This window comes from Lampetra fluviatilis, chromosome 34, assembly GCF_964198595.1.
Source record: "Lampetra fluviatilis chromosome 34, kcLamFluv1.1, whole genome shotgun sequence".
NCBI classification, from domain to species: domain Eukaryota; kingdom Metazoa; phylum Chordata; class Hyperoartia; order Petromyzontiformes; family Petromyzontidae; genus Lampetra; species Lampetra fluviatilis.
In genome coordinates this window covers 7,785,313-8,073,670 of record NC_136308.1, presented here as the reverse complement: position 1 = coordinate 8,073,670, position 288,358 = coordinate 7,785,313, and the positions used below count along the sequence as shown (strand labels likewise).

The window sequence follows — 288,358 nt, the reverse complement described above, 5'->3', positions numbered from 1 at the left end:
AGTTGGTTTATGCTTTTACCATTAATCATTATGCCTTTATACATTTCAAGTTACGTCAAATATCTACCTGGTATTGCTGTGAATACACCTTGGTGAGAGCGTATCGTGTATCTCCTTGCCTTGGCTCCTCTTGTGATTAGTAATTTATTGAAATTTTAATGCAATCTCAGTGCAGCTTTTTCATCTTTGTAAAATAGTTTTAGCAATATTATTTGTATCCGGGCATTATGCATGTGTGCATGTATGTTGAACTTCTTTCGCAGCATACGCAGTCAACCTTGCAAATCGGAGGTGCGGGGAAGGCTTGGAAGACTGCATCAGTTCCCATTGAATCAAACGGCCTTTCATAGTCTACATAAGCGATGCATCATGGGTATTTGGCATTGATTTGTCTATTCTAGAATCTGAGAGTTACAGTACGTGCTGATCAATGGTAGAAAACCATCGTTTGAAGCCAGCTTTCCCACCCGCTTGGTTAGCCTCTAATTGACCATCAATCGATTCTCTACTACAATGTTCAAAAAGAGTATATTCAACGCAGCCCTGGACAAAATACAGCCAATCAGCATGGTTGGCTGCGTACGGTGCGAAAGAAGTTTCAGCATGCGTACGTCCACATGGTTCAGACTAACGCACGCAAGGACCCTTTTTTTCAAGACCGACGGTGGTCATGGAGGGAGCTTGTTTCAATGCTGTGCTTGTAAACCACTTGCCAGTGTTATTGCTTTGCGTCTCGGTGTGTCCGTTCGCAGCGCTGCGCCTGGCAAGAGCGAGCGGGTTCGCACCCCCGGGGTTTTTGACTCAGCCCATCGTCTCCCTGAGGTAGGTGACGTGGGTAGCCATCTTGTGGCGATGTCAACAGTGGTTGTCAGATAGAGAGAAGAGACTCGCCATAGGAATGTGGCATTTTCATGACTGACTCAGGGGCTGTAAGCGGGGAAATGAGCCCCGAATAAATGCTCATGTGAGCATGAAATTACCTTGACTTTGTTTTGCTTGAAATTTGTTACCAACATGTGGCAGCGTGAGTTGATGAGTATAATTACAGTGCTGGCTGCCGGCCCTCACTGCATTTTGAGATGTAATAATGGCACCACGGCTTGCGGTGGCACCGCGGTAGAACATGAGAAAGCGCATAACTCTCGTGCGTGTGTGACGCTGAGCATGCTTTGACAGCATGGTTATAGAGTGGGTGGATGCTTGGCACTTTGGGGATAGCTGTGGTGGTGGTGGTACAATCAAGTGGGAAAGTGCATGAAAAGTATAAATCACAAGTTAGCCTCCACTTGGTGGAGGTTTTTTTTTAATGAGATCATCTGTATTCAGTCAGACCCTCTGGGTCATGCTCCCGGATTCTGGGACAAGTGACTTGCCTTGTAAGCGATGAGACTTTCCATCCAATTATCAAGTCAATATATCAGAGCAAGTCCCTAATCTCTTTAATAGACTCCCAGGCCGAAGCAGATGCATCTCGTTTAATCCCAGCACCATGCCTAATAGGTCACTGCACTTAACCCTGTTAGCTTCAGCGTGGCTTTACGAGTTATCCCTACAAACAACCCTCAACCTTTCACCGCCTGGAAAGCCTCCATCTTTATATACTCTGTCCAAGCCTGCTTCAATCACGCATCTTTTTCAACTCGCTAAAATTGTGAATTGTCTTGTTTGTTTGTCGCTCCAGCACGGCAAATGTTTAGCTTCCAATAAATGTTAACATGTCAACTTTGTGACTTTTTTTTGTTTCTACCATATTACAAAAACCACATAGCAAATTTGGGGCCTATGCTATCCACTGTAAAGTTATCCATATCGATTATCTCCTCTGTAACCACGAGCCCCATTACATATTATATGAAATTCAAGCTTGGGCTGTCCTCTCGAATCGCATAATCATATCAACGATTTTTGAGCCAGTTCTGCCCATTCCATTTTTTCACCAACTCGCACTGGCCAGATGAGGAAGTATGACCAAAACAACCCCCAAGACTGACATGGCTTGAGAAAGCGTTCGTGCATCGGTATATTAACAAATATCTGAATATTTAAAAAAAAATTGTTAAGCTGTAAAGTGCAGTGCTACTTCAAAGCGTGGGAGGAACCTTAAATCAATGAATCACGTGTATATTTTTACAAAATGGCCAAAAAACGTCAGTCACCTTGCCAATTTTGCTCGCATCACGGGCGGTGGAGACATCTTGGCACCTGTTATTTTAATTTGTATTGCCAAGAAAATGAAGAAAAATGGGGCATTCGCCCCCACGGCAAGAATTGGGTCCAAACACCACAGCGTCTTGGGAAGATGCTGCAGCGGCAGTTTGTTTAGAGCGGAGATGGAGGAGTGGAATGCGCTGTGATTGAATAACGACGGGCCCGGCTCATCTGTGCAGCCCTGCAGCATGGGATGTGGAGCCCACGTGTGCACATCTGCTCGAGCATGGCATCATTATTCGCTCAGGTAGGCAAAGCAGTGGCCTGGATTTTGTCAGCGTGCGTTCCGGTCATTGTACTGAACTCGACACAAAGCGAATTGAAGGATAAATAAATCTGGAGGAAAGTCGCAGGGAATGGAAGAATTCATTAAAATTACAGCATAAGTATGACGTTTATTTTAGAGATCTCTTTTTTCAGTTAATGCTGAGTAAAAAAAAAGGCCTCTCTTTTTCTAGCAGACTAAATGGACCGTTCATAATTAATAATGTTGCTTTCACAAGCATACATTCAATACATTCATCAACGACACAGCACTAAAAAGAACGTATATAATTGGCGACGTTTCACAACTAATGTCCTTTCTCTGTAGGATGTAGTTATCGTTTTGTTATTTGCGCTTGTGCACCAATACCACTGCAGTATCACGCAGCAAATTATGTTTAAATTTAGCAACAGGACCATGATTGAAGGAATTGCATGAGGTTCATGACCATCAATTTTCATTCAATCAAGTGCCTATGGTGATTGCGTTGCTCTCTGATGGATAGATAAAGCATCACGACTAAATTACTGTGTGTCCCCGATCCAAATAAAGACACAGTATTCGGGTAAATTTCTGACCTCTGGCCCGGCAAGGGGAAATGCATCAGGATGAGGCTGGGAACAATATTTCGTGGCAGGTGGCCTGCCAATATTATCTGACGAGAAGATGGACACAAGGTAATAGTGCAAGGAATATGTGACGTGCCTTTCCATATGTATGTGTTACAAGTCCAAGCAAGGGCTTATATTCATAAGCCACGGGGTAATATGAGCTTTGGCAAGACACATGATCATCATTATAATATGACAGCAATATGCTATATACTGTAACTGCATTGCATATGGAATATGCAAAAAGTAATACAGGATAAACATTGTAATGTGAAGGTATGGTTTATTTATGTACCACTGAGCTATATAGCACCTTTTCAGAACTTCAAGTTCATTTATTAGGTATAGCCCTGTGAGCCATTCGGCTCTTGAATCGGGTGCAACCGCAACAAAAAAAAAACATGCACAAGAAAAAAATCTTAAAGCGACGTGGCCACAAATGATAGCCCAATGAAGTGGCTTATCATGTGGGAATGTATAGCAGCTAAATACACATGACCTGTTTAGCAGGTGAGGTAGATAGCATCTCGCCAACCGCGACGCCTCTAATTAGAGGGACGCAAATGGTAACCAGATGAGTGTATGTATGTCCATGGCAATTATTGTAGAGGTGAGTGAGAACAGGTCGGAGTGCTTTTGGAAAAATAAATTGGTAATGAAAAGCAACATACCAATGCGGCTACAAAAGAAAATTTTAAATAAGTGCATATTATCTATGTAGATGCTCACCCCGAGCTCTCATTACTCTGATAGTGCATTGTCTTTGGGATGTACGCCTTTTGGCGTCCTCTGGTCTAACACCGTTTGAGACGAGGCTCAAAAGAAAGCTGTCTCTGGTGTGGACCAATCAGTTTCAAGGACAATGCATATATTTTCAGACTATGTTTTTTGTTTGCATTTTGACCACAAGTATTGTGGTTAATGCAGACACGATTCCTTGTAAAAGGTTTCAGTTTGGTGTTTTGACAACTTAACACCTATTCTTAGGTTTTTTCGGTAAAGTCACATAGGTATTTATTTATTTTAATTTTACTATTATAAATTAAAAAAAAGTACCTACGTGACTTTACCGAAAAAACCTAAGAATATGAATCCTTGCAGTCACGAATGTTTCAAATCTAGAACTTAACACCTGTTTTGTTGCCAGATAAGAGGGAAAAAAACCTATTCTCATTCTGCATATCATCTGTTATTCCGGCGGCAGGCCACCCCAGTTAATGATTCGGGTCTATCACCCACCATACACACAACTTCTGCTCCAAAAGTGGACGTAAATCGAACAAAGACTATATCTGCACTACGTGCTTTCAGATGCGCTTCGGCGACCATCTGGAAAGCTCTTCCGATATTAGGAAGCCATTGGAGCTATGCACTTTTTAAATCTAGGTTGAAAACTAATTTCTTCGGAACTACATGTTGTGTTCAGTTTGTTGTCCTTTCCCCGCACCTCCGATTAGCCTGGTTGACTACGTATGGTGCAAAATAAGTTTAGGATGCATACAGCACATACGTTATGACCTTTTGATCAGAAACATGGACACTGGTGTATTGCATGGAACAAAGTGAGAAAGCGTGCAGGAGAAGAGCCTGCTTGGAATCAGATTGAAAGTTGCGGAGAGGAACATATGGAGCAGAAACAAACCAACAACTACAGGCATCATATTGACCAGTGCCGGATTATCCTAGTAGCAAAAGTAGCAGGGGCCCCGTGCTAAATGCTTCCAAGCTATCAATTCCCATTCAGGGATGCTGCACTTGCTCTATTACTATAGTACTATACCGCCTTGAACTTTTACGAATGACTGGTTAGCGATTTGTTGTATTATCTGGCTGTATAGCAAATTAAAAAATACAATTACTTTACTATGCAGGGAAAAAAATGTGTTTTTATATATTTTTTTATTTATTGAGGGCCCCTTTATAACATATGCTACAGGCCCCGCACTAGCTTAATCCGGCACTGATATTGACCGCTCAGGAAAGTGATCGCGCCTGGGCAGCACTCGTCACCGGCGTCAGAGTCGCGTAACAAAATGGTCGCCATTAGAGGGAACAGGCCCGAGAGGGCGATTACTCGAGATATGGACTGATGAGGTCAACAAGTGTGCAGGAGTTAGATTGATTGCTGCAGTGTAAGACTATGATCGATGGCGATGATTTGGGGAGGCTTTCATCGAACAGCGGATAGATTATCCCTGGCAATGGTGATTACGAATGTAAAAAAAAAACACAGCACTGCTCTTTGTCATCTAGAACTTTGCACTGAAGTTATGTCACGTCTCTCATTGTAATGGAATTGTTTAAATTGAAGTAGAGGATACCACATTCAATCTATTTTAAAACGAGTGCCAATTTAGGCCTGTATGTTGAGCTTCCTTCGCACCGTAAGTAGCCAATCTCGATTGTTACTAAATTACAGGATTATTTGCATTAATGTTTTTCAAAACATTTTTTGTCATAATACAATGTGTTATACAGTGATTATGTTGATATATTTTCAGAACTCCGATTAGCACGTTTGGCTACATACCGTGCGAAAGAAGTTCAACATACATACGTTATTATTATTTAAATAATAATTTTAAAAAACTGCATTCTGGCCTGGAGCCAGATCTCTCCCTGGAGTAGTTTGCGTATATTTCTAAATGCATTGTGCTGAGCAAGCGCGCTTGAGGCCTGTGCAAAATATTGAGTAGCACCGTGGGCCAAATTGCAGTCCTAGAAAGAGGCCCACTGGGGAATTGAAGGGGTGTTGACGGTGTCCTGCCATTATTGACGCTGTGTTGTGGTGCTTCACTTGTTTAAGTTATTTAAAAATCTCAGCCGATGTCAATTACCGTGATGCACAAGCGCATGATATGTGGTGCACTTGCTGTGCTTGGAGTCTTTTTTTTTCTTCACAGTTGCTGCAGCACAGGTCCAAAATTCCAAGTGAAAGTGTGAAAGATAAGAAACACAGTAATGTGTTTCTTGAATTGAGCAAGGTTGTAAGAACTTGGGTTAAGAGATTATGGAAGGCAATTCCAAAGATAAGCAGTTCGCGGGCAGAAGCATCAACAAAAGTGGCATTGGCCTGCAGCGTGGTGCGTTGGTGAGTGAGTGGGTGAGTGAGTGAGTGGGTGAGTGGGTGAGTGAGTGGGTGAGTGATTGAGAGGAGGGGTGAGTGAGTGAGTGAGTGGGTGAGTGAGTGGGTGAGTGATTGAGAGGAGGGGTGAGTGGGACAGTGGGTGAATGAGTGAGTGAGCAAGTGGATGAGAGGCTGAGCGAGTATGTTGTTGTGACCTGCAGGGTGGTAGTGGTTGAACACAGTGTGGTTGAGACAAGAAGGTCAGACCGAGTCCTCAACATGGCGGATGACTCTACAAGTGAACAATTGTTTGTTTAACCGTTTGGAAGTGAACAAATAGCTTGGAGAGATGCATAACTTTATATATTTTTTCCCCACTATTTCCTATTTGAGAGTTGTTGGTTGTTACATTACCAAAGTCATAGAAAATACGTCCTTTGTAATTTCCCCCCATTATTTCATCCACAGTACGATTGCCAGTATACACTTGATTTTCATAAAGAGCACACACAGTACATCAGGTGAAACAACAATTTCCTGTCTTTTAAAAATGTACTCATGTGCATGATGGAGCCATTTATAACATTGTTTTCACATTTACACAGTACATGTTGTCATCAACTGTCTCACAATTGCCCTTTTGGTCGTCGTCTTTGATTCCGCTCTATATAAGAATGTGTTTATTTTCAGACAGCTGTAGTTTATATAGACCTCGTGGAAGCCTACCACAAATTAACATTGTGATGTTCTTTGAAGACACGTGTTTGTCTTGTAGCCTCCTGCCCTTGTATACGTGTTTACTATACGCTGTTAACATCTGAATGTCATTGCCTCAGTGAAGGCCACCCTACAGCGGGCACAGGGTTACGATAATGAGGAGAAAGGCAAAATAAAGTCGTGTTTTCGCTGTGGTGTGTCGGCACCGATTGCCAAAGTTTGTGTTGTGTCTTGGTGGTCTGTATTGGCTTGCTTCAACTAAACATGGTCCCTGTACAATCCTTATCTCCTATGCTTATCTCCGTTGGCCATCACTTTGGCCACTGGGTCTTGTGACTGCATGTTAAGTGGTGTGTGTGTGTGGCTACTGCCAGGCGTCTCTCAGCTATTTTATTAAACATGAAGTGACTTTTTTCTTCTAGATTTGAAGCTTTCGTGACTGCAAGGATTCATACTCTTAGTTCTTTCGGTAAAGTCACGTAGGTAAAAAATGAAATAAAAATTAATAAAAAATAATAATTTCATTTTTTACCTACGTGACTTTACCGAAAGAACTAAGAGTATGAAGTGACTTTCTTTCCGCCTGATTCTGGGTGGAGTGGTGGCACGGTGGCTTGCGCAATGTGCTATGCACCCCGGTGACAATTCCTGCCATGGCTTCCAAGAGCCCACACTGACCAGCGTGGTGAAGTATGATACGATAAAGACATGACTGATACAAGGCATCGGGGATGCCTTCATCCAGCAGTTGATTGACAAAGTGATGTAAATTACAAGTGACTATGTATCTGCCAGATTCATGTTTTTCTTTACAAGTATTGAAAAATGTTGGAGCGGATAAACTGTGATTTCCAGCAAAATCAAGTTTAGTGTTCAATGTTGTGGATGCCCCATAATTATTTAATTGCTGCATTATCTAAAATGTATATGGAAGTTACTATTAAAGTACACATCACAAAGTATCGCAGGGCCTGTTGGAACAACTTCACCGGTGTTACAACCAAATATTACACCAGGAAGAAAACATTATCGCAGCGACGATCACCCATTGTTGTAGTGCTCTGGTGATCGCTGACTTTATACTGTGTCAGACTCGCACGCAACCAGAATTGTGGATTTAAATAGCTGGCGCCAGGCTGATAGCCATAATCTGTGCGAGATTAGCTCCTCCCTTCGCAAAAAAAACCCTTTTTTTTGCTCCGAACCTTTCACAACTGTCAAGTTACGGGCGCAAAATTTTTTTTCAGCATTTATTTCTCCCCTCTACCCACCCACGACTTGTTTTTTTTTATTCTCCTCTTAAAAGTTGACTTGTCAAGCACGCACAGATTGATGTCGTTCACCGCCCTGTTTGGGAGCCCAACACCACCACCAAGCCCGCCGCTGCCCTGGGGCAGGTGAGAAACTGGAGGGCTCCAAGTCTGAACGCAAACGGAGACACGGGGGGGGGGGGGGGGCTCTAGCGGTGGCGAAAAGGTCGATCGAAACTCGACACGATTTATTCTGTTGTGTTATATTTTTTCTTCTTCCTTCTGCTAAAAGTGATTCCCTGCTCAAATGAGCATTGAGGCGGTGCTCACGTCAACTTTTTGTCTACTGGACATCTGCGAAAAAGAGCTTTATAGCTCATCGGATTCCTCCAGCATGAATAAATATTCTGACTTAAAGCCAGCGAGCCACAGAGGCGGCGGTTGTTATTTTTTTGTTATTGTTGGGGGGGGGGGGTATCTGATTAGTACTCATTGTATTGACCTCAGCTGGCAGGATGATGGGTGAGTCAATCTACAACCTGAAGTTCAACTTTGCAACCTTCCTATCGCGCGAGCCACTCGTTTTATCGCCGAGCCATCAGGGTGAGTTCGGTTTTTTTGCTTTGGGGGGGGGAGGTGATTTGCATAAAGCATTGGCAACAGCGTGGGCACATTGTGACGTCAACGTTATTTTAGACAGCACGTGCAAACCGAGTCCTGAAGCGCATCAACAACCCCGCACGAAGATATCGTGGAACAGATGTGTGAAGCGGCATTAAGCTTGAAGTTATCGCAATTTTGATGAAATGCACATACACTCGAAATTGTACAGCCACAGAGCAGGCTGATACCTAAATTAATCAAGTCATTTTTTATTAATTTTAACACGTGCTCGGCTTTCGGGACCAATATTATGATTCAATTTGGTGTTTGTTTTGGCTACTGCTGACGCGGTAATACATTTACGCGTTTGTTCACGTGACAACTGTATTTATTGGCTTTGTCGGGAGGAGGAGGGTTTATCACACACACATTTTTTATATACTCAACCTGAACCCAAAAATCAATTACTCCTATGTTAGGAATTGGTATGGCGTTTGCGAGGAACAGATTGGCGGTTTGATCATGGCGGATAACGGCAATAATGATCGTACTTTATCTTTGTTAATCCATCGATGAGAGTGAGCCAAAAATTGTCTCCCGGAAGAATTATATGAATCCAATTAATTATCTGATTCTTATTGCAGGGCAAAAGGAGTCACCGAAAAGTGAGAGGAAATGCATCCTCTTAACCGCGTATTCATCAGCAGATAAACAGGGATAATCGTAAGTGCCAATACTGATCTTCCCCACATTACCACAGATAACAGGAGCTTCACTGTATTATGGGCAAGCTTGTGTTTGGAATCGTGGATTCAGTTAAGTGAGATTGACGGGACATGCGTCTGCGTTGTCAGTTGTGCACGCACATCGCAGCGTGCATGGGTCGGTGCATTTCTGTGTGCGTTTGTTAATGGCCATGATCGGGGAGTAGTGGTTAGCGAACTGCACTATGAACTCGGCGATCCGAGTTCGATTCCCGCTCACGACCAAAATCAGTGGCGAATATTTTAACTGGTCCTGGACCCTCCGCTCTATCGACTAAGCCTTCAATGAGTACCTTGTGCAGTGTGTATAGTATATTAGCACTGGGGAGATACAGGTAGCCCTCCGTGCGCCAGTGTGACCTTCATAACAGGCTCCCTCCAACAGTCTGTTGCAGGCCAGACGAAGAATTTCGTCTTTTTACTTTTCTGTATGCGAGATGATTTGTAGGAATCTGTCCTTGGCTTGATGGCTTGCAATGAGCCACCCCATTTCAGCTTTCCTTTGTGCTGCCATCACCATAGACCTTGAGGGAACCCCTCTTTAGGGGAGAGAGGCCTATTCAATTGGTAAACATTTCACCAAGAGACTGCCAAAATTGTGAATGCGGCACAATCATGAAAATAATGCATATTTTAATACGCTGGTGGAAAGTTTTTTTTTATTATTTGCCCCAACCCACTGACACATAGATGCTTGTTATTGCAGAACAGCAAGTTTTTTTTACGTCTGTGATTCATGAAAGGTCATTATTTATTTTCAAATACATTGGTAGGAGCAGAAGCACAATTCAGCAATTGTGTTGCTGCTGAAATTAGTTTTTTTTTGTGAAAGCACAAAACATTTCGGTTTTTGCTGTTTATACGAAAAATGTCATCTCTAATTATTTATTGCGAATGTAAAACGCAACTTACAGAGCCAAACCTGTATATGTAAGTTGTGTGTGGTTGAACTGTACTTGTGTGTGGATGCATGACTGCATTTACCACTTTATACTGATGTCATACCAATAGCATGGAGAATCCTTAATCCAGTAATGAATCGACCATTGCTGCTGATGATGATGTATGTATGCTTTGAATGGCTATGAACATGGATAATATCTTATTTGGCTCTTTGTGAGAGATAATTTTTTTGTCATTTGCTTAGACAGAAATAAGAGGATATTGTATTATTCACATTATTAAGGAAAAACTACGGCATTATTTAAGTATAAGAAGTACACTGCTGTTTTTTTTCTTTATTAATTGATGTACGACAGTTGAAAGCATTCGTACACTTCATGTGCAATAGCGATGTGCGGTATTTTGCTGGCAATGATCTTCAATGATTGTAAAACAATTAAAATTATTTGCCTTGGCTCGCTCTGTACAATGCTGAGCCTCCTAATACTGTGACAATTATGCATACATCTCTCGTAATGCAAAATATGAACTCACACTGCCGGAGACTTGCTTAGCTATTCCAAAACAGAGAAGCCATGTAAAGCCTACAGTATACATAACACAGTATTTCTCTTCTTTTTATCTCATTGTTCTCTGGGCCCCTTGCTGTTTTGGGCTGTTGTCTTGTGACCGAATCCTTCACCTCGTTCTCTTTGCACTGGGGGGTTTCCACTTCCCTCTGTGCATCGCTGCATCTTTCAACTGAAACAGCCGATCCAATATTTGATGTTTGGTGCCCGGTCAGATGTTGGTCTTCCTCTTGTCCTAGTACCCTCCAGTGTTTCCTCCATCACCGTCCACTGCAGAGGGTCACCTTTCATTTTGGGTCACGTTTCCAAAATATTCTAGCTCGCTGCATTTTACCGGACTCTGCAGCCTTGGTTATTTGTCTGTGTCTATTCTTCGCAGGACTTCCTTGTTTGTCGCAAGCTCTTTGTAATACATTGTAAGAATTCTATAGAAACCTGTCGATCGAAGACAGCGAATCTCCTTCATTATTCTTGTTTAGGATCCAAGTTTCACATCCGTACATCAATATTGAATACAGAGCGAAACTAAAAAGTTTTGCGTTCAATGTGAGTGACATTTCGACTTTTATGGATGTGTCTCTCTTTTCCCCAGTGTTTCTTCCAAATGCAAAACCTTGTGCCAATTTAGAATTGCCTTTGGGAGAGGCTTTCCAAGAGACAGTGCCCACTTTTTTTCAAACTGTATGTCCATGAAAATCTTGAGGATTGCTGCATAAGTAAGCATTATATATTTTTTAAATATAAAAGTCTGGAAGAGCTGCAGCAAGGATTTTTTTTGCAAACAATACTTGAACTGTGCTCACTGTCCAAAATCCTTTGTATTCGTAACTTGAGCCAGAGTTAGTTGTTGTGTTTCTTGATAACACACAGAATGGCCATCACAATGTATACATTCCTTAGTTTGACTCGGGGTATGCAATACCTGATCAGTAAATAAATCATATTTACTCACACTGGGATAATGTATTTAAAAGTTTAGTTCCCCAACTTTCCAAACTATAACTTTATAAAATCTGTTGTGTATTATTCAAAATAGAATTTGTCATTCACAAAGTACAGGGTGTTTGAGATAGATGGACCCAATTTCAAAGCAGTCTATTTCACGATGGCGACATGTTACAATTACACACAAAGTTACAAACGGTTGAATGAGTTATCAAGTTTTACTAACCATTTTATAAATGCTCTATGTGCCCTCCACCTGTTGTATGGACAACATCGAGACGATAGTTGAATTCATCCCAAACGCCTCTCAAAGTGTCTTCTTCCACTGAAATCACCGCTGCCGTGATTCTGTTTTTGAGGTCATCCAGATTAGTCGCTAATGGTGGCACATAAACACGGTCTTTGACGTATCCCCACAGGGTGTGATGTCTGGGGATCTTGGGGGCCAAGAGTGTCGCGCCAAGTCTTGGGGTCCCGTGCGACCTATCCAACGTTGAGGCAGCGCGTCTTGCGAATGACTGAGGCAAGGGGCTGTTTGTGCGCTGGGAGAGGCATCTAACGGTAATCATTTGAAACTCGATGCCCCGCCCTCTCTATGCCCCGCCCTCTCTATGCCCCGCCCTCTCTATGCCCCGCCCTCTCTATGCCCCGCCCTCTCTATGCCCCGCCCTCTCTATGCCCCGCCCTTTCTAGGGGTAAAAGTTTCATTCATGGGCGGTTCGTGGTTGCAGAGATACAGCGATTTCAAATCGGGTCAATCCTTTTAAAATACCCTGTATTATGATATTGGATTCCCCAATAAAGTTAATGTTATATAAGCATTTGACCAATCACGATAAATGCATCCAATCTCATCATATCTTAGAAGCTAAGCATTGTTGATCGAGGTTAGTACTTGAATCGGTCACCACTTCGGCTTGCCAGGTGTTGTAGGTGTGGGGCTATAGGGTGGAAAGGAAATTGTAGTGTTTTACATTACCCCCTCAGATGGTGAGATGTTAACTCTATTTCCTGGTGTGCAGCAGGTCGTGGGTTCAATCCCGACGCTGATGCCTGTATATTTGGAGTTTGCATGTTCTCTGTGTGGATTTTTCTCAAGGTCCTCTGGTTTTTCCCTCCACATTTAGGATAAACATGCGTTTAGAGTATGTGGCTGCTATACATTTCCACGTGATAAGCCACTTAGTTAAGCTATAATTTGTGGCAAGGTCGCGTCTGAAAAGAGCTATGTAGCTCAGTGGGCCTTACCTGATAAAGGGAAACATAGTTTAGCTTGCTCAGGTTTCCTCCAACAAGCCAAACAACCATTAATAGAACTGGCCAAACACCCCCAAATACAGTACTATCTTGAAGGGTAATCTCTAGGCTCGGAGAAGCTTTTCTCGGTAAATAAAATGCGTACTGAATGTTGACATAACTATTTTAGAAATAGTAATACATTGCATTATGGGGGATGGACGAGGGGACCCGAGTCAGATTACTGACCCAGGGTTGACATGGGTGGCGAGTGAATATCTCACTGGGACCTGGGCCCCTGCCTTCACAAGGCTGCATTGACCAGCATGGTGAAGTATGGTCAAACAACCCCCATGACTGACATTATCCAGCAGTGAATTGACAAAAGGGCTGATGATTATCTAATTGTGATATTTCCGCACCTCCGATTTAGCAGGGCTGGCTACGTACGGTGCAAAATGAGTTCAACATACACGAAAATAATTACGTTTATTTTGATATATCTCAAAATACAAATTCTCTGCACAACCCAAAAAACCTATTATGGATGTTTTGTTATTTTTCATAGAGCATAAATTGTCAAAACTATTGAACAACGCATTAAATAAGCAAATACATAGCAAGCGAAAAAAGCTCAGGAATTTTTTTTTTCTGTTGGTTTTGACGGAATGCCTAAACAGAGCAGTGTACGTATACAGTATCGCGATAAGGTACTGGGAAAGAGTGGCGGGTGCATACTTGATGGGAGAAATCAAGGCATGTAAAATGCACTGCATATATTGTTCACACTTGGAGTAGCACAATGATAGATGGGCAATGTCTGTGCGCATTGCTTGCCAGGAGAGTTGATGTGAAAATGCGCCTTTATTTTGGAAACGACAAGGTCTGTGTCATCTGTACATATTTATTTTTCATTCTGCGATTCCTCTGCCTTCCAATAAAAAAGCAATTTCCCCGGGCCAGAGATTGAAGATTCCCAGGAGACGTAATCCATCTTGGCTGAATATTTAGTCTAGAGCCACCACTTGGTAAAGATTTCTGTCCGCTCCTTATCAAACAGCTGATGGCATTTGTCAAAAGTTTGGGAGATTAAAAATATGAATTGGAAAAGCTCTTTAATTCGCCATATTTTACAGTTCGAATTCTGAAAGCCAACCAAGTTTCATTTTCGCAAATTTATATTAAAATATACCATTGTACTGATGGCTGGGAAGATGTATAATTCTATTAAAATTGTGGTGGACAAAATCGTTTACATTTCGATTTAAAGCTTTCGTGACTGCAGGGATTCATCTTCTTGGTTCTTTCGGTAACGTCACGTAGAATGGAAATAATAAAATAATACAAATAAAATCTTTACAGCTGAGGAAACCGCAAATCAATCCACCCGGCAGTATACATGGGCACAGTTAGTGAGGTCACATATGGTGGGGTAAAGTGTGGGTACTCTCACCTCTTTCAAGGCATCTAGCCAGCGTGAAAGAGCAGGCCCCAGAGTGGCTTAGAACTCACGGAGGCCCTTCCTGCCAGTAGTGGTTTGAGCAAGCACTTGCAGGGCTGCACCTTTATATTTTACTGTTGAAAATACAATTGTACTGATACCTGGGGAGATGGATAATGCATTTCAATTCGTGAAGAAGCTAGAAGCAAACTTCACCTATGTTACTATTAGATATACGTAGAAGGATGTGGGTGTGTGTGTCCATCTATATTGACTAACCCTACATTTTAGGCCGCTATGCTACCTAAACCACTACTTGCCATTTCTTCGAGATTGCATTCAGTCTGGAGGCTATTTTCCGGAGCCAAATTAACACCGGAAAAGAGATTCACAGAAGTGCATTAGACATTCAGAAAAGATATCGTACCATTTAGGAAATCTTATTTGAGTCTGTGGTTATTTTCTCAGGAGGGTCCTGCATTGGGATGTTTGGTGAATCCTTTGTAAGTGACATTCGGCACATGGTGGGAAACTGAAGTGCCCAGAGAAAATCCACGCGTACGAAGAGATGACACATGCCTGGCCTACAAATAACATTGTTTGGGTATAGCCTACTGGGACGGTACGTGAGAGAGAACATCAGCTGAGTGTGCGAATCTGAATGTGAATACCCAGGGCATGGAGCAGAATCAGACATGCTGGTTAAGCTGACAAAACATCCTCGTGGAAAATACATATATCAACCAAAGACAAAACGGATGTAAATCCATACTGCATTACATTAAAGCGGGATGATTCCCCCCCCCCAAAACGCTTTGAAGTTAAAGTTTGAAGACAACTGCATATAAAAAAACGTTTTATTGCAAGCAAATAGATCCAATGACCTTATCACTTTAATATGATTCTCATCACGTATTTCATAAACTATATTTAACATTGATAGCAATAATTTGTTAAATCAATACAGCTGAGAGTCAACCATCCAATGCCTCTACGCATATAGGCACCATATTCCCAGGATCATAAGACCCTCTGGGTTCATAGGACGCATCCCAAACCTGTGCCTGGGGTCAATAAAGTTGCATAAATCTTGTACCCACACTCACACACGCACGGCTGCCTACAACACTATACGATGCACCCCCAATACAGGGTAGGGAGGAGGACACTTGGACGTGCCTAACCTCGGTTAGGTGCCGTCCATAAATGACGTCACGCGATTTTGGACGAGTTTTTACCCCCCCCCCTCGTCACACGGCGTCACAAAAAGTCAGGCCCCACCCCCCTCCAATATGACGTCACACAGCTCTGCCCCCCCAAAAAATAAATAAAACATGCTTCAAATCGCTTTAAACTATTGTCATTGTAGTGCGTATTTAACGTGGCGCTGCACTTTGATGTTGTAGGAGAAAACATTTATTAAAAAGTATATTTAATTAAGTAGAACGTGTTGTCTATATTTATTTAAAGTTGCGCATTTCGATGTGACGTCACATTTCTCAAATGTCTGACCCCCCCCCCCCCTAGGTGCGTGACGTCATTTATGGACTGCCCCTTAGTCCTCGCTGCGGCGAAACGCGCACGCCACCACCGCCGCCGCACAGGAATGCCAGACGCATCGGCCACTTCGGGGGCACCAGTTATTGCCGACGTTCATCATCACAGGAGAGCCCCCCCCCCCCCCGACGGCGAACCGAGGTCCCCGTGCCCCGCCGCTGCACTCGTGCTGCGGCGGGAGCAGCGTTTATTGCTGCGCTCCATCGCAAGCGTGAACTGTCGTCGTGGTGGCGCGCGTTTAAGTGAGATAATTCTCAAACGAGGACGACAAGCATGAGGGGGGTAGGGGAAAGCAGGCGAAGATGCCTGTCAGGAAGAGAGAATGGGCGGCGCGCGATGGGATTTTGGGGGGGGGGGGGTGGCAGGGAATTGTTTGGAGGGAAGAGATGCAGTGTTAGGCTTGAGATGTGTGGGTGCGACGGGTATTTAAAGGCTTCGTGCTAATGCTATAGCACAATGCCGGGGAGGTGAAAGGGTCCCGAGATAAATGTCGCAGTGGAGAATGTGATGTTCATGCCAAGTGGCGGTGGATGGCTTCAGTCGTGCGGCTGAGGGCAGGGAGACCGGAGCTGGTATGTGTCCAAAAGGTAGTTACGGAGAACCGCTAAATCTGTGCACAGTACATCTCGGTTAACATCCTAGACAGCAGGCCGAGAAATGTATCATCTCGATGACCTAGGTATGTCAGGAATGAGAATTATATCCGGTTAAATGAAAAATCTGCAATCTCTCATTTACTTGATACAGCTGTCGTGGCTGTGACGGTTCCACCTGAAGACGGAAGCTTGTGTTGCCTCCGAAACGTCGTGATTTTTATTTTTATTTTTTATTTTATTTTACTTTTTTAATGTTTTACCTACGTGACTTTACCGAAAAAACCTAAGAATATGAAAATGAAAAAGAGTTGACGACCACATTCACTCTAAATACATATGAGTGGTTTCTGGCTGAGATTGTAATTTTCCGAGATAAGAGCCAAAGGGTTGAACCTTTTCGTTTAATGGAATCCTGAGAAGGAACAGGCCGATAATGCAAACAAACTGGAAATGGAGTACAGTATGAATGTCCAAGCATGTTTAAGAGTGCAATGTGTCTCACTTTCACATGCTTATGTATAGTGAGGCTTCTCTAAGCCACATAGGAAGCGCTGGTCAAAGGTTTTTTTTACGAATAAATGGCCTTAAAATAATTCCATATAATTGAGACCTCCTTTACCAGTGGCAAAATATAGTAATAGGTTTTTACCCTTTTATCTGTACCAGATAAAAGGGTAAAAACCTATTACTAAATTCCCTATAAGTTAATATATCACTTGTAACAACAAAATCTCAGCTAATTATCCGTGGAAACAGATTCCATCACCATCCCTCACAGTCCAAGGATGCAACAATCGACCCAACACTTCAACACCAGCAGATCTCATCACTCCGTCTCCCTGACGAACATCCTCTTAGTCACGCTCCCTTCTTTGGCTGCCACAGTTGTTATTCAACATGTCCTACCTAAGCCCACTTACTCTTCTGAACAGTAACACATATATATTTAAACTGCGTACGATTTCTAATCCGCATATTCATCTTTATGCCTCTCAGTGTGATCCCAACACGTGCATTTGTCCGTGCTTCTTTGCGCACTTTTCAGCTTTTGTTCAATTGTCTTTGGCAACGCTCATGATTCTGAAACGTGTATCATAGCAGGTGATATACAACGCCTGTCTTGTGTTGTAATGTCCACTGATGCCTACTTTATTGAGGGCGATATTGCGACGTAAAATAAAGATTGGTCATGATGATCATTATTCAGTTCAGGTTTCGACAATATAAAAAAAAAACACGTGTGCTCATTAGCTTATATAATAAAGCAGAAAATAAATGTGCGGCAATTTGCCCCACTTGTGCATCGGCCATGTTGACTGCCCTCAAATCTCTCGTGTCACACACTCAGCCGCCTCCGCGTGACCCACACGCTCTGCTGGTCGCGTCACCGACTGTGAGGAGTAGTAGCAACTGGGTCGTGGGTGGGTAAGGATGGTGGGGTGGAGGAAGGGGGTGGCAAGTGTCACGACCACAGAGGGCATGTGGAGGAGGCTCCGAACCAGAGCCAGCTGCGACTGCAAAAACCTCAGCCCGGCCTCTCAATTCGCCCGCCCCAATCCGGCACGGCCATCGACCGCCCCAGCCTCAGATTTCGTTGGCAGCTCACGAAACACACTTCGGTGAATATTTGAGAAGGGGGCGAGGACGCAACGCGTTGCTCCTTCGATTTGCCGAGCGCCGTTGCCGTCACACTGACGGACTGTTCCAAAGCCCCGCGGGGCTTCGGGCACCTGGGTGACCGTCGATCAAGGGGGTGGGTGGGGGAGGCCGCGCACCCCGTGACATCGCCGTGAAGTCGGCCGCTCGTGGTGTACGTGGTCGACGTAATTGCGGCAAATTACACGCGTTTCGTCGTTGATTAACCGTGGCAAAATACACATCTATATCCTCTGTAGCCATGGCAATTGTATTATTAACATAGCATTACGTGGTTGGTATTTTTTTCCCTCCTCCTTCATATTTCGGGATGTGCCGTAGGGCCCCGCGTTTGAGGCTAATGCCGTTCAACGTGCATTGTGCCCAAACAAATTCGTTATCGCATAAATGTGTACGACTGCACAAAGCCACGCCGTCTAGACGTCTGGAATTTGTCTCTCTTTCTCTAATGTGTGTAATGATCTAGACGCCTAGAGCATATTTTCTTTTTTGCAAAACGGTGCCGAATGCGGACAATGCTGCCGTACGTCTGGAACCCATTATCCTAACACAGCCCAGGGGCTGTGTTTTTTTTTTGAAGAACTGAGTTGAAGCCCCAAAACAATTTCTCTGCTCCCTCCCCTTCACTTCCTCTCTTGCGGAGAATAACAATACTTTTTTCCCCCATTCTGCATGCATAAGCACGTGTATTGCATACTAGATGCACGCAGTTTTCGACTCTTGTAAATGCTCCTTCAGAAGGAATCTGGTCACGAGCATATTTACTTTGCATCAGAATAACTCTGATTTACACAGAGGCATTTATTAGCCATGCAGCGCCGTGCTTTTTCGCCACTTGGGCATAGCAACATTTCAGTTTGTACAATTTTAACAGTGGGTCCTAAAATAAGAAATATATCCAATGTGCAAAATTTCATAGGTCGCTTAAGAATACTTGCGTTGCAACTGTTTGTTTTTGTATTCCTGCGGTTTAATGTTATTTGGACGCAGCTCTGCCCGAAAAAAAGAGATGACTTTGCAAAACAAAGTTACATCGGGTGCGTTGATTCTCTGTATTAATCCACCAAACGCTGGAGACATCTGCATATCACGCCAGAAAACAATGTCCTTCATTATACTTCACATTTCTGGTCGGTACGGTCTGGCGAAAGTTAGAGGAGAGTAGGACGAGTTATAATTTTACTTGCCATTGATGTTAGCCGTCGCCAGGAATCAAGCTTGGGTGGAAAACATTCCTGCGGAGGGAGCTGGTAGAAACGTTGGGTTACTCGGTCAATGGCCAGAGTCAACGGCGCGTGGTGTATTCCGCAAATATGCCCGACTGTGAGGACGGGCACAAGCCGGCGTGAGTAGGTTAAACGTTGAGTTTTATAAGGGCACCACGGGATGACCAGCCCCTCCCCACCCAGCCCCATCCCTCCCACCCCCACCCAGCCCCACCCTCCCCACCCAGCCCCTCCCCACCCTTCCCACCCAGCCCCTCTCCACCCTCCCCACCCAGCCTCTCCCCACCCAGCCCCACCCTCCCCACCCAGTCCTCCCCACCCTCCCCTCCCCACCCAGCCCCTCCCTCCCCACCCAGCCCCTCCCTCCACGACGGACGGACGGACACAATAATCCCCTGTGTGCTGGTGTAACCAGGAGGTTCCTACCAGTATAATTCGTAGCATAGCTCACTAATCACTCACTGTACCACCGCTCTACATACACGAAGAATACTAGAATAGTAATTTAAAACACTTTTTGGATGAAGGCCTTGCCACAACGTTTTGGCCATGGGTGCTGCTTCACCATACTTCATCACACTGATCGTTGCAGATTGGTAAAGGTAGGGCCAGAAACAGGTCAGCCACAAACGACTTCACTCCACAGTGAAGTCGTTTGTGGCTGGAAATCCAAATCTAGTCACGGAGTTCTACTGCCCATTGCTCCTCCCCAGTTGGAATGGAACATTGCCAAACAGGCATAATGTGCGTTGTGTTTTACATTTTGTGTAAAACGCAAATCCTGAGTTTTACATAACAGGTATGCGATATAACCCAAAAAACCCTACTATTATGGATATTGTTGGTCGCGAAAGCCTACGTTTTAAACTGACTGATTTTACAATTTGATCATTTCAAATTAGCGTTAGGGTACATAAATATCCCTTTGTTTTATAAATGGAATTACAGTTTACAGAATCCTTTCGAATTGAAGTATATGCTGAAAAATATATCTTCATGTTTCAATGGCTTGGATGATTATGCTTCACCAAGATTTATTTTCTTAGTCTGGCCAGTGTCTAAAAAAATAACGCTGTGGTAGTTCACTGTTATTTAAATTCCTTTGTAATTTTGCTAATTGTTAGAATGCTTACATTTTCACAACACAAACATTCCAATTCGGCACATTTTCTGATAAGCTAAGACGTGTTCGTAATTTTGACGGAGACAATTTCAAGGTTGGCTGGGCAGCGGAAGCGATTATAGTAAAAAAAAATGTAGATGCTTTAGATGACAAAATTATAAAATTACCAGGGAAGCTATTTTCTTGAGAATCGCAAAGCTTCATATTCTTAGGTTTTTTCGGTAAAGTCACGTAGGTAAAACATTAAAATTAATAAAAAATTAAAATCACGACGTTTCGGAGGCAACACAAGCTTCCGTCTTCCGAAACGTCGTGATTTTTATTTTTTATTTTTATTAATTTTAATGTTTTACCTACGTGACTTTACCGAAAAAAACCTAAGAATATGAATCCTTGCAGTCACGAAAGCTTCAAATCTAGAATCGCAAAGCTGCCCATGTATGAATTACTGAAAATCCCTCGCCTGGAGTGAGCGATTTTTTTTATAAAACAATGCGTTCCAAGAGAACGTAAACCGCGGAGATGGAGTGACGAAATCAGTTTGTGTGCAGGTGGTGCCGGGTGGAGTGTTGCATCCAGGATGGTGAGAGGTCGCAGTGGCTCGGAGAAGCCTTCATCCAGCAGTGGATTGACCATGGATGATGATGATGATGAAAATAGTGTTCACATTTTTGTGCAAAACGGTGGCATGGGGTACTAACCAGAAAAACAACTCTAATGGCTCTGACGACGATGATGATGATGATGCAGGATTTAATTGGCTTGCCACAGAGGAGCTATCTCGTCAAGTGGCATCCTCGTTATCATAACGTCCCTGCCAGGCCGGGATGATCAATATAACCCTCCAAGCTGCTGAGTCATCAGCGAATGAGACGGATTGATTTTGGGTGTATGGGGACCGTGCGGGACATGGCTAAATTACCTTTCTTGGTAATTGTCACGCTGAAGGAAAAGCCCAGTTAATCAGCCTCGAAGATGGTATTACGAGCGATCCCATGCTGCAGGTATATATTAAGCTGTCAACGTTTTAGAAAATAAGTGGCACATATCTTTGACTACATTCATAAGTTGAAAACTGTCACCAGTCTTCATTCCATTCTTATCTCTCAACAGGCCAGATAGTGCATCAGGTCTGTTTATTTTGATAAGGTTCGTAAAAAAAACATGACAAAAATGCATGAACACGGTTTTGTTAGCAAAATACATATATATCTTGTAAGAAATATGCAGAAGAAAATATGAAGCATAGAGTCAGCCCCGAGTTTGGTGCAGGAATACTTTGGCTCCGCTAGTTTTGTATCGAGGGAGTGGGTAGTCGGTGCCCGAGGACATTTCTGTTTAGCGTAATTACATACGTAATTCTGACTACCTGAGAAACCTCTGACCTAGCGTGTGTCATTAGCGAACCTCAATGTGCTCCGCCCACCGTAGCAAGCGGCTTGTTTCTAAAAAAAAAGGTTTGTGCTGTAGGCCATTTAATTTCAGGTTAAACTGTGGGGATCAAACGAGGAGAGGGAGCCTATTGCTTGCGGAAACGTTGGCTGTGCAACGCCTTTCATTGCCATCGTCGCAACGATAATAGCACCCAGTTTTACATCGCTGGGAGACTATGGTTATTTATTTATATACGTGTCATTACAAACTCGCTGTCATCTAAATATTGCTGTATGAAGAGCAACATGCTCCCCTGCTTTTAGTGTAAAGCCGTACTTAAACATCCCCTATATTGGTTTCAAATAATCCTTAAAATCCCATGTAGAGTGTAACTTTTGCTAAACGTTAAACCGTGTCTTGGTTTGCATTGCGGTCTTTATGAGGCGTTGCAAAAAAAAGTCTTGGTGTTTTATTTGAAAACTGTCGGGTACATGTGTTTATCGATGGTTCTAACGTTTATTTTAAAGTCATGGCATTCGCATTGTGCCTCATAAGCAGGAAATGCGTTCTGCTTTTAATTTAAGCCGCATTATACATGCATACTATCAATCGACAATGCATGATGGGTTCATTGATTAATTTTCATCTGAAGGTCATGATACGTGTGACAAATTACGTGTGAAAAATATGGTATATTTTTATTGATATACAATATGTTGTATGTAATGGACTTATGTCATATTCTTGGTTCTTTTGGTTCTTTCGGTAAAGTCACGTGGAAGGGAAACAATAAAATAATAAAAATATAAAACAATATTGTTTTATATTTTTTATTCTTTTATTGTTTCCCTTTTACGTGAACCAAGAATATGAATCCCTGCAGTCACGAAAGCTTTAAATCAGGACTTATGTTATTTAAGTGTTTGATTATTTGAGAGTTCATAAAATACTAGAAGTGCGTCCATGCAATGCAATGTCCAAAACAAATGCATTCTTAAATCGAATTGCCACCCTGAATCTCAACAATTTATCAAATCGCCTGCAGCCACGAATTGCCATACCAGACACTTATATTCAATATTCGAAACTTTTTTCCCCATCGTCAGCAAAAGAGATACATTACGTAGAAAACTTTTATGCTGAAGAAGATGCCTGTGGTGCGTTACAAAAAAAGTAGGTAACTTGCAAAAAGATGTGTGCCGTTCCATCCAATGCATGTCACGGTTTGGACATTGATTAAAGATGAGCATGTACAGCACCCCCTCCCATTCTTTCCTCTTCCTCCCTCCTCCTTATAAATACGTGACACACGATGATCGTGACCCCCACGGTGGCGGTGTGACGGATCCAACCTTCCCCTTATAGGTCTCATACCCGTAAACGTGATGCCTTGGTATCGCTGCTCGTTTGGTTCCCGTGTATACCTCTCCAATGACTTTACGCTTGGGTTCTTTACGTGACAAAAAAAAGATAAGCATACACAGCTAGTTGTGCATATTTGGCTGTCAATGTTGTATGGAGCTAAATGAAAACAGAACACTTACACGAAATCTCTTCACCGGGCTCGGATAACCCTGTGGGCCATAAAATGCAACTGTCTGAATCAATTTGCACTCATCACTGCGCCGCGTGGCATATTTCACTTTTAACAGCATGCCTTGCCTGCATTCTCAAAAGTGAGTTCGCAACATTCATCATCATAAAAAATTATATACACTGAAACCCAGCGTGGCACTTTTAATATCCCATCATCTTGGCGTAAATGTCATATTTGTTGCCAAAGACATTTGTGTGGTTGGTATTTGGTTTGCATAACAGATGCCTCGTCTGTCTCTCGATAATGTCCCTTTTAAGCTCTTGTGCTGGACACACAAAGTGGCTCGTGTTCAATGCACGTGTGCAGGTGAAATGTAAAATAGTAATCGCAGTGGTAACTTTGTATTCACAACCAGGCGAGCGAGCCCCTGTAAAGAGGAGACCTGATGTATTCAAGGACATATAGCAATACAAGACAGTCTGGCACAGAGCACATGCAATACTATATGAAGGGGGACTATCCTGTTTTGTAAGTATTCGAATCCTCTATCAATTGTTGGTTTAATTACTCGACGATGTGGACAACACGAAAATTAAAATAAAAGTCTCACCTAATTTTCTGTGTGTGCCACTGGACGGGAGGTGTTGGGTGGGGCTTGGTGACGTCAATGGCATCCTCTCGTCACAATGGGCGTGGCTTGTAGGGGGTTTTCCACCTTCGGGATACAGGGTTTGGATGCAGCTTTCATTATGAAAGGGATCTGAAGTGTTCAATCCTTGAAAATGTTTTTATTCTAAATTACATCCGAGTAGTACTAAAAATATTTGAAAAATGGTCCAATGTTTCCTTTTGTAACAGTATTACCAATGTGTTTCTTTTCAAAATACAAAATTCACCGATTATCATAAGAATATTGTATTGTGAATAAGCACATTTCTACAAACGTAATTTTGTATAATTATATTTTTTTATCGATATGGATTTCACATATGTTATCATGTGGATGCTGGCACCATTCTGCTTAATAAAGGTAAACCCAATTAACGCGTTTCTGGCCCCTTTATCAGAGTAGCAATGTATTATGCAGAGGAATTCAATAGAAGCAGTAGTGCTAACCTTTCACAAGTCCCTCGTCAGCTACACATTCATTAATTGTCTCCTCCTGCAGCCAATCTGTTTATGATTCGTGGCTGTTTAAATTGAGTCCCTCAGTTTACATAAAAATGCTTTCGATACGTGTATGGAGTATTGTTTGCAGACAGAAGCAGCTCTGTTGTGTGACGGAGAAATAACATACTTAACTTAACACTTAGGATTTCACAGCCAACATGCTGATTAATAATTGATTTTTGGGTCAGCTGACGTAATGATCTGACTAAATATGTCGTTAGGAAATCCACCACTACGCGGCACAGTAAAGCAAATTAATGTTCACGTGTGCAATCGTTTAACGTGCCAAATATTCTTGTTTCAACTCACCGGTGACTTGAAGAACACGCCCTTTGACTGAATTTATCGCTGGTTTGTGTCAATATAAATTCATTGCGTCATCACATTTTGCAATTTTAATAATATAAGTGTTGACCAGAAGTCGGTCTGTGATTAACTGGAAATGACCCCAATAAAATCAAAATAAAACAATCCCCATGAAAAATAACCACGCTACAGCGCACTGCATGCTTGACAACCCAGGGTCTCTCCAGTGGACTCTGTAATAAACACAATGTACACCGCATGCATATTCGTGAATCTGATGCATGGTTCACTCCAGGACTCAGAGGCACATCGCCAGATCTCAAAGTCCCTCGAATGCCAGCCTGACCAAGTGGGCCTTGAGCTTGCTGCTTGAAAGTCCATCATGTAAACAGTATAATCGCAAGGGGGAAATTATGCAGATTTTTTTAAACTGTTGAACCATTTGGCAGGCACACATCGTGGTCACTGCCACATTATGCGGAGGCTGCTGCTGCGATGCAATCGTTATTATCACCCTGGACTTGCAAACCAGGTCTCCGGTTTGAACTCCTGGTGCACCAATTGAAACAATGGTGCGAGTTTCTTGAATCCCGCAAACCGCCTCTGTCCACCCAGCAGTATAAATGAGTAGCGCACAGTAAGTCGCGTGTGGTAGGGTAAAGTGTGGGTACTCACATATCCCAAGGCATCTGACCAACGTGGAAGAGAAGGCCAAATACCCTGTGAGAGGCGTCCTTTATCAGTGGTATGAGCAAGACATTTCAGGACTGCACCTTTACCATTACCTTTTATCAATAACACAATTCTCAGCACCGTTATCAAGCCACTTCTGAAAGCATACTCCCCATACTGTGTGTTTGTTTTGGAGGTTGTTTGACCATACTTTACCACGCTGGTCAGTGTGATTTGGTGAAGGGATACCCCCACCACACATAAATCGCAGTGTACCCATTTACACTCCTGGAGAATGGTGGGCGGGGGGAGGGATTTAATAAACCTGTCCAATTTTTTTTGAACTCCCACTTAGGGAGATTGAACTGCAGTGCTGACCGCTGGATTGTAACTCCAGTGTGCTGACCATCACGCCGTGGCAACGTTCCATTAGACGTAGGACCCACACATAAATCTGGGCTTCTAAATTCGTGCGGGACATGGCTTCAAATCTTAATGACCAATCAGCGGAGCCAAGCTGGCTCGCCCATTAGAGAACACAGCAATTATCTGATTGGTGGCACAGTCGTCATCCCTTTACCTGACACCGCCTCGCCGACCCTGCCACATTCGAAGCTTCAGAAGCAGCAACCACCTCTGGGCACCCGCGATCATCAATGGGAATAATTTGAAGAAGAAGAAACGCGCGTTGCGCTTTGAACGCAACGAGTTGGATTCCCGTGCACGGGTAGCGTCAGCGGCGAGTGGATAAACTGCACTGGTTCTGGACCCCGTCGCCTCGACAGCATGGCAAGGCCTTCGTCCAGATCTGGACTGACTAAGGACTGTGCATTCCATGATCAAGAGTATACAGTATTCATTTGAAAACAACTCCTAATGCGAAATGCGACCAGAAAGTAAAATGCATTTCCTTCCAAAGGTAAAGTAACATGCAACGCAGCAGTGACATCTGGCAAAACTATACACCGCAATAACGCACATTTTTTTTTGGCAATTATTACAGCGCGCGTTTTCTTTTCTGGCTCATTTTAAGCCACAGAGAGCTGACAAAATCTCTTTTTTCGCTGGCGCCGTAACGAGCGAGAAGCTTTCCTGGCCCTTGGTAGAACCCTAATGGACACCTCCAGTTGTAACTCAGCACCAGCTGTCACAGTTATGGCTGTGCCGGGCAAGCAAATGCTGGCAGACTTTGAAATGTTCCCCAAAGAAAAGAAAGTGAAAAATATCGAGGGGGGGGTGGGCAGGGAGTGGGGGGGGGGTCTAAATTTTTTGTATCTTTGTTTCCATCTGGACTTCTTCATCGACTTAGGCATGCATTTGGGCCGTACAGCAGTTGGTTTTAAATGTTGATAATGAAGGGAAAGCAGGGTAACATAATTCATTTCCTCTTCGGTTCAACTTTTCAGGCGAGCTCGGTAATTGCTTTATTCAAGGTCATGTGCCGTCTTCTGCGAGGGGAGGGAATATATATTCAATGACAGCCCTTGCTTTACAAAGGCGCTAAATAGGGCACTTCGCATATGTAGAAAAGAACAAATCACAGCTAGAATAACCCCATATGCTTACTAAACTTATTTCTTTTCCAACAGAAATATTTATTTGACTTATAAAAAAATGGTTAAATGTTGAAGCAATTTTTTTTTGCTGGGCCGAGGTCTCTGAAAGTGTTGTGCTATGGTGAGGGAATCACGTGCTCAAGGTTTTTTTAAAATTATTACTTTTCATGACAAAATTATTATCTCCTACATATTTTCTCTTGCTTCAGCTATAGAATAACTATCCCAATGCATCTTTTGAGCTGTGATGAATTTGCGGTATTCAGAATGATACTGGTAGGAACCCACTGGTTCCACCGGCCCACAGGGGATTATTGTGTCCGTCCATCGTGCAGGGAGGGGCTGGGTGGGGAGGGGAGGGTGGGGAGGGGCTGGGTAGGGAGGGTGGGGCTGGGTGGGGAGGGGAGGGGCTGGGTGGGGAAGGTGGGGAGGGGCTGGGTGGGGCATGAGAGTGGGGAGGGGCTGGGTGGGGAGGGTGGGGCTGGGTGGGGGTTGGGAGGGGTGGGGCTGGGTGGGGAGGGGCTGGTCACCCCGTGGTGCCCTTATAAAACTCAACGTTTAACCTACTCACGCCGGCTTGTGTCCGTCCTCACAGTCGGGCATATTTGCGGAATACCACACGCCGCCGTTGACCCTGGCCATTGACCGAGCAACCCAATGTTCCTACCAGCTCCCTCCGCAGGAATGTGTTATGTACATATGTTTCATCACAGGACCATCACAGATAACGATGCCTTGAGGTGACCTTTATCCAGCAGTAGATCGTGCATGCCAAATTATGATATAAGTACGGTTGGCTACGTATGGTGCGAAACAAGTTCAACATACATACATACATGATGAGATATGATGATGACGATACGACGTTGCCTGACCATCTGTCAAGTATATTCTTAAACGTAAAATACAAAGCCATCACTATTCCAGTGACGTGCGGTGAGGTCAATGGCTGGGGAGGCACTGGATTGTGTCAGAGCCAGATTCACATACTAAGGGGGGCGTGGCCTCACTGAAGGGGGCGTGTTCTCACTGAGGGGGGCGTGTTAGACACGTCCCACTCGGTGAGGCAGATGTGATAGCTGCCTCCCCTGGTGCTTTTTCATTGCAGTTTCATGACGAGACCAGCGAGCCTAAATATCTTGATACACATACGTGAAATAAGTTACCTGGAGTATGGAAGGCGAGGATATGAAATGAAGGGGTCTACAAACATTACATTGGTGACATACTGAGATAGTAACAGGCATGCGCTTATTGCCCGCGCTCCATCCAGTTACTGAGGGGTTACGCAATCAGAGGGGAGGCTGAACTCGTCGCTGCCTCACCTCTCGTCTCTTCCTGTATTTGCAGCGGAGCTCCGCAAATTTGGCGATTTTGACTATAAAAAATATTGTAATCGTACAGAAATAACATTGATAACACAGATTAGTGGAAAAATGTTAATATTTATTTTATTTGATTATTCTTTTTTTTTAGTTTTCGTAACAGCTATTTCCATTGGAGCATGACAGGTGAGGCTCTGCCTCCCCTGCATCCCCTGACCGCACGTCCCTGAACTATTGAGCATAAAAGAACCGTTGAAAATGTCCAGTTGTATTACATACATATACTAAGTGGATTTTTGTGTGAATGTAGAGAGTGTTGGTTTACCGTAGAATGATGATGAGGTTGGAGGTAAGGCATGAAAGGGTTTTTTGGAGGCTGAGCTGAGAGGTTTCAATGGACATTGTGTCGTTACTACACAGGGTCGAAGGGCTGCCACAGCAGTTAGGACAATGCTCAGTGAACCCATTTTTACGGCCATGGCTAACATTAGTGGCAATCGATATCTGAACTGGCTCGGGGCTTTCCATTTAACAACCTGCACTGACCAGCATGGGGAAGTATGGTCAAACAACTACCCCCCCCCCCCCGACTACAGTTATTATTGCTCGTTAAGTTAAGCTATGCTCCGTGATTGGCATGTATACATTGAGGATGTAAACTTGTGGATATATGCACTTTTTATGTCACGGTATTTCCATGATGTTCCACAGGCATTGAATAAGTTTCAACAATTAAGCACTTTAGCCCTGCTATTGAAGCGATTTTAACAAAACTACAAAAAGCTTATCTCACCTCTGGCTGGAAGAACATAGACCAGGTTGTCACGAAAACTGATTTCAGTAATTATTCAATAAATAAATGCATATGTTCGCAGGCATCTCGAGAGGGTTGAAGCCATTCACCTCTGTTGTATCACACCCACAATCATAAACACTTTATCCGTGCCTGGAATTTAAAAACACTCCACTGTTTTCTTCCAACAATAAGCATGCCTTCACACAACCTCATACACCAGTTCACGCCGTGGTCAATGTCTAAAACTGCCTTCGTGGGGAGGAAGAAAAAAATCATTATCTTTGCACGTGATAACATTGGAAAATATAATAAGTTCATCCAACCTTGACGATAATCGTGGAACTCATCGAAGCTTTATCTCGGTCAAGAAATATTTAAAACATGTTTTCATGGATGTCGCCATGGTGTTATGGGTAACACACTGGACTTGCAATCCAGAGGTCGACAGTTCGATTCCATCTCCTGGCACGGCCGAAGAACCCCCCGCCTGCGTCCACCCAGTAGTGCGTATGGGTACACCACAGTTCGTGAATTGGCAGGTTGTGTGGTGTGTGGTGGGTTACAGTGTGTGTACTCCTACCTAACCCCGTAGTGTGTGTACCACGAGGAGCGGCGATGTAGCGGTTAGCGCACTGTGCTTCGAAACTGGCGACCCTCGTTCGATTACCGCTCACGGCCAACACCAGGGACGATTATCTGAACCGGTCTTGGGCCTCCCCGAGGTCGAATCAGTCTGGTGTGCTGTGTAAACATCGTCACTGAGGAGACAAAGGCGGCCAGGCATGGAGCTGGCCACCCACCCCCTCGTGTGCTGTGCCGGCATTCATAGGTGCTACACACTAGCAGCACTTGCCACAAAAGTCGATTGAGGCTATGCGGGAGATCTTTGCCATTGTTTGTGTGTACTCACACCTCTTCCAAGAATTCTGACCAGTGTATGATAGGAGGTCTAACACCCTCCAGAGGGGTTCTCTATTATCGAGGGAGCTCAATCATTGCAGGCCCTTCTGCCAGCAGTGTCACAAGCGAACAATTGTGGGGCTGCTCCTTCACTGTTTACCTGCACGCATTTGCGTGATGCATTCACGGTATTTGTTGTTGCTGATTTCAGACCGTGGCGCTGCTGTTGATCGCTTGCCTGCGACAATCCCCGCTGCGCCAACAAATCTCATCACAACCGACAACGACCGCGGGCGCAGCAGTTTCTCTCATTACAAGGCTCAGCGCGTCTGGGAATCCAGCGGAGGGGTTTGGCTGTGTGTGGGGGCGACGGTGATGGTAATGGCATAAATTGTTCAAGTTTATTTTGTTTAAGCAGGTGAAACTCAAGAGACCAAGATGAGTCTAATTTGCAAGAGTTGCATCAGTCTGCTAGCAGGGGAGGGAGGGGGTGCGACGGTTGCTGCTGCTGCTGCTGTGTGCAATCCCAATTGAGTAATTTAAAAGCGGGTCGTATTCGAATGTGGCAAATGTTGGACCCTAATTCAAATTATGTCTGGGGTTCTTTAACGCCCGCTGAGAGGCAGACAGCCGCGTAGTACAGCATCATAATGGTTGGTTACAGCCGCAGTAGTAATCAGGGCGGTCGCTGGATTCGAACCGCGAACCTCCTTTGCTGCAAGCCACTGGTCACTGCCGCACGTTGGTGATGGCGGAAGGGGGGGGGATAACTCAGGGGACGGGGGGAAGTAGAACACGGGGGGGGGGGGGAGAAGAACCGAGGGGGAGGGGGGAAGAACAGGGGGGGGGTAGAACAAGGGGGGGGTAGAACACGGGGGAGGGGTATAACACGGGGGGTGGGTATAACACGGGGGGGGGGGGTAGAACACGGGGAAGGGGTATAACACGGGGGGGGGGTAGAACACGGGGGGGGGTATAACACGGGGGGGGGTAGAACACGGGGGGGGGGGGGGTAGAACACGGGGGAGGGGTATAACACGGGGGGGGGTAGAACACGGGGGAGGGGTAGAACACGGGGGGGGGTAGAACACGGGGGAGGGGTATAACACGGGGGGGGGTAGAACACGGGGGGGGGGGGGGTAGAACACGGGGGAGGGGTATAACACGGGGGGGGGGGTAGAACACGGGGGGGGGGGTAGAACACAGGGGGGGGGGGAGAAGAACCGAGGGGGAGGGGTGGAAGAACAGGGGGGGGGGGTAGAACAGGGGGGAGGGGTAGAACAGGGGGGAGGGGTATAACACGGGGGGGGGTATAACACGGGGGGGGGGAGTAGAACACGGGGGGGGTAGAACACGGGGGGGGGGTAGAACACAGGGGGGGGGAGAAGAACCGAGGGGGAGGGGTGGAAGAACAGGGGGGGGGTAGAACAGGGGGGAGGGGTATAACACGGGGGGGGGTAGAACACGGGGGGGGGGTAGAACACAGGGGGGGGGAGTAGAACCGAGGGGGAGGGGTGGAAGAACAGGGGGGGGGTAGAACAGGGGGGAGGGGTATAACACGGGGGGGGGTAGAACACGGGGGGGGGGGTAGAACACAGGGGGGGGGAGTAGAACCGAGGGGGAGGGGTGGAAGAACAGGGGGGGGGGGTAGAACAGGGGGGAGGGGTATAACACGGGGGGGGGTAGAACACGGGGGGGGGGTAGAACACAGGGGGGGGGGTAGAACACAGGGGGGGGTAGAACACGGGGGGGGGGTAGAACACAGGGGGGGGGGTAGAACACAGGGGGGGGGGTAGAACACAGGGGGGGGTAGAACACAGGGGGGGGGGTAGAACACAGGGGGGGGGGTAGAACACGGGGGGGGGGGTAGAACCGAGGGGGAGGGGTGGAAGAACAGGGGGGGGGGTAGAACAGGGGGGAGGGGTATAACACGGGGGGGGGTAGAACACGGGGGGGGGGTAGAACACGGGGGGGGGTAGAACACGGGGGGGGGTAGAACACAGGGGGGGGGGTAGAACACGGGGGAGGGGTATAACACGGGGGGGGGTAGAACACGGGGGGGGGGGGTAGAACACGGGGGGGGGGTAGAACAGGGGGGAGGGGTATAACACGGGGGGGGGGTTAGAACACGGGGGGGGGTAGAACACGGGGGGGGGTAGAACACAGGGGGGGGGTAGAACACGGGGGGGGGTAGAACACAGGGGGGGGGTAGAACACGGGGGGGGTAGAACACGGGGGGGGGTAGAACACGGGGGGGGGTAGAACACGGGGGAGGGGTATAACACGGGGGGGGGTAGAGAACACGGGGGGGGGTAGAACACAGGGGGGGGGTAGAACACGGGGGGGGTAGAACACGGGGGGGGGTAGAACACGGGGGGGGTAGAACACAGGGGGGGGGTAGAACACGGGGGGGGGTAGAACACGGGGGGGGGGGTAGAACACGGGGGGGGGGGGTAGAACACAGGGGGGGGGGTAGAACACGGGGGGGGTAGAACACGGGGGGGGGTAGAACAGGGGGGAGGGTAGAACACGGGGGGGGGGGTAGAACACGGGGGGGGGGGTAGAACACAGGGGGGGGGGGGTAGAACACGGGGGGGGGGGTAGAACACAGGGGGGGGGGTAGAACACGGGGGGGGGGGGTAGAACACAGGGGGGGGGGGTAGAACACAGGGGGGGGGGTAGAACACAGGGGGGGGGTAGAACACGGGGGGGGAGGGTAGAACACAGGGGGGGGGGTAGAACACAGGGGGGGGGGTAGAACACGGGGGGGGGTAGAACACGGGGGGGGGTAGAACACAGGGGGGGGGTAGAACACGGGGGGGGGGTAGAACACGGGGGGGGTAGAACACAGGGGGGGGGGGTAGAACACGGGGGAGGGGTAGAACACAGGGGGGGGGAGTAGAACCGAGGGGGAGGGGTGGAAGAACACAGGGGGGGGTAAAACCCGCGGGGGGGGTGGCGGTAGAACCAAGTTTCAGCGCCAGAGCCTTTCCCTCACACGAGCGGACTGCGGTAGCAGCAATGGCAGCAGCATCAAGTGATGTGCTTTAATCTGCGATGTTATTTACCGCGTGTGTGCGTGTGTGCACACTTCGTTCAATTTAGTTCCGTTATTCAGAATTATTTCACGTGCTCCGAGGAGAACATTGTCAGGAGTTTCCGCCGAGATGCCTTTAATTGGAGTTGATGGCTGACTCCGTGTGCCAGGTGTCCCATAGGCCTGCTCGTGTTGTATTAACCGTCGAGCTCGAGCCAACGCCGTGACATGTGATACCCATGTGCACTGCAGTGAATATATAGGATAAATTACATATAAGCGCTAGTTCAGTTCGTTACGAAAACTTAGAGCTCAGGATGGCAAAAATAGTCGTTTCCAATTCAGTCGAGTGCGAAGCGGGCGCTTGGCCCATGTTTACAGCTCTGCGCCAAATTAAAGAAAGTCCGCACTCGTCTGACGGTCGACGAGAGTCAGTCCGTGGATTTAGAAGTGTTGACTTCCCCATAACTTGCAACCTCATGACTGTGAGCTGTACAACATAATCACTACACGACTCGAAAATATATCGTGGATAATACGACGAATGTTCAATTGAACTATGTTCTTTTTCTGTCCAAAAAAGTGCAGGTAAAATGAGTAATCGTTTTAGAGCACAGGATGGGGAAGAACGTAGATAAATGACAATAGGGAGAATACAGCTGTGGATAATAGAAGTGGCAGATCATTGGAGTCACAGGCATTGCTTGCTTTCTGCTTGAGAGGAGTTCTACTGTAAAACTAAAATGGACAGCCCATTGTCAATCCACTGCTGGACGAAGGCCTCCACACACCAGGTCATTCAATTGGGTTAATTTGGACATACCTCATCACACTGATCAGTGTGGGTTGGCAACGGCAGAGAAGGGAGTGCAGGTCTGCTTCTGATATCACTCACCGCTGTTATGTCCTGCAATTCAATTCGGGTCACCAGCCTCGTAATGCAGTGCGTCAGGCATTGCACCAACCATCTGGATTTGCTTTCGGCAGTTTAAATGAAATATGCTGCATGGACTGAGGGTAGCACCCTGACTGATGTCATCATTACTGACTGCTTACAACTCAAATACATCTTCCGGCCTATGCATATGGAGCATGCACACATTGAACTACAGTGAGTGTGATTGTTCACACAATTGTATTTGCAATGAGACTGTAGGTGAATGAGACTCTGCACAGCAAATTGGATGTAGTCCTCAAAATCCAAATCCTAATTTTACGAACATAAAATATGTGGCAGCAGCAGCAGCACAGATGGAGCCTAATGATCCAGAAATGGCTGCATGGAAATCCAGGGCTTGGCTTGCATTGCCATGTGACTAGCATAAGGATCGCACGTTGCTGGCAATTGCAATTACGTGCAACGAGCCTCAGCACACACTTTCACAATCGCAAGCTGCATGCATCAACTCGTGAGCAGCTGTAGCTTGTTAAAGCCATAGCGTCTCATTCCATATCAGCCGAATATGTTCTGGTGGTCAGAGTGTCTGAGCCCAAATATGGATTCAAAAAAAAAAGTGGCAGCTGCATTAGCCAGAGATGTTCTGAGTACAGACAGCTTGGTGTAGTTTTTGGCCAGGTGACGACTTTGTATTGGGGGATGGGGGGGTAAGCGGGGTGGGGGGATATTCTCCAAAAAAATACTCGGAGAGGAAATCGTGTCGGCTTATTAAAAATGTTATCTTCACATCTGTTGCTCATGAACTGTGTGTGTTCCATTTTGAAGCCGCGATATTAAGTACATCTCAGCCCTGCCCATGACATTGCTCTGTTTAACAATAATAATAATATTAAAACGAATGCACTCTAAGACAGACTATATCTCCCGGGGAAGAGGGGGAAGAGGAAAGTTGCGGAGAAATGTGGTTTCAATTTTTTTATGTTCCGCTCATGGCTCAGAATCAAGATATCTGCTCGTGATTATTGAATATTAGCTTACTTTGATCCAGAGCAAACAGATGTGGTACATTTGGCGTGTTTTTTTAAATAAACCGAATAGCTTATTTATACTGGTGTAGGGGGCTCACTTGAGAGACACACTAATTCAGCACGTTCATTCTACGACCACAACGGGGTAACGACATAACCAGTAACCACAACGGGATAACTACATAACCGCTAACCACCGCGGGGTAACTATATAAACGGGTCAGGTCAGTCGGCACACTGCCTGACCCACGATGCCGAGCACGAAGACCGGAGGCCGAGGAGAAGACGAAGCAGGGTGGGTTCCATTCCAGCAGACAGCCCCGATGGGACCCCGGGACCTCCCTTTTATGCCCCCTCCCCCCAGCGTAGCCTGGCTCCGCCCTCGGCCACACCCCTTTCTGGAACTCACGAGAAGATTCTGGGCCATATACCACGTGCCCCTTCTGTCACCTTTGGCCCACATTCTTACCCTGTCACGTGCCTGTGCCAGCCAACCCGGCTGCTACGTCCTCAGATGCCCCTTCTCTGCCAGCCACCAGAACCATGCCCGCTAGGGACCCTTTTCCATGACATAGCATACCCTGCTGGCAGAGAGGGCTACTACACTCCCAGTTCCACTCTATCGGTAACTGGCGCTAGGTGCCGTAGTGAGCCATTATATGTCACTACACTGGTATGAATATGTTGGAAGGATACATGAAAACACCACATTTGAAATGGAGAGACGTAAACACAATTTCAGTCTTATGAGTTAAAATGTATATATAGAAATCCTGTCGTTCTGGTGGCATGTTTCATGGACTGGACTATCCAGTGTTCACTGGTTGAAGCGATGGGCAAGTTGTTTTTAATCCCCCCCCCTCCAATCTTTGTCCACTCAGGGATACAATTGGGAAGGTCGCGTGTGTTGGGTTCAAAGGTGAGTATCCCCACCAAAGGTGGGTTTCCACACCTTCCAAGCCGTCTGACCATTATGGAAGAATAAGGCCAATTACCATCTTCCATCTCCATTGGAGGCCTCTCGAAGAGAAGTGGCATGAGCAAGTAATTGCAGGGCTGCACCTTTACCTCCGTTTATATAAGGAGGGATGAAGTGGCACTCTGATTGTTGCGTTGTGGTTAGTACACTGTGATTAGTGCACTGTGGTTAGCACACTTACCCGGTGACCTGAGTTCAGTTAATGGTCCTGCCCTTTGTCAAATGGCTGTTCTATAGTGCATGCAACTGTTATAGCCCAATGCTTTTTTTAACGTTCATATTCGAGAAAATAAACGTTTAAACACGTGTCTTTATGCGTGCCAACGATAGAGGCAGCCTTTGCAAAAGTGGTGGACTTTTGCAGTTGTAGGCATTAGGAACTTTACTGTAGAGTACTAATATACTCCACTGTACTGATATGCTACACTGTACTGAGTGCAATAATTATAACAAAATCCAGTCGGTCACATTCGGTGAAATGTATTTTGCTGGAGATGTAAGACAAGAGGACCACAATGCACTTCTTCAGGTTTTTATGATTTGCATTTCTACACGTTTACGCGTGTTGTGAGAAACGCGTCCCATATTCCCATTGGCATATTGGGCTTTGAATTTAATTATTGGACTTTCTGAATTGCAAAACAAAGTACAATTTCCCAGCAATGTCTGTTTACAGAAGAGAGCCTTGTTTTGTGCCGCTCAAAGGCTTTTGGGAACCACAAAAATTGTTGGGTGTGGCTCGGTTAAGTACCACCAACAACAATTTATTTTTCAGCGATCGCGATTTTTGATGTAGATATTGTTAACTTGCGCGAGACACTCATTTTTTTGTACTTGTAAAGTGCTTCTCGGACTCATTTTAACATTTGGATATTTCTGCGTAATTCATGTTCACGTCCTCAAACCCGAGACAGAGCGATTCTACGTTTTAACTATACGGCAGCATGCAATTTGCATTATTTACCGCGCAGGTCATGAGTTTTGGGGATGTATTTATAGAGCTTACACGGCACCGTTTATACCTCGCCATATAGGGTCTGTCGGAGGCACTTGCACAGAAGAAAGATTTGTTGCGTTGGTGGCTTGTTAAAACCGTGATAGCGTTCGAAAAAGTACGTGGTGTCTGCTTCGTGTCGAGGGACACGCTTGAGCGACGACGCCTTGGCAGTTCGTGGCGTCGCAAGAGAAGGAGGCGCCCCGAACCAGTGTTTTGCAGCACGCGCGTCTGAAGCGCTGGCACCACCAAAAAGTCCAGAGAGCCGAGCAGAAAATAGCTCTTGAGTCACTGCCGCAGAATTCCGGGCTGCTTATAAGCTATAGGGTTAAGAGGCAAAACGTGGGGATGGCGTTTTCCGTGCCATTTCATTCCAGTTCTCTCTCGCTCTTCAAACAGTGTTTACATTTTGTGATGGTCCACAGCCATTTTCTTTTCAAACACAGGCCCACCATGCAAAGTGGCCAAGTCACAAACAGCGCCGTCAAAGTTGAAATAGATACGAGTGTAGCGCGCTTCTTTAGGTTGAGTAAGGTTATAGGAACTTGGGAAAATATATGATGGGAGGGCATTCCAAAGTGGAGCAGTGCGAAGAAAGAAGCAAAAATCGAGGTGTCTTGTCCTGCAGTGTGGGGATTGAACAGAATACGGATGAGGCCAAAGGATTTTGTGAACCTATTCCTCGACCTGGGTGGAGTCAACGGGTGAGGTTCATGGGAACAGAAACCATGGTGTAATAGTAGCGATAGATGAGGGATAAGGAGTTGACTGATCACCAGTGTGCGAGTGCCTGGCATTGAATTAGTTCACAATGCACCTTTGACCACACGTCAGGTTCTTGCAGGAAAGTAACTTGGTTGTGAGCCTGTGTCATGAAATAAGGAACATACCTTTCGATTTAAAGCTTTCGTGACTGCAGGGATTCATCTTCTTGGTTCTTTCGGTAAAGTCACGTAGAAGGGAAATAATAAAATAATAAAATTAAAATAAAATTCTCACGACGTTTCGGCCACAACGCAAGCAGCCGTCCTCAGGTGAAAAACAGGTCTGTCGGAAAGACTCATTCAGACGCTGTCTTTCCGACATACCTGTTATTCACCTGAGGACGGCTGCTTGCGTTGTGGCCGAAACGTCGTGAGAATTATTTTATTATGTTTTATTTATTTTATTTTATTATTTTCCTTCTACGTGACTTTTCCGAAAGAACCAAGAAGAAGGAACATACCGTTCGCAATTACAATATTAATACTGTAATGCCTTTTGTTTATCCAGAAAAGTCTCACGGAATTTTAAGACTAGTGTGCAGGAGGGTCCTGCCACATTGGGATGTTTGGCCAATTTTATTAATTAATGTTTGTAATGTGGGAGGAAACCAGAGTACAAGGAGAAAACCCACAAATTCAAGAGGAAAATACCCAAAGCTCCACACAGATGGATTCAATACCCTTGCTGTACTGATATTTCCGAATCTTTAAGGTCAAAATGTTTTCAAGGAATTTAAAAATATATATAAACCTCTATACCAACAATTGTACCACCATTCATAACATTGATTTGAGTATTATAATATGGTAATTTTCAAAATATACATGAATCCGAAAGTAGATATGAGCGGCACAGTATTTTATTCAATCAGCAAAGCAAGTCTTTATTTCACCAAAAAGTTACCCACAGCCCAACATTCTCAGAGGAGTAATTGAACCAGTGGACGCACAGTGGTTAGCTTGCTCCGCCATGAACTCAGCAACCCGAGTTAAATTCCCAGCCCTTGTTTGCATCAGTGGCAAAAAATATCAAAACCCATCCTTCCCTTTAATTTTTCATCAACCAACTAACACTGACCGGCATGGTAAAGTATGGTGAAAGCATATATATATATAACCAACAGAGGGTGGGGAGGCCCTCCTCCATTGGTAGATTAAGAATGGCTCTTTGGTTCTTTCGGTAAAGTCACGTATAAAAAGAAAATAATAAATTAAATACTAGCATACGACGTTTCGATTGCTTTTGCACCGTGCCACTCACCGTGCCACTCATTGACATGCTAATTTCTCTAACCCCTCCCTCTCTCTCCGCCCCCTCCCCCTCTCTCTATTTAAGGCCTCGACACAGAGGCGTGGTTTCTCTGTGTGGCTATGTTTGTCTCGCTCTATGTATTTCTGTGATATCTGTCTGCTTATATGTCTGTCTATATGTCTCTGGTTCTGTGTTTTATCTCTCTCTCAAATTTAGCATTATCAGGAAGAACGTAATCAACCAGGTAGGGTATTGACTGTTATGTTATCCGACTCTCTGTTGTATTACATTACATTTCTAAGTATACTAGATTTGTGTTTCTATTTCATTTATACCTGATGATGATTGCTTGTGTTGCAATCGAAACGTCGTATGCTAGTATTTAATTAATTATTTTCTCTTTATACGTCACTTTGCCGAAAGAACCAAAGAGTAATTCCTGCGGTCACGAAAGCTCCAAATTAAGATTAAGAATGGCTTAATTTTCTTTTAAGGAATGACATTGAGATAATTTATAAAATTGAACCAACATTTTAATTATTTGGTAACTTGTTATTGACACAGATATATATACTAAAACTAAACTAAAACTATGTTTTATTTACCAGATAAGACCCACTAAGCTATACAGCTCTTTTTCAGAAGTGATCTGGCCATAAATGATAGCTCAACGAAGTGATTCATCACGTGAACATTTATAGCAGCCAAGTACTGTAAACGCATGTTTCGAAATGTGGAGGTAAAAATTGGATGACCGGGAGAAAAATCCCAGCGACCACCGGGAGAACAACATGAACTATCCCTCTCTTTTTATAATTCACGATAAATTATCAAACATTTTCCACTGATAAGCATAACATTCTCTGGGAGTTAATTAAACATTTTTTTAATTGTTTAGCAGGTCTGAATTCTAACAGCGTTATCGCACATTTTCACACATGGCCAAAGAGTAATCATTCCATTTACATGAAAGCACTGATAATTCTAAATGTGTTGGTACATGAATGGATATGTTATGAAGCTACCTAAAAACAAAACTTGCATTTCTTCGTAACATTAAGTGGTTTTACAACAATTTAGTTGTAGAAGTAGTCTTTTATTTAAAAACTAGGTGAGAGCTGATTGGAACTATAGATAAAAAAAACTCAACACATCCATCAATAATTCTGCCTTGAAAAAATATATAATCGCCAATGTCGGCAGAGTGACGAGCTATCTATCTGACCTCTCTAAGTGCTGTTAAATAGGCCCATTGCCTGAAATGTCACCTCTTTTAAAAAATTTTAATACCCACATTATTATTAACGAATTTGGGTTTTGTCATGTGTGCTTGTACACCACTGCCAATGCAGTTTCACCAAAGAATCAGTTTATCATTGGGACGAGCCTCATGTTTAAGAGAGACCTAGTAAGCCCAGGTGCCATAACACTAAACCGGTACCGCTGAGATCCTGGGTTTGAATCTGGGATTTATCCACCCATATGTACAAATAAGTTGTATGTTTCAATGCATGTTCAAAATGTGAGATAGATGGGTGAATGAGTGGTCAGAACACTGACGTTGCAACACAGGGTCCAAATTAAACCGAATTCTCAGGGAAACTCAGTTCAGAGACCCAGTCCATTTGAAGTATTGGAAAATGACGGCAGGAAACTCCTTGACGGGAACACACTTCTTTTATTAAATCTTGACTTGTAACAATACAACGCGTGGCCTCTCTTCTTCACAATGCGCTTCTCTTGACTCTGGATTCTGTGCTGCCGGCTCTCTGTGCCTCGTGTAGACTCCGCGCCTCGGCTACACTCCTCTCTCGCCTCGTGTAGACTCTGCGCCTCTGCTACACTCTCCACTCGCCTCGTGTAGACTTTGCATCTCTCTCTCTGGCTACACCGTATGCATACTCGGCTCGTGTAGACCTTCCTCTCTCGCTGGCTACACCGTATGCATACTCGGCTCGTGTAGACCGTTCTCTCTCGCTGGCTACACACTATACATTACCCAGCTCGTGTAGACCGTTCTCTCTCGCTGGCTACACACTATACATTACTCAGCTCGTGTAGACCGTTCTCTCTCGCTGGCTACACACTATACATTACTCAGCTCGTGTAGACCGTTCTCTCTCGCTGGCTACACACTATACATTACTCAGCTCGTGTAGACCGTTCTCTCTCGCTGGCTACACACTTATACCTTACTCTCCTCTACTCTCCATTACTCTCCTCTCCGGGCTCTATCTCTGCACCTTCGTCTTCATTCTTAGATGGTTCCACTTCTGCCCCTGCTCCTCTGTGCATCACCTTATATACCCCTTCTTCCCGGGAGACGGAGCGGATGCGGACCTCAACGTCGGCACCGCTCCTCAGTTACCCAATCCCCACGCGCTATCCCTACGATCCGGTTCCGCTCAGCGCGTGTTTCCACTCCCCGACCAATCACACCGCGCTGCTACCCGATCACTCCCTCTGGGCGCGTCACCGGCACACAGCCAATCAGCAGCACTACCCCCACCCGCGCACTGACGCCCGCTCCTCCCCGTCAGCGCGCGTCACCACACACACACCCGTACATACGCGCTGGCACACGACATATACACCCAGCGCGTATCACCACTACATCACCCCCTCCCACATAGCTCGCAGCCGGCCCGGCTGCTAACAACAACCAACCGCGACGATAAAACGACAACCAACAAAAAAAAACCCCGTAACCCCCCGAGTGTGCCCCGTAACATAACACAACAACAACAACAAGAATAACTATGTACAGATTGACAATGAACCCGAAAAGTCAACAATAACATGATACGAGCAAATTCGAAACGAACGCGCCCCACGTCCCTGCGACTACACGCAGTGACGAGGCGCTCCAACTGCCCCGACTCCTCACGAGGCAGGTCATGCAAAGTAGCACGACCTGGCGCGAGTCCGTCTGGCTGGTCCATCGTATGGGGCGGGACACTGACGACCGTCCGGCGGTTCCGGCTGCTCCAGACGGCGCGGAACGGGCCTGAAAGGGCCGGCCCCGCCGCGGAGATCCGGCCGCCGGTGATCGGCAGCTGTCAGTTCCGAGACACCTGGGAGCAGATCAGGCGAAAATACGTGTGGATCAGGCAGAGACATTTCCCCCTCTGGGTCGCCGGTCACGTCACACGCCCGGCCATCACGACACAAGGGGAGGCCATATGGAGGCGAGAACGGTTTCAGTCGGGAGGGGTGAACGTACCACCGGCGCTCTCCCCACTTTATCTGAACGCACTGGGGCCGTGCAACGCGCACGACCTCCACGGGTCCCCTCCACGGTCTCAACAATTTAGGCGACGTAGCCAAGGGTGCCTGAGGGCAATGCAGCCAGGCCCTGTCACCTGGTTTCCATTCGTGCATGGACACCTTCCGTGCCCGCAACCGTTCATTAGCAACTTGGCGAGCCCGCGAATTAAGCCGCGCGGCCTCCCTCGCCTCTGTCAGCTTGTGAATATTAAACTTAATATGTTCTGCCAAATTAGAATTAGTTCGTGGAGCGGACAGGCCAAGTTGCGTTTCTATTGGCGGGTCAGCTTCCCGACCGTACATCAAATAGAATGGGGAAAACCCCGTAGCTGCATGGGGGGCCATTCTATACGCGGCAAGGACTCCCGGGACCTGCAGGTCCCAATCTACATGTGCCTCGCACACCTGCTGGCACAGCATGGAAGTCAAGGTTTTGTGGAGTCTCTCCACCATCCCGTCAGTCTGCGGGTGGTACGGGGAGGTACGCACCTTCTTGGTACCCAACAGATCGCACACCTCTTGCAACAATTTACTCGAAAATGTTTTACCTTGGTCGGTCAGCAGGCGTTCGGGAGCCCCCTTGTCCAGGACATAGCCCTGGACGAAGGCATCCGTCACAGCCGCTGCCGACTGGTTAGCGAGAGGCCACGCCATAGGCCATCGGGTAAAGTATTCGACCCCCACTAACAAATATTTATTCCCTCTCGGCGTGACTGGGAAGGGCCCCAAAATATCGAGTGCAACGAGCTCGTTGGTACGCGAGACCTGAATAGATTGCAGCGGTGGATTAGCTGCCACGGCCGGTGGTTTACGCCTGGCGCACTCAACGCACCCCTTCAGAATATGCACCACATCACTTCCCATTCCCGGCCAGTAATAGTCACGCTGAAGCAGGGCAAGCGTCTTGTTAACTCCCAAGTGCAAGAGGCGTTCGTGTGCCGCCAAGACAACCCTCCCCCTCACAGCGGAAGGCACCACGAGTGCGTTCCGCCGGGACAAACTGTCCCATTTCAATAACACGCCCCGCTCAAGTACATAGGAGCCGGTACGCTCCTGGTCCCCCTCGGGACCCCCAACCTTGCGGCGCAATGCTAGCAGCGAGCTGTCCGCCATCTGGAGGCGGCCCCATTCGCTGAGCGACAGCGAGAGCAGCGAGTCCCGACCCTGAGAGGCAGTGGAATCATCCCCGATCGGTGCGCCCGCTGTCGCAGCCAGTGCCCCCATCTCCCCTGCAAGCGTCGGTTTACAGCGCGCCGATCCCGACAAACACGCGCATTCATCACAAGGCAACAACCGCGACAAGCAATCGGCATTCGTGTGTCGCAACCCCTTACGGTACGTAGTCGTAAACTGATAGTCCTGGAGGACTTCCAACCAACGCGACAACTGGCCCGAGGGCTGGGCGACCCTCAATGAATACTGTAGCGCCGCGTGGTCCGTTCGGACTGTAAAGTGACGACCATAAAGATATGGCCTAAACTGCTGCACAAAAAAAACAATGGCAAGCAGCTCGCGACGGGTGACACAGTAGCGCTGCTCCGCCGGAGACAACACCCTACTACCGTAGGCGACAACTCTTTCGACACCCCCAACGACTTGGGATAGCACCCCCCCAATGCCCGTGTTGCTAGCATCCGTGTCCAGCAAAAAGGGACTGGCAAAATCGGGATAACACAAGGGTGGGGCACCCACCAAGGCGTCCCGGAGGGAGCGAAACGCGGCCTCCTCCTCCGGTCCCCATTTGAACTTCACTCCCTTCGCCGTTAGAGCGTGCAAGGGTTTTGCAATAGTGGCGAAGTGCTCAACGAACCGCCGATAATAAGAAGCAAACCCGATGAAACTACGCACGTCGGAAACGGACGTAGGTGTCGGCCACGAACCGACACAATCCGTCTTCGCGGGATCGGTGGAGATCCCCGAAGAATCGACAATGTGACCCAAGTATCTAACGGACCTACGAAGGAGGTGACATTTGGCCGGTTTAAATTTCAACTTAGCCGATCGCATTCGCAAGAACACCCCTCTCAATCGCCGGAGGTGTTCCTCAAACGTTTTACTGAAAACAATGACATCGTCCATATAAATCAAGCATGTATCCCACTGCAAGCCCAACAAAACCAGCTCCATAAGTCGCTGAAACGTCGCTGGAGAGGAGTGAAGTCCCATGGGTAACCGGTTAAACTGGAACAGCCCCCCTGGAGTCCGAAATGCTGTCTTAGGTTTCGACTCTTCGTCGAGCGGCAACTGCCAAAACCCCGATAACAAATCAAGAGTCGAAAAATATCGCGCACCAGACAATGCATCGAGGGACTCATCCATCCTGGGGAGCGGATACGCGTCAGCCACAGAGATCTTATTCAGGCGACGGAAATCAACGCAGAATCGCAGGGACCCGTCCTGCTTCTTAACCAGCACAATAGGCGCTCCCCACGGGCTGGAGGAGGGCGAAATAATATCGGCTTCTAGCATATCGTTAACAGCCGACTGAACATGTTCCTTCTCCACGGGACTCAGTCGGAAGGGATTTAGCCTGACCGACGCCGCATCGCCCGTTTCAATGTGATGGTGCAACAAATCCGTGCACCCAATGTCATACTTATGTTTACTGAATACATCAGAGAATTCAATGAGCAACTCGCGCAGCGCACCCAACTGCGCCGCCGACAAATCGTCCGAGGCGGCACATAACGAATGGACCCACTCAAGGTCTTCCCTTGGCTCAACGTTCCGCGCGGGGCTCGAGCCCACCTGCGCAACCAACCCATCATCCCCAGGGACCTGCGCCGCGTGAGCCAGCACGGTGCCCTGCGGAATGACAGCTGGTCGCGACCCCGCGTTCAAAACCATCACAAACGGATCCCTGTCAGCCCGCACCAAAGTGTGAGCCACCGATAAATCAAGACCCCCGACAGCCTTGTTAGAAGGACCCAAAAGCATACTCTGTCCCGAAGCCTCCCTCACCCATGGTTTCCGCAACCGGAGGGGAATCAACATCTGTGAACCCGGGGGCACTTGCACTGTCTGCGTCGCCACCGCTTGTATCGTAGCGCACGCCGTCCGAATGTCAGTAGGGCCCGTCAAAAATGAAATCCGGCGACCCGATGGCAGTTCAATGCATCGTTGATCGATAAGAATTTTAATGGGCATTTTAGCCAAAAAGTCAGTGCCCAAAAGACACGGAACTGCCAAAGAAGACGAAACGAAAACGGGTCCCGACAATTTGATATCTCCAATGCAAATGGACGCCCTAACCTGACCGATAATGCCCAACGATCCCCCATTAGCGGCGTAAAATGGCACATCCACTGGAAGCAGCGGACGACATTGGACCGGAAGAATATTATAAATGAGGTCCGATATAATAGTTGCCGATGCCCCCGTGTCCACTAACACCCTAATCTCAACCCCATCAATAGATCCCGTAACAACGGACGAACCCGCCGAAGCAGCCACAATTCTATGCCCCAATTCCGCCCATTCAATGTCTCCCTGGTCCCGGCCGAACCCCCCTCGCCGAACCGAATCCCCGAACCTTAACCGGCCCTCCTCCGCCGCAACGCGGCGTCCCATGTGTGCCGAATAAACAGGCCGAGCGTGTGAGGTGCCGCGACTTGCCGGGGATTGTAGAGATGACTTGGGCTCTCGGTCGTCGTCCAGCCGAGCTCCCATGGCGCGCTGCCGCGGAGCGCGGCACCCGGACGCCACGTGGCCCCGGAGGCCGCAGTTATAGCACGTGACGAGGGTCGGAGTAGATCTTGGTTGCTCCGACTTTCGGCCCGATCGCAGAGGCGACCGGGCCCCCGGCCTCCAGTCCCCTGGTCGTCCCGTGGCGAACGCCTCCTCTCGTGGGCTGACGACTTGGGGTTCGGCGACCACCAAACCCGGGGCTGCGACGACAGCAGCGTTGCAACCAACGCCTTGCTTCCGTTGTAGGGCCTCGTGCGCTTGAATACTCGTGGCGACTCTCAACGAAGAAATATCAATCTCGTCAGCTGTGTTGATAGGGACCCCCAGGTCCTGCGCCAACTTGAGCAGCTGCTCCAAAACCATCGCGTCTTGGCCCTCCTCGTCCATCCGAGGGAACGCAGCATCAGCAAGAGCCAGCAACGCCGTGCGATAGGCCAGCGCGGTCTCCGTGGCCGCTTTCCGTCTTGCGTAGAACTGATGGCGGCACGTAGAGGGAGGCCCGTAGACCCTGGCCAACAAACCCAGCGCATCCTTCAGCGTGGAGCGGTCCGACTTCCGTGCAGCCCTGAAGGCCGCGAGCGCATCGTCGTCCAGCATGGCGGGCAATGCCCGCAGCGCCGTAGCATCGGACCACGCTGACATCTCTTGATGCGCCAAAAACCTTCGCTGAAATTGGCCCCAGTCTCCGCCTTCCGCCTTGAAGGCTGACAACGTGGGAGGGCGCTGCTGAAAAATGAAGTCATCCGCCTCGTGGTTCCTCTCCGCCTGTCCGTCGGTGTCTAAGATGGCGGCTCCAGCAGCAGACGTAAGATGGCGGACCCCCTCGCGCGCTGATGACGTCGATGCACGCGCTTGGGAACCCACCACCACGTGGCGCTCGCCGTCCCCGCCAAAAGTAGGCCCAGGCGCAATGGCGGGAATCCCCCATTCGTTTTGGCGGGAATCTGCGGGGCGACCTTGTAAAATGTCCCCCACCGTCCCCGCTCCTCCCGACGAGCTGATCTCCGCCAAGATGGACGCGGCGGCGAGCAGCAGCTCCGCCAGTCGGGAGTGCGCCTCACGAAGCCCGGCGTCTGTCCCCGGTCGCTCGGCCGGCGCCGTCGACGGACCCTGCAGCGTGGGCAAGTCCTCTTCCTCACCCCCCGCCACCAGCGGCCCCGAGTCGTCCAGGTCCTCCTCGCGGTCAATCCCGTGGGTCCTACGGGTCTTCCTCGTCTCCATACTTGGAAGCCCGTTTCACTTCTGACGCCAGATGAAGTATTGGAAAATGACGGCAGGAAACTCCTTGACGGGAACACACTTCTTTTATTAAATCTTGACTTGTAACAATACAACGCGTGGCCTCTCTTCTTCACAATGCGCTTCTCTTGACTCTGGATTCTGTGCTGCCGGCTCTCTGTGCCTCGTGTAGACTCCGCGCCTCGGCTACACTCCTCTCTCGCCTCGTGTAGACTCTGCGCCTCTGCTACACTCTCCACTCGCCTCGTGTAGACTTTGCATCTCTCTCTCTGGCTACACCGTATGCATACTCGGCTCGTGTAGACCTTCCTCTCTCGCTGGCTACACCGTATGCATACTCGGCTCGTGTAGACCGTTCTCTCTCGCTGGCTACACACTATACATTACCCAGCTCGTGTAGACCGTTCTCTCTCGCTGGCTACACACTATACATTACTCAGCTCGTGTAGACCGTTCTCTCTCGCTGGCTACACACTATACATTACTCAGCTCGTGTAGACCGTTCTCTCTCGCTGGCTACACACTATACATTACTCAGCTCGTGTAGACCGTTCTCTCTCGCTGGCTACACACTTATACCTTACTCTCCTCTACTCTCCATTACTCTCCTCTCCGGGCTCTATCTCTGCACCTTCGTCTTCATTCTTAGATGGTTCCACTTCTGCCCCTGCTCCTCTGTGCATCACCTTATATACCCCTTCTTCCCGGGAGACGGAGCGGATGCGGACCTCAACGTCGGCACCGCTCCTCAGTTACCCAATCCCCACGCGCTATCCCTACGATCCGGTTCCGCTCAGCGCGTGTTTCCACTCCCCGACCAATCACACCGCGCTGCTACCCGATCACTCCCTCTGGGCGCGTCACCGGCACACAGCCAATCAGCAGCACTACCCCCACCCGCGCACTGACGCCCGCTCCTCCCCGTCAGCGCGCGTCACCACACACACACCCGTACATACGCGCTGGCACACGACATATACACCCAGCGCGTATCACCACTACACATTTACAATGAAGCACAAACAATTCTGCGTGTATTTATTTTGTCATTTTATTTAGTTAAAGTCCAGCTTCAAGAATGAACATGTATTGTTTTAACTGCATTGGGACAAACAATGTTCTATATAGGGCGTCTGTACGTGATTATTTGAAGAGACCTCAGAATTAGCTATGTGATTTCATCTTTAGTGGGCCACTCTCTAACATGTAGTGCTACACTGCTGTGAAAGACATGACATGAGAGCAATTTCCACAATTGAAATACAAATTTGAGAGAAAACAATGCCAAAAAAAATACGAAAAAAGGGAACCCTGAAAAAAATTACATCAGAAGTGAAGTTGAAAGCCTTCTTCCATTCGGAGACCAGATGTCCTGCGTTGAGCATGAAACACTTTTTTTCCTTGAGCCTGGCGTCTTCGCTGGCCACGCCGCTCCAACGTAACCCTGCATTTCCAGTGCCTCCTTTGCCTGAAGATCGCACGGCACAATCATTCCGCACGCACGGCTTTTCGAAGCAGCTCTAATGCATGGGGCACATTATGAAAAAACGACCCAATCGGCAATGGTCAAAATTAAAGTAATTTGACTACAACTTCCGAAAACAGATTGCCCATTGGGAAACAAGCCACGCGGTCAACCGAAATGCCATCGCGAATGCACGCTGCCGTTTTGTTTTCCCAGCCTCCACTGTTCCCTGTGGTTGCTGAGGTCACGCACAGCGCTGCAGCAACTCCTGTCACCGTTCCAACTCGTTGGGAGACCTCGCTTGTGATTGTTGGACATTTGTCCACACTGCGAGGCACATGTAACTATTTATTTATCTATAGGGGTGTTTCTTTGTAGCAGACAGGTTCTCTTTATTGTTCTGATCTTCCATTATTTGCACGGGGTCAGCTGCTCCGAGTTTCTTTCCCATGTATGCACTTCAAAGGAATGTGCTCCTTCGAACAGCTGAAGCGTTGTAAATAGGAAAGTGGTCGGCACCATTGAGAACCTAGGTTGGAATCCTGCTAGCCAGCCTTGATCCAAGCGGCTTCTCATGTAGAGTGAGTTTAAAGGATAGGGAAATAGGGGACGGGTGTTAGTAGGAGGGAGGGAGGCTGGGAGGGAGGGAGGCAGGGAGGGAGGGAGGGTATTCTAGTTTGCTGCTGCATTCATTTAAGGTGCAGTGTAATCACTTCCCCGAGGGTGGTAGGGGTTAGCCCTATAGCAGCATTATTGCGCAATTGCTCACTCGTATTTAACAGGGACTAGCACACCGGCTTATTACTTCCAGTTCCAAGAAAAATATTGCGCTTTATCGAGTCTAAAGGCGTTCAATAAAATAACATTTCCAAACTTTAAATTGTGCAAGTTTTCTGCTCTTTGGTTATTTTTTTCCATTTTCATGTTTTCCCTCTCGTTCGGTTAGGCCCAACCAGCCGGTAACGATGACTGGGCCCTACTTAATGTTCACGCCTGGCTGTAATGCCCACAGGGCATTAACAAAAGAGGCAAGGGCACTGAGCGCACAGGGAACCCTGATCCCTTGCCTGAAGAGATAGCGATGCATAAATGTATACAACAGGTGACGTTATTTACTTTAATGTGAAGAAATGAGACTCCAGCTTAGGGTGCCTTCCATTACAATAACTTAACTCTTCCTGGCTCATGGGAGTTGAATCCTGGCTTCAGGGACTCGATGAATAGCAGATGTGATTTACGGTTGTGTTGTGAAGCTCACTCTGCACGCGTACACTTCAGATGTTGACATACATTTGAGACAAGAATTGCACGCCCGTTGCTTTATTTCTGGAAACATAACACCGACACCACGCTCACCAAGGAGATGGAGCGATACAATCAGCTGGTGTGCAGGTGCTAGATGCACTGTTGCATCGCAGGAGCATGAGAGATGTCAGTGGATCCTGGGAGAGGCCTTTGTCCAGTGGTGCAGAGAACATGGATGATGATGATGATGATGAAAGATTACAATTATTCTCAACCCTCTGCTGGATGAAGGCCTCCCCATGCAATCTGGCTGTGGGGGTTGTTTGACCATATTTCACCACACTGGTTCGTGTAGATTGCTAAAAGGAGGCGGCTGAGGACCACTGATGTTTGCTGGAAGTCGAACTCAGATCCTTGGCATCAAAACACAATGCGCTACCACTGCACCACCACTCTACCCCATGTGTGAGATATCATGCATATCTTATTTGTATTAATACTATTCAAATAGTCACCACTGGGGTTTTGATGCCAATGAAATTTAATTCTTGTGCATTTGTAACGATCATAAATGAAAACATGCATTTTTCAAAATGTGAGCATGCACCGACATTCATTCAAATAAATATGTTGGAAATACATGTTCAAGACTTCCTGTAAAACAGCATGCTTGCCTTTAGAGTCTACATTTCCGCTTAGATATATATTATTTGGGAACCAGAGAATGTCGAAACCCAGTGCAGGGCATCGTTTTTTAATTAAGCCGCACAATAAATTATTCAAAGGCATTACCAAGTTTATTTTAGTGCATCATTCATGTGATGGCGCATTGAAGGTTTATCCTGCGTTCGTGTGGTGTTTGGCGGTACGTGTGCAACAGGTGTACAAGCTTAAAAAGAGGCCCAATTGTTTTGACACAGAAGGTATCAACTTTGATGTCGTCAATGGACGTTGGAGCATGAAATTGTTGGCGGGACCTTGGCTAACTTTGTGATGCAGCCACCCGGCAGAGGGTACATCCACGCCTCTTATTTTATGCGCAGGGAATCTGAACTCATTAATGAGATGCATTGACACATTCCATTGTATCAATTTCAAGGGGCGTGCCTTTGGGATTATGGCCATTGAATTTCAATGTGTGGGGGAGCTTGTGAGTTCATGAGGAGTAGGCCTAATGTTATGCAGCGCCCTTTATACTCTCTCTATCTACAAAACAGATAACACAACACATATAAGAATAGGTTTGACCCTTTCTGGCAATAAAACAGCTGTGTTAATATGTTAAAACTCCAAACAAAAACCTTTCAGCAAGGAATCCTGTCTGCATTAACCACACACGTACTTGTGGTGAACATGCGAACACAAAAACACGCTTTGATAATATATGCATTGTCTTTGAAACTGATTGGTCCACACCAGAGACAGCTTTCTTTAGGGCCTAGTCTCAAAGTGCTAGAGAACGCCAAAATGCGAACAGCACAAAGACAATGCCACTATCAGGGCATTTATCGCTAGGGGTGAGCAGCTACAATATGGGACCTTTCTTGCCCGTTTCAAAATTTAAGCAAACACAACGCACACACGCGCGCATGCTCTATTTAGAGGGGAGCCAGGGAAACAAGCGATATGTTTCTTCTAACTGCCCCTCCGGCTCACTCCCTCTGGGTGCACTCTGAGCGTGAACAAATAAGGCACGCTTTTGCAACACTGCAATAACTTAGCAAGACGTTGAGGGTGCTTTTGCAGGACAGCCTGTGGAAAAATAATATGCAATATAGGATAAAGCACAGTCCGCGCTAACACGTGAGATGCGTACGCAGGCTAAACAAAGGCTGAGGTGCGTGGGTAGCATCTCGACCCTGCCTTGCGTGATGCTACGCCGAGGCAGCCCGCACAACCGCTTACTCCGACTCGCGCGACGTAGCTCCGTCCACTCAACCGCGTTATATCCGATTCGCATCCGCGCTTTAACAAACAAAATGTGATCCCTCGGGCATTCCTTCGCGTTTCATCACGAAAACACGCGTTGTCGGAGAGCGGACCGCTGTTTGGTCACCATTAAAAGCAACTCGGTGAATTATGCGCCGCTGATGTCAGACCAGACGCTGCCGTGGTGTGCTGGGACTTACAACCCTGAGGTCACCGCCTCTATTGCGATCTCCCGGCGCGGCAGTTTCATCAATGGGTGCGATGTTTCTTTACGCCGCATCACCGCCTTCCGCTCATCCAGCGGTGTAGATCGGTGCGCCGCAAATAGTTGATCGGCGGGTCGCGCGTGTGTTGGGGTAGAGTGTGCGTAAGTACTCCTACATCTTCACTTGGTGTCTGGAGCGCACGAAAGAGTAGGCCAAATGCCGTAGAGAGTGGCTCTCTGGAGCTTTCTCTAGGGCAGTGGCGTGACCAGGCAATTGCATGGCTGCACCTTTGGCGCTTTGTTTTTATCTTGGCCATACTAGGGCACGAAATAAATTTCCCTCGGGGTCGCAGATCTCTCTTCAATTAGTGTGTGTGGGGGGTGGGGGTCATAATAAACATTCATCAAAGTTTTATGGAATTATTCAATTAGGACGCAATTAGAATGTTTGGCTCAAACATGAATCTCTTTTTGAAAAATGGCCGCGGACCATGTAATCCTCTAACTGCGCTGTCTAGACTCCATGCTCTGCCAAGTTTGGTTATCCTCAGGCGAACATTCAGTGTCGATAATTGCCCCCTCTCCTCTTGTTCAGGGAACACGCGCACCGATGACCCACCCGCGTGGCACAATGAGGTTGGGTTTTGCTTGCACTTCAATGTAATTTGCAATTCTTTGTTGTAACCAAAGTGCCCATTAAGCTACTGAATGCGCGAGTTATTAGAGCGCGTATTGTACAAGTACTGTAAAGACATAAAGAGGGCCCCCCCCCCTCCATGTCGCGATGGTTTTAATGGGTGTCATTCGACCATATTTCGCCACGCTGGTCAGTGCGAGTTTGTGAAGGCAGGAAACATGCTTGCTTCCTCTCATATATTTCATTCACTTCATCCCCACCATTACATTCATACGTTGTACCATTGTTAATGCTGTGTAAAGCGCCTTGAATGCGGCGCTATATAAATTATTTTAAGATAAGATGAGACATAGATGTGGTAGCATAGAATAGTCACGAAAGCTTTAAATCGAAAAAAAGGCATAGAATACTAATAACATTTTACATTTATGAAGAGCCGTTAAACAATCGTTGTCAGGGCGTTATGCATGTAAAGGCAGGAAATAGCTAACACCAAACAAGTAAAGAAGAAGTGAGAAAGACGTTTGAAAATAACTAACGACAGAAAGATAAATTTTAAACGGACGCGTTTTTAGTCGAGATTTGAAGATTTCTCGTGTCTCAGAAGTCCGGACCTCGAAGGGCAAGGAAAGGTACAGTACTGCAATCTGCTTTCCACGTAGCCTCTCAGAAGCCTATAACACCTAAATTTCGATTTAAAGCTTTCGTGACTGCAGGGATTCATCTTCTTGGTTCTTTCGGTAAAGTCACGTGACTTTACCGAAAGAACCAAGAAGACCTATAACACCTGTTATACATGATGGTTTGGTCGCTCGTCCAAGCATTATCCAGGTTCAGGCCAACTTAGCTTCTGAGATTTGACGATATTGGGCACATTCCAGATGATTTGGTAAAAAGGCATATGATCATGATATGGTGTATTATATGGTGATTGCATGTATTTAATTTCTTGGAAAGCGTTTCATTGTGCTTACCCATTTCTTGTGTCTTTTTTTACGCGTGACTTTTGTTTGGGGAAGGGCAAAATACTTGACTAATGAATGGCCATTCAATTTGGACCACAATGACTGGCATGCTTTAACTTGCAAAACCAAGCACCACTACAGGCTACGCATTCCAGAAGCAAGCCCTTCTATCTTATCTGCATTTCATCAGGTGGCCCCGACATTGGATATTTAAGCAATTTCCATTCTTCCCGACTTAGGTGCAGAGCATTTCTCAAGGGTGTCTGCCTTCTCCTCCCCTTCCTACCGCAGCAATGGGAAAAACACCCTATAAATGTATCTTCTCGTCAAGGTACATTTATCACGATCATTACTATCAGCAGTGATCAATCAACTGCTGGATGAAAGCCTTCACCGGGCTGTTGCCATCTTGCGCGATCCTGTGATATAATAAAGCGTTTAAACGTTTTATTTTTCTATAATATAGGGTTTTTGTTCTGTTATGTTAGATTGCGTGAATATACATGTGTCGTTAAACCCGCCACCACTCGACGCAGCCAATTAGTAAGGTTTGTCACGTAAACAGAGCATGCCAGCACACCGGTGTGTTGGTTTATATTTAATTTGTGTTTTAATAGGTAAGGCTCACTGAGCTGTAAAGTTCTTTTTCAGAAGCGACCTGCCCACAAATGATAGCTCAACGAAATGGCTTATCCCGTGTACATTTACTGGAAAGCAGCCAAACACTCTAAATGCTTGTTTCTCAAATGGTCTTTCATGATCCTGCGTACGAGCTGATTTCATCGCATCATCTCCTCGATTGACGTACTGTCAGACTCTGTTCATTACTTGGCTATTTTTAACAATCGCCCATCTTCCCTTCTTCCCACATGTCCTGCCAAAGCACATTTGCCTTCTTAACAGTTTGAATGATGACGTTTGACAATTATACATAAAAGTATTCACTATTTATAAACACAAATGAACTAGCTCACAATGGGAGTAGTGGCATCGTGATGAGCACAATGTGGTGGACCCATCACCAACTACCGGGTGAACAAACGCCGATGGAGGATTCTAGAACATCTCCCCGCAGTGTTTTAACTGCCATGCCAGGAGACGGAATCGAACTGACAGCCTCTGGATTGAAAGTCGAGTGTGCTTCCCATTACACCACGTCAGCTTCCCAAACAAACAATATACGTGTAATATTTACATCCAGTCAGTCATGAATATTCGTGTAAGTTCTTCATTGTCCTTTATATATATTATACCACGTATCTTCCTGCAATTGAAAAATAATTCGCACCGTGTTAAAACGCTGTATAAGAAACGTCAAGATAGTAATTTTCCATGCTGTCGTCATTGTGGTATGTTCATCAGGAATTCAATGTCCTAACATGTGGACTTCACCTGGAATTGAGCTCCAGGGCTTCAATGGGTGAGAAGTCAGAAAATCAGTCCAAACTCACATCCTGTTGAGCAGCTGTCTTCAAAGGGGGCTGCACTGGGATGTGTCCCAGTGTGCAATACCGTCAACCCCTTGCTAAGCAGAACAAATCACTCTTTCCAGATGTTGGGTCTCACATGTATGTGTCTTTACGCATGCCAGCACACTGTCAGGTGGATGTCATCATTCATTTCAATAGAAGGGCAGAAGAAATTTGGCCCTGGAACAGCAACTGCATGACTGTGCATGTGCCACAATCTGTGGAAAGTTCGTCGCCAAAAGACTCGACATCAAAACTAAATTTCCGTACAAAGAAAACTATGATTATTTTATTACGCAGGTACCAGGTCGTTTTTGTAAAACTCACAGCAGGTTGCTCCACACTGCTGCGTGGTGTAATGGTTAGCACACTGCGGTCCTGCGATTCAGCGGCCACCCGTTCTATCTCCTTGGCATGGCAGTTGAAACAATGGACGTGTTTATTCAATTCCCCCAGCCTCACGTGTCGTGGGGTAAATTGTTGATACTCCCAGCTCTTTCAAGACATCTGGCCAGTGTAGAAGCATAGGCTAACATATCCAACATACAGGGGCTCGCTAGGGCTTCATTTATTACGGCTGCACCTTTACATTTTAGCATTGATGGCAACGTTGGCCTTATGTGTATATTTACGTTTTATGGATGTAGTAGTAGGTTTTTACCCTTTTAAACTGGTACAAAACTGACACCTTTATTCAAGGCATCATGTTTGCAATAACCACAACACAAGTAGTCAAAAAAACTAACAAAAAGAAGCAACTCTGATAATGATGTGTTAATGACAAGCGTGCAGGCTTTATTTGTTTACTTAGACTTGTAGACCAATATCAGTGCAGTCCTTACATTTGTAATAGTTAATATTACTTATTTTGCACTTCTAGATGGCATGTTCTTATGGCAAGATGGACGGTTGCATTCGTAAATGAACACATGAATATCGTATTATGGGAAGAATACAACAAAATAATCTAAAACTATCATCAAGAGTTATTTTTTCAAATAAAACCTGGACTGATAGGATAGGGGTTATAGATGCTTAGATGTACATTGTTATCTAAATGTTTTATCTTCATGCTGGGTCAGAGGTGCACGCAGTTTACAATTTGTTCAGTTCATATCACTTGTGTTGTTTTGTAAATACTATTCTTGAAAATGTGGGTTGCTAATTTGACCATGATGAATGGTGGCACAGTGGTTAGCACACTGTACTATCAATGAATGATAGTCCTCTGAACAGTAATCATGGAATTGTGTCCTTGCTTTTCTGAAAGAAACAAAAATCAATATGTGCTTTGAGTCAGGTGTTTGCCAAACGATTGATGAGCACTCATCGAATTGGCCAAATTGGCCGAACATCCCTAATTCAAGACCATTCTTGGTGCAAAAACGAAGGACGCTATTATAGACAGTCCATCTTCACAAACAACGTGCAGTTTTGTGAAACTAAGACATCTGTACACTGCCAAAATATCCTTCTTTATAGTTTCCTGCTCGGTAAAAAAAAAGCATGAATACCAGTGTCAGGTAGAACTGCATGCTAGATCAAGCTGAGGACATTCGAATCAACCCCAGCAGAGCACCCTTGTTTTTATATCGTCCCCTATGTCTCGGATGCTGGTAAAGCCAACTTGCTGCCGCAGTGTGTGTGTGTGTACTAAAGGGATCTGCAAACCTTTTAACCGTCTCCAAGCTATGTTCCACCATATGTTGTCAACATTACCCTCTGGATCTTGGATAATTTCCAAAAAGGATTAAGCCTCTGGATGCGTTTATAACAACGTTGGGGTCTTTTTTTTAGTTTCCGTGTGAAACCTTCAGCACACTTGTATCTTAGCTTAGTGCTTTGGGAAAATGTAATAGGCTGCTTGAACTTAGTGATATAAACTTTAAATAATAATAATGCCGAGAGTACTATATTGAAATATTTTCAATAATCTGCCTCGAAGGTGACCTCTAGGGACTTATATACCATATCACGCTAAAATTGTAATTCCTTACTGTGCCTGGTGGTTCAGTGGCAGAGGAAGTGGCTCACAAATTTGGAAGTGTGGAAGTTCTAAATCCTGGTATGGGGATTGGCTCAACCCATAATCCCCTTGGGATTAATAAAATGAGTACCACTTTATGGGAAAATCAACAGTGGGTGTCATATGGATAGACAGGTCCATCGCTATAGGACTGTGGAATTTACACTACTGGCTTAGGGTTCTAAATATGAGATGAGCATTGTCTAAATGCTCACATGAGCAGGAAATCACTTTTGACTTTAGCGACTTGACTGGGAATAGACTCCATCTGCAAAGGTCAACTCTTGCACTTCTGACGTTGTGGAAACCAAATGAATTCGCACCCCCCGTTGTGAAACGTAATTAATATTTACCCACGTGACGAGCAGAGCTCTTTCCTGTGCACCACCATCTGCAGACGAGTAATCCACCAGCTCCACACCACAACAATCCGGTGCATCAGCGTGTGAAGCTGCTAATGTTACCATTTCATGGCCCAGTGAAAGAGGCACGCAGGTTGGGCATTCTACAATCCTCGACGGGGCTCGATTTTCCAATTGAAATGCACAGTCAAAAAAACCAGCACAGTGGTCTCATGGATTGAAATTCTAATGTCTGCCACATATTCCTTGTGCGTGACCCTTCCGTGAGATCACAACCCATGCCTCTGCCTCAGCTGGCGAATTGTTGCAATCTGGCAGACCGTGCGTAAATTCCATTTGCGAGTTCCGAGCTGAGAATTCATTGCTTTTTGGAAAAATAGGTTGAGATCATTGTTGGTGGAAGAATTGCAAAAAAAAAGGAATCGTAATTTATCGGGGCCAATTGTAATTCTAATGCATATCTGTGAGCTGCTTAGTCACAAATGTTGTAGAAATTACATTACACGCGCAAACAAAAAACAATCCCAAAGCGGACAACAATGGCACAGCACAAAACGCGAAGCCATAATGAGCCTCTTGATTTATTTCGGCTTTGACTTTAGTCAAGGGCAAAATGGACAAGGGCCCTTGTGTTTCAACAACCCAGAAACAGGTTGCGCTTGTACGACATGCCCTGCTTTGCACCAGACTGTTTATTCCCAGATGTGCTGGTCTTGTGCCGAGTGAAGGCACCGCTGCCATCACAAACGCGGCCCGGGAGATGAAAGGCTTGGAGCTGTCACGTCTCCTCGTTTGGCTGGTGTTCTCCGGACTGACGGCCGCTCGCGGGACGGATCGCTTAGGCCTGACGTTCCGCGAGACAGTTTGAGCAAGTCCAGAAACCCCGGTTTCCCACAGGCCAATCTGCCTCCAACTCGTTCCCACTGTAACCATATCCCAGGTCAACCCCCCCCCACCCCCAAGCCAACGACCTTTGTAAATGAAAGGAAATAGACTAAAATAAAGACAAAAACATCGGAGTGCAGTTGATAAATTCGCTGTTTTATATTAGGAGACGTTCAAAAAACAGGCCCAGAATGTTCCAACTTAAATGAAAAGAAACGTGCAGTGCGCGAGTCAAATCTTTTTTCAACCTCTTGACAGTTTAAAGGTGGTTCGGGTACCTAATGACATCATGGCCCCTCAGTGGCGAGTTACAAATATTCCTATCGATTGTGATTAATGGGCTGATGACAGAGCTGACAGATTGGAGAGACCCCAGTGAAGTGTAGAGGCCACATCTCTGCCGTTACTGAAACCCCCACTTGCTCGGTTAAAGTAGCAGTCGGGCAAACGCGGCCTCGCAGATGAATAAAGTGAAGCTTTAAGTGAAGCCCCGAGTCATTTAAAATTGTAAAATAACATAAACATGTTCAGCATTCTCTCTGGCTGTTCCACGGTCAAACACAATTTGGGAATTACTTTATTAATTTCCTGATAAAATTTTTTTCAAATTATGAACACATTTTGTCGGTCATAACAGAAGCACGCTTGTTTTGGCAGCCTACCAAAGCTGACGAGAGATATAACATCAGATTGCCGAAAGCAATTAAATCTGTAGTTCAATTTTACGTTAGGATAAAACCCTGAAAGTTTTGTTGGACACATTCCACATTGGGTTTTGATACATTTTATTTGGCATCGCAATTTATATTGAGGGTATGTGTAAAGGTAAAAGTCAGATGCGGCTGATTGTGTGACATTTCCCAATTCATTTTCTAGGTAATTGGAGCGTATTATCAAAAGTAATTTTTATATATATGAAATGGTGGGCTTGCCCAACCGTACACCTATTAGTGTCGCTGAGGCATTAAATAATAAATAAACTAAACATTTCTTCTGAAGATACAACCATTATGATACTTTATTTAAACACTATAAGTAACCTTAAAGTATGTATTAATATTACTTTAAGCATTGACAGCGAGGTTTAAATCACTTCACTCCAAGATCATATCAACGAGGGCATCCACAGAGAAGGAGTGGCAAACCAGATGTTGTACAGGGGCTGGTTGAGGCCTTCATCCAGCAGTGCATTGCTAATTCCTAATGTTGATTACGATTAATAAAACATTGATGCGTAATATATTCAAATTAGTATTCATAGAGCTGGCAGAGCTGCGTGAGCATTGGGGGCCAAATAATTAATTCTCCCTTTTGTTCAGCACTGACTAGAACACCAATGTGGAAAAAAATGGTTGTTCCAACTCCGTGAGGCTTTCGTAGTAAAAAGATAAATATATAAATATAACTCCCCCCACAGCCCAGACGAGCCGCTTGAATGTGATTGTCAGTCCAAGGAGAGTTGATTTTAGAGAGGGGCTATTTTCCGGCGAGACCGGCGCCTGTTGAAGGATGCCAAGTTCACTTAGGATGATGCCCTCTGCTCATTCTCCAGCGAGCGTCAGGACAGAGAGCGCAAAATCGTTGGCTAAATTTTGCGGTGCTGACGTTTGATTCGGTGCCGAAGCTAAGAGACTCACGAAGCAAGAGGAAATGGTTTGCAGTAACGGTGCGGCCAAGGGCACCTTTTTTTCGAATGAACGAGTACATTCCATCAGTACGGTTCTCCGACCGGTTGTAAAGTTATGTTGGTTATGTAAAGGTACGTCTTGCTAATGCTTGCTTCGGCGAGGTGAGAGTGCAGCCCTGCAATACCTTCCTCACGCCACTGCCCGTGGAAGGGCCTTCACTAGAGACAGCCCTAGAGAGTCCCTCTAAAAGGGCATGTTTGCCTACTCTAGATTTGAAGCTTTCGTGACTGCAAGGATTCATATTCTTAGGTTTTTTCGGTAAAGTCACGTAGGTAAAACACTAAAATTAATAAAAGTAAAATAAAAATAAAATAAAAATCACGACGTTTCGGAAGACGGAAGATTGTGTTGCCTCCGAAACGTCGTGATTTTTATTTTATTTTACTTTTATCAATTTTAATGTTTTACCTACGTGACTTTACCGAAAAAACCTAAGAATATTTTGCCTACTCTTCCACACTCGTCAGACGTCTTAGGGGCCGTCCATAAATGACGTCACGCACCTGGTCGGGGGGGGGGGGTCAGACATTTGGGACGATGTGTGACGAAGGGGGGAGGGTTGAGAAATGTGACGTCACATCAAAATGCGCAACTTTAAATAAATATAGACAACACGTTCTACTAAATTAAATAGACTTTTTAATAAATGTTTTCTCCTACAACATCAGAGTGCAGCGCCACGTTAAATACGCACTACAATGACAATGGTTTAAAGCGATTTGAAGTATGTTTTTCTTTTTTTTTTGGGGAGGGGGTCAGAGCTTTGTGACATCATATTTGAGGGGGGGTCTGATTTTTTGTGACGCCGTGTGACGAGGGGGAGGGGGTCAAAAATCGTCCAAAATCGCGTGACGTCATTTATGGACGGCCCCTTCGGAGCGATGAGAGTACCCACACTTTATCCCACCATACGCGACCCGCCGATTGACTGGCCGTGGTGAACCTGGATAGAGGTTGGCTGAAACGATGTTACCTTCCCAATGTTTCAACTTACGCGCCGGCAAAACGGCCCGTTATCCTCTGACTGAGGCATCTCAGTGTACGAGTATTAACCATGGCCAGCATCGCAATCGTTTGCGTTGGTCGAGGTGTCAACATTGCACGCTGTCATCAAAGTCGTTTGCTTCCACCAATCCCCTCTCTCCCCAAACTCTCCACTGCCCTCGAGGGAGTTCTGATTTTCGGCAAAAGGAAGTGGGAAGGAAGGCAGGAGGAGATGGTAAAGTTGACACCTCTGACAAAGCAATTACAGCTGTTAGCGCGTGAAGAGGAGACGCGGTTTTATTCATCCAGTGTTGAACACAACATCTCACAAAGACCTGTCATTTTATATTTTTACCTCATGCTATATTATTGAGCGATTTTGCTACACTGTGTTTTGTTGTTGTTTTAAGATTTTTTTTTTATACGAATCACAAACAGCCCTATAGTGCCCCGATCTCGTCAGATCTTGTCGGGTCTCGGGAGCCAAAAGGGGCTGAGACTGCTTCGTATTTGGATGGATGGGCGACTGCATGAAACTTGAGCTGCGAGGTGGCCAGGGGATGGCGATTGAAACAATGGCTTTTTGAATCAATCTGTGCAGAGCTTTGAGTGCAGACGTATTTCTCTATTATACGTTGTGGTTTCATCCCAAATGAAATGGCCAACACATCCCACATGCAGGGCCCTCCTTAAAGCAAGTGTCTTAAGACTCAATGAGACTTGCCTCAATAAATGAAGGGCCTTTTGCAGCCATCTGCATTGTCGTTGGTAATGATCGATCCACTGCGAGATGAAGGCCTCCTCAAATCGCGGCCACCTCTCACGATCCTGCGATGTGACAACCCACCTAATACCTGCATCTGAACATAATTCATCACTTCGTCTCCCTGGCAGATGTCCTCTCGGACACGTTCCGATCCTTGGCGTTGATGTAATCGTCATTATAATGATGATGATGATAATGATATATAACGAAATATTTTCAAAAATATGAATGAATTGTTAAGCCCACTAAAGGTTCGCACTTTCCTATAATTTGCGATGTGATTATCTCCAAATGCGGTGCATTCATTGTGCTGTCTATTCAAGGGGCTTCACATCATCTCTGCGATCGAGGCAGTGTGCTGTCTTGGTGCCGTCTTGGATTGTTGTTGTCGTGGTTTTGCCGCCTTTCCAAAGCTCGCACTTGGAATGTATGTACAATTGCAATTTTTTACATCCATGCTTTAGTCATGTTTATTATTGATGAGTGGCTTGCTTAACGTTTCACTATCTTACTCCTGTATCGTTTTGCTGATGTAACTTGCCGACCCAAACCTACTGGACACCTGTGGAAACAGTGTGCAATAGCTTCATCAGATTCCTCCAGCTTAAATAAATATTCTGATTCTGAATTTAATGAACATCAATATGCTATTCTACTGCGAGCCACACACACACACATGCCTGTAATGTCCGCCAAATGCAAATGTAACAAGTAAATACACACTTTATGTATTGAAGAGCAAAAAAAAAACTTTGCAAATACATTGCATTTACATTCTCATGATTACATTATTGCTTCCAGACGTTATAGTTTATTATTATTATTGCAAGGCAAGTATAAATAGAAATGAGCTCCAGATTAAAATTGCATTCCTTTGCAGTGTACGTCACACATCTTGTATTTTTCAGGAAATGAAAAGAGCCCAAATTAAGTTGTCTCAGATGAACACGAGGAAACATTGCTTTTTAAGTAGGAAAGGAACCTTAGCCCACGACTTTGTGCCCTTTCCAAACGTGTTACGCTGCACTTTTTCTCCCATTGGTCTTTCAAAGTACGCAGTGTTTTTGTATTTTTCTTCAAATGCTCATCAATTCTAATTGTTCCGTTACGTCTAAAACCGACGTAACTTACAAGAGGGTTGATGGCCAGTGGCCGAGACTAACGTTGGAGTGGCAGCCAAATGATGACATGCAACTGAAAGTATGCCAGGAAATAGTGGCTATGCACGTGGTGGCCTGTAATTCAGCACTGTAATGCAGTGCGTATGTTGCACTTCTGTCGCACGGTGCTTAGCCAACCATGCTAAGTGGCGGTGCAGGGCAAGGACAACGAACTAAACACGAAAAGCAGTTATTAAGAAATTAGATTTAAATCTAGATCATTTAAAAGTGCACAGCTCCTGTGGCTTCCTAATATCGGAAGGAAGAGCGTTCCAGACGGCCGCAGAAGCGCATCTGAAAGCGCGCGATGCGGTGACCGTCTTTGTTCGATGGCCAGTAGCCAACGGCCGCTGCGTCCACCGTCGTATTGTGCCTCCACAGGACTGAAGGGGCAGCATAGATTGGTGACTTACACAAATGTTGAGAAAAACTCTCTTCGTGTGGGCGTGGAGGAGGTGCCATTTGCTGGCTCACCAATGAGAAGGCAATACAGAAAGTGGACCAATCGTCATCTGTTTCCATCCGTACGGTAATAGAGTGTTTCCCTCTCGCGCACGCGGGTCTTCTCAGGGTGCCCCGGTTTCCTCCCACGTGCAAAATAAAGACTCGTCATTTAATTGGCTGAAAATAGCTTAATTATAAACCCAATGCAGGACACCTCCTGAAACCAAAGAGGCCCACGACAGAGTGTGGTTCTCCTGGATAAACCAACGAGCAAGCAGAATAGGAAAAGGACCTCCGCTGCAGAGATTTAGCGATGAAATAATCTCATGTGCAGATGCTGGTTGGTTTTTTCCACTGCAAGGCCATGATGAATGGTGACAGCTTTGGGGAGACATTCACCCAGCTAATGATGATGATGATGAGAAGGAGGTCTGTCCTATGGCCAGGGCGAATCTTCCTCATCAGCCCCATCTTTCAGCTTTGGCCACACTCACATCTCACTTGACACTCGCCTGGTGCGATATGAACGTGTACAGATGCGATGCTTTAGCCGATCCACTGCTGGATGAGGTCATGCCCATGCCTTACACTTGTTTTGACCACACTATGCTTCATCACACTGGTCAGTGCAGGTTGGTGAAGACGAAGACCATCGACGTGGGAGCATAGTACAGTTTAACAATGGAATTTTTTTTAAAGGTAGCTAACTTCATTCATCAAAAATTAGAGAGTTCATTACGTTTTAGGGGAATGTTGATGTTTTCCGTATTGAGCCTCCCGAGAATGTAAACACGTAACATTTCTTTTGCGCGCAAAATTAGGTCACAGGTTTTCAAATTCCCTCTGCAAGTGACATGCTCCCAACATGCAACACGGCTAGAGCATCCCATTACCTCTCAGAGCAGCGAGTGGCATATTATACATTTTTTTACCTCTTTCATCTCCCATAATTTTAAAATATAATAAAATAATGGCAAGCATAACAGCTGCAAGGGCACTTTGAATTGCTCGAGTTAATTTGGGAATTTGTGGTCTTGGAAGTCCCTTTCCTGCTTTTTATGGGAAGATAATTCCCAGGATAGCTTGTGCGTGTTATACTTGGCATGGCTTCTCTTTCCTCATATCTCTCTCCCTCGCACCCCAGACTAGACATATCTGTCAAACGGGAACACGTGTGTTACTGGCAGCCAGACCGGGGGGGGGGGGGCGAGAAGGAAGGTTACGAACTGGTTCAACAGACTCGAAGCCTCATCAGCACCTCTTTGGAAGCTGTTGCTAATCTCTGGAATATCAGAGCCCTAATGTGACCTCCCTCGACACGGGAGATAAAGGTCTCCCATATTCGGTCCCAAAGGCACCTGAGCAACACGTAGAGCTTGGATCCCCTTGATCTGCTTGTTTTCTTAGTTTGACAGGCAAGGGATCGGGGGATGGGATGCCAAGCATCACATCCAAGCCATCCCGTGCCTTGTCCAGCAGTGTTTGATGTGCCGAGTGCCCATTCGAGGTGGAATAAACATTCGGCATGACTGCGGTGAGGTACATTTAGGCCGATGTAGAACGCAAGTTACACGGATGTGAGAAAAAAATTTCGGCCACTTCGCAACAATCGCTTTTATCAGCCACTTAGCTGCCAAATCGGCAGCCAATGTTTTCGAACGTATCAAACTGTAGCAGTATGATCACATCAGCATGTGTGACAGCAGTGCTGATATGTATCTGTATTATGTAAGAGGCCTAATGCATTAAAATTATCCTTATAGTAGTTGAACTAAAAGTAATTCTTAAAAAAAAATAATCGCCTTTATAGAGTGATTGCAAGGCAAAATTGGTTCACTTCCCTGTGAGCATTTGAATGTAAACTTTAAAAGCATGCGCAGTGCCTTATCTCCAGTTGGCACTCAGTTTCATATTTTCATGTTCACTTCTTAATAACATCAAAGTCGAATTTGCCGTAATTATAAAACCGCTATAATCTAAACATTGTGAGCGATAAAGTGGCTATGAGTTGTGTTGTGTGTGCGTGTGTCTCTGTAGGGGAGCAGTAGTGTCGCGGTTATCACGCTGCGCTATGAACCCGGCTATCCGAGTTCGATTCCCGTTCATGGCCAACACCGGTGACGAGTATTTGAACCGGTCCTGGGCCTACCCCAGGTTGACTCAGCCTCAAATGAGTACCCGTTGTGGTGTATCGCCACTGGGGAGACAAAGGCGGTCGGGCTTGGTGCTGGCCACCCACCCCCTCGTGTACCGATATGGCCTTCATAGGTGCTCGCTAACAGCACTTGCCCCTACAGTCTGTTGAGGCTCTTCGGAGGATCTTTGTCTTTTTTTGTCTGTCTCTGTAGGCTGCGTTGGCTGAGTGATGTAGCCCGCATTCCCAACCACAGCGTGCCCAAGCAGCTTCTGTTTGGCTAGATAGAGAGGGCTAAACGGGCACAACACGGACTGGAGAAGAGATGGACTGATGCGGTATGAGAGAATGCAGAGCTGAGTGGACTTGCCGAAGACTGGTACCAGCGGTGTCAAGATCGGTCTCTATGGAGGAGGCGCGTGAAGGACGCTACTGGGCAGTTGGAGGCAGTCGCCCTCCAACAACAACGAAGGGCAGAGGAGCGACGCTCACAACAACGAGCGGAGCTATGGGCGGCTTAAATTCAGAAAGTTAGCATAGTGGGGGGATAACAGCTGGTGCATCTACCAGTCATCTCAGTCAGCCAACCCATGGCACATGAGTCTTTCTCGTGACCTCCTCTCAGCGAGCCTTCGACACTTCACGTGGCCTCAAAGTGCACCTGGCCTGGCACAGGCGCCGTGGTGACGTCACCGTTACTTTGTGGCGAATGGCGCCGGGTATTGGTGTTGGTCTCCGTAGGGAGCGGCGGTGTAGCAGATAGTGCGCTGCGCTACGGACCCGCCGACTTGACTTCGATTTTCACTCAGAGCCAACATTGGTGACAAATGTCTGAATCGGTCCTGGGCCTTTCTTAGGTCGACTCAGGCTAAAATGAGTACCTGGTGCGCTGTGTTAAAAAATCAGCACCGGGGAGACAAAGGTGGTTGGGCGAGGATACTAGCCACCAGAGGTGTGGACTCGAGTCATGTGACTTGGACTCGAGTCAGACTCGAGTCATGAATTTGATGACTTGCGACTCGACTTGGACTTGCATAACAATGACTTTGTCCCACCTATGAGATGTGGACTCGAGTCATGTGACTTGGACTCGAGTCAGACTCGAGTCATGAATTTGATGACTTGCGACTCGACTTGGACTTGCATAACAATGACTTTGTCCCACCTCTGCTAGCCACCCACCCCCTCGTGTGCCGTGCCAGGCTTCATTGGTGCTCGCTAACAGCACTTGCCCCAACAGTCTGTTAAAGGCTATATGGGGGATCTGTGTCTTTGTGTTTTTTTCAGGGCCAAAACACATTTGGGACACTGGTACATGGTGGAAGTCAACTGCTTCATGGAAATGATCATTCCGGACGAGACAACACATTAAATTATTGTCTTCATAAGCAGCTTGTTTAATGCATGAGCTCCACTTAATGTTCCCTGTGTCAAGGAGACTTGCAAAGTGTGCAGCAGTTACTTAAATCAACTTGGCAATGTAGTGGTAGTGGTTGATTCATGCTCACAATGGCCCTACGAATCACAGAGTCGCGGGTACACTCGCAGGAAGTCTCAGAGGAACGTTTATTTACGCAGAAGGAGCAGACAGTGGTTCTCCGTGTAATAAACCCGTCAGAATTTATAGATTCCTAAGCATAAATTGTTAAAATGCACCATTTTATGTTTATTGTATTTATTGTGTGTATAATTTGGCAGCTCTGGGGATGAGTAGCCTTTGCAAAAGGGAATTCAACAATGGTGCGTGTGTGTATCGCTCTGAAGTGGTATAATGAGAAAAACATTAAAATCTAATTTATATATATATCGTGAACATAACTATATTATATGCCTCCGCATGTAAATGAAACGTGTTTTGGCCTATTCGCCTTTTGGATTTTTCCAGATAAGTATTATCCAACAGCATATGTTTAAGCAAGCAAACTCTGAACCGAGTTCCACTGTTTTGTTCAACAGATGTTGCTGAGTTGCCAGATGTTATTGGCAAGAGCATTGCATCTAAACTAGGTTTCCCTGCTTTATATATATGGGAAACAAACATTTTATACAAACTCATTATGCATTCTAGATTTAAAGTTTTCGTGACTGCAAGGATCCATACTCTTTGGTTCTTTCGGTAAAGTCACGTAGGTGAAAATAAAAATGACTAAATTAAATCACGACGTTTCGGGCGCAACACAAGCGTCCGTCATGAGGTGGGGACAACCAGGTTGGCCATTATGCATTGTTGTGTAACATGGGTAAAAGCATCTAAAAACCAAACTCCATTCAGTGCCTCTACATATCATCCTTATGGCGGTACTCCGGGGTACCAAATAATACAAACTGTCCGAGGCAATAAAATATTTTATTTCTGGGAAACTATTTTTTACAGGGGTGTACTTAACTCCGCGACTGGGGTACCAATCAATCCGACATTACGCGAGAGGCGGGGTACTATGGTATCCCGGGGTATCGCCATAAGGTTCATATAAATAAAAAATGTGTGTGTTTTAGTCTAGACCAATATTATCACGTGAAATTAAGATAGAAATTGTAAGAAAATACAAGAATTTTACATTTGGGTCGCATGCAACATTAAATCTGCAGCCATGTTTAAATGCATGGGTCAGGCTACCGCCAATTGCCAGAGCGTGTTTTTTTTTATGTTGGAAAGAAAAACAGACAAATGAAAACCAGCAGATTTACCACAATTGTTTATTTTTATAAACAGAATTCTGAGAAAATGTATTAAACGTCAACACTTTTGTGAAGTATTATGACATAAATAGAATATAATGGTCTTGTAATTGGGTTTTCAAGAAGAGTTTGTCCCTCCAATAATGTGACGTGAATTTGGGTCTGGTCCATGTGTTAACTTAATTTCCCTGTAATGCGTGAGAGAAGCAATTTTACCATCAGTGAGGAGTATATTTATCAGTGCAATGTGGGGCCTGGAAGCGACTATATGGTAATCAGCATTTTTAGGCTCCACAGATGTCCTTTGTAATGCCACCTTTCCATCCTGTGCGTCAATCTCATCGTAATTATCATCAGACATCGTCAGTCTACAGCCGGACGAAGGCCTCCCCAATCTGTTGCAATCTCTCCCGATCCTATGATGGAATGAACTACCTAGCACCTGCACATGAACTGATTTCATCGCTCCATCTCCGATGCGTTCCTTTCCTTCACTGCCACTCCGCTATTGTTATTGTGCTTGACCATTGTCCCTTCTAGCCGCATGTACTATCCAAGCCCACTCACTTTTATTTTACAGTTTGAATGACATAATTAACTTGCGTATGTTCACTCATCCGTGTGTTCCTCTTTATGTCTGTCAGCATAAGTCCAAGAAGTGTGCATCCATTCACGTTTTTTTTACAAACTCTTTAGTGTTTATAAAAATAAACAACAACATTCGTTATTGACCATGTTTCTACAGAGTGTGTCACAGCAGGTAGTACGCACTGTAGTAAGTAATGAAGTTATAATGAAAGTTAAGCTTTGCAGGCCTGACCTTGGAATTAGCAGTCAAGCTTTATTGCGTTTCATTCTCCTCACAGCCTTGCTTTGCATTGGGCTTACACAGAGAGATGGTGCATTTGGGTAAAAGAAAATACATGACAAAACTAAGCAGCAGATGGGCAAGAGATAGCATTGGACAATTAGGGTTGATGAGCATCTGCTCATTGGGACTCTGAAATGAAAATTCATTGTTTGTTAACGTACCATCACAACAAGGTTTTGCTAAAATGTAATCTGTCATTGTTTCTTCTGATGCTATTTTTTATTGGAAAACATCAAAGTCATATGTTGGAGCATTTTATGTGCACATTTTTGTTTAAGTATAACAGCAATAATATTTAATGACTTCTGGAAGTGCTGTAGTTTTCTTCGTATGGCTGATGTTTATATACAGCTGCAACTATAATATTACATTGAGGTGGTTGAGCCAGATGATTGCGTCAGGAGTAGCGGAATGTATCACTGTGTGATACCTTCGTATTTGCGCACCGGGCATTGAGCCGTTGTATGTTTCTGTTTCACCACAGTTTTAAATGTTCCATTTGTGCATCGAGTATCCACCTCTACTGTTGGCATTGTTGTTGTGCAGTGTATACGGATTAGGGTTGCGCACCCATACGCATTGTGGAAAATTTAATCCAGGGATCTTGTGCGTCATCAGATCTCTCATGATGTGTTTTCTTGTGTCAACTGGTGAACCCCATTCGGTTTTCCAAGCGTCAGCATGGTAGAAAGGTTGCTATGGTGTCCTATTGAGATGCAGACGCTACAAGTAGGGGGTGATTGTTTTCCGGGATACTATTGCAGCCGTAGTAATGTAGCATAATAATTATTTTAATTCAGTCATCAATCTTTTTTATTTGTTATTTTAGATTATTTTTTTGTTTACAAAGGATGTCATGGCCTACTCGTGTGAAAGTTGTCGCAGGCTCTTCTACCTCAACGCAAAAGCGTCAAGCTTGTTTTGTTTGTACCTTTAACAAAAATAACCAGGCAGCTGCAGGAACTACCTTGTCAACCGTGTTCACGTAGAGTCATGGGGAGAGAACACTGACACCAAGAACAAGGCGGGAGATCAAAAAGACTGTGACCCACATTCCGTCGGACTACCACTTGTATCAGCCACCATGACACAGTATTACATATAGTCTGTTATAACATCTTCTTGGTTCTTTCGGTAAAGTCACGTAGAATGGAAATAATAAAATAATATAAATAAAACATAATAAGATATTTCTCACGACGTTTCGGCCACAACGCAAGCAGCCGTCCTCAGGTGAAGAACAGGTCTGTCGGGAAGACAGAGTCTGTCATTCAGAGTCTGTCATTCAAACTCTGTCTTCCCGACAGACCTGTTCTTCACCTGAGGACGGCTGCTTGCGTTGTGGCCGAAACGTCGTGAGAATTATTTTATTATGTTTTATTTTTATTATTTTATTATTTCCATTCTACGTGACTTTACCGAAAGAACCAAGAAGATGAATCCCTGCAGTCACGAAAGCTTTAAATCGAAATCTGTTATAACAATTTTGTTTTTTAATAACGTTCAACTCTTTGCCAATCCACTGTTGAATGAAGGGCTCCCCCACACTATTGCCATCATGGAGGGTTCCTTGACCATAATTCACCACACCGATCAGTGCCAATTGAGGAAAGGTTTGCCCAAGGCTGGTTTTGGTATCGCTCACCATTTGTGTTAACCACACCAAGGAATCAAACCCAGATTGCTGGATATATATAGTTCCATGCGCAAAACACCGCACCACCAATTCACCCTGTGTAGTATGCAATCTGGGTTATATACAGAAATAGATATTGTATATACTATGAGATCTCTTTTACCAGTGGAAAAATATAATGGTAGGTTTTTACCCTTTTAACTGGTACAAAACTGACACCTTTATTCAAGGCATCATGTTTGCAATGACCACAACACAAGTAGTTGCTTCTTTTTGTTTGCTTTATTGACTACTTGTGTTGTGGTCATTGCAAACATGATGCCTTGAATAAAGGTGTCAGTTTTGTACCAGTTAAAAGGGTAAAAACCTACCAAGATATTGTATATGTTGTACATATCCAAATGTACTACAGGTTGAGACTCCCCAAAGTAATCGTACTATATACATTCACAGATTGCTTTAGTGGAATCTCAGCCGGATATATAATATAATATATGGATATATACAATATAATCATGTTAAAATTCATGATGGAGGTTGAAATTATTAAACCGCAGCTTATTTGGTCAGTTTGCAATGAAGGGGACATGGCTAATAGCAGGTGGCTGTTATTGATATATAATTTGGTTTTATGTGCATTTGTATTCATTTTCACACAATAAATCAATATTTGAATGTTAATTAATTTGTTCATTTACATTTTTTTATGCGATACTGTACTGTGAAAGTGCTGTACAGTATGTCCTATATTTACAATGAATGTTGTTCTTTGATTATGATTATTATAATATTCAGACATTTCAATCCACTACTGGATGAAGGATTGCCCATGCTGTGTTGGTCATGGCGGTTGTTTGATCATACTTCGCCAGGTGTATGAGTTGCCGATTGGTGAATTTGCAGTCCCAAGATCGGTTCACAGATATAAATATATCATTCACGGCTGAAGTTATCCATGGCCCGCACCTCCGATTAGCAATGGTCGGCTAAGTATGGTGCTTAAGAAGTTCAACATACATGCAAGTACATACATGGCTGGGAATCATATTCAGGTCAGCAGGTGCATAGCACTGTAGTGTAGGTAGGTTTTGATTGCCATCATTTATCAAGGTTGTCTTGGGTTCTATTTGTATTGATAAAAATAACCTCTCCTCGCCTGAATAGTTTGAATTTGCTGCAGCACTCAGAATTGAGTTTGATAGCAAGACACGGAAATCCTAAGGGACTTCCCCAATCTAGATTGCTTATTAGATGAAAGAAATTAGAAAATTGATCAGTGCTTAACACGTAGCTTTTCACTGCCAATATTAGGATTCATTATATATATATTTTCCCCCTGCTTTTAGCCCTGAAGATGCTTGGTGCTATTTCAAGTGTAACATCATATATAATCGCCAAGTTTGGTTGTTAGAATTGCCATTAAACTTAACGGTAAGCTGGAATAATGATAAAGGGCACGTTAAATGCTTGGACATTGGACATTTTGATTTTGTTTGGCTGTGTCGAGTGGTGGAGCGTACCAGATTTTTGTGGCCTTACCCAAAAATCAATTATGTATCTTAATCGATTTGCGAGATCAATACTTTTCGATTTAAAGCTTTCGTGACTGCAGGGATTCATCTTCTTGGTTCTTTCGGTAAAGTCACGTAGAATGGAAATAATAAAACAATAAAAATAAAACATAATAGAATAATTCTCACGACGTTTCGGCCACAACGCAAGCAGCCGTCCTCAGGTGTAGAACAGGTCTGTCGAGAAGATAGACTCTGTCTTGATTATTATGTTTTATTTTTATTATTTTATTATTTCCATTCTACGTGACTTTACCGAAAGAACCAAGAAGAAAGATCAATACTTGTTACCATAAGAAAGATAATAAGTATCGCAGCTGACCTGCGAAAATAAAAACAACGTTGGGTACTGTGAACAGCAGCCGACCTCACCTGCAATTAGCCCGGTTGGCTATGTACAGTGCGAAAGAAGTTCAACATACATCTTCCCATGTGAGAACAAATACTTTCCTGACAACAAATATATTCTTTCCCAGACAACCCACGATCCACTTTCAAAATGTTATACACACATATAACGCACACAAATATATGCACACAAAAATATCTATTAAAATGCCATAATTCGATTACAATGCTACATTTCTGAGAATACACCTCCACCGTAATCTATTACAAAACGTGAATCCTTGATATTATGTAGAAAACCCCTTTAATTGCAAATGCTGCAGTCCTTATCTGCGTATTCAATTAATATGCAAGTAGAGAAAATCACGTGACGTGATTTTCCACGAAAGTATGTATTTGCATATGAACATATGTAAGCGTTCTTAAATAGCTATTGGAAATTATTAAATTACTTACAAGTTTAACTGTTTTGGGCTGGCTCGCAAGCTTACAGAAACAAATCTTGATTACCCGATTAGTTGTTGCACCATTCTACTGGCATTAAAAAGCTATTACTGGCCCTAATTGCTGTACATAAGCGAATTAGTCTGCTATGATCTGGTAAAATGAAAGTGCTGTGAACTGTAATGCATATTTAACATATGTAAACAAAAAAATCTTCTTTAGTTGTGAGCCACGTCTTTGTATGAAGATCAGACGGCTTTGAAGAATGATACACTAACAATGGCCACAAACGTACGATTCATTTAGTCTCACAACGTGACATATGACGTCACTACTGTGTCGGCCCGTACGAGGGCTGGGGGCCCCAAGGGGGTGCCTGGGGGGTCACGTGGTGGAGGGACCCAGACCTTCCCGTGAGGTGGGGGAAGGGAGGCGTGGCCTGGGAAGGGAGGCGTGGCCTGGGAAGGGGATATAAGCGGGGTGTGAACGCAGAGCGGGGCTGTTGAACTCCGAAGTGAAGACGACAGCATCGCTCCTCAAGTCCCGGGTCGTCGTCCAGGACCAGGCAGCCCGTTGCCTGCCTGGTCCACTCTGTGTCGTGTTCCCAGAGTGGTTAGTGAGTTGAGGAAGGTGGTCACCACCTCATGTGCAGTGTTATATTACTTACCGTTTAATAAATAGTGTTGCCTCCAAGCTGTGTGTGTGTGTGCACCTAATTCGAACCCACTACACTTGTAACGAAAAACAACCTGAATCCATGTCGGCGAGCTTGCATTATTATATTTACGTGTCAAGATGCGAACCGTGCTTGGTTTTCTTCCGTAGGTCATCATCATAATCCGCCATTATCTATCCACTGCTGGATGAATGCCTACTCACACCCGGCCTGCGTCTGTCACTGCCCCAAATCCATCTCACCCCCTCCACATGAGCTGATGCCATGGCTCTACATCTATGGCATGCTCTTGAACGCATTCTCTCCTCTGGCTTGCGACGTATCGTCAGCACCCCCTCCCCCCACATGCACACAAGAGCTGGATATGCTGGTGTGAACCCTGCAGAGATTATAAAGCTGATGGTTCATTAACCAAAAGCTGTCTGCGCACACGCATGCAAATCCGAGCCACATTGTCGAGCTTGCCGGTACAGTAAGATTCAGCTTTGCTTTGCAATGGAATGAACGCGTCTGTCAGTGCTGTACTTTAAGCCGTATTCAAACTGCCTGCACACACATAGTATTTATGTTATATCACGTTACGTCGAGCGCTAGCCAAAGCAAAGCCGGAGACACGGTTGTTTCGCGGGGACTTGGTCTCCGTGTTTAATTTACGGTGATTTTATTGGATAACATCGTATGATTATTATATATTTTAAAAAATATTGAGCTAAGCGCACGAGCTGGATACAAAGCGCCGATGGTTTATTTGGGGGGGGGGGGGGTGGGCAGTACTGCGCGTTGTGCAGCTTTAATATATCTTCTTGGTTCTTTCGGTAAAGTCACGTAGAATGGAAATAATAAAATAATAAAAATTAAACGTTATAAAATAATTCTCACGACGTTTCGGCCACAACGCAAGCAGCCGTCCTCAGGTGAAGACAGAGTCTTCTCGACAGCCGAACGTCGTGAGAATTATTTTATAATGTTTTATTTTTATTATTTTGTTATTTCCATTCTACGTGACTTTACCGAAAGAACCAAGAAGATGAATCCCTGCAGTCACGAAAGCTTTAAATCGAAATTTAGCTTTAATATAGTTTTGTTCTTCCAATCTTTAGCCAATAAGACCCGCGAGAATGAGAATGGGCAAACGGCAGTGGGGTAGTGTCGGTCGGCCTCTTTAAGAATCGTCCACCGAGACGGCCTCGTTCTCGAGCGTCGATGCGACTCCTACCTCCACCTGTTCCTCGCCTACCATTTGTTTTTGTGTCGTCGAGAGGGTGTCCACGCGCTGCGGTTAAAGGGCGTCAAATCGCTTCGTCGGCCCGAGTCGCTCCGACGTTGGCACGGCGATCGTGAACCCGTTGGCTGCGCGAAGGTCACAAGAGCACAGCACCGCGCGCGGTGCACCGGTGTAAGGGTCACGAGAGATGTCGCAATCGCAAGTTGTTTGCATTGACATCGGAGGGTTTCGCCGACCTGGGAAGCTGCATGCCAATTTTGAGCTGGAACAGTGAAGCCGTATCCTCCATTTCATGTAATCGATTAATCAACGTGGAAAATCACTACTTTTTGTGATGTGGACTTATACTCCACATTTATTTGTTACATATTTTCCAGAAAATGTGGCATTGCATTGCTGCTGCAGTAATTCATAGCGGGTTTCTGCCTTTGGCTTTGTGTGACGCAAATACGCCGGCTCGGTTTATTTTTTTCTTTCCATAGGGCCCGCATCAGATGTGGCCAACAAATGCAATGATATATGAATAATGCGTTCAGAATATTGGCTGCTGCCCTGGGCTTTAGAGCACTCAAGCTCGTGTTGACAGAAAGGACCTCCTTGAAATTGACTTCCCAAGATGTGCGTCGTTATGAATACTCATGCAGTGAAGGAATTTACCAAAAAAAAATGGTCATGCTCTTTCCAAATAACTTACTGCCAAGTAAAAATAAAAAAGGTACCTTTCTGATTTGTTTTCAGGTTCCGCTGTGCGTTGTCAGGATAATGTAAACACTGAACTTTCAGTTGCTGATGAAGCTCCCAGCACAAGGGGTGAAACGTCAGACGTCAAGCTGAACTATGGGCAGTATGACCCAAAGCTACACCATAGAGCTGTACGGCAGAACCGCAGAAAAAAAACTGCATACCCGTCGATAGTGCAGGAATAGTAAACAAACGCTCGCATCCTTTGGGATTGAAGTCCATCAGCATTAACGCCAATGGGGGAACCTTGTTCATTATCCTGATATTTAAATATATATCAAGATAACAAAAACAATCTAATTACAGGCCGCACAAGAATTGACATGCAAGCTCATTTACATGCAACGTTATCTATTCACACGTTGTAGTTTTAATTGCACAAAAGCAAAACCGCGCGTGCATCAAAGCCCTATTTGAATGGTGGTGATTTGTATTTTGTAAGTACTGTACTGTATTGGTAGCGCACGTTTGAACAGCACGAATGGTGAATATGCACCCCCATTAAAAGTGGAAAGATTTTAATTATGATGATAGACAGGGATTATGCTGGATGAAGGCCTCCCCACGCCGTGTCAGTCACGGAGGGTATTTTACCATACTTCACCGTCCTGGTTGATGCAGATCGGTGAAGGTGGGGGGAGGGGGGGTCCTTTGAATGTTTCAGTTATCACTCAACACTGATGTTAGCTGTGACTGCGAATGAATCGCATGTCACAATGATTATCGCGGAGTGTGCTAACCACTGCGCCACCGCTCCACGTGGGGGATATCGTCGTTAAATCTGTGACCAGTTTCAGTGCCAGTCTGAGCAGCGCCAAACGCCTCCCATAGTGGAACGATAACCAGTTGGCTGGAGCAACTGAACTGCCCAATGAGTCAAAAGTAATGTGGAACAAAAGTGTACGTGGAAAAGATGCACGCACATGTGTGTGTGTGACCACAACGAGGAGAGCAAGTCCAGCGGTTAGCGTGCTGCGCTACGAACCCGGTGACCCGAGTGCGATTCCCGATAATGGCCAACACGAACCGGGCTACCCTAGGTCGACTCAGCCTCAAATAAGTATCTTATGTTGCGTGTAAACATCGCCACTAGGGAGACACGGAAGATCGGGTGTGGTAACTGGCCACGTGTGCCGTGCTGGGCTTCAAAGGTGCTCGCTAACAGTGCTTGCTCCTACATTCCGTTAAGCATATATGGAGGTTCTTTGGTCTTTGTACACAACGCATGGCTTATAGAGTAGCACTCCTCTTATCAATGACTATTATCCGAAACTCATATGATGTGTGGGACATACATGGTCCGCAAAAACGCCCAATTCTTTTTATTATCTGCTATCATTCGTGAGTCACCTTGTACCCACAGGGACAGCTGCTGCTAAGGGTGCCCTTTAAAATGTGTTGAGATGCGATGTCACATGAAGCGCTCTGAGATGCCACGACGTATAGGATGCTATTAGAAAAAAAAACAAATCATTATGTTCATTATGTGTTAATAATACATACGTTCTGCTGCTACATTGGTTTACATGGTTGTGCTGCTGTACAGCGCTGCAATGCATTTTTTTGCGGGTTGTCCCGCGTGTTGTCCAGCGCAATATCCAATAATTTGCTTCACAATCTGAAGAAGCTGCCAGCACGCAGAGTAAAACGACGGACGTCATCCCGAACGGCCCACAAAGAAACTCATGAACACACAGGAGAGCCACACGTTTTACTGTTCAAAATGAATAAATTTGGCTCTCACCCCGTGTCCACATGGACTTTCAGTGTGGGGCGACTAAAATCTATTGTTCACCTCCACATCTACAAAGTGGCATGGGATGGGTGAGGGGGAAAGTCCCCCTGCCCACAATATGAGGTGCCATGGTGGCGAGATGTTAACTACCTCTCCTGGTATATAGAAGGTCGTTCATTCGATCCCGACCCTGACACCTGCATATTTGGAGTTTTCATGTTCTCCTCGTGATCGCGTGGATTTTTCTCCAGGTCCTCCGGGTTTTCCCTCCACATTTAGAATCAACATCAAGCGTTTAGAGTACAGTATTTATTTTATTTGGCTGCTTTGAATTTCCACGCGATAAGCCATTTCGTTGAGCTATCATTTGTGGCCAGGCCGCTTCTGAAAAAGAGCCACTTAGCTCAGTGGGCCTTACTTGGTAAAATTAAAATAGTTTAGCTTCAGTTTTGAGCGTAACCCATGCCAATTAGGATGAGTGCCATTGAAAGTGGTTGTTTGTGTGCGGCTTCAGAAACAAATGTGGTCGGGCAGGGGAGGGGGGCTCTACAATGCTTAGCGTGCCACCCTAATAAGCCCTAAGCTCCAGTAAATGAAACCAAAGCAGAAAATGTAGGCCACGGTGATGGCAGACAGCGTGGTCGCAAATCTGGAAATCATTATCCCAGTTCGGCCCAGGGCTATTTTCTACGGAACTGCACTCAGTTTTGCTTGGCTAGATAATTTCTCCACTCACCATCAATTATCCACCGGCGCTGTTGGGGGAACACACAGGACAGGCAGCCACCGCAATTTTATCTCGCGCCTCGCAGAATCAGCGCGGTGCTTCCTGCCCCGTCCCTGATGTGATATTGCCGAAGCCTTACGATGCAATTGCAATACAAAAAAAAACGTATCCACGGAAAGTGCAAGGGGTCACTTTTTCCTAGTCTTTTCCCAATTGAGGGCAGAGAAAAACATTATCATCACCCACAGGGGATGGGTATACGTATGGGTGCATGTGCGTGTGTGCGTGCTTATGTTTGTGTATGTGTGTTAAACTCCTGCAAAACCAATAGCTTTGGCTGCTAAAAATAACTTTACTATAAGCAGTATGCTGAACAGAGTTCTTCTTCTTATGTTAACACATATTATATGTAAAACGAATGGCATCTCTACAGTTTAAAGGTTTACTCCTTTTTGAATTAACATTTTGACTTTTCGACAATAATTTTTAAATAGAGCTGTCGACATCATCATGCAATACATTTGTATTCCATTTGTAGCTCAACAGCAAGCGATGTATCACCCTGTATGAGTGAATGACACGAGAAGATGATGCCATATAACTACCTCTGAATATACTTCAGTAGGCATTCGTATTCGTAGTAATGTCCTGCAATTCATTACATGCCAATTAAACCAAGTACATAGATATATATCTTCGTTTTCATGGCTGAAATGAGGCCAATGGAGTTGAGAAATTAAATTGAACGTGATTCTTGTTTTGGTATGCTGTTATTGGTGGCCAGGATGAGACCATCACCTCGACTAGACTCTAAATGGTTGGTGGCTGCCTGCAATTGAACCCAGCATCTCAGTGGGGTCAGGTCAGTGCTCTGAGCAGAGGTCGCAACCGGGTACCCGATACCCGTACCCTACCCGATACCCGGCTACCCGTACCCGGCCAGGTACGGGTACGCGTTTGCGACCCTGGTGCGGCCGGGTACGGGTACGGGTAGGCCGTGAGTCACTGGTGAGTAACCGTTTGTCACTCATTTCCCAACGTCTTGTCTCTTCTCACAATTCAAGTTCCTAGAATCAACCCACCCGCGCCTGCAACATGGCTTCATCCCAGAGGTCGCAATCAGGTACCCGATACCCAAGTACGGCCGGTGCCGGGTACGGGTACCCGTTTGCGACCCTGGTGCGGCCGGGTACGGGTACGGGTAAGGAATCAAAACCCGTTTGCGACCTCTGGCTCTGAGCCACGAGCCACCAGGCTACCTATTCATAACACGTGAGACAAAGCAGCCACCCTCGTTCTTGTAGAGAGTGTAAGCAACACAATAAATAAGCTGACAATGTGCCTCTTTCCCATAATCGTCTGTGCACATAATAAACACATAAACATGCATTTTTACATCCCATCGGCCACGCAGACTTGTGGGAGTGTTTTTTTTCCTTTTATTTCAACAGCATTGATACAACATAAACAAACTGTAGACCGATTTCGATTTAAAGCTTTCGTGACTGCAGGGATTCGTCTTCTTGGTTCTTTCGGTAAAGTCACGTAGAAGAGAAATAATAAAATAAAATAAATAAAACATTTAAAAAATTCTAATTCAGACGCTATCTTTCCGACAGACCTGTTCTTCACCTGAGGATGGCTGCTTGCGTTGTGGCTGAAACGTCGTGAGAATTATTTTATTATGTTTTATTTTCATAATTTTATTATTTCCCTTTTACGTGACTTTACCGAAAGAACCAAGAAGATGAAACTGTAGACCAGTTTCAACATTTAGTGTCTCATCAGCAGTCACAATTTCTCAATACAATGATAAATGAGTGCCACGAATTTGAGCTAAGAAACTGCACAGTCTCTGGCCTGTGCCAGAGCGTGGCTGTGGATGACTTGCACAGCACCACAGACCACCAAATCAAAATACAATAATGGCAAAACCCTCCAACATCGTCCATTACATATGGGGGGAAGAATGTCTCAGCAGCTGCCAATTGGCCTATCACAATTAAAATCTGTACATTTCATTGTTCTTCATCTTTCAAAACTTTCCCCAGCCAGGGCTTAAGCGTAAAAAACAGGAAACGCAAATAGAGATGAGCCTCTTGCTGTGTGTGCTCAGTTATGCACCGCCTTCCTACCAGATAAGAAGGCATTAATGGCAACGTCATGTTTATTTTGTCTCTGTCTGTTTCACTGAATAATGGCACCGTGGTGGAAGTAGGACAATGATGTTATTTAAGGCTGTTAAAAAACACAAGGTGCATGATAAAGTCACTAAATGCGTCTTAAAAATAGTAATTTTGTTCTATGCTGTTTTTGAACTCCTGCGTCATTTCAGCCCTCAACACGCCCCACAGAGCTATGTCCACAAAAATAAAGAGACGTCAACTGTAATTTATTAACACTGACACAATTCTACAACTTTGGAATGTTAGGAAACTCTTGTCATGACAGCCCACAATCGAGGTGCTATCCAACCTCATATTCCAAAGTTCTCATAGACCTCTGTGCAGCACCACCTTTACAACAAAAAACAAAGAACCCCTGTATAGGTAAAGTCACGTAGAATGGAAATGATAACATAATAAAAATAAAACATAATAAAATAATTCTCACGACGTTTCGGCCACAACGCAAGCAGCCGTCCTCAGGTGAAGAACAGGTCTGTCGGAAAGACAGCGTCCTTCAGAAAGACAGCGTCCTTCAGACGCTGTCTTTCGGACAGACCTGTTCTTCACCTGAGGACGGCTGCTTGCGTTGTGGCCGACACGTCGTGAGAATTATTTTATTATGTTTTATTTTAATTATTTTATTATTTCCCTTCTACGTGACTTTACCGAAAGAACCAAGAAGATGAATCCCTGCAGTCACGAAAGCTTTAAATCGAAATTTAACCCCTGTATAGCCTGAGCAGATTTTTTGGGGCAAGTGCTGTTAGCGAGTAGCACCAATGAAGGCCGGAATGGCACACGAGGGGGTGGGTGGCCAGCACCGCCCCCGGCCGCCTTTGTCTCTCCCAATGGCGATGTTTACACATCGCGCCAAACACTCATTTGAAGTATACTCTTAGGTTTATTTCGGTAAAGTCACGTAGGTAAAAATAAATAATAAAAATTAAATAATAGAAATAATAACAGAAAAAATTATACATCACGACGTTTCGGAGGCAACACAAGTATCCGTCATCAGGTGGGACTCATTTGAGGTTGAGTCGATCTAGTAGAGGCCCAGGACCGATTCAGGTTCATCATCACCGGTAGTGGCGTGGGTGGCCGGGTTTGTAGCGCTGCGCACGAACCGTTGCGCTATCGCTCCAAAACCTTTATAATAGCTATCTCTGCACATGCGTCTCTCACCAAAAATATATCTCTGTATGACACAGAGCTGGCTAGGACCCTCACATGTCTGCCCAGAAGTCTAATAAAAGGGATATGCGATAAAAAAAAATATTTCCATTTTAGTCACAAGCCCCAAGTGAATAAAACCAATTCCAACAGTTTCTATGAAAAGATGAAAAACTTATCAGACAGAAATGTGTGTGCAGAATGGAAACAAATGTGAGTCAAAATACCAATGAAAGGTTATTTCAGGGCTGCACCTTTATCTCTACCTGATTATATACTGTGTATTGTTCAGAAATAATTCGGATTCCCTAATCTCCAGGCTGTTGATGGGTTGGAAAAAAAGATTTAGATATAGAAACGCAACCCTCTCCAAATCTTGTACTTGAACATTCATATTAACAAAGTGTTGTATAATATATAAAAACACCCCTTTATTATCCATGCAGTGTATGTTGGAGAATCGCAACAACAACAAAACAAAAGTTGCGACTTGTTATTGCAACAAAAGAATGTCGCACTATTTAGATTGTGTTACATTGCTGAGCATATTCTAGGTATGGCCGCATACAAATATATTTCATGGACAGGGGTCCGTCAGCCTGGAACGCACTTCCACTACATGATGTTCGAGACTCGTCACAGACATTTAGCCAGTTCAGTAGAAGATACCAGATATAACTATTTCATCGAGCTTACAATGTATGAACATTGCACACTCGGTTTCAAGACGTGCGAATTTATAAATGTATACTTACTTACTCTTAGGTTTTTTCGGTAAAGTCACGTAGGTAAAAAATAAAATTCAAAGTTAATAATGGAAATAAAAGAAAATATTATTTTATATTCAAAGTTAATATACTAGATTTGAAGCTTTCGTGCCTGCAAGGATTCATATTCTTAGGTTGTTTCGGTAAAGTCACGTAGGTAAAAAATAAAATTCAAAGTTAATAATGGAAATAATATCTTCTTTTATTAAGTTAATAATGGAAATAATATTTTATTTTAATTCCATTATTAACTTTGAATTTTATTTTTTACCTACGTGACTTCACCGAAACAACCTAAGAGTATGAATCCTTGCAGTCACGAAAGCTTCAAATCTAGTATATTAACTTGTTTGTGTATTATTGAGCTCGGGCCTTTGTGTGATGGCAGAGTAAAACGAGGCCCTTGAACCCAGACGGCTGGTTCTGGCTGTTTTTACAACTCTCATTTTGTGGGCCAGACCCTTCTGTAAACACTTCAGAGCTCGTACCAGCCCACCTTGCTTGTGGTTTAGTCCACGTTAATTTCACAAACAGTCCCTTGTTATTGTTGACCTCTTGGTTTTTTGGACATTAAAACTGAAAATTTGTGTGGCTTTTGGGATTTATAAATCGTAATCGGTGAGGCATACATGCGGCCCTGCAATGTGTTGCTCTCTCCCCTGCTGATGAAAGGTCCTCCAACTGCAGGGGAATCTAGAGAGCTCCCCCTCCTCTCGAGGGTATTTTGGCCTACTTTTATACGCTGGCCAGACGTGTTGGGAAAGGTGAAAGCACCCAGACGTGACCTCGCGATCGACAAGCAGTGCTGGGCCCATTCATGCTGCTGGTTTGACAGAGGCACAAGGGAAGATTTAAAAAACTTGCCCATCACTTCTGTTTGCCGTGCGAGTATATTGGATCAAAGCGGGTGGAGTTTGGATTGCAAGTCTATCCAGTGTACACCACAGCAAGATCTGAAAAAAAAAATCTTGTTTTTTTCTCCCCATAATTTACAGCAGTTTCGTGAAATCTGTTCGCCATTTTACACACACTTCACGAATGTGTTAATCTTTATAAAATGTAAGGCTTGCACGAAACATCATGAATTATGCATCGTCTGTGCAGTGCTTGCTCTAATTAGTTGTCTTTAGGTGTGAAAATGTAGTAGTTACAGTGGAAGTGGATCGTGTGACATGTGCAGCACTGACATTAATCAGACTGTTAATTATCATTGTTTAGTAGAAAACACATTACAGTACAGTTGTCAATGGTGTCATTTATTTCTAAGCTATTTAGACAGCTTGTTATAGCGTGGTAATTTTTTTATTCTTCATGATAATCAATATTTTTGAGGGCATGCTGCAGTATGACCGGGTGGCAACAGTGGTCACAGCGCACTGCTCCCAACAAAAGGTTGTGAGTTCAAATCCCACACAGGGATTATCTCAGCCCATCATTGCTGATGGGTGGTAAAATGATGCACCACTTTGATAAGTGAACACTGCTTGTGCTTCGTGTTTACTTACCCCACACTATAGGAATGTGGCGTTTCTACTCCTGGCTCTGGGGCAGTAAACAGGATTTGAGTGCCTTCCTATGATGAGTTGAGTAGGAAACTACTTTGGCTATTATTTTGTATTTTTGTAAATATATATGGAAAATAAAATCGTCTTGGATTCATCTCTCTGCATAAAGTATGCATATTTTGTATCAGCCTAACAGCCTATGGGCTTTCCATAGCAGAAAGTCTCTTTATTTAATGTATTACCTATAATGCTCTCCAAAAATTCTAAATGTGTTCTTGTGCAACATTGCTTTGGTATTGAACAGGGCTCGATCGTTTAGAGACATCACTCTTGGCAATAACATCAGGAAACCCAGCAGCATTCTGGAAACGGGCCTCTTTGGAACCCAAAGAGCCCCCCCATAATTCCTTGATTTCTTGGGCCTCACAATCCTGATAGAAATCGTAGGCGATTTCAAAATAGAAGATTCTGATTCCAGGCAATGAATCGTGAGAACTGCTCAGCCCTGAGGGGTGCCACTGTGGCGAGATGTTAACTACCTCTCCTGGTATACAGGAGGTGGTGGGTTCGATCCCGAGCCTGACGCCCGTATATTTGGAGTTTGTGTGTTCTTCCCGTGGTTGTGTGGTTTTTTTCCTCTGGGTCCTCTGGTTGTTCCCTCCACATTGAGAAACAATGCGTTTAGATTATTTGTCTGCTATACATTTCCACATAATGAAACACTTTGTTGAGCTATCGGTTGTGATCAGGTCGCTTCTGAAAAAGAGCTATATAGCTCTGTAGGCCTTACCTGGTAAAGTGAAAAAAAAAGAGTCTAGTGTTTAGTTTTCTAATACATACACAATGAAAACTAATCAGCAACTTGGCTCACAAGCAACAGTATCAAACACTGATAATTGTTTTTTTACCCTTTTATCTGGCAACAAAACTGACACCTTTTTTTACAAGGAGTCATGTTTGCATTGACCACAATACCTGCGGTCGGAATGCAAACAAAACACAACTCTGATAATGTATGCACTGTCCTTGAAATTGATTGGTCCACACCCGAGACAGCTTTTCTCAGAGCCTAGTCTCACATGGTGCATTTTGGCGTCATCTGGTCCAACACCATGTGAGACTAGGCTAGCTTGCATCCAGAGGGTTATGAGTTCCATTCCTTGCCATGGGTCAACTCAAACCATCATCCCTTAGGCGGTCATAAAGTAGGTACCACTTTTGTGAGGATAGCAACAGTTGGTTGCCATGTAGAAAGACTCATCCTCGCCCTAGCAATGGGGAATTTCCATCAGTGGCTCAGAGTTGCACAAGAGATGAGCACCGCCCCAAATGTTTGAGTAGGAACCACTTTGACTTTTTACCTGATACTGCATGTACAGACTGCACTGCCCACACTCATTTTTGAGCAAAAACCTTCGGATTGTAAATGGGAGGTGTTCTGATTTGAGTGTATGAGACCAATGCATCACTCACTTTGGAACAGCACAAGAGTGGGTGGCCAGTTGCTGGGCCAGCTGTTTGCGTGATGATGATTTTGATGTGGGCATTCAAGGGCAGTGGAGAGGTTGGGGCCTGTGATTGTAGCCAGGGTGAATCCCCTGTGTTTAGCATATCATGATGCCCTGAAGTGTGAATAAATAGGTTCTCTCATAACAGCTGCTTGCCTCCACGAACAAAGCAGCCTGGTTGCTAGACCTGAGGCAGTTGCACTTGGATGGATTCTAATATCGCCGGCGCAGCTTTTTGCCAGAGAGGACGAAAGGCTGCAATGGCTTAACATAAAGTGGCACTTTAAAAGCCCCCGTCTCTCCGGTATATTCACGTAAAAATGTTGAAATGTCTCCTGCCTGCTGCGGAATTGCTAATAGCTTTGGGTTGGCAGTCCCCAGACCACTGCTGAGAAAGGAGCCTTGTGGCACTTGCCATTAATAAAGTGGCGGCTCAATCAAGGCGATCGTAAATGGTATAAGTCACCCTCGATTCCGTACCCACAGAGTGCTGCTCAGGCAGGATAGCGCGGAGCGAATGCATGTTCGAACCTTGACAAATCTACTTTAAAAATAATTTGCTGCAGTGGGACTTATTGGATTGAGCATTTGTAGCACATAAAGGATGCATTATACAGTATTCCTTTTTTCATGTTATTCGTTAAATACTACCTTGTATTACAACATATGTTGAGGAAATACTAGGTTTGTTAGGAAAGGAAATGAATTCGTCTATCGGATTTTTCATTAAAAATACAATTTTTTTTATCGAGTGCAATTACCTTTGTTGTTTTATTTCAAGGTCACCTGAATACTTTTGTCCAATTTTACTTGCGGGAGTTGCTTTGGCTTGCTAAGCGAAGCGTTCAGTTTATTTTTAACCCTGTGTATTTTATAATTCGAGACAAATTGAGAATCAATTCCCAGTTGTACAACAAAAGAGTACGGGGGCAGGCACTACTGTACATATATACGGCGGAGTACAAACACGCTGGCAGACAATTATTTAACGATCGATTGCCGCGACATTGCTGCAATAAAGCGAATTATAATGGGGGCAGACCGCAGCGGATTCTGTCGGCAATCGATGAGCGGGGTGGAAGTTGAGGGAGAGGTGAGGACAGACAGACAGACCCACACAGTCACCATCTTTCATGTGCTCAGCAGAGAGAGAAAAAAAAATAGCCCTTGGCTTCAGTCGCTGGAACATCTGCCAGGGTCAACAGGGGTAGGAGATGGCGGTCCAAATGCAACAGACACGGCGGTGAAGTGGTGGGTGCTCAGCGCTTGGATAGCAGAGATAGGGGCCAGAACATTTAATAAACCAAGCAGCAACGTGGAGGCCCTCAGTGCAGCAGAACTCTCAGTCTCAGTTCATCTGCCAGAAATGTAGTCTTGCCATCAAAGGTTAGAGAGGAAAAAAACATCTCTACGTGATTAAAGCCCCCACACTCTGTTTGTTACCACACAATTGTTTTCCCATTTAATTTGGCACTTAACCAAGGTGAGAAAAGGTGCTGGAGAGATTTGTTTTAATTTTATTCGAATGGATGTGGTGACGTTTATTATTGCGCGCAGCTGCAAGCTACGTGCTTTGCCGAGATAAATTGGAGACTTTCTTATGCCTGTGTTTTGATGGCATTGCATTTTTTTATCACACCATGAAGCGATGCATATTAACACAGAGTACAACGTTAGTGATGCACAAACCTAATAGATGCCTGGGTAATACTGTACGTTAAATAATAATACATTGACAAGTATCCATTTTAGGAAGCAAAAATATAATCAAATAACGTTTTCATCCATCAGCCAATGGGTCTTCGAGACTAATTTCGTTCAGCAGCATTTGTTTGAGCTGGCAAACTGTGGACTGGCTTCAACTTTTTGAGACTCATCAGAAGAGTGAGGCCTGTTTAATGATGCCGGGTTGTCAGGCGCTATCGGCAAATAGAGCAAAATCCATCTGTGGACACCATTCGACATTTGCTATTACGCAGCATTGTGACTGATTCTTGGTAATAAATTAAAATAACATTCGGGCAAATAAGCCTGTAGGCCTCCCACACATATATGAATATTGATGTCTATATTTAAAACAATCCAATGAAAAAAAGCCAGCATAAAAGCCACACAAGACAATTTATAAATAGTTTCATTACAGCAGATATTTGCATGGTTGGCTACATTTGCATTCCAATGCTCTCTGAAATTACAGAATCTAGCTGTTGCTAGGGACGTAAATGTCATCCTACCGTTTTAATTATGTGAGGCATTGCCACTTAAGACATCTGTTTCATAGCAACAAAAGCAAAATGCCGCCCAATCCTTGCAGAGCACGTTGCAGAAAGCCCGGGTGAAATCGCAAATATGACGGCTGATCACGTGACCATTGAATATTCCTCCAAGCAACACGATAAATAATTCAAAGATTAGGTGAATAATGGACCTCCCAACATTAACCTTCATAAATAAAAAAAGATAAACCAAGCGGTTGTGAAAACACGACCAGATTTGATAAGTCATAGTTAGTGTTTTATGAGCATTCCTGAAATTGAAAGCCCGAGTGACGTGAAATAGCGACTGGGTTCTTAAAGGCACACATTCCTGCTTTCCAAGTGTACTGTCACGACACCATTTCAGCTGCTGTCGAGCATTCTGCAGTTGGCTGCCCCTGGCTTGGGCTCGCAGTTTAGATGCCAACTTGAGTTATGGCCGTGTACTCAAGTTCCTCGCACACATGTTTTTGTAATCAGGTCCGAATTAACGTTATAATTAAGGGGTAGTGCACGTTAAAAAATAAAACACGCGACGTCTAGCATTACGTCACAGGTAATTGCGGCAATTTCAGCCTTATTTTTCTGAACAGCTTACACACATACGCGATCATGTTGTGTGACCTGTTTTATTGTACATAACACAAAAAGAGCGCGTGGAAACTTGAAGCATACAAACAATGTTTTACGAGTAATGCTCGCTGCCCTGGGATGTAGGTTCGTGTAAGGTGCCCAATGGGATGACATAATAGCGATATGATCTGTCCTTTATCTCAACTGCATCATCAGCCAAGGCAAATGCACTGCTGGATGATGGCCTCGCAAAACCGTCGCCACCATATCGTGTCCCCGCGATGTAACAATCAACTTGGCGAAGTTAAATATTGCGAGCAGTTAAATAGACATATTTTATATATATATAGTGCAGATGAACATGTGGTACACATTTCATTAGTGCACACTGAGATGCAGACGTGTATTTATATTATGAAATATAGTGTAGAAGTTGTATTTCCGATTTACAAAAAAAGTATGCGTAAGTAATTATGGGTATATATTTTGAATTACTGCCAATGCCCAGAAAATATAGAGAGAAAATAAGCATTTCAAAATTTAATTGCAAAGACACGGCTGTGTGGAGTTGTAGGTTTAGGCTTTATAAGTGAAGGAATGCATGAAGAAGTGCATTCGAGTGTATTGCTTGTTTATTTTATACTGCAGATTCCTCAACCCTACAGATCGATGAATGGACAAGTCAGATCCTAATCATGCCCCTGCACATAGTTGGCCTCAGTTTGCTTTACTCTGTCTTACTTTCTCACGCAGATAAGCACTCAGGTCAATGCTTTTCTCCCACTCTTACCTAATTCGTATTTCTGTCGCGCTCTCTCTCTCTCTCACTACAAACGCCCTTGCTCTCTCGCGCACCTCTCTCTACCACCATCTTTTAGATGGGCAATCTGTAAGCCAGCCCCAAAACCCTGGTGCTAATTAAGTCCCAGCGTTGCCCCCACAGGGGGGCCCGAGGCTGCGGGCCATGGCTGGGTGAGAACAAGCCATGCAAGCGACGAGAGGCGCAGTCAGTGTGCAGCGCTTGCGGTTTCGCATCCAATTGCCCCTCCTCCAGCCCAGCCAGCAAGCCCTGTCACAGGCTCAGCCTCCGTTCACTGCCCCCCACTCCACCACCCCACCACTCCACCACCGCCCACCGTTGCGAACATGCATGCAAATAGCACATGTCACATGTTAAACATCAGGAGCTGGCAAGGGGCCTGCTCCATCATGTGCAGACCTCAGAGCAGTGTTGGAGATGATGGGAAAAAATATGTATAGCATCTATATATTAAATGTGCATATATAAACGATGCAAAGCTACATTTGTGGTGTATGTGGTATGTATACAGTGGCAATGCAGTGGTTAATGTGCTGTATTAATGAACTCAGCGTCCCGAGCTCAATTTTCTTCCATGGTTAATGTCAATGGCGAGTGATATTTGAACCGGTCCTCGACATATCCTAGGTTGACTCAACCTTAAATGAGTACTCGGCGTGGTGTGTAAACACTAGCATTGGTGAGACCGATGTGAGTAGGCGTCGCCCCCGACTACAACACAACTTGGTAGGGCCCTCTTGAAAACAGGTCATGAGACTCAGTAAGGCATTCCTGGGTCAACAAGCATAATGCAGTCATACTAAAAAAAGAAGCTGTTCCGGCCTTAATAGGTGCTCACCAACTGTTCTTGCCCCAACGGTCTGACGTAGGCTATAAGGGGGATCTTTGTTCTGTGTGCGTGTGAAACAGCTGAGGGGACCGAGCAGAGAGAAGGCGGTACTGGGGTGAGTTATGTTGGAATCAACGACATTTCTGTGATAACCTTTTGACCTTGATCACGGTTGCACACTTCGGGATCCAATTGAATGGTTGCAATTGAGGGCTGCGATTTGATTGAGGAATCAACTGCAGTTGCATTGTGCTGAATGTAGCGGCCTCCCGTGGCTCAAGGGCAGTCACGTGGACCCATTACATACAACGTATGCGTAAGGTCGAATCAGGATCGCGTTATTGCACTAGTGGATTCGTTGCACGTTTCGTGACCTGGAAAGAACAAATATCAATATTTGCATCGCTATTGCGTATGTAGATGTGTGTGCATGTGGCCATGTGCATATTCGCAAAAGCAACCCCCTTCCTCCTCGTGGTGCCGGACGGCAATGCTGTGGTGGGCAGTGCCGTGGGGGGAGAGCCAATGTAGATTGACCTTTTCCTTCATGGCCTTTGTAACCACCACAGCGACCAAATGAGGACTCTGGATGGGTGCGAGGGGCTGGTAACCCCTCCACCTTCAATTAACTACTACCAAACTACGATTTAAAAACATAATTAAGCTTGTGCCGGAGGCCCCGGGGGGACAGGCATCTATGACGTTTCCTGGCCAAACCCCATTTGGCGGAGCCAGGAGACTGAATCCTTACCCTCGGGGCTCCTCCAGAAGCAACAAAAGGCCTTCTATGGATGGCCACGTGGAATGTTCGGACGCTCACTGCGGAGGAGAGGCTGCCACTCCTCTGTCGGGAGCTGGACAGGTACCGCCTGAATCTCTGTGGTTTTCAGGAGGTCCTTCCTGTTTTGTGATGATCTCCCAAGCGAAATGCTGAGGGAGGGTGGCATTTGTGCACAGACTGCCCTACATGACATCATAACAACAGTCTGGACCACTGTACGGGTTGCGCAGGACTGGAAGGATGCCCTAGTGGTCCCCTCTTTAAGAAGGGGGACACACAGACTGTAACAATTAAAGGGGCATCTCACTCCTCAGTGTGCCGGAAAGGTCCTGGCAAGGATTATTCAACATCGCCTTGCTAGGCACGCTGAGGAGAGGCTTGCGGAGCCCCAATGCGGTTTCAGGAAAGGGCGGTCCTGCACAGATGCCATATTTTCTGTCCGTCTGCTACAGCAGAGGTGTAGGGAATTCAAACAAGACCTACATCTCTGCTTTATTGACCTGGTCAAGGCCTATGATACCATCAATAGGCCTGGGCTCTGGATTGTTCTTCGTGCTTTCGGAGTCCCTCACCCGGTGCTCACGATCATTAAGGACCTTCATTATGGTGAGCGGGCCCGGGTAAACCTACGTGGCCGGGAGTCGGAGCCATTCCCTGTTAACCTTGGAGTGCGACAGCGATGTCCTCTGGCTCCCACATTATTTAACATCTATTTCGAACACGTAGTTCGTGAAGCCTTCAATAGCTATACCGGTGGAATTTCCATCTGGAACAGATACAATGGGAGGCTGGTTGATGCCCAGGTGCGATCAAGGGATGGCTCCCTATTGCTTAACCATGTATGTAATTGCTGCTCACTCAGAAGAGGAGTTGGAGGCGCTTCTGCGGAACCTGGAGCTTGCCACTAAGAGGTGGAGACTTACCATCAGCCCCACCAAAACTAAGCAACTTCCTGGGTATTCTGTACCATTGGACACTCCACCCCCACTACTCCTAATTGGTGATAGCGCAGTTGTGGAGAGAGTGGAGAGTTTCCCATACCTGGGCAATGTGCTCATGACTGGCTCCGGTTTGACAGCAGAGGTCTCACTCCGAATCAGTCGAGTGGCATTATCTTTTCATCGGTTGTGTAACGCTTCAGGTCTTCTCGGCCACAGTCATCCCCTCCCTTCTCTACGATTGTGAAACGTGGACCCCCCTAATAGAACATCTTCGCCAGTTAGAAACATTTAGGCTGACCTGCCTACGATCCATCCTGGGTTTAACCAGGCTGGATTGTGTGAGGAGCTCACATATACTTGAAAGATCTGGACAAATTCCCATCGGTGAGCTCCTCCGGCAGGCAAGGCTGCGTTGGCTGGGTCATGTAGCTCGCATGTCCAGCCACCGCATGCCCAAACAGCTTTTGTTCGGCCGGATCGGGTGGGCTAAACGGGCGTGGCATGGGCTAGATAAGAGATGGAGTGATGTGGTACATGAGGATGTGGATCTGAGTGGACTTGTCAATGACTGGTACCAGCGGTGTTAAGATCGTCCTCTGTGGAGGAGGCTCGTGAAGGATGCTACTGGGCAGTTGGAGGCAGTCGCCCTCCAACAACAATGGAGGGGGGAGGAACGATGCTCACAACAACGAGCGGAGCACTGGGTGGCTAAAGCACAGCAAGTTCGCACAGTAGGGGACACACGTGGTGCATCATCCAGTCATCTCAGTCAGTCAACCCGTGGCACCTGGGTCTGCCCTGTGACCTCCTGCCAGCGGGCGTTCGACACTTCACGTGGCCTTAACGTGCACATAGCCTTGCACAAGCGTCGTGGTGACGTCACCGCAACTTAGTGGCGAATGGCGGTTGTTGTTGTTGTTATTCGTGAATAGGTAAACTGCATAACTGTTAAAGAAACGCATACACAGTGCTAAAAAAACATGTAATGACAGGGACAGGGCCGTGGTGGTAAAGAAGAGGCTATAAAATGTGAGTTATGTCGTCATTAACACCCGCAGCCTTATAAACAAAGAAGTTTGGGCACACACAGTTTCATACGGAATAAGATCGTTGTTGCCTTCGCAACAAGAAGAAGTAAAAAAACACATCTTGGCTGTGTATATATTTTTATAACGTTTTTAAAGCAGTGCATGTTCATATCGACAGCAGTCAGAACTGTCTGCAAATTATTATTGCCATTTTAATTGAGCCGCGTTCAATACTCACTAAAACTCATTTAAACCGATTCTGAAGGCTACGTGTGGCAATGTGCCACTGTAGATAAGGCACTCGGATGGAGACATATGTTCTGCATAACACAGCCAACAGACACGGTGAATTATGTGTTAGGGATGAAATACGTACAATGGCTAGAAAATATTTTGAGATATTTTTTTCAAGCTGTTACCGTGTTAAGAGCTGCGATTTCATCCAGGTGCACGCAATGCTTTCATCTCGCGCCTATTATTCCCAAATATCGTGGGCGTAAATCCAGCGCGTGGTGCATCTTGCATGCTTGAAAGCAGTGTACATCTGCAGACCATGTGTTAATGATCTGTAGATGGCCAGCTCCAGCACAATAAAGTTGCTTAACTGCCAGACTACTCACGTGGAGGCATGAGTGCGAGCGAGGTCTATTACTTTGTAATGACTCAAAATTAAATGGTACGTGACCAATGCATGCAACGAGCGTACACCGCCGAGGCAGGAGCACGTTTAACAACAACAAAACACCCACGAAAAGTGAACCCCCGCAAAAACCACCGACTGCACACCACCATGCAAATACGAAGCACATGCACACGGGCGCGTGGTTATAACCATTGCAACGCACACACACACGTAACCCCCTGGGCTCAAATACGGACGAGTAGTGTGTTGTTGCGATGCTGGCATTTGTCTCATTGTGACAAGACACACACCACACACGCACACGCACCATCCCCCGACCACCCGTTTAAACATTGCAGAGATGGATAGCCACCTTTGTTGTCCGCACATCGGCAGGAAAACAGCAATGATTGCTATTTGTTTAGCTAACCTGCATTCGCGGACAAAGACTCCTTGACGCACTGTGCATAGGGAAATGTACACAGCACATGATCCGTGAGGCTTTGGACGTGAATACTGAAATAACAGCACGCATAGAGAGTTCCTGTTTACCACATGGCGTCGAAGGCTTCTATGAAAATGACTGAGCACTGTTTTGACAAGAAAAGTAAATGGAATAAAATGAGAGCCATGTATTTATGAGTGTGGGCACAATCCTTCGGCTTTAAATGTCCGGGAAAACAAACGGTGCCTCTCTCGTGGCTAGGCGTGGGTAATGTTCCGCCCGGCGGTTGTGGAGTCGTTTTGGCCACAGGGCCGCTCATTGAGGCCGAGGATTTAAGAGGAATTCAACGCACGACCCCAAATGGACGTGCTTAAAACCAACCACCTGCACCAAGGCACGTGTCTACTGGTTCAGGTGGTGGGGCGGGGGGTTATCCGTTTGATAACCACTGGGGAGGGGGGCTTCTCCACAAAGTGGTACGTATTTTGTTCGACTCAAGATAGATGATGGGCTGAGTCCACCCCTAGCCAGGATGTCAACTGGGAATATTTTGGCTCCCGGCCACTCGCCGTTGCGCTGAAACACCTGAATAGTTGATCAAATATAATAGCAATTAAGTTGGTTTATTCAGCAAAAGCCTCACTGAGTCTAAAGTCTCTTTCTTTCAGGATGGCCCTGCATTGTGGTAGTTGGCCAATTACCTTAACGAGTGTGTTTTGCGGCACGTGGGGGAGAGACCAGGTTGCTCAGAGAAGACCCACACGCACGAGGGGATACCACATGAGGCCCTGCGTGTTTGACAAATTCCAGTCGTTTCGTGTGGAGCAAAAAGAGAGAAACGACGTCAACGGGCGCCGTACTGAACTGCAGTGGGTGAATTATTCACGGATTTAATTTGGATTTGTTCTTTTGCAAATATTCAAGTGGGGTATTTAATTTTCACCGAAACTGGCGCAACCCTGGAGTGTTGGGACCCACGACGCGAGCTTCTCAGACTTGGTTTGCTCTGTGTTTCCATTATTCCTCGCAACAACGACAACAACAACAAAAACCCCGATCAATTCTCTTCTTTCTCATCCCTTTTCTCCCGCCCCTGTTGACGGGCATACGGGAGTCCTCGTACTAATTCATTCCCAGGGTCAATCGCCTGCCTTGGAAACAACCACCCAAACGACCCCAATTCGTACACGTGCAATTGTGCTTCCGTGCATTTCAGTGTGTGTAGAAAACGTAACGTATAGCATTTGTAAATATACATGTATACCATGAAACATTCAAACACACAATGTATATTGTATATACAGTATGTCCAAGGTTTCAATAATAATTTCCGTCCCATTGTAAATTCGCTGCTCGGTGACAGGTCTCCCTACACTCTCTGAGTCATCGGGGTTGTTTGACCATACTTCACCACGCTGATCAGTGGAGGATTGGTGATGGGTACCGCACGTCACTGATTTTATCCATGGCTGGGAAGCGAACTCAGATCGCTGGCTCTGCCGTGTTGGGCGCTAATCCTTGTGCCACCGTTCTGCCCCATAATTCAATGTATAAGTACATTTTTATATTAAAGGTTGAAAATTGATTTTAAAAGAGCAGAGTAACAGCTCCGAAATAATTGTATTCATACGGGCCTGTTATTATGCCTGCGTTAGAAATGGCCAAAATAGACTCCATATGTTGTCTACACTTCTTAAATTCTCTTGCAAAACAAACTGAAAGGTGATCTGCAGGGGACATTACGAAATAACTTTACAATTGTATGGCTCTCTGCCCACTCATTCTTTAAATACTTTGTATAAATATTGCAGGGTATGTTTATTTCGCCTTGCACACCCTGCGCGTACACATGCTCTCCCTCAAGCCACAACAACAGCTAAGAACCTTCTCATTAATTGGCGGACCGGCCGGAGAGAACTAAAAAACAAATACTCCGTGAAATACCCCGCATTCATTCACACACATGGGACCACCTGCACAAGCAATGGCACCGGGAGCAGGGGAAAAACATTGTATCGTGGTTTCAGAAGTGTATATATTACTTACCCTGGTAAAGTGTGGGCCAATTGGTAAGAGTCACAATATGACATTTGTTGTGTGCTGTACAAGAACACCAGCAGCGTTCACATGATTGTTGAATGAAAATTGGAGATTGAATTAACCAGCCAGATGGGTGAGTGGTAGAACGAGCTGCTCGCAATCAGAAGGTTGCAAGTTCAATTCCTAGTTGTGGGGTCGACTGTGGATAGACTTGCCCCTGCCATAGAAGTGTGGAAATTCCACGATAGGCTCAGGCCTGCAAACAAGAGACGAACACCAGATATTATTGCGCCTCTTTACCAAAACATTCCCCCCTTGCAAGTGAAACAGGAGGTGAGCGAGGAGTGGAGGGACGGATGTATGTGTGTGTGGGAGGACATGGCTCACGGCTGAGGGCTGGGCAAGCAAGACATCTACAGCGCTCTCGGACTGGGGCTCCTTGTTAATCATTACGTGGAGAAGGAGCGCACTGGAAACATACAGATTCCACCATGTGATGGGCATATGGTAACCATAGGGCCTCGACAATGTGCAGGAAGCATGGATTTTATGAGCTCGAATCGCCGTTCTCCTTCGGGAGCCGTGCCCCTTATTTCGCCATAATTTACGGTGGTCTTTGTCGGAAGAGCGTAACTAATATTAATGTTACGTAATCAAAGCAAATAATTAAGAAGTCAACCATGAAGGTCTGCTCACTGCCACATAAACTATTTATTCCACTGTGGATCGTGAGTAGATATTCAGTTTTATCCGCATCTGTCAGAGGGAATGAATTATAACTTATCATCATGTTGCCATTGCTTTAAGCCATCCACATTGTTTTTGTCGGCTTGTTATTGCTGGCCTTTCACAAGACGTATGGGCAATGTGAAAGAAAATTTGGGCCAAAAATACCTTCTATAGGGCCTCTACTATTGAACTGTTGTTAGCGTGGAGGCTTTTTTGCTGGCAATGAAATGAAGCAATCACTTGCAGGGCTGAACCTTTATCTTGTTATTGTTGTGGGTGAATAAAATATGTATATTTTTGCAGGTAAAAAAAGTTGGGAGAAAACGAATTTGGGATTTTTGCATTCATCCTCGTAAAAAAATACATAATTTACAAAAAACATCAACTTCTACGCTCCGTGTCATTGGGGGTGATGGAATAACGATCAGTTGCAGGCTATTTCATTACCTGCCTTCCATGGTCACCTTAAATGCCCTCCCAAGTCTCAAGGCTTCTCTTCAGATTTTCCTCTTTGTTACCGAGCATTCGTGAATGAGTTGTTTTGTGTTGCCTCATGAAAGAAAGAAAAAAAAAGACCTTGTCTCCTAACCATGCTACTGACTAAATTGTGTGCATATTTTTGAAGGAATGATAAAGAAAAGCAATATGCTGTAAATGCACGTATTAAGTACTAAAAGCTATGTTGTTGTTCATGTGGAATGCTAGCTATTAGCATTATATCACAAACGTGTTGGCGAAAGAAAGTAACATTTTTATTCGTTTCATGAGAAATTGCAAACCGGATTTATCGCTTGTTTGGAAAGATGGCCACGCATTTTCATACCACCCAGGATGGACATCGCAGCACTAACTCCACACATTAAAAAAAAATCCCTCACATCACTTTCTTGTTTTGGCCTAATCTCCCATGCTGGCCAGACATGGATGCAATGTGAACTTAGAACCTCATCTCTTGTATTTGTTTTCTTACCTTTGCTATACTCTACACTTCTATCGTTTGTATGTTGAAATGATTTCACACCGGACGTAGCCAACTGTGGTAATCGGAGGTGCGAGATAATGGTACTTATGCCGCTGATGATGGTGCTGATGGTGCTGATGATGATGGTAGTCATGGTGATGATGGTGCTGTGTAATAATGATGATCATGGTAGTGATGGTGCCGATCATGGTGTTGATGATGGTAGTGATGGCGACGATGGTGCTGATTTTTGTATTGTTTGTTTTTGTAACTTTCTAACCCACCTTCTGGACATCTGTGAAAAAAAAGCTGCATAGCTCATCGGATTTCTCCAGGATGAATACATATTCTGATTCTGAACTGTTAAATATGCTAAGTAAAACTATTACAGTATTTTATACCTTGATTTAGTTTTCTAAAGGATTGATGTTTTTAAAGTTTTAGCCTTAAAAACACCCTTAATTCTACATCTACTCCCCACGTGGTAAGATCATTCTTAACACATCTGGGAAACATAGCAGGCATGAGGTCAAACGTCTTTTGCTCCCACCTGGATATTTCCAGATTTTGACCAGGAGCCATTCGTGCTACCGATTTTAACCCCTGCCAGGGTCTGGCCAGACAAACCGCCAAAAGCAGTAGTCCCTCTCCAGGAGTCACTGAAACGTTTTCTGTGCAATTACCTTCAAAAGGGCGGTACCTGAACGTGTAGATTTAAAACAGGACTCGGTGGTGCTTATATATATATCTTACCAGGGATGGATTATCACGGTTGACTATGTACGGTGCAAAAGAAGTTGAACATACATACATTTAGCGGCTTCAGCCCAGGGCATTGGATTTTGATGACCCACCCAAAAATATATATCCTGGTTTATAATGGTTGAAATACAATAACTGCAGCACTACCATAAACCCAATAGGTAGCTTGGAAATAATATCAATGGTATCACTACGTGTATTAGGGCAGTGACGTATATTGAGTCAGTACGGCGTTTAGCACCAGTTACTGACAGAAGAGGGGAACTGTGCTTGTGAGAGCCTCTCTCTGGCACCAGAGTATGTATGGCATGGAAGGGGGCCCTAGGGGGCATGGTTCTGGTGGCAGTCAGAGAGAGAGCAGTTGAGGACGTGACAGTCTAGGTCAGGGGTCAGCAACCTACGGCTCCGGAGCCGCATGCGGCTCTTTACGGGCTGCTTCTTGACGATATGTACGTATGTACAGTATGTACTCAGATGCATTGCGGCTCTTGAAATACTGAATTTTGTACCGAATTGGAAAGAAATGGCTCTTCTTGTTATTTTGGTTGCCGACCCCTGCTCTAGGTGAACCCGAGAGGGCACGTGACCAGGACAGGGTAGCGAGGGGGGCCAAAAGGTGGCGAGAGGGACACGTGATGCATGGCCCAGAACCTTCTGTTAGGATTCAGAAGGGGGCGTGGCCGAGGGCGGAGTCAGGCCACGCTCAGGGGCATTAAAGGGAGGTCCATGAGAGATGATCCGGGCTGTCTGTTGGAATGGAACCCGTCGGTGCTACGTCTCTTCGAGCCTCGGTCCTTGGTCCTTGGTCTTCGGTCTTTACGCTCGGCATCGTGGGTCAGGCAGTGTGTTACTGACTGACCCGGTAATGGAGTTACCCCGTTGTGGTATAGTTACCCCGTTGTGGTCTAGTTAACCAGTGTACGTTTATGTAGTTACCCGGTTGGGGTGTCAAAATAAACGTGTTGCCTCCAAGTTCAAGCGTGTGCCTCCGTGGAACCCACTACATTAGTATCAGCTGGGTGCTGATATTAAAATAGCTGTGTTCGTTTTAATAATTGATTTCACTTTACAAGTTGTATATCCGATTTAATATCTAGAACTACGAGCATAAAGGTAAAATAATGTTGGGAAAGAGATAAATACACAGAGAGGGGTTCCCAAAACTGTGGCAATTCTAGGGTCCCCTCAGAACTTAATCCGATCCTGAGGATAACAACCGTGCACACACAGAGTGCTCTTCTCTGTGTCGCTGCCGGAAGTGGACCTTCCCATGCCGTGTGTTATTCTATCATACTTCACCATGCTGGCCAGTGCGGATTGGTGAAGGTGGGGATTAAAGAGGTGGGATCATAGACATACAGTACAGCATTTCCCTGCACTGCCTTCTGGTAACCACAGAATAGCCCTGCTTCATATATTATTTAATGATGGCTTGTTTACACAGTCGATGTCATTGCTCCAGAGTCTCAAACTTGCAGTGGCTAACTATGAATATTAGAAGGCAAAGTTAATTAATATAATCGTATGTATGATCACTGCTTGTTTGACTCCACACTATCTGTTGAATGTGATATAATGTGGTTCATGGTATCATGACCTCATTTACATAGCTGTGTCTGTGTGGATTAATATCTTAACGTTTATAGGCAAGGCAAGTTCTCACCAAGAATATTCTTCTCCAACCGTAATAATTTAATCTCTCGATATTTCTACATCAACACCCATGGCACATCTCACCTGCTGACATCCGCAACACAGTACACCACGAACATTTTCATCGTCAAGCTAAAAGAGAATTTGTCAGGGGGTTTATCATTGAAGGAATAGATTGATATTTGTGATTTTTAGAGTTTTGTAATTGAGCAACGTTTATCTCATGCTGCTGCTGCTGCTTTCGCTCTTGGTTTGCTGGAGTTAAGAATTAAAGGTGCAGCCCTGCCACGCTGCACCCATGTACGGCGCTGGTTGTACGGAGGCGGTGGGAGGGATTTAAGAAACCTGCTCTGTTGTTTCAACTGCTGCGCCGGGAGATCAAATCAAACCGTCGACCTCTGGATTGCAAGTCCAGTGCGCCGGTTACCATTACGCCGTGGCAGGGTGCCGGTTACTGCATATCACCGGTGACATGTTAACTACCTCGCCTGGTATGCAGGAGGTCGTAAGTTCGATCCTGACCCTGACGCCTGTATATGTGGAGTTTGCATGTTCTCCCCGTGGTCACTTAGGTTTGTCTCTGGGTCCTCTGGTCTTCCTCTCCACATTTAAAAACATGCGTTTTGATTGTATGGCTGCTGTAAATTCCCGCGTGGTAAGCCACTTCGTTGAGCTATCATTTGTGGTCAGGTCGCTTTTGAAAAGGAGTTTTGTAGCTAAGTGGGCCTTCTTACTTGGTCAAATAAAAAGTTGAGTTTTAGACACGTCATCTTGCACGGGTGTTTTTACCTGGTTTAACCTTTTTCAATAACAATGAAAAAAAATCAAAACACGAGTCTTCACGTTTTATTGTGTGTTATAATAGATGGGGTCAGCACCTGGGGCTTGCTGAATGTTGCGTGAGGGAAGGGTGCAGAGAAACAACGCTTTGTTTTTACATAAAACGGTACAAAGAGTGTCCCCCACCTCCCTGCTACGGCGTTCACGTCTTCTGGTAGCAATCCTCTTTTAGGAAAATAACTGTAAGTTATTATCTGGCTTCTCTGTGCCAAAAGTAACATGCAGTCAAAAGCAAAGTGTGGCTTCTGCGTGAGCTTTAAATCATGCACGTCCACACTAAAACCACCGCACCGAAGCTCTGCGTTTTCAGAGATTTCTAGCGAGCGGCTGGCAGTGGTTTTGCTGTTAATCATTAAAAGACAAAACACACATTAAATGCTATTTTTTTTTAAATAATGCACTTTACTCCATGGCATTTTCATTGGTTAATTACATCTAATGTTTGCTTCATGTTTCATGTTTATTGATTTGTAATTTATTTTAGAATGCATCTTCGGCCGTCAATTGCTGGATTCACCCCTAAAGCTGTCACGTTGCTCATGCTCGCACGATGCAACGAACCAATCGCGTCCACGTACGAGCTCATCTGACTGCGCGACCCGCGTAGTGGACGCACATTTAAGCCGCCACTTTGTCATTAGTCGTGACCGCCGGCTACCATCCCTGTTATTCATGCATGCTGCACAGGCCCGTTTAGTTTAATCAAGTCAATATGACGTCCGCAACTTGTCTTTGTCCTGTGATCCGTGTATTCATCTGTCTGTGTCTGAGCGCAATTCCAAGCACGCATCACCCCACCGTTTCTCTGCGCGAACTTTTTAATATTTTGTCACCAATGACCATGCTTATGAACGATGCGTCAAGACTGTAGCGACGTGACGTTTAACAAAAAAGCAATTGTGCCAACGGGTGAGATCAATCGTAGGGATGACAATTTAGGAGCATCTTCTTGGTTCTTTCGGTAAAGTCACGTAGAATAGAAATAATAAAATAATAAAAATAAAACAATAAAATAATTCTCACGACGTATCGGCCACAACGCAAGCAGCCGTCCTCAGGTGGAGAGCAGGTCTGTCGAGAAGACAGTCTGAATGACACACCCCAGGCTTGGAGCGACTATTTAAGTGGCCGAAACGTCGTGAGAATTATTTTATTATGTTTTATTTTTATTATTTTATTATTTCCATTCTACGTGACTTTACCGAAAGAACCAAGAAGATGAATCCCTGCAGTCACGAAAGCTTTAAATCGAAATTTAGGAGCATTAGGTCGAACTCCCCTACCCTCGACCGGACCAAAAAACATAATACTCGTACCACAGCCCTGGCGCCTGAGCTGCTTGCTCCACGTGGACTCGCACGAGGCGCAGCGGCTCGCACTCCCTGCTGCACCCCCCCTCCCCCCGGCTTGTCGACGGCTCTCCACGCCACACCGTGCTCTGTGCTGCTTGGTGTTTCGCTGCGTCCGTGAAGCCGCGGCAATTAGCCCGTCAGCGGAAAATAAATCGGTGTGGCTTGAGCTCAGCTTTTTTTTGATAGAAACAACAACAATAAGAAAACGGGGAGGGGGGGGGGCATGCAAAAGTAGACGCTCTCTCTCTCTTGTTTTTTTTTTAAGCCGCTGCTAGGCCCCTAAATGGGTTGCGAGAGGAAGGGATGCGGGCGGGCTGGTTTAAGAAGCGGATCTGCCACGTGTCTCGCGAGGGATGCTCTACAGGGCGATCAATCATTTGGCAAAGGCAACCGTTACTGCGACGCAGGTATACGATGCTGTCATGTGGGGGCTGTGAACTTGCCAGGAGATGGGCAGTGCTGAACGTTGCCCTTCCTCATATCCGTGGGTTTTCTCCGGGTCCTCCAGTTTCCTCTCAGATACCAAACACTCATTAATGGTATTGGCCAAACATCCCAATGCAGGACCCTGCTGAAATGAGACTCGTTGGGAGCGGTAGGGTGGCTTTTTCTGTGTAAATAACTGGCGTTGTTATTCTTAAGATTCAAAATTCCGTACACATTGAGCGTCTCCCTCCCCTTGGTGGATGCTGCCCAAAATAGGGACAGAGACAAGGAGAATTCTGCATGAGGCGAGTGCGTGTCCACCCCCACCACCACCACCCCCCTTCGTTTGTTTACACGGCTGCATTGAAAGGATTTCAACTTTCATGTTTTCTTTTCGCCCCCCTTTTTTTGGTCCGCGGCTAAAACCCAGCGCCACGCCCATGCCGCTGAGCTCACCAAGTTCCCCCACGTGACATTTTCACCCGGTTCCATATATCACGCAACTCGCAAATCACTTAGCTTTTCACAACCGACCGACCACACGCGGCCCATTGAAGCAGAAACCTCATCATTGTTCCCGTCGTCAAAAAAAAAACCCACCACATAAAGCATGACAGTCGCAACGTGCCCTCTCGTGCCCGCTCTCCATTTGCTCGTTCACCTCTCGCCTCTCCCTTTATTTCCGAAGAAAAGTTTCGTTTGTTGGCCTCGTGGCCCGACTTCCACAATATTCTACTCAGTTGGAAAAGCCCTTTTGTTGTTGTTGTTGTTGTCGAAATGGAGATGGGGTCAACTGTGCACATTAACGAGGGAAATGTCAAACATCATGGGTCTGTGGAGAGAAATAGAAAGAAGTTTGTTTTTTTCAGAACAAATCTGCACCGGCAATGCATGTGCCAGTGTTGTTGTTCAGAGCAAAAGCGCGGAGGTTAGCGCGCTGCGTTACGAATCCGGCGATTCGAGTTCGATTCCACGGCCAACACCAGTGATGATTATCTGCACTGGTTGTTGGGCCTCCCCTAGGTCGACCCAGCATCAAATGAGTACTTGGTGCAGTGCGTAAACATTGCCGCTAGGGAGACAAAGGCTGCCGGGCGTGGTGCTGGCCACCCACCTTCATAGGTGCTCACTAACAGCACTTGCCCCAAAAGTGTGTTAAGGCTATAGAGGGGACCTTTGTCTTTGTTAACAAATGCACTCATTACTTTGAGTGCTATTTATTGTGGGTGTTAATATATCACTGTCTATCGATATTTTAAATCGGATTTTTGCAAAATGCATGATTAATTATTGTAAGATAACGATATTATGAAATATAAAGTTGCGTAACTTATTTCAAGTATACATTTGTATTTAATATTCTGATTTGTTTTGTTTTCTTTTCCTCCATCTTCTCCCTCATATGGATGTCATCAGTATGCAGCAGACCTTTCAAATTTAAAATGAGAAAACCTAATGGTTTTTTGGATGTAAAATTATTTTTTAGCAGCCATGTTTTTAATGTAATGCATTTGCGATTTGCACTTAATTGTCAATTTGCAATTAACATTTTAATGCAGAAGCAGGGGAAAAAAATGTCAATTTCATGGCTGTTGAAATTGCAGTCATTGCGACTGATCTGAACATTTGAATAACACAAATTGGAACAACTGAAAATGAGAAGCAATGTTTTATGTAATTTATTAATTTTATTATTGGCTATAAAATTTATTTCCCCGAAGTTTATTCATGGTGCGCAATCGACGAAATGAAGAATTTTTTTAAAAATCTCAAAAATCGGATTCGTCATGGCCAATAATAGCTGTGCTTGCCACTTTTACATGGACCTTATTCTGAAAAACCCTTGGATTGGCCTCTTTATTTTGCACACAATGGGCCACACTTTCTCTCGCAATCTACGATGAGATTGAGTATTTGTCTCATGACATTCATACGCATTTTTACATTTTAAGAGCTGAAATTTAGAACTAATTTACACTTAATGTTTTTCTTAGTGCAGTCATTGGTGAACGGGATGAGACCATAAATTCGTTACATTTCACAACCCATTTTAATTACAGGTGGCTACCTGGCTTTGAAGTCAAGATTTCAGCAATGCCAGTCCAGGGCTCTGACCTCTGGCCACTTAAACGTATCGGTTTTGAATCTTGATCCTACAGTAGTGGCAAGGTTTGTGGTGCCACATTTTTTTCATGTTCTTACTTTTGGATACCACTTGTGTTAAGTGTAACATGCAGCTACAGTAATCCCACATTTACATAAGAAACAATGCAATATTAGGTCACTCTGCGGTAAAGTAGAATCATCGTTTTACCCTTACACTGGAACCTTTAGCTGCAACCTCACCGGCAGGCTGTATCCTCCTTGAATAAGATCGCCAGCATCGCTGCCACGATGCGAGAACACCTACAGGACATGCTTAATTGGCAGCTAGGAGCCCAGGGTGACTTGATTGATAATCAAGAGAATTGCATCGTGCGTTACATCTTCCGAGTTAATAACCAGCTTGTGTGCCAGTAATTACATTTCTATGCTCTCCAGGATCCCATATTAATTTTACAGCAAGTGGTTTTTAGCGGGTACAAAATTGATTTATAGCTCCGTGCATTTGTCATCTGGGCATTCATTTTTTTTAACCGCTTGTGGCATTAAAGCCCTTGAGTGTCAGCCGGCGCTCGGCGCTGAATAATAATTTGTCGGACAGTGCTGTGCCCTTGACTTGGCACTGCGCAAATATTTCACACTCTGGCCATTAACGTACGGTAATGGTTAAAATTGTTTGTCTGGCAATGCATCATGGCATGGGAAATGGTGCAACAATTAGCGCTGCTGCTGCTACTGCTGCTGCTTCTGCTGTTAATGATGAAGAAGAGCTGTGGAAGAGACACGTACGAGAAGGAGTCATTGTTAATTTTATTATCATTCTCAACAACGACGCTTCATGGTTATTTTGTGCTATGTATTGTATACTTTTCCGTTGAACTAGAACACATTTCTTCCTGTAAGAGATGCCTATATACATTGAACAGTTCACCATCATTGATTCAAGCAAGCCCGACTCTGTTGATGAGATACTGAATGTTGAAACTGGTCAAGAGTTTGCTTGTATTGAAGCAATGCTGCAGCTAAGATACATCCCTAAAGGTTGTGGACCTGATGGCTCGTGTAAATAAAATACAATATATTTTATATGGAAAGACAAATATCGAAAGGAGGAATTGTTAATGCATTGTTAACATTATCAATAATAACACTTACGATAATTTTGTGTTCTATAAATCAAATAAATGTGAGTCCTATCATGACCAAATACGAACTGTCAACATACATTGGCAAATGTGCAATGTGATTGAGTGAAATGGATATCTATTTAAATAAATTAGCATTGATTAGCATTATAAGCCATCTTTATAAGTGTGTGCATATTATAAAATATGCAATTTATGGAAGGGCCAATTACACATTGAATACAATAGCTTCATAATTTGTGCCAAAAAACACTCCTTGGATGAAGGTCAGCACTCTGGGAAAAACATTTGGAAATTACCTAATATACTTAAAAAGATTTACTGCTTGTTATTAATGCACCTGGCTACACACTTAACATAGATTACCATAATATTTACTTTTAATAAGCTCATAAAACAATAATGTGTACTGTTTTACAATGTCTAATATCCCATGGCAGCATTTATATTCTGTAGAATTTGTTTGTGGTTTATACTGTACATAAACTAGCAGAAAGTACCCGGCGTTGCCCGGGTCTTCAAAATATTTCAAAACCACTCTTAAAAATGTAACAGCAGTGCATACCGACTGTGGTGGCACCTGCTTTCACTGCAGCAGTGCATGCTGTGGTGGTACCTACTATGATTACAGCAGTGCATACCGACAATGGTGGTACCTGCTATGATTACAGCAGTGCATACCGACTGTGGTAGTACCTGCTATGACTACAGTAGTACATGCTGACTCTATAGCAGTATTTATCGATCTGACAGAGTGGCGTGGTGAGGCCTAGTCCCGTGCGGTGATACCTGCTATGATTACAGCAGTGCATACCGACTGTGGTGGTTCCTGCCATGATTACAGCAGTGCATACCGACTGTGGTGGTACCTGCTATGATACAGCAGTGCACACTGACTGTGGTGGTACCTGCTATGATACAGCAGTGCATACTGACTGTGGTGGTTCCTGCTATGATACAGCAGTGCATACCGACTGTGGTGGTACCTGCTATGACTACAGTAGTACATGCTGACTCTATAGCAGTATTTATCGATCTGACAGAGTGGCGTGGTGAGGCCTAGTCCCGTGCGGTGATATCTGCTATGATTACAGCAGTGAATACTGACTATGGTGGTACCTGCTATTATTACAGCAATGAATACTGACTGTGGTGGTACCTGCTATAATTACAGCAGTGCATACCGACTGTGGTGGTACCTGCTATGACTACAGTAGTACATGCTGACTCTATAGCAGTATTTATCGATCTGACAGAGTGGCGTGGTGAGGCCTAGTCCCGTGCGGTGATACCTGCTATGATTACAGCAGTGCATACTGACTGTGGTGGTTCCTGCTACATCTAGCGACTGTATAGTAGTAGTAACTGCACGCATCGGGGTGGGGGAGACATCACACAGTGAAGATTTTTATAGCATTTTTAACGCGAAAGAAAATGTTCCCCCCCCCCACCAAAGGCGCGTGAGTTGGTATGGTCGGATGCTTGTGATAACAAAATAAATGGTCTACTGCCTATAGTGCTAGCATTTAGCGACTGTATATATTAGTAACTGCACGCATTGTGGAGGGGGGGGGGGACATGACGCAGTGAAGGGTTTAGTGTATTTTTATAGCATTTTTAACGCGAAAGAAAATGCCCCCCTCACTCCCACCGAAGGCGTGCGACTTGGCATGGGCCGTTCCCCCCACCAAAGGCGCGTGAGTTGGTATGGTCGTGCTGGTCGTGCACGCGTCATAATTAAAAAAAATAAAAGTGAAGCGCACACAAAATCGCACTAAATCGCTAATTAAACTTATTTAAAGTTGACGGATGTGAAAAAGGAATAACGCTTGCTGACCGCGGGGCTTACGGCGTGGTACATGGCTATTTTTATTTTACGTCAACCCCACCGTTGGAGAGCCAAGCGAGCGACCACACACAAACCCACACACAAACCCACACACAAACCCACAATTTTTGACTTTTATATATATAGAAAGAAAGAAGAAGAAGAAGATAGAAGATAAAAAAGAAGATATATAGATAGAAAAAGAAGATAGCTATGATTAGGGTGGAGTGTGGTGCAGTGGTTAGCACGCTACCCTATTCACCCAGACACCTGAGTTTGATTCTCGGCCATGGCTAAAATAAGTGGCGAGTGATTCCTGAACCAGTCCTCACAAGCATGGTGAAGTTCGGTAACAAAAAAAAAATTGGCACTGGTTGGGGTGGTCTTCAACCAGCATAGGATTATCAAAGAAGCCAACGTTATTATAATTATGAAAAGCTATGTTGAAATTTGTGGTAATCATGCCATCATTCTTTATGCCAAAATCATCGGCCATCACTCTGGAATCCCACCACATGCCGGGGGCATGACATTTCCCAAGCGACTTTATTTTGAGTGGAGATTCATTCCGAGGCTAAAAGCCCCAAGGCTGCGCTATTCTTGCACTGCCTATGTCATTCTTGCTTCCACGGTGGAAACTGCAAAGCATTTATCCAATATCCAGTGTTATGCTACATACGAAATACCGAAATACAGTATAAAACGTACAAAAGCACTCTTTAATAACATATATTAAGATACATATTTAGGTCCACTGAATGCAAATTAACTCTTTTTCAGGAGAGTGCCACATTGCAATGTTTGCCAGTCCCACACGTGGGTGTTTTGGACATGTTGGAGTAACGTGTAAAGCTCGGGAAAAAAATCCCAATCACCCACAATGTGCCCTATCCCATCACTTTTCTCGAGCTTCGCGGGGTTGAGCCTGGGTATGGCTGGCAAGGGTGACCACCGGAGATTGGCAAGTGTTATCGGCGCTTGGCGACGAGGTGTGGCCGGGAGACGCCACTGGGAAGTGTCACCCCCTTATTGGTTCTTTCGGTAAAATCACGTAGAATGGAAATAATAAAATAATACAAATAAAACATAATAAAATAATTCTCACGACGTTTCGGCCACAACGCAAGCAGCCGTCCTCAGGTGGAGAACAGGTCTGTCGACTCGACAGAACTGTTCTCACGACGTTTCGGCCACAACGCAAGCAGCCGTCCTCAGGTGGAGAACAGGTCTGTCGTGGAGACAGAGTCTGACAGGTCTGTCGAGGAGACAGAGTCTGACTCTGTCTCCCCGACAGACCTGTTCTCCACCTGATGACGGCTGCTTGCGTTGTGGCCGAAACGTCGTGAGAATTATTTTATTATGTTTTATTTTTATTATTTTATTATTTCCATTCTACGTGACTTTACCGAAAGAACCAAGAAGATGAATCCATGCAGTCACGAAAGCTTTACATCGAAAAATGTCACCCCCTTGTATGTGTTAATTTTATCCGAGGCTGACAGTTTCCTTTCACATGCCAAACGCTAATTTGTATAACTGCATTAAATGTCTCAATGTCGGATTGTCCTGAGAGAAAGAAAAATAAATTCAAGCACTTTTTTTTCGTGGGTTGATTTACCACGATCATGTTTGCAACTGAGAAATTACATGAACACGTAAAATACAGTAAACTGAACGAAACTATTTTACCATGTCGGCTTTCACGACCAATATCATCCATAATAGAGGTTTTTGGGTTAAATCGCATACATATATAAATGTGTCGTTAAAACCCACCACCACCCGACACAGCCAACTAGTAAGGGTTGTCACGTAAACAGAACGTGGCAATTCGTCACTAGTACAGCACTACACCGGTGTGTTGGAGAGCCAAGCCACAACATTTACCATCTGAGTACGACGTTTATATAAAGAACGAAACAGGTGGACTTCTCCACAAATCTGTCTGTCGCCTGATGAAGCTAGTTGTAATTACTGGCGAAACGTCGTACTCAGATTGTAAATGTTGTGGCTTGGCTCTCCAACACACCGGTTAGTGCTGTACTAGTGACGAATTGGCACGTTCTGTTTACGTGACAACCCTTTCTAGTTGGCTGTGTTGGGTGGTGGCAGGTTTTAACGACACATTTATATATTTACGCGATCTCACCCAAAAACCTCTATTATGAAACTATTTTATTTGCCACGTCAAACACACGACCTCATGCATACCAGGCGAGGGAGATACCATCTCGCCATTGTGGTGAAAGAGAGTAAAAACACTGAAAATGAAACAAGACCTACAATCACACGAATGGAGTGTGCAAATTGAGCGCGCCGGCGTGCCTGTTAAGAGCGTGAGAAGAGCATTCGATGCCAGCCTATAATGAAATCACATCACTGGGTCTCCATTAATGTAAAGTGATGCCACTATGAATGCTTTGATGTGGCCACAAAAGGAGACGCTCTATCGACCACAATTTGATCTTTAAGGTCACCTAAGTGACGTGTAAACCTGAGTAAATTGAACACAAGCCTAAATAGAACAAAAAAGCCCCCACATAGCAGCAGACAACTGGCAGATTGTTGAAACGGGACAATGGACGGGGTTAAACTGAATCTTCTCAGCAGACAATTCAATATTTTCATTGTACCATTTGCATAAACATTTCAAAGTGGATAAAGGGTAATTACTCTTTTACACAGTGGAATACATCACAAATGTCAGTCGAGGGCTATTTCAGACCAAAGCAAAACAGTGCATATTCTTAGGTTTTTTCGGTAAAGTCACGTAGGTGAAAAATTAAAATTAATACAAGTAAAATAAAAATAAAATAACAAATAAAAATCACGACGTTTCGGATTTTTCACCTACGTGACTTTACCGAAAAAAACCTAAGAATATGAATCCTTGCAGTCACGAAAGCTTCAAATCTGAAACAGTGCATGTTAAGTAGGCCCTTTTTTTCTCTCACTGCCGTGCCGCGGCCCGGCCGTGCGGCACATTCTCTGCAGTTGCCACTCCTCTACAAGACAAACAACTTTGCGCGGTTTCCTCCGCGCTTCAAGCCGAGCGCAAATCTACCGCGACGCTTCATGCGGTCTGGATTTCTCCGCCACAAAAAAACGCATTCATGTCCCAAGGCCAGGGAAAACCAACAGTGAGAGCAAGCGTCCACCGTGGGCCCTACGAACGTAACGGTCCGTGGACGGTGCGTAAGGCGGACTGGGACGATTATCTCACGTGCTATTAACGTGCCGATGTTCGCCCGTCTGCCTTCATTAACTCTCGGGCACACGTTTTACATCTGGGGAAGTCACCGCCGGGAGCTGTTCCACCTGGCACGCGGTTTGACGTTCCCTGGGCTCACCTGCAGGGTTTTGTGACTTCTGGTTACACGTAGCATCCGATTGTTTTTGCTTGCATTGGAAAGCACTGCACCCTGCTCCATCACCTGCTATCAAAGTGAAGCATGTTCCGGTGCATTTCGCTAAACCTCTCGGAATGCGCCCAACCCCATCAGTTCTCGGATGCTAAGCAGGGTGTGGGAGCCTGGTTAGTATTTTGACGGGTGACTACTAATGCTTTCCAGGTGTTGTAGAGGGGGGGGGGGGGTTGAGGGTGGGGGGGCGCTAAAAGGTGGCATGGATATGAAATTGCTGAGTGTCGCCCCCCCCCCCCCTCATATGCATAAGTTGTCTCCACGCACTCTGGTTTCCTCCCACCTGCTAAACTCTCATTAAAGGCATTGACCATTCATAATCAACGATTTTTGGGTTTAGATCGCGTTATTTATAAATGTGTCGTAACCCTCCACCACCCGACACGGCCAATCAGTAACAAAAAAAGTGTCACTAAGACAGAATGGCTACAATAATGCTCAAATTAACAGAGCACTAAATGCCAAATCACGATCGCAAAGCAACACTGCTGAAAGCGATCAGATTATTAAAACAATAAAAATACCATTTATCTCAGGAGTAACTGACAAATTAGCCCGTGTTTTGCAAAAGCAAAACATTACAGTAAGATTTGGTACAGTACACAAAATTCAACAATTAGTAACGTGCACTAAAGACGAATTACCTAAATTATCAACAGAAGGTGTATATCGGATTAATTGTGTATGTGGCAGATGCTATATTGGACAGACAGGGCGTAACGTTAGTGTAAGACTAAAAGAACACCAGAGAAATATTAAACTATCGCAAACACAACTGTCGGCAGTGGCAGAACATGCTTGTCAACAGGGACACTCAATTGATTTTGACAACGTTGAAGTGTTGTGTAAAACTAGTTACTACTGGCAAAGACTAATTAGAGAATCCATTGAGATTGAGAGAAACAGAAATAACTTTAATCGCTCAGACAGCTACAGGCTTAGTGCGGCCTGGAAGCGTATTATTAAATAAGATGCATTACAATTCCTTATAAGGAAAACAAGCACTAACTGATTATTAATGTAGCATAATCACAATAGAACACATTCCAAATGATTACTAATCTACAACTCGCATCGTAACAATAGCCTTATTACTAATCAAGTATATAATTACAATAACCCCCCCCCCTCAAATCTTTGCACCTGATGAGTTAATGAGTTAATGATGACGTCACCCTGCTGCTGCTCTATATAAGAACGGGAGACACAGCAGAGCCTCACCATTCTGGCGAATTGCCCGATGATGCTGGATGCAATTACCAGCGAAACGTCGTACTCAAATTGTAAATGTTGTGGTTTCACGCTTCAACACACCGGTGGGCTAAAGCAGTGAACTATTTGTCTTTTGTCAACGTGACACTTTTTTTTACTGATTGGCCGTGTCGGGTGGTGGAGGGTTACGACACATTTATAAATAACGCGATCTAAACCCAAAAATCGTTGATTATGAACAATATTGGTCGCGAAAGCCTACGTGTTAAACTGGCATTGACCATTAATCCCATTGCATCATCTCCACTGTGAGTAGCAGCAGCAGTTGCAAGCAGTGATGCAAAATCCATTGTTGTGCTGTGCTGCTTTGCCTCGGTGTCTGTGCTCCCTCCCTCCCTGTAGGTTAACCAACTGCCAGTGGCCAGCGGCGATTAAGTTTGTGGTGCAAGAACCATCCACAACCCGCATGGCATGCAAAGGCACTCATCCAGCAGTGGATCGACAAAAGGGGGCTGTATGTGTGCCTGCTGTCGAAGTGCATTCCATATACGCGCAATTTGAGTACCGTAACAATCTGATGAGTGCAATAGAAGTACAAACTGATGTTAATTGGAGAGAAACTAGCAGTTAACATTATTTCTGGATTACTATTTTATTTAAAGGATATTACGTCATGTGTCTTTGTTTAACAACAACAAAAACGGTGAGCGAATTGTAACCGACATTCCTGTGAATGTCAGCTTCATGAAAAATAAATGACCATCTGAATCACTTGAAAAATGGATGATCTGTTTGTCATATGAAACTTCTTAGATCCGTACACCTAAGCGGTTTTGGTGTATAGTCTGACATTTCTAAAACTCGTTACGAATGTTTTACCAACTCTTTTGTCAGCTCTCGTGCTACAGAAACTCAAACCTAAATTACGGGTTTTTTTATGTGTCTTCCTAAAGTGTCCCCAAACTCACTTTGGTTTCAGACACCCAGCAGGGGGAGGCTTCTAATTAACGAGCAATTTGTTCCACATGCCTCAGCCAACTGCTTGCTTTATGAGTGGCTAACTTTCAATAAGCCCGACCGCCACAGGGATCGTCCAGGACCCAGTGTGAGGCCCACACCAATATGAGCTCTTTGCTCCAATTAGACACGGGTATTGCATCAAGAGCAGAGGAGAGCAGTGGGCCTACAAATGCATTGCTGCATTATGCATGGTATGTACTACAGTATTTAATTATCCTGCTATTAATGCAACTCCGCCTTTCATACGGAACATTTTTTGCTTTGGTTTTTTTTCCCAAGCCCCCCAGAAAATAATATTTTTTTTGGGTACGCCATTAAAATATTTTACATCATACTCAAAGAATGTACTGCAAACATTGCAAAGGAAGTCGTGTGTTCTCTTAACAGCCTCCATATGCCTCGCTCTATTCAATTGATGCAAAACATTTTTAGACCGTTCTGAAGCTCATGAAATAAATTATTTAACTTTCAGTAAGTTTTCTTTTGGCTGTATTGTATCTCTTAAGCACGCAATGATTACCATAGCCCTCAGGAATATCCGCGAAAAAACTAAAGTATATCTCTTAAACTAAACTACATCGTTTTTTTTAACCAGGTAAGGCCCACTGAACTATATAGCTCTATATAGACGCGACCTGACCACAAATGATAGCTCAACGAAGTGACTTATCATGCGGAAAAATATATTAGCCAAATAATCGAAAAACATGTTTCTAAATGTGGAGGAAAAAACCGGAGTACTAGGAGACTTTTGACTTTTAAACAACTTTTATTGCCGCCAGCAGCAACAGCACTGTAGGCGATTCTGATATGAAATACACACGGTCACCAGCAAACAAATAAACAAAAGCTATAAATCCACGCGCTGTGGCGCTAAATGCACCGCGCTCAACACGAAATAAAACCCACGCGATCACGGAGAGAACATGCGAACTCCAAATAAAAATTCGTCAGGGTCTGGATCGACCCTTCCTGTATAGCAGACGAGGTAGTTAAGATGTAGTCCATTGACCAAGAACACATTGTTTTAATGTACTTTATAGGTTCGCTGTCGTCAATATATCTCACCCGGCCTGTATGGTGTCGGGAAACCTTCATCCAGCAGTAGACTGACAGCGACAATGTACACACGTTAAAGAAAATACATTACATTGTCTGTCTGTTCTAAGCTTTCTTTGTATGTGGTTTTACTTTGTGTCGAGTCTAAAGTTCATCATTATCAGCACACATGCTCTATCCACTGCTATGTGAAGGCGTTCCCTCAAGATCACTATCGCCATCCTGCAATCCACTTCGCTCCTACACGTGAGCTGATCTCATCGCTTCGTCTTGGCAGTGGCGATCAACTCAGGTCCGTTCTTTCTCATTTTGCTGCCATTCTATCTACTAGTCTCATGTATGTTGAACTTCGTTCGCAGGGTGCGTAGCCAACCGTCCATTCTATCGATGTGCCCCGCATTGATCGATGGTTATATGATCGATGGTGTTTATCCTTCTCGGTGCAATTCCGAAAATGCATCTCTCCGTGCTTATTTGTGCCCTTTTCTGCAAACACAATACAATGCTGAAATTTCGGAGGAAGTTAAAACCATTAACCTCACACCACCAAACAATCAAATAATCAGCGTGATTCTACCACTGCTCTTGATAACTATATGAGCCTGCAGTGAGGGTGGCAAATGCTAACAATACGCTTGTTGTATCATGTTCACTTCACTTCACAAATGTGTATGATAGCGAGTTTGCTGCAGTAGCTTTCAACGAATGCACGTGTGTTGAACTTCTTTTGCACCGCACGTAGCCAACCTCGCTGATCGGGGGTGCAAAAGAATGACATTTAAAGAAGGGCACGTACAATTTGATGGAGAATGTCGGTTTGGAAAGGAACGTTGTGTGAAACATCGACGGAGAATGCAAACAAACATTAAGGGCATGTACAACAGGACGTTGTGTTCGTGGTGGAAAACAACCCACGGTGGATACCCGTAGCAACATTTGCCACCCCAGGTGGCACCAACCAAGCCACCCACCCCTTGGCCCATGGGGAGTCTCCGTTGCACGGATGTCTGTGTTAGCAGAGCAGGACAGTGCAAAATGAGCCCCCGTGATTACAGGGCAGATTGAATAACCAGGTTCATTGTGATTAACCCGGGAGTACATGGCATATTTAACCGATTCCCACTAATGGAAGAGAAATATGAAGCGCACGTCAAACAATTTGTTGGATTGTGCCTGGGGAAGCATAGCAGTCACTTGATGCAGCTAATTCGGCTGTGACGGTCCCACCTGATGACGGAGACTTGTGTTGCCTCCGAAACGTCGTGAATTTTATTTTGTTTTTGTTTTATTTTACTTTCATTAATTTTAATGTTTTTACCTACGTGACTTTACCGAAAAAACCTGAGAATATGAATCATTGCAGTCACGAAAGCTTCAAATCTAGAAGCATAGCAGTTGTTGTTGTTGTTACGTATAGAGTGGGATGATGCAGTCGGTAGTGGATTTGGGATAATTCGGCTACTTTTCTCCACGTGATCATTTTTATTTCATTTTTTACTTACTTCATGGGTTAAGTTGAGATAACAAGTCGCGGAACAACCGACAGTATTTTTTTTATGGGATCAAGAACACACGTGCGATTTCCTCGTGTTGCTCTATTTCGTTGCAGGGTTTTAGACGTAGATATTTTATTTAAAGCTGGAGGAACCCCATGAGCTAAGGACCTCAGCGCATTCGTCAATCACACTGCCTGAAAGAGATATCACAGGTGACGTTTCGGGCAATGGCCCTTTGAGGCAACGCGCCGTGTCTTCGAGATCTTTGCGCGGGTCACTATTTTCCGCCGGTGAGCTATGAAGTTCCTCGTCGCAGGTGTGTCCAGCACAGGCTGGGGTCATCATTGGCGGGACAATTACAGAGACATTTTAAAACAAGGGAGAGTTTTTTTTTCGTCTTCGTCTTAATTGCGCACACTGGAGCAGACACCCATGGATTTGTAAAAAAAATAAGTGAGCTTTAAATCATCTGCTAGTCAGTTTAGGCATCCCATTAAAAGTAGAATTAAATCAGGTTGAATTGTGAACTGCGTGTGATGATACAATAGAATCAATCCTAAATATATTTTATTGTAAAGATAATCACCATTTACAGCATGTGAATCTACTGCTGGATGAAGAGCACCTTTTGATAGCTATACCATTATAAAGACTTCTACAACGTTTTCATCACGGTGAATTATATTACAAGGAAGTTTTAATTTGTTATCTACCAGTTGTATTAATAACAAATATCCATTGCATGCAATAATTCAGAAAAAAACAAGTCGCCCAACAGAACTTGCTCGTTTTATTTCGTGTAGTTTATTTCAAAGCATTGCCTGTAATAATAGCATGCATATCTGAAAACTCGCTGGCTGAATTACCCCGATTTAAAAATTATCCCCCCTAACTACCAAGACCAATAATTATCAAAGCCGCAAGGCTGAACAGCAGTCGCAATCACGGAGCACACACATCCTTCCTTCACTTATAAGTCACACATTAGAATGAAGAGCTCATCCACATCACCGTTGCTCTTAATCTCGCATGGCTCCAACTCGGACGCCGCAAATATATATTTGGCACGGGTCTCACCGCCTGCCCGGGCCAGAGGGTTTCCACCTGTCCATTTTTTGTTGTTGCTTTTAACAGAATCGTTATCGGTTTTTTTAGGGAGATGTCCTAGAAAACCTTTAGGTATTCAGTGACACTAAAAATCCCAATTCGTTTTGTCAGTTGCACGATACGCTCATAATAAATAAAAACACCACTCAAGAGAATGAATTCACATTTAATCCAGTTTCTCTCTTTCCTTGGGATTGACACCTATCCAGGCTTCTTCACGGACAGTCCAGGAATTGGAATTCGTGTTCGGGTGGCAGAAACCGTTTTGTACCGAGATGTCGTATCGGCATAGTGTGAACCCTAACCACAGTAAATGTACACTGCACGGTTATGGTAAACCTTCGCTCAAAGAGAAATGGTCAAGTTTGTTGGTGTCTAGAAAAGATGGCAATGCTCTTCTCCCATCTTCTGGTATGGGTAAGTTATTTTTCTTCCTCCCATTATTCATCTCTAGTTGGTTTTTTTCACCTTAGACAGCGATAAAAGCTGTGGTAATCCATATCTAATTCTCCCATGCCCCCCCCTCCACCCAATGCGCTAGCTTAAGGCACGAACAAACAACTTAGCAGAGAACAGGTACACATTTCACTCTGTCAAGACGCAGCATTATTCTCGACACGTCCAGTCGCGAGTTTTTTTTGGTGCGTGGCTCCAAAAAGGTGACGTCGCCTGTCTGTGCGTGTGTGTTCTGTGTGTGTGTACGTGTCTGTGTGTGTACGTGTCTCTGTGTGTGTGCCTCCTCTATGTGTGTTTAATTCTTTTTTTTTCATCGCCTTCTCGAGGTAACGCCCTTTACCGTAGCTATCGGGGAAGCCACTGGGGAGGAGGAGGTGGTGCGGGGGTCACTTGTGTTGTCTCCTGCGCTTTGTAACAACAACAACAACAAAGAGGGGTGGTGGTGGTGGGGGGGGATGCGGCGATGTTGGGCAACGCTGCAGCAAAGATGAGGCAGATTGTCTTGTTGCGTGCGGTTGGGGCATCTTGACGCGCCGCGTTCACCCGTGTCTCCTTCGCGGCGGCGGGCGGGGGGGTGGGTGGAGGGTGCAAGGGGAGGTTTTAACGGATAGCTTCTGAGCCCTCTCGCTCTCTCTTGGTCATTACGGTAAAGCGAGCGCGAGAGGAGAGGGAGAGAGAGAGGGAGGGAGAAGAGAGAGAGAGAGCAGAGGGGGGGGTGAAGGACGAGGAGGGGGAAGAGTGGGAGGAGAGAAAAATCGAGGGATCACCCAGCTGCCCGCCCCACTCCCTTCCCCGTCGCCTCTCCCGCAAAACAGCGCAGGGATGATGACAACGCTCACAGTCGGGCACTGGGAGCTTCGTGAGCGGCGCCGGTGAGCACCCGGGGGGGGGGTCGGAGTCTCACCCATGCGGCACCCGCGTCCTTGAGGTTCCTCCTCTTCTTCCCTCCCCTGTCCCGCACCCTACCATCGGTCCCTTTCTCTTTCCTCTATCTTTTCTCTCTCGTTCTCTCTGCTGTCCCTTTCTATCGCTCCTCCACCGCCCGTCCGCCCGCTACCTCCACCACTCACCTCTGCTTGCTCTACGTCTTCCCCACCTCTTGTCTTCAACCACCCAAACCTCTGCCTCCTCCTCCTCCATCCCCGCGTGCGTTCTGACAAAACAAAAAGAAACACAAAAAAACACAATGGGATTCGATTTGGACCGCTTCGCCGAGGAGGTGGATCCTGACTTCAAGTGCAACCTGTGCAACAAGGTGCTGGAGGACCCGCTCGCCACCCCGTGCGGACACGTGTTCTGCGCCAGCTGCGTGCTGCCCTGGGTCGTGCAGAAGGGCAGCTGCCCCGTGCAGTGCCAGCGCGTCTCCACCAAGGAGCTCAACCACGTGTTGCCCCTGCGCAACCTCATCCTCAAGCTGAACATCAGCTGCGAGCACCGCGCCCGGGGCTGCGAGCGCGCGGTGCGCCTGCAGCAGCTGTCAGAGCACGCGGACATGTGCGACTTCTCGCCGGCCAAGTGCCGCAACAAAGGATGCCCCGAGGTGCTCAACCTCCGCGACATGGACGCGCACATGCGCGAAAGCTGCGACTATCGCCCGGTGGGCATCTGCGAGCGCGGCTGCGGACTCATGCTGGTGCAGCGAGATCACCGGGGCGACGCGGCGGGAGCCGGTGGTGGTGGTGGTGGAGGTGGTGGACACTCGTGCCTCAAGGCGCTGCGCTCGCACTCGGCGTCCGTCATGGCCAAGGTGGCGAGTCTGGAGTACGACTGCAAGAAGGCGGCGCTGCGTGCCAGCAAGCGCGAGAAGTCGCTGCTCTCCCAGGTGTCGGCGCTGCAGAGCGAGCTGCAGGCCACGGCGCTCAGGTACCAGAAGAAGCTGAGCGAGTACCGAGTCCAGCTGGAAAGACTCAGCAAGAGCCTCGCGTTCCCGGCCAAGGTGAGCGGCGAGACACGGATCTAACGTCGCGAATGTGGAATGGATCGTCATCATGAATACGCGCGCAAGCTAATCGTTGTGCTTTGGTGTGTGCCGTGTAGATGTTTGTTTTTATTTGAACGGCGTCGCATAGTTTGTATGGAGTGGTTTCTTTGCCAATAATAATTAAATGGGTGTCCAAGAGCATTTGTCTAGCAAGCGTGACTTCTGCTGATGAGGCACAGAAGGTCGAAACCGCGCCAGAGTTCGATTGCTTAAACAAATGCTGCCCGATGTCGGTCTGCGATGGCAATAGGCCGATGGACTAAAACGTCGATTATATGGATGTTGAACTTCTTTCGCACCGTACGTATTCGGCCGCGCTAATCGGAGGTGTCGGGTGAAAGACATCAAACAAAGCAAAACAACTAAACGCTAGATCGATTTAATATGTGGAGACAGAACGGCATTCTGCGTAGATATTCATACAGCTACTCTATGGGTAAACAGGCGTAATTATAATAATATATCATTGTCATTCAAAGGAGGACATTTATCCATTGCTGAATTAAGGACCGCCCATGGGCTATGGCATGAAATAATTATTAATGCGGACGATAACTCATTAACCTCGACGCGACTCGACTGCCTCCGACTGATTTGTGTCTCTAGCAAGTTTACATTTTTTTACCAACACCAATTTTTTCATGATGTTTGTGGGCTCGTTGGAGCAAACTGGAGTGCCCGGATAAAACATACATCGTCAGCAATTGTCTATCCACTGCTGGAGGAAGGCCTACCCACACCGTCGCCATCGGTCACAATCCAGCGCTGATGTGATCCGTGTCGATCCTGCACAACGAACTGATCTCAACGCCGCTTGCCATTCGCTCCTTTGACTGCGATGCCTTCACTCGTCTCGTCCATTGGCAATTGTTGTCGCCCGTCCCAAGCCAATTTGCTTCCCTTGATTGCCATATCGAAATAAAACACTGCGCCTTGATGGTAGGGAACTGGCCTACTTGCTGTACTGCATTCTGTATACGCGTAACGTGTTTCTAGACGACGGTTATGCTTTTCATAGCTGTATACGGTTACGTACAGGAAATATCAAATATGTGTACACTATTAAATAATATATAGGGAAAGCAGCCTGACAAATTATGGTGTCAAAATGAAACCTAAAAGGTATTTATGGTCACTCTTGCGTATAAATCAAATACGTATGCCATACCGAACATTTTTTTCTCCAATTTTTCTAGTGTGTACATCCGCGTTAAAAACGTGTCAATATGTTTGTTCTATATAATGTAGGTGTTTACATATATACTGTGTGTGCGGCCGATAGACGCAGTGTTTATTTTCCTTACATAAATTGTAGTGGAATATTGGAGTGGAGTGGTGGTGCAGCGGTTTGCACACTGCGTTGTGAATCCGGCAATCTCAATGAAATTCCCGGCTGTGGCCGGCATCAGTGGCGAGTGATATTTGAACCGATCCTGCTGCCCCCCCCCTTCACTAACCTGCACTGACCAGCATGGTGAAGTATAGTCAAACAACCCCTTTGACCGACATAGCATGGGGGCAGGCCTTCATCTAGCAGTTGATTGACAAATCGCCATACACAATTTTCGTGAAGCCTTGCGAATGTTTGGTCCGGAGAGATTCAGACCCCTCGGCTACAATCATCCAGCTTGGCATTCACAATATACGAGTAAATTATAGGTCACATCAGTAATTGCAATGCTGCCTTTAATTTCAAATAAATAACAATCATGGTTACAATATTAACAACAGTGGCACTATGCTCTACCTGCGCATTAATTAATGGGTTCAAATTTTATTGCAAATATAGTACTGTCGTGACATCTGCCAAAATACCTTCAGCTCGGATCTCAGAGATTAAAGTGTGCACGAAAACCAGAACAAAGCCATGCATTTCCTCTCCACTTTGCATTCTGTCTACCTCTGGCATCCATCTATAATTGGGGTATAAACCTCACATAATCACGTGTTAGCAATTGCTAATTTTTTAAACACTGAGGTTTTGCCTCTCGACTTGAATTTTGGTTTCCCATATTTGATACATTTCACAGTAATTATGAATCAGACAAGCATAATTTGTGTCTTACACAAAGATCCTAATGGGCACTGTCACGATATAAATGAGGTCATATCTGCTCGAAGTGTAGGGTGCGGTGACGCAGACCACACTCAGAGTGTTTAGCTAAGTTTAGAACATTTTCAAGTGCTTTCGTGTTTAGGTCGACCTCCGTATATCGAGCCCGGAGACAGACCCTGATGGGGGCGGGTTGAGAATAGTTGTTTTGTGTTGCAGTCAGCTGATGGCTCTCCATCAAGCAAGAAGTTCTCGCTCAAAGTGGGCGGGCTAAGCCTTTTGAGTAATTGCCCCAAATCCTGGCCCTCCATTCTTTTCGGATTGCTGAACCAATAGAGTTATGCCTTTTAAAATAAGTAATTGCTTTTTGGTGCTATTTTTACTTCTAATTAAAACATTCGGCCTTTGTCAAATGAGTTTCGTGTACGATATTGCTCTTTGCATTGAACGGGACTCCCTTAGTTGATATTCAGTGCTCTTACCGATAAGATCTGGTAATCCCAGCAGCGGTTTGTTTAAAGTAGCTGCAGTCTTTCACCAAGAAAAGTGACTTTATTTATTCGGCAACATTTGTCCACATTTCACCAATTGTGTTCCTCTGTGTATAGTCGTTCAAGCAGCAGCGATTTATACATTGATGTATTAAGCCATTCATTAATTATTTTTTCCCCCACTGTAGGGTATTGCTGGCAAGTCCAGCAGCATAGTGGGTGTGGTGAAGTGGTAAATTAAGTGAAAGGCTCAGGGAAGGATTTATGCATTTCCCAACGATGTAAATGTCTCCTGCTTAAACACTGAAGGCCACTTTCTTTAAGCATTGCTTATGCCTGCTACCAAATCACTATGGATGGGCCTGACCTCACCAGAATTCAGAAGCTAACCAAGGGTTGAGCCTGGTGACCACTTGGAGACTGCTTGGGAGTTCTAGGTGTTGTGGGTTTCCACTACGAGGTGTCAAGGATATGCCCTGCCCAGCAATGGATTATTGACTCTATCTGTGCAGAGTTTAATGTGTTTCCCCTTCATATGCATGGCTTTCTCCTGAGTCCTCTGCTGTCCTCCGTTATGCTGAATAATCACTGGTGGCATTTGCCAAGCTTCCCTAGGCAGGTTTCTTCTGTAAAAAAAAAATCTAAAGAATCAGTGAGGCGTTGCTGCATAAATGCATGGTATTGATACTATTATTACCATCAGCATCAAGGATTGGGAGAGTAAAATGTATCACGTTATGCGCCTGCTCGCCTCATCAATGCGTTCAGCTGCACCACGGAGTACTTGAAATAATACGGCACCTCCTCATAAGCAGTGCTGAAAATATTACGCCTAGGAATCATCTTCTTAGGTTTTTTCGGTAAAGTCACGTAGAAAGTAAAATAAAATAAAAACAGAAATCACGACGTTTCGGAGGCAACGTCGTGATTTCTGTTTTTATTTTATTTTACTTTCTACGTGAATTTACCGAAAAAACCTAAGAAGATGATTCCTTGCAGTCACGAAAGCTTCAAATCTAGAATTACGCCTAGGATGTTGACAGTGGATTGATTGCCTCAGTGAAAACGTACAAGGAACTTCCAAGTCTCCCTTGAAAGATGGTCTTCTGATCTTAATGGATTCTTCATTGTCATCATTATCATCATCATCTGCCATAATCTCTCTATTTGTGGATGATGAAGCCTTTCCAAGGCGACCGCCCCCCCCCCTACCCATCTATCATGGTCCCACGTTATAAGGAAATAACAATTATATCCATGTAGCTCTGGTACACAAGCTGATGTCATCACACCATCTCCACGTTCGACGATCTCTCCGGTGAGGGTTTTCCTCCTTTGGCTGCCATTCTATCAACGCACTCGACCACTGGCCATCGTCCCTTGCTGCGTCACATCCTTCTCAAATCCACTTGCATTTCTCAACCGTCAATGCGATGCCCCTGACGTGCATATTGTCTCTTATCCATGTGCTCCTAAATGATGTCTCTTAAGAGTAAGTCCAAGCATGCATCTCTCAATGGCTGGTCATGCGTGAAGATGATCTACACTTGCAGTAGATTCGTGGCTACAGAGGGGAGTGAAACGTATTTGAAAATATTAATGTTTGTAAAATTGATAGACAAATGCGTAGTCCACCCCTCCTCCCCCCCCAAATATATACAGCAGTTGGTGCTTTCTGCAATGTGGTTAGTAGTTAATAGCGTTACCACTCATGATGTCACGTGTGCTCATGTCTACTCACTACAGTATTCATTTTATATTGTTGGGAGATTATATGGAGCAGATATAGAGTTAAATTTAGATATGCACGTAACAATTATTTGATTTGTTGATTTATATTGATTCTTATGATCACAATGCATAAATCCAATCATCCTTGTAAGAATGTATTATTTATGCAAACCGCATACAAACGCCACCTTTGAGCTAGCGAAACGAAGGCTACAACACAAGTGACACGTAAACATTTTTAATGAGATGGTCCAACGGAGGCAGGCAGTATAGGCTGATAAGTCTGATGTGAAGGAAGGTGGCATTTGTGGGACATATCCCAAGGGGGTTTCAGCAGCTGGGGATATGACAAAGGTGATTATGCGAGGGATGAGTTTGCAATGAAAGAGGGGAAGTGGAAGGAAACGGAAGAGCTTGCTGGAACAATGTGAGCAGTTGGATGGGACTCTTCATGAGAGAGAGAGAGACTGAAAATCGCAAAAGGTGGCAAGCGTCTATCATGAACATCGACTGTCAGTCGTTTGGGTGACACCAGACACATGGAATTCGAATCGAGGCCCTGAATCGTGACAGTGCTTCAAATTGCGGGAGGGGGATCACTCATTGCGTGCTTAAATGTCACTCTCCATCCTGCCAGCAACACCTGAACTTTGAATGTTCGCATTTATGAACAGCTGTAGTGAATCCATCAGCACTTCCCTGCCGGTGGCGAAGATAGGCAGGCAATAGCCCAAAACACACAAATAGGTCCCCACGCAGCCACGGTCCGCGATCGAGGTTTACGTTACCGTTTCCGGTGAACGTAAACAGCACGGTTGAGGAGCCAAGTAGTCTGCGCTCACATGAACACTCTTCCACGATGAACCACCTTTGACGGTGGAAATGTTCCGAAGATCCGGCCGAGTGTGGAATTCATTGCACCGGGAATAACCGCCACTCCTGCTCCAGCTGTTGTTGTTGTCGTCGCCCCACCGAGAAGTGACACTTGGCAGCAGAGCCCTCAGACCCGAGTGGTGGCACTTTTCGTTTTCAAAGAGCTTGGGTTTACCACACACTATGCCACCTCCATATCGGGCGCCCTTCATTTGTCGGAGTAAATTTGCCGATGGTGGCACACCGTTGCAAATGACCGTTTTGCCATTCAAGGTTAAAATTCAACGCGGAGGAATTTTTGCGGCTGAAAATAGCCTCGGTGTAAGGAGGGTATGTGATTTTTATTGCTTCATAAATATTATTAAAATTTGTATTCCAGCTCTGTGCTTCAGAACATGAGACACACAATGTGCACCCTGGCTTATCTGCACCGTGACTTGCAGACTTTGCATTCTTCGGGGGAGAAAAGCTATGTGCCGTAACTCAATAACCGTAAAATGTAAAACCTAAGCTGAAAATGCATGCCAGGGCATTACAAGGAACAGCAGCAGAACCACAGTGTGTGTTTAAAGTTAAGTCCAATGCACATGGCTATTTAATTTAACTTCATTCCTCGCATCTTAATGCTAAGTCACATTCGAATAAGCAGGTAGACAAGCAGTGTGGCACTGGAGTAAGACTAAAAGTGTCAAATGCAATGTGAAGAAAATAAAGTAAAAATATTCACGCTGAAATGTAATTAAAAGGCAAATAATCACTGACCTTTATTCGCAGATTGTAGGCTCAGTAGGATTAACATTTGCCGGGCTTGTTTTTTTTTAAGTTTCAACACACTTATGTGTGGCGTGTTTGGCCATGGAATGTGCACGTTGCAGTGTTTTATAATTGGAACCATGCTCTCTGCAGGGAGGGGAGCCGTCGACTCTGACCGTTGTACTGCAGCGACAGCATGGCTCCCTCGGATTTAACATCATTGGCGGACGCCCCAGCCCTGTAAGACCAAGTTCAACCGCAAATATCAACAATGCCACCCACCGCGCCTATTGAAATCATAATGCCACTCCGTGCGTTCACATTCTTGCATTTAAACACACGTGTGTGAAATGAGGAATCCATATTTGTTTTTTTAACATACGTATACAAAGTCAATATATTTTTTGTCATGTTCAGTTAGATCTGGATTGTATATGGACCTTGGAGTGATATACTTTGAGTCGTCAATTTATCAACACCAAATATATGGCTGCTGCTGCTGCTGAGACGTGCTTAGGGATGAGCAACCAATAAGCCACTTTCAATTGCCCTGCCGATCAGGACAGTCAAGAGGGGACATCGGGCGAAGGGATTTTCGTGTCCAAAGTGGTGGAGAACGGCCCCGCGGATAAAGACGGAGGGCTTCAGGTGAACGACAGAGTTATTGAGGTAAGCCAGCGCGCAAGACCTTTCCCCACTCCCCCCACCCCCCCCCCGGGCTGAAAGCGGAGATCATTGAAAAGGCCAACAGCTTACAAAGTGGGGTGGTTGCTGCTCATTGGAACATGACACGCTAGGAGCCGCCCCAGTTTCTCATCCTCGTTCGCCGGCAACGCCGCAGCAGTACAAACACGCCCGGGCTTCCCGTGTGGGCGGCCCTTGTGTTTGCTGTTGTTAGTCGCCCATAAATACCCTCGCTCTACAAATATCGGGGAGGGGATGGGGGGGTGTGACGGTAGGACACTGGGTGCACGATAAATACCACCATAGTCTCGCTCGATGCCACATCAAACATACGTCTTGGCAACTGAAGGGCTTTCGAGTTGCTCCATGGAAGTGTTTTTGTTCGACTTTGTGAATAGCCTTCGAAAGATGCCGGAAATGTTTGGTCGCATGGGCTTCTTGAATTGGAAACGTTTCACGTGTTATGTCACGAAGATGTAATCTCTGTGTTTGTAATAATAAACAAGTCGTGGTTTACAGTGGCGATAGGTGATTTGACATGTATTTTGATATTTTTCAATTTGACGTGTTTTGCTCACTTGCCAAATATAAAAAATAAACGAAAGCAAACTACTTGTAAAGTACAGAATGAGTGTGGTTCATGGTTATTGATTATTGTACCAACTTAACAGATTTCAACGAGCACCAATTTTTGCGTCCCATTGCCACCTCCCCGGCAAAACGAATGCGTACGTAAAAAAACAGGCTACATATCACACAATTACAAGGTGAGATAAATCGATTGGCCACATTGGTCGTAACATCGAAGTCTCCGAGGGTTAAAAGTGGTGGTGAATAAAGCCATGTTCGTTGGACATTTGCCAAACATCTTCTGTTACTAATCACCGGTCTGACTCTTGCAGCCTTGCAAATCGTGTAGCATCACCAACCTCTATATGATTGTAATTACAGCTTTGTGCAAAGAGTGTAAGCGTTGCTTTGCGTCTTTGGAACGACTTAAGCTCCTGAAGTACTGCACTTCTGCCCAAATTACACGCTGTCTTGCGCTCCCCAATACGCAGTGTGTCGTGTTCTATTCGTCGGATTTACGTCCTGTGTTGTGTACCGGATGATATGTCAACCAATAACTCAGCTGCTCTTGCAATCACCGACCACATTATCTAATTTCCGCATGACATTCCGAATCGTAACCCTCGCAGCGAAAATCTCGTGACGCAGATTTATACGACTCATTCATACTAACGTGCAGGATTATGATCGTTATTAGAAATTCATCCGTGTCTTACATGTGCAAGAAATTATGGAAAATTACACACGTTACTCACGGAAAATTTAACCTCCACGGTGTATTTAGACACACGGGGCACGCACGCACACAACAAGCGGGCTACTATTTTTTTTTATTCATTAGGGGAAACGCTTAAAGTGCCCAGGCTATTTCTACGATAAACGTAACGTGAAGGAGGCACGTTTGAAAAAAAAACACAAAATCACCGACAGCTTGCAACGCCACCTCCCCCACCCCCACCACCATGTCGTCCTTTACTCGGGAGATGCCAACACGGACCGCGAATGTTCCTAAAAAAAAACTCCTTGCCAGCCGTAGAGCCTCGGAGCTATTCTCCGCAGGCTCCAAGAGAACAAGGGGGTTTGTATAAACGTGCCGGGGGGAGGCGGAGGTGGGGGACGGACGGCCGCTGGGCTGAACCGAGACTGCCAAAAAAACGTGGATGCCCGGCGCGACTAACAGAGCGCGCGCGCACACACACACGGGGGTGGGGGGGGCGCCTGGGGGGGGGGGCCCTGGGGGGGGGGGGTTGCGCGACTGGTGAGACTCGCGCGCGTGGCGGGGGTACAGCGCGCGCACACGGGGAGGGAGTGGGGGGGGTCCTGGGGGGGGGGGGGCCCTGGGGGGGGGGGGGGCCCTGCGCGACTGGTGAGCTCGCGCGCGTGGCGGGGGGGGCAGCGCGCGGCCGTCAGGTGGCACGGCGCTGACATTGACGCCCCACCGAGAGAAGCACGGCGCCCTTGCCTCCTTAAAACCTTGGCAGGCCACGCTGGTGCAGGGCCAGGGAGACGGCGGTAAATGACAAAGCCTTTCTTGTTTTGCAAAGGTTGCCTGTTGGATAAATCGTTCTTCTCTCAGTGAGCTGCAACTTTGTGTTTGTTGTTGGCTTACTTTTTATGTTGCGGGCTGCTTTTGCCTCTGCTAGGTTGAGTTCAAATTCAGGACCGCATGCCTCAAATTGCGTAGTGGAAATACAGTTTCAGCCGCACCGAACCTCACAAAAATAATATTCAGGGCCTGCCTTGGCTCCTCCCACCCTCAACCAGTACATATACAAGGACTGTTTTCTTGGAATTTCTCTTACTTGATACGGCTATCGTGCTGTGACGGTTCCACCTGAAGACGGAAGCTTGTGTTGCCTCCGAAACGTCGTGATTTTTATTTTATTTTTATTTTACTTTTATTAATTTTCATTTTTTACCTACGTGACTTTACCGAAAACCTTAGAATATCAATCCTTGCAGTCACGAAAACTTCAAATCTAGAAAGAAATCGAATTTCTAAGAACATTTGTTAAGTTTGTGCATTCCCGCATGTTGTTCATTTTTGTTTGTATTTAATTTTGTGAAGTTTGTTCGTCGCATTGGAGATGCCAGTGGCTTAGAGAGCCCTTCATCCAACAGTGGACTCATCACGATTCGTGATAGATTGTTGGGTTAGATCGCGTCAGTAAAATGTGTGCTTAAACCCTCCGCCACCTGACAGAGCCAATTAATAAAGTTGTCACGTGAACAATGCGGAGTTAAATGTTGGGAGATTGCTCTCTAACACACCGGTGTACTGAAGCGGTAATAGATTGGAATGTTTCTGTTATCTTTTACAAATTTAACAATTTGGTTCAACGTTTATTCTGGAAGGTACAGCCATCATCAGCTTTGCTCAGTAAATAATTAATACTTCTTGCTGTGTTTGTGTATTTGTGTTGTGTGTGTATTCTTTGTTCTTATCTACCGCTCTCCACTTCAGCATATATATTAAACATTATGGGGCAACAACTGTATTCATGATATTCTAATCTCCAACACCATTTGACACATAACCGCTCATTAAGCAGATCATAATCACCATGCCAGATGTTTTTGGTGAGAAACAGCAAAGTAAAACATCCCACCCTATATTGTTATGAAAACGCGCGTGACATTTTAAAAATGTACATTTTCACGTACGGACCTTTTTTCCATCCACTGCTGGATGAGGGCCCCAGCCGCAATGATCATTAGACCAAAATTAACCGCACTGATCCGTACGGGTTGGTGACAATAGGGAGAATAGACATGAAATCAAAGCACAGCACAACAATCAATTTTGATGCACAACTCTCTCTCAGCTGGATATGAGCACACCCATTTGGAGCATGTCCATCCAGATTGTGCTTACGTCCAAAGTCGAGTGACTGTATCAGAAGTTCCCCTTCGCCTTTCCCCACCACCCGTGAAATGTGTGGTTTAAGTCAGAACTGTGCTTATACAAGCAAGTCAATTAACGGCATTCAAAACTCAGACCGGTATATTAATTCAAGTTATTTTCCACTGACGATGTGAGCTCAAATCCAGCTTCCACTGTATTCTAATATCACGAGAGCTTATATTCACGTTCATCACATGGCTGCCACAATTTGCAATGCCCCGTCACAGTGAACAAATAAAACAAGTGCCTGGCAAAAAAGAAAAGGCCATGCGGTAGTTGAACTTCAGTCGCATGGTTTGCTAGAGATTTTTACACCGCGTGGCTTGACCTCATGCACTGTCGTAGAATGGCTAGCGTAGCTGCGGTCTGGACAACTTACGGCAGCTGACAGACTAATGAACCATTAAATCTCCAGCAGCAGCCAGCAACCCCTGGCCTCCCCTTTCCACATTGAGATTCAGGAACTGTGGTATTAAGTTGTCCAGGAAGTCAAGCTGGTGCGACAGCCGCGTGATTTCCCATCAGTGTCGGCTTAGGACCTCCTTCGAGTTGATAACTAGGGAGGCTTTTCGGTTTCCAGGCCAAAGGATGTACAGGCTTTGAAATGCACTTTTTTTTTGTTATGAACAAGGATGTTCCTTTAGCCACAGGGGGTGCATGTGGCCTAAGTTATGTGTCATCACAGTGTGCTCTGTGACATCACAGTTCCCCTATGTTATCACAGCGTGCTCTGTGATGTCACAGTGCACTGTGTCATCATAGTGTGTTCTGAGTCATCACAGCGTTCTCATTTTCATCGCAGCATGCTATGTGAGTGATCTTCAGTTTGTTTAGCTTTTTTATTTTTTTACTGAGAAAATGGTCCGATGTAGGGGAGGATACGCTATATACTTGCACATAGCATGTACGAGGTTCGTCGATTATATAAATTGAGGTTCATAAACATTGCCTTGGCATGGATGGCATGATGAGAGGCACTCCCAGGAGAAGCCGTGAGCTTCTTGCCAGCCTCTCCCATCACATATAGCTCCTCCGCAACCACTTTATCGTTGCACCATCCTCAATTTATACGCAAACTTGGCCAATCAGAAAAGGGGTGAGGTCAACAGCGCGGGGCAGCGGTCACAGAAAACTGAAGTTTATGGCGGGCTCAAGTTCTCGCTTCTGAAGAAGAACAAGACCCTTCAATCTAAGATCTTTCTTCTAAGTGAGAAGAAAGGAGGGTCTTGACATTTTGGCATACTGGACTTCTTTATATTTACTGGAGACGACTGGTGTCTGTTAAAAGTGATGGCTGTTAGCCTGACGAGTGGCTTCTATGAGGTCTCCCCCAAAAAAAGACCACGCCGAAGAATACCGGCTCAGGGCTGCCCATCACACTTTGTCCCGGTCATGGTCGATGTCTGTAGCTGACTTCCTGCTGTGCATGAGCTTTTAAACTCGTTTTTTTTTCCACCCAGAATTGGTTTACCAACAGGATAAAATTGTTTGACAATTCTTGGAACCAGGAGAAATAAATAACCAAAGGTTGTGTCATGGTTAGCATGCACGAGAGCACGTCAGTGTGCGTGTGTGCGCGTGTGTGTGTGTGTGTACACGCGCCTCTTTGCGTGTGTCTGTGTGTGTCTGTGTGTAGGCACCAATAGGATCCAGTTTCATCACCATAAAGTCCTCGTGTCAGCAGGAGACTGCTTTGTTTTCTCGGAGTTCAGTGCTCCATCGAGCTCTACTTTACGCAGATCGTACATTGTCATTAACGTATGCAGAATTGTGAAGTTGAATGTATATTCACATAGAAAATCAGCCCCAAACAAATAGCTATTACTGGCTGCTAGACATGGGCTTGAAGTTTTGTTAATGATGAAACTGAGATTCAAAAAGCACATTCAAGTGTGCTCTCGTGATGTCAATTTAACACGTAGGATGCTTTCACGACCAATATCATCCACAATAGAGGTTTTTTGGGTTAGATCGCGTAAATATATAAATGTGTCGTTAAACCCGCCACCACCCGACACAGTCAACTAGTAAGGGTTGTCACGTAAATGGAACGTGGCCAATTCGTCACTCGTACAGCACACCGGTGTCTTGGAGAGCCAAGCCACAACATTTACAATTTGAGTACGACGTTTCGCCAGTAATTACAACCAGCTTCATCAGGCGACAGCCAGCTTTGTGGAGAAGTCCACCTGTTTCGTTCCTGTCACTGCAGTGATGTGATTTTGAAAAGAGCACGGGATGCTGTAATGATGTCACAATAGATTTAGATTCTGAAGGGCTTTCTTCTCGGTAGCAAAGTTTGAGGCTCATGTCAGACCACCTGGGGCACACGACTTGAGTACATGTCCACACAATAAGGGCTAATGTGGCATCTTTCTTAAAATAATTCCTTGGTGAAAAATTAACTGTGGCGACTGTTTTTTTTTTATCTGACGTTTTGTATGAAACTCAGAGAAAAAAATTACCAATCTAAGCGTTGCATGGCAACTTGTTAGAATTAAAATGCAGTCAGTTTTAATTTGCGAAGCAATTTTATATGCCCGCTAAACAGGCAGGAGTACAATTTAGTTGAATTAACGTGTCATTAATTTAGTTCAGTCATTACTTTGGGAATTATGCATGGCAGATCAGTTATCTTTAATGTCACTTTGGCTTAAAATCTTCAAACTTACCGCCCATATAGCGTTTGCATTTCCTTGCACCCAAAACATTTGTGGGCTCCTGGTAAAACAAGACAGGGCAGTGCTCCTCGCACCGCGTATTTGGGTCGTGCCGCGCCGTGTCGTCCTGCGCGATGTCCGTCGCTTCGCTCCACGTCCCTCCGCTGTGGGAGCCTTGAGCTCCTGGTAGGAGCTCCCAGCCCGCGGAGCGAGACGTCGGTCATCGTGCCGAATGACGCGCGGGTCCAAGAGCCGAGAGACCACGCGTCGCGGAGAGAGCCACAACAGCCCGACACGTACGCAGCAGTAGCGCACGACGACTCTAAATGCCCCTTTCCGCCACCCACCCACCCACACACACACCTGGAGCGAAACGGCACACACACTCGCGTGAGGAATGCCTCTCTCGGTCTTTGTTCGTCTCAAGCCATGTAGGGAGATGCGGACAGAGTCAACTCGCGCTGTGCACGGACATTGCCGCTTGCTCCTCGTGCATTTCATCAACTCGCATGCTCGCGCAGACGTTTGTCTTGAGACTCTTGCTGGCGGGCCCGCGATGATAATGCACACAACACACCACACACAACCGAGTAATCTACGTGGCGTTCATCTTCTTGGTTCTTTCGGTAAAGTCACGTAGAAGGGAAATAATGCTAACCCTACTCCCTCCCTTCGATGCTGATAATCCTGCATAAGGCACGGGCATATTATGACTTTGAAACCCCCCGCCCACCTCCTACACATTCCACAAGTGTTGACTAATCCCATATCTGCATTTCCCATAAATATGCTAAATTCCTCTTGATATGCAAAGTATTTTGTCAAGGCGCTCTTCCCCCTCCAACCCAGCTTAAATATACGCTCCAAGCCTGGTGGTGTTTCATTCAGACGCTGTCTTCCCGACAGACCTGTTCTTCACCTGAGGACGGCTGCTTGTGTTGTGGCCGAAACGTCGTGAGAATTATTTTATTATGTTTTATTTTTATTATTTTATTACTTCCCTTCTACGTGACTTTACCAAAAGAACCAAGAGGATGAATCCCTGCAGTCACGAAAGCTTTAAATCTAAATCTACGTGGCATTGTTTGATGCATTTTTTCTGATCGAGTGTAGAGCCCATTCAAAAAAGTTATGAGACTGTACGGAGTCAAGATGATCAGAGTGTAAAGATGCGTAGCTCTACACAGTCAATAGGATCACTTGAAATAAATTAACCTTTCGCTTAATTTTCCCCTTCGGATTGAGTCAAGAGCATAAACAGTATGTTGACGCAATGTGCAAACCTAATCGGACGTACATTAATTTTATATAAATTTTACGCTCAATTGGAAATCGTGTCAAAATGCAGCCAATTTCTCCAGAGTGTGTGCAGCGATGATTAATAAGCATTACTCGTGCACCGAAAAGGTTTCACTTTTTTAACATGGAGGTTAGAGGGCACGTAACTTCGTGATAAAATTAAGGAATAGAAATTCAGGTCTCGCTTTTTTTAGATTCTCTGCATGGGGATAATTGACACTTTTTTCACAACAGCCCTCGAATTTCGATTTGTGCCTGACACGGAATAATTGAAACAACCTTCGTAGAGCAAGTCGCTCGTTTAATCGAATTAAAGAAACAACAAAAACGTGACGGAGCTCAACAACAGACGCATGCTTACATTTTGTCCGATTATTTACCCACTCTGATGACGATCAAGAGTATTCGCTTAAAAACTGAGCAAATGTGAGAGCTGTTAATATGATGCGCCATCATACAACAACAAACAAATGAAATCAACATTTCAGCCTTTTCCTTTGAAATGGGGAAACAATGAAATCGGACCGAGGCAAGGGCGGCTTGTCTGGTCTTTGGACCGAGAGTGCATTTTCTGTTTCTTTCCAACAAAGACTGGCTTGAATTACCTCCAAGTCTGCTCAATCCATTCAGTCGTTAATACGGGGAAGTTGAGCTTCAAAACAAAAAGCAGAAGAAAATACCTTTCAGCGTCATGGCCAAGAAGAAGAGCCTTTGACTCGCCAAAATGAAGTCATCGTGATTTCGTTCCCATACCTCACTCCTCGTATGCGGCAATATATTTTATTGTTCTTCTTTTGCCTCATGCTATTTTCCATTAACGCCCTCCCACTGCGACTCCAACCTCCCTGCCTTATTAAAATAAAAGGCAGCAGTTTTTTTTTATCATACAAAGCTTAACTCGGTGAAGTGTTTGGCCTTGCTTGACGGCGTGTTTATGCTACGGCTTACATTTCGAGCGGCATAAATAATTGATTGGGAATGAAAACAACTATGTCGTGAGTTGAGCTTGCGTCTGCGTGAAGAGTCGCGGTGTAGTAAAGGTTACAGTGAACTCGAGGGAGACGGAAAGAAAATCCCCCGTTGCGTTTTCTTCGAACCGAACGGATGCCGCATTTAACTCACGGTTCGTTATGGCGATGGGCGTCATTGCTCATCATTATCTCATCCGAGGCTGACTTTTTTCACGTCTCAAGGCCAGGTCGAGTTTCTTTCCCCACGTCAATAATTGCCCCACCGTTTGCGCGGTTTGTCAGCGAGGTGCCTTTTGGATTGACCGCGCGACGCGTTTCCCGTCACATCTCGACAAAAAAACAACAACAACTGGAGCAGTTGGAATGACTCGCAACTTGCAGTCCAGCGCATTTGGAACATCTTGACACGTTGACCCGGTGGTTTAGATCTTTCCTCCCCCACTTCCTTTCCGATGGGGGGGGGGGGCGAGGGGTGGGAGCTGCCGTGTTGTAATGGTTAGCAGCACGCTGGACTTGCAATCCAAAGGTCGCCGGTTCGATTCCATCTTCCAGCAACAGCAGTTGAAACAATGAACCAGTTTCTAAAATACCCCCCCCCCCCCCACTTCTGCCCACCCAACATTATGAATCGGTGCACCTTAGTTTCACGTGGCAAGGTAAAGTGTGGCTCACGCCCGCCTCTTCCAATACGTCTGGTCAGTTTCAGTTTTCATTTATTAGGTATAGCCCTTTGAGCCATTCGGCTCTTGAATCGGGTGCAACCGCAACAAACAAAAAAGAAAAACATGAACAAGAAAACATCTTAAAGTGACTATGCGCAAACAGAAAAATCCAGGAAAAAACTGCAAAGTCTTCCAGAAAAAAAGCACCTTACACCAACGCTGTGCAAAATCCCAGTGGGATGCAAATCAAACAACAAACAACCACAAGACAACTTAGATTAAAGCCATCATTCTAACTCCGTACTACAACAAACAAACATGGCCAAACCAAAAAACTATTCGAAATCACCAAAATAAAGCCATAAGCAATGTAACAGTGATCATAGGAACTGTGACCGAAATTTCACAATAATCGACAGAAACAACATATACCACCAAACCCTGCAGCCATAGCTGGCTGCATGAGTCACTCCACAACAGCAGGAGCATCAGTAGGAGTATCAACATTTTTCAAATGCACCTTTAAAGATCAGCGCACTAAATCAAAACACAAGATCATACGTTGCAGCGGTCATCCGGAACGAAAACATTTGATTTTAGGCCACTGAACAGCAGTGGCAGCTACGGGTGTACAACTCCTCTGGTCAGCATGGAAGAGTAGACCAAATACCCTCCAGAGTTCACTCTCTTGGAGACCCTTCAGCCAGCAGTAGCGCAAGCAAGCTCTTGCAGGGTCGCCACGTTTACCTTTGTTTTACCTGGCAGACGGAGAAAGTCTCCAGATCCTATTCGTTCCACGCCTACCCCGAGGGAACTCTTCGATGCAATTATGCCAGGTGACATGCTGCAGATGTCCACAGTGTGCGTTCTTTACAGAGTATTTGTTTAAATATTGGAGCCCTTAAAAAGCGCCGAGGGAGATGATTTGTTTGGATAAACGTGGAGAATAGACCCCCTTCAGACACGTGGTATTTGATAGGTGGCTCTTTAATTCTTCCTAGCACGTACCTGTCTGTTTGCGTTTTTCACCTCTCAATTGTACATTGCATCGCGTGACACTTCTTTTTGTTTGTGGAACGTCCCTCACTTGGCATGCATGGCATCACGCGTCGACTAATGGACTGGCAAATATGAGTGGTGAAACATCTCAACGAGTCCTTGAAAAATGAGCATTTGGAAAAGAAACAAATAACAGGTTCACGGTAGTGCGGTAATGAAGCATCTCCTCCACACACGGAGAGAAAGAATACTTTAAATATATTTATTTCCTATATTTATTTCTTCTGCTTGCACCGCGCATTTCTCAAAAATTACAATCAATGTTCCCATATACGGCTGTGGCCGCCAGCGCGCCGGTACAGTCTGGTTAGTGTTCGCTGTGATAAGAACTCAGCACCCAGGTTAACACTCTTGGCCACAGTTAAACTCAGTGGCAAATAAATGTGATAACCTGTTTAGCCATTGCCCTTCCTTCGCCAATGTACACTGACCAGCGTGGTGCATCATGGTACACAAAAAACATTAGTGACAAGACGTAATGAGGTCCCCGTCTATTAGTGGATTGAGAATGGCTGAGATGAAGTATTTCGTTTGTTTAGTTATTTACAATCATGCGTGGTGTAAATGCCACGATGAAATCTCTCATGGCATGTCCGAGAAATGTTGCAGTAGAATGTCAGCAGCATAGTTAATACTGACAATAACATATTTTAACGTCACAATTTAGTAAAAGTTTACATCATGGGACCTCCTTTGCCAGTACCAAAATATGAGAATATGTTTTCCCCTTTTTTCTGGCAACAAAACAAGTGTTGAGATGTTAAAAGACCAAACTGAAACCTCTTACAATGAATCATGTCTGCATTAACCACAATACTTGTGGCCAGAATGCAAAAAAAACCGTACTCCGTTTGGTGTTTTAACATCTGAACACTTGTTTTGTTGCCAGAAAAAAGGGGAAAACCTATTCTAAAAAATGTACATGTTCATGAATTTTACTTGCTGGATAATCTTCCAAAGAAAACACATGGAATAATAAACAAGGCTGAAACTAAATTATTTGGACCGCGTGTCCACTAATATGAACCAAATTGTAATAAAAAATGTTTGGCACAATTTTCACTATCGCAACTTCTTTTCGTGAGCGTTTCCCCAACTGTTTTGAATTAGTTTCGAGACCTTCAATATATTGCTATTGGACACCATGCTCCTCCTAAGCCCGTGTGGAACAATCTGGGTTTGGCTTTAGTTCCACAACCTCAACAAATGTATTGTCTTTTATATATAGACCTAGTTAATGTGGATCGTTGTGGCAATGTTAGGCCATTGTCGCGTCAACGTTGGTCCAACGGTTAAAATCTCATGTCACCGTTGGCATGTGTCCTGGGACAATGCTTTGCAATGCACGTAACATATGCATATTCACAAAATTCAAGGGAAACTTGTTGTGAACACAAATGTTGCTTTGAGTCAGTTTGCAACACCTACATCTGTGTTATAGCTACAGCACGGGACGTGGGGTGGTCTGCGCACTGTGCGGTGAACCCGCCGACCTGAATTTTATTCATGGCCACAGCTAATATCAGTGGCGAGTGAAATCTGAACCAGCCATGGGCATTTTCTTCATCAAACCATCACTGACTAGCATGGTGAAGTATGGTCAAACATCCTCCATGACCGACACAGTTTGGAGAGGCTTTCATCCATCAGTGGATTAACAAAGGGCTGTATTCTGGGATCTTTCGGTAAAGTCACGTAGAAGGGAAATGATAAAACATAATACAATTCTCACGACGTTTCAGCCACAACGCAAGCAGCCGTCCTCAGGTAAAGAACAGAGCTGTCGGAAAGACAGCGTCCTAATGACACACTGCTAAGCTTGGCAGCGTGGGAGGAGCAGATCGCCTTGACAAAGGAGTTTACATATCAACAGAGGAATTTAGCAAATTGACGCTAAAGAACTGCTTCTACCCTACTACCGTACAATAAACCGATGTGACAAAAACTAGGTATAAACAACATCATTATAATCAAAGGGCTGTACGTTCTTGTAATTATCATTATAAGTACACTACATCTTAAGGGAAGTGTCCTGCATGCAAGTTTGAGCTTGTTTCACTTGATGGGTAAAACGTCTTTTGATTTGATTACTTATCCGTTATAATCTGCAATTAGAATGCTGAGCAGTGAGCATGCCTAATTTAACTCCTAAAAGCTTAAGTAATTGTCTTATTTGCCAATATGCCCAGGAAAATATTTTACATAATTTATATTCTCAGTTTGAGCCGAGAGGCATGGGATTATGTGTTACTCAACGAAGGATGTTTAACCTAGAGTAGTTGCTTCACTTAAAGGCAGACCTGGATCAAAAAGGAAATAATGAGACATGCGCAGGATGGAATAGTTTTATTACATTTAATTTCACGATGAAAAGCAACATACCAATGTGTCCAGAGGAAAGTTTTCAATACGTCTTTTATTCCCTGCTGTGACATATATTTGAAACGAGGATATTGGCGAATAAAATAGATCAAAAGCTGACGACTGCACAAAGAAAGATGGAGAGATGCATTTTGGGAATTACGTTTAGAGACAGAAAGAGAGATGCATGGATCAGAAAACAATTGCAAATCGGAGACATTATCATGACTGTTAAGATGGACACATTGCCAGAAGAGTTGATGATCAATGGATGAGACTAATGACAGAATGACAGCATGGTGATGTATCGTACCTGAAAATTATGGCCACTGCAGAGATGGAGCTACGAAATCAGCCCATGTTGGGATACGGATTACGCCATCACGTGACCACGGGGGAGTGGATTTGACATTTGTGATGATGGTCTTCTCGTATTTTCCTAATTGTGTCGATGCACGTGTTTACAAATACCGTACGTGATTATTATTCTGCCCCTGATACGATGCATATCTAAAATACGTTTGTTTTCCTTCTTAACAATTATTATTATTTATTTAGTTGAACTGTCTGTTGACACCTTTCTATTCACGTAAAAATCATGATTGTATGCGTGTAAAATGCGACGAAACACTAATGGGTGGGGGTACAGTGCTGCACGCATCAGCAAGTGTGTTAAGAGAGGTTAGCGCAGTACTGTATACGAGCGTATAGAATTCTTTAAATTAATGGGCCATAAACATTGATAAGAGCTACCTTGATCCAATTCTCTAGGACTTCTGTTGGTAATGGAATACTTGAAAGGTGAGCTGAGGTGGCATATATGAGGGTGCTTAAAGTGATAAGTGGAAGCAGATGAAAGATGCAGAGTTGTTCAGCTGTCACTAATGAGAACATTGTAAATAAATGCTGAACATGAAGCCATTTAAGACAGTGCATCGAAATGCACTGCTGGAATAAAGAATGCCACGGACATTTGTTCATAGGTGAAGGATGCTGCCTAAAGACACAACATCAGCTGCATTGTGGTAAACGCCAACGAAGAAAAGATTGATTCGAGTGAACCGGTAAAGATTTCGGAAACATTTCTTCATGGTGGCTCCAAAAATAACACACAGGTGACCAGGGGGCCATGCATTGCAGGATCGCCCCAAAGCCCTTTTCAGTGCCATTTACCTTCCCCCCCCCCTAATCCAACAATTAAAGTAGTTTCCAGTGATAATTGGTGCCTTGTGGGTGGTAATTGAAATGTTTTCATTCGGGTGACATGTAGTGTTAGCTTAAACAGAATTCTTTCCATATTCATGAGCCTGGTGGACTAATCTCAAAGACAAAGGTTAGCCTCAAATTGTCTCCATCAATTTCCTTTTCTAGTCCAGACTCTAGGTGGGAGCTGTGCAAGTCCCTTCGCTGGGTTGAACTGGAGCGTGGCCCACACGACTGCTGTACTACTGCAGGTCACCGAAACAGCATGCTGCAAATCCAATGGACCAACAAGGCTTGGTAGTCTTAAGGGATTTCACTATTTCAAACATTGTTGTATGCTAAACATACATACGCCTGACCACCTGCCACAAGGTGAAAGTGGATGTTTGGATAAGTTGCATGCAGATTTGTTCAAGTTAAATTTGTGTTTTTACTGGAAACCTATAAATAGAAACCGTGATGACACAGTGGTTAGCACACTGCACTACAATCCGCAGCAAACCTGAGTTCAATTCCCGGTCACATCTCGTGTCACTGGTGAGTGAAGCCGGAACATGTCTTGCCCCACCACTTCACTCACCCGCATTGAACATCATAACAGATCACGGTGAAGTATGGTCAAACAACCTCCGTGACCGACACGCCGTGGGGAGAGCTGCATTCAGCAGTGGATCGACAAAGAGCTACAGATAATGGTGACGTTTCCTTTGGTGCAACGTTTATGGCGCGTGCATTTTTGGTTTAAGTTCACCGAATTCAGAACTCGCATGTGCGTTTGAGGTCACTCCTAGCCAACGCAGAGCTTCAGAGCCAAGCGTTTCTCTGTGTGCGACGCTGCAATACTAATGACAGTGGTGCTCAGTGGCAAGGGTGTTTTCTGTCCTTGGAGACAAATCTGCATAATGTGTGCACATCAATCACTGAAAAATGTTGGTCCGCAAAACTCCATATGATATTATGATTCTTTTATTTGAATGTGAAGTAACAAATGGAAGTCTATTTATTTTGTTTGCCAAAAATTTCGGTTTGATCATCTTGCGATCAATGCCAGTCTTGTAGCAGAGTGTGTGAGAAAGTGTCCACCCCTTAGTGTGTAAAGATGAGAAGGCCACTTTAAAAGATTTTAAGGATACATTTTGTGTAAATATATTATGCAGCCATTCTCAGACACATAGGCTTATATTACTCTGAGAGATTTCCAAATGGATTATTTGTGGCATTATTGCTGTGAGAACAATTGGATGCAATTTGGAGAACAGACTAAAAACACTTAAAATACCATTTCAGATAGATTCTAACAAAGTACTCTTCAGTTTAGCAATTCCATTCTACATGATATATATGTTTAAAGTGTGGGTACACCCACCTCTTTCAAGACATCTGGCTAGCGTGGAAGAGTAGGCCAAATGCCCTCTAGATGGACTTTCTAGAGCTTTCTCCAGTTGAGGCATTTTCTTCCAGCAGTATCATGAGAAAGTAATTGCTGCATCGTCACCGATACCTTTAACCAATGTTTAAAATGCCAAACCTATTTCAAAGAAGAAGACAATTTACGATAAAATTTAAAAATATATATTTGGGTTTTTTTTTTATGAAGAAAGACAGATGAGCCTGCCGCTATTTGTGACCTGTGTTGCTCCCCAACAACACAGGATGAGTTTGTACACGACACCACACAATGGAGTTCAGCTTAGACTACGGAATCGCACAAATTACAACGTTTGAGAGTCTGAGTGTAGCGAGCCCACGAAAACCGTCGTTATTTTTGCGCCTTTTGACGAACAAGGCCGTGACCAGTCTGAATAGAGTGCTTGCAGAAGGTAATCCGCCCTTTCTGCCATGTTTGTGTTGGTACAAGGACATGTTTATATCTTTAGGGAGGATTACATGGACACATCCAGGACATTATGTTGTTGCCAGTGCTCGACCTGGCATTCAGGCTAAAGTTTCGTCAACATCGATAACAACTTGTAGGCGAACCAAAGGTCTTTCTAAATCGACCATATTCGAATTTAAAACTTCACCCGCCATAGCGTGTGTGCTCTAAGAGATGCACGTGCCATTGTCTCTTTCTAGCATAAACATTAAAATAATAATAATTGCAGCATTTGTCAGACCACTGCTGGATGAAGACATACCTGCTCCTTGCCAGATATTGTTTGATCAATATATATACTTTACCGCACTGGTCAGTGTGGGTTGGTGAATTGGATTGGGAGGGATGTTAGCATCAGTCCGAATCTCAAGGTCTCACTCGCCACTGATGTTCGACGTCGCTGTAAATAGAATGCACGATGATGCCGGGTTCATTCCGCACTTCCTTATCCAGGAATTGAAGGAAGGTCGGTGAGTTCGCAGAGTGGTGTGGAAACCACTCGCCACAGCTCCACCCCTTTTAAATACCAGGTCCAACTAAATGTTGTCAGTCTATTTCCCTTAATGGGACCAGAAAAGTCCCCACATAGCAGGGCTGTAACGACTGACTGCCATCATAAAACACGGTCTGAGTGAGTGTGGCTACCACTGGGGGGATGGCACACCTTCCCTGAGCCCAGAGCAATATATCATCTGTGAGTTAAATTCAATTACATTCACACGAATAAATAATGCATGTCTCTTGGAAACTGCTTTTTTAACAGTTTCTCATAAAAGTTTACCCCCTGTATGTTAAGACATATGTAATATTACCCGATTTTTTTTTTCTTACACGCATTTTATGGGGAAATAACTCAAAATATTGGCTTAAGGTTACCTATAGCTTTTTTAAAGAAACATTTAAAATCAGTGTGAAATGCGCAAAAGCTCCCACTGCGTGTGGTGTGTTTACATTGAGTCGCATTTAGATGCTCTGTAAATCAAAAATTACAAGGCATTGATTGTATACGTCAGTAATATAACTATTTCATTACAACTTGACTCTTTTTTGGTAGCTGATTCAACGCCAATGTTGCTTTATAGTTTAAACACAAAAACGCTAAAACTAAAGTACTTCAAATATAGTTTGTTTAAGATAGTGAAGGTCACATTTACGGTGAGGCATTGGGCTCACAAAGTGTCCCGCATACTGGGAAGTGGAAGTTTGCATGGAGCTAAATTAGTTTAACTGGCCAGTGTGCGAGGAGACCCATGGATTTGGCTGCTATAAACTTCCACGTGATAAGCCACTTCGTTGAGCGATCATTCGTGGCCAGGTTGCGTCTGAATAAGATCTGTATAGCTCAGTGGGCCTTACCTGGTAAAATCATGTTTTTATTTTGTTTTAGTTTATGGCGTCCCATGCTTTGTGCGGCACGAAATAATGTAAGGATGGAGGTGCAAAAATTGTCATGCATTGCAGCTGTCTCGGTCTGTCTGCGTTGGTGCATCTTCTATCTTGCTTGTTCTTGGCTGGAGCAGGGGCTGATCGGTTGGTTTTGTGATGGGTTTTTCTTTCTTCCCGGAGGGATGTTTTAAGGGGATTTCATGGGCAGGGTATAGGAGGGGGGAATATGTGCGGGGGGAAAAGGCCGTTGTTGTGCCACTAAATCCCCTGCTAAGAAAACACTGCCAGGATGCCTGTGGGGGTGGGGGGGGTACTTTCTACAGAAAAACATCGTAGCCAGCGCGGGGCGACAATGAATAAGTCGCCTGTTTGCATGGGATTAAAGTGGGGGGGGGGGGAGGCTCCTTTTGCAAACTTCCTCGGCGCAAAAAAAAAGCTTCGCGTTTACTGGTGAGCGCGTAGGTCACACGTTTCTGGGAATAACTTAGCAGTCGCTGGGTGCGTGGCACAAGCCCGTGTTTTGTGCGAGATCCCTCCGAAAACAGCGTTCGGAATTGTGCCGCCTGTCTCCCCATGGCTGGAATATAAAATGTCACGGGCGGTGGCGAGTAAAAGCGGCCATAAATCTGGCATGATGCGGGCAAAAAAGGGGTGTAAATTGCGGCGGTTTACAGAGAGAGAGAAAAAAGGCATTACATGCTAAATTAAACGCAAACGTGAAGCAAAACATTATACTTTTTAATGACCCCGAGTATATGAATAAAAATGACGATGCAAAATGCTGTATATTTCGATATCAATTATGTATCACCCAAGTTGCCTTGCTTTAGTCTGTTGAATTAAACAAGATGTGTTATTACATGTGTACGCTTATGCTAAAACACCCGTTAGATGTGCATCAATATGCATAAAGAAAATTACATATATACCAAACAATTGCTACATATATTTACATGCACTTGATGCAACCATGCCACCCATCACTGGTATTGTTGTCCACTGATAAAAAAAAAAGTGATTTTGAAAAACAAAGTAGAAAAAGAGAACTCACTCCACATTCACTATGCTATCAAGTCGTCGAAACATTTGGCCACAATTGCATTTGAAGATGCACATTATCTGGAACACAACTGCACATTCAAAGCAATAAGATGCTAAACATTCATAGCCAAGGCAGATTTCGGGTGAGCTGTGAACACAAGGAAGGGCCGCCCCATGAGGGGTAGAGCTGATTATGCAAATTAAATCAACAAGACAAAAGAGGTCTGTTCAGGAATGTGAGTAATCTGATCAGTGACTATGGGCAGCCCTATCTTGAGTTTCCAAATTTTCCGTGAATACCTCCTGTATTCCACACTGCTCATTTGGGGGATGAAAAAGAAACAATATTTTTGCAGATATGCTTTGGAAGCCAGATAAATCATCGTTATACATTAGGGAAACACATTCCCAGATGCAAACGCAGACTAATGTTCTGGTGCTTGAAAAGACAGAGGATTAAGGTCTCTGGGCATTGCAGCTGCAGTTACAGAACAAGACAGGTCACATACTTCTCTTGCTGACCCAGGGAGCAGACTCGCATCCACGGGACCCTCCCGAGCCGTCCACAGATAAGCTTTTAGCTGTGCACCTTGGGTAGTGTTTTTTTTCTTCCACTAGAGGATAACGTCTGGAAATGTCGGTCAAAATGACTGGTGAGCTCCGACATGCAGCGACTGCCGATATATTGAGGACATTTTGAGGATTCTGGGATGCGAAAACAATGTTGGCATTGAGTGTTGTCATTATTCACAGCAAGCTGTCTTGGTGAAATTGGTTAACAGGTTATGCTTTTACAAGTTTTGTTTAAACAAAAAACACAGCTATTTTGACATTTTCACGCTTGCGGTATGCAAGGCCTGACAGAAGGAATTTCACGTTGACTGGAGGAGCGATTGCCTGCAGTTTTGATACTAATGCCGTCCTCTGAGATCAAAACGCATTTATTTTATTTTTTTAGATGTTTTGTCATTTGAGAAGACAGGAGGACAGTTGGAGGCTAAAGTGAAGATAAAGTGACAGTTAAATGCAGATCATTCCTCGTCTGGCGGTTTGAAAATTGGTTTGTGGAATAGAAATTGTCACGGCATCTGATGCCCTAATTTTGATGGTATTCCTGTTATGATTTCTTTCATCGGTAGCTATTCAAGCCCAGAACACATGTATCCACTCACGGGGGGGAACATGAAAGGAGAATTGTAAATCTCGGGAATGTGTAAGAACATTTTAAAGGTTTTATGTATATTACTTTACAATTTTTGCAACTTCAATTTTTATTTTCGTAATCAAGGGGGTGGGTAAAGTGGGGAGGATAGAAAATGAGAGTGGAACAGAAAACATTGAATTTCGTGAGAACATTTTTCAAAGGGCAGACCCTTCACAAATTTAGGGGTCATCATTGGAAATTAGAAATTCTGGAGCCGTAGTCGAACAAAAAAGGGAGGGGAGGGAAAGTTTTTTTGAAGAAATGTAGTGAAGCGTGCGATCCGTGTCGTATAGCTAAACAGGGCTGCCTTATCATCCCAATTCATGCGGCTGAGCCCTCTCGCACAATTACGTTTATTGATGGCTCTGAATAAAAGTATCAATGGTTGCAGTAAGATTAAAGGGAATTAAAGTTTTTGAAACATAGCGGCTCGGTTTCAGAGGCATCTCAATGGGCGCTCACTTTTGCTTTGATGCTCTTAAGCGGGGCCGCAGTCCTACGTGAGCCATGCCAACTTGTACAGCGTGTCCAAGAGTTGAACATGGCGGAAAATTTACAACGAGGCGCTAAGCATTCTAAATGCATGGCCACCTTAATTAGCGGAGCTTGCAATAACCCAGCAGGCTCCATTTGGCTCTTGAGAAAAAGGAGAAAAAAGTGTTTCCAAACACGTTGTGCCCATCACTGACCTGTGTTCAGCGTCATCAAACAGTCCTCACATTGCTGTCAAAACAAGTAAAGCGGGCCCAGCCTCGCAGGCCAAACCTTTAGCGGCGACCTGGCGTGTCAAAAACGACAGCTTTGGTTTGGCGACACAATTTCGAGGAGTTTGTGATCTTTGGCCGAGGACCGTGTTTTTCGCCACCTCTGCGGCAGTCGTCCGCTCAATTAAGTGCTTACTTCGGCGTGTTCGGTCGTCACACAATAGGTGTTTATAATAGCACACAATGCTTTTACGCTTTTCTTCCTGCGGCGGGGGGTGTTGGCGGCGGTGGTGGTGGGGAGGAGGAGGAGGAGGAGGGAGAAACAAGAAACGGCTGCGATTTACCAACGATCGCTTCAGCTCGGCATCAAACAGACAAACGTTGCCTCATGGCGGTCCGTGCCAAACTGCGCCACGTAGCCAGGGTCCTCATCCGCCCACTTTGCCGCGGAGGGGAATTGAAGGCAACCGCTGCCCCGGACGAACGAACGGACGTGCGTGCAGATCATTCATTGGCTTTCAGCTGCAAGGCCCTCTGTACCTTACCTTGTGACAAACAACGTTTGCAATTGCAAGAAAAATTAAGACATGAACGCGTTTTTAAGTTAAAAAGAGCACTTCTAAGAAATTGATGCTTTAAATAATCGGAGCTTTGTTCGAGGCAGCGACGCCACTAGGTCATCGTGGAAGTGGGCAGATGGTCAAAGTTAACAAGTCGACGCACAGGTGTTGTGGATCATCCACATTCCCATGCCTCCTTTAATGCCCACATTTGGCCCACATGATCCTTCTGCCCCATGCTGGATATAACAATTAGCGGTGGTGCCAGTGTGAGTGAATACCCTGCCGGAACAAGCCACGTCTATGCGGTGAAGCAGCTGCCATTGCCTGTTTTTTGCTTTGTTTTTAATGTCCTCTGCTTGTCAGTAGCAAATAACAAACCAGCTCATTATGACATTATTTGCATTCCGCGCGAATTTTGTCTTTCGTGAAAGTATATCTACTGTATATTATTCACATTTGAATAGGGATTTTTATTATCAGGCTTTATATGTCATCCCATTATGGTCATAATAGCATAGCCATTGCCATTTTGATTATATTTTAGAATAGCCCAGATTGCTGATGCAGGAAGAGAAGGAATGGTTGATGGCGGTGATGGAATTGAGGAGCCTAGCAGGTGGTGTGCGCTCCTCTTGGCGGTGCAGCAATTTGTATCAGCAGTGCTTAATCTGCACTCATTATAACAGGCGGTCCATTGAGTGGCAATTCTATTTGCAATTTAACGCAACAGTAGTGGCAATTCTTTATGCACCCGGGAGAGAGAAACCCAAAAATTGCTCTCGGTCACGCAACTTGGGGAAGGCAGTCTCCTTCGCGCGGTCCGACTTGATGGGAGCGATTTGAATAAATCCCAGCAAGGGCCGGATTAGTTGCCCCCGTCGGATTCATGGGTGTAGGGTTGCTACCAGAGGTGGGACAAAGTCATTGTTATGCAAGTCCAAGTCGAGTCGCAAGTCATCAAATTCATGACTCGAGTCTGACTCGAGTCCAAGTCACATGACTCGAGTCCACATCTCATAGGTGGGACAAAGTCATTGTTATGCAAGTCCAAGTCGAGTCGCAAGTCATCAAATTCATGACTCGAGTCTGACACGAGTCCAAGTCACATGACTCGAGTCCACATCTCATAGGTGGGACAAAGTCATTGTTATGCAAGTCCAAGTCGAGTCGCAAGTCATCAAATTCATGACTCGAGTCTGACTCGAGTCCAAGTCACATGACTCGAGTCCACATCTCATAGGTGGGACAAAGTCATTGTTATGCAAGTCCAAGTCGAGTCGCAAGTCATCAAATTCATGACTCGAGTCTGACTCGAGTCCAAGTCACATGACTCGAGTCCACACCTCTGGTTGCTACTACCCCTGACGCAATATTCGCCGGTTTTGATTGAACTCCCCGTGATTGTATTTGAACTCGTGCCTCTATCCACCCAGAAGTATACTAGATGCCATCAATGAGAGGCTCTGTATAACTCCCTCTTGAGGCCCTTCCGAGCAGCGGCGTGGGCAAGCAATTGCAGAGCTACGCCATTGGCAGTGGGGTTTGCCGTAACGGCGAGAGCGTTTGGGGGGGGGGCCTCGATCAGGCCGAGGTCTTCACCGGGGGCATTGCACGAATCACGGTGCCCACAGCCAGCCGGACAAGCGCGGGTCTCCTCCTGGGGAGGACGGGCAGATCACGCACTCTGAACAGGTGCCAAATCCGCCCGGGTGCCTGTGCTGTGTAAACATCGGCCAGTTGTGCTGCAGGGAGCAAAGCGGATTCCTGACTTGACAGACATGAGGCGGGGGCGGGGCGGGGCGAGGGGGTGTTGGGCTCTGCGTGCAGTCTGTGCCTCTCTGTGTGTGTATGTCAGCGCGTGTGTGTGCGTCCGTGCATGTGCGTGTCCTCACGTCCACACGAGTCCCTGCCGTGTTTGTTCAGGCTGCATGCTGCACAGATTAAAGGAGGGCAAAGGGAGTGTGTTGGAGCGGGGGTTGTGCTACCAACAATGCGTGTGATTTGCATGTGCGGCCGGCTTGTTGCTGTTATGTAACTAGTGCGTGCGAAAGTCACCATCGTCAGTCATGTTCAATCCGCTGCTGGATGAAGGCCTCCCTACGACGCTGGAATCTCCCACGACAACCCTCAGGTGTAAGAGATGCTAAAATGATGCGGTAACAGTAATAATACGTTACAGTCCCTTATCACTCCGCTGCTGGATGAAGGCCTTGCTACCCCATGTTCACCATAGGGTCGGTTGAGTTTACTTCACCGGTCACTTGCAGTTTGAAGGTGGGGTGAGGACTGATATTAGCCGTGGCCAGGAATCGAACGTGAGGTCACCAGGTTCACAACGCTGCACAACCAACCCAACGCTATACAGCATTACAGGTTTAAAATATCTGGTAGCAGTCTGAGGCAGTGAACGTGAATGGCTGAGTAATCATTTTTGATAGTTCACCGCACATTGTTAAGCCACTGCTGGATCAAGTCCCCCCCACTCTCCATGTTGTGTCTGTCATGGTTTTGCTTTCTCCATACTTCACCACGCTTTTGAGTGCGGATTGGTGAAATATGCACATTTATTGGGTCGTACCGCGCATTGTTCGGCATGATGTCCGACGTTTCGCTCCGCTTGCCGGGAGCTTCTTCAGAAACTGTATATGCTACTATTGTTTTTGTTTTCCTTGCCGCGGGGTCAATATCTCGATTCCTTCGTCAACACGTATAAAACCCCACCTCGTGCACATCCTCAATGAATAACTGTGAGGGCCAGTGCCATATTTCCAATAATGCTCATGCATTACATGGGGAGATTGTTTTCAGAATATCACCACATTTTTAAATTGATTCCCCAGACTCACAAATAACCCTTGGGGGGACAGCAGCGGCCATATTTTCTTACCCGCCGAAATGAAATTCTCCACGCGACAATCCCTTGTCCATTAAAAACAATCAACCTTTACTTGAACCACGACTCACCGCTTAATGCGCGAACACCTATCCTTTAGCGCAGAATCACACTCCGTAACGATGCAGCATTAGGGGAATTATTTCACCCCTTCCTTTTCATTTTGGGCTCTTTAATATCAAAGCCCTCTCGCAACAAAACAAATAGCAGAGGATTGGGCTGGTGGCGGAGTTGAAGGGGGGGGGATGTTGAAAATAGGCCAGTTCAGCACATTGAATGAGCTGGTATTATTGTTGACCATTTTTCACGGTCCGCTACGTCCCAACCAACCCCGTAGGCTTGTCTCCCTTGTCGGTGTGTGCACGCGTGTGTAAAGGCTGCCTCCAAGTCGCTTGGGTCGAGGTAGTTGTGAGGCTGTTGGGGGAAGTGGCAGTGGCAGCGAGAGGTGAGGAGGGCCGGGTGAGCTGCTGGGGGGGGGTGATGAGTGAGTGAGACTCTTTTTTTTACTGCTACCCACCCCCCCCGTGCCTCATTCTCTCCAGCCCCACCTCGCCTCGCTCCCGGCATCCATGCCGCCGCGATGTGAATATTAAGGCGAGTTTTCCGGCCACGATGAGCAGTGAATTATTCACGAGACGCGGACCATTTGGCGCTCGCACCTCGGGACGTGAGAAAAGAGAAAACAAAACGCAGCGTCCGAGCATTGCTCAGTCAATGGCCCGCTCTTGTCGCACCTGGGTCAAACAGCCTCTTCATCATGATCATCTTCAGCCAGCATCAATCCATTGTTGGCTGAAGGCATCCTCAGAGAATCGCCATCGATGTACAGTGACAGTAATTCACACAGAACCTGCACACGAGATGTTTTCATTGCTCCATCACCTGGATGGACGTGTCCAGGAGAGCAAATTGTATTAACGGTTTGAACAACGTACGTTGAACTTCTTTCACACCGTACGTAGCCAGCCGTGTTAATCGGAGGTGCGGGGGAGGGGAAAGAAAACAAACTAAACGTAAAAAAGCAATTATAAAGAAATTAGTTTTCAATCTAGATGATTTAAAAGTGGATAGCTCCAGTGGCTTCCTAACATTGGAAGGAAGAGCGTTCCAAGCGGTTACAGGAAGCATAGTAATAGGTTTTTACCCTTTCAACTGGTACAAAAACTGACACCTTTATACAAGGCATCATGTTTGCAATAACCACAACACAAGCAGTCAAAATGCAAACAAAAAGAAACAACTCTGATGATGATAATGATATGCACTGTCTTTGAAGTTGATTGGTCCACACCCGAGACAGCTTTTCTTAGAGCCTAGTCTCCATTGGTGTTGGACCAGATGACGCCAATGCGTGATGCGGTGACCATGTTTGTGCCAGTAAACTCTACACCGCGTCTTCCTCTCTCTGCCTCTCCGTATAATTGCGTTTGTAGATCCTCTCCACGTTTCCCTGGGGTTCTTCTTTCTGCATACCTCTAACAGTAGGGACCTGCGATCATTCAGGCATTCATTCATTCCCTTTGCGAATCCAATAACTCGCCACAATTTGGAGTTGCGATTTAGTTTTAAACATTAACATGATCTTTCAGATGGGTGCCCTATTCAGCACAACAATCAATATTCTTTTATAATAGTAAAATAAACTCATTTGTCTACTTTAGATTTTAAGCTTTCGTGACTGCAGGGATTAATCTTCTTGGTTCTTTCGGTAAGTCACGTGGAATGGAAATAATAAAATCATAAAAATAAAACATAATAAAATAATTCTCACGACGTTTCGGCCACAACGCAAGCAGACGTCCTCGGGTGGAGAACAGGTCTGAAGACAGAGTCTGAACGTCTTCTCGACAGACCTGCTCTTCACCTGAGGACGGCTGCTTGCGTTGTGGCCGAAACGTCGTGAGAATTATTTTATTATGTTTTATTTTTATGATTTTATAATTTCCATTTTACGTGACTTTTTCCGAAAGAACCAATAAGATCATTTGTCAACTGTCGTGCAGTATTGCGAACAATAAACTTCGGTCTGTCGCTTCACATTAAAATACATATATTCCTGTTTAGAGTTCATCAGCCTGTGGGCTGATTGTAGACCAATGTTATTCGGCCAATTGGGTCAGTGAACAAGTGCGCGCGGTGGGCAAAGCCTCTCGGCTCTTGCGGGCTTCGGTCGAACAAGACTTTTCGTAAATTCCCGAGCAGCGCGCGACACACACTGCTCCCATTCTCGCTCTCTCGAGGTGGGACCAAAAAAAAAACACCTGCGCGTTTTTTTTATTTTTCGCGGCTGCTGCATCGGGCTGAAATGTGGTTCAGTCCTCTCGCGGTCACGGTGACTGATTTAAAAGGGGGAGGCTGGAAGGGCTTTGGGGAGCGGGCTAAAGGGAGGGAGGGGGGAAAGTCTGACACTGATGGATGACGGGAAGCCCTGCGGTGGCTCCGCAAGAGGCGCAGAGACGAGCCCTTGAAACTGCACGCCACGCCAGAGCGCTACTAAGTCGCCTTCACCTTGCTAGGCTGGCGCGCTCACCTCGACGACGCTTTGAGAGCAGCCGAGAGGACGGTTGTTCCACGGCGGTCAGAATGAACATATCGCATAGCTGTCAACCCGAACGGTTTACCCCGTATTCTTGTGCAGGGAAGTTGAGTTGTCAGGTCCGTACGGCGTACAGCCGTTTCAATACTGGCAATTTTTTTTGCGTCTATTTGTTTGTGTTTCTTCTCCCTTGTGATGGGACTTTGCTGGATGAACGTTCAGATTTATAAGGGCACGTGGTGACCAATAAGGTCTGAATTGGTCTGTTATAAGGCAGGCACTGATAAGGGGTTGACAGGCATTGTATTGTCAGTTCGGTGAAGTGGCTCTCGGGGTATTGTCTCGTTTTTTTTTACTTTCGGCGGGTGGACTGGTTTTCGTGTGTTTTCTGCACGACGTACATACGATGCATTTCGGTAGACGTGCTCGTTTGTTGTTTTTGTGCTTCCCATTTGTGAAATCGTGGATGTGGAATGCTGCCGAAACGTTTTAACAAAGCGCTGGTGATGATTCATTGCAGCTCCTGAGCGCGGCGACCGAAAAACGTGTTTCGAAGATGTTCGGAACATTAAAATAATATATCATACATCTTGTGAAGATTATATATCTCAGCTCCTTGTTTGTATATTAAATACAGATGATGTATTATGGCATTCCTCAACCGAAAAGCGATGAATAAGTTAGTGTTTCCCTGCAATACCCTTGTTAAACAAATGTGTAGTTTTTTTTGCAATTTTGTTCCAATTGTGCTCTTGGCATTTTGTCTCGAGATGAGGTTTAAATTTGGAACTCGTGCTGGATTGCAGCGCTGTGGCGGCGACGGTCGGTGTGTGAAATGTTGCTAAACTCCCCGTGGTCGTCGAGGAACCATAACCTGGCCTCGCCAAGAGACTGTGTGCTTCAACAAAATGTGGACTCCATCTGTTCAGTCTGTACGGGGATAGAGTGTTTCCCCCTCACACGCGTGGGCTTTCTCCAAGTGCTTCAGCTTCATCCCCCCCCCCCCCCCCCACGTGTAAACACTCATTAATTGGCAGATAGCACCTTTATATATATTGCATTGTCATTGAAGAATCCAGAATACAAAGTAAATTTCAAATATAGGGACAAAAAACCCCCAGCAGATAACGTGTAACAAACTCGGCGCAATGCACCCTCAAAATGAGGGATCGATTGGGGGGCGTATCAGTACGCTGCACCACCACAGCAGGGGTAACGATCGGGAGCAGTGTGTTTAACTGGGAGGGGAAGAAGATGGAAAAAGGGGAGAGAGGGGTGGCGGATAATGTAACCAACAGAACCAGACATAAAATAAGATAAACGCGATGTTCAAGTTTGTCACTCTTCTTTTCTCCAATGACCGCAGAGCTTGGGGCAATTGTTGGCACCGGCTCACCGCGTGACTGCTGCTGCTGCCTTCCCGCTTGTCTGTGGGTGCCTCCTTGTGCCTCCGAGTCGTCCTCTCACTCCGAGAGAGAGCAGGCGAATACGAGTTGAAACCGTTGTCGTACAACGTGCGTCATGATGGCGGACCGCAGAAGCAAATTTCATAGAACTTCTTCCGAGAACCCTTCGAGTGACCTTAAACATTAGGGGCAAACTTTCCCACACCGCTACGCTGCGGAGAAATGTCCGTCGCATGGCAGTCGAACCCATCATTTTAATTCAAAGAGCTGGCATTGAGCCAAAGTAATTTAAACCTCATAATTGATTATTGTTATTATTGACATTCATGAATGTAGGGTAGCTATCCTGATTTGAACCCAAGATCACAGGGGCAATGGCTTGGTGCGCTCACGTCTGAGCCACCTGGCCATATGCATGTTTTGAAATATTTTTTGACAAAACATACAACTCGTGAAGCTTATATCGAAGCATCTGAGCTCCATGTTTGTATATTAAACATAGATTGCGTGGAATGGCCTTACATTGCTGCACCTTCAGATGTTATTGAAATCGGAGTACTCAGAGGAAACCATAATATACAAGGCTGGTGACACTCAACACTGCCATCGTCTGTGCCCCTCGCATCCCCGTGTCTACATCACCTGGCAAACCCTGGCCGGCACATAGCCATGTAATAAATTGACTATATCCTGCCGTGCTTACCCGACCTGGAAAGATGGGTGCATTTAGAGTTTTTTTGGCCTCAAGCCGTTATAATTCTCTTGATGTGCTTCCCTCCCATATTCTTAGGTTTTTTCGGTAAAGTCACGTAGGTAAAAATTTTTAATTAATATTAATAAAAGTAAAATAAAAATAAAATAAAAATCACGTTGGAATGCTGGCCATTTTAAAATGTGATCTCAATAAGGATGGACGTCGCAAACACATGGATTTTAGAAGTAATCATGGTGGTCTCATGGAATTTGAAAAAAAAATACAAGCACCTATGAGCTTCGAATGGCAGAGAAACTGGAGTGAGATTCTCCAGACATTGATAAACATAAAGGCAGCTTTCTTTGGGGAAATTATGAGAAAGAGGTGCTCTTGTCTGAGCAAAAATGATGGAGTGGACATTAGTGAGTGGAAAACAGAGAAGGCAGTGGATTGATGAACCTGGATAATTTTGGCCTGCAGAAGTTTCATGGAACATAGGACTGTGACACAGCATGGCAACAGTTAGAGACACATTGTCTGTGACCTACTGATCAGAGAAGGCCCTTAAGAGGTGGTTCAGAGGTCACAGCACAGGACCAGAATAGCTGAAACCCTGGGATCACATGCAGCTTTTATCTGCACACGATTAAACCGGGTTCGTGTATATAGTGAGTTGATGGTCTTAGCTTTGTGACCAATGACTACACAACAAACCCATTGAATTGCCTGCACTTCCACCTCTCGTAAAACATCTGGCTGGCATGGAAGAAGAGGCCAAATGCTACCGAGAGCTCCCCATAACTGGAGGCCCTTCTGCCACAGGAGTGGTATGAGCAAGTAATCAAGAGGGGTGCACCTTTTATAAGCCATGTGGTATGTGGAATTTCCATATCTGACTTAGAGCCACCAGCAGAGTTCACCGCTCACTGCTCCATTCCCATTTGTTCGTGGGGACACTTCAACTTCACTGTTGACGCCACCAGCGGCGGGGTGTTCACAGTGCGCCTCTGCCCCCGTGGCGGGCGCAGGATATTAAAGGTCTAAATTGGAGCACTAATCACGAGTGACAGTCGGAGGCCCAGTCAGACCTGGACGGCGGAGGCCCGAATGGGAGCGCGAAGCGCCGGGACAGACGGCGCGGGTTGGGAGTCGCCGGACGGAACGTGTCTGCGTGGGCAGTAACCGTAGAACATTGCGGGGTCACGTCGTGAAGGACCGGCCTTTGTTTTTCTTTGCGTCTGAGACGGGATTTCGGGCTGTCTGGCACCGTGTGTGTGTGTGTAGCCGCTATCTAGCCTCGTCTTCAAAAGAAAAGAGGTGAGGGGGGAGGAGGGGGGGGGACCTGGTAAATTACGAGCATTGTCGTCTGCTGAAGACTGGAGTAAATCCTTCAATCCCCTGTGGAGTAAATATATTGTAAGGTGTAGTATTACCTCCAGATTACTTTGTAAAGTATGATCAAATGCCAGCGGACTAACCATTGTGTCTAAAAAAAAAGTCATGTTTTCCATTGCGTATAAATGCTTTACAGTGGAATGGGTGTTTTTAATGTACCTGAATATGTTTAAAGAGAATGTAATCAGTCACCTGGTTAAGGGCCCACAGGTATAGATTTCTCTGGCTATGACATTGCATGGCCTTTAAAATGCATCACGTTTCTCAGTAAGAGTCATGGCATATGATCTGTAAATGTCACCATATAAGATAAAAGACCAATATGATCTTAATATTCCATCGATCGTGTTTTTATTAATTTCGTGATTGTATGTACGTTGAACTTCTTCAGTGCCGTACTTAGCCAAACGTGCTAACCGGAGGTATATATACCATCAAAGGTATGTTTGATGGTCTATATGCATTATATATGCTGCACAAAAAGCCACTTTGTATACTCTTTACAGAGCTATACAGTGTGCAAAGAGAAAGCGAGTGCCATGAAACTGATTGAACGCAATAAACAAACAGTGTGTTCATTTAATTTGAATTTCACTTATAGATGCGATATCTGCACGGGAAAATTACTGTACTAGAGTATCATAAGGCCTGTTATTCTCCCGATGACAGTAGCCCATCCAGCAGCCATTTAAGCACGTGTACATGAAGTATTAAATGTGAGCGCACACGTTGGTATATACGTGTGTACGTGTGTCTGTGTGTGTATGTGGGCAGCGGTAGTTGTAGCGGTTAGCGCGCTGCACTACGAACCCGGCGACCCCAGTTCGATTCCCGCTCACTGACAACACCAGTGACGATTTTCTGAACCGGTCCTGGGTTTCCCCTGGGTCGACTCAGCCTCAAATTAATACCTGGTGCGCTGTGTAAACATCGCCACTAGGGAGACAAAGGCGGCCGGGCGTGGTGCTGGCCACCCACACCCTCGTGTGCCGTGCCGGCCTTCATAGGTGCTCGCTAACAGCACTTGACCCAACAGTCTGTCAAGACTATACGGGGGAGCTTTATCTCTGTGTGAGTCCAACACCTATAACAGTTTGTCTTCTTTATTATCATCATTGTTATAATTATTGTGCTCGCTTACGCAGGGCATATTTCAGCGCTTTGTGCAGTACTTTTTAAACATTTAATAACGTGGTGACAGAGTACAATTAAGGTCACCTGATAGGCCAAATCAATTGGCTCGCCCCAGCCTCTTCCTTGCAGGTGCTGTGCAGATGTTACGTCTTAGGAAACGAATCGGGGTCAGAGAATTATGCAAAGGTGCGCAAATTTTGGAGAAAGCCAACATTTTTATTTTTTTCTACTGAAATGACATTGAATGCCCTTTCCGAGCCGTGGTTGTGCGGCGCAATTACGGTGACGTCTCTAAACCCACCAACCAGAAGTGTTTGGCCGAATTCCCTGGGTCTGCCCGAATGGAGATATTTTGTCGTTCATCTGTTTTTCTTTACCGTTTCCACCTTATGCATATATGTATGAATAAATATATATGTTGCAAGTGTTATTACGGTGGATTTAAGCACAGCGGAGCCTAATCTTTCAACGACACTTCACTCGATGTGACCGTCCTTCTCTGAAGCTGCCCGTCACGTCGGTCATTTAATTTTTTAGGGCTAAATGATAATGCCCTCAGATGTATTTTGATTAGGTTATAATTAACATCCGAATCTATCACATATACGCAGCACACGTCCCTACGGTTCGGCTGTAGCGATCTTGCGTTCACCGGTACAAATTGCCACTCTTTACAGGCAAGATGTTGACGGCTTGTCTTCCTTAATACCGCACACTGTGACAGCTTGGACAACGGTTGTAACTCCCTACAATGCACTGTGTACAATTAATTACAATTCAGAAAAAATACATATACACGGAATACTGTGACAGAGAATTGGCTGGCAGGAGAGCCATATTTTCTTCAGCGGTCGGTTGTGCTGTGGGTGCAGAGATTTGGCCGAATTTGCCCGTCAGTTACTTAAAGCTCGGCGGAGAGCTTCGTAAAACCGAACGCCGATGCCCCGGGTAGGTTGGCGGCCTCATCGGGTATTTAATCCCCCCTGGCCGCACCGCGCACGCGAAACCAGACGCGTTCGGCGGCTCGAGCGTTGACGTCGCGATGGCTTCACTGGTGGTGGTGCTTGCGGCTGACGTGGCGGCGGCTCTCGCCGGGGACGTGAGAAGGCCCCGTGGCCCACGCGCGCGCCCTCCCCCTTGAGCAATAAATAACTGGGCGCTTTAATTTCAGCCGGAGTTGTCGGCGGCTAAGTACCCGCAAAGAAATATATTTCTGTAACCTTGACTTGCATCGTAAAAAAAAAACTAGTTGTCAAGGTGGCAGAGATGCAGAGACACATATATAGCGAGAGACACAGAAAAACACACCAGTCCACACTGACCGGCATGGTGAAGTATGGTCAAAGGAAACCCGTGACTGGCATGGCATTGGTTGGAGCATCATCCAGCCATGGGTTGACAAAGTGCTGTAAATGATCATTATTATAAACAAGGGATGTCTTAGATTGTGGTACAATTGTGTTCCTATTTAATTACTGGACTATTATTGTTTTGTACGTTGGAGTGTATGTACATTGAACAAAAATCAGAAAACATATTTCACTGTGCTGATATAATTAACAAATGTTTCGAATGATTTAGTTCAATTCCGTGGCTTATGAATACACATTTTCAAGAAATTTACTTTTGAACATCGCAATCAGTGCTCTTTGGTTAACCAACTATTTCATCAATATTAATTAGATACTTTCAAGCACAATTGTCGCTATGTTCATGCAAAATCCACCTCGCCATATATATAATAAAACTACCCACTGCTGAATGAAGGCCTCCCCAGCACACCTCCAGTTCACACGGTTGGCTACGCATGGTGCAAAATAAGTTCAATATGCACACATACATACACCGTGTCGGTCGTGGGTGTTTTTGCCTGACGGGTTCAGATGTCACTCAATGCTGTCATTAGCCATTGCTGGGAATTGAACTGGGATCACTTGGTTCTTAATGCAGTGCACTTACCATTGGGCAACTGCTCCACCTCCTGAACTCATTCAGTTTATAATGATTATTCGTATTACACTTGATTATCTAGGAAATGCTCACTGAGTCTGAAGATTAGTTTACAGGACTGTAGAGGCAAATTTGTTTTGCAGTAGGGGGTTGATGTTGCTATGTGCAATCCCAATTGCCAGTGATTTTTCATCATTGGGTGGTTTGGCCAATATCCGTGGGATCGTTCAGCTAGCTTTAGCAGGAAAGTGCTCAACTAACGCAGTGCACGTGTGAAATACGCAAAGTCCACACAGAAAGGCACCATCGTCAGGAATCAAACCCAGATCCTCCCTGCTCTGAAGCACCAGTGTAATTACTGTGCCACTCTGCCACCCAAATTCCAATGATTGACGCCACCACATAAAAAAAAGCCAGTCTGTATTCTTGAATGATGCTCGTGGACTATTGAATTGCAAGAGAAAACTTTCGTAAGACCGTGCAGCGCTGCAGAACGCAGGTAGGATTAGTTTCATGTGGGGTTAATAATAGGTACGGCAAAATAATTCTGGCTTGGTGGCATACAGTGTTTAGGTATTGAATAGACTTGTAATCGTCTAAAAAAATCTTTGTTTAAATGTTTCTGCAGATGTGGAATTCTGACCATATCTTGACAGGTGGTGGCTGGTGCTTTGTTATGAACCATTCAAATGAAAGTGTTTTGTCTTTAATCTTGTTAGGGAGCTTTAGGTTGGATTTCTGAGCCCACAGACGACATACCCACTGAACCCTGACAATTCATAGTTTGCTACAAGGTCTCCTAATTTTTCATTGTCGTGTTTTTGTGTTTATGATAAAGTAGCGTTTATTTAATGGGTTTCTGTAACTGACGTTCTACCTCTAAGTAACATATCAATAACGCTGAGGTCATCCTGCAGTTATTTTGAATGTTTTTCTTCAAACGCAAGCCTTGCGTTGAAGGACCACATTTCTCAAACAGCAGACTTTCCAGACCACTCTTTTTTTTTCTTCCGAGAATGAATGGAAAACAAAAAAGATGTCACTCCAGTTCAGCCCGGTGCACGAAAGGGGGCCCTGTTCTTCTATCGATTGGCACTGAAGGCATGGTCAGAGTCTCCAGAGACGCACACCGGTAATCAACGGTAATGATCGGAGGGCAAAGCCTTCATATTGCAGCTCGGTGGGTATATTGGAATAATAATATGAATGTCACGTGGCAGCTTGTGCCTTGCAAGCCTCAGCTGCCGCATCACAAATGTGTTTCGTGAAACAGCCGACGGTTTGAGCGCTTGATTGCAGCGAAAACAAATTATATAAATGCGGGTCATTAAATCGAAACCGTCTTTTTAATAAGTCACGAGGGCTTCCAAACGTCATTTTTTGACAGCAGGGAACAGATACAATTGCCAAAGGTGCAGCCTCGCAATGGAATACTCACGCTGCCACTGGTGGCAACGAGTAGAAGGGCCTCCGCTGTAGAGGGAGCTCTGGAGCGACTATCCAGAGGTTATTTCAGCCGACTCTTCCAGCTTTGCTAGGCATCTCGGAAGAGCTGGAAGTACCTATGCTTTACACCACCACACGAGCAGTGACGATCGACTAACTGCGGCGGTATCCATTGATACTGCTGGGTCAACAGAGCCAGGGGGTGAAGGAAAAAAAACGTGCCCGTTATTTAAACTGCAGCGCTGTAAGGAGATCGAGGCAATTACACCTGGAGCGCAAGTCCACCGTCACCACAATTATGCTGCGGCAGCGGTTTATTTGTTTGTTTGTTATTGCCCTCAGCGCTTGCAACGAGATCGCAGTAAATAATTCAGGAGCAATTCTCGGCAGCGCTCTCTCTGTCCGTAGGAATTTTGATCACCGGAGCCCCTACACGACATCACGGCGCAGATGTTTTATCTCCAGTTTACATCGCGCGGGCCGTGATCTAGACAGGCAGCGAGTTTTTTTTTTCGCTGACAGATGGATGTTTATGAAGGTTGCTCGTTTTGCTCCCCGCTGACCTTGGGGACCTAGCGTGAGCTGCAGGCGGTGCGATTGGGGAGATTCGATGAGTCCCACCGACCCTGCAAGCCCACACCCATCCTCGCCTGTCCCAGAAATCTTGCACGCTGCACTGCACTCGGTGGCAGCTCGGGCGTTCAAAATCAGCAGCAAGTAAAAGCTTCGAGCCCCAAGGAGGTCAAGGGGCTCGAGATTCGCGAACAAAATATATGCGGGTGGATAAAACATCAGCTTCAATTCAAATACCCCACTCATAAACATTACGAGCTAATTAAGGGCTAACGAGCCGGTCAGTCACTCCCATGTGCATCTCATCCACATCTCTCTTCTCTCATCTCACTACATGTACAGTTATCGCCTGTCAATATATTTTGTCATCGCGCTAGGAGTGTATAAATTACACGAAAGGCCCCCAAAATAGAATATCTGCTTTGTGCCCCCAATGAGTAAACACCTGCACTGGTTACTCTCCATATGATTACACTCCATCTGGTTACTCTCCATCTGGCTACACTCCCACTGGCTACTCTCCCTCTTGTGTCCCAACGTAAGCTGCAGGTAAAAAAAAAACGTCGTTTATGAGGATATGTCAAGGCTGCATATTGCTATGACCATTATCTATGCTATGCATTTGCATTGGTAATTTCTAAACATGAGCATGCTTTGCTTAAAAAATTGGCATAATAACATGGTTCCCATTTGCCTGTACTGCTGTCATTTATTTTGTGTTTTTATTTGCACTCAGCGCCTTTGTGGCATGGTGAGCATTGCTTATAATGTATATTTTTCTAATTATTTGCAGTAGTAGAAGCACAATGTTTATTGGTCGTAGATGCGTTTCCTTTGATAGTGAGTAATTGTCAGAATTTGCACTGGTATTATGCTTAGAGCACTTTGTGATGGTGTTCCATGAACGTCAGCTACATAAATAATACGATATTGTGAAAATTCTAACAATGTTAGTGCCATAAATATTGTTACGTACTAAGATCTCCATTAGTTTTCATCCATTGAGATTCTTATTGTGCTACTGGTGTCACGTCATAACATGAATACATTTCCACCTGCAACTAACATTGGAAGAACTAACATTGGAAGAAACTGGCCCTGGAAGATGACTTCATAGAACTACTTCACATACCACTTCAGGCGACCTCTTTAACCACACGAGTGTCTCAATGTTCGTATGGCCTACATAGATTATTCAACTCATGTCAATACAATCTTCTGTAAGTTGAATCTAATTGGTATATATGTATGTTGAACTTTTTTCACACCGTACTTCACCAATCGTGACACTTGAGAACCTGGTTTGACCACGGGTGGCGGAAACCCATATTCACAGTCTCAAAAGTCTTCTTGGTTCTTTCAGTAAAGTCATGTAGAATGGAAATAATAAAATAATAAAAAAACATATAAAATAATTCTTACGTTTCGGCCACAACGCAAGTAGCCGTCCTCAGGTGGAGAACAGGTCTGTCGAGGAGACAGAGTCTGAATGACAAGCCCCAGGCTTGGAGCGACTATTTAAGCTGGGAATTATTTTATTATTTTTTTCCCATTCTACGTGACTTTACCGAAAGAACCAAGAAGATGAATCCCTGCAGTCACGAAAGCTTTAAATCGAAATTTAGTCTCAGAAGTGTGTGTTTGGTGCACTCACCTCTGAGATACCAACCGAACATCTCAACAGAGTTTTTGTTTCAATACATGTAAAGTTATCATTAACGGTCATGATTTTATGACTGGACCGAAGACAGTATTGTTATAATATCAACAAGTGCCCCTGCCATAAATGCGCACTCGTACTGAGATAACCGGCATCATCCCAATCCTGGCCACTGTTAAGCGAGTACTGACCACCCCTTGTTCGGCACAATAATCTCAGTGGGTGGACTGTGGTAAGAGGGCCCTCTTATCTCTTATCTGCTGGGCATGCTGTGCTTTGGCAGTGTGGCAGCTCACAACATGAGGGCCACAGCCTCGGGCTCATCTCGAGGCTGGTGTACAGTGTCTCGTGACGGACGTGTCACCTTGCACGTGCGTGGAAAGACTTTTGCAGACACGTGCTGCGTTTGACTTTGAAGGCTCATTAAATGTCACCGCTCTTACACGAGTTTTTTTTTCTCTTCTGCTTCTTAAATAGTTTATTCATACGCATTTATGACGTATGGAACAGGGTATAGTTGTTCTGATGGTAAAAATCACAGTGGTATAAATTGCCTTGATTGGCACTTATCAACATCCATTAAGGATTTAAAGCTTTCGTGACTGCAGGGATTCATCTTCTTGGTTCTTTCGGTAAAGTCACGTGACTTTACCGAAAGAACCAAGAAGATCCATTAAGGAATTCGGTTTGACTTCATGAATTTGCGGTATGGTGACACACATTGAGTCAAGTATTCCACATTTCATGAAGGAAAATCATTTGAATGTCACTACGCTGTTTTTGCAATGAACTATGCACCTGACTCGCGAAGCAATTTTTTGCCAAGTGAAATGTTACTGCTTAAGTTAAATCACTCCTTAGAGACCGTTATACAGTTCAATCGTTGTCAGTCAAATGCATGCATGTAATATATGCAGGTAGGAGAGCATGTTTGTTAATTTGCAGTCTATGTTTCAGATTTATTTGGACAAGCGATTCAAAAATAATCGTATTACATTTCATTATGGTGCTACACAAAACGTCTAGAGGGGAAGTAGACTGGAAACTATATGGGCAGGTCCTGCTGTGTGAGCTCCCAAAAAATGATTCAAATGTGTGATTAATTTTTTCTTTCTCTTTGGCGAGCGTTGAGGAGGTGTGTGGGTTGTGCTTTGTGAGTCGGTTAACGCTCGAATAATCTCACTTTTGTTTTCAAACGCACAGAACTGTAAAATGCGGCTCGATGGAATGTCTCGATTCGGTCGCTCCGTTCAACAATGTATTCCTTCTGCATTGCGCGAAAAGTACAAGCTCGTTCAGTCGCACACTTACACACCAGTGTTATTGTACAAACAGTAAATTGGAATAATATTTAGCACACGTCAATTAGATTGCGCATTATTAATACCGTAACTGTATTTTGTGTGAAAACTGTTTATTCCATTTATTGATTTTGACGGTTCAATAATGCCATTTTTTGTTTGGTGGAAAAAATAAATACATTTATGAACGTTTCAAAGCTTAACTCTTCACATGCCCTTCACAAACCCACAATGAGCAGCGTTGTGAAGTACGGTCGAATAATACCCACAGCCGACACGGCATGCCAATGTCTTCATCGAGCAATGGATTTTCAAATAGGGCTGTCCATAACAACCTCCTTATATGTTTGGAATTTTTTTGTGTTGTGACGAATATGCAATGCATCCACAGTATTTATCTGCCACGTCTGTATCTGTATTTGGCTTAATGCTCAGTGCAGTGTCAATCATCATAACTGACTAACACGCACCTTTATTGTTTGTTGTGTTGCAGGTAAGAGTATCTCTCCGTCTCTCTGTCTGCCCACCTGGAAGGTGGGTTCAGTATTTTTGGGCCCCCCCCCCCCCCCCCGATTTGAAAGATCTTTGTCGTGTTTACATACTTCCTCTCTCTCGTCTCGCTGAGAGTCAGAATTACATTAAACTGGAAGGCCAAACATGCGGGCACACTTACAGCCTTTGGCCGCAGGTGTGGGTCTGTAAACCATTCCCGGGACCAGCGGCAGAATGGAGCCCGACGCAAACCCACCCACCCCCCTTTTTGTTGTGTGTGCCACGCTCGTCACGAGTGCCACTGACGTGTCTGATGCACGCGATATATCGCAGCCAAATTATGTCTAGGTTTTTCAATGCACGCGCGTAAACACGTACGGGGAAACGGCCCCAATCTCTCGCGCCTGTATCTCAAAAATGCGTGTGAATAAGTTGAGCTGACATTGAAAGGAATTAAACCCAACGGAGTCGCCCACCTGGATGTCACTTTTCACACGTGACATTGGCCAGTTATTTCTGTACGGAGATGTAAGCGAGTATGTACGTTATAATGCACGCGTGTATGCATCTTATATAATCGGCCTGTAATGATTCAAATGTCGTGAGCGTTACAATTTATTTTTTATTGATGATTTTATATGTCATTGTACCCCATTCTTCATAATGTGCTATATGCACCTAGTTTTAAAATTATGAAGTTGTATCCAGTCTTCGTTAATCCACTGCTGGATGGAGGCCTCCTCACATCATGTCAGTCACCGTGGTTGTTTGAGAAGACATCACTCTGCCGGTCAGTGTGGGTCCATGAAGGGACAGGTTGAGATACAACTCGTCACTGATGTTCGCCGTGGCTGGGAATCAAACTCAGGTTACCAGCTTCACAGCACGATGCACTAGCCACTGTGCCAATACATGGCCTCCTCATCTGCATAATCTATAGCATATGCAAGAAGCAGTCAAATAAGAGCAATATAAATATATATAAACCAAATTTCAATTAAAAAGCCCATGGAACTATAATTATTTGATGGAATATGTAATTTGATAATCGTATTACTGCAAAGAAAATTTAAATGGCAGGTGACATGCATTCAATGTCTTTATGTTCACTTTCTTTTTTCACACGTCATTACATGACTGAAATCCTTCGGACAGCTATAGCCTGGATGAACAAGTAGCAGCCCGTTTGCGTTGAACACACAAGGACCCAGAGGATGAGATGTCTATTGAAATGGGGGGGGGGGGGGGGGAAACACATAATCCTTGCTGTGCCAACGAAACAAACTAGCAGGGGTCACAGAGCACCCTTCAGTTCGCATCCAAATAACACAACAAAGGATCTTGTGAGCTGACCCCAGAGTGTCCCTGTGATCCCTGATCTTGTCCAACTCCTTGCGGGTTATTGCCGATAGTCGGCCTCCTCCTTCGCTCCTCCTCCTTCACCCCTCCTCCACAGTCGGTGCTTCCAGCTGCAGTAATCTTCCCACTAATCCTGGGATTGATAACTGGTCGCTGAAGGAGTAGGCACGGTGGGGTTTGGAATAGTCGGCGGCATGCTCCTTTGATGGATTAACGTTGCACGCCGCTCTCATGCTCGTGCGGACCCATATCAAAGCACGGGGGAACGGAGATTGGGCCACGCTGGGTCATTCAGGAGCGCGACCACAATCCGCGGGAATTGCGGCCGCTCTTGATTAAAGACGCCACCGAGCTAATTAAAGTTTTTTGGCGTCTCCCCATGAAAAATACCCCTTGATGTGTGCGCGCTAAATCTCAGACATGAATTATGTGCTGAAATGATTTTCCATATTTATTTATTCGTAAATATATATTTATATGCTGCACACTGTACGTATACGCAGTTGTTGAAGGGAATGTTCCAGACGTGTGTGGTTGTCTGCTCATGGCAAGGTCGTATTCCTGATAGGGCACAACGGCGGTTTTGGCCATATTTTACCGAGGACCTTATTACGTGAGTTTATAGGGTGCACAACCCTGGGATGTTGAATAATTGTGTTTTCATTAAACTTATTTTTTTTATTCCAGCAATAAGTTCCCTCCTCTATACATCACCACACCGTTAGTTACCGCAGCAGATGTTACAACGAGTCAGTTGCCGGTAATTAAAGGCAAACTCCCCGCAGCTTGTTGCAATCATCCAGACAGTGTGGATACCCCCAACAAGGTTACTGCGGTGACTTTCGTTTTGCACGAAGCATCTTGTCAAAGCATTGCGGAGACCGGCAGTGACTAATGTTCCTCCGTGGCACCAGAGGCTCGCGGCCTAGCTAGCCGCAAGCGGACGGGCTGGAGGGCGCGCTTGCAGACACGAAAGGGGGGAGGCCAGTTGAAACCTCTGCGGCCGGACAAGCTGCCCCCGTATTTAACACGAGTCACGGTGATTCTCACACCGACATGAAAGTGCTGCCCTTTGACCCGTTCCCTATCTTCCACCGGCGAGTGATCACCTCTCCCCTGTAACATTCCACGGGTGCATGGCCAGAACGCCTTTAAACTTGGTCTGAGAAAGGACCAAGGCAAGCGTGCAAGATCGTGTCGACGATAACTCAGGTGGCCTGGCGGGAGATGAGCAGTGTCAAGGTTGTCGCGGCCGTTATTATGCAGGGCCCATTGATCTTTTGCAACATTTGGAGCTTGAGTGCAGCTACTGGCCGTAATGTGGCATCTCTTTACTTGACAGTTGCCTAGTTTGGCAAAATATGACGTAAACAAAAAAAAATCCTCAAATTCTGGGAAAGTAATGAGATTTTTAGATCGTGCACTGAAAATTGTATTATTTATCCACGGACTATGACAACGAAGGTTGCTTTACTCATTCCTATCATTATTTTAATACAACGATCACGTTGACATATATTTCCGCACCTCCGATTAGCACGGTTGGCTTCGTACGGTGTGAAAGAAGTTCAACGTGCATACAATATGCGTCGGTGTTAATTCATCGCGCAATGAACCCAGCAGCCTCAGTTTGGTTCCTGGTCACGGCTAAGATCATTGGCGACCGATATCTAAACCGGTCTTACCACCCCCCTCCTCCCCGCCCCTCTTACATCAACCTTCATCGAGCAGTGAATTGACAAATTGTCTGTTACTTATGTACATATTAATTATATCTATATTAGCACAGTACACGCAAACAAACTAAAATATTCGTAACCAGACCTTTAAAGTAAATACAGAGTTCCACAACGATTCGCCGATTATTCAGAACTAATTTTTTGCCGTTTATCAATCTACTGCTGTATAAGGGCCTCCTCACATCTCGTCGGTTAATGGGGGTTGTTTGACCATACTTCACAATGCTGGTCAGTGTGGGTCAGGGAAGTTGGGGGTGGCTCGCCCAGGACTGGTTCAGATATCGCTGGCCACTGATGTTATCCGTCACCAGGAATAGATTTCAGGTCACGAGGTTCACAGTGCAGCGTGTTAACCACTGGACCACCGCTCTCTGTAGGCTTCCTCAACAATGGGGTCCCAGATTTGTGTGCGCGCCCGACTTATAATGAAAAGCGCTGTGGAATGTTTTGAGTTGTGCAGGAAGTTTTATTGGTCTAGTGGTTTTCATAACGCGTGATGTACCCACCCGAGTGTCCCTTCCTCTTCAGAAGAAACCTTTCACGTCTTTCTTCAGCCGATCAAAACAGGATTTCGTACGGCGCATAGGGGTGCACTGTTTGCATTTAGGTTTTGTTTCACATCTCTCGGTAATAATGCACAGTCGCACATTTTACCCTCGCTGTGTTTAAGAGAACCATCGTTTGCTCAAACGACGATGAGGTTACACAAACAAATATAAAAAGCAAAAATGAGAGGGAGTGGGCTGTATTATGTTAGCTTATTAATGTGTTCGCTGTTCCAGAACATTGTGGGGAACAGTTGCAAAAGAAGATGCAGACAAAAGTCAATTTCTGCCTGGAAAATAGTTGTCTGGCTAAATGTGTTTTGAAACGAATTCTGTCACTAAACATTTAGGCCAGAAGGCCCATAGGATTTTCCCTCCACATGCAATACATTTCCACTTGACATGCCACTTCATTGAGCTATCATTTTTATTTAACATGGTAAAATTAAAAATTGTTTTAAATTTTGATAGCTTGAGGAGGCCTTCATCCAACAGTGGATTGACCGTGGCTCATGATGGTGCTATTTATGGTTTTGTCTGCACGTATGCGAAGTCAATATTTTGGCCTTCACAATGGACGTCAACTAATATCGGTCGCATAGAAGTGTAGCGCCAGGAACGCCGGATCAAAAGGACCTTTGTAACAGACCCAGACTTAATAGGTGCAAATTTCATTTCCAGATTGCCTTTCAGCGGGCCTGGCAGAGTGTCGGCAGTCTAGCTCTTGGCGACGGCCCTGTAGTGAAAATGTAAATCCCAGGCGGCTCTCATAAATGGCCAGTGTCTAGTAAATGTCAGCCAATGTGCGGAATCGATTAGAGACCAAGGGAGTATTGTGCGTTAACTATGGATACCCTTTTCCTTCTATCAAACCATTCTTTGGGTTAAAAAAAAGACGCCAAGTCAGCTTAAAACGGCGTCAATATTATTGCTTTGGCATAGGCCTTGACTGCCTGCTGTGTGGCAAAGAGTGCATCCCAGGGTTAGAGACTTGTGCAGGCCTAAAATACATTGCCTTGTAGCCATGGTGCCATGCCATAAATTACCGCTCGCCACCCTGCGCAGATAATGTTACTGCAAGGAATGCCCTGCACTTCTGGGGCGTAAAGTTGCTCATGGGCAATTTTAAATTCGCAAATAGAATGTGCTTTTTTGTGTTCTATTTATGTTTATGTGTACTAAACTCTGCCGGCAAAGTCCATTTGTGAAGCGTGTTTTGCAATGAGACGTATTTAATGCAATTGTAATAATTCACTATGTAACACAATTTTTGTTTCTGGATACTAAGTGTTCTTTCATAATTGCTTATGCCTCAAAAGTACATAAAATGGCTAATATTCTCCACATACTTTGCTTTTGTGACCAGGACTTGATGTGAAGGAATGACACAAATGCACACTTTTTGTCATTGAAAATAGGTAAATTTCAAAATATCACTGTCCTGGTCACAAAAGCAAAGTTTGTGGGGAATATTAGCCATTTTATGTACTTTTGAGGCATAAGCAATTAGGAAATAACACTTACTACCCAGGACCATTTTTTTCGTTACACAGTGTAATCAGTGAGTGAGGTGTAACATGACACAATACATGCCCATTTATGGAGCAAGTCTGTCCACTTATTGAGGAATGTTTTTGCCCTACAAGGAGTGTATTAAATATACATTTCTGTTGTCACAAATTGTCAACTTGTTTTGTTCGCTCCGTTGATTTGTTTTTACGTCTGTTGAAAGAGCATTGAATATAGACATCTTCAAAAGAAATTGTCTTAGCTCGCAGTTTTATCCAAATGGTGCTATCGGTGTAGAGTCGTGAGATGAATAATCAGTTTGAGTGACCAACACACGCGAGGGGAACACTCCGTGGAAGAAGACATGACAGAACTAATTCTGAGATTCTTTCAAGTAACCTCTTATGCACACCGTACGGCAGGCCTTTCCCACCCACTATGACACAGAGTAATTAAATTTTGCATGAAAGTCAAACTGATGGCTTTTATTCTCAGATCTGGAATTCAGTCTAATTAAGCATAAAATCAAATGTATTTAGTTTGTATGCAGTCTTTGGTGACTCGGCCAAAATTACAAATCCATCTTCACTTTGAAAAAATATATATTTCTAATTCCTCGGTTATAACGAGGGAGGAAAAGAATGAAACTTTGCGAAAGTTGACAATGTTTAGACCTTTCTAGGCAACTGCAAGTTGACACTGTTTTCCACATTCACGTACTTCCTCAAATGTGGCATGTTAATGAGCATTTCAAACTCGACGAGTACAAAAAATGTTATTTGATATGTACCACACATGACGAATTACCTGATAGCAGGCCATGCCAAGTTTTCAGCAGTCGTAAGACTAATCAGATTTTCAACAGAGAGACCGCAGGCACTTGAAGCATTCAGCGCCCGTTGGTTTTTTTGTTGCCATCGTTTTGTGGCGTGTGTCACCGTCACTGCAGCACGAATTCAGCATCAAACTAAATAAAAACACCAACGATCATTTGCACGCCGTTTATCAATCCATTGCTGGACAAAAGCCTCCCAATGCCATATCGGTCATGGGGGTTATTTAACCATACTTCACCACACTTGTCAGTTGGGAATTGGCAAAAAGGTTCAGTTCTCCACCTAAATGTGCACACATGCAAGGAAATACAGGATATGTTAGCAGCTGCTGTTTATACAGACAGGAGGTATTGCCTTTAGGCCCACAGGATGAGAGCAGCCGTCATCAGACTCAACACACTCTTGGCTGCTCCCCCAATTCTCCAGTATAGAACCAACTGTCTTGACACGCTGCCAGAAACTGTGGTCCAGGCTACTTCTGAGCTGGAAAAAGCTAATTTGTACACTCACTGCACAGGTGGGAATGATGCGTGATGTGGAAGCGGGTTGCCTATGTTTGTGTGCAATGCAGCCATTTTTATTGGATTGTACCGATTACAGATTTTTTTTTTATCCTATAACGTATTCTAGGGGGAGGTGGAAAAGGCTAAATGGAAGGCGTATGCATTTGAAGTGCACAGTCCTGTGATAATTATTGTAAAAATGGGTTTCTGTTTTGAGTGTTTTTCTTGGAGTGTAGAGGCAGCAGTGGGCTCCCTAATGGTTTGTAACAAAGCTTTGCACAAAATGCACATATGTGTGTCCAACAAGAGTAGCACTAATAGCTCGCATGGTTCAATGTATTTGAAAGGCTTTGAAATAAATATATAAATGCATGTTTTAGTCGTCTGATTTGGAGACCAGAATTTATTGAAGAATCTGTCGTAAAAAAAATAAAGTGACCTTTAAGTAAAGAATCTTTTTTTTTATTATCAACATTGAAAAAAATAGAAACGTTGATATGTTTTAACCAGGTGGAACGTCAAGTTTTCACTGCTCTGTTAGCATGAAAGAGTGAAACGGGGAGCAGTGGCCTCGCTGTAGGAAAACCGATTAGCCCCAGCGACAAATCTCAACAGCTGGGCAAGTCGTCCGCTTCATTTTGGGAGCCCGGTTAAGAATGGTGGGGGGGGGGGTGAGGCAGAATATTGAGTTGGGTGAGAGAGAGAGAGGCAGTTGTTCCTGTGGCCCCATCGCACATACGGGTGAGGCAGAGGTCTTAGACGCCTCGCCCCCTTCGCCAGGAAATCCTTACAACAGGTTTCCAATTTCGACATTGCGCTTGTGGGGCGCGAGAGGATGCCTTGGCCGTGTGAATAACTGGCACGTGCAATGAGCAGCAACAGCCAAGGGCTTTTTATCATCATTATTATTATGCTCATCGGAGGTCATTATAAAATGTGAGATTTAGTGCACACGGATATCCCAAGTGCTCAAGAGGTGCGATTGCCTTCTCAACTGAGCTCAGATCTTCTTGGTTCTTTCGGTAAAGTCACGTAGAAGGGAAGTAATAAAATCATAAAAATAAAACATTATAAAATAATTCTCACGACGCTTCGGCCACAACGCAAGCAGCCGTCCTGAGCTCAGATGTTTTCATGTGATAACTGCACTTCACTTTACTTGACTTGATGCATAGATCAAGAAGGAAGGGAGCGATGATAATTGTTTTTTTACCCTTCTATCTGGCAACAAAACTGACACCTTTTTTTACGAGGAGTCATGTTTACATAGACCACAATACCTGCAGTCGGAATGCAAACAAAAAACATAACTCTGATAATGTATGCACTGTCCTTGAAGTTGATTGGTCCACACCCGAGACAGCTTTCCTTAGAGCCTAGTCTCACATGGGTTGGACCAGATGACGCCAAAAGGCGCACAACTCAAAGACAATGCACCATCAGAGTATGAGAGCTCGGGTTAAGCATTTACACCATTGGAACCTCATTTGCCAGAAGGGAGCGATGTTGAGGTGTGCTGGCATGGGCAGCGTTGGTCGTGGCTGCCCTCTGAGCATGTTTTGTCGCGGCCAGCTTTTCATTGAAATTTGTGAACTTGGGGAATTATAGACCTCAATTAGTAGTCAGCGAGAAATTGCACGGTGTTTAAAACCATGAAAAAGCAATGCATGTTAAGTAGTTCAAGGCATCTGAAATGCACGCTACAAAAAAACGAACTCTGCTTCGGTTTAATTAGAATTCTACTTTGAAAGTTATGGCCGGCTGGTTATACAGTTGCGTGCTAGAAATGAATATTTAAATCTGGTGTTGTGGAAATTACTGTAGAGTTTAACTTTCTTTTGATGGAATCTGACTTTAAAAGCAAAACATGTTTTCCACATATTTCCTTGATTTATGGGAGAAATGGCAGATGAAATGCGGCGGTGATGGCTAGACTGTAGAGGATGATTCTAATTGAGGATAAAACCAATGCACAGTGTATTTGCGCTGCTAAGGCCAACAACAAAATGCCACACTTACAGCTCTTTTGAATTGATATTAAATAAGCAGGTAATATTCTTTGTTTTTTTCTTTCTACGTGACTTTACCGAAAGAACCAAAGAGTAATTCCTGCAGTCACGAAAGCTCCAAATCAAAGCAGGTCATATGTCTGCTTCACATTTACATGTCTCTCGGGAAAAAAAGTATTTGACACAACCTAGGCCTTCTGTGAGTACATCATTTCAGTAGGATTGTTTAAAGACAAGCAAACTCTGGACAGGTTTTGACATACATTGAAGTATGTGTGTTGAACTTCTTTCGCACCGTACGTAGCCAAACGTGCCAATCAAAGGTGTGAGTCTATAGGTCTCTAGAAGTCTATGGGTCTCTGTGTGAGTCTAGGCGTTCTCTGTGTGAGTCGATGGGTCTCTATGTGAGTCTATGCATGTATGTTGAACTTCTTTCTCACCGTACATAGTCAAACGTGCTAATCATAGATGCGGGTGGAGGAACAACAGACGACCGCACAAGTGCGTCTGAAAGCACGCGATGCAGTGGCCGCCTTTGTTCGTTGTTTTAGCAGGATTCTGGCTTGCTCAGGTCAATGCCGGTAAACTGCTGCTCTTACAGGCAAGGCAGCCCTCTCGCTTTACGATATGGTGTCCTAGCTTGATTCAAAATTACATGTGATTATTTTCAGTTGATGGCTTTCACAGGTTATGCACAGAATGTATACAGGAATAGTGCTGTCGTTTTGACATGCAAAGCATGCTGGTTGTGTTTTAGATGTATATATTGATCAGCATTTTGTTACCAGCCTGAATATATATTTTTTATCTAGTCAGCTATAGAATGTGCTCGAAAATTGCGAAGCCATTCAAACACCGGACAATTGTGTAGATTGCTGAAGGCTTGCAAAATAAAATTTTAAAAAATCTGGTCCCACTTCTTCATTCACTACTTCATGGTGTCTTAGCGTCAATGGCACGCGTCGTATTAACAAGGATAAATGTGCCGTGAGCATCGGGGAGAAGCGAATTAGTGTAGCCTGTCGGATGAGCTTTGTCGCCACAAAATATATAAATAACGGTTGCTTGTAGGACATCACCATCTGCTGGTGTCTTATTGGCAGTACACTCGCGTCTGTTGGGCACAGCTCAGTTCGAGAATCAAGCGCTTTATCAACACAACGCTCGAGCCCCAATGTGTTTTTTAAAAACATTATCCACCATAATCGAAACCTGTTAAAAATAGTTGTATTAACGTCAAAGTGCCTTTTTAAGCGGGTTTTGTTTACATCGCATACAATGTGAGAAAACTATCCAAGCCGGGCAGTGGCGCACGTGCATTGCAGCATTTGCTACATTTAATTGACGACATTAAATATGTCGACCGTATTACGCCTTTCCGTTTGGTCATAAAAGACGGACTGTTATACTGGTAGGAACCTCCTGGTTACACCAGCCCACAGGGGATTATTGTGTCCGTCCGTCGTGTATCCAACAATGGGAGGGGTGGGGCTGGGTGGAGAGGGGAGGGTGGGGAGGGGCTAGGTGGGGAGGGTGGGGAGGATGGGGCTGAGTGGGGAGGGAGGGGTGGGGCTGGGTGGGGAGGGGCTGGTCACCCCGTGGTGCCCTTATAAAACTCAATGTTTAACCTACTCACGCCGGCTTGTGCCCGCCCTCACAGTCGGTCATATTTGCGGAATACACCACGCCGCCGTTGACTCTGGCCATTGACCGAGCAACCCAACGTTCCTACCAGCTCCCTCCGCAGGAATGTGTTTCGTCAGAAGAAGGCTATTTAAAAGTGGTTCGCTGCGGTGGTGGCTGATCTATAGGCGTTAACTCTAGGGCACAGAAGAGGCAATTGTGCCAGTGCGCAGCGAATGCCAATCAATGCCGGGAAAGGCACGCGGACGTCGTCTCGCGGTTATTTACTTTAATGACCTCGCGGTCGAGCCCATGAGTTATAAACCCACGTGCGCACAGAATGTTGACTCAAACTATTTGCGGTGGTTTCCCCTTTAAAAGTGTAAAACACACTCGCCCACAACTCGTGGGGAGTTTTCGAAGGGGGGGGGTGGGGGAGGCGTCTAAAGATATGGGTGGGGCTGTGCAATTTGTTGGTTCATGTATAATTACAGCTCGCGTGGCCCGTTATTTTCTTTTCAAGCACACAGACTTTTAAAGACGATTTTACCCAAGGACGTGTAAATATATCTACATGAAACAAATCACCATCTGCCCCTTTTAAAATTTAAAGGAGCTCCCCGAAAAGAGAACGACCCCAGAAATCTTCCGCGGCTCGCGTGCGACGGTGATAAGCCCCTTCGGTGGAGTTTAACGCGTAAGGCTCTCGCGACTAAATTTCGATTTAAAGCTTTCGTGACTGCAGGGATTCATTTTCTTGGTTCTTTCGGTAAAGTCACGTAGAATGGAAATAATAAAAAAATAAAAAAAATAAAACATAATAAAATAATTCTGTCTTCTCGACAGACCTGTTCTTCGCTCTCGCGACTCTTCTGTTGAGGCAGCGGTAATGTCAGCCAGCGGCTTGGGATCACGTCCGTGAACCCCACTGGGTCCCTTAACGACCCTGGCCCCCGAGTGTTAAGTTAGCCGATGGCTCGGACGTAATTTTAGGGGGGGGGTGGCAAATGACGAGGCTTAAAATAAGTGCCTCGGTGAGTTTTAAGGGGGCTGGCGTCTTGCTTGACGGGCAGAGCCTGGTTAGGGCAGAGGGAAGGCTTTTTGAGTGCTGCCGGTGTACAAGAAGCCTTGGGGATTGTCGTGAGTGAGTGAGTGGTGAGCGAATTGGCGAGCGAGTGAAGATGCTACCAGCATGCGAGCTGCCACGTTTGGCTGTGAGGACCATAAAGAGCTTCTGTGTTATGTCTGGCTATCGGAGCTTCACATTTGGCCCTTGTTTGGCCCATCTCCTGAGCGCTTTCCACCCCAGCAGCATAACTGATGGCAAGGCGGCTCATTCTCACATCTACTTTGGGATGTTCGATTCGGCGATGGCAGTCGTTCATGTGGAAATGTTTTCTGCGATGCGGCTTGATTTTTCGAAGCTATTTAAAGCATACAGTTTGAGCAACATTCCTTTGCCAAACACGTCTTTACTTTGATCAAATGTTTCTTTCGGTAAAGTCACGTAGATAGAAAATACAAATAAAAGAAAATTGAAAAAAAAAACTAATTGAAAATAAAAGCAAAAAACCACGACGTTTCGATCGCGACACAACATTACGTATTTTGTACACATCGTTGCAATCTTACAACAACAAGTTTTGCTGCTTCACGATGCCATCGTCTAATGAGAGGTTCATCTTCTTGGTTCTTTCGGTAAAGTCACGTAGAATTGAAATTATTTTATTATGTTTCATTTTTATTATTTTATTATTTCAATTCTACGTGACTTTACCGAAAGAACCAAGAAGATGAATCCCTGCAGTCACGAAAGCTTTAAATCGAAATCTAATGTGGTGTTAACGATGAAGGAGAGCGCAACCTCGAATCCGTCCACATTCAAGCACCGGAGGCACGACGCGTGGCTTGACCCCCGACTAAGTGAGCCTCGTGGACATATGCTAACCCCCTTGTGCATATACACAGAGTGTGTGTGTACACACAGCGAAGCTTGACATACCAGGAGCATCCATATATATAAAACTACCGTTTCCTCCAGCCCCCCCCGCCCCCCCCCCCCCAGCCTTCAAGGCACATACATGACACACACAACCTACAACCTCGATTTAAAGCTTTCGTGACTGCAGGGATTCATCTTCTTGGTTCTATCGGTAAAGTCAGTCTTTCCGACAAACATGTTCTTCACCTGAGGACGGCTGCTTGCGTTGTGGCCGAAACGTCGTGAGAATTGTATCTTATTATGTTTTATTTTTATTATTTTATTATTTCCCTTCTACGTGACTTTACCGAAAGAACCAAGAAGACCTACAACCTCACTGTGACCAGCAGCCATGAGGTGACCTCCCGGCCAAGCCCAACATTGAGCTGCCACATTCCCTTGCCACGCGTTCTCTCTTAACAGAAGTCGCTTTACGTCTTGCGAGGCTGGAAAAAGCGCTTCACTGGTGCCCTCTAGTCACGCCCTCGCATAACACTGGTCAACAAAAAAAAATTCTGGCCTGGACTTTTGTAGCTGTTTTAGACTAATTTCAGGGTGCTGATTCCAAATCTGATCTCAGATTTGCTCTATCCCATCTCATTTTTATGCTATCGGCATATCCCATTTTCATTGATTTTACCCGAAATTAACTCTGTCACTTATGATTGCAAGTTGTTGCGAGTCAGTGACTGCTTTAGTGTTAAAATATGGTGCTGTATTTTTTGGATAGTGTGTTTATAATATCATTTTATGTAGATATCCACATTTATTTAACATTTTTCTTCTGCAGTTTTTATTGAAAATGCAATATTTGATATCTCAAAAACCTGATGCCAGATTTGGAATCAGCACCCAAAATTACCTTAAAACCATTGGAATACCTTATTCCAGAAAAAGTGTGTTGACCAGTGTATAATCATTCGCTGCAGTGAAACGCGAGCCTAGGTGCGCACAGTCCTTTTGATGCACCCAACATTTGAACCATTTATTATGAATGTTTAATCAAAAAAAGTTTCGTTACAAAACACAACAACAGCAACATCATTAGACCTCCTTTGCCAGGACCAAAATATAAAAATCGGGTTTTTCCCCTTTTTTCTGGCAACAAAACTGAAACCTTTTTACAAGGAATCACGTGTGCATTAACCGCAATACTTGTGGTCAAAATGCAACAACAACAAAACACTGGTGTGGACCAATCGTTTTAAAGGACAATGCATATGTTATCAGAGTGTTTTTTTTGCATTTTGACCACAAGCATTGTTGTTAATGCACACATGATTCCTCGTAAAAAGGTTTCAGTTTTGTTGCCAGAATCAAAAGGGTAAAACCCCAACAACAACAACAACATCGATCCGATTTCAAGTTGTACCTATCCCTCGAGCTGTCGGGACGCGACTTACACGTGGGCTTTCGTAACAGCGATTGCCCTGGAATGTGCAATCGGCGGGGTTCTCCTTGTGTTGTCGCCACCGCTCATTCCGAGGTCTCACATTTCGCTGGGAAATTGCAGGCGATAGATTGCTCTAATAGCTGGAAGATGCGGCCCTCAATTAAATGAATACTAGACTTCATTGAACAGACCGGCTGGCTCTGGGTTATTTAAACGCAAGCCGACGACCACTGGTGATGTAACGTGCACCTTGGGATTGTGTGTTTTATTCGTCGTTATGGGATCTAAATTCTGAATTCACTGTGCAGTATAACATATACATATTACATCTATAAAACTTCACTGATAAAAAATGTTATTCTGACTAAATAGTGTATACTGTATATATGTGTATATATAATTTTAAACTAAGTTTTATGAATAAAGCAAATTACCAGCAGTGTAAAGATGCCAACCCTCCACTCCCCCAGCAATTCGATTAATGTCATAATTGAATGTAGCCAATAAAGTCATCGTAGTTGTTTTTATTATTGCAGTAAATATATCAGCCTTTGGTGGCCGTTGTGGTAAACACATTATTGTACGCACAAAATACATGCGTGGGGAAAAGAAAAAAACATTGACAGACAAGCAATTTATCATTTTAATTGCGAGCTTAAGTATTAGTTTTAATCTGAATCGATGCACAGCTACACTCCTATCATTAAATTACGCTTAAAACATCGGGGCTCTAAAATATGTTATTGTTCAACACGGCCCCTTGTCGATGATGAAGGCTTTTGTAGATCGTGTCAATCATCGGGGCTGTTTGAACACATCCCTGCGGAGGGAGCTGGTAGGAACGTTGGGTTGCTCGGTCAATGGCCAGGGTCAACGGCGGCGTGGTGTATTCCGCAAATATGCCCGACTGTGAGGGCGGGCACAAGCCAGCGTGAGTAGGTTAAACGTTGAGTTTTATAAGGGCACCACGGGGTGACCAGCCCCTCCCCACCGAGCCCCACCCCTCCCACCCCCCACCCAGCCCCACCCTCCCTACCCTCCCCACCCAGCCCCACCCTCCCCACCCAGCCCCACCCTCCCCACCCAACCCCTCCCTGCACGACGGACGGACGGACACAATAATCCCCTGTGGGCTGGTGTAACCAGGAGATTTCCTACCAGTACTATACTTGTAGTAGTTAGTGAACTGTGCTTTGAACCTGGCGAGCTGAGTTGGCTTCCCAGCCGTGGCTAACATGGGTGGCAAGTGATTTCGGAGCCATTCCTGGGCCTCTCAGCCTTGTAAACTTCACCAACCTGCACTGACCACAGATGTCAGAGACGGTTAAATGGCCCCCACGACTGACATGGCACGGCGAAGCCATCATCCAGTCGTGCATTGACAAAGAGCTCAACTTAATTTATTGTTGATAAATACCTGACATCAGCGCAACGATGTGCTGAGTATTGCATGACGTCCTGAGTGCCTGTCACGCATCTTATTTAAGTACTGACCCTCATGACTCTTAATGCACCGAGTCATCTCTAGGCAAGGTGTTCGCAGTTGGAATAGCAGGCTGTCACTCCGAATACTATTCGGCAGATACGCACAAGAACGCTTATTTTTTGCTGTCGATGACAACCGTTCCACTCTCATCCTTCACAATGCCAAGAGTGTCAAGTTTCGGCAATTATGCAACAACCCCAGCTGGCCAGGGTTACTTGTGAGGTATTGAAAGACTGAGAGGCATTTGACGAAGGGTTTCGAGACATTAAGACGTCAGGTATGTTTTTGTGTGTGGCTGTGAGCTTTGGCGTATAACGTTGGCCCGTTCACAATTGAAAGATGCACGGCAGTGCAGACGGTCTCCCGGTGAAACTGTGTGTGTTGGCAGTAGGGTTACCCATTTATCATCATCGACAATCAGAAACGCGAAGGCAACTAAATGCCCCGTTTGTGCCAAGCAGTCGGCGTTTCACAGCGCTGGAGAAGGCTGTCTGGAAGGTTAAACGGGTGTCTCAAGAGATTTTAAGAACGCACGAGTACTTTAGACGTGATGGAAATGGTCAAGGATTTCCACTCTTTGCCTGGATGTGACTTATCGCGTCGGTTTTGTTCGTAAATATATATTTTTTTGTGAAGCTACAATATTTCAGTTTTTTAATGAGTACAACTAATGGCAATATTCATCAAAACAGACGACACTTGTTATCATGGATTTGTATAACGTACGATGTATATTTATTGGCGGTATTTCCCTCTTGTAAGCTGAGTCAGGCTTTCTCAAAAGCCTTGATTAAGAGTAACCGATGTGCGATTTGCTCGTGTTCCGGCTAATGCTATAAGCCAAATTGTTTCCGTCACATTAGCCTTAGCCTCATGCTAATATAGCGGCAACATGCCGTTTAACTGGTTAAACTGATTATGTGGCTTGGGCTTGAAGCTTTTATTTTTTTCGGCGGTGCTAATGCGATAACAAATCAATCCGTTTTAGTCCGATTCATATGGCGGATCTGCCACTGATTGCATAACAATGTGTGTGCAGGATCGTATTAATGGCTCATTAACAGACAATTAGCAATCAACAATGGACTTCCTGGATTAACCTTACCCGCGCAGCCTGCGATTAACATTTTTAAAGAGCAAATGGCAGGTGGCTCCCTTGATTAACTCCATTAAGCTTTTCCTCCCAGCAGTCACATATTCGATTTCTTTGAAATAATTGCGAGAGGAAATTATACATTTGATTTTATTTCACGAAGATTAAGGGGGGGGGGGCAATAAGTGGTAAACACCGCACTATGAACCGAACAACCAGTTTATGTTTAAATTCCCAGCCACGGCTTGCATCAGTGGCGTGTGGCATCTGAACGGGTCCTATCCCCTCCACGTCTCACCTTTACTGACCAGCATGGGGAAGTATGGTCAAACCCCCATGATTGACACTGCGTCAGGATGACTTCAACCAATATTGGATTGGCAGAGGCCTGGCAATGATTATTATTATTAATGAGTTAATGACCTCTGTGTGAACTGTGCACGAAATTAGTTTCAATTACCATTGAATGGGGTAAATGCTTACCCCGAGCTCTCATACTCTGATGGTGCATTGTCTTTGAGTTGTGCGCCTTTTGGCGTCATCTGGTCCAACCCATGTGAGACTAGGCTCTAAGGAAAGCTGTCTCGGGTGTGGACCAATCAACTTCAAGGACTGTGCAGATTATCAGAGTTATGTTTTTTTTGCATTATGACTGCAGGTATTGTGGTCTATGCAAACATGACTCCTTGTAAAAAAAGGTGTCAGTTTTGTTGCCAGATAGAAGGGTAAAAAAACAATTATCATAGTTTCAATTAGTTAAAAAAAACTGTGCAATAAAATAGAGCTTCGGTTATCCACGACCTTTTTCATTCCGATTCTCCAACAATTATATTTTAAAAAATGCGGATAATAGTATCCGCGATGTTCATCCCCGACTTCACCACAGATAAGAGACGTTTCACTGGACAGTGGTCTAATCCAAGTCGTATTTCATACGCTGTGAAGAAGGACCATTGCCCAAAACGTCCCCAATTATTTCTTATTTTAAGGCCAAAGTCTTATCGATGAATGTGTTGAGGGGTTTTTTTTCGTCAATTATGCTCGCTCACCAATTGCCAATCCAAGTGGCATCAGCATCAACAAATAATATGGGACGTAGAGTTTGTGGAAACATGATATTCAAACGGTGTTATTTTCTTCATAATAAAGGTTGTTGGTGTTAGATCGTGTAAGTAAAAAACGTATCGTAACCCTCCACCACCCGACACAGCCAATTACTAAGAGATTTGTTACATAATCCAGCATCATCGGGCGTAATTGGATGTAATTACCAGCAAAACGTCGTACTCAAATTGTAATTGTTGTGCATTTACTTTCCAACACACCGGTGGGCTAAAGTAGTAACTAATTGGCGTTTTGTTTACGTGACAAATCCCTTGCTAATTGGCTGTGTCGGGTGGTGGAGGGTTACGACGCATTTATACTTTTGCGATCTAAGCCAAAAACCTTTATCATGAATGATGATATTGGACGCGAAAGCCTGCTACGTCTTAAACTGGTGTTATAGTGTCTGGCCAGCAGGTGGCAGTGCAGTGCCAGCGTTCAGATGGTTGTGCTTCGAGCTTTCCATTTTCCCTCAAGTTTATCACAATAGATAGCGCACTATACAGCGCCATCCTCTGAAATAAAAAAAATGTTGTCTTGTTTTGTAGGGTTGTATTATAATAAATGCATTGCTTGTAAATGCCAGTCTTGTGGATTTTAGATGGAGGCGGCAGTAGGTTATTCAGCACATGCGATATTTTTCAACATGCTAGGCAAGACTCCAGGTATAGGTACCAACCTAAATTCATTGTTACAAATTAAATACATAGTCCACAATCCACTTAGGTAAACACATAGCCCATCTTCCACTCAGGTAAACACATGGCCCACCTCCCACGCAGGTGAAGACATAGCCCACCTTCCACTCAGGTGAAGACATAGCCCACCTTCCACTCAGGTAACCACATAGCCCACCTTCCACTCAGGTAAACGCATAGCCCACCTTCCTCTCAGGTAAAGGCATAGCCCACCTTCCACTCAGGTAAACACATAGCCCACCTTCCACTCAGGTGAAGACATAGCCGACCTTCCACTCAGGTAAAGACTTAGCCCACCTTCCACTCAGGCAACCACAGAGCACAGACTTCGATATTTCCGACTTATCGCTGTAACAACAAACAGTTTCATATATGTAAGAACACACAACTTCGAAAATAAATCAGAAATATTCAAGTAAGAAGAAAAAAATATTCAAATGAAAATTTACATAAATTATTCTCATACTGTCTGGGGCACCATACCAATATCGAATCAGTCTACTTTAACTTTTTAATGGTAGAACCAACTGATCTGATCTCCAAGTGATCTCCAAGTGAGGGAAACTAGTGGCGAATACAGCTCAAGTGCAACTACTTGCGCGCCACGTATCGGAGTACGTTCAAAATAACGCGCGAGTCTGTGTGTGTGCTACTCTCAACACACGTTCTAAACGTTTTCATTCTCTCCATAATAGATGGAGCCGTCCGCTATCCCAATATTCATTCAGCCATTGAGACGAAAGGAAGAGGGCCATTATACATCAGTGGGGTGTCTTTAAATGGATCATCCCGCACTATTGCAAGGTTCAGAAGGTACGCTGTTATCATGCAGTCAAACACATTAGGTCAAGGCTTTAATAGGAAACGATGATGTACGTTTAACACGTAGCAGGCTTTCGCGACCAATATTATTCATAATCAACGTTTTTGGGTTTAGATCGCGTTATTTATAAATGTGTCGTAACCCTCCACCACCCGACACGGCCAATCAGAAAAAAAGTGTCACGTTGACATGATGTATGTTTTACAAAAAAATTTTTGTATTATTGTAATCTATTAATGCACTCCCGATGTAAATTGTAGATGGTGCAATGGATCGGGGAACGATCACAAATCAGAGACATCCTATTTGCTGTTCATAACGTAGAGGGTTGAGAAAAAAAAACACATTGCCCGCAGGATTGATGGCCGGTGGACCAAGATCGCTGTTGGATTGGCAGCCAGAGGAGGGAATGTGTCCTTGGAGGACGACCACCGCAGAGGTGGAGCGATGAGAAGGGTTCAAAGTGCTGCAGTAAGATGGATCATGGCATCGCAGAGCCATGAGGGATAGCAATGGCGAGGGGAGGTCTTCTTCCAGCGGTAGATAGACACTGGTTGATGTCGATGACTTTAAAACGTTATCGGCCTGACAGATTTCCAGATGCGTCTGAGATGTTTGTTAATGGATGATATCTGTCGTACACTCGTACAGTACTAAAGTTGAATGTATTAGTATTTCACGGCCCTTTATCAATCCACTGCTTAGATGATGGCCTCCCCTCCATTGCTCACGGGGGTTGTTTGACAATACTTCACCACGCTGGCCAGTGAGTGTTTGTGAAGGCACCAGTTTGGATGTCACTCGCCAATGATGTTAACCAATAGCAGGGAATCAAACCCAGGTTGTCTGGTTAAGAGTGCAGTTGCGCGAACCACTGCGCCACCGCTCGCCACCACTAACACACGGCACACACATATATAACCATTAATTGAGGACGTTCCTTACTTATTTGAGAGCAATTAATTTAGATGCATTTAATCAACCTTGAATTGTCAATTTAAGAGATGCGTGGATAGCACTAATTGCTCTGAACTGCTTAAGTGCCTGCACAGATGAAAGCCACTAGATTTGTGAATACACTCCCCGAGCCTTTTCCGTGGCAGATTCCACATTCCGGGTAAAATGCGGAGGTCACGTTTCCTTGCTCCGCATAATTGGTTTCTCATTACGGCGGGAGGCAACGGAGCTGCGAGCATCTTCCCTCCGATTTTCCAGAGACCAACCGCCCGTCCTCCCCTCCACCCCCTCCCCCCAAATAAACCGACACATACATAATGCATACCCACGTATGAGATATGGTACCGAGAGCTAATCATGCAATGCAGAATGCGGCAGTAAAAAAAAAGATACGCGCGGAGCCCCACTCATTAATAATGGATGGTAATGGCCTTATTTGCACCTTGAAAAATGTTCCCGCCGCATGTTGCAAGTTTGGCTTCGGATTTGGGTCGCTCCGTGGGATTTCTGGCCGGCGTTTTTTTTGGAAGTGGCTTTTATACGCGGCATTTGCTCGTACGCGCCGACGCTGGATTTACGCGCGTTCCCGCAGCCCATGCTGCGCCGCCACCGCCGCCACCGCCATGCACGAGAGTATCGCTTAATGAGATTACTGGGCACGTCTCTGGGCCAAAGCTGGGCCAGGGGCCCTCTTCCCAGCAGCCAGACTGGGCGTCAGTGTTATCGTCACCCGCAGGTCACGCTCGGCCTTTTAACTGAGGCCGAGGTTCTGGACGTTGCTTATTGTTCGGGAGCGGTTCGTTTGGTAAAGTTGTGGAATATTGTCGGCACTTTTTTGGGGGGGTTTGGCGGCGATGGTGGGAAGGGGTAGGGGGTTCTGGAGGGGGCTGCGCCATCAAAAGGAACGACCAGCATTCCTTTTTGACGTTTCAGACATCGGCCTTTATCCAGGCTGAGACAATAAATAATTGACTCGAAACAGATGATTGGTCATGGTGCAGGGATACGTTGACCGTGTTGAAAAATTATACCGTGCAGTTACTGAGTTATGGTGTGCGTGTGTGTTTTTTTTTGCACATCATGATCAACAATGTTTTCCACTCTTTATGCTTTAAATTACCATAATGTAATTTTCAGTGTGGTTAAATAGCACCCATCATATCCTAATTGGAAATTATGCTGAATTAAAATATATTGTCTAAATTAGTGTACATGTATAATTAAACTTACTGTTAGTGTCCTGCAGCAAGTCACTCCATTGGCAGATTATATTAAAGGTACCGGAGCAAGATTTGTGGTGCTACAGATGGCTGGCAATTTCATTGCCTCCATGCATATGCAGAGTGTATGCATGTGGGCTTTCTAGGCATTGCTTGTAAGTCTGAATTGAGAAAACAGGGGAGAGCGGCAGCAAGGAAGGATAACTAATCGGAGACATTAGCAAGCAATTGGGGACCAAAGCCATTTCAGAAAGAATAAAAAGCTGGCTTAAATGAGATAAGGTTGGCATGTGGGTAAGACAGGCTTGGGTAATAATGGTTAAAAATGCAAAGCTGTTGGAATCGAATAGTTGGTAGATGGGGGGGAAGTGTGAGGACAAAAAAAACTGAAAGAAATTAAGAAGGCTAAGTCTGACAAGCTTCTGAAAGCAGGCCGATTACTTTATTATTATTCTAATTATTTTGCTTATACATCAAACTTGACAGCCGCTGTATTGCAGGCTGCCTGAACAACAACTCCGCACTGGCGTGCACATAGAAGTGGTGCACTTATCCGACACTCGCATCTGTTCGCTGGTGTAGTGTTTGCAGCCCAGACAGGAGCCCTTAATATCCGAGCCCAGGCGCATGGCTCTGCAGTCAAGACGGGCTATTATTGATCGAGGGCAGTGGTAATGAAAATAACGATGAAGCATTCTGAACGACGTCCAGGTATATTACGGGATTGAAGGCATGTAAGTTACCGCCGGGACCCACGTATCGACACATTTCCTATGCAAAGCCAACAATGAATCAGAGTTGTATACAGCTTCTCTGAGATGTTTTCACTTTTTACTACCCCCCCCGCCCCCATCCGCGGTATTGGCAGGAGGTCGATACCCAAACTGCGCACAAGCCCCGATTTAGATGATAATCATAGTTCAGGCTGACGGCGATAATATTGCCCACAGCCCCAAGTACGGAAGTTTATGCTCTGTCACAAACTGCAGGCCTGAGGATGATGACCTTTTGCCATGTTAACAAAAAGCAATTTTCATTCTTGACAGATGCAATAGCTTCGTGTACAATCGCTTTCGGCGCCAATGTTATATTTTCTGGGGCGGGGGGTCTTAATATCTGCTTGTTAGCTATTCAGCCTTAACCAGATTGTTTGTAATATTTTCCAACACCCTTCGTGCATTGTCTTTGTTGCTGTTCGCCTTTTGGCGTTCTCTGGTCTGACACTGGTGACACTAGGCCCGAAAGAAGCCTGTCTCTGGTGTAGGCCAATCAGTTTCAAGGACAATGCCAAATATTATTAGAGCATGTTTTGGTTTCATGTTCAGCACAAGCACGTGTGGTTAATATAGACAATGTTCTTTGCAAAAAGTTTATATTTGGTGTTTGAGCATCTTAACACCTGTTTTATTGCCAGAAAGGGTAAGAAACTATTCTTATTTTTCATACCCTCAGGAATATTACAAATACAGTTCATAGGTCTTCATGCATCATCATCGCCAAGGCCGATAGAACATATACAGGTACAGCCCTTTTGTCAATTCTCTGCTGGATGATGGCCTCCTAGCAGCTGGGCAAGTGCCTCAATGGTAGAGCAAGCGGCTCACAATCAGAACATTGCGGGTTGAAATCCTGGTTTAGGGGTTTGCTCAGCCCACGGCGTGAGTAATGGGGGTTATTTAATCTTACTTCACACCGCTGGTCAGTGCAGGTTGGTGAAGCTGGGGAACATAGACGTAGGTGGATTTTACCGCTGTAATATAACCTCAAAAGTAGCCTATAATGTGGCAGCTGTCTTTTGTATGGCAGTCGTGCATTCAAGCACGATCCAGATTCACAGACTCAAACCAGCTTAATTTCTGAAGTTTGATGAGATCGAGTACATTCTGGGTGAGTTGGTCACAGTCAAAAATATTTTGTGTGTATATATATTAACCTTTCATGCACATACAGCGGAACTAAATTGTTATGAAATTTTCCCCAATTTTATAAAGCACATCATTTTGTCAAGCATATGGCATTTTCTCAGCGCCATAATATTATAATACGGTAATGTGATTTTGCAAGTCTTAACTGCAGTTCCATTGAGAGAAAGCAGCCATTTAAGTGCACTTGTGGGTAGAATTATGCCTAATATGTTTTTTTTTGCGATAGTGCACCATGTCATAGCCAACCATATGGTGCCCAGCGTCTGCCGTGCAGTTTAATCTCGTCTCGGTAGCGGCAGCGGCAGCAGCAGCAGCAAAGGTAATGATGAGATGTGGGTTTCACAGATGACATCTGCTGACTGTGGTGTCCACTTGAATTCTTTGTGACATTTGAGGTCCTCTAAAGGTCAGGGCCCTCACCTCCCGGTCTCGGAAACATCTGGTGGTGACATTTAGTTTCGGAAATGTCGTTCGGATCAGTGTGGCTCTGAATATTTCTTTTTTTTTTTCGGGCCCTGCTGAAGATAACGGTTGCCTTCCGACTCAATGGGAGCATCTGCTACGGTTGCGGCCATGATTTTGCTCCACAATATACGACGTGAGATTTACTTTTTCTGTGTGGCGATTATCGCGATATCAGTTTCCCTTGACTTTGTAAGTGCGTTTCACTTCATCTGCGTCGCGATTTTATACTTTGATGTACAAATATAGATTTGGTTATAAGTTATCCTAACTGCAGTGCACTCGGCATAAGTCTGCCATAAGCCTGTGTGATCGTTACAACTTTACAGTCCGTGACGTCGTAACGATCGCACGTAATACACGTGCTGTCAGAAAACGATGACATCATGTCACCACCGTTCCATCAATTTATCTGGAAAAATTTTACACAGCGCTCACTTAATGGGTGGCAGCTATTGTTTTAGATCCTTATTACTGCTAATTTAAATCGTAATTTTTTCATTCATGTTTTGTTCGGAAAAATATACATTTATATATAAAATGAAGAACGATCATCGCAATATGATGATATCGTGTAAAACAGATTATATGATTACCGTGGGTTTTATATAGTATGATATATTGTAGCATCTCCATATCGCGCCAATCCTAGTAGCTGGGCAGGTGGCTCAATGGTAGAGCAAGCGGCTCGCAATCAGAACGCTGCGGTTCAAACCCTGGTTTACGTGTTGACACAGCAGAGGTCGCAAACGGGTTTTGATTCCTTACCCGTACCCTACCCGTACCTGGCCGGGTACAGGTAGGGTACAGGTATCGGGTACCTGATTGCGACCTCTGGGATGAAGCCATGTTGCAGGCGTGGGTGGGTTGATTCTAGGAACTTGAATTGTGAGAAGAGACAAGACGTTGGGAAATGAGTGACAAACGGTGACTCACCAGTGACTCACGGTCTACCCGTACCCGGCCGCACCAGGGTCGCAAACGGGTACCCGTAGCCGTACCCAGCCGGGTACGGGTAGCCGGGTATCGGGTAGGGTACGGGTATCGGGTACCCGGTTGCGACCTCTGTGATACAGTCCACCATCATTTCAGTGTGAATAAAATAGGTATCGCTTTGTGAAAAGTCAGCCGTGGTTGTCCTGTGGCTAGACTCGCTCCTGTCGTATTAATGCGCAAATTGTACCAACCACTGGCTCAGGGCAAAAAGAGAATCAGAATGTTTATTTATCCTGGCGAAATCCGATGAGCTATGAAGCTCTTTTTCACAGATGTCCTATAGGTGCAGGTCAGAAGATGACAACAACAAACAGTATAGGGATTGATATTGCATAATAAAATACATTCCCAAGCTTGGGCAAGGCAGCAAAAATTGTCACAGTCCACACCAAGACAACACAGTCAGGAGATGAGCACTGCCTTGATGCACATTTGAGCAGGAAATCACTTTGACTTGATTTTAATTTATTTTATTTTCTACCTACGTGACTTTACGGAAATAACCAAAGAGTATGGATCCCTGCAGTCACTAAAACTTCAAATCTAGATTTATTTTACTCTTTGAGTATCCACGCCGAGTGTGAGTCATCCCACTGTGAGTGTAAACGGGAGACTCTGCAAGGTGTGTGATGTATGGAATAGTGGAATAAGAAGAAGATCCTTAGGGCACTGGGTGGTAAAATGAGTTGAAGGTTAATCCGTTGAGCGGCAGTGGAGTTGAGATGGAATCTCCGGCTCTGACCATGGATTTAAAATAAAATGCAACCTTATGTTTCTTTAACCCTTTCCATTAACTCACACTATTTGTAAATTCTTTATATAGAAATAAATACGTTGAGAAATTATGTACTGTGAACATATATTTGTTTGACTGGGGAGTGCCAGCACAGTGTCGAGGACACTTCACTATGAACCCGGGACCTGAATTTGATTCCTGACCACGGCAAACATAATTGACAAGTGATATCTGTCTTCTTGGTTCTTTCGGTAAAGTCACGGTGAAGGGAAATATTAAAATAATAAAAATAAAACATAATAAAATACAATTCTCATGACGTTTCGGCCACAACGCAAGCAGCCGTCCTCAGGTGAAGAACAGGTCTGTCGGAAAGACAGCGTCTGAATGAACACCACCAAGCTTGGCAGCGTATATTTAAGCTGGGTTAGGGGAGGAAGGGCGCCTTGACAAAGGAATTTGCATATCAACAGAGGAATTTAGCATATTTATGGAAAATGCAGATATGGGATTAGTCACTACTTGTGGAATGCGTAGGAAATTTAAGTGATATCTGAACCAGTCATGGGCCCTGTCCCCTTCACCAACAATTACAGTATGTAGATGAGTTGAACTTTTGGCGATTTTGCGTTTACATGTATTCGTGTTTTTCCACTAAAAGCCTGCAATGGACAAAATTCAGCAGCAGCTAACAACACAAAACAACAAGATCAAAATACCCAGCAAAAAATCGCATTACTGACACTTAATTGCAAGCAGGAAACAACAAAGCCTGACGATTTGACCTGAACTATTACGATGGCTTTTAATTACTTTGAGAACAAATGCACTCCTTCCCATCTCGAGAGAGCACCGTCCGTTTCGATGCTTATCACCGTGTGAATTTGCCGAGATGTTGACCGCATCTCGGCAAGCATCAACAAAATCTTGGTGCGGCAGCAGGGCGCGGGGCGTGGGGGGCGAATGGCCATTTGGGAGAACGTCCTCGCGTGTATTTTTTTTTCCCTCCGCCGTTGACATTACAGTGAACTTTAGAGCAGCGCCAACAGACGCGGCAAATGGCGAGATTTTAACGCAATTTCTGTGGCACTCCGAGGCGCCGTTATGACGTTCCGTGGTTTCAGCGAGCACCCCCAGGGTCTCTGTCACATTTAGAAACTTTTGTCAGATTTTTTTTATTTTGGGGGGGGGGGGGGGTGGATTCTGGAAGCTTCAAGAGTGTTTGTTTCCTGTTTGTTTGGAGAACGAAGCTCGGGCGGGCGAGGGTTTGTGGTGGCAGCAGGTGGCTGCGTTCACGAGAGGCATCATTATAAAATTGCCTTAAGGAGAAGGAGGGAGAAAGCAAAATGGAATAAACAAACTGAATATTGCACGGCACTCGGGCAAATAGGAACTGCACAAGCGCTCGCTCGGCTTAATACTTTTTCCTGCTCGTACAATATTTAGATTAATGGCGTACATTAGCGGGCAATAGATGGTGGCTGTCTGCACACACAAAAAGTTGAATTTGCCACAACTCAATATGTTTTGTTATCCAACAATGCATTATAATGGAACTCTTACGTTTCCGTCGTCTGCTTCGCGTGTATGCGTGCGAGCATATGTGCGGCTTTTTTTGTCACGTGAAAATGTGTTACTGTTCATTGTATACAGCAGAACCCTTTCATCGCAATCAGCGGCCTCGGTTATTATTGCGAGGCAATTCAGGTCTGCTAGATCCCATGACAACACTGCTAAAGAAACTGACGTAATGGCCACTTACACTGTTACTAACATAATCGTTGCCCCAGTTAAACCTTCCTACGTATCCCCCATCTCGCAAGGCTTCCCTTGAGCCTTATCTGGCTATTAAACCGATAGCAACTCCATAAAAATATTTTTTTTAAAGTGCAAGTTAAAAATCCATAGCCGCTGTCAGTAAGATGTTCGAAACAAATTCCCCAACTTCGTGTCCAGCGATCGATGTGACAACGTTGCTTTATTGACGGCGTCGAACTTGATCTTCTGTCCCCTCGATGCGGAGGGATGGCCAGTGGGGCAAACAGCCGTCTGGCATCTCGTGTGACAGGACGTTAGAGCTCTTCATGCGTTAATTATCTGTGCACGTCAGAGGTGAAGGCCCGGGTAAGCAAAGTACAGAGTGCCACAGCAAACAAACACACGCACATTGATTTATTTTTTTGGTAGTTGGGTGATTCAAAGCAAAAAAAGGAAATCTGCATTCCTGCAACCTTCGTCATTATTATGAATGTGTGACCCCAATTAGAAGCTGAGGATAAAAAACCCGCTCCAAAGTGAACACTCCTAATGAGATCCAGTAGAGAGCACGTCATTTATTAATATTGGATTCTTTTTTTTCTTAAATGTATTCATTTGGAACTGATTAAATATTGCTTTAAAAATATTAAAATGGACTGTATTGTTTTCTTACATGGTGTTAAAAAAAGTGTTGCATTGGCATAATTGCTTCTCTCTTGCATGAAAACAAATGTCAAATGCGAGCCGTCAATGTGTTGGTACGAAAACATTTCATTTTGTTCCATGGTCATTTTGGAATGAACTCGGCCGCCTTGGTGAGTAATGAAAATGAATTATATATTTAAAAAAAAATCTATTGGCATTGTGTTCAGAGCCTGCAGATCAGTGAATTCAGAATAAAACATTGCAACTTTTTTGCATAATTTTCTCATTTAATCCTGTTGAGAGAAGAATCAGGGCTCGAGCACAGCTGCTGTTCACTATCCCAGATTAGTAACAGTGGGGATTTAATTTTTAATGCAAAATTTTTTGCCCGTACACCAAATGACCATTTTATTCCCGTGACAAATATTTTTGCATGCAGTTCATTTACACCATCTCTGCAAGTCATATGCAATCAGGGACTTCATTTATTATGTCACTCCGCCTATAATGAGACATGTATGCATGCCATCTCCAGACAGCTCCACAAAGCGTGAGCTGCTAAATAAAGATGTCAGGATCTTTCAATTGGCATTGCTTTCTCTGTGTTTGTCCAGTGGCTCTTCCATTCCACGTCTTTCTCGTTAACAGAGAATAATGCTTATATTTCAGACAATGCTTGGGACGGCATTAGTATTTCCTGAATTAATGTTGATTAATTTACAACCATGTGCCATGCCACGTTGTTTCAAACAGAGTTTATTTTTTTTATCATACTTCACTGTAACAGTATGAATAGGATCGGTACAGATGTCACTTGCCACTTATGTTAGCCATGCTAGGTATAAAACTATTGTCGCTAGATTAATATTGAAGTGTTCTAACCACTCCACCCACCATTCCCCCAATATTACCTAAATATCATCTAATAATATGGTTAATTTTACATTAAAAAAATATGTGTTTTACTTCCTGTTATTTGTACAATGTGATCGAAATCTATATTTTTCCCTTTTGCCAGACTTAAAAATAAACAAATACTCTGTATAGATGCAGTTTATATATTTATTTTATGTCTATATTTTTAGGAATGTGGTGATGTCATTTTAACCCATCAGTAGTGGGGCAAAATTAAATTATATCATCACCCAAGAGGAAAGACATTTAAATCTATTTTTTTTCTACACTTCCAATTTAACACAATGCACTGCCAAGCAGAACAAAGCCCCTTTTCAGAGACGAACACGTGAATATATTTCCAGGCACACTAAATATAAATGTCATGCCAATTTCTGAACTTGACGTGTGGTCAGCCTCTGTCAGTTCAGCCTGAAGCCAATTAACATAATGCGGTGGACAGTTGATGGGGCAGATTGCCCTTATATGTGAATCCTCCAAGGGGCATTTTAAAATCCTTTGGGTTTTGCTGCACTCTGGCGTTTTGCACTGAACTGAGGGCCAGAATCTGCAGGTGGCTTAATTGGGTCTTTTGATGCCGGATGGGCATTTGTGACATGCATTGATTCGGTGATCTCCATCTGTAGATTTCGAGAATTCAGGGATGGCTTTTTTAATGTCGATGAGCACGCTGTGAGTCTTATAAACCGGATGTGTGAAACAAGGTTGAATAGCAAAGGAAACGGTACAAATATGAATGATCATTATTACACTAACCATATATAATAACAACAATTCTTATCATATACAGGCCTTTGTCCATATATCCAACCGAATGAAGGCCTCCACATGTCATACCGGTCATGGAGGTTGTTAAACCATATTTCAGCATGCTGCTAATAGCATATTGATGAAGGTTGGCCAAGAAACGGTGTAGACATGACTTGTTAGCCATGGTCACGAAGTGAACTCCGGGCTCTGGGTTCACAACCACTCTGCCATTGCTCCACCCGATTACTCAAGCTAATTCAGTCAGAAATTGAATCTGCGCTCTCTTTGCAAGTTCGACAATGAACTTTAAATTAAAATGTACATTTTTCTTCTCAGTAGTCAGAAATCGAATCTGAGCTCTCTTTGCAAGTTCGACAATGAACTTTCAATGAAAATGTGCATTTTTCTTCTCAGTAGTTTTAAAATTTCTTCAGCGGCACTTTCTGCTGGGCACGGAAAAGACAACGCAACCTCGTGGCCATTTCAAACTGCTGCCGGTGACTTCTCGGTCGGCGACATCAAACGCTGTTATCTCCGTGAAGGACATTGCACAATTGCCAAATATCTGCTCCACCAAAATCAAGCGTGGCATTTGATAAAGACGAACTATAAACGAGCCTCTCTATGAAATTATGAGCAGATGTAGCGGTGTAACGAGGCCGACAGCCGTGAACAGAGTTAACTTCAAAGAGCGGCACAGCTGCAATGTGTTTTGGCGCTTGCTGTGGAAGTCCACAGATGTGTAACTAAAGAAGCCCTTGCGGTTCACTTTTGTACGAACGACGCGAAAAATAATTCGATGTCGCCTCTCCACCTTTAATGTCCCACTCCGTGTACCGCATCTGAGATCGCCAATGTGGTTATCTGTGCTCGCTCGGGCTGCCTCTCCCGGTGTTTTGTTTCGGCGCGTCTGCTGAATAGCGGCAATCGCTTTGTGTCCTCGTCACCGCTTAACAAGCGTGGCCCCCGCACTCCTCCCGTTCTTCCATGAAGGGTGCGAACTTTGAATGCTCATTTTGAAGACTCCCCCGTTATTTTGCGAGTCTCATTTGCCAGAAGACAGTTGACATAATGGCGTGACAAGCGACACTCTGTCTCGCCACCTCTCAGCGTCCAACTACGGCCATGAAAGGGCCTCCGTGTCTGTGTGGTACCCTGCCTGCAGCTGGCAACGGTTTCCTCCTCCCCCGGTGTGGGATTGTCACTGCTGAGAACGCCCTCTGGGCTCCGAAGCCCTTGTTATTTGGATAAGTGCAATTGAATCGCGAGGCGTGTGCGTCGACCATCGCAGTGAAGTTTCTCTTGAGTCGAGCAAGAGCGACGGCACCGTTTCGCCACCCCACGGCAGGCTTGTTTCCTGTTGTGATGTGGTTGGACCATGAAAAATCTCGTTCCGTTTGTTAGATTTGGGGGTGTACGTAGGCTGGGAGAGAGGCACCTCCGATTAGCACAGTTGGCTATGTATGGTGCAAAATAAGTTCAACATACGTACGTGCGCAGCGCATTGCACTGCATTCATTCAATGGGTGAATGTGAATTAATTGGGCAGTGGAATAATTTGGCTGCCAGTTCACATATTTACCTTCATTAGCCATGCGTGCTTTTGTGAAAACTCCTTTCACGTGTACGTGACCTACACCTCTGTCAGAGATTTATAAAAAATATATGCCTTTGCATTGAACACAGTGTGTATAAAATATACAAAAGCACGATAGATATATATGAAAAACACATTTTAGGCAGTAAAATACCTTTCCAGCTGTTTGAATTTTGCACATCAAAGAGGCCGCCAATGCATTTACTGATTGAAGGACGGAGATGAAATGGCTCACAGTTCATGTGAATTTTATCAACACTGTGGGCTGTGGCTGTCGGAAGGAGTTAGCGGCATGATAAGCATATGGGCATTATTCACCTGTCAGCCTGGTTCGCCGTGATTTATGGGATGGTAATTTACATTTTTTGTGTCATCCCTTTGTCGTCTGTTCCTGGCAGGGAAGCAAAAATTAGCCTTTGGAATTTGTTATCTGCCAGTACATATTCGTCTCGTGGGACATGGGCGCGCACATTAATAATCGTCGGTGACGACGTTGTTTTTTATTTTGTTTGTTTGCGGGGTTTTTTTTACATTTGTTTTATTTACTAGCTGCAACACGTAATAAACGTGTTGTTCATTTAAATCCACATGCCGCCAACAAGAACCTGTCGGATGTCAATGCTTCAAAATAGCTTTGCACCTGCCTTGAATTCACATGCAATGCATCTGATGGCCTTTGGTTACCTCATACAGCAGAGCACGTACAAACCGCAGATTAATTGGCCGAATAATAATCGCATTTCTTTTTTAAACGGAGAAACATGTAAGCATCTATGGACACGTTTTTTTTTTACTCGCATTGGCTCCCCGCTTTACACGGGTTCATCGAGAAAATAGCGGGAGCAATATCGGCAAAAAAATGTATCCACAAATAAGCTCAGCCACCACCATTCTACCAGTTGACCAGAGGGGTATTAAGTAGGCCGGACTCGAAGGATCCATCACAACCACACAGAAGCTCCGAGGTGGAACAAACACTCCTGTTACTCCTGGCGGCCCGTGATAAATGACACTCTGATGATGTCACTCGCCGAGATTAATTCCCCTCTTATATTTCCCATCTATCTTCATCCTCCTGGCCATCTGGAGGACCGCCACGGTGGCCTGCTCCGTTGATCTGCTGCCACCCCCGCGCCTCCATCACTGCGTCTGCCTTGCCAGTCAGGAGTGGAGGCCACCGTTTTGTGTGCCTTGCCTTGCCTGCCTGCCACAAGGCCGGCCGACCTTGAAAGAGGAGGGCCTTTTCTCGCTGGCGTTTGGTCAATCTGGGCCACAGAATGTTTTTTTTTGCTGCACTGGCAATATTGCACAAAAGGCAGCAGCTTATGTGTTAGTTTAAACAGCTGATGCCAGCACCGCAAAGCATTTGTAACAATTACAACTGTCCATTACAGCACATTACCACACGTAATTTGCTTTTCTGGTAGCTGAACACACTTACAAAAACAATCGTACAAAAACAAATTTAAAACCCTCTATTGTGAAATGGTATTTTTTCATTCATTGTAATAATTTTGTGGAAGTTTTTAACAAACATATTTTAGATTCCATTTTTTTTACATAGATAGAATAAATAAAATATTCCCCAACTCTTCCATGTATCTTTGGGTTGTAATGAGCATTGATTCAATTCATCCAGACACGTGGCACGAAACGTCAGATATCGTACCGAACAACACATGGTACAACCCCTCAAAACATTGGAGAGCGAGGCAGCAGCACAACCGTGAACAGCCTACGCAGTTCAAAAACATTGCATTCAATAACTTTCTATTTTAAAAAAATACACTTGCATGTGCAAGAGCTGAGCGGCATCACCTAAAATAACTCGGTAGGTTTAGCTTTGCGAGCAAGAGCTTTACTTCCAGAAATTGGCTTAGCCCTAAGCCTTCGGTTAAACAATATGTAATCACTGAGAATGGTAAAAAAAAAAGAGAGAATTAAATAAGAAAAACCCCGGAGAAAGATGGCGAGTTTGTGAGCAGCTGTCAGACACCACTTTGCATGATGGCATGGAGGTCACCAGCAGGACTTTGCAGAATTGTTTACAGCTCATTATTACTCTGCTTCCAGCGGAGGCGCTGGTAACGGGCTGAGCTGGCATCTTTCCACTGGGTCACAGATTGGAGAACGTCGGCACACCGTTGTGCGTCCCACCGGGGCGCCGTTGAGCGCTTTAATTCCCGTTAAAAAAAAAAACACCCAAACGGTGCGGCGCTGCCAGCACTGGCCCGCGACGTTTACGGCCTCGAAGTAGAATCGATGGGAAAAGTGTAAAATATTTAAAAGCCGCGTTCTAAGGCATGCACCCCCCCTCCCGCCCCACCATTGCCCCACTGTATAAGTAAATTACCACAGGTACTTGTGCTTTGCGTACAAGTATAAGCCATTCAGTAATCTATACATGTTGGTGTTAACATCAGTGCATTAAAACCGAAACAAACAATGCTGGTCTGTACTTTTACATTTCAACATTTTCATAGCTCATGTATTCACAGGTCACATGAGAAATGTACCAATGGTCATTGAGATACATTTTTAAGCCAAATTACCCAACCTCTTCAAGAACCCCTTCAAGCCAAGAGGTGATCCACATCAACAGGATCGATGGTGGCTTTTACATGAAAGCAATGAGGTGGCTGGGTGCCTCAGGGGTTAGAGTGCTGAGCTGGGAACCGCTGGGAATCCTTGGTCCAAGTCAAGGCAGCCGTTTGTATTGAGTTGATCGTCTTGGCTAAATCACCAACAACTCGCGTAAAGATCCGTAGACACGCGTAGACTGAGTTGTTATTATACGGGGTTCTCAAGTGAGTGAGGGACTGAGTTCATGGTGAATTCATGGTCTCAGCCTGGCCACCAATGACTGCAGGAAGAACAAAAAAAGCCACCCACCACATTAAATGTCTTTTCCACTTAGTTTGGGCTAAAATCCACCGATAGCTCTGTGGTGTCCATTTCTCAAAAATTGTGGGTTACTATTGCTCTGCAAGAGACCTGAATGGATACATCATTCGATACCGTGATGCCAAGAGCAAATCAGGATAAAATTGGAGCAAAAGAGCTATATAGAAAATCAGCAAAAAAAACAATGATCACCTATTTAAATGTGTATTATAGAAATAAAATTACAACTTTTCACCTTCACCACTTGGGTAGGTCAAGGTAATTCGTTTTGCTTTCACGAACTCCCTTCATTTGAAATATATATTTTTATCCCCACAAATATTATTGTCTGCTCCGCATGGCGGTAAAAGTCATTTTATGCGTGCATATAGCAATTTGGGATTACAAGCGTCAGAAAGCTGCTTTCATGGTTGGGGAGAAAAAATACTGAGCCAATTCCGTGTCAGGCGCTGGCATCAGTTAGGGTTATTGGTTATCATTCTGCCACCAGAAAGACTTGGGTTTTAAATTTTACACCTATTTCCCCCTTATCTCAATTGGCTCTCTCCAAGGTTCTGGAAAACTATTTTTTTTAAATCAATCCATTCACTCATTCATGCAAGTCAACTTCCATCAAGTTACGGATGCTGCAGCCGTCTCGCTGGCTTACAGTGGGTATATCCGAACTACTTAGACCTCTTTTGGACTGTGCAGCCTTGCAGCATGGGAACCGCACTTCAGAGGGCGAGCATCGCCGCTGGCCTCACACTCATTGACTGAGTCGAGATGTGCGTATACGCTGCGATGCTGCTTCCTCAGAGTGTACTGACTGACATCGCACGTAATGAATGCGTCGTTCACTCCCATCCCTGGCCCTGCTTTAGCCAATCGAGACAGATTCACGATTCAAGTGAGGCCGGCGGGCAATGGTTTGGTTCCAGCTCAGCATGGCAAATAGCCAGTGGAAAATCACCCGTGCATATGTGTGTATGTTGAACTTCATAATCAACGTGTTTGGGTTTAGATCGCATTATTTATAAATGTGTCTTAACCCTCCACCACCCGACACGGCCAATCAGTAAAAAAGTGTCACGTTGACAAAAGACAAATAGTTCACTGCTTTAGCCCACCGGTGTGTTGAAGCGTGAAACCACAACATTTAAAATTTGAGTACGACGTTTCGCTGGTAATTGCATCCAGCATCATCGGGCAATTCGCCAGAATGGTGAGGCTTGAACTTCTTTCGCACCGTACGTAGCCAACCGTGCTAATCGACGAGGACCCCATGCTGGCTGGCTCGGCGCTGTTGTACCAGTGGAAAGGGGGGGGGGGACTGATGCACTTCTCTCCCGAGTACAGCATCCCGTTGTTTCTGGTCTCACTTTCCTTGGCGACTTCCTCCGATGTGGTGGGCTCTCTCTGCCACGTGAAAACCCTGCCTTCGTAACAAAAATAAAACCACTCACTACTACCCCTACTGGGCTGTGTGTCAAGGAAGGCAGGGGCCAACCCATCGCTGCTGGCTCCACGACAGAGCTCGTATTGTCTGCCACCTGTCCTGGTTTTCCCACGAAGAACCTCGTTTCCCAGTGATGTCGTTCTCCCCTCCTCTGGTATTGTGAGATAGTCTTCCTCATCATCATCAGCAGCAGCCATGTTCAATCTACTACTGGATGAAGGCGTTCCCAAGCTGCTGCCACCTATTACGATATTGTGATGTAATAATCTACCGAACTCCTGCACATTGCCTGATTTCGTCGCTCCATCTCCCTGGTTAACGGCCTCACGGACGCGTTCCATTTATTTGCTGCAACTCCGTAATTATTCTTGACCATCGGCCAAAAGGCCGCCCAGAGATGAATGGAGACCCAGGTCAGAATGCCACGTGTGGCCTCCCTTATTCCACCATCTACAGGCCTACCGTGGGGTTCCATTTTTTGTGTGAGGTTTGGGACACATCGCCCATTTCACCACCACCCGCCCCCTTTTTGCGGCCCTGCTCGCCCATCGACGTGTCCTGCCCAAGCCCACTTGGAGGTGGCAACCCTTGGCTTGGCGCCCGGTGGCGACGAGCGAGAAGCCGAAGAGGACTTCTTCGACTGTCGCACAGATGGATGGAAGTCATGCGCCGTTTAGCCGCACCAGCTGTGAGAGTGAGTCTGGCCCACCCGAGCAAAGCCGAGCGGAGAGCAGCACGGGGGAGCGAGGGGTCGCGGGGCCGGTGCGCCTGACACGCGCTCACGGCTGCCCATCTGCTGCCCGCTCGGGCGTGCAGCCCCGCCGACCGCTCTTTGTTCAGATTCGTAACACGAGAAATGGGGAGGGAGAAATTGATGGAAACCTGCCTCCCTCCCTCCCCTCCGCCCCAACCCACCACCCGCCCCACCTATCTCGAGGCCAGAGTCAGGGGCTTTCATCCCTTTATTAACTAGGCAGCTTGTTGTGTCGATGGTTAGCACAAAGGAAGTACTGTAAGTGTGGATCGGTCGGCACGACGGTGGCTTATTCGGCCATCACTTTTTTTTGTAAATATGAGAATTCGAATGTGACACTCGGAATTGCGTTGCCCCGTAGAACCGTCCGGTCGTGCATTCGTCACAGCACGCTCTAAACACTCGCGAATTATGTTTCAGTTCATTAAAGCGAAATAATGGAATCTGAGCACAAGTAGCACAGTATTACATATCGGATACTCGAATTTTTCAGCTGCTGAATTTCGAGCGATTTCAAAGCTGCCTTGACGAAATGTAATAAGGTGCAAGGAAAGCGCAATTATCTTTAACATCTCTAACCACCCAGTGCCGGTATTGTTATCCGTGGCTAAACAAACAGTGCATGTTAATGCTGACCTTTTTCTGTGCAAAATTTGTGCACTGGGCTTTATCCCCACCACCAAAACCCAGGGACACTTCTCCTTACTCCCAGAAATGCTGCCAAACAGGCGACATTATTCCCTATCGTTCCTTTTTTCTCTCTTCAACGTCTCTTTCTCGAGGCGACTTGGGCTACGAGTGTTACGCGGCTCTCAGAGCCCCTTGTGAACTGTGCAGATTAAGTTAATCGAAAGGTCATCGGGCAAGTGACCTATCTTCCGTTTAGCTAATCCTCATTAACCCTTAATCCGTAGGATTGGGTGTTACTGGGCATACAATAAAGTGCAAAGTACTTGAACTTCTTAATAGTAGCAATGCTCAAAGAATAGGCAGTAATTTTAAAATGGTGTTATCAGCAAACATTAACCAAACTAGTTCAACACCGATTGCAGATCGTGGTTCACAGTGCGGCAAAACAATCTGACTCGCTTCAGAGAGAGATGTGCGTTCTCCATCTCTCACCCTGCACGCATTTCCAGTGCATTAAGAGTTAAAACTGTGTAAAACGCGCTGTGAAAACGTAGCAGTTTAGAAACGTTAACCTGTGAACCGCCCCCTCCCGTTGACGGCTCGAGGAAGGAAGCGTTGCTTCCTGCGATGTCGTTGCAGCGTCGGAGATAAGCCGCCACACGACATCGCCGCCGCCTTTCGCTCGCCGACAAAACACGTGCTCGATACTTTCCTACTTTCCTTGCTAAAAATATATTTTTCAAAAACGCCCAAAAAAAAAGAAAACCATGGCAGGAGTAAAACATTGGCGTGAGGTTTGGAAACGGCGTAACTTATTACTTGCGTGGTGTGTAGGTGTGCCTTAATAAGTGTCATTATGCCCGGGGGGGGGGGGGTAACTGAGGTCAGCTTTGTCTCTGGCCAGAGGCGTTTGTGCCCGTGACTAATGGCATTTGGGATGGACACTGAGGGCTGGGCCGATCGAGCAAATTGCCCAAAGTGATTTGTCCTCTCTTGAGAGAAAGAGAGGAGAAAGAGAGAGAATGAAGGAGAGGCACGCAGGGCCCCGTGCATGAGCGTTGTCCACAGCGGGCCAAGCCGGGCTGCCATGTCCAACCGGCCAGTGTCTGTAAGGCCCTCGCGGCCGGTGACAAATGGAGGTTTTAATAATGAGTCGATAAGGCTTTGGAAAATCCGATCGAGCGCTCGGCCGGTCTGGGTAAGGGCATTAGGTTAAATGCATTAACACGAGGCCCAGAGCCTTGCACCACATGAGCAGAGAGTTTATATAAGGTCAGCTATTGTTGCCTTAAATTGAATGGCTTAAATTAGGAAAATGAAAAATTGAGCTTTGACAATGTAGGAGATAATCAATAGTTTTAAAATAATTGCGGATGACTTTTTGAACTTGAATTTTTTGCTTAGTGATTGCAACAGCACAATACACTTACACTTCCTTTGCAGAAACAACCATTTCATGCATTTCATTATTGTTTCCCATTTGGCAGTCAATATCCGTAAGGCCAGCGTAATTGTAATTGAGCAGGACTTTGCGCCACGGGCTGCGGTGTATTGTATTATGTAAACCAAAAAAAATCCCATCATGTCGTGCATTCCTTTGATTAAGTTATGTCGGGGATATGCAAAATAGAAAATGGAACAAACATACAAATCTAGCAGACGTCATTACGGGTTCACCTGCCGCGCAACGGGCCACTGAAGGGAGTCCGGCTCTAAGTAATTTGCAGATGTGTGTCAGGGGGCCTGCTCTGGGATTTAGTTTCACTTGTGTGTCAGTTTGAGCGTGATGGGAGCTGGCATGTCGTGGCTGCCACCCTGTGACCCCTTGCCCAGGAGCCTGACACATTCCCTCAACCCCGCCGACCACCGGTGACCTCAGCTTTAGGAGTCAGTCCCCTTAGAGTCGTTCAGATCACGCCGTGTTCAACCAGACGTGTCGGGGTTTTTTTTTTCGTTTCCCCTCTAGTATTAAACCTGTGTTGGGATACTTAATGATCGCTTTCCTTGTGTTGCTTTAAAGCGTACCGGTTAATTACGCACGAGTTCTCGTGTTTTTTTGCCTGTGCAGATTCGCAGCATCGCGACCGTGTGCCCGTGCCTCGTACCGCGCCGTTGTTCGGGCACGGTGTCCGATATTTCGCTCCGCGTGGCCCGGAGCTCTTTCAATTCAATCCCTGATGAAGCTCCCCAACACGCGGTGCGAAACGTCGGGCATCAAGCCAAATCCTCAATTCGATCCCGAAAGAGGCTTCCGGCACTCGGAGTGAAACGCGAGAGAGGGCAGACATCGCGCGGGTCAACACGCGTGGTACAACGCCCCAAAAACAACTCGGAGAACTGTGCAGCACAAACCACAAAAACCCACGTGGTAGATTAGCATCACATTTGCATTATTGTTTTCGCAGTGCAAAAAAAAACATAATTTTATAACATATTTTCTTTTGCACCGGTCTCCTCCAGGATGCTTCCTTTGCTGTATAACAGCATGGGTCTCTGGTTACAGCATCTTCTCATTATATTTCCTCATGCTTACATTGTGTAGGTGTGCCACCATCAAACAGAAGTGGGCTGTCCAATTAGGCCAAGACAAGCTGTCACGTTACACTTCAAGCCAGCCAGGAGCCACCACGCCTTGAATAAAAATTAATGCTTTCCCCCTGTCCCGAATTGCCCCAAGCTGTGTACCGTAGCATCTCTCTCGACTGTTCGAGGGACTCTGAAGAGAACAAGTCTCTGATAATAAATTGGTTTGATTGTGTAAAAATGTACGAATAATCTGAGCACCATGTGCATCGCGCAGCCCTCGTAGCGAATGTTCGAAGGGCACAGGAACTGTGCGGCATCATGATGATAATAATAATAACTATTCACGTCTCTTCGTCAGTCCACTGCTGGATGGAAGCATCCCCTCACCATGTCGATCAAGGTAGCTGTTTAACCATACTTCACCAAGTTGGTCAGCGTGGGTTGGTGAAGGGTGGCAACCCCACCGATGTTAGCCATGGGTGGGAATAAATATCACTTCTCCAGATTCCTAGCACAGGACGCTAACCATTGCATCGCCACTGCAACGTGTGACATAACAGCTTTTAAAATTGCTAAAAGGAGCCAACGCTTTAGTGGATGATAATGTGGCGCGCTAGAACGTAATTTAATGGACTTGCCTTAATAAACTTAAAACGGGTTTTTTTTACCGGTTTTCTTTGTTCGGTTTTATTACCCTCCACACCACAACAGCCTCTTCTTAGCCGTGCTCGCTGGCTCGTTACGTTAATTAGACCAGCAAACGTCAGCGTCATAACGTCTAATTTTTTTTTGTTGCACAACGGTTGCAATACTCCCCCCCAAGTTGGCGTCACGTAACGGCGCAGTGGTTTTTTTTTGTCCTTTACACCCAGCGGGGTGATGTGTCGGGTGATGTGTCTGTGACACGAGGGACTGCAAAGGAGACTGGACTCGTGCCAGAGTTTTTTGTTGCTAACAGACACAGGCGGGGAGGGGGTGGGTGCGATGCAGAGATGGCTCCCTGTTGAAGCAGTCAGTCATGTTCGTCGATGCAGAAGACTCAGGATCGTACTCTCTCTCTCTCCGTCGCTACTGTCACAATACCAGATGCCTTTGTTAATAATATTACACTCCGCGGGGTAACCAGTGCTTGGCAATAGTAAAAGGAAATGTGTGACTAAAAAGCCCTCTGAAGCGTAATTAGGATAGGATTTTTTTTTCCCCGAAAGAAAAATAGTTTTGCCTTTTAAGTAAGCGCGGTTGTGTTGCTGCTGCGTGCGTCGAACGCCAGATCCACTGCTGGAGAGGCAAATTAGCAAAATCTCTCCAGATGGCAGGCTGACACCTCGGGGGTTTGTGTAATGAGGAAAGGGAGCGCAGAGGTTAGGGAGACAAGGATAGACGTTTTCTTTCTAGCTCGCTGGGTTATCTTGACATCTGACGCCCGTTGATTTCACAAGAAAGAGAATAGCAACTGTGGGGCCGCGCTCACACGCAGAGACGCCCTTACCCGCATCGCTCTCTCTGGCCAGCCCCTCACTCTCGGCACAAAAGCTTGGTAATTGTGGTCTATATCAGTAAATCATTGCGGCATTGCTGGCGGTGGAAGAGGGGGAGGAGTGGCGTGGGATCAATGCGGCTTTAAGTGTGTGTTCGTCGCTGTGGCCTGCGTTGGAGGTTGCCTGCGCGCGTGTCGGGAGCGAGCGCGTGTGCGGGCTTGCGTGAGCACATCTATGGGATGTTGGGACATCCTGCGAAGCGGTCGTAAAAAGCCACACTGACCATCCATCATGAGCTCACATTTCTCCCTCCCACCCCCGAGCGCCCGCTCCCCCGCAGAGCGGGAAGGGCGGAAGAGAGGCTGATGGCACTTCTTCTTCTTGTTTTGTTTTGTTATTTTAATAATGCAGTGGACGCGTGCCAGGTTAGCCGTGCTCAAGGCAGGGCTGTGTCATGGTTTGTGTCACCGGTGCCGAACCGGGCCGCATCGCGTCATCCCCCTTTTTGTAGCAGGCGCAGTAAGTCTCGTGGGAAACTTTGTCGGGGGGGGAAAAAGATAAACAAAAAAGCACTGCGATATAGATCGCTTATAAGCATAGCACGGTGAATTATATATGATGGACAAATGTTGTTGTTACCAGAGTGTCCGTGTTTCATCAATATATCACTTTAAATGTCTCCTGTAATGATACACTTACTAACTGTTAAGAATAGTACAGAAGACGCCAGATATAAGCACACCCCCATGGCAGCAATTGGCAGATGTGCTTATATCCACAATAGTGTGCTTATATAAGAAGTTGTCTACTCCCCCCCCTCCACATTAGTGTAATAATGTAACCACGTGTGGCGATATAATAGCTGTGCTTATATGCGGTGTGCTTATATCCATTTTTTACTATAACAACATTAATAAAAACACGTAACAGTAATACCACTTCTGAGCTATTAGCACGTCATGAGAGGTAACATGGCCCCACATGATGGCTCATCGAAGAGGATCACCATCATATGGGAATTTATTGTAATAGCCAAATAATCTAAATCCAAGTTTATAAATGCGGAGGGAAAACCCGAAGGACACACGCGACCACGGGGAGAGTGAGAGAACACGTGAATTCCAAATATACAAAGGAATCAGGGTTGGGATCGAACCCACGAACTCCTGCGCACCAGGCATTGTCGATTTGCGGGTATGTCGTACACTGCCACACACAACCTTCGGACATAAATTGGCTGGGACACAAACCTTGGTAGACGTATGAACTTTGAAGGCAACCCCAAGCCATCAGGAGTCCACAAGCCAGGGCATTACTGTTGCTGTTGTAAGATATTTATTTTCAGGTTTACGGGTATGGGATTTTTGCCGTCTGCGCCTGAGGTCACGGCGATTGCTGGAGACGATGACCCCACCCCTGGTATTTGGACGCTCGGTCTTTCGGCATCACGGACTCCCAGGAGGGATGTAGGGCCGTCTAATCTAAAGCTGCGCTGGGAGAGTGAAATCCCAAGAAATGCAATGACGGCGGTGAAAAGGGTCCGGACACTCGAGGGCGGCCACGTCTAGAGCACTCTCTAAAAACAAGACGGCGATGCTGTGGCCCCAAATGTCTGAAGATGGGTCTTTTTGACCGGGCAAGAGAAAGAGATGGCTTCGTTGAGCTCTTGACAAAAGATATTCAGAGGGATCTTCTTCATCGTTGTCGCTGCTGCTGCTGTTTGCAAATCCAAAAGTCTCGTCATGTCACTGGATATTCCAATATATGAAATATGTATGAAAGAGAGGTTTGGCTGGGTGGCTCAGAAGTCAATGGCGGAGCCAGGATTTTCAGGTAGGGGGGGAAACCCCTCCAGCAATGAAAAATGATATGAGTTATTAGTTAGTAAGGACTTTGCCTTGCTTTTTATTCGACGCGTGTGCGGCGATGGCGCAGCCATCGATCGAGGGTCGAATTCGAACCGCGTTGTGTGATCGGCATCGCGCTCGCTGAAGGTGTTTGCCTTCAGGGAAGCCGTGTACTGTGCACGCAACTGCGCACAATTCTGTGAGTCACTTATAACTGCTTTGCCGTTACTTATTGCCAATTATGGACTCAGACTATTGTCCTATCATCGCACAGAGTCCCTGGCACGTAATAATATGCTACACAGTGGCAGTGGGGGTCGCAAAATGCCGATTTATTACTAATAAACCCCAATGATCCGATCGAAATTAGAGATTTCGATCGGATCATTGGGGGGGGGGGTGGCACGTGCCACCCTGGCTGGCACCGCTGTGATCCTGGGTTTGAACCCAGGTTTTAGCCACCCTTGAATAAACTGGATTTCCAAGTGTCGTGATTTGATGGTGTTAGCCCTGTCACTTGTTGAAGCACAATAAACCATGATATGCAATGTGGTTCTGCATGCACATTCTGCTAATTTCCAGCTTTTACTGGTCATATGATAAACATGAATCCCACATCCAGGCCAGACGCGAAATTGCTTCTCTCTACTGTATAGACCAAAGGTCACTTCCAAAAAGGTAGTTACATGATATCCACTTCTCTGGGCCATTCCCTAACAAAACTGGGTTGCACTGATTTGCGAGATTTCCCAATAGATCTTTCTTCGAAAGATATGAGGCCAATAGCACAATCGGGATAAAATTGGGAGAGAATATGGGGATGTCCATAAATGACGTCACGCATCTAAGGGGGGGGGGGGCGGTCAGACATTTGTGACGATGTCTGACGAGGGGGGGGGGGGTTGAGAAATATGACATCACATCAAAATGCGCAACTTTAAATAAATACTAGCAGTAGTACCCGGCGTTGCCCGGGTGAAAAATATATTTCTTAATAACCTTACATATATACACACCCTCACCACTCACCCTCACCATTCACCCTCACCACTCTCCCTCACCACTCATCCTCACCAATCACACCCTCACCAATCACCACTCACCACTCACCCTCAACACTCACCACTCACCCTCACCACTCAACCTCCCCTCACCACTCACTAATCACCACTCATAATCACCACTCACAATCGCCACTCACAACCGCCCTCACCATTATATTTTTGCCCCAGTCAACGCCGGATATTTCCCATTCGTAGCAGTTTGTATCAACTCTATAAGCAACTTATATTAAGCAGGAAGCGCGATCCTAAAGTAATTTACAACCTTCGATTAGTCCTTTGTGCGATTCAAAGAATCGATTCCTGGCATGTTGGGGGTTTACATTTTGAATGGTAGAGTTTCATTTTCATTGTTTTTTATTTTTTCAGGAGTTTTTAATTACATTTTTGCCCCGGTCAACGCCGGATATTTCCCGTTCGTAGCAGTTTATATCGACTTTAAGCAACTTATAGCAGAGGTGTGGACTCGAGTCATGTGACTTGGTCTCGAGTCAGACTCGAGTCATGAATTTGATGACTTGCGACTCGACTTGGACTTGCATAACAATGACTTTGTCCCACCTATGAGATGTGGACTCGAGTCATGTGACTTGGACTCGAGTCAGACTCGAGTCATGAATTTGATGACTTGCGACTCGACTTGGACTTGCATAACAATGACTTTGTCCCACCTCTGACTTATAGTAAACGGGAATCGTCCGAATCTAAAGGAATCTACAACCTTCGATTCCTTTGCGCGATTCAGAGAATCGATTCTTGGCGCGTCGGGTTTAAAAGTAATTACACAGTTGTTTTTTCATTGGTATGTAATGTTTGAAAGTTTGCATACAATTTTAAATGTATTTTCCCCCCGGGCAACGCTGGGTATATCGAGTTTATACCACAAATGCGTGCGCATATTTTTAACGGGAATTAAAAATGGCGTCCACCCGGCAGCGAATGCGTCGCTATCCGTTGCCAGGGGCAACCGCCGTCCAATGAAACTGCGTATGGTCCGGCGACACACAGACACACACAGACAGACAGACAGATTTGCGATTTTATATATATAGATAGACAACACGTTCTACTTAATTAAATAGACGTTTTAATACATTTTTTCTCCTACAACATCAGAGTGCAGCGCCACATTAAATACGCACTACAATGACAATAGTTTAAAGAGATTTGAAGCATGTTTTATTTTCAAAATAGAAACATGGTTTTGGGAGGGGGGGGCAGAGCTTTGTGACGTCTTATTTGAGGGGGGGTCTGACTTTTTGTGACGCCGTGTGACGAGGGGGGGGGGGGTAAAAAAGATGAAATTATATATTGTTTCAAAGGCTGCAGTGGTGGGAGACATAATGACGTGTGATAGTGTTTTATTTACATTATCACTGGACTAAATAAGTCAGCATTTGTAAATGTGCGTATTAATCACATTTTACACATTACAGTGCTGCGCTGAGGGTGCATTGTTATTGTGTACAGTTAATCATGGTTCATGGCTCAGTATTTCTGTCTTTTGTCATGGAATAAAAGAAGCAACTCACGTAATTTCCCTTACTTTGACATCCTTAAAAAGTATCGACAAATAATTCCGAATGTATACACTGCAGAGGTGTGGACTCGAGTCATGTGACTTGGACTCGAGTCAGACTCGAGTCATGAATTTGACGACTTGCGACTCGACTTGGACTTGCATAACAATGACTTTGTCCCACCTCTGAGATGTGGACTCGAGTCATGTGACTTGGACTCGAGTCAGACTCGAGTCATGAATTTGATGACTTGCGACTCGACTTGGACTTGCATAACAATGACTTTGTCCCACCTCTGATACACTGTATATTGCGGTTTATCTTTTGTCCTTCATCGAGAATCATATATTGATGCCATGGATGCTACCATTGTGAATTTGTTTTGAACACTAGACTTACAATTAAGAGGTCACCGATTGGATAAACCCGGCACGACAGACTTAAAATCGGCCGCAAGTTTATGAAATCCCTGCCCCCCTCCCCACCTCTGTGCATGCAGAAGCACAAATACATTCACCACAATCATTCGATTGGCTGGTCGTGTGTGTTGGGGGGGGCAGAGTGTCGGTACTCCCACCTCTCCCAAGACGCCTGGGCAGAGTGGAAGAGGAGGCCAAATATAATCTCATTCTAGAGGGGCTCTGTCGAGCTCTCTCTGGTGGGAGGCCCTTCCACCAGCGGTGGTGTGAGCAAGCACGTGCAAGGGCTGCACCTTGTGACTTTGCGGCTACCGGGTCTTTGCAATAGACTAGACGGCGAGTCTCACAGATCCACCGGTATGCTCTGACGATCCATCTGTGCGGGGCTTTCAGTCATGTCCCGCCCAAATTGACACGGACTCACACTCAGTGTCGCAAACCGATGCATCTCAATCCAGATCCCGGGAACTCAACTCCATTCCAGTACTTGTGCCCGCCAAGTGAGCATATTTAAGAACTGTATCTTGTGTAAATTTGCATATGAATGGAGGATATGGCCTGTTATGGGGAAGCAAGCCTCCTCGGAATTCCTGTCGTAGGCGATGTGACCGTTGGTGAGATGGCAGTGACCTATTGTGTTCGCTTGTCTGTCAGGATCGATGGGCCACTTGCGTTTGTTTGCAGAACTTGTTTATGCCAAGTTTTCCTCTTAACATCCGAGATGCTGCAATTAACGTCTCGTTGCTAATTAGGGATGCACTGCGATCACCCACCGTAGCTGTGAGCTTCAGTCGTCGCTGCCAAGTTTTATCCAGCGGGTGGACAGCAGATTTATGCTTCAAGGAAGTAGAACATTTTCGAAACTCTTTCTCAGGAGGGTCTTGCATTGAGACGTTTGACCAGTTCCATTCGTGAGTGTTTGGCTTGTGGGAGGAAACCGGAGTACACAGAGGATACGTGAGAGATAGATACAATAATGCATCGTCATACTTCACTGTCCCGGCCGCCTCACTGCCAAAGGCTGCAACGTCCAGGCAGCCTTCCATCCAAGTACCCACCAGGCTTAACCTCTCCTGAGCTTCCGAGATCTGACAGCAGCTTGGAGATATTCTCCGTCAATTGTGGAAGGCAGGGGGGGGGGGAGAAAATAAAGCAAGCAGCCGCATTATCTCCCTGCAGAGGCAAAAAAATATCGTTAATTTGCTGTGGACGAACGTGCGTGGGCTGCGCTAAATCGATGTGCCAGACGACCGGGGACAAAGCAGACGTAGAGGGGGTCAGGGGTGGATAAGCACCACGGCACGGTGACGCCGATGCTGGTCGCTGCTCCGGTTGAGTTTTGCTGCTCGTGACATGCACAACTGTCAGATCGGGGCATCCGGTGTGGACAAAATCAATGCCTCATTGATGCCAAAGCTTTCTCGTGGGAGCCATAGCTGCGTTGCTCCGCAGAAATGTAACTGCCGAGCAATGCCCAGTGGCCACAATTGGCCCGATTGTTGTCCAGAATTTGCTTGGGTCCAGGCAGGACAAAGGTCCAATTAAACAGGCGTCATATTGCGGCACATTAAGAAAGAGGGATTAAGGCAGATCGGCTGCCAAATTGAGTAAGCCTGTGTACTTTTGTGCGTGGAATGTTATTGTCCTTGCAAAAAAGTATTTTCTTTCAGCCTTGTCCAGCTTGCGATTCGATTGAGCAAAGTGCGGCAACCTGGTGTACGCACTGCCTTGGTGTCAAACAGACCAATATCCTTAATTGGATGATTGATGGTTTTCCAAGCAATCCACTTTACCTTCTATTGGCCACACCTGACTTGTGGATTGTAAAAGCTTCCAAGGGCAGCTCGTTTGTCTTCTAAGAATTGCAGTTTATTTTACCACCTGTTGAGTAGATCGTTAACCTCAAAGGTGATAAAAGCAAAGTAAGAAAATTGCTTCGACCCTTGAATGAGTATCTGTGAACGGATTTAGCAATTAACACTATTTTGTCACAAAAATGCCCGCGTGACCTGTGATTATTAAGTTAGTCTGCTTTAAAGATTTTCGCCAAGATGAAAAAAAAGGTCCCCAGTGTGGCCGACACAGACTACTGAGGCAAGTTCTGTTAGCGAGCACCTACGAAAGCCTGCGTAGTACACCGAGGGGGTTTTGTGGCCTGCAACACACCCGGTGGTCTCACTAATGCTGAGATACACACACACACGCAAAGTACTCATCTAAGGCTGAGTCAACCTAGGGGAGGCCCAGCACCGATTCAGATTTCACTCGCCACTGACGTTCGCTGTGGCAGGAAAGCGAACCCAGGTCGCGTGGTTTCGTAGAGCAGTGTGCCAAACATCGTGCAATAAATTCACACACACACAGACGAGCATGCCTGCTCGTGCGTTGGCACACAAACAGCTCGAACACTTTGGATCAACCAAAAAAACAACTTATCCGGCACAAATTGGTAATGATTGTGGCAAAAGATTGATGCCGAAAGGTTCAAGAGATCAGGATGTCTTTAGCGTTCATCTGGCTGGCACCTGACAGCAACATTTGATGGATCACTGATTGCGTGAGAAGGACACTGCAGAATCACGCCACCACAGCACACTGGGGGCAGCTCTTCGCGAGAAGGCGACACAACTTTTCTCTTGTTCTTAGGTTTTTTCGGTAAAGTCACGTAGGTAAAAAACTAAAATTGATAAAAGTAAAATAAAAATAAAATAAAAATCACGACGTTTCGGAGGCAACACAAGCTTCCGTCTTGCTGTATCAAGTACTTGATACAGCAAACGTGCTGTGACGGTTCCACCTGAAGACGGAAGCTTGTGTTGCCTCCGAAACGTCATGATTTTTTTTTACTTTTATTAATTTTCATTTTAGTTTTTACCTACTTCACTTTACCGAAAAAAACTGAAGAATATGAATACTTGCAGTCACGAAAGCTTCAAATCTAGAACTTTTTCTCTTGTTGTTTGCGACGTTTGAAAATAAGGCGGCCCAAAAAAATCACACAAACAAGCGTTGGCTCGTCTCTGGCACAGTCGCGTCTCGCACTCTGCCAGTGTGGTGTTGCCGGACTTGATCGCCTCCGACCTGCAGGACGTATGCCCGACCGGCTGTGTGTTTGGTCTGATCTGTCACCGTGTGTTTTCTTTTTTTACTGGAGCGGTGACACCCAGAAGTTTATATGGCCCATGGAATCCTGTTAACGGCACTGTGAAGTCCTCTATATTTTTTATCGCGAAATTCATAGTTTCATTTTAACACACCCAATAAGGCTGTCTGTTGTTATAGCCAGTAAACATTATGCCTGTCCATCCAAATATCAGAGGATACTTCGCAATGTCTCACTATAACTATACAACCTCTAAAGCAATCCGTACAAAACGTACCACAAAGCCTGCCGTTACTCATACCAATTTTCAGGTCTGTACACTTTTTTTTTGTTTTTGCAACGAGATTAATGAACATGATACTGCACACCAGCATGTTTAGTGCCCGTGTGCCAGAACGCCTGTGTTAAAACGCAGACACGTATCTCTAAATGCGCGTGATTGACATGCACATCTGTTTGTAATGCGCATTTCTGCATGCAGCCATAACCCCCTAAACAAACGGAGGCTCCCTTAACAGACTGGCTTGCCACCTTTTTTCACACAGCGCAGCCGGCATAATGTGCAGTGAAGTGACGCGCACCTGGCGTCCTGCCACTCTTAAACAGGTGACCAGAAATTTGAGTGCTGGTATGTTTTTTTTTATCCAGTTACAGGTGATGCCAGGACACAGGTGTGCTCGAGTACAACCGTGCAGTGCGATGCAGGGATCAGAGTCACGCAAATGTATGCAAGGGATCCGTATGGCTTTTTGAGATGAACTTTGGCATTGTTTTTCACCACATGCTTCAAGTTTATTTCTGCCGTATCAATAACCATGTCTCTGTGTATGGCCCTTTTCCAGTTCACTGCTGGATAAAGGCCTCCCGTGCCATAGAGTTCATGGAGGTTGCTTGACCATTGCTTCACCACACGCTGGTCAGCACCGGTTGGTGAAGGGAGCAAGGCCCAGGACCGGTTTAGATATCACTCACTGCAGTCGCTAACCCGACTGCCAGATTCATTGCACAGTGGGCTTAACCACTGTGCCACTGCTCCAGCCTACGTCTATTAAGCTAATAAGTAACGTATACACAAATGATCACGACAGAGGTGAATGAAACCTTGCATCTTGATGTACGCAAGGAAACTTTTTCCGAATGAAAAAAAAGGGCGTACACTCAGCGGACCGTGGCATTCCTCTCGTTCATTCCTCCATTGAACCCCGAGCCCTGTCGTTTTAGCCACGCGTCAAACATCTGCTGAGCAAATAGTCAGTCTGATTTGAGCGGCAGTCAATATCGTGCACGGGAATCGTGTACAGATTCCCCCGACGGCTGCGGGCGAAGGTGCTTTGTTGATATTGTTTGTACAAATTCCCCCCTCCTCCACCCAACTCGCCTCCTTGTACATCTGTAAAAAAAGAGCTTCATAGATCATCGGATTACTTTGGGATGAATAAAAAAAATCTTGTTGATTCTGACGGTCGGTGACGAGCCAACCTTCCGCTGCTCCCTGGAAAAAAAGAAACGGCAAAAGAGTTCACCGTGGTTCATCCCTCACGCGGCAGCGGTAACAAACGCGCATTGTCAACGACGACAACCCATTACCCACCGCGACAAAAGCTTGATTAAAAAGTACGCTCTAAGCAATGAGAAATCTTCGGCCATTCTTGCCAATTTTCGCCGCCGCACGTTTTTGGGGATTGGGGTTTTATTTTTGCTTTTGCGCGTGCAAAAAAATGTTGCGCAGCGCGAAATATTTACCCAATTAGTGTTGGGAATGGCATCCGTGAAAACTAAATCGTGTGCACGTTCCCGTTCGTTTTTTTGCGTTTTGTTACCGCTCGTTGAGAGGCCTTTGTCCATAAAACAATGCGATCGTAACAAGGAAGAATGCAAATGTGAAGGCTGCATTTACATTTTTCTTAAGGGTTAGTAATTGCTCTGTCAATATAAGGCATTTTTTTTCATTTTTTTTCCGTGCTGCCTCGAGGCTTAATGCGAAGTAATTATTCTGTTGTAGAACACACGGAATGGTGAGCCATTTTTATCAATATATTAACTTATCGCTGTTTTCCCACACCTTTTTTTTAATGGGCAAACACTCATTGTCACAATTTTGACAACTTTACCGAAAGTATTTTCTTCTGATTATGGACGCGCATTGGGCCATAAGCTGCACACGTGTTTTGCGGCGCTGCTGATCCTCGCGTGATCGTAGCCCATTGTGGGCAATACACGGCAAACAGATTCCAGCATAGGACATTTGCCGGAGACCCTTCCCCATCCAGTGTACGGCATCCCCCAACGTTCCCGAGTCCTGACACTTTTGGGACTGGCGCAACGCCAAACAATTACGCAAAAATTAAGGCGAAAAATCAGATTACGTCCTCCCTAGGGCGTTGCGTACGGAGGGGTCGATGGGCTCCCCTCCCTGCCTCCAGGCCCTCCCGTCCTCCCCTCTCTCATCCATCCCACGGTGGGCGACCGCCGGGCTACGTGCTCGCTGTGTCGTCGTCGTGTGAGTAGCTGAGACGCATGTTGTGGAGGGGGGCAGGTACCAGCGCTTCAGAAGGAGAGGAGGGGGCTTTAACAGCAGTCCCGTCATGGGTGATGCATTTTAACAAGCCAAGATGAGCTCCCCAGGACATGGCCATTTGCATGGGAATTGGCAGCGGTCCCATTGCGAGAGGCTGTGATGTTTGGCGGATGAGGGTTGGGCTCTCCCTTCTATTGCTCTCTGCTCTTTTTCTCTACCGCTTCTTGTTTGATTCCTGCACTCCTCTCGAAGCACCGAGTGAAAAATGAGCTTGTTGAGTTCAAGGCCACGAAGCCGCAGTCTCCCTGACCCCGATTGTTGATGCTTTATTGAAAAGGCTCGGCCTTGTGTGGAATAATTTTAATATGAATCGCAGGCGTCCAAAACTACTATTCAGTAGCGTTGTGTGCACACACGAACTTGTGCACTTGTTTAAAATGAAGGCAGGTTTTTTTTCCGAGAAAGCTAACACCAATACACGTGGAGGGAATTATTTAAATGTTATGTTTAAAATATGATTGCTCTTCATACGTTTTTCAGTTGCGTGGCGCGTACTTAACTTCACCGTGGCCTGCAGTGGTCTTTCGATGTCTCATTGTTGATTTGAAGCTTTCGTGACTGCAGGAATCCATACTCTTTGGTTCTTTCGGTAAAGTCACGTAGGTAGAAACCTGGTTGTAACAGCTCTCTCGCTGGTTCAGCAGTTCCACTGCTGGATTATTTTTTCTGCCTGCGGACGACCGCTTGTGTTGCGATCGAAACGTCGTAATATATTATTTTTATTTTGTTTTATATTTCTACCTACGTGACTTTACCGAAAGAACCAAAAAGTATGTCTCATTTATTGAAGCAGGTGAGAACTCAAGAGACCAGGATAGCAGTCTCATTCGCAAGACTGACCTGTGTCACCAAAATTATGAAAGAAAGACAAAATAATCAAATGCAGCAGTGTCACGTGAGAAATTTAAAAATATTGCACCAACATAATTCGAAATTAAATAATAGATTCCTATTATTATTATAATAGATTCCTAGAAGTATAAGTAGTCGTAGTCTCGACAAGTAGTCTCGACAAATGATTGTTAATACTCTTGATTGTACAATTAAACAAATATAGGGTGACTTGTACGAATATTCCTACTTGGTAAAGTATATAGAATATACTCTTAGTTTTTTCGGTAAAGGCACGTAGGTAAAAAATGAAAATAAAATTAATAATTAATTTCTTTTTTTTCCTTTTTTTTTCTACGTGACTTTACCGAAAAAACTAAGAGTGTGAATCCTTGCAGTCACGAAAGCTTCAAATCTAGAATATATAGAATATATGCACATGCCATTCTCATTGCAAAAGTAGGTAAATGTACGTGAGTGCTTGTGAGGTGATCAGAAGATGGAAAATACAAGCAACGGATTATTGAGTCTATCTATGCAGCGTTTGAACCTTTCCCCAGGCGTATGCATGGGTTTTCTCAAGGTACCCGAGTTTCCTCCCACGTGGCCAACACTCTTTCGTGAAATTGGCCAAGTATCCCAATGCAGGACCCTTCTGATGCAGGAAACCACCGACAAAGCAGTCAAGATACTCAGCGAGGCATTTCTGGGTAAATAAAGTTAATTATTATTTCCATTACTATTTATGTCTTGGTTCAAGTTTAAAATTAGCGAAAATAAATACAACTTTAAGATTGTGAAATGCAATGTTTGTCCTGCAAAGGTAGAGAGTGTGTGTGGTATGCATCACAAGCTGCCATCTGCATACCTGGCCTCAATTTCCCCGTGTTCACCTTGAATGCACTCATTGTGCAAAGCACAGGATGATGCCGCCGATGATGATTAATAAAGATGAAGTTATACGTTAAAATCTAGATTCTTTACGGCTCTGCAAGGTTTAGGCATTGAACGTGTGCTCAAATTACACTTCGCTTCTTCTTCTGGTAAGTGTACACTGGAGTGTCCTGTATCAATAGAAGAATAATACGCTGGCCATTTCACTAATTCAGAGATTTCTCTCTCCGAGAAGACACCGGGGGTCCGGCGACCTCGCTAACCGCGCTGCGAAATCAACAGCGGCCCAAACTGGCCCGGTCGTTAACGTGAGCACGCTCATCTGTCATAGTGCGCCAATTACGTTAAACACAGTCTCAATGGGCAATTGGCAGGGGTTGAGGGGGTGGCGGAGGAGCGTCTAATCCCTTATGCAGGAGGTGGAGCCAGCAGCATGTGCGAACGGGCAACGGCAGGGAGAGAGGCAGGGAGGCACGAGAGGGGAGACGGTGGACTGGGTTAGCGGTGGGGGCGGCGGCCGGGGGGGTGCGAGGAAGGAAGGAAGGGGGCGGTAAACGCATGCTGGCTTGTAGGAGCCTGCGCGCACGAGGATCATATGGTGCAGCTGTGCAAAGGGGAGCGAGGGGGAGAGAGAGAGAGCGAGCGAGCGAAGCGGCGGTCGTGCACGCAGTTAGATCTGAGGCGTCCTGTTTCTGCACATGTCAGGCAGCGCGGGGGAATGCTGCGAGCATCGTAGGCTGCTGCAGCCTCAAAAGCGCCACTGTCGCTTTTGATCTCTGCCAGCGGGGCCCGGCGATTGAGGACTTTTGTTCGGGGTTGTTAGCGTACGAAATAACGAGGGTTTTTTCGGGTTATTCTTTTTGTATTTTTTATTTTGTTGTTATTTCTTCGCTCGTATTTTTCTGTGCCCTCGCAAAGAAGACATGGGCTGTAACCTGTGCACTCTGCGCAAACAAGACGAACACTACAAATTGCTGTATGAAGTCTGCAAGGTGAGCGTTGCAATTAGCACCCGCTACTCCTGCCACGCTCGTGGTCGCTAGGGGTTGCCACCTGTCCTGGGTCTTTTGTTTTTTCCTATTTTAGGGAGATATCCTGGACAAATATGAGTCTTACCACCTGGTTTATGTCGGTTGCTAAATATTGCAGCAATCAAGACGATGCATTTCTATTGTCTTGAGCGGTTGTATCATGGTGTGTTACGTGTGTTCTCCACTCTGTGAGATATTATTCATTCCATGATATGTCAGTTTTTCGTACGGCAGGTGGCAAGCCTATAGGTTTCTCAGGATGTTGGTCCATCTTGATTTGAGGCTTTCGTGACTGCAGGAATCCATACTCTTTGGTTCTTTCGGTAAAGTCACGTAGTTAGAAATAAAATAAAATTAATCACGACGTTTCGGGCGCAACACAAACGTCCGAAACGTCGTGATCTATTTTATTTTATACCTACGTGACTTTACCGAAAGAACCGAAGAGTATGTTGGTCCATGTGTTTGACTTCACTGACCGGGCTTGGACTCAATCAAAACTTCGATTTAAAGCTTTCGTGACTGCAGGGATTCATCTTCTTGGTTCTTTCGGTAAAGTCACGTAGGAGGGAAGTAATAAAATAATAAAAATAAAACATAATAAAATAATTCTCACGACGTTTCGGCCACAACGCAAGCAGCCGTCCTCAGGTGAAGACCAGGTCTGTCGAGGCGACAGCGTCTAAAAGACCTGGTCTTCACCTGAGGACGGCTGCTTGTGTTGTGGCCGAAACGTGGTGAGAGTTATTTTATTATGTTTATTTTTATTATTTTATTACTTCCCTTCTACGTGACTTTACCGAAAGAACAAAGAAGACCAATCAAAACCGTGAACGTCACTGACCGTTATTCTTTTTAGCCGTTAAAATGCATTGTTAGAAGCAGTAGCATGAGCAAGTCGTGACAGGTCTGCTGCACATTTAACTTTTAGCATTATTGTTGAAACATTGGCAGGAATTATGATACTTTTGCAATTTGTACTCATATACTTTGTTTATTTCCTTATTTTAGTGACTTGCTTATCTTTCCTATACTTTGCACTCATGTCGTGTTTTTGTAATGTTTGTTCTTGTAAGATTCCGACCCGGCCCTACTGGACATTTGTCAAAAATAGCGTCAAAGCTCATCCGATTCCTCCAGTCTAAATACAGATTCTGATTATAACATTCTTATTTGTATGCTTACACTGATAAGTGCATGTTCGGGGAGTGAAACGTCAACATCGTTTGTAACGCTCTGTGTTTAAATGGCAGTTGTGTTTGTTCTCTGACGACAATGACAGCTATTTTGTTTGCAGATAATAATCCTGCCTCATTGATTATACCACAAGGACCACGTTAATACGTTGAAGGCACTCCGAAATTACGCGTACAGACTTGACACCACAATCGTATTAACTGCATGTCCACTTTAAAACATCGTGTATTGTTAAAATATACAAATGCAACCTCAAATTAAATTTACTTTCCAATTCATGAAACTGGCATTGCCTAAGTGTAATTTAAGTGTCACGTGGCATGTCTTGGTGGCCCGCGAAGCTCATGCCCGGGTTAATAATTACAGTCAGGAATGTTGTTTTGAGTGGATGCTTGATTTTTTTCTAATGAGTCTTTGATAGCCATACTTTCTCAACCTTAAGTCGTCACACGTGCCAAGTGGCCTGCTGGCTAGCAGCTGCTCGTATTGTTGGCTGGGAGATATAAGGCTGTCCACACAAAACAAACCTTCATCTGCAGCCCTCCTGAGCTAAAGAGCAGCATTAGCATAAGAACAAAGTTATCTCCAACTCAAATCACGAGTGTCGGCCTTCCCCGCAGAATTGCAATTCCCACAGCATTTCCTCGGTTTCGTTTTGGCTCAGTGGTCGAGACAGCCGTGATGGCTTCTTGGTTTGTCGTCTGTGATAGTTACTTGTTTTGTATTTATTTACAGTACCCACGAGATGGGCAGCGTCGACAAATCTCAGATCTTATACTTGCGTTTGTGGACGTCGGAAAGGGCAGGCAAGGAGGGGGGGGGCTATGGGACACTGCGGGCTGCTGGGGTTGGGCCCCCCGCGGGGAAGTGGGGGGCACGTGGTGGTTGGGAGGGGGGGGGGCTATGGGACACTGCGGGCTGCTGGGGTTGGGCCCCCCGCGGGGAAGTGGGGGGCACGTGGTGGTTGTGAGGGGGGGGGCTATGGGACACTGCGGGCTGCTGGGGTTGGGCCCCCCGCGGGGAAGTGGGGGGCACGTGGTGGTTGGGAGGGGGGGGGCTATGGGACACTGCGGGCTGCTGGGGTTGGGCCCCCCGCGGGGAAGTGGGGGGCACGTGGTGGTTGTGAGGGGGGGGGGGCTATGGGAAACTGCGGGCTGCTGGGGTTGGGCCCCCCGCGGGGAAGTGGGGGGCACGTGGTGGTTGTGAGGGGGGGGCTATGGCACACTGCGGGCTGCTGGGGTTGGGCCCCCCGCGGGGAAGTGGGGGGCACGTGGTGGTTGGGAGGGGGGGGCTATGGGACACTGCGGGCTGCTGGGGTTGGGCCCCCCGCGGGGAAGTGGGGGGCACGTGGTGGTTGTGAGGGGGGGGGGCTATGGGACACTGCGGGCTGCTGGGGTTGGGCCCCCCGCGGGGAAGTGGGGGGCACGTGGTGGTTGGGAGGGGGGGGGGCTATGGGACACTGCGGGCTGCTGGGGTTGGGCCCCCCGCGGGGAAGTGGGGGGCACGTGGTGGTTGGGAGGGGGGGGCTATGGGACACTGCGGGCTGCTGGGGTTGGGCCCCCCGCGGGGAAGTGGGGGGCACGTGGTGGTTGTGAGGGGGGGGGCTATGGGACACTGCGGGCTGCTGGGGTTGGGCCCCCCGCGGGGAATTGGGGGGCACGTGGTGGTTGTGAGGGGGGGGGCTATGGGACACTGCGGGCTGCTGGGGTTAGCGCCCCCGGGGGGAAGTGGGGGGCACGGGGTGGTTGGGAGGGGGGCTATGGGACACTGCGGGCTGCTGGGGTTAGCGCCCCCGGGGGGAAGTGGGGGGCACGTGGGTGGTTGGGAGGGGGGGGGCTATTCACCGTTCATCGCGATGGTGCCGCCTAGGGGATCGGCTTCTGACTCCTTCGAAACACCCCGGCACCTACGCTGAATGTTATCTCTCCGGCAAACGCTACCGCAAGCATTATAGTTCAGAGGGCGCCACTGTCAGCACCATTGTCATGGAAAGAGGTGATGGCGCAGAGGAGGGGAGGGGAACGAGCGAGATGGAGAGAGAGAGAGCGAGCGAGTGGCCTCGCGACAAGGTTAGGGGCAGGCGTAGCAGGGTATCAGCTCGGCGCAGTCATTTGACTGGTTGACACGGCGTGCTATCACAAAGGATCCCTGTTTGGGGAGCCATCCATCATCGCCTGCTGCATGCGGAGAGTTGACCCGTACTCCAATGCTGCTGTGTTATCTACGCCAGATAAGATGTGCGGTGCTGATAAACACGTGGGCAGAAATGTTGCTGCTGCTGCTGCCCGCTACTGCTGAGCGGGATAGCACTGGCTGCTGTGGTGGTGGCCGGCAAAGCAGCCCCTTTAATACTATGCGCAGCGCCAGCTGTAAACAATATGCATTTGATTAATGTGCATATTTCTCGCTAAAACTGAAAAGTAAAAAAAACATTTTTATAAAGAGCAGCGGGTTTGGGGTTGGGGAGTCTGTGTGTGTTTGCTTATTTTGGTAATATATATTTGTCAAGAAGGCAGCGATATTTAAAGTTCAGTATGAAACCACAGACACCGCGAAATGCCACAGGTCAAGTTTAAAATCGGGCGTTGTATAAACACTACAAGTGCAAAAAAATGACGGGGTGTGGGATGAGGGTGGGTGGGTGGGATGGAAAAGCATTCAACAGCCACGCGCTTCGTTTGCACAACGATGCCAACTCTCTTATCGTGACCCCCCCAGCCTCCTCTTCCTGGATTGCGAATGTGAACGTTATATTGCGAGCAGTCCGTGTGAAAAGGTTAAAATTATACTCTGGCCCGCGATGTCCATTAAAGAACGCAGTGAATCGAGAAAAAAAAGCATCATTATCCGCTGACACGTTAGGGCTCCTCCTTTGTGCCACTTTTCTTTGGTTAATGTGCTCGTGTGGGGTTGTTTTGTCGCCGCTCTGGCCATCGGAGGCCTCGAGACAGAATGTCAATAGTTTGATTGGCTTGACAGTAAAGGCAGGATGAAAACAACAAAAAAAGAAGGCTTACATTGATGGGAAGTGATTTTTGGGACACTGTTTTGGCACGATAACCCGACCTTCTCGAAGGACCCTTGAACAGCGGACCAGCTACTCACCTCCCTGCACCGTTGATATTACCAAATAACACGTGCATAGATAGCTTACATCAAATGATCAAATTAACCTTGTGCAATGTAAGACGTCAGTTGCTCGCTGATCATTGCGTCCCTTTATTAAGAAGAAGAGCAAACACAACCGTCGGCTCTTGTTCCTCGAGATGAAGCTAAAGGTGCAGCCCTGACCTTGGTTGCTCTCACACCACTGCTGACGGAAGCGCCTCCACGATATCGAGCCCTAGAGAGCCCCTGTAGAAAAAAGGACAAATTAGATCACTCTGTATCTTGACCAAGGGCAGTTGTTTGAAATTAATTTATTAATTACCGTAGCATGTTGACGCAGCAGTAAACAATTATTGTTGTATCCTGCCAGCAGGCCATTGACACCGACACACAATCAGATTTTGTTTTGTGTTAATTGAAAACCCAGTGCTTTCGTTAATGTGAAAGAAATTGAAATGCCATTAGGGGGGGCAGTTGTTGCCTGATGTGTACTGTGGCGTTTAAAGAGCAATTTCCCAGCTGAGAGAAAAATTACATTTTGATATCCAAATGATACTTGACTAATGGGCCTCACATTGATGGAGAGCTGGAATGATGTATCTGCGTGAGTGGGGATGGTTGTACTGGGAGGGGCTACCTTAGTTCCAGCTCATTGACCGCACACTGAGGGCGCCCATAAATCGTGCCTTCACTCCTCCTCTCACAGCCATTTCTGCTTGATGGGCTCTTACAGAAATTGTACTGTTTTGCAGCCCGGGAGAAAACAACGTACGTGACGTCAGTGTGACTCCTAGCCCAAGTGAGATCCACGGTAGAATCCGGCTTATGAGAGCACCCCATACACACGCTCTGCCGCGGTGTAACGGTGTGCACATTTGACTCGCCATCCAGAGTTCAAGTGTCAAGTTTTATTCTTTTTTAACCAGGTGAGAACTCACGACACCAAGGATGAGTCTCATTTGCAAGAGCGACCTGAAGCATTGGTCTGCCAGTAGGCGGCAATGATTGCTTCGCATGATCCCATTTGAGTAATTTGCAGGTATTTTTTTTCGAATCCAGAAAATTTGGACACACGGTGGCAATACTCCTTTGCGAATTACGTCACGGGATCGCTAATGTCCACCGTGAAGCCGAGGGTGTTCGGTGGGTATCATGACGGTGATTACACAGCGCAGTGACAATCTGGGTCACCAACGGGTTTGAAGCCATGGACCTCTGCCGCTGGTGCTGCGTCACCGGCCCAAAGAGGGCGCCAGTTGGACTCCATTCTCCTGGGCGGCAGTCGAAACAATGGGCGAATGCATCGATGAATATTCGATTACTCAAACTCACGACCCGTGGATTGAGTCACGTGTGTAGGAATCGACGGGAGTGCATTTTAGTACGTGATGTATGCAATAGGTTCGTGTGAATTTCCCACCCACTAGAGATCACTCGGGGTCCGATACATTCAACGCACCGCTCGATTCTTGGATTGAATTGTGGACCTGAATCACGGCAACTCAGTGTTGGGAGAGAGAATCGTTATGGCCCTCAGATACAAGTATATTGCTCGCAAAAAATATATTAATGCGTACATATTTCATAATAGGCATATACATTTATAATTTCATGAATATTAATACAGTGTGTAAATAAAAAATGTTCATCACCCTTCCAATGGTGTACTGTTCCAGGCTTGGTGCTGTATGTTTATGCACAAGCAAAGCATGCAGTCAAGGAGGAGACAATCATTGAATTTCTGTTTGATGTAAAATGCTTAAAATAGTGATTCAGACGGGATTATAGTAAATGAGAGATGCGGCATGAGCTCACAATTCGTTCGATCGCTGCGAAATGTAAATTTTGATACACATATATGAAGCAAGGGACATTGTCCGTTTCATTCTCCCGGTGCAGCAATCGAAACTATGGGATATATTTTTTTTATTCTCCTGACCCTGTCAACCCACAAGTTTAAATGGGTTTACCACAGTTAGTCAATCGACAGGTCACGTGTGGTGGGGTAAAGTGCAAGTACTGCCACCGAATCCCTGGTACGTTGGCCAGCATGGATGAGTAGGCCAAAACACCCTCGAGGTTGGATTTCTTGGAGAAGCCCTTCCACTAGCGGTGGCATGAAGAAGCAATTTTAAGGCTGCACTTTTGCAAACGAATTTGAGACTTTAGCTTAGGAATTTTTGCAGTGAGCTGCTAAAACAAAAATAGGCACTAATAATTAGCAGCGTGAAAAAGAGAAGTTGTTAGCCCATGAAATGGCGTATCCTAAATTATCTTAAATCAACAGGCATCTCGTCGCAGTGCAATTAATGCGATAAAAATACATGGAAGCAGCATTGGCCGAAGCAAAAGACCAAACGTAATGCGATTTTAAGTTAATTGCTCGCAATGTATTTTACACCTCAATATTTAATGAAAACCTCCTCCCCCTGGCTCCCCCCACCCCCAAAAAAATCGAAAAACATCTCTTTAAGTGTAGACCTTGCTGGTTTCTCAAATCAGTGAGTAGTAGGGCACAGTGGGGGGGGCGGGGGGAGGCATGGCGAGGTGGGGCACCTCAGTGGCGGAGGATCTCGGGCCACCTGCTGTCTGGCACAAGGTCAGCTGGGAGGCGGGCACCCGCGACACCCGTCCTGTCCCCACTCCCTCTCTCTCTCCTGACAAAGGTCCAGCCCGGGCGTGCGGCCCGGGCTGGGTCGCTCATGGGCTGGTGGCCGCTTGTTGGCTTGTCATTTCTGGGGGGGAGATGCTTCCTCGCTCAGTTGAACAAAAACTGATTTCGTATTCCAAATCCAACGTAGCAGCGACGGCGCTCGAAATGCACATGTCGTGAACTCTCCGACTAAACAAAAGAGTCAAATTGATTTTCTGCTCGAATGAGCATTGAAGCAGTGCTCATCTCCTCTTTAAAGCTCTGAACCGGTGGGGTGAATTCTACATTCATGTGATGGGAGCAAGTCCATCTGTACAATTACCACGTTTAATTTCCTTACAAAGTTGTATTTTTTTATTGACCTCCCCCCAGGATTTGAACTTGAAACCTCCCAATTGTGAGCCAACTCGCTCTACCGCTGAGCCACGTGATCAGATAACCGTGCAGTAGTTGTGCAATGCAGGGATAAATATGCAGGTATTCTGATGGCTTTTGGAGATTTGCATGATGGGCTTTCACCACAAGTTTAAAGCCAATTGTGCCATACCAGAAACAATGTCGCTGTGTCTAGAACTCTATGAATCCACTGTTGGACCGGGGCTTCCTCTAATTTATGTTGGTTTGTGGGAGGCATTTGACCATACTTCACCACGTTGGTCAACGCGGGTTGTGGAAGGAGATATCACCCACCCACTGGTGTTAGCCGTGGCCCCGGGAATCGAACCCAGGTTGCCAGGTTCATCTAAGTTTATAGCACAATGCAAGGCACTCACCACTGCATCAGCGCTCAATCAATTAAATTGTGCGCGACCAAATTATTAAACAACCCATTCGCACAGAGAAAAAAAATCGCTCGACTATTTTTAACTCAAAGACACTTATTTTTGCAAACGAAAAGGAAAATTAAAGTTATTATTTGGTTCTTTCGGTTAAGTCACGTCTAAAGATAAAATAATAAATTAAATTAAATAATAGAATACGACGTTTCGATTGCAACACAAGCAATCATCATCAGGTATAATGAAATATGCAAATTGCATATGCAATTTGCATATGCAAATTTTTTCTCTAACCCACCTTCCTTCTCTCTGCCTCCGCCCCCCCCCTCCTCTGTCTATTTAAGGCCACCCCACAGAGACGATCACCCCTCTCTGTTACCTGTGTTGCTCCCGCTATGTATCTTGGTGATATCTGTCTGCTAATATGTCTGTCTATAGTTTTCTGGTTAGATTTTATGTCGCTATTTCATTATACCTGATGATGATTGCTTGTGTTGCAATCGAAACGTCGTATTCTATTATTTAATTTAATTTATTATTTTATCTTTAGACGTGACTTAACCGAAAGAACCAAATAATAATTCCTGCAGTCACGAAAGTTCTAAAATTAAGATTAAAATTAAAGTTAGATGTTTCATTTATTAATTAGCATTACTATTTGAGCAGCAGTCGTTTGTACGACAGCACCGTGGGTTGGCACCGCCCCCCGCGGTGCCATATGGCCGTGTTACCTGGACCCCCCCCGGTTTTTTTTTTTGGGGGGTGGGTGGTGGAGTAAAATGTACAGCAGGTGGTTTGGCGAGTGGGACCGCCGTCTTCCGTTGAGCCCACAACATGCGGTGCGAGCGGCAGGTGCGTGAGCGAGTCACTGCCGTCGCCTCCATCGCAGTCTCGGGAGCGACCACCCTCCCCTCCCTTCCTCGCTCACTCGCGCTCGACTTGTCCCTCCCAAGCCTCGGTGCCTCTCTGGCTACACGGCAATTACGAGGACTGCACCGCACACAGATTGCTCCGTTTTGCCAGGGTGGGGGTGGTGGGGGGGTGGGGTGGGGTGGTGGGGGGGTGGGGTGGGGTGGTGGGGGGGTGGGGTGGGGTGGTGGGGGGGTGCGGTGGGGGTGGTGGGGGGGTGGGGTGGGGGTGGTGGGGGGGGGGGGTGATGATGGGGGGGTGGTGGGGGGGTGGTGGGGGGGGGGTGATGCTGGGGGGGTGGTTGGGGGGTGGTGGTGGGGGGGTGGTGGGGGGGGGGGTGGTGGGGTGGGGGTGGTGGGGGGGGGGGTGGTGGGGGGGGGGTGGTGGGGGGGGACCGCTGGCAGGTGATTTCTCCGGGAACATTGTGGATGTTCCTTCAAACGCCGCAGAGCTGGAGCCAACCGCGGTCCATTGTTGTTCTTTCGTCTCAATTCAGAGACGACGGTGGGTACATTTGCCTCGAGATTACACTGGACGATTTACAACATTGGTCAAAAAACGCTGCGCATTTATCGGTAACTCTTCCCCCAAACATTTGAACTGTAGAATAGCAGAAGTAATATTTCTGCTATGAAGATGGGCTATTGCCATGATTATAGCCTGTTATATATATATATTTTGTCTTTTAGGGCAGTATAAATGATAATTGTCTTGCGTTTTTTTGTTACTTGTGCTCGTGTGCCACCTCCAATGCCGCATCACAAAAAATAATATTGAACTCTCATAATCAGAAAACTTCTCTGAGATGGGCCTCAGCCCCATAGTGTAACCCTGTTTAAAGGGGAGGCATACAAAAACTACGGTGGGGGGGGGGGGCGGCACAACACAATTAATGTTAAACGATTAACAGGATGAGGTAAAGGATCTGCTTGTGTCTATCACGCCGTCTGCTCAAGACCCGATTCGTGTGCTGCGTGTCTCGAGGAAAGGCTACGACGCCTTTCAATAAATATGCAAGACTAATTTTTGTACCAACATTTTTTGGCGTGACTATGACAATTTAGAAGGGGGGCTGAGCCTTTAGGAAGGGGGGGGGCTAACCCCCCACGAGCTCTTCCCAAGCCCGACTGGACTGGCAGGCCAGTCACTGAGGGGCAATGAATGCGGGATTTTGTTCACAAATCAAGTCGCTAATCCTGTTTATCTGCAGGCAACAACTACTAATTGGACAATTTGGACCAAGTGGTCATTAATAATTTACCCGGACAGGCTTTCATGTCGATGCCATCCTCGTGATTTTGGATCCACACAATTAACATCTGTCCAATAAATAGGTCTTGAACAGTGACCGCGTGAGTGTATGCGTATTAATATACATTTTTAATCATGTATACACAAGCGTAATCCCTGATTTATTCTGTACAGGTATTTTTGGGTTGTAAATTTTCACTAAATGTTTATTAAAGAGGGCTCACGTCGTGCAAACATTGTTGAACAACATGGTCAGTTTTGAAAACGATCGTGACATTTCATTATATTTTACCATTAAAGGGAAAAAAGGTTAATTCCAAAGTGCTATTCACATCCAACGATTCAAATCCAGAGAAGTAATTTTCTTTTGTTGTCGAAGTCTTATCGTTCTGCGTTTGTTATTTTGTCTTTTTTTTATGGTGTCATAAGGTGATGCAATGTGGCCTTAAGGGGCTCGGGTGAATGAAGTTTGACTTGCCTCTGTGGCAGCTCGCGAGGCTTTGCTCGTGCTTCCAGTTTGAAGAGAAGCGTCATTGAATCCCTGCCAACTGAGGCTGTGCTAATTAATCCACAAGTCTGTCACTGACACGCGTCTCTTTGCAGTGTGCGGTTTGTCATCACACTGGCCTCGTAAATGTGGTTCATGTCACGTCTTGTAGTTTATTCATTTTATTTGCAAGTGAAATCTGGTCACGTGGCACAGTGATAAAGTGCATGGCTCAGTTAAATAAGTACCACTTTGCGGGGAATTATTTGTAGTTATCTTATACAAAGACTTACCCCTGCCATAGGAATGTGGAATTTCCACCACTGGGTCAGGGTTACAAACAGGAGAAGAGCCTTGCTCCACATTAATTGAGTGGGAAATCAGTTTGACTTTTTAATATATATATGTAAAACGTGCAACATTTGTGTGTAACATGTAATATATTTGACTGATTACACGGTGACAGAATTAAAAGAACAGTTGCAGTCATATCGGACGCGGTAATTAAATGGCTCATATTCTTGTTTTTTCCGTAAAGTCACGTAGAAGGGAAATAGTAAAATAATAAAAATCAAACATAATAAAATTCTCACTTTTCATTTTTATTCTTTTATTATTTCCCTTCTACGTGACTTTACCAAAAGAACCAAGAATATGAATCCCTGCAGTCACGAAAGCTTTAAATCGAAAATTAAATGGCTCTTCATGTGTCCCACAAATTTGCTGTGTGAGAACATTTCTAGACCATTAAAGCCCAAATGTGTTTGTGGTACATTTGGTGATTCTTGGTTTCTGTGTCGCATGCTGTACTCTATATCCTTTACTGTGGAAATGCACGTAATATAATAATGTATAATGTACGGCCATTTATCAATCCAATAATGGATGATGGTCTGCCCACACTCTGTCAAACATGGGTCGGTGAAGGGGACACCCAGCAGCGATTCAGATATCACTCACCAACAATGTGGCAGAAGCGATTGGGATTCGAACCCAGGTCACACAAGTTACATTTTGAGTCAAGCATATTGCTGATAAGGAAAGATCGGAGAGCTGCAGCGTACAACAGTATGTTTCGCTCCTACAAATAGGGATGTATTAAAGATTAATATAGCCATTATGAACCCAATAGGATACATAAAGCCTACCCTGTTGCCATTTAGATGGATCCAGGCTAATTTTGGTGCATGGCATTAAAGCCGCCACTAATCGCATCTCATTGTGTGGCATGTTAACAGGCCATGCTCTTTCCAGTTGAAACCCTATTTAATAGGGCTATTGCAGACAACAACCAGAGACTTCAGTCTGAAGCGTGCGTGAGATCATGGGAGGAATTTTCCGAACCAAATGCCACTTTGAAAAGCATGGGAATTTAGAGAGTGGTGGCCTCCTGTGTGTTCTTTCCGAAAGGACTTTTCTAGAATTCTCCTGTCTGACTCGGGTGGTGAACACAGTCCATTGTAGGTTTTTCTCGTGCCGTGTATTTTCACGGTTGCAAATTCTTGGTCCAAATGTTGTGATGTTGCTGAATAATACCGTGACTGTAAGTTATAGATTTAGAAATTAAAATGTTTCAAAAATATCACGTTAACAAAAACACTATTCGGAAAACTTAAAATGTATATATGTTTATGTCCATGGGGCGATTTAGATTTTAAGTTGCCCGTTGTATAAATAGTAATATACTTTCTAAACACAATACTTGCATTGACGAATTGAAAATTTGGCAACATGAAAATATATTGAAATTCATTTGTTTCGTAATGTTTTCTCTTTATTTGTCATTGTGTGTATTTGTCAAAATTAACAGCAGTAGAGGTTAATGATGCCTCTAATATATATACACACTACCCAATGTACATTCATGCTGTCACAGCCTCATGATGTGTTCAATACCAACATCACTGTCTCATTAAATGATTCCTCTGGAAGCTTTGCCCGGAGTTATATTATTTTCATCTGTGAGAAGATTGTTTCACTATATGCACTGCACTGTTACAAATTACTTTATATATATAAATATATGTAAACTGTGTCTAACAAAAAATCGTATTTCTGTGTTTTTCAGGTAAGAACATTTCCTGCCACAAAAAATATCCATCATCTCTTTTTTTCCCCAGCAGCACCGTAAGTCACCTTTTAATGTAATCTCGAATGCTTCACAAATAATCCGTGCTTCCCTGTGAAATAACAAATAGACCATGATCACAGACATTGAAAAATTATCGCTGATGTGCTGTTTTGACAGCAGAACTGCAGGCGCAGGATTTATTTACACTGCGTTACGATAACCACGGTTTAAGCTACAAGTTGCGGTATTTAAGTTTTTTTTATCCCTGGGGGGTAAAGGAACGTGCTACACATGTGTGTACAGTGTTAAACTGTCGGGCTTGATTTATTTTCCATTCTAAATCTACCGTGCAATTCCACACATTGTTGTTTTTTCTGTTGTTTTTTTTATCCAAATGTATATCATTCTTTCAAACGCTTACCATTACTATAGACAATTAGGACAAACCCAGTCTGTGCGTAATAAATAAATGAATTAAGAGATCGCACACTCGCGTTGGGCAATGTACGTGTCCCTCGTGCGAGCGGCAAATTCGCACAATTTATTCAGCTGTCAGGCGAGGGCATGCTGCGGTGAACGTCACGTGACCTGCTTCACTAACCCGTGCCGGCGACACCATCCTGTTCGTGACGCGTAGGTGGATCATCATCAAATGTGTCTTTTAAGCCTTCGTGATTTGTGCCAGTGAAACACAGCGGAGGTTTTATTTATTTTTTTAACGGTGGCATGGTTTTTTTTCTCTCTCTCTCGTAACATTTAGCACATCAGTATGTCATCTGTTTAACTTTCGCGCCCGGTGTACGGTTTACTTTGATTTATTCCCACTTGATTTTTTCGAAGTGGGGGGCGGGGGGCGGAGGAAATCTGTCACCTCCTTGTGCTTTCGGAGCTGGCGTTGAGCGTGATGTGAGGGCCAGGTGCGCGGCAATTACGTGCAAAGGCTCTGCGAGCGAAAGGGCATCTGACAGAAAGGGGGAATTTTCCCTTGCTATTAACCTCCCGCGGTGCATTTCATTACGGCAGTTTAAAAAAAAATGTAAATGCCTTCCTAAATGGGAGCAAATGTGTCATCGGCTTGTGATTGACCAAAAGAAACCTCTGCATTGCTTCTTTCCCTGACCCAGCCCGTGGCTTGGGGCGGGATGACAATCCTTCCTTCCGGGACCAGATTAGCAAACCAGACATGTGAGCGATGTTCGCTGTGTTGGAGTGTATTTTAGTTTCACGCTCTTAAAATTAACATTTTAAACGGCGCTTTTGAAAACAAACACCTCCCACCGTCGCGCTGTAAAGAACGCAGTGGTTTATTTATTTCACTCGGTGCACAATAAATTTCGACATCGCCCAAATACTTTCCGAAGACAGTGGAGAAAAAGAACAGTAGGAGTTACCAATATATATCTGCATACTAGTGAATTTGCCCAAACTTTTCCAGATTCCTTATACTTTCCTGGCCATTCTGCAACTATTTGTTTAGAATGTTCTCAATCGTCCTGCAAATGGCCCTACACACTGTGGAACAACTGAAAAACACATCTCGGACCACATAAGTATCAGCATTTATTAAAGCCTGTTGCACATTGCTCTGCTTTGATCCTTTGCTCTTAAGAAGATGCTCCATGATGTACGGCATGTTTGGAGCTTCTTCAGGAGCTGAATAATTCAGTGGTGCACCGAGAAAACACATTGGAAACCCACATGTGATCAACAAAATACCCCTCATATATCGTACCTATGAAGGCATCTATGAAGTCCTGCACGACACACGATGGGGTGGGTGGCGTAGTGGCAATGTCTATACATCGCACCAGGTACTAATTTGAGTCAGCCTAGGGGAGACCCAGGACCGAATCAGATAATTGCCATCGATGTTGGCCGTGAATGGGATATCGAACTCTGGTCGTCGGATTCGTAGCACAGCACGCTAACCGTTACACTACCGCTCCCCACATCTATACAAAAGAACTGCAAAGCCATACACGGTAGTATATTTGGTTAAGCCTGTTGCACAATGCCCCGCTCTAGTTTTAATAGCGTTGAGAGCCAGTCTCTTTCCCTTCAAGTCACAGTCGTGCAGAAAACAACAACTCATGCTGTGGCGCTGTCGTGATTTTGTTCTATTTTGGCAATCGAAGAGTTTCCAGCAAGCCATGAAAAGGCTTCCGTTTTGCACGAACAAAAAAAAGAGAGAGATCTGGGTGCGTCTGCATTTGGAATATGTTTAGAAGTAATTTGCGGAGCAGAATATTTAGTTGCCATGGACACATGATGGGAGAAATTGCTGCCTCTTAAGTTCAAGGTAATAAAAGGTTTCATTATATTAGCAGGGGTGGGTGGCTACTCCAGGCATATCCTTTGAATGGAAAGTGGCGTAGGGCTGTAAATTGTGCAGTAATTTGATTGTAATTATAGCAATGTTCGTTCTTACCTTCTTTCTTTATTTCTTTCCTTATATTTTTTTTATTCGTGAAAGAACATTTTGCAAGTGCCTATTTTAATTAAATCTGCTGCCGTCATATCTCTTTAAAATTCTGGTACGAGGTCATGTTTGACATAGAAATGTTTTGATTTTGTAAAATCACTCCGCTGGGATTTCCATAAATGTGTGCGTGTTTTTTTTTCTTTCTTCTCTGTACACATCCAGCGTGCATTTGTTTGAGGCAGTTGGATTTAATATTTTTCGCACAAAATAATCACTGAAAGATAATGGCATTCACACAGCAAACCCTTCTTTTCCCTCAGAATGTATTTCCAATGATCTTGGGAGGACATCTATTGGATTTTATTGCTGTTCAGGATCCAACACATATGCTGCACCAGCCACGATCTTTTCAGCCCCACTGATGTGTTGAGTGAGTTGTTTCTAGTTAAAGAACACGAGGTGCTAAGGATGTGATTATGCTTTTCAAATGTATCAGAAAATCTGACCTAAATATAAAAACACGTCTGGCGGTCCTAAAAAAGCATCGTCACTAATATGCCATCACGTAACCGTGTAATGTAACTAGTGATGTCACTTTTGTTAGCGTGAAGATACATTCGTATACACATATATTAGCATCATATAAACGATTTTAGTAACATCTGCAATTCTGCTTAAAGTCTGACGATGTTTAAATCCATAACTCATCCCTATGAGGATGTTTCGTTGCATAATAAACATAACACGAACGTGTTACGTGGCATCAGAGGTTCGCTTAGACCCTTAGAGTAACTGAATGCAGGCATGCAAACCCAGCGAGAGTGTGTGTGGTTGGACCATAATTTATATTATTCTGCTTGTAAGATAAATAATCTATGTTCGAGATACGTATGTATGAGAAACTGTCAAAACAATTCCCAAATAATATAAAACACATACGTAGTTTCTTACACAGTATATGCTCTGTAATAAATTAACCACCAATGTCAACACACTCGTAGTATGATATGATTATTATCAATAGACATGGTTTAGAAACAACTCAATGGTACGATATGTTTACCGCCTGGCACTCAAAAGAGTGTTGACATAACCAATGAACATTACTTGTGTTGTTTGAAAATTTAGCATCATGTGCAGCATATATTTTTTATTGTTCTCCTCGATTTCAAAAGCTCTTTTGCAAGTGTTGGCGCAGTGAGTTATGACCAGTTTAGTAACCGAAGGGACACGCTCTTTGCAAATGATGTTCAACTCGGACCAATTTTTTAACAGAAAGGGACTTTGTCTATAACCGTCGGGAAGTTCACTGGCATTAGTTCAAGCAAGCCTGAACTCTGCTAGTGAGACGCTGAATGTGAAAACCGGTCCAGCGTTTGCTTGTATTGAATCAATGCTACCGATAAGATGCAAAGAAAAACATTTTACGTGTAGAGACAAATATTTCAATGATGCGTTATTTATGTTGTCGTCAACATAACCCACAATGACCCTTCATGATTATTTCCTGAAATGTTGTTGGTAAATTCATGTTCGGGTGGTGTTTCCACAAGCGCCGTATCCTGACCTGGCCGACAGCAACTCCCATTTGCGTCGGCATTTGTCGAGCAGTGGGTGCAAACGAAACCACACAACACGAGCTGTACTTAATCTTTAGCATTTCAGTTAACCCCACAACCGTCTGTACCTTCCCTTCCAGTTAGCTTCACTTATTTATTAATTTGCTTATCTGCCCCCCACCCACCCTGCTGTTTCTGTTGCCACGGTAAAAAGCACTCTGCCACTTGGACCTCTGTACCTTAATGCAGTCGGAGCAATTGGCGAGCTTTCAGAAATAAAGCAAAAACAGGGCTGCCCGTATTCAGCACCCTCGTATTGAAATGGCACTCATGTGCACGCGGCACCTCATCATTTCTCCAAAGTCTCCCTTCCAGATGAACCGAGTGCATTGGTTTGGGGCATTAGGGTCTGGACTGATGATGCGCTGACCTCATACAATGGCATTTGTTAATGCGATATGCTTCAGTTGCCTAGAACCAAATGACTTGGACGAGCACCCATCTCGTCAGGTCTCAGAAAGCTCAAGCGGTGTGTTGACCCTGCTGGGTGAGCACCACGTCCGTGCACGGCGCGTGGCAGACCACCGTCGCGTAACCAATTCCGTCATGATATAAAAAAAAATCCTCGAAAGCAATCGTTGTGCCGTACGTCTGCGCTTCCACGTCCGCGCTCCGTCTTCGCCAACCCGCACTGTCCAGCACGGTAAAGTGGAGTCGCGTAAACCCTCGCGACACGTACAAGCGTGGCGTGCGGGCCCTCATCCAGCAGTGGATTGACAAATCCACTACGTCCTGCCATGCCCGTCGTCATCGTTCTGCCCGCGTCGTTTCCACGGCGCCTCGATTCAATTCAAAATCGCCGAGAATGCCTCGCGAGGGCCGCACGCACGCAAACCGCCGAAGAAATACGATGGACGTGCCGGCATTACCTTCACTAGGTGCGTGGTGGCTCCTGCCATCGCCCACAGCGTGGCCGCCTCGCCATGGCTGAAATGTCATCGCGGGCGTTCTTTATTTTCGTGACTTACACCGGCGCATGAAAAATGGAAGATAAAGGTTGCCGTAAAAAAAAAAAGGTTATTCGGTAATTGCGTTAAGCGTGACGAAATCATATCATTGGGCATATTACAATCGGCGTTGGAACGCTTTAAAAATGCATGATTTTCCATTAAGCATGGACCATTAGCATGAATCACCTTAAACCTGTGTTTCGACAATGAGGCACTGCCCCCCACTTTCTGTTTACGACCTCTTAGACATGGAAATGAGGCCCTTAATTAGTTTGCATTAATTAATTGCCTGCCGCAAAGCCGCTCGTGATTGAGGAATTATCGTGTAATTTGATGTGGGTTGGCGCAGTCCTCCTCTCGGCTTTCTCCTTCATCCTAAATTAATTAGGCTTATCTGCCGTCACGCTGGTTGACTCGAGAGGGGCGTGGGAGGGGTAGGTTCCACCTTTGCCCGTAAACAAATGAGAAGGTCCGAACGGGCATGTACTGTTTGCAGGGATTACGGGCCAGAGGTTCAAATGAGAAATCTGCTCGTTGGAATTTTGTAAATCCCGATATTCACACAGTAATCAGAATGCGCTGGGCTCTGCACTGCATGCATCCGTACACGAACCGCGTTGTCCCAATATATCGCTCTGATTCGATTTTCTGCGACTACGTTTGTATTTATTAATAAACTAGCAGTTCCTTCTGTATGTTGATGAATGTCCCCTTGATGAATTCAAACAAACACAAGTGTGCTATGCCCAATCCTGGCCAGCTGGCTTAAAAACGCAATAAACAATAGTACAGACAATATGATAAGGCAAGCGAACCTTGCCTTATCGTTATCATTAATTACCGTTGTCATCATTATCGTCATGATGGATATTACAAGTGCAGTGCGATGTAGTTTCGTGCAACGCACATTCTACAGGGGTGGTGGAGCAGTGACGATGATTTCGATTCCCAGCCAAGGCGGCTAGCATCAGTGGCGAGTGATTATACTGGTAGGAACCACCTGGTTCCACCAGCCCACAGAGGATTATTGTGTCCGTCCGTCGTGCATCAAAAAATGGGAGGGGTGGGGCTGGGTGAAGAGGGGAGGGTGGGATGGGGCTGGGTGGGGAGGGTGGGGAGGGGCTGGGTGGGGAGGGTGGGGAGGGCCTGGGTGGGAGGGGTGGGGCTGGGTGGGGAGGGGCTGGTCATAACCTACTCACGCCGGCTTGTGCCCGCCCTCACAGTCGGCCATATTTGCGGAATACACCACGCCGCCGTTGACCCTGGCCATTGACCGAGCAACCCAACGTTCCTAGCAGCTCCCTCCGCAGGAATGTGTTTTAAACCGGTCCCACCCTTCACCATCGCCCATTGACCATCATGGTGAATTATGGTCAAGCAACCCCCATGACCAAAACAGCGTGGGGAAGGCCTTCATTCAGTAATGGATCGATAAAGGACTGTGCATACGTGATATTATATTTCAAACATAATCATGTGGAAGTATGAACATTTGTTTCTACATTAATATTACCATCAGGATTATGAACATCGTGATTAAAATGTAGATCCTCTCGTATTACTTAACAAATGAAATGTTGTCTTGGTTATGCCTCAAGCCTGTACTCCAGGAAGTTTCCAGATTACCACATTTACAAACTCTAGCAAATACAGTTTTATGATTAGGTTTAAAAAAATATACGAATTTACAATTCCACCAGGGAGCTTGATCACTAAATCAAGGTCTCCTTTATTTCGAATCGTCAGTTCATTATAAGTTCTTAAGGTCATTGAATTATGTTTTTAAATGTCTCCTAACCGCACCGTTTAAGTGCCTCTCACATCAATCTACAACATAAACACAGTTCCCGCTGTGGCACGTAACTGCGAGCAGCCTACCAAAGAAACAATGGCGGGGGAATCGCTCTCAGTGTGGCTTCCAATCCCACAATTTCTAGCCTCTTTGCACGATGTGCGACAACCACATGAGCAGCCTTCTCGTCCCCATCGAGTCTGTGTAGGTGGCTTCCCGGGGTACCTTCTCCTCCCCTCGTCAGTTCTGCGTCTTATCGCGTGGCCCTCTCATCGGCGAAGCAATCATTTGGCGGATGGGCAGTTCTCGGTAGGGCTTGCGAGCATGCAGGGGGTTGAGTCTGCCTGCGGAGATCGAGGGGGCGGGTGGGTGGTTAAGGGGGGTAGAGGTATGTGCACACGTTTGGTGAGAGGTAGGGAGGTCGCAGGCAATTTTCTTTAATCTGAGGAATCAAAGCTGCCTTGGCCACAGGGCAACAGCAGCAGTGCTCAGGCTGACACTGGTGTCCTTCTGAACCATCATTCCGAATATTGTCCCCATTATTTTCTAAAGCGGTGTAGTTACACTCGCACTATCGTCGTTATCATCATCACCATGATCGATCCACTGCTGGACGAAGGTCTTCCCAAGCTGTAGCCATCTCTCACGGTGGCATTACGAGGATTATACAACTATTAATAAACAACTATATTCGTCATTAAGGCCATGTTATTAACATTGCCTCCTTCAGAGTGTACGTGCCATCCGCAACAAAAATGGTAGCCTCTAAATACATAGGTGTTGCTGAAATAATGAACGTCGATGCTCTGGGGTAGATTGCTCCTTCTTCTCTGTTTACCTGCATGGTCTGGAAGTCCGTGCAGGGGTGGGCGCCACCGTGGCGATGTTAACTCCTGATGCCGACATGTTTGGAGTTTGCGCGTTTTCCCCATGGTCGTGTGGATTTTTCTCCGGATTTTTTTCGGAGTATTTGTCGACTCTGAATTTCCACGCGATAAGCCACTTCGTCGAGATATCATTTGTGGCCAGGTCACTTCTGAAACGGAGCTATATAGCTCAGTGGGCCTTACTCGGTAAATTCAAAATAAATTTCGATTTAAAGCTTTCGTGACTGCAGGGATTCATCTTCTTGGTTCTTTCGGTAAAGTCACGTAGAATGGAAATAATAAAATAATAAAAATAAAACATAATAAAATAATTCTCACGACGTTTCGGCCACAACGCAAGCAGCCGTCCTCAGGTGGAGAACAGGTCTGTCGACAGACCTGTTCTCCACCTGTTCTCCACCTGAGGACGGCTGCTTGCGTTGTGGCCGAAACGTCGTGAGAATTATTTTATTGTTTTATTTTATTATTTTATTATTTCCATTCTACGTGACTTTACCGAAAGAACCAAGAAGATGAATCAAAATAGTTGAGTTAATACTTTAGCCCCTCCCTTCAGTCATCCAAGCAGCTGGCCCCTCTCCCTGTTTCCTCTTCAAGTTCAGGCTCATGCCTTCCTTTTTTTCTCTGCCTGAATATTTTATTTTTAAATATATATACAGTCTACATTCTATGGGGGGTCGTGGCGCAGTGGTTAACATGCTGTGGTAGGAATCTGGTGACCTGGGATTGAAATGCCGATCGTGGATAATATCAGTTGCAATCTGTTATGTACCTCTCAGACTCAGCCTTAAAGGTGTACCTGGTATGGTGTAAAACATTCGTGCTGGGGAGACAAAAACAACAGGCTATGGTGTTTTCTACACCACCCGTTCCTGAGCCATGCTGGTCTTAATAGGTACTTGCTAACTACCTTTACTCCAGCAGTCTGGTAGGTTATTCTATACGAGACATCTGTGTCTTTGCACTCGAAACGTTACCTCTGTTATCTTTAAATGTTTTACCGAACGTAACATCACGAGCACCAAATGCCACGGAATTCGTTAATTTGTAATGATCCGAGTTGTCGCTTATCCCGTTACAAAGAAATGGAGATTAAAACGTATCACCTGAGGCTAAGCTTCCGTGCTGACGCATGGCTTTTTTTCCCAGTCGTTCGTTCAACGCGGCCCGATTTATAATATTGCAAATGCGCATAATACTGCACGTCTTAATCATTGAAATAATTTTAACATTGAACATGTGCAGCACCCTGCCAATCTTTCGCTGGATGCAGGCCTCCCGCATGCTGGTCAGTTTGGATTGGTCGAAGGCGGAGAACATAGAAGAATTTGAACTGCAATGGCACTCCATCGTGACAATCCATCGAATCGCTCTACGGGAGCAATTGCCGTACCCCGAGTAACGAGTCATTCCGATAAACTCATGACTTACACTGAAATCGCTTGGCGGCATTCATCTCAGCATCTTGTTGTGCTGTCACGCTGGTGCGGCCACACGTTGTGGGGTGGCAGCGCGAGTGTTCTCACCCAGAAGCGAGCAGCTCCGATCAGGCATCCGAGTGTTCGTGGGCTGACAACTGTCATGGATAGTAATACAACAAAAAACTCAATTTTTGTCCATCTCCCTTAAGATGAGGTGAGTGCATTTTCAACCGCGAACACAATTGGGCCCCTTTGGATTCATGAAATAAGGCAACCCTTTTGTTATCAAGCACAGAAGGGGCCTCTTTATTATAGCAGACAGTCTTTCCATTTGGACCTGAATGATGGGTCTTCGTCAGGAGGGCTGCTGGGGTTTATATTTTCCCTTCTTTGTTGGGGCTGCAGGCTCTTCCTTTTTTTTCTCCCCCAGACAGGGACTTTGAACTCCAATCACAGGGCTTTTCATGCTGTCCAAGTGACTCCCTTTTCATCCACCTGCCAACATTTCCTTGGTGCCACCTTTAGCGACACAGTGATGGTAAAATAAATTCAGGTAGGCAAACCCCCACGGCCAATACAGCTTGAGGCTCTATTTCTATTGCTTTGAAACAAACGAATATAACTGTTCTGTGGCCTCGCCAACGGTGATGAGAAACAGGAGTGAACTCTCGGTGCGAGTCAGCGCACATCTTTATTACTGACGAATATTACGCGCACTTCACTGAGGCATTCAGGAGAATGTTGAGTGCAGCCCACGCATGGTCTGAGTACAATTGAATGTAAATGAACATATTGATGATTTTTAATGTGTTTTGCGACATCATAGCACCCTAATATGAGTCTCTTACCATCTCCCCGAGGGCCATTAGTGTGGGTCAGGGATTGCGTTATAATGACTTGCACAAATGAAACATGCGTCTTAACTCTTTGCCGTGCAATCTATTTAATGCCGCGGTCACTTCTTGACATACGCTGCGGCGTAATTGACCATGAGACTTCCGTGCGTGGGAGCGAGTACGTGGGTGCACGTGGATGGTTTTGCGCGGCGACATCACGCCAGCTCATTTAGACGTCTCTCTGCAGAAATTTTCAAGTGGCTGCCTTTCAGACTACAAGTTTGTGCAGCTTGCACCAGGGAATAAAATAATGGAAGCAGCACAGACGTGAAGCCCACTACACTCCCGTTTAATCTTGGCCTGAAAGTGCTGATAATAATAAAAATAGCACGACGCACTCTACCCCCTGTAATGGACCGAGGCATCAAAATTGCCGAACAAAATTGCACTCCCGACAACAAGAAACACACTTCTAAATTATCCGCATCCCGGGAGTCCATTTTTCAGTGCACAAAACCCAGTAATTTAGTCATTTCTTGCACTCAAATAGCATCACAGGGGCCTTACTAAATATTGTAATTAAGTGGAATAGACCATTTGCAATGGAAGTGCCCAATTATTGGTTATTTAGCCATTGTAGCTGAAGGTAGTTTGTCAATTTAGCACTTCAGGTGCTTAGAAAAAATGTTGGCCAGGACAGAATGACATGCTCAACTTTGCCTTAATTATTACAATTCACCCTTTATGGTAAAAAAAAAATCCCCGCTAATGCTGCCTCTTTAAAAAATGAGTAAGTCGTGGGCATGATGGAAGTAAATCCAGCACTTGACCTGTAATGTATATTTGCTCTAATGCAGTTATGCAGTGCATTTGTTTCTGAAATAATCTTATGCAGTCGAGCGGAAACAGGCCAACCGAAGGGTTGAAAAATCACTGGCTTTCAGACCGAGCCCTTTCAATGATTGGAGTGGCTAAGCCAGCATTACCTTCCTTATGCGCTTTTGCCTCGCAAATTTTTTGGGGGAGGATTCATACGGTGGAGATGCATGCATTTCACGATGCCACATAACACCTTTTACCCAATTCATAAGCGATGTGTTAAACAAAGCTCATTGTGCTGTGATGTCAAGACAACTGGATCCCTGTGTCTTGTGTCCTGATAATGAACCAATTTCTTTGGAGAGGACTGTGTCCCATTACAGATAGGAAGACGGGCCTGTTCTCCAATTGATCTGGTGTCACGTGGGTTCATTTGGCGAAACCTTTGTCTATCGCTGTTTTACTTTTGCATCCAGAAGTATCCAATTATTTTGTTCTTCTTCTTAGCTTGCAATTTTAAATGTCTCGTGGCCGGGGCCAGTGTCAAAAGCCACTGGGCATACCCCACCGAAAGGAAAGCAGAGCCGTCATTTAAAAAAAAAATCTGATATACCGGTAGCTGTACAATAATCAGACGGATTGAGGGAGCAAAACTTTCATAAATAATTGTAATAGAATAGATTTCAAAACTTTATTCATGTATTTGTCAAGCTACTCGGCAGCCTAGCTTAAATGACGCAGTGATCATAATGCCAATTTGCTGGATGTCGGACGGATTCCTGGAGAGCATGCACAAATTGGGGCTGCTCTATATGTTCAGGTCGAGCCACAGTCTCGCGAGGAATTGCCGTCTCGAGCGCGGTGTGGTGTGACACGGTGTGGCAACGTGCCAGATATTCCCTAGGCCAGTGGAGGGTGGGTGGGGAGGCAGTTAGAGGTGAGGGACAAAATGCTTCAATTTGTACCTCCTGCCAGAGAACACCCAATCCACGGTGCCCTCCTCCATACTGGCGCTGCAGCCACCACACGAGAGGTCACAGACTGCTGCTTCTTTCTTCGTGCATTGCTCCCCAGTGGAATTCCCTGCCCTCGTCGCCCCCCCCCCCCCCCCCCAATATCTTTTAATAACCTTGCTCAATTCAAGACATGCGGTAGCTCTCATCTATGACACCCTCTGCAGTGCTGTTTGTTTCTGGCTGCTTTGCCATGCGAGGCTGTTTACCTGCGCGAAACAACTGCGAGTCCGATGATTGGAAACCGAGGCTTCGGGAGGCATTCGCAAGCTTTCTCTCTCTCTCTCATCTCTTTAATAAGACAAAATGTCACGGAGGCGCAGTCACTCTGCAGGGACAATAATAGGCTAAAAACGCTCTCCTTCCTTCCTTGCTTCTTCCCCGGAGTGCCCTTCCCCTCCTCACCTGCAGACGCTTCGCGCAGGATACCCGGTCGCATTCTCGCACTCGCCGCTCGTGGCCACGTGGACACCCCCCCCCCCCCCAGTGGCACCACGTCCCTCCAGCAAACGCCGGCTTGGCAGAGCACCTCTCCCTCATTATCCCAAGCTGTCGCCATGGAGATAATTGTTGCCTTGCTGAGTGGAGTGCCTCCCGTGGGAGGAGGAGGAGCGGGCGGGGGGGGGGTGCAGGCTGCTGTGATTTTTCGAACGGCAAGGTGAAAGCCCCCACCTCCGTCGCTCTCCCCTGCAGAGCAGAGGGAGGGGAGGGGGGGTCCGTGAGCCGGGGAGCAGACGGGAGGTGAGACAGCCGAGGTGACACGACGCTCCCTCGCCCCGTCGACCCTTCCCCCTCCGATGTTCGTGTCTGTTTTCTTTTTGTGTGTGTGTGTTAGTTTTGTTTCGCCTGAGCAGCCCCTGGGTGTGGAGATGTCCGTTGTCCGAGGGGTGCGATGCGCCGCCGTGGTGGGTTGTGGGTGATAACTTTGGTGAATACACAAACAAAACAACGGGGGTTCGTATCGCCCGTGTTAATGTTTTAATAATGTAACGGTTTAGTCCATCGGAATATGATATCTTCTGGACAGAATGTGTTTGAGCAGCGGTGGTTGATTGTACAGGAACAAAAACAAAAAGCTTGCAGAGATGTTTGTGCGAGAATGCGTGCATGAATATCTCAGCTCTCCGTGTTTAAAATCGTGCTCAGCATTTCAGAGAAATCAAGCAGCAAAGATCTCGCAATGCAATTTCATATCCACTTCATTCAGCGCGTTAGTGATGAAAGAGTTAATGACATCAGCTTTTGCTCCCCTGCCCCCGTTGCTCGTTAATCAGGCTGATAAGCCATCAGATCCAATGCCTCGACTTGTTCCATCCAAATTATGATGAAAAGCACGAGTAGATAGTGCAGAGGTTAACATGCTGCAGTCTCTAATTTTCATTCATTTGCTTCGCTCGTGCATCATGTTTAACCAAAACAAGTGTGCGCTTTGCACAGACACCACGAGTTATTGTACGTATTTTTAGAACTCCTTTTACAATTTGCAGATCCTTCTCCTTTCTTTTTTCACTCACCCACCACCAACACCCGCAACAAATCTAGAAGAACGAACATTTTCATAAAATATTTTCACGCCTGTGTTTTTTTTTTTCAAATGTGGTGCATGTCTTAAACCGGCTGCGATAGTGAGTTGTAATTAAATAATAATAACAATGATGGAGCTAATTTGTGTCATGGGATGGCATTAAAGCATCGTCAGCTGAAACCTGCAGCAACGTGACCACCGTAGGTCTTCTTTCAAATATCGGGCTGCCAATTACAGATGGGGTCAATTAAATATGACGGGAGAGTACAAAGCGGGCGTCCAGTTTGTTTACGTTTGAAAGTAATTAGTGTTTTAGTCTGCCCAAGGGCATGAATCTGTCCGATTTAGCCCTCGTTATTTAGCATATTTAATACAATGGTTCATGTATTGTAGTCACTGCTGCGTCAGTTTACAGCATTTCAGTCTGTATTCACTTTGAAATAAAAACATTAAAGCCCTTCCGGTTTTCTACAGCTAAACCAGTTTGTCAAATTGGGGTTTAGAATTTCAACTTGAATGACAGTAAAGCTCCCGGCCCGGTGGCTTTGTGCTCTGGTAGTGGCATGTTTGGCACTGAGAAGCATATGTTGTTAGCTGAAGGTGGTGTGTTCAATAATAATAATTGAACACACCACCGTCAAACACATGCTAATTCCATTTGTGTGTGTGTGTGTGGGTGCAAATTAATCCGTTGAATGTGATGCTGTTTGTTAATTTTAATTTGTTGCAGGTGATCACACCAGGCTGTTTGCAGCTTATTTACAGGATGGCTAATTGTCCATCCTAAAAATAGAGTGTCGAAGCTGATGTAATTCATAAACACCGACAGCATTCGAATAAGCAAAGGGATGCTGCCACAGTGGTGTTACAGGTCAGAATCAGAATCTCTATTAATGCTGCAGAAATCCGATGAGCTATAAAGTTCTTCTTCACAGATGTCCAGTCAGGACGGGTCAGAAAGTTACAACAACAAACAATACAAAGACACGATAGGAGTGCAAAGTATAGGAAAGGTAAACAAATGACATAAATTTACACTATGAGACCTCCTTTACCAGTGGCAAACATGATGCCTTGTATAAAGGTGTCAGTTTTTGTACCAGTTTAAAGGGTAAAAACCTACTACTAAATGACACCAACTATATATTTATATATATCTTCTATTTCAAAAGCGACCTGGCCACGAATGATAGCTCAGCCAAGTGGTTTATCTGTGGAAATGTATAGCAGCTGGACCTGCAATCCAGAGGTTGGCGATTTGATCTAACTGCGTGGCAGTTGAAACAATGTGGCCAGTTTTTTAAATGACCCGCACCTCTGTCCACCCGGCCGTACGTACGAGTAAACCACAGTTAGTTGATGGACAGCGCGAGTGTGGTGGTTTAAAGTGTGGGTAACACATTCCTGCGGAGGGAACTGGTAGGAACGTTGGGTTGCTCGGTCAATGGCCAGGGTCAACGGCGGCGTGGTGTATTCCGCAAATATGGCCGACTGTGAGGACGGGCACAAGCCGGCGTGAGTAGGTTAAACGTTGAGTTTTATAAGGGCACCACGGGGTGACCAGCCCCTCCCCACCCAGCCCCACCCCTCCCACCCAGCCCCACCCTCCCCACCCAGCCCCTCCCCACCCTCCCCTCTCCACCCAGCCCCACCCCTCCCATTTTTGGATGCACGACGGACGGACACAATAATCCCCTGTGGGCTGATGTAACCAGGAGGTTCCTACCAATATAACCCGCCTCTTACAAGGCATCTGGCCAGCGTGCAAGAGTAGGCCAAAACTCCCTCTTAAGAGGGGTTCTCTAGAGGTCCCTCTAGTACCGCATAATATATTGCAGGGCTGCACCTACCACCTTTAGCTATTTAGCTTCGCACAATAGCGATTAATGCAAGTTTGTGTTGATAATTTAAGAGGCGCAAGATGTTCCTGTTTTATAGAAAAATGTCTGCCTTTCTCATGTTTTTCTCTTCACAAATAAACACGCCGTACAATTTCACGTCGCAAAGTGAGCGATTTTTCTTTAATTTTGACTTCATGCGTCTTTAATCTTGCACGTCGAAGCATTACTCTTCCTAATTCATCGGGTGTAAATGTACGTAACGACAAATAACAGGCATCAATAAGAAGCGACGCGTTCATTCATTTATTCCTCATTAAGCCGATAAACAGCACTCGTGCAGCCCAGAGAGAGGACACCATTAGCGGGGTTTGGCGACGTGTTTAATCAACGTAATTAGACTCTTAATAAATAAGTCGCTTTATGACTGCATTATATTCAAGGCCGGCTCCGCGCCATACTATGGCTCTAATTGTCGCCTTGCATTCAGAGAGTGTGTTCTTTGTGTGAGCGCTCAGCTCGGATAGCGGGCTACCCGCTCACCCTTCCCCATTCGCACACCACCGCTCTGAATCACGGTGTAATGCTCGACAAGAAGTGCGGAAACACCGCCGAGCACGTGAAGCGCTATGGTAATGGAGACAAATAAACCATGACAAATAAAAAAAAACAAATTTGCGCGCGTGCCGCATAAGTATTGGGGAGGGATCTGTAAAAAAAAATGTGCGCATGCTTGGGAAAATACGATTTTTGTCGTTTTTGGGTGATGTTTGACGTTCATAGAGAGCCGATGCACAAGACGACACTTTGCTGTGTTGTGTGTGTCACGTAGGTGTCGTGTGTCATATTCAGAACATGTATCTAAACTGGAAGAATCCGATGGGCTATGAAGCTTTTTTTCACAAATGTGCAGTAGGGGCACGGGGTAAGAACGTCACAACAAAAAACGGTTAAAAACACGATAGGAGTGCACAGTACAATAAAGGTAAACAAATCACCCAAACACAAACAAATACAACACTGAACCATCCCCATCCTACCAGGCAAAGCCCACTGAGGTATGGACTTATTTTTTTGAAATGTGACCTGGCCACAAATGATAGCTCAACAAAGTGGCTCATCATTTTGACATTTATAGCGATCTGCGTGTGTGGCACGTAGATTGGTTTAACACGTAGGCTTTCGCGACCAATGTTACCTGTAATAGAGGTTTTGGTTTAGATGGCGACAAAATAAATGTGTTCTTAAGCCCGCCGCTCGCCCATCCTACCGTGACAAACACGAAGTGTAACGTGTGCTACCTTCTTTACATCGGAATTATTTTAGTGGTTGCTTATTTATTTACGTAATATTTTTCCCTTCTTGGTTCTTTCGGTAAAGTCACGTAGAAGGGAAATAATAAAAAATAAAACATTTAAAAAAATAATTTCTTTTTTATTTTATTATGTTTTTTTAAAATTATTATTTCCCTTCTACGTGACTTTACCGAAAGAACCAAGAAGATGAATGCCTGCAGTCACGAGAGCTTTAAATCGAAATATTTTTCCCTTTTTACAAATGTAAGTAATTCCATCAGAAGCGTGTACGTACGCGCGTGAGTGTGTGCGTCTTGTTGGGAGCTGGCTGAGGCCACTTCAGTGCGAGAAGAGGCGCTGATTGTGGCGAATGGAGTGTGTGTGTGGGGGGGTACGGTTCGGAAGTCTACACGCATTATGTTTTACTGCTTTGCTTCAGTCGGGTATAAATCACCACGATCCCACTGCAAAGTCAATGCATTATATTCCGCTGCATAATTTATTTGGCTGCTCGTAGCGACTGGCAAAAAAAAAACTAAAGTCAGCGAATGATCGCCCTGTTGTTACGTATTGTGCGGTGGGAATGCATTGCTGCACAACGCGTTTGACAGTGCAGCAGTGGCACAGTGGTTCGTGAACCTGGCGACCTGAGTTTTATTGCTGGCCTTGTCTCAAAATCAGTGGCGAGTGATGTCTAAACCAGTACTGACCCCCCCTCACCCCATCATTCACTCACCACGCACCGACCAATGTGGTGAAGCGTGGTCAAAAAACACACGTGACTGCCACGTCTTCATCCTGCGGCCAAACAAACAAAAAACCTACATTACTATTTACGACAATTATTATTGCTATTTACACACACACATTGCGTTTGACCAAGACGTATATGGCCATGAATGCGTGCTCGCACGGGGCCTATGCTTCAAAACGAGCAGCACCGCTTTGTTTTATAATAGCGTGCGGATAATTAGACTATGAATGGGCCTACTCTTGCTAATAGTCTTGTGGGTAATTAATTAATGTCCACATTTCAATGATACAACCAGCTTAATGCCCCCGTTGCTGCACAGCAGGCTCTAGTAATCCTGTGCCTTCCACATGGCTCTTGGGGTCATTCCGAGGCTAACATTCTCCGCCTTGCTGTTGATTTTGAAATCAATGAAAGAGGAGCGTTCATTAAAGTCAAGTATCAAATTAAACACAATTCGTGGATAGTTTCAGGCGTGTGATCGTACAAGCATTTTCGTTTTGTTGTCGGCGCTCAAATAATGTGCATGTTGCATATGAATCGTGTTTCGTGAAGTCACGTGATTGAAGCAATGTTACATTTCGATTTAAAGCTTTCGTGACTGCACGGATTCATATTCTTGGTTCCTTTGGTGAAGTCACGTAGAAGGGAAATAGTAAAATAATAAAAATAAAACATAATAAGATGACATTATCACGGCTGCTTGCGTTGTGGCCGAAACGTCGTGAGAATTTAATCTTATTATGTTTTATTTTTATTATTTTATTTTATTATTTCCCTTCTACGTGACTTTACCGAAAGAACCAAGAATATGATGCAATGTTGTGGGCCGACACGACCGCGGGTACAATGTCACCGGTGTGTTTATGAGCGCGGCAGGGAAATCTTGATTCCAATGTTCAATGTTTTACGTTAAATTAATAAAGCAATTAGCAGCAAGCAGTGTTGATGAGTGTAATGATGTAAGTCGTTTCCAATCCACCTCCCTCCTCATTAATCACTCACTATCAGGTGAAGTGTGCGGAATAAATTTCTATGTAATTACCATTCACCAATCGGCTGCTACAGAGCAATTTCATTTCATTTAAATCCCAAGGAATGGAAGGATTTTGTGTGTGTGTGTGGAATGGCTTATTGCATTTAGGAAAACGGTTGTTTTTTTGCTGAGTTTAAAGTTATTTCCTTTAAAACATATGTATATCTTCTTGGTTCTTTCGGTAAAGTCACGTAGAATGGAAATAATAAAATAATAAAAATAAAACATAATAAAATAATTCTCACGACGTTTCGGCCACAACGCAAGCAGCCGTCCTCAGGTGGAGAACAGGTCTGTCGAGAAGACAGAGTCTGAATATCCACATTTCTGTCTTCTCGACAGACCTGCTCTCCACCTGAGGACGGCTGCTTGCGTTGTGGCCGAAACGTCGTGAGAATTATTTTATTATGTTTTATTTTTATTATTTTATTATTTCCATTCTACGTTACCTTACCGAAAAAAACAAGAAGATGAATCCCTGCAGTCACGAAAGCTTTAAATCTAAACATATGTATATATACGCTTTTCTGGCATTATTTCCACCGGCACGAACAGCCACCTCCGTTCGTAGGTTTTACGCGGCGGCATCGTACAGCTATCCGATGTCTTTCCGGGTTGTCTACGTCGAGTTGAGCGCAACGTGCGACGTTTCTCTCGCCTCGTGCCGGCAGCTTCTTGAGGAACTGAATTGAGAACGTCGGACATCGTGCCGAATGACGCGCGGTACAACCCGAAAACCAATCGTAGAGCCACAGACACCTCTGTGCTCATTTTAACTCCGCAAATGCTTTCCACGGCTTTCCCTGACCGTTCCACGGTGCTCAACGTCGGCCCACCGACTTCTCGCGAGACTAAATCGCGCGCAGCGATGTTGCTGAGACCCCTGGAGTTTTTTTCTATTTTATTTACCTTAATTTTTACTCTGTTTCTTTGGCCAGCTTGAACAGACCAGAGCAACGCCGGGCAGGATTGCGTGTGAATCGAGGACTGTTTTGTACCCCGTGGATGGCGTCGTGTTGGCTTTCACAGATGCCCATGGATATCTGGGTGCACCCAGCCGGTGATTTTAATGCACGCCTATTTGTTGACTTTTGAGTGTGTCGATCCACCACACTTTGACTTTGCAGGCTTTTGAATTGCCATCGCTTTATTTTCAAACCGAGCGGCCGGGAATTGCCAACCTCAAGCTGCTTTAACAACAACAGTGGGTATTAGTTCTCTGGCGTAGTGCGGGCTTATGTGTGCCAACCTCAATGGCTCATTGTTTCTGAATAAGGCCATCTAAAGAAACCAAAAGGGATGTTCAACAAAGCTCAAAGTGTTTGGAGACGTCCCGTGCTCTGCGGCTGGGCTGGAGGGCAGGTGACAGACTCGGGCCGTGCACTGACGGAGCGGCTCGCCTGTACACTTTGTCCTCCCCGCCACCCCTCCCCGGTCCCCGCGTGAACACAAACCCGTCTCTGTTGCATGGCACGAGTGAGCGCTGGTGAGTTCTGGCCCGTGTGTATTCCAGGCAGGAGCCAGTTATGGCTGGCTCTCTCAGCCATTCAGGGTCACTGGGAGGTACAGCCGCCCATTGCTGCCTTGTGAAGAAGGGTAGTAGGATGTAGTGGTCGTGCATATGGAGAAGGCAACATTGGATGTGGCTGGGTAGCTCAGGGGACCGAGCACTGAGCTCAGACTGCTGTGATACTGGATTCACACCTGGGGTTTCAGCCACCTGTGATTAATCCGGGTTCTCGAGGGCAGCGAGGTGTGACGGTCTCAGCCCGATCACCAATAACAGCTCACGAACAAACGTGTCACATTAGAATTTGGTTTCTCGCTTAATGCGTGCAAAATACCAGGACTGATACAAAAATATTGGTTTGGCTGCCATGCGATGACTATTTATGCGTAGCAGGGCGAGTAGAAAAATGCAGCACCTGATAGCGTGGATTAGAAAGAGGTCGCATTAAGAATCTGAGAAGAAACTTGGTGATATCTCCAATCGTGGGCCATTCTCTAACACAGGTTGACACACTCCTCTGCGACAGTACAATTGGAATAACATTTAGAAAAGAAAACAAATAGGGCATGAGAGTGGTGGTCTTCATCAGGTTGCTTCAGGGCAATCAGTGCGAGGTGAAAGAAGACAAGTCCTAACCTCGCAAGGGTGTGCGGTGCACCTCCGGCATTTCTTTAACTCTGATGGTAAATCGTAGCGACAAGTGGAGTTAGCGGTGCTTTGCGTCCTCACGATGTGACCGATGGTGGAAGGTTGCGGCGTCCTTGTTTTGGCCCACCTCATCAGCCCCGCCAACACCTCGTGAGACAACTCACCAATGCAGATGATACGCTGCTTGAAATGAAATGAATACATTCTTGCCTGTCTCAATCTCCCGATGGTAGATTAAATAAGGCCTCAACCATGCTGTGTCAGTGATGGACGGTGTTTTTTGTTGTAGCCTCATACTTCACCGCACTGGTCAATGTGGGTCGGTGAAGGAGGGGTTGTCGGGAAGAACTGATTGAGGTATCACTCGCCAGCACTGATGTTAGCCATGGCTGGAAATCGAACTCGGGCGTCTGGGTTCATAGGACAGGGCGCTAACAACTGTGCCACCATGGCACCCCACGATTATTACGCAGCAATTCAAGTAGTTTTTCATTGTACTGAATTGTGCATTTTTTATTGTTTTATTTGCGTTGTGTTTCATTTGTACGGTTTATAAAATCTACAACGAGGTCACCCACAGGATTGCAGAAGAGGGTTCGGGTCACAGAGTCCTACCCGGCATATCCCCTGACTTTAAGTTATCTGGTAGGGCTTGATCTGAATGTCAAACCACAATTGTTTAACGTTCTTAGTGAATGCAGTGAGCATTGGGCAGACAGGCCCACTGGTGGCCATGCATATCCTGGCCACAGACCATTTTGGCTCGGCAGAAAGTGCTATATTCAACATGACGACCTACTGTGATTTCTTCTAATTAGATGTTTCCCACAGGAAGAGATCAGTAATTGTAAAAATCACAATAACTAACAGCTAAAGTGCCTTGGGCACATCGACTTTGCATGTTTTCTATGCGTTAAGATCCCACATCGGCACAATATATTGTTGGCTCCCCACGTGAAATTATAAATTGAATGATAATGCGTACGCATGTATCTATGCATTCGTGCATGATGTTAAAGGACTTTCGTTTTCATATCGTTGTTACAAACATTCTTATCAACGTGCATGCATGAAATGTAATTTCACAGTAAATAAGCCAGAATGGAAAGTTGTATGCGACATGAAGGGTGTGTGTCAAAGTTTTGTGGTACAGAATGGACGCCCAGAGCTCGCTCACTGACGCTTATTTCTGTCGTACCCTCGGAGGCTGATAGGACGCCTGTTAGAAGCCCAGTTGGGAAATTGAATGGAATGGACGGACGCGATATGAAGAGTGCTTCAGCTGGCAAGACGTTTGGCAAGGCTTAGGATTAATGGGCCACATGGCAGAGTCTCTCGTAAAATTAAATTTGCCAGATCGCGAGGGGCTGGATTTTTTATTTTTTTCATTTTTATATCCACTCAAAGGCGTGCTTCACACAGAATCATTGTTATTAGGGAGATGAGCTGAGGGAGCTGATGCTGTCAGTATGGGGGGGTGGTTATGGCTTCGGGTGGGGGGGTGGGGGGGGAGCGACGCCGGGTGGTAGTGGTGGTTGTGGTTTAGGAAAGAGCTTTGTGAAGGAGGGGGCGGGGGGCGGTGGCGGGGTGCAACGGACGAGAAGGACAGAACACACAATCCCCCTCCCATGCAGCTGCCACCCAGCACAGTTAACCAGGAGGGAGTGTGCGGGATGGAGGCACTGCGAGAGGGGAGCAGGAGAGGCAAAGGTTGAGCCACAAGGGGGAGGTGGGTTTCGGGCATGGAATTAAGAGATGATTTTTTAAGCTCGGAGATGTCTGGAGTACAGAGAGCCACGTAGAATGGGGGCGGGGGGAGGGAGCTAGAAGGATCCGCGTGCCCTCTGACGAAGGCTCAGGCCCCCTTCTCAATTGTTATCGTCAAGGAAATATAATGAGCGGTACAATGTCGAAGACCCGTGGCAATTAAGCGATGGCCGTCGCAGCCTTTGAATAAGGTCACATCTATTGGGTGGACCGACACCAACACTGCGGACGTGGCTAAATGCTTCGACTGCTGAGGCACCTTCAACCACTATTTGGTGCTGTGGTTACCAAAAGCTTCGGTGTGGCTTTTAGTCAGTGACACATAATTGCCATAATTCATCACTTATCATCAGCCACCGTCAATCCACTGCTGGATGACGGCTTTCCCAAGCCACCGTCAGCTCCCACGATCCAACGGTGAAACAATGAAAACATCTCCTTGGTGGACATCATTGAGATAATGACAACAACATTCTTGATAACTATAACATGAACAAATATATATTTATGCTGCATTATCTACCAGATTTGTAGCTGTAGCAATGTAACAATGTGCTCGCTCATCTATTTCGAGTCGATTCTTCTCAAGATACGTGCATTCAATCGCACGCGTACATCGGTGATCTTTTTTTTATCGATGCATTGTATGTTGCGGGTCTACATCGCCCCCCTCACAGCCACTAGAGGCATCTTACATCCACCATCGCAGTGTTAAAACATAGATCGGTTGCTGAACTGAATAGCCACAACCATCGAGTTGCCCTGGAGTTGGGGGGAAAGGTTGTTTGATTTTTGTGTTCTTTAAAATATATTGTTGAGTGAAACATTTCAATCATACTGTTGATAAAGCCGATTAACAATTCCATTGAGCTCACATTTCCAAAGCGCATCTCCATATAACCTGTCAATGCTCTTATCCCACTTGTGAAAGGAAGCAAAGCTGTTCTTGTTATGCATTATTTTTGTTGATGCTTTTTAACATCATCCGAGCGAGTTTTTTTTTACGTATAAATTTGGCTGCCGGAGGTGGGGTATTATTTGCGAAGAAATTAAAATGCTGCTTGGCCTGTTTTCATTGGCATTCCAACAATAGCTCACAGTGCTGAGTAAGCCATTGGCTTGTGTCGACTGCGTCGTCAACTTACAACAGTGGCACTTGGAATCGGGCCCCAATTTTGTAATATGATACTCGCTTGGACTGGAATAAAAACAAATCTATTCTATTTTGACTCTTTTTTTAAATGTGCGCAATTGCCGGGCTTGGCGCTAACGGTGCCAGCTTCTGTTTTGTTCCGTTCGATGGTTTCCGCGAAAGTGCTGAAAAGTGGGGTGGAAAATAAAACGTTAGTTTTGCGTACGAGGCGGGCATTATGTGTTCCGCCCTTTCAAATTGCGGTTCAGTAAGTGCGTGCCATGCCCCGCTTTTCTTTGTAATCGAGAAAGCAGAACTCTCAGCCCGGTTTAATGAACTTGGGTATAAGAAGGCATTCTTCATCGCATACCGCTGGCAAAGAGCCAACTGTCATCTTTGCGCCGCTGTGAACACAGACATAGCTGGTAGCTTTTCAAGCATCGTCAATGCACGATGGGCGTCAATGTGCGCTTTTGGCGGTCGCGGCTTTTGCACTCAAAAATTCGGGTTTCTGTCTGTAGCCATGTCTGGGATTTTTTTAAAAATCACCGTGTGTCCTGATGTAGCAATGCACGGCACGTTCGCTTTACGGCAATCGTCGCCTAAATGGGGGATTTGAGGAAGAGTTATTTTGCACGAGCATTAGCTTTCAGTGCCAAGAAGAGATCACAGCTGCGCTCATACTAGCTCATCTTAATAAATAAGCCCCGAATTGTAGAAACTTACGTCCTAATCCCTAGCAACATACCAGTAATTAAGCCCAGTGCCAGACAACGAGAGTTGGTCGACTTGCTCATAGAGTGTGGGGGCACTGCTTAAGCGATGATGCATACAACTGCTGTGTGTACTACTGTAGGTGCATAACTGCAATTACTTGCTCATGCCACTCCATTAGAGAAAAAAATCAAGAGCTGACTAATTTAGTTGTGTTACTATCTCGTTTGTGATTGAACTTACGTTTTGGAAAGTGGGTGGACCTTTATTTGTCTGTGTCTTTTTGTATTCTGTCATCTTTGTGTGAGTCAGAAGTGGCACGATGTGCATTTACATAGATATGGGAGCATAGTGCAGTACAACAATGCATTTTACTGCACCGCACTCGGCTGCCCACCCCATAGCCCCGTAGCCTATAACGACCTGTCATGCAATGTGGTCACCCATCCAAGCACTATCCAAGCTCAGCCCAGCTTAGCATCTGAGACCTCATGAGATCACACCCATTGGTCATAGGTCAATCGTCATCATTATCACCGGCCATGTTCAATCCACTGTGAGATCGAGGCCGTCACAACTGCAGCCGCCTTCCACGATCCCACGTGAAATAATCCACCCAGCACCTCCACACGAACTGAAGATCGGGCCAAGAGTAACGTGATGCGCATTATTGCGTACCGCTTTCCCTCTATGCCAGTTGCCGTCGAGTCTCCGGTCGGCAGCACATGGTGTGACCGGCTTCATCGCCCCATGCACCGAGATACGGCCTCTTGCAGTTTTGCATTGCCCGGCTCATCTCCGCGCCCAGCCGCTCACTCACCTGCCCACTAGCGTGCATGTTAGTGGCGTCTGCCCCACCTTCGTGAAACTCATCGCCGGTCACTCTTTGTGACCCTCCACCGGCTCTGCAGGAGTCGACCCAGGACAGAGATGTTCTGCAAAGCTCACAAAGCGTAGTAATCACAGCGCCTTCCTCGCGATCACAGTCTTTCCGCTGTCAGAATGACGCGAACACCAATCGTGCTTCATTTTTTTAGTTTTTTTGACGGCACGCTATCGCGCACTGACGCGTCGGGGGCGTGCGTTCGGGGCCCGTGTCCGTTTGCCGCCGCAGGTGAACGGCAAGGACCTGAGCAAGGCGACGCACGAGGAGGCGGTGGAGGCGTTCCGTGCCGCCAAGGAGCCCATCGTGGTTCAAGTGCTGCGCCGCGCCCCACCCCGGCCCAAGCCCTCGGCTCCCTCCACGCCCGGCTCGGGGACCCCGGGCTCCGGATCCGGCACGCCGGCCGGCGGGCCCGACCCCTTGCTGGTGGACGCCACCACACAGACCGACGTGTCGTTCGAGCGCGTGTCGGCGATCAGCAAGCTGAGGCCCGAGACGCCCCCCGTGCCGGACTTCCACCCGTGCCTGCTGAGCGACGGGTAAGGGCCATGAGCGGCAGCGGCGGTGGCGGCAGCAGCGGCGTCGACAATTCACGGGTTGACAAGTTCGCCGGTGGCATTGATGACGCCGCCCGAAAGGCGACGTAATATCGCAATGCTGACGTTTCAGCCGATGGCCTTTCTTCGCGGTGATCTTCTCTGGGGGCTGAAACCCATTATTTGCTCCCCATGCTGGCAAGTGAGGGGGCCATCGACCCCATTTCCACCCTGTGGTGCTGCCGATGGTTAGAGACGTTTTGTTCGCCTGGTGCCTGAAACCCATGACACTTGGTGAGGAGGGGCGGGGGGTGGGCGCAGGAGGAGGGGCAGGGGGGGGTTACTGTTTGCAGCGCCAAACGGGAAGGTTGCCGGCAGGCCGGCCGAGAAATTAAAATCAATATTTATTAAATAACGATGTAGTTCGTACAATATCTCACTATTGAGTTATTAAAGATTTATGAGGGTTTTTATTAATTTTATTTTTTGGCCGCGTTTGGCTCAGAACATCAATGTTACAGGCAACGTGCAGTTAAATTTCATTGTGCACGTAAGTGCTTTAGCTCATAGATTACATTTTTATAATGGTGTTTGTGGAGCTTTGTGTTATCTAATTTGTTAAGAGGGACACGCGGCTCTATTAAAGTTGAAACAAACTGCCCCGGGGTGGTCGGGAGCACGCGCTATATCACCGCGCGGAAAAGAGAACGGGCAATCGAAAATCGCAGCCACGTGCTCATTCGATACCCGTTAATCTCTCACCAATGGGACCCAGGTAACGGCTCGTTCAAATTGCAGTAGATGTCTCGCACAAACGTCTAACGTGGAGCAACCGTTAGCAGAATATAAGCCCGCTCTGGCGACAACCACAGTGCATTGCCTTCTGAAAGACAAGGAAAATGGGTATCGGAAAGATATCCTTACCAGCAATGTGACGTGGCTTTTCTAGAATTCACCCACGACAAGTTATATACAGACCGTCTTATCCCCGTGCTCTATTGCCAGTGAATTGTATGCCTCTGGTGAAGATTATGGCACTGTAACAATTTTTCATGGATAATAGGGTGGGATTTTTTTATTGTATTGAAGCCTGGTCTGGTAGGTAGCATGTGAGGATACCATTCTATAAAGCCCTCCTGATGTTTACAGATTCTTTATATTTTTTTAACATTTTACACCAGAGAGGAAATCCTTACAATATGTGCTATCTTCCTACAATTCTTAAAAAAAAAAACACACACACATTTTCCAGTGCAAATATGAAACCAAAACACATTTTCAACAAATCTCTTAAGCCGACAGGGGTTGCATTTTATATTTAGTTATTTTGCAAACTACATTCAAAATGTCATCACATCATGTTGCTCAATTTTAATCTCCCGTTGTTGTCCTACAATCTGTTTCCAAGTACAATTCAGAGAAATACAAAAATATCCTCATTTGAATCAGAATATATCCGTAACAGAGTTAAGTAACTTTCCGTAGTTTCCAAAATGTAATTGTATCTCGTTAAATGACCACTTTCTGGCATCACACGCTACGATTTACAAAAACATTTCTACAATACCATCCTGACATTAACTTGCATTTGGCTAGAATCCATCACCTGTCGCTTATTTCTGATTTAAAACCTATTCACTCTGTCCTAAATAACATTTATTCCAAGAAAATATAAAAGTGACATGCAGTTTGATTCTGTTCACGGTGGGATGCGGGTTTTTTTTTGGAAGGCCGTATAGATTTCTACCCTATCCTGTCGAATTTTCAAACAACATTATTATTTTTAAAAAAAACTGCACTTATTTGAATAAATAAGTAGATTGGAAACTTGTTAAGGTTGTCGTTGAGTCTCAATGAGGACCGTGATGTAAAATATGAGCAGAAGAAGTCCAAAAGCCGGACGGTGGGAAGAGCTGCAATAGCAGACCCCTCAACAACTGTGCAGCATTAATTCTAGATTTGAAGCTTTTGTGACTGCAATGATTCTGTGCAGCAGCCGTGGCATCTAGCAGAAGTGATGGTGGAGTGCGGCCGGATTGATGGACATTATCTGTGATGACCTTTCACCCTTTGAATATTCCCATAGTCCAGTGCCCCAGGTCGAAAATCTTGTAACAGCTTCACTGGTGTTTTGAACATGTACGTTAAAGTGATTGAGTACGGTGATCAGAAATTTATTTAGATTTGTCTTTGGAATGGAACGCGTCCGAGAGGGCATCAACCGAGCGCGCAGGGGCTGGGTGGATTGTTCCATTCGCGGGACTGTGAGAGGTGGTGGCAGCTTGTGGGAGACCTTCATGCAGCAGTGGATTGACCATGGCTAATAACAATAATGTTGAGGATCAGTGCTGTGCCCCGAGATTCGTTTCATGTCACTCTGTGGAGCCCAGGTTAAGAGGCAGCAGTGCCAATGTAATCACTCAGCCTCCCTGGCCTCTCAGCGCCCAGCATACGGTAGCTGCTGGATTTTTTTGTTTGTTATGGCTCGGTGGTAATTTATCTCTGTGGGCAAGTGGGCAGGCTCTTGCGGCAATTAAATTACACTGCAAGCCGTAAAGTAAACGTGAGTCACCGCTAACGATTCCGTAATTGGGCCTTGTGTTTTTGTGCGCGCGGAGAGAAGAGCGTTGTGGGTTCACGCTCTCACTTCTGTTCTCAGGCACATGATCGCGGACGACTATTACGATAACAACGACTACCTTCCCAGCATGCACCAGGATCCCGAGAGAGCAGACGAGCTGGAATACGAGGTTAGTCATTCGCTTTAAGTATGTGGCATGAAAGCAATTGATTATTGATTGAATATGTGCGGAATATAACCCCCTGGTATGCATCGTGGGTTGTGCGTGTGATTGCTCCAGTTTGATCCCGTACGCGATACACTCATTAATTGGATTGGACAAACTTCTCAATTATGGAGCTTCCTGAATAAGAGTCTTGAGACTTGGTGAGGCTTTTATGGGTAATAAAAGATAATTATTAGCACCACAAGCAGCGGTTTTGTGACGATGCCTAACAATGACATGAGAGATTTGTTATATAGTCGTTTGAAAGGTGCGCCAACGAATATCGAAATTACATGAATAAAAGCAATTTCATTCTGCACACCACGACAGCTAAAGAAAGACAACAGAGGGTATGGTCATGCTGTGTGTCAATGCTTCCATCTTCATCCTAAACGTGCCCACACCGTTACATTAATCTACTAAAAATACTGTGCTCAGCACCAGTGTACAGCAGTAAACTGTAACGCAAACTACACAGGGTACAATAAGATACATTACACGATTAAAACAAAAAAATCAACAAATATTGTGCGTGGATAATATATTGTACTCTACAGTGCAGCAACAATGTATTTATGCACGACACAAAGCAGTTCGTGTGGAGGGTAGGGGGAGGAAAAGGCTGAGAGGCGACGGATACGAAAAAGGACAGATGTTGTCAGTGACATCATCTGTCCATAAAGTGACGACGTATTCGCGAAACAACATGAAAGGGGGAGACGTAAATCGGAGTGCTACTGTTTAAGCCTCTGGTGGAGGCAGGCAAGGTGACTCAACAGTGGAACAAGCAGTTCGCTAGGAGAGAGTTGCGAGTTCAAATCCTGATTAGGGGGTAGCCTCAGCCCATCACCCCCACGGGTCAATAAAAATGGGTACAACTAAGTAGGGAAGTCAACAATGGTTTTCCAATGGAGAGACTAGCCCCTGCCATAGGAATGAGGAATTTCCACCACTAGGTTCAGGACTGTAAATGGGTAATGAGTACCGCCCCAATGCTCATTTGAGCCAGAGATCACTTTGACCGAACTTGAATGTTACGGAACTATAACGATTTTATTGTGGAATATAGAGTGAGCTTTTCATTGGGTTGAAGCCTGGTCGAGTAGCACATGATGATATGGTGACACAAAAACCCAACTGAAAAGCAATGCAAATGTTGATGCTGAAACTTAATCTTGAAAATACAATTACAAGTGTGGCATACTGACAACCTTTAATATCAATATGATTTGATTGCCATTCTAAGTATCTACGACAAGTCACTAGTCTGTTGTTTTTACATTTAGTGTCACACACATTGTCTGAAAAACTGAGGTGTGGATCGTATATCTTTCAGAATTTTGCACAAGACTTAAATCAATGTGGAACTTAAGGCTGGCCTTCCTTTGTGGGCCAGAATGCGTCTAGTTATAATCATAGATTCAACTCAATTTGTAAAAAAAATTTCTCATTTCTAGCCCTTCTATAACATCATTATAATATACATCATTCAATCAATTACCATCATCTTATAGCTATTAGATATGTACAGTGGCTATTTTCACAGCTTATAACACCTAATTATTGTGTTCAACTTTAAAATGTCGAAATATATTTGCATGACGTAATTGTTAAGTTATTCATTATTCGCAGAATAGCTCATCAGCTTACTCGTGTCTAACTTATGGCATATAGTCTTGTTTGTGATTTATAAAGTGAAAATATTTTTTTAAAATGTTCACCGCTTTGGCAAGCCGCTGTTATATAAAGACCTCCCTAGGTTGTGTCGGTCATGGAGGTTTTGTTATTTTTACCATACTTCACCATGGTGATCAGTGTGGACTAGTAAAGGGGGTTAAGCTCAGGATCGGTTCAGACATGACTTTGTTCACCGTGGCCAGGAATCAAACGCAGTTTACCAAGCTCCCGGTGCAGTGTGTTAACCCAATCTTCATTTGAAGCTTTCGTGACTGCAGGGATCCATACTCTTTGATTCTTTCGGTAAAGTCACGTAGGTAGAAAAAATAATAGATCACGACGTTTCGATCGCAACACAAGCAATCGTCATCAGGTGGGACAACCACAGCAAGAAAAAACTGCCGAAGTAAGCCTACTTCAGCAGTTTTTTTTTCGTGTTGACCCACTCGCATTATCTCCTCAAAATTGAGACGCAGCCGTTGAGCCCCTTAAAGCTCACGCCAATTGTCAGCACCCACATTGCCTTGAGCGTTTCGCATTCATATTCACGGAAAACAAAAAGACGTTGAAACGCCGCCGAATAATTATTTGTCACCGCTAATACCCACCGGTGCTTAGGAATGACCGTTAACTCGAGCTTTTTAACATAGCGTCCCGCTAATTCGGCGCAGCCGTCCAATACCGTCGGCTCAGATAATCCTTTCGCCGTGCTCTTCTGCTCACGGAGATACGTCGTCACCCGACGCGGCACCGCGGGGACCCCCTGCTGCCTCCGGCCAAAGGATTTCCCCGACACCTCTTGGCTCACTTTTGATCACGGAGCAGTGTGCCGAGGGGCTCCGTTCGTGGGCCTATCGTTCCGTACAATCAAAACGCCACGACTGAGGCCCCGGCGAGAGGGTTTCGTCAATTTGGGCCTAATGGCGACACTTACTTGCTGATTCCCCGCAACCAGCTGCTGAAGCGGCTAGGAGCTGTATCGCTCACAGGGTTTCAGGCTCACCTTTCGTCCGCCTTGCGTTTGTGCGTTGGGGAGATGTGCTTTGAGGCACGTCACTGTAAAGAGGACACTCAGATGTAGAGATTTCCCGAGCTGTTGATGTGACGGAGCTGTGATTATTCAACTTAAATAAGCACCCTACTTCGAGTATGTCACGCCAAGATGGTTGAAAACAAATTTCCCTCCTGTACAACTTGAACGACGCACTCGAGCCTGATAGTTGCCAACTTTGGTAATTGCTTGTTTCAGTTGCCCGTGAAAAATCCAAAATTAAAGGGGCATCACTTTCACTGCAGCAGTTTTCTGACAGCGAAAGCGTTTGGTGTCTTTCCTGTGGGCTAGAGATCCGCAGAACTGAAATCCTCCTAGATAGAACGTGCACGGCATGCTGCCCATGCAGCTGCCATGTTAACAGGCTTGGTTGAACTAATGTGAAGGTTTCGATACAGCTAATGGCACGTTCATACTTATTAGTGACTCGTCACGCACGCAACTGACTGTGCCCTGCCCATGGGCTTTTGACGTGGCTGGGTCTATGATGCGACATTGCCACCAATGTGTTTCCAGTGCTGTGAGATTGCCCTGTTTTCAACAATCGTGGCGCTGACTCGATTGAAATTCTCTTCTCTTTACCTCTCCGGCTGCTGCTGCTGCTGCTGTGGTGAATTTCTCTGCTCTGTACGCTGGTCTTGTTGGCAAACGTGCACTCAAGTTTGTGCGTTCTCATCACTGGCGTTCTTAATTGGTTCCTGAGCGCAAGTTTTTTGCCACCTTCTGTCGCTGCAGTGGATGTGCTAAATCTGCTGCTTTTCGTCAGATTCTAAGCCGATGGTTTTCTCACCCTCCGGGAAGAGGAAAATTACAATTTTCAAAAACAACCGTATTTAGATCCCTGTTTATTATGCTTCTCCCATCGTACAATGGACTTATTTTAAAACATGTTTTTTTTTACAGCCCTTTGTTAGGCCACTGCCCGATTCAGACCTTCCAGTGCGATATTGTTTACTGGGGTTGTTTGACCATACTTCACCATGCTGGTCAGTGCTCGTTGGTGAGGGGGGTGGACAACCAGGACCGGTTCAGATGTCACTCACCACTGATGTTAGGCGTGTCCAGGAATTGAACTCAGGTAGCCCGGTTCATAACGCAGTGCACTTATCACTGTGCCACCACTTTGCCCTGTTAATAAACTTGAACACTACTGCCATCATCATCGTGATTCCACTGCTGGATGAAGGGCTCAGGAAGTCACTGTCTCTCATCTTCCTGCGTTGGAACAATGCATCTGGCATCTGCACACGAGTTGATTAATGGTAGTATAATAAAATATTCAATAGAAAATATTTGCCACGGGTGTAATGGTTAGCGAACTGGACTTGCAATCCAGAGGTCACCAGTTCAATCTTCCAGCATGACAGCTGAAACAATGGTGCAAGTGTCTTAAATCCCCCCCCCCTCCCCCGTTTCTATCCACCGAGCAGCCTAATGGAGGTGCGCCACAGTGAGTCAGCCGGCAGGTCGCGTGTCATGGGGCAAAGTGTGGGTTACTTTAGCGTCTTCTAAGACGTGTCGGCGGCGTAGAAGAATAAGCCAAACACCCGCCAGAGAAGCTCTCTCTCTCTCTCTCCAGCTTTCTGGATTGGAGGCCCTTCTGCCAGCACCGACGTGAGCGAGCATGTTGTAGGGCTGCGTACTTTCCGTTCACGTGTTTTTCCTCAGCAGTATTGCACCCCCCCCCCTTCCTTCCTCTTCTCCCAGCATGCACCGTGCGATCGACAACGAAAAGGAAACGAATCCGTGGGGTCTCCGTCGGAATAGCGCCCGCGAGTCGCACAGGAGACCGCCGAGACGATGAAAAATGATCCCGCCTTAAACTCTTGGCCTCTATTTAATAAACGGGCGCTGCGGAAGGCGCACAAGATAAATTTCGACGGGCACGAGATGGGACCGGCGGGGCCCACGCTCTGCCCGTCGCGATATCGGCCGCATCGGAGATCAGAGCAGCCGGGCCGAGTCTGTAACCGGTGATTAATAGCGTGTGGGCCTGAGCAAGGCGCGTCAGCTCCGCCTGCCAGACAGATGCTGCCCAAACCTCGGCCCCCCTCCAGTTCAATACGAAGCAATTACCGGGGGCGGGTCGCCAGCGTGCGGCATGCGTGCAAGCTCCTGACGAGGAACTGGCTCCGGTTTGCTTATTTTAAATTTTTTTTTCCCGCGGGGCCCAAATTGGACAAGACAATTGCCGAGAGATGTGTTTTATTAGAAATATGGGCTGTCATCGGCAGTGTGTGTATATCCCCCCCCCCCCCCCCCCATCTAATGCATTTTGCCATTAGCGGAATAGATGGGCACCCGGGGCTGTTGTGGCTGGCTGCTCGCAGGCAGATTGAGTGATGGAAGCAAGACCTGGCTTCCTTTCATTTGGGAAAGGCTCTGAGCGCCGTAAAATTGGCACTTTGGCTACACGGCAAGAGGGGACAGTTTAAGCAAAAGAGGAGAGAAAGTGAATCCTTTATCAGGTGTCAAAATAAAGAGTCGCCGGTTCACTGTAGATCTACTCGATGGCCTGGTGTTTTACCTTTGCCGCTGTTCACCGAACTGCGTTCATGCACTCGGATGGCCCTTGTTCTTCTGGGTAGGAAGCACACACCATTGTGTTTTGTGGCTTAGAGCCGTAATTGTAATACATCACGTGGGACCTGTCAGGTAGCACCTTTGTTTTGTTGTGTATTTCTGTGCAGCACAGAATCGCAGATTGTGTAAAGCTATCACATTCGTTTCTCCTGAATGTCCTTTTCTGTGTTTAATGTATGAGATTTTTTAAAGGTTTTCTTGATGTCAGTGTCTTTGCATGATAACTGGATATTGCCTGAACCCTGCAAACTGCATTCTATGACAGATGTATAGGTTTCACTGATGAGTAGCTGATGGCACTTTCATGCAATTCCTTCAAGTGACCTCTGGTCCCGCACTGTAGGGAGCCGTACCGTGACACCCGCTCTGCTACGGAAAGTAATGTTCATCGAGCAGTGTTCATCGTGCGACAAGCCAAGCCGATAAGTTTAATTCTCACGGCTGGAATTTGGACAAATTAAGCACGGAACCAAATTTAGTGTGATGGGTGGTGGGGGAGTGTATTGCAGTAATTTGTGCAGTTATTGGTGGGACAATAAAATCACTGCAACTGTAGAAGCTGGTTTAATCACCGTCAGCTGCCTGAATTCAAGCCCGGGACGTCAGTGGATCCAGCGTAGCACTTTGACCTCTGTGAGGCACTCGGCCACCTCTATGCAGCTTTTAAAAAGCAGGACCTAACTGGCATTTGATCGGCAAAGGAGAACATATTCAATGAATGATTCATATGTGCATGCATCTGCATGCGTTCTGCGGTGGGAAGTAGTGGTGCAGCGGTTAGCGCACTGCGCTACAAATTCGGAGGGCAAAACCAGTGCAGGACCGTCCCTAGGTCAATTTCCGCCATAAATGAATACCTGGTGCAGTGTGTAAACATAAGTGTGTAAACATCAGCGTGTAAACATCAGTGTGTAAACATCAGTGTAAACATCAGTGTAAACATCAGAGCTGGGGAGACAAAGTTGGCCGAGAGTGGTGTTGGCCACACCACATTCGCCATGCCGGCCTTCAAAGGTGGTCACTTGCAGCACTTGCCCCGACAATCTTTTGAATTCTACATAGTGGGACCTCACCTTTCTTTCCTTCTGTTTTGTCTTTGTCCGTTTCCGCAGGAAGTCGAGCTGTACCGCATCTTTAGCCAGGAGAAGCTGGGCCTCACCGTGTGCTACCGGACTGACGACGAGGACGACCTGGGCATCTACGTGACCGAGGTGCGGCCCGTACACGCGGGGGCATCCCGACGGCACAGTCTCGCCCACGGGTTCCCATTGCTCTTCATCACTCCACATCCATCGATGTCAGTCAGCTTGCGTGGTGGGCAGCCACGGTAGCGCAATGGTTCGCGCGACCCACGGCCAACGCCAGTGACGATTATTTTAACCAGTCCTAGGCTTCCCCAAGGTCCACTCAACCTCAAATGAGGACCTGGTGTGATGTGCAAACATTGCCACCCGGGAGACAAAGGCGGCCGAGCGTGGTGCTGGCCACCGACCCGCTCGTGTGCTACGTACGACGCAAAAAAAGTTCCACACACTTACATCGCAGTCAAATCAATATTTTTTAACTACATATTTCTGAGGTGAAATTTAGCTACTTAAATGAATAGAAATGTAAGCATAGAGGTTTTTTTTTGTGTGAGCTGGAACTGACACTGCCAACGCACTCCGCTTTAGAACGCAGGTTAATCACGGGTGAATACCCGGATTCAAACCCAGGCTCTCAGCGGTGTTGGCTGGCTCGCTGCTGTGACCCCCACAGCTTATCGAGCCTTCTGTTGTGTTTCGTTTTTACATTTTTCAACCGAGGGTAATGACCTTGAATTGCTCAGCATATCAGCAATCGGTGGTCATCTTTACCTGCCAGTCCCTTTTTGTCATGAGCATCCTTAAAAGTCTCCATTGCCCCGAGGAACCTTTTTACCCCGCGTCATCCCCACAGTGGCTTTGGGACGAAGGTGCTGCGTGCGTGTTACACCGCACGCCCAGCCCGGCGCGTCCACTTAATTACGTCAGAACCAGAGGCCCCTCTCTCTAGACTGCTGTCTCGCGCGCAGGATTTGTTTGGACACACTATGACCTTTACGCACGCTAATCCTCTTTTTATTAAAGTGGGCTGCAATTAAATGTATAATTACGGAGGCAGCGAGGGATTTATTTTAGCGCGAGACGTAGTCATTGTGTTGGTAAAACCCGCTGACATTTTCAACGTGCCATTTTTAATTATTTTAGACGAAAGCAAACAAATATTCCATGATTCACTCCATTTTTTTTTCTGCCACCTGCTCCATTCATGTGATGAAATGCAATTTCGCTAAGAGACCCCCAGACTCTTACAGCACAAATATAAAACGTGTGAAATGTTGGAGACAGCTCACTTTGAAGTGTTTCCAAGTCCATTGTGAAATCCGCACGTTGGTCAAGTGTCCTCTTTGGTAAATGACTCGATGCTTTTGCTTTAATACCCAAGCGCAGGCTAAAGTAACGGTCATTCAAAGTCCCTTTGTTTTGTTGCTGCTTCTTTTCACGAGTTATTTGTATATTAATTTGTGTTTCATCACTCATGCACGTATTCACACCGGCGATTACTACACTGCATTATCTATGAGAACCGTGAGAATCTGGTTACTGTCTCCTTGTGAGTCAAACAACATATTACTGGATACGACTGACAATTACATGTATTCATATTGAAACCAAAAATGATGGCCGTTCAAGGATTATGTCAGTGGATCTTTACTCAGTGGGACATTGCTCATTCTCCTCTGCTTTCCTCATCGACCAGAACTCATTTCCCCCAGCCATCTGCGCTGTCGACCCCCTGCCTATTTTTAAGTACCGGCTCAAGATCTTTCTATTCTCCTCCGCCTATGGCCGATGGCCTCACTCTACAACGTAAATATGCTCACTGTTTCTGTACAGCGTCTGGAGATGCGGTCGCTTGTAAATTCCATATCAATCTAAATTCTATTGTTAGGTATCCTTGCGATGAGTCTTCTGCACCTACAGAGAGACTGAGTGTGTCCTTGTGATGATGACATTCTAAAATAATCAATGATAATGTCCCATATTCTTGGTTCTTTCGGTAAAGTCACATAGAAACAATAAAATAACAAAAATATGAAACAATAAAATTCTCACGACGTTTCGACTGCAACACAAGCAATCATCATCAGGTGTGAAAAAAAAACGTCGTGAGAATTTTATTGTTTTATATTTTTATTATTTTATTGTTTCTACGTGACTCTACCGAAAGAACCAAGAATATGAATCCCTGCAGTAACGAAAGCTTTAAATCAAAATATAATGTTCCAGTTTGACTCTTCTGTTGGTGTATTTTTTATATTTTACCAACACTGGGCCCAGCCAGCCAACTCTGTGAGGTGTCTTTTATTTTCCACATTTCTTTTTTTTATCGAAATGTGCCCTCCCTTTCAAAAGCGTGATCTATAAGACCACCGAAGTTGGGGGAATGTAAATCTCATATTTGGCCGAACGTAAGTGCACCAACCTTCCCATTCAAACATCGCTGAATGTATCTTTTGAAACATTTGCACCCAGACCAAACTGAAACTGACGGCTTTTGTCTGCCCAGTTTCACATTTTTCGTCGGAAAGTTTCCACCGTACCGCGATGTCGATCTGCGACGTGTTCCGCGTAGCTCCCTGAGCAGAAGCGATCACATCCATCGCTCTGTCTAACGGCCCTTTAAAAATCCTCTTTATTTAAATTGAACCCATTACTGGTTAGAAATCGCATTACCATGCATGGGACAAGGAGTAGTAATCGCATGAAGTGTGCATTTGCACGATGAGTGAGTACGCCTTCATTGTTCACGATGGTTTGTGGGATTGCGGTGCATGGGTTGTTGTTGAAATTTTTATCCAGATTAAAACGGATTTTATTTTCGCAAGCCGATCAGTTTTTTTTAATGTCCTGTCATTTACGCCATGCATTTTCTTCACGATTATTTTCTAGTGACGGATGTCACGTGGTATTTCTTTCATAAACCCTGGTTAAGTGAGGGCTAAGTCATACCCTGATTTCAAATGAATACAAATACATTGCAAATGATGCATAACAAATAAAAACACTCCCCTTGAACGAATTGTGAGCAACCCATTCAGAGCCCCATTAATAATGAGGCGTGTCGAATGATAATGATGCAGTGTCTTAACAAAAAACCACTTTGCACAGATGCATTCTCAATTCACATTGGGGACAGCTAAGTTCATTAAAAACTGCTTTGTGTCCTTGGGTGTAATCTGCACCAATCTGAGCTAATGTACCTCTCCGCCGCTTTCAATATGTTGGTTACATTGGGATTTTAACCATTAGAAAACCCACACTTGATTCAATTTTGTTCAGTCTCCTAAGGTTCTCCGCAACATTTTTTATTTATTTTATTCACCTATTATCATGTGGAGGAGAGTTGATCACGAATGTTCACGTGGGTTCATGTCGAGGTTGATGGGTGAGCCAGTCGACAGCATCAGGAGTAAGCTCTGGGCTATTCTTAATGTCCATTAGTATAGACGCTGCGGTGGCGAGATGTTAACTACCTCACCTAGCATGCAGGAGGTCATGAGTTCGAGTTTGCATATTCTCTCCGTGGTCACGTGGATTTTTATCCGGGTCCTCAGGCTTTTCCCTCCACATTTAGAAACATGATTTTAGAGTATTTGGCTGCTATAAATGTCCACGTGATAAGCCACTTCATTGGACTGTCATTTGTGGCCAGGTCGCTCTTTTAAAAAAAAAATTGCTAGACAGTACAGCTCTGTGGGCCTTACATGGTAAAAAAAAAGTTTAATAGGCAATAGCCGCATCTGCCATGCATTGGTTTTGAGCAAAGTTGAAACTATGGAGGTCATGTGTGGGGTCAGAGATTATAAACCTGTATCTTGATGTTTTTTGATTCGATACGTTTACTCGCCCGATGAACAATTTTAAGAATAACGTGGGTTGCACCATGTGGCGTGGAAATAAACCTCATGGCTCTCTTTGCTCATCACTCTGCAACTGTCCTTCTTGCAGGTTGACCCTAAAAGCATCGCTGCCAAAGACGGTCGAATTCGAGAAGGCGACCGAATCCTGCAGGTCAGTTTTTTGCCGTGGAGATCGTTGTGCATATCCCGTTGAATTTGCAGGTTTGAACATTGTCAACAGAATCACACGAAAACAGAGATCCAATCTGCCCCGGTTTTGTAACCAGAAGAGACCAATCTGCTTGTTCATCGATCTGAAGCAAAAGTTTAGCATTGCTACACACGCAAATCTAATCCACTGCAAAGGTGTGTAAATCACGGAGATTCGTGAAACTGACAAACTCAGGGGGCAGTAAGTTGGCCAGGAGAAGAAAGTACAGAAAGTAGGTTTGGGGTACCCCTCTCTGCGGACTTTCTGTCGCTGTGTACTCTGGCTCCATGCCACATTATTTGGCCAAATATTCCCAGGGAAGGACACTCTTGAAATGTTTGAGACAAGGCAAGTCTTTTCTAGATAAATTAACGACATTATTATCATTGTTGTTGTTGTTTTAAGTCATTTTACGGCAACCATTGCTTTGTCAGTCAAATCTGTCCACTGTCCCTCATTGTGGCCGCAGATCGCATGGTATTCAATTTATTAGTGTGAATGGTCTGCACTTAGGGCCTGTCTTCGGGACCCTATTTAAAACGTTTGAAATTCCGTAAGTCATTTCTGGATGAATGAATGACGTCATTACCATTACGGCACCACCATAATCGATTCAGTGGCGGCTCACAGACCGTGCAATTTCTAGGTCGTCCTCCGGCAACCTCTCAAGAACGTCCGCTGTCCCTCGTTGCCGGCAGTACCACGACGCCAGCGCGTGCCGCCTGCGACGAGGCGACCGTCCTTTGTTTTGCCCCAAGGGGGGAACCCCGCCGTGCGTTAGCGGACGCGTTTATTCGAGCCGTGCCGAGGGCGAGAGTGACCCACCGTGAGCCCAGCGCCATGAATCTGCCCCAAGCAGTGGACGCCCCCCGGTGCCTGGCCTTTGACCGCGTCTCCTGACCCGCGTCGTTACTTTTAAGCGTCGCGCGCACGCCGTGCCATAAGCCATTGTGGTCCGGCGAGCGCGCCGTTCGTTCGACCTGCCACCCCATGCCTGCCGCGTGAAATCTGTCTCGATTATTTATGAACGGAGGTTTTTTGCCATTGTTTCTCTGAGTTATTGTATCCGGTTTATGTTTGTCTCCCTCCACCCCCCCCCCACCCCACCATTAGAAACATGTCGCTAACTAATGCACACTTTTACATCCACAAAATACCATCGCGACCCACTTCGGCCTTGTTCCATCCAATGCTGGATGAAGGCCTCTCCAAGCCACCACCACCACTCGCAATCCTAAGATGCATGGAAATAATTCACCTTAAACTGGGAGGTACATGTAATGTGAAACAAGCCCTTTATTTAATTTTCCCATGAAAACTTCAACGGGTCGTCAAAACGGTTTTTTTCCCCCCGCGTTGGAATACAAGACCCTCCTGAATTTGTGTCGTCAGTCGAAACGTCTCAATGGTAATTGTGTTGCCTAGAAAATACAATTACCGTAGTGTGGTGGTGGTGGCTCAGTGGTTCACGCGTTGTGCTCTGAAACCAGCGGGCCTGCACCTGCTTCACTGACGTCCGTGGCAAATGATTCCTGAAGTGGTGCTTGGCCCCCCCCCCCCCCCCTCCTAGTTTAAGGTGAATTATTTCCATGCATCTTCTTGGTTCTTTCGGTAAAGTCACGTAGAAGGGAAATAATAAAATAATAAAAATAAAACATAATAAAACAATTCTCACGACGTTTCAGCCACAACGCAAGCAGCCGTCCTCAGGTGAAGAATGAAACACCACCAAGCTTGGAGCGTATATTTAAGCTGGGTTGGAGGGGGAATAAGAGCGACTTGGCAAAATAATTTGCATATCAAGAGGAATTTAGCACATTTATGGGAAATGCGTAGGAGGTGGGCGGGGGGTTTCAAAGTCACCTGAGGACGGCTGCTTGCGTTGTGGCTGAAACGTCGTGAGAATTATTTTATTCTGTTTTATTTTTATTTTTTTATTATTTCCCTTCTACGTGACTTTACCGAAAGAACCAAGAAGATGAATCCCTGCAGTCACGAAAGCTTTAAATCGAAATATTTCCATGCATCTTAGGATTGCGAGTGGTGGTGGTGGCTTAGAGAGGCCTTCATCCAGCATTGGATGGAACAAGGCCGAAGTGGGTCGCGATGGTATTTTGTGGATGTAAACGTGTGCATTAGTTAGCGACATGTTTCTAATGGTGGGGTGGGGGGGGGGGTGTGGCGGAGGAGGGCACACATAAACCGGATACAATGACTGACCAGTGTGGCCAAGTCTGATCAGACATAACAAGAGAGGCCTTCATCCAGCAGTGGATTGACAAAGGACTGTAAATGATCATTGTTATCTTGAAGCATGTGCTGCACAGAGAAGGGGAGGCGCTGTCCGTCGCTGCGCCAAGGTTGTGGCCGTGCATGACGATGCCTCTGTCGGTGCAGATCAACGGGCTGGACATTCAGGACAAGGAGGAGGCGGTGGCTCTTCTCACCAACGAGGAGAGCCGCAGGGTCTCCCTGCTCCTCGCCCGGCCAGAGATCCAGGTGGGATCCGCCTTCTTTTTCTTCTTTGTCTTGTGTTTGCGATCACCGGTGGATATCGAAGTGTGGTCCGAAAGAAGTTCAACATAAATTTCGATTTAAAGCTTTCGTGACTGCAGGGATTCATCTTCTTGGTTCTTTCGGTGAAGTCACGTAGAAGGGAAATAATAAAATAATAAAAATAACACATAATAAAATACAATGTTTTATTTTTATTATTTTATTATTTCACCTTCTACGTGACTTTACCGAAAGAACCAAGAAGATCTATTGAGACATAGAAGTTAAAAGGACGGCGTCTGAATTCAGACGCTGTCTCACCGACAGACCTGGTCTTCACCTGAGGACGGCTGCTTGCGTTGTGGCCGAAACGTCGTGAGAATTATTTTATTATGTTTTATTTTTATTATTTTATTATTTCCCTTCTACGTCACTTTACCGAAAGAACCAAGAAGAAGTTCAACATACATACAAATAAACAAATCAATCTTCCACTTGCAGAGTACTGTCATGGTGTAATGGTTAGAACACTGGACTTGCAATCGACGAGTCGCCGGTTCGATGTCCTGGCAGGACAGTTGAAGCGATGGCGCAAATTTCTTAAACTCCCTCTACCTCTGTCCACCCAGCAGTATAAATTGGTACGCCGCAGTTATTAAATCGGCAGGTAGCGTGCGTTGGGGTAAAATGCGGGGTACCCCCAACTCTTCCACGGTGTTTGGCCAGCGTGGAATAGCAAGCCAGACACCCTCTAGCGCTCCCTCTATTGGAGACCCTTCCACCAGCAATGGGTTGAGCAAGTACTTGCGCATGCGTACGTGCGTGTGTGTGTGCGTGGGATGTGTGGGGGATCGGTCGTGTAGCGGTTAGCGCGCTGTGCTGCGAACTCGGCGACCCGCGGTCGATTCCAGTTCATGGCCAAAAACCAGTGACGATTATCTTAACTGGTCTTGGGCCTGCCCTAGGTCAACTCCGCCTCAAATGAGTACCTGGTGCGGTGTGTAAACATCGCCACTGGGGAGACACAGACGGCCGGGCGTGGTGCTGGCCACCCACCCCCTCGTGTGCCACAGTGCCGGCCTTCATAGGCGCTCGCTAACAGCACTTGCCCCAACAGTCTGTTAAGGCTATACAAGGTGTGATCTTTGTGTGCTGCGTGCAGCTGGATGAGGGCTGGATGGACGACGACAGGAACGACTTCCTGGAGGAGCTGCACCTGGGCATGCTGGAGGAGCAGCACCACGAGGCCATGGAGTTCACAGCGAGCATGCTGCAGCAGGAGGTCAGCGTGTGACAACTCGCACTTGGCGGACACACACACGTTAGCTGCGAAGGAGCGCCACGTCCGGGGGGTACGGACAATCCGGGGCACGTCGTGGGAATGAGATTGTCTCAAAATACCGCGAGAGGGAAAATCTACCCCTGAATCGTTTATGTTCTATGAATAAGGGCCTTTGTGTTTTTTTTTTCACTTATAAGGCAACGGTTAAATTTCGATTTAAAGCTTTCGTGACTGCAGGGATTCATCTTCTTGGTTCTTTCGGTAAAGTCACGTAGAATGGAAATAATAAAGAATAAAAATAAAACATAATAAGTGTGTCATTCAGACTCTGTCTACTCGACAGACCTGCTCTCCACCTGAGGACGGCTGCTTGCGTTGTGGCCGAAACGTCGTGAGAATTATTTTATTATGTTTTATTTTTATTATTTTATTATTTCCATTCTACGTGACTTTACCGAAAGAACCAAGAAGAAGGCAACAGTTGTGTTGAGTTTTTTTTTTACTTGTAAATTCATCGTCTTCAGAAGTGTATTGTCATTATATTCATTATGCAACTGAAAGGAGAAAAAAAAACCCGACTTTTAATATCCTGGAAATGCTTATTGGTTTACCAGGACAACTCCCCTTAAAAAGGGGATGACCCTGGGAAAACCAGGAAAAGGTGGCAGCCCCTTAGGTATCATCAAGTGGGGTGTGATGGTGGCTCAGAGGGACCCCATCATGATGCGCAGACATCACTTTACCAATGGTCAGTTTATTTGCTGATTCCATGCCAGACGCGGCTGTTGAAACAATATGAAAGTGTATTCAATATCTGTCTATTCAGCTTCGATTTAAAGCTTTCGTGACTGCAGGGATTCATCTTCTTGCTTCTTTCGGTAAAGTCACGTAGAATGGAAATAATAAAATAATACAATAAATGTATTAAATAAAACATTATAAAATAAAATATGTTATTATATTATTTTATTTTACTATATTATTTTATAATGTTTTATTTTATTATTCTATTATTTCCATTCTACGTTACTTCACCGAAAGAACCAAGAAGATGTCTATTCAGCTGTTTAAATGAGTACCACCGCCGTGTAGGCGATCGGCAGGTCATGTGCGGTTGTCTAAAGTGCAGGTACTCCCACTTCTTCCAAGACATCTGGCCGGTGTACAAGAGTAGGTCAAACACCATCGCGAGGGGCTGTCTGGAGCTCCCTCTAGCAGAGTCTCATTCATTACCAGTGGAACGATTGGACAGTTGCAGGGCTGCACCTTTAACGTGTATGCAGTGGCATCACTAGGGTCGGTGTCACCCAGTGCGGTAACTCATGGTGTCACTCCACATGGCCCTCCTCCCTTACTAGACCTTACAGAATCCTTAGTAATGTGTTTTGTACTAATTGTAATTCCCGTATATCACTGAATGTAATGGCAATAGTAGTGACATAAAGAACTAGCAACATTTAAATTACACCTTTAAATTACAATATCATACGTACAGCCTAAATGTATTTAATTTTACGGAAAGAAAACAAAATAATTCGAAGAAAAAAACCCGAAAAAACATTTAAGAATTACATTAAAATCAGATATATATTTGGAAGACAGTGATGTTTTTAAAGAAAAATTTTAAAAGACTAAAATTAAAATATATTTAAGTTTTAAGTTATATTTCTAAACATGTATCAAGAAACATAGCATTTACCCCCACTTCATGTTTTAAATTGTCAATTTCTCTATTTAGTTATCAGAGAGTTATATAATCAATAATTGTTCTACATGTAAGTTTATTATCAATTTAAATTTTAATCATAGAATAATATGTGATATAGTTGTAAATTGCTTAAATGTAATATTTCTTAGATTATATGAATACTAACAAAATTGTTTCGCAAAATCTTTCGACATTTAATTACAACGTTATTAATTACTGAGTGGAAGCCTTTTTAGATTTTCTCCTATTCCTTGAATTACTACTTGATTCTCAAAAAAGTTGTTGATATAGGTTAACAAATACTAATTACCACAATATTATAACTAAAATACCAGAAAATTTGACGAAATCAGCGACTATAAAAACACCAGCAGCGACGAACACAACAGCGCGTGCTTGTAGCGCGTGCAGACGAAACCACGTGACTCAAAGCGTCATAGTAACTGTGTAATCTTCTTGGTTCTTTCTGTAAAGTCACGTAGAATGGAAACAATAAAAATAATAAAATAAAACATAATAAAATAATTCTCACGACGTTTCGGCCACAACGCAAGCAGCCGTCATCAGGTGAAGACCAGGTCTGTCGGGGAGACAGCGTCTGAATGAAACAGCACCATGCTTGGAGCGTATATTTAAGCTGGGTTGGAGCGCATTAGAAGGTTAAAAAAGTAAATTAGCACAGAGTTTTAGCCTTGTAGGTATATTGATACAGTACGTGTAAGCTGGGCTTACGAAAAATATTTCAGTTGTTATAACTAACTACGGGGATATTTTTTTATTAAAAAATTAAACATTTCTGCCGAAACACTGCAACAAAAAACGTTATAGACAATCATTTTGGTGTCACCCCCCTCTGATGGTGTCACCCAGTGCGGTCCGCACCCCCCCCCCCACCCCACTGGTGACGCCACTGCGTGTGTGTGTGCTCTGTGAAATGCAGCCAAAAATGTAAATCTTCTTTTCGAATTAGCCTTATCTTTTTTTCCCCGCATGGCGGATTCTTGCCGAGTCAGCGTTGACCAAAGTATCAGTGTCCCCTGCCCCTTAAAGCGTCTTGGCACGAGGGCTCATGTGCATGCAAATGGGGTGGAGGTGAGGTAAATGGGGTTTTCTTCTCAACAATGATCATCGCATTAGAAGAGCAAATGCAGATCTAAATTGGCTCTATGGGAGATTATAGAATAGACAATACCAATTAGGGAAAACGTCCGCACCACATATATGTACAAAATATCGCGTGTGCTTTTATAATTGTATTATGCATTTCTTTAATAAGTCGGTAAAAAATCCTCCTGTGTGAGCCTTCTGAACAGAAGTGATGAAGTAAGCAGTAAAAAATAATAATACGCGATGATGATTAAAGCTAAAGCTTGTGGTTTTGCAGCTCAATGTCGTGTGACAGCATTGTAGATCAATTAGCGCACGGTAAATTAAGCTCCCTGTGAAAATTATCATTATCCCTTGATTACAGACATTGCTGCCACGGTGTAGCAGTTAGCGTGAGAGTGGACGTGCACATCCAGAGTTCGCTGGTTCGATTTGATCTCGAGGTGCTGCGGTTGAAACAATGGTGGATAATACTCTTAGGTTTTTCCCGGTAAAGTCACGTAGGTAAAAAAATTATAATAATAAAATAAAATAATAATAAATGAAAAATAACTAAATGGTGGATAAACAATGTCGTGGGGCCAGAGAAGAAGCCGGTAGCACGTAAGGTAGCAAACACGTTAGTCAGACTGATTTATTTATATGGCCAGTGAGAGTGAATTGTTTTACAACCTCCACTCATTTCAAATGGCTCTCACATAATTCACTGTTATTGGTGGCCGCTTGAAGAAATTGCAACCACTAAAGTTAGGCCACCTCGAGTGGCACCGACAAGCGCAAGGAAAAATCCTATCGAGAGGGGATCCCTGGAGCTCCCTTCTCGAGTTGGGGGCCTTTCCACCAGCTGTGTCAAGGGCGAGTCGTTGAAGAGTTGCTCCTTCACCACCTTGTTTTCTTTTTTTACAGACATCTCATCAGGAGGACGGGGGCCTCACGGACACGGCCACCACCTCCTCCAACCGGCACGAGAAGGACAGCGGCGTGGGGCGCACGGACGAGAGCACTCGCAACGAGGACGACGAGGAGGAGGAGAGCTCCGAGGTGGAGCAGGAGATCCCGGGCGACGACGAGATTCCCATCGACTGCGAGCCCGGCACGGGCACCCTGGAGAGCCAGCGCAGCCACGCCGGCGACATGGACTACAACCGCGACACGCTGAGCAGCGGCGAGATGCGCTACAGCAACGACTCGGCCGTGTCGGGCGACGGTCACGTGGACCTGGACCTGGCGGGCATCGCCCCCGAGGAGTGCGAGCGCTTCCGCGAGCTGCTCGAGCTCAAGTGCCAGGTGAAGAACGCCAAGCGGCTCAGCATGTACTACAGCAGCGCGGCCGCCCTGGGCCTCGGCAAGGCCGACCCGGACGTGGCCGACGCCGAGCTGGAGTTCCTCAACGAGGAGCTGCGCAACATCGAGCTCGAGTGCCAGAGCATCATCCGTGCGCACAAGAGCGGCCAGGCTCGCGTCGGCCGATTCGGCGCCGACGGGTGGATGTTCCAGGACGGCGGCGGAGGAGGAGGAACTGGACGCGGCGTCGGCGGCACGGGCAGCTTCAGGACGTTGTCGGGCCTCAAGCGCGACGGGCTGACGAACATCACGGAGACGCCGGAGAAGTTCGACAAGGACACGTCGAGCGCGTACAACACGGCGGAGAGCTGCCGCAGCAGCCCGCGCTCGCTCAAGCTCACGGCCGGCGGCACCGCGAACCAGTCGCTCGAGAGCACGGACAGCCAGCGCTCGGAGAGCGGCGCCAGCCAGAAGGGCGTCGGGCCGCCCTTCTCGAGGCCCGGCAGCCGAGACGCAAGCCCCGCCAAGCCCAAAGCGCAGGGCCCGGGCAAGGCGGAGGAGGGGAGCGAGCCCGCCGACGGCAAGGAGGGAGGCAGGACTGAGGAGCCGTCCGCAACGGCGGGCAGCGTCGCCGCGGCGACAGAGGCGAGCAGCGCGAAGCAGCTCTACCAAAAGCTGAGCGGCGGCGGCGGCGGCACCGGCGGCGCCGGCGGCGCCAAGCAGGGGCAGTACCTGTCGCAGTACCGGCACTCGTCCTACCGCAGCACGCACATCCCCGCGCACGCGCAGCACTACCAGAGCTACATGCAGCTCATCCAGCAGAAGTCGGCTGTGGAGTACGCCCAGAGCCAGATGAGCCTGGTCAGCGTCTGTAAGGAGGCCTTCGCCACCCGCAACGGGTCCCCGACGGCCGAGAGCAAAATGGAGTGGAAAGTGAAGATCCGAAGCGACGGCACGCGGTACATTACCAAGCGGCCCGTTCGCGACAAGCTGCTGAAAGGTAAGGCAGTGGTAACCTTGCACGCGCACGCTCATGTGTACGTTTGCGTGTGTCTTTATTATGTGGGGAGCTGAAATTTAGCGGTTAGCGCGCTGCGCTACGAACCTGGCAACCCGGGTTTGATTCCCGCTCACGGCCAACACCGGTGACGATTATCTGAACCGGTCCTGGGCCTCCCCTAGGTCGACTCAGCCTATAAAGCGTATCTCGTGCGATGTTTAAACATCGCCTTAAACATCGCACGGTGGAGACGAACGCGGCCAGGCGTCGTACTAGCCACCAACCCCCTCGTGTGCCACACTGGCTTCAAAGGTGCTCGCTGACAGCACATTCTGAAACCGTCTGTTGAGGCTGCTATACGGGGGATCTTTGTCTTTGTTAGGGTGGTATCTTGTTTGGCCCCTTCGACAGAAGTGAGTTCTGTGTTCTTCTATATTTCTTTGTTCAGACCACAGTGCAATTTCGAGAGATTGCTTTCGATTTTTCCCCCCCCCCTGTCTTTTGTGTTGTCTCTCGTAGAGGCTTTTTTTTAAGATTGATAGAGTGAACATTATACTGAGTAAATTGTACATGGCCAAAGATGTGTATTTGCACCGTGGCCGTCAATCCGGTTATGTAGACAGGCAGGACTAGTCGTCGTCCCACCCCCCCTCCTTTAACTCACCCCCTTAAACATAAGGATTGTTCATACGTTTATTGACACATTCTTCTGCGTATAACGCAGTGGATATAAAGAGCTTAGTGAAACCTCCTTAATGTCACATTGCCAGTGACAAAAGATTAATGACGCAAAGTGTAGCTGACACTAAGTACCGTTAAACCAGCAAATTCCTTGTCATGTTTCATTCGGAAAAATGCACACGCTTGTGTTTATGTGCATGCGTGTGCGGATGGGGAGCGGTGGTGTAGTGGTTAGCGCGCTGCGCTACGAACCCGGCGACCCCGAGTTTGACTCTCGCTCACGGCCAACACCGGTGACGATGATCTGAACCGGTCCTGGGCCTCCCCTAGGTCGACTCAGCCTGAAATGAGTACGTGGTGTGGTGTGTAAACATCGCCACTGGGGAGACAAAGGCGGTCAGGGGTGGTGGTGGCCACCCACCCCCTCGTGTACCGTTCTGGCCTTCATAGGTGCTCGCTAACAGCACTTGCCCCTACAGTCTATTAAGGCTATATGGGGGATCTTTGTCTTTGTAAATGGGGAGCGGTGGTGTAGTGGTTAGCGCGCTGCGCTACGAACCCGGCGACCCCGAGTTCGACTCTCGCTCACGGCCAACACCGGTGACGATTATCTGAATCGGTTCTGGGCCTCCCCTAGGTCGCATTAGCCTCAAATGAGTAACTGGTGCGATGTGTAAACATCGCCACTTTGGAGACAAAGGCGTGGTGCTGGCCACCCACCCTCTCGTGTGCCGTGTCGGCCTTCATAGGTGCTCGATAGCAAGACTTGCCCCAACAGTCTGTTAAGGCGATACGGGGTATCTTTGTCTTTGTGTGAGAGAGAGAAAATTCTCAAAACACCCACATCTATTCCTATCTTGGCAATTGCTCATTACTTGTGTGTGCTTTTTTTACATGTGGTTATGTGTAGCTTACTAATCCACGTCAAGATGGGACGAGTGTCTACACTTAATTTGCAGTAAAAATGCGTTCTTGGCAGGGCTGTAACAATGCATTGATTCAGCAATTAATATCGGTTCTTAAGCTCATAAAGATGTGAATCGAATCACATGTGTAGGAATCTATGATTATAATTTTCCTATGTGTTGTAGGTTATGGGTTCACGTGACCCCCTGCAGCCACTAGTGGCCGCAACATTCACCACAATATTAAAACAAACAACAACACTTTGAATCTTGCAGCTGCCAGTCCATTAAATAGGGCTCCCAAGTGTAGCGAGTTGATAGCCTCAGCCTGGCCACCGACGAATGCACAACAAAGTTGTTTCTCGACTTCATTTGGGTAATTCCCTGCTCTGAAGATTAAAATGATGATCAGATGGTGTGAAGTCGAGATCACTTGAAGTGATCTCGGAAGTGGTTTTATTATGTCTCCTTCTGCGGGTTTACGGAGGGGTTGCACTGCCCTGCAAGCGATCTGATTGTTTTTTTTTTCATCGCATGACATGACACCGACAGAACATTCAAGATACAATTGAGGGGCAAACTAAACAATAATAAGAAAATCGATGAAAAGAAATACAATTCTTGATAGAAACGTGACAATGAATCTCAACAATTCGTAAATTGACAAGAGGGCTGCATTATCACACTCCTATTTAGCAACAATCAGGGTGTTCAAGATTGTCCAGGTAAAGGTGCGGCCCCTGCAATGTCCTACTCACGCCCCTGCTGGTGGAAGGGGCATCCACTCGAAGGAGATCTAGCGAGCCCCTATACATGCTATTGTGGCCTACTCTTGCACACTGGCCAGACTTACTGAAAGAGATGTTAGCACCCACACTTTACCCCACCACACGTGTGACCTGCCAATCTGTGGCGAACCCATTTTTCACCGACCGGGTGGCCAGAGGTCGCCGCAGCTGATCGAACCAACGACCCCCATGGATTATCATGTTATGTACCCTGGTTGTGTTTAAGCCCACTTCATGTCCGCCCCCCTTTGCCTTCCCACGCCCGTTCCCCGCCCCCCCCCCCCCCCCGCAGAGCGAGCGATGAAGATCAAGGAGGAGCGCAGCGGCATGACGACGGACGACGACGCGCTAAGCGAGATGAAGATGGGCCGCTACTGGTCCAAGGAGCAGCGCAAGCAGCACCTGTCGCGGGCCAAGGAGCAGCGTCGGCGGCGCGAGTTCATGATGCGCAGCCGCCTCGAGTGCCTCAAGGAGAACCCGCAGGAGGGCGGCTCCGCCGGGGGCGGCTCCGGCTCGGGCGGCTCCGGCAACGAGAGCGGCAACAACAAGAAGGAGGTGAACATCATCGAGCTGAGCCACAAGAAGATGATGAAGAAGCGCAACAGGAAGATCTTCGACAACTGGATGACGATCCAGGAGCTGCTCGCTCACGGCACCAGGTCCCCCGACGGCACCCGCATCTACAACTCGCTGCTGTCCGTGACGACGGTTTGAGACGACGTTCTGGCCGGGACGCGGTGGGAGACTCTGGGCGACTTTGGGGATGGGGAGGTGGGGGCGGGGGGATGATGGGGGGGAGGGGAGGGGGGTGCGGGCGGCGTGGGTGTACGCCGGGACTCTGCACCGGAGCCGTTTGTCTTTCAAAAGGCCTTCGACAACAGCATGCAGAGTGGCAGCTTTCAAGGCTGGGGCGGGGGGGGGGGGCTGGTGGGGTACGGTGACAGCGAAAGACAGAAAGTAATAAATGCATCAATTCGGTGAGAACAGCGATGTGTGAAGGTCATCGTGCTTTAAAAAAAGAAAAACGAGAAGGGGAGCGAAGCCTTCGTGGTGTTTTTTTTCTTTCAGATTTTTAAACCTCCCTCTGACTTTCTGGCTCACGCGCACACGCACGGGGCACCACGCGAACACCCGCACCGAGTGTGGCGGCACCGCTGTTTAAGACCTGGCTGCAAAACCCTCGCGCTTTTCTCATTTGTGTTTCGAACATCGTCGCCCGGGTTCAAAGACGCTCGCTCAGCAAACCACACGCACCTTTTACACACAAACCCGTTGTGTAAATAAAATGCGGCAGCAGTATTTACATTCACAGTGGTGCATATTAAAGGGGGTTGTTTTACAGACTCATAGTGTTATCGAATCTAGAATTCCCATTCGTTTATTTTTATATTTTTTACTTTTGTAATAAAGATTGAGTTTTAACGGTAAATACACGCCGAGCCCATCTCGTGGAAAAATTGGTAAATATGTACAATGACGGTGCTGATGGTGCCGATGTAATCTTCTTATTTGTACATAAGCAGCTTTTTGATTTGCGTATTTTTTTTTTCCTCCTCGCATTTTAAATCGTGTCGCCTAGCCCCTTTTACACGATCTCATTTCGATCAATGTAAAATGTTAAGTACTCTTTTTTTTTTACAGCATCTTCACTCAGGTTCAGATGCCTCGGCATTTGATGTGGGAGGGGAACGTCGGGCCAAGTGTTGCACAATCACTCAGTGCACCTTTCGCGAGAATGACGGAACTCCCCTCGTTTAATTGACATTGAATTCTCGTGATGGTTTGGACGGCGAGCGGGTTACCGGTTGTGTTTGTCCTGTAAAATAAGTAAATTTTGTACTATTGTATTTATATTATGGACTTTTAAAAGGAAAAAAAAAAACTTGCTCTATATATATAACACGTTATATTTGCTCTTTTTTTTTTTGGAATCCGTGACGGAAATTCTGTTACGCGTCTCACGTGACCATCCGATGGTAACGTGTGATTTTGAGTTCTTGTTCGGAGAGCAGATTCGGTGAACTGAATGCACACAGAGTGGCTAACAAACACTGGCGATGGAATGAAAAACTAAAATTGCATCGCGAAAATTCACTTGTGCATTGCTCGACGACTCGCAAATAGGACTTCATCGTTCTCTTTATGTTACTTTGTCCAAGGACGTCATCAAACGTGGATATTCACTTTGCAATTTAGACACTACATTTTTTGGGAAGTTCTTTAAAGACTTTCCTCCCCTCCCCCCCCCCCCCCAATTAATTTTTTAAAGTAAGCAACAAAACAAAAGGATAAATCACAAAAAAATAATTTCAAAAAAATTAAAAGTAGGGAAATGCATAACAAGAAAGACTGGTGTAGATATCGCAAGGATGTAACACTCTGTTTCATTTTACGGCCTGGCAGTGTGGCAGTCCCTTCACTCGCTGAATAAAGGTACCAGACTGTGGCATGATTAAACCGTGTGTACGCCTTGCTCTTGTGGCCGAGATGGGCGCTGCGTCAACATTTTCACGACCCGAGGAGGAACAGCCAGTGGACGTGAACACTTGAGTGACAAGGTGAGTCAGTCTACCGTCCGTCCAGTGGCAGAGTTACTGTAATCAAGTGTGCAACTTCGACCCGGCGGCCGGAGGACTGGAGGATCCTTTGGTGCCATGCTATAAAGAGGAGGGGAAGGTGAAGAGTCCTCTTGTTGTAAGGAGCCGCCTTTTCATTCCTTGCATGGGAGACCATGTCGACCATGCTACCTTTACTGCGTCCGTCAGTGCATACCATGGTGATGGCCCCCGTGTGTTTCTGCTCATCTGGTGAACCACAACCTCCGGGTGGACAAGCCAAATCCACGTCTTTTCAACCTGCGGAATGGCTTTGTGGATGAACAACTGTTTATGATTTGCCTCTTTGAAGTCTTCGTCTTATTTTCCCTGCCATTCGCTGATGAGCGGCGATAGGATTGAAAGAACTCCCTCCCCTCTCTGTCCTTTGCCAGCTTTGTTTCTCCGGCCATGCTCGTGATTCTTTGTCTCCGTTCACTCTACGCCTGTGCTCGAGCACGGACTACTATATTTTATAAGTAATGGAATGAGGAGCATTTTTACATTTAATTTGTTACGAAACAAATTCCACCCCAGGATTAAAGCCAAGGATCTTCGTGAAAAAAAAAATTGACCTAGGCTTTGATTGAAGTGACGCCTGCCTTTGGGTCCTCTCGCCAGTCTAATTCGAGTGAGTGGGACGCATCATCAATAAGAAACATGCGGTATTGAGCTTCTGCTGTTTTCCTGCCTCCAGTTTGTTGTCGCGCCGGGTGTGTGCGCGCGTGTGATATATAGTGCTGCGAGCACTGTTTATACTGGCTGCCGTAATGCACCGACTGTTGTTGACCGGTGTCAATTTGCAAAATGCCAAGAGCTTGTCAAAGCCGGGTGAATAAATCTTGCGCATTGTGATGAAATAAGACTCTGGCTTTGTGTGGCTCTCAGCAGCAGCGGCATAGCACGACGCATTGTCGTAAGGAAGATTTATAACCCAAATTTAATTTCTCAAAACTCTACATAGCTCTGCAGATGTAGTGACCTCTCTGTAATGCAATGTGGGGGGTTTTTTTTTCCCCTCCAGCAGAAACCCGGTGTTAAGTGCTAATACCAAGCGAGGGGGGGGCAATCCCATGAGACGCGCATTTTATTCAACCGAGATCAGCCAATGCATTTCACAATGGCAGATAGGGACACGGCCAAGGGAGACATGCTATAGCAAGTATACATCAGAATATGTGGAGAGAGAGAGAGAGAAAAAAAACTTGGCAGATTGTATTAGAGGCTTTCACTATATAGGCAACTATAAGTCAACTTGATCCTGTCACAGTGTCAAGGTGTATTGCATGTATTCTGCTGCAAGTAAAGTGTACTGGCTCTGAATTGATGGCTACAGATTTTTGTTATTAATTTCGCAGTGCAGAGAAGAATGGCTCAGGCGAAGGATGTTTTTTTTTCTCTATTCCAGAACCAGCGCTATTTATTGTGAATATTTACATAAAGCGGTCAAATCGGGCATCACCATTCACGATCGTTGCTTTCTGTGCGGGTTCTGTAAAGCATAGTCCAGACATGGTCGCCTTTTATTTAATGGCTGGATTGCGAGCGGCTATTCTCAACCAGTAGTGAACTATCCGTCCACTAAAAACCTGATTTGCACATATAATTAGCTGAGTGAGAATTGCAATTATGCAGGCCATTATGTAGCCTACGATCTTGTCAAGCGTGTGGATCATTCAAAGCTTGCCAATGTGCGGAGCAAAGAGATGGAATGAATGCAGTGGGTTGTCTGAGAATCATAGAGCCTGAGTAGAATTTTAAGCCATAAATTAAGTCATACGAGGGAGAAAAAAATCATCAGCCACGGTCAATCCACTGCTGGATGAAGGCATCCGCAAGCTGCCACCACCTCTCACGATCCTGCGATGCAGAAAGCAAACACCGCCATACAAGCCGGTCCTCTCAAACGCCTTCTCTTCCTCGAATGCTGCTTCCATATCGTTCGATATGGAATACGAGTTAAAAACAATTCCAAGAGTTGTGTGCATTTTTTTTACTTATGTTTGTGCTCCTCTCATTTATGCGAGCGTCCAGCAACAAACTGCACGACTAAAGTTATCATTAAAAAAAGCTCATCACATTCATCACTACTTTCGAATGAACAATATATATATGAAACAGGTGACGTTTCCGCAAATGTTCCTTCTTCATAGCACATGAACGTGTCATAGATAAGACTTAAGTCGTTCCCTGGCTTTTGTTAGGTTATAAGAATTTGAGAAAAGGGGATTATTCCAAAGTGGAGCCGTGCGAGAAAAGAAGCAGGAGGTGAAGATTGCTATTCCTACACGAAAAAGTTCCTTTTTTTTCAATAACCATCATCTCGCTCTCCCCTGACCCTCCAGCAAGCGGAAGGTTTCACCCGCGCTTCCTGGGACACACCGCTCGTTTGCTGCTTCTTGCTGGGTCAGCTTCGTGCCCCGTCTGCCCGTGTGCTCGTTTGCGAGATGCGAGAGCCCTTAATGGACACGGCTCTCGCTACTAATGAAGCATCACACAGCATTGTGCTCTACCATCTGTTGTGACTTTAATTCGATAATCTTGCTGACGTCAACCCATTTGTATGGTTGTTGTTTTTTTTTCTCCCACCTCCCGAGTTTTCTGGTTGAATCGGTGGCTGGCTTGTGTGTTTTCTTTATTTATTTTTTTGCGGCACCGTTTAAATTAATCTCTACTTTAGGCATGGCTTGCTCCGCACGCGCCAATGTCCACCGTCGACCGAGGCGCGGAGGTGATTGTGCGTGACGAAAGCTGCGAGATTTACCGCGACGCTGCATTTGGAAACGTCCGCCAAATTAACAGGTGATGCACGGTCGATTGAACCGTTTGCTCGGTGGTCCCGTTCCCCACGTTTCAAAACCCAACAATCGGCGACTGCGCAACGAGTTGTCCGAGCGCGTGACCTCGCACACGAGCGTTCCCGAGCACGTGGTCCCCCTGCCCTTCTCAAATGAAACTCGTAAGTCACACTTTTGTGGCGCCTGTGGACGTTTCGCCGCGACTGAGCGAAGCAATAATTCTCAACCGTTAAAGATATTAACACCATTTTCTTCGGGGTGGATACTGGACCCGCTCGTCCTGGTATAGTGTGGGGAGCGGGCGGGGTGGGAACAATTACTTTTAAGTACGCGGAATTGACAATAAAGCCTCCAAGGCCTCACCAAATGTGTCCTGTAAGCTTTGGTGGAGATGCGTTTGCTTAATAGTGTATTCTCATTACATGCATGTCATAAAATATATACATCAGCCACTAGGCATGTTACGATGCATTGATTTACAGATTAAAATCGATTCTCGGGCTGAAGATACATACATCAAAATTGTGCACGTGGCGATCAATAAGCACGTGCAAGTCACGTGCTTATTGTTACATTTAGCCTAATGCAATGAAGCAATGAGACCAGAAGAAAAAACACAAGACAAAAGTAAATTGATTCTGTAATCAAATTGCAAACCCGAATAAAGACAATCAAATCACTGGTGGGGGGGGGGCGCAGAATCATTAAATGCCGACCAGCCGCTCCTTAACAGGCGTCCAGCTTCTCAAGTTGCATATGCAGTGCCGAGAGTGGCCCCAAGGACAAAAGGAAAAAAACTAATCTAATTTTACAACTAAATTGGGGAGGTTGCCTGGGTGGCTTAGAGGTCACAGAGTGCCTGAACTGGCATCGCTGACATCCTGGGTTTGAATCCAGGCAGGCCCGTCCGTGTCTAAGCCCGGATTTGTAAAGTGTGGTGACTTTTTTTTTTGGTCTCAGACCACGAAACACCGGTACTGCACTTAATTGGGATAGAATGCAGCTCTGGCATTTCACAATATCGGTTTAACTCTCATGCAACGGACGTTGCTCTCTGTTGCCAGCTAGATGCGAAAGTTCCGCCACTTCAGTCTGTCCTAAACTCAGCCGCGGAAGCGGAAGCATGACCACATCACAGCGACAATTCCCGATGACCTACACTGGCTGCCAATTAAACAAAGGATAGATTACGAACTGTGCACGTGAGTATACACGATTGTCCAGACCAACGTGCCCCGCGCCATCTGATGGACACGTGTGCGCCGGTCCACTCCGTCGTCAATCGGAAGCTCGTGGTGACCCTGAACATTCCACGCACCTCCGACAGCGAGATTTGGACCTCGCAGTTTCGCGCTCAGCGGTTCATCATCCCGAAACTCACATACCCAGTCACCCACCTACACACCCACCCGCGCACCTACTAAGTGGTTAATCGGCCTGGAACTCATCCACCCACTCATCCACTCACTCTCCCATCCACTCGACTACTCAGCGGTCCATTGGCCCAGAACTCACCTACCCACCCACTCAGCAATTGCGCGGTCCATCAGACTGGAACTCACCTACCAACTCGCTCACCTACTCATCCATCCAGTTATAAACTCAGTGGAACCCACCTCACCACTCATTCACCTACTCACACACCCACAACAACAACAACCGCAATTCGCCACGAAGTTGCGGTGACGTCACCACGACGTTTGTGCCAGGCCAAGTGCACCTTGAGGCCACGTGAAGTGTCGAACGCCCGCTGGCAGGAGGTCACGGGGCAGACCCAGGTCCGCCACGGGTCGATTGACTGAGATGACTGGCTGATGCACCACCCGTGCCCCCTACTGTACCAACTTGCTGTGCTTTAGCCACCCGGCGCTCTGCTCGTTGTGAGCGTCACTCCTCTGCCCGCACCCACGCGCCTACTCCGCGGTCCATCGGTCTGGAACTCACTGCTGCCGCATGATGTTCGAGATTGTTGAATAGATTTTACAATATTAATGCTGCACACTCGTCATGACACAGGTTATAGGATTTGCACATTTTGAAACGTATTTACTTACTTTTAACGGGATCTCAGAAGTAGTTGTGTTATGTCTGCTTCCGTGGATCGTTCTCCAACGTTAAGGATTGCAACTGCTGTGCGCGATATCCAAATTGAGTCTTCGTTTCACGAGGTGACGCCGACGGCACAATCGGGATAAAAGCCAGGATATAAAAAAAGGACCAAGATCACTTTTTTCAATATTCATTGACACGCAACACGCCACGGAAAAGGGGGCCTCTTCATCTCGCGATGAGTTGTGTAGTGCGGCGTTCAAATTCGTTTGTGATATATGCAGGGCATCGCGTTCAAAATATTTCATCCCAAGTTTGATTAAGCACCTTTCACCGCACCAAATTGGGTTGCTCTCTCTCTTTCTCTCACGCTCTCTGGAAGGTTTTTTTTTAGTCATTGCCACGCTCATCTGTGTCCTATCGGGTCTCGTTTAATGTACTGGTTCCAGCAATAGCCGTGTGTGCATGTGCTTCGCGCATTAGCACTTCCTCACGTTGTTAATATCTCAAACAATGATCTTTGCCCTCTTGTAACCTGCCATTCTCGTCTTCCGTGTGAAACTTATTCGTCCGCAGTGACAAACTCGACTTGGTTGCTCTTCATTTTTAAGATCACAAAGTAAAATAAAAAAATACAACGTCAGCATTGAAGTGAACAGGATAAATAAAAAGACACGTCAAAGCTGATTGGAACGTGGGTCATCCTTTTCTCCTTCATTTCGAACTATTTGAACATTGACGAGGACCCAACAATTCAGAGGTCTCTTTAAGATCCAGCCCATGCCTATGTGGCCCACAATGCCCCGACTCTATGCCCACTAAAGTAACAAAAAATCGA

General features: G+C 45.5%; 1 protein-coding gene across 1 annotated transcript; it reads left to right on the top strand.

Moving 5' to 3' along the window:
- The first annotated feature begins 118,390 nt into the window (after positions 1 to 118,390).
- On the top strand, positions 118,391 to 280,825 carry PDZRN3 (PDZ domain containing ring finger 3). Its single transcript, XM_078872446.1, has 11 exons — positions 118,391 to 119,497; positions 125,597 to 125,683; positions 126,005 to 126,112; positions 255,292 to 255,599; positions 258,256 to 258,346; positions 264,806 to 264,904; positions 268,727 to 268,789; positions 271,226 to 271,327; positions 272,487 to 272,606; positions 276,328 to 277,705; positions 280,372 to 280,825. Exons 1-11 carry the CDS (start codon positions 118,748 to 118,750, stop codon positions 280,791 to 280,793), a joined length of 3,528 nt encoding a protein of 1,175 aa, XP_078728572.1. The 5' UTR covers positions 118,391 to 118,747; the 3' UTR covers positions 280,794 to 280,825.
- Positions 280,826 to 288,358: the final 7,533 nt, after the last annotated feature.

What these genes read in the sequence shown, in the direction of transcription:
- PDZRN3 (XM_078872446.1), top strand. Translation starts at nt 118,748, where the DNA reads ATGGGATTCGATTTGGACCGCTTCGCCGAGGAGGTGGATCCTGACTTC. An exon ending in TGGGCATCTACGTGACCGAG is followed by an intron (nt 264,905 to 268,726) that starts GTGCGGCCCGTA and finishes TCCTTCTTGCAG; the next exon opens with GTTGACCCTAAAAGCATCGC. An exon ending in AAGGCGACCGAATCCTGCAG is followed by an intron (nt 268,790 to 271,225) that starts GTCAGTTTTTTG and finishes CTGTCGGTGCAG; the next exon opens with ATCAACGGGCTGGACATTCA.